The 212,956-nt window shown below is 40.8% G+C and overlaps 1 protein-coding gene across 8 annotated transcripts; it reads right to left on the bottom strand.

Annotated features, from left to right (window-relative positions):
* Positions 1-4,479: 4,479 nt before the first annotated feature.
* Positions 4,480-167,432, bottom strand: LOC140741054 (serine/threonine-protein kinase tousled-like 2). 8 transcript variants are annotated; one of them, XM_073070724.1, is made up of 22 exons: positions 167,388-167,432; positions 126,847-126,932; positions 111,473-111,541; positions 107,198-107,270; positions 105,817-105,860; positions 100,245-100,343; positions 99,280-99,375; positions 89,627-89,719; positions 65,305-65,415; positions 59,871-60,007; positions 57,487-57,639; positions 54,451-54,517; positions 53,316-53,413; positions 51,985-52,066; positions 47,946-48,037; positions 38,274-38,363; positions 33,935-34,104; positions 31,840-31,978; positions 29,387-29,498; positions 27,893-28,000; positions 16,112-16,302; positions 4,480-4,618 (listed from the first exon to the last, which is right to left on the bottom strand). In XM_073070724.1, exons 1-21 carry the CDS (start codon positions 167,404-167,406, stop codon positions 16,135-16,137), a joined length of 2,106 nt encoding a protein of 701 aa, XP_072926825.1. In that variant the 5' UTR covers positions 167,407-167,432; the 3' UTR covers positions 4,480-4,618; positions 16,112-16,134. The 8 variants fall into 8 exon arrangements, with proteins under 8 accessions (XP_072926825.1, XP_072926824.1, XP_072926826.1 ...); XM_073070723.1 differs by lacking the exon at positions 4,480-4,618 and having other exon boundaries at positions 9,765-16,302; XM_073070725.1 differs by lacking the exon at positions 4,480-4,618 and having other exon boundaries at positions 9,765-16,302; positions 126,847-126,929; positions 167,388-167,425.
* Between the last annotated feature and the right edge of the window lie 45,524 nt (positions 167,433-212,956).

Here is a 212,956-nt window from a genome sequence, read left to right as displayed (position 1 = left end):
AATACCAAGAGACTCTTTTTCTATTATCCTACTACAGTCAGTAAAATACAACAGAATCAAGATTGTGTTTGCAACCAGACACCATAAAGGGATCTGTTCTACATAACCTTCAAGCTACATTTGGTGCCCTATAAAACTTCTGCTTCCAGTTTTGGAATGAATTGTCAGAAGTAGGCATCTGGCAGAAAGTCACACCGCCAACTCTCACCAACAAGCACAAAGACCTCAGTTGACTTGCAGTGAGAAAGGCCCTCCCAGTCAGAGCACTCCTCCATGATCAGACCATCACTCCCAACATGTGCCACATCTTGGATGTCTGCACTGGGGCAAGGCAGTTGCTCATCTGTGGGTTCATGAAGGTGGTGTGGAAAAACATGCAAGACTCCTTGTCACAATTCATCCAAGTGGACTCTCTGATCTATGGGCTGTTGTTAGCGTCACACACTGAGACAAACATCAAGTGCTGCTGGAAGGTCATCAACTCAGTGAAAGACACCCTTTGGTCGCCCAAATCAGGTTGGCCTTCCAGCAGAGGTGTCTGTAAAGGAATGCTGCTGACCGCTCCACTCCTAGTTGTAGCAGTATGTGCTGAAGATTGGTGCATCCAATTCAAAAGCTCGGTGGGACGAACCACAGTAAAGGGTCCAGTAACAGGAGAACAGGGAGGGGCTGGCCAAGTGGGGAAGCCCATAATTATCATTTTAGTGCATCTCTCCAGAGGGCAACCTGAGTAGCAGCAGTGCTATTGGTTTAAAAAGGTAAGTTAACACTACTTAATGCATTGTCTGCAAATGAAAAGTTTTGCATGGTTTATTCTTGTATATATTTTGATTATGAATAAAGTTTATTTTGTTACATTAAAAAAGTTGTCAGGAGTGGGTGTCAAGTCATAGCACAGATTCCACCAATCCATCTTGTGGAGAAGCTCTTCATGCAGGATATTTTTAAACCCCCTCTCCACCCCACCCCCCATGATCACTCAGGGAGAAATAATGCACTATCCTCCCAGCATTGAGAACATCTTCAAAAGCTGATAGCCCAAAAAGGCAGCATCCATCATTAGGGGTGCCAATCACCCAGGGCATACCATCTTCTCATAGCTGTCATCAAGGTGGTGGCACAGGAGCTAGAAGACTCAACATTTTAGGAACAGCTTCTTCCCTCTGCCATCGAATTTCTAAATGGGCAACAAACCCATGTACACTACAATTTTAAATTGGAGTTGCAGGGGTATGGGAACCAGAGTGCCAGAACAGATAAAGAAAGATGTTGTTAAGCCTACCTACAAAGTCAGGAATCAAAAGGTTGAGCATGGTGGGGCTAATGTTCTGAGTTGCATATATTTCAATGCAAGGAATATTATGGGAAAGGTGGATGAGCTTTGGGCATGGATCAGTGTGTGGGATTATGACATTAGAGCCATTAGTGAGACTTGGTTGCAGGAGGGGCTCAATGTTCTGAACTTCTGTTCTTTTAGATGTGACAGAGCAGGAAGTATTAAAAGGGAGGGGTTGTGTTACTAGTCAGACAAAATATCACAGCAGTGCTCAGTCAGGACAGACTGGAGAGTTCATGTAGTGAGGCTCTATGGGTGGAACTGAGGAATAAGAAAGGTATGACCACATTAATAGAATTATACTATAGACTACCCAACAGTCTGCAAGATTTAGAGGAACAAATTTGTACAGAGATTGCAGACTGTTGCAAGAAACACAAGGTTGTGATAGTAGGTGATTTTAACTTTCCACATGTTGACTGGGCCTCCCATACTGTAAAAGAACTTGATGGGAAAGAGTTTGTCAGATGTGTTCAGGAAAGTTTCCCTAATCAGTACGTAGAAGTCCCAACTAGAAACTGTGCAATACTTGATCTGCTTTTAGGGAATGAGACAGGACAGTTGATAAAAGTTTGTGTAGAGGAATACTTTGCATTAGTGATGATAATGCCATTAGTTTCAAGGTACAATAAATATGGAAAAGGATAGGTCTGGTCCTCGGGTTGAGATTCTAAATTGGAGAAAGGCCAATTTTTTATGGTATCAGAATGGTAATCCATGCATGGATCGAAAGAGATGGGGGAGATCTTAAATGGATTTTTTGCATCTGTATTTACTCGGGAGACGGACACAGAGTCTGTAAACGTGAGGCAAAGAGCAGCAAGGTCATGGACATACAGATTATAGAGGAGGAGGTGTTTTTGTCTTGAGGCAAACTAGGGTGGATAAATCCTCAGGGCCTGGGAAGGTGTTCCCTTGAACCCTGTGGGGGGGAGGGCTATTGCAGAGATTTCATGAGCCTTAGCAGAGATATTTAAAACATCCTTAGTCACAGGTGAGGTGCCAGAGGATTGGAAGGTAGTTAATATCGATCCACTGTTTAAGAAAGGCTCTAATAATAAACCAATAAATTATAGGCCAGTGAGCCTGACATCAGCAGTGGGAAGGTTACTGGAAAGTATTCCAAGGGACCGGATATACAAGTATTTGGATAGACAGGGACTAATTAGGGATAGTCAACATGGCTTTGTGTGTGGTAGGTTGAGTCCATCAGACATACAGAGTTTATCAGAGAAGTTACCAGGAAAGTTGAGGGCAAAGCAATGGATGTTGTCTACATGGACTTTAGCAAGGCATTTGAGAAGGTCCTGCATGTGAGGTCAGTCAAGAAGGTAGAATCACTTGGTATTCAAGATGAGGTCGTAAATTGGATTAGATATTGGAATCATGGGAGAAGCCAGAGAGTGGTGATAGATGGTTGCTTCTTTGACTGGAGGCCTGTGGCTTGTGGAGTGCCACAGTGATCAGTGCTGGATCCATTGTCATCCCTATTAATGACCTGGTGAACTGGATCAACAAACTTACAGATGATACCAAGATCGGGAGTGTAGTGGACAGTGAGGAAGGCCAAAGCTTGAAGTGGGATCTGAACCAGCTGGAAAAATGGGCTGAAAAATGGCAGATGGAATTTAATTCAGACAAGTGTGAGGTGTTGCACTTTGGGAGGAGCAAATTATGAATTGCAATAAGTACGTGCAAAAAATGAAATAAATAGTCCAAAATCATAAAGTTGTAGAACACAACAGCACAAGAACTTGACGCACCATTAATTTTCCTGCTCCCATTGACCTGCATCAGGACCAAAGACCTCCATACCACTATCATTCATGTATCTATCCAAATTTCTCTTAAACATTGAAATTGAGCTCACATGCACCACTTGCACTGGCATGGCAAACCTGTTCCACACTCTCATGACCCTCCGAGTGAAAAGGGTTCCCCTTGAACATTTCACCTTTCACCCTTAACCCATGACCTCTAGTTGTAGTCCTACCCAACCTCAATGGAAAAAGGCTACTTGCATGTACACCCCTTATAATTTCGTACACCTCTATCAAATTTTCCCTCAATCTTCTACGTTCTAGGGAATAAAGTCCTGACTTATTCAATCTTTCCCTATCTTTTCTCATTTCATTTTTTCCATCAATTACTCTGATGTAGGACATCAGGAGCTTTGCACTGGGGATGTTTTAATTTGTTTCCTTCTTAAAGATCAAAGGTCAGAAATATTATTGCACTCTTCTAACTTGACCCACAGGTGTCCTTTGGTCAGTTTTGATTCAGGCAGATGACAACAGTTGTGTATAAAGTGGTTACACAGCTTTTCCACTATAGGTACAATCTATAGGAATGTGGAGAAAGGTTTCAAGCATGCAACAGGGATCTTCTGTCTCAGATACAACTGGAGATTCCTAGGGAGGCAAATTATTCTAAGAATGTAAATCAAATTTCAGAAGTTTAAAGTAAACTTTGTTATCGGAGTACATACATATCACCACATACAACCCTGAGATTCTTTATCCTGTGGGCATACTTAGCAAATCCATAGACCAGTAACTGTAAACAGGATCGATGAACAACCAACTCTGCAAATGCAAGTAAAAAGCAATAAATAACAAGAGCATAAAATAACCAGATAAAGAGTCCTTAAAGTGAGAGCACTGGTTGTGGGAACATCAGAAATAGAAGACAGAATAAAAACAGGACACAGCAGGGTGGCAAGATAAACAACTTCATTGTTATGAAGGACATAATCTTTCTCTTAAGGAGATCATCAGTTGGGCTGGGTTACCAGTAAGAACACATCTAGCCAGGACTCGATGTCTCATAAATGCAAAGCTAATGGTTGTTCAATTCATGGAAAGGAAATAGAGAATGAGCCGGAAGACATAATGTAAGACAGATTTCAGCTGTGACCGATGTGTGAACTACGACTTTCACTGGAGGTCTTCTGAGGTCTCGGCATTACAAAAGGTCAGAAAGTTGGCTCCAGTGTATATATTGGAATAGAGAAGGATACAAAAAGAAGCAAACATAAACTAGGGGATAGAAGTCAGTCAGGATGCGTGAGACAGCACGAGATTGCATTTGCTTCATGTGCAGTGGGATACTAAAGTGCCCTTGTTAACCTGGTATTTATTAATAGACAATGAAAACACACACACCAAGTTAGTTTCGTAATGTTTATAGCATCTGCAAACAATGCTGGAGTTAATTAGGTTATTACCAAAACATAAATGTTCAACTCGATAGTTCCGATTCAAGAAGTCACTGCATGTAAAGCTGAAAAAAATTAAGATAGGAAAGTTTAGTTGAGGAAATCAATTTTTTAAAAATCTGATAATAATCTTTCTTTATTACACATCAGAAAATAAACACCAAAGTTCATGTCATCTTTGCCTTTGTATGGATCCTCTGGTTTCTTGCCAATTAAGCCATTACACATCTTAAATCTAAACAATTGAATGGACTTGCAGATCCAATTTAAAGAAAAAGATTAGGGACAGAAGTTGTAGATACTTGATATTACTCATCAATAGATAACTAAATCATTTGTCTTTCGAAAACCCATTGAGGCTTACCACTTAGCCTTGGGACAAATGTACAAAATTCAAATCCATCCCATCACTTCTCAGAATAGTGACATCAACAGAATCCGATGTCATTGCTTTGGAACTTCAGCCTGAAATTTTTTATTGTTAGTTATTATTAAATATTATGATTTTATTAAACCACATTCCAGGCTTCGAAGGCCAAACCATCAAGCCAAGTAAGGTGCCGACTACAAAGTTTACAGCAGGGGTAACTACACCTATCAAAAGCAAACTTTAAAAAAAAATTCACTTTTAAGTTGGAAACATGGGTTTAAGTTGAAACATGATAACCTGTCTAAATGACTACCACCCAGTGGCACTTACATCCACAATGATGAAGTATTTTGAAAGGCTGGTGTTGAAACATATCAGCTCTTGGCTGAGTGGCAGTGGCGTATCTAAGGTATGACAGGTATGTCACGTGCCCTGGGAGCCTCTTGAAAGGGGGGGGGGGTGCCACTGAGCAGTTTCTATGAAAGTCAGACAAGCCATCCTCAGATAGTGAAAAAAGAATTTTCTTCAGATGTATGATCTTTGATTATCATGGGTGAGAAGCACTAGGATGGCCTTATTTCAGAGCATTGCGTTAAGAAGACCATGAAATGTTTCTTCATGAAGAAGGAAAGTGAAGCTGAAGGACAGAAGAGACAGAAGTTGGAGGCAGAGGAAGCCAAGAAGTCAAGTAAGTTATTCATGCCCTTCTTTGAAGAGCCCGGAACAAGTAGTTCGACACGTTCTATGGAGACGCCTGCACCTGCTACAAGTTTGTTAGAATCCGAAGGTGGCTCAAGTACAAATGCGTCACAAGCCGAGCAGGAAGTCAATTCAGATAAATCCAAATATGACGAGATTAAGAGTGAGGCTGCCACAAAGAACGTGGACATGACAGGAGGGGAAGACGGTGGTGGCAGTGATGTTGAGTTTATTGACGAGGTTGAACCTGACGACACTGAACCTAGTGAACTGGATGGTGTCAAAGAGCCTCAAACTGCCATTCCACAAGTGATTGAACAGGATGACATTAGACTTCTGAAGTTCGACAAGGATACTGGAAAAGCAACTCTGCCTGACGCGTTGAGAACAGAAATAATAAAGCTGGGTTCGAAGTATTTCCAGAACAGTGAGGGGCCTTTCCTACCAACAAATAACTGCTCAATGAACAAAATCTGGTTCAAGAGGAAATTGGGAAATGGTCGTGGTGAGGAAGTGACTCGCTCATGGCTGGTCTATTCCCCTTCTAAAAAGTCTGCATTTTGTATCTGTTGTCTTCTCTATTCCCAGTCAGACCATCAATCCTCATTGCAGCAGGAAAGTGGACTCAATCAGTGGAAAGCACCTGAAAGGATTAGTGCTCATGAAAATGCCAAGAATCTTCGGGAAAGCTTTACAGTGGAAAGAAATTTAGCTGGAAACAGAGGAATTATTAACACAGTATTTCAGTCACAGATTGAGAAGGAAAAGCAGAAGTAGTGTGATAACTTGACGAGAATCCTTCACTGCATAAAATTCCTTGCGACTCAGAACCCGGCTTTGCTAGGACACAGGGAGTCACTTCGGCTAGACGATGACTCCAATGTGGGAAATTTCCTTGGCTTACTGAAACTACTGGCCATCTTTGACCCTGTCATAAAAGAACACCTCACTCATTTGACGAATTGGACAGCTCTGATGTTGATGGACAGCAGCTATATGAAGAAATTTTGGATTGCAGAATGTTGCTATCAAGGTGGGTCAACATGAAAATATCAAGACCTGAAGAGCTTCTTGAATTTATTGTTCAGTATGGAGATGAGAGCGTCTTACCCAATCTTCGCATTGCTATTCAGATAATGCTAACCATCGCAGTTTCCATCGCCAGCTGTGAGAGATCATTCAGCAAGTTAAAACTAATACTTTCGTATTTGCGAGCCTCCATGGGTCAAGGCAGACTCTGTGATCTTGCTCTGCTGAGTGTAGAAAGAGAAGAAACTGAAAAAACTGACTTTGATCACATCATAGACCAATTTGTATCAGTGAAAGCAAGGAAGGTGCAGTTATAATTTTCATGTAATGCCATAATTTGTTAAATAAAAGATTAACAAGCTTGACTTGCATTTTTGAGCTGATATTATGGTAAAGTTATCTAAAAGATGGGTGTCAAATGTTTGGACAGGGGCACAATTTCAGTGCTTGCCAGAGGCGCTATTTTCTGTAGATACAGCCCTGCTGCGTGGTGACTTGGGTCTGCTCCAATTCGCCTATCGAAGCAACAGATCTACAGTAAATGCTATCTCATTGGCTCTTCACACAATCCTGGAATTTTTGGACAGCAAAGATACAGGTCAGGATGCTCTTCATCAATTACAGCTCAGCATTTAAGGCCATCATACCTTCAAAGTGAATCAGTAAACGTCAAGACCTGGGCCTCAATAACCCCTTGTGCAATTGGATCCTGGATTTCCTCACTTGTAGATCCCAATTAGCTTGGATTGGCAAAAACATCTTCACAACCGCCATCAGCACAGGAACACAGCAGGGATGTGTACTTTGCTCCCTGCTGTACTTACTTTACACCTATGACTGTGTGGCTAAGTACAGCTCCAACACTATATACAAGTTTGCTGAAAACACCACTATTATGGGCTATCAAAGGTGGTGATGAATCAACATACAGGAGGGAAATTGAAAATTTGGCTGAGTGGTGTCACAACAATAACCTTTCACTCAATGTCAGCAAGACCAAGGAATTGATTGTAAACTTTAGGACAGGGAAACAGAGGTCCAGTAATCATTGGAGGATCAGTAACATTAAATTATTGGGTGTCACCATCTCAGAGGACCTGTCCTGGACCCATCATATAAATATTATTGTGAAGAAAGCACAACAGTGCCTCTACTTCCTCAGGAGTGTGTGGAGGTTCGGCACGTCATCAAAAACCTTGCCAAACCGGTATAGATGTGGAGAGTGTGCTGACTGGCTGCATCACGGCCTGATATGGGAACACCAATGCCTTTGTGTAGAAAATTCTACAAAAGGTAGTGTATTCGGCCCAGTACATCACAGGTAAAAAAAAAACCCCTCCCAACCTTTGAGCACATCTAAATGAAACATTGCCGTAGAAAAGCAGCATCCATCAAAGATCCTCACCCCCCAAGCTATGCTCTTTTCTCACTGCTGCCATCAGGTAGAAGGTACAGAAGCCTCGGGACTCGCACCACCAGGTTCAAGAACCATTACTACCACATGAACAGTTATTCATTTAAGGACTCTTATCTTGTTATTTTATGCTCATTATTTATTTACATCTGCATTTACACATTTTGTTGTTTATTGATCCTGTTTACCAAGTATGCCTGTAGAAAAAGAATCTTAGGTTTGTACGTGGTGACATGTATGTACTCTGATAATAAATTTTACTTTGAGCTTTGAATGCAGTTGTTACTGATGGATGGAAGGAAGCTGTCTTTGTTGCAATTGGATTGTGATTGTCTCAGTCCAATTCTAACTGGCATGGGTTCAGCAAAGATATCCCTAGTTCCACACTCATTGCGAAACACTGAAGAGGCCACAGGATGGCAAGTATAGGACATTTCAAATCCACATTGATAGACTTCTGGATATTAAGGGAACCAATGGATATTTGTGGTGTTAGCACAAAAATTGCTTTGAGGCAAAAGACCAGACATAATCATTACTTCTTCTGAAAACATTCATTCAAGAAATGTGGGCTTTGCAGGCTGAATCAGAATTTAGCTGCTCATTCCTAGTTGTCCTTATGAAGGTGGTAAGCTGTATTCTTGAACTATAGCAGTCCTCTAGGTCTGGATATATCCTTGATACTGTTAGGGAGAGTGTTTCAGGAAATTGACCCAGCAATGGAATCTTTCCCAAGTCAGGATTGTGTGCAGCTTGGAATACAACTTCCAGGTGGTGACATTCCCTATGCTTTTGCTGCCCTTGTCCTTCTAACTGACGAAGATTATGTTTTTGGAAGGAGCCAAGACTCTTAGGCAAGTTGTTGCAGTGTATCCTGTAGATGATACAAACTGTTGCTACTGTACATGTGGTAGAGCAAGTAAATGGTTGTGAAGTGAATATTGAATAGTCAAGCAGGAGCAGACAGCCAAATGGCCACCTCTTGCTCCTTTCTCTTTTGCTCTTGGTGCAGTTAAACATGAAACAAATTGCAGGGACAGGGGTGCTCTAATATTCCAGTAGGCCATACCTAGCCCTGATGTTCCCACTGGAACGTGAAATGGAATCAGACTCATGTTAGTTGAAAACAAATCCATGTCAAGTAACTTTTTGGCTTCATTATAACAAGTCTCAGTCATAAGATTGGTTGTGCGCGCCTTGGCTGATATTCATTGCTCCAGCAACATAAACAGATTATTTGGCTATTGTTGTTGATCAGACTCTGCTGTACACAGACTCTCTTTCAATAGACTAAGCAAGAGAGAGCACCACAGGCCATAAAGTCTTTTGGGATTTCAAGGTCAAGAAAGATGTGAGGTGTTGTGGGGCGATCTAAATTCACAATCCTTAAAAAAAAATGGTTTTCTTCACAACCACCTGCCTGCAACATTTTTGAACCAGTTTTTTTGTTGTATTGTACTTAACTAGCAAGTGAGCCTCAAGTTACTTACTTGCGTAGATGACACACGATGCAAGGAGCACATGGTAAGTCCATCCATAAAGAGCTTGGTTTACATTCCCCAATAACTACATTGGAATATTTAGGCTTTGCTTGGACGAGTACCCAGAACTGTCACATTTCAACAGCGGTGTTACCCAAAGGACACAAAACAAATTGTACTCCAGACAAGAGAAAATAATATTTTCAAGGACTTAAACATTTTTATGAGATTCAATTTATTAGCAGATGAATAAAAGGAACAATTTCTACATTTCAGCAGCTATCAATGGACATCTAGCAGTTTGGTATCTGCACAAAGCAATACAATTTATTGAAATATACACAGCAACCCTTGTCAACAGACTGGGTTATTAGCCAAGCATGTATTTCACAGTGACACATACTCACAGGGGCTCCACGGTACCTTCCTTTTGATTCAAAAGAAAATATCTGTACCGGTTTAACTTCACCCCTTCATTTTTTTAAAATTTCTTTTGTACATTAAAGTAAAGCTGTTGTCTAGGAGAGGCTCGCACAGTTGAAATCAGATGTCAAACCACTACAGTATACAGTTAAATAGAGGCATTTGTACACATTTCTTTAAAACAAAAGGAACTGTTAGAAAGAGGAACCACAGGGAGAAATAAGCTGGTCTGAATGTTTACAAACCAGGAGTTATTCACAGTGTTTTAATTAGCTGCAATGAAAGAAAATGAAAGAAATACTAAAAACTGAAATTCCTGCACGTCTAATTGCAGAGTGACACTCAGCCACAGAGCAATGCTGCTGATTTTTTTTTGCTGTCAGATGTAGTGGCTGGGGGGGAGGGAGGGAGAGGAGCAACATGAAAAGGAGAAATTGTCCAAAGATTGCTTGTATACAATGTACAACTGGGATAAACAAAATTCCAATTGGAAAAACAAACTCACACAAGTAAAGGAATTAACCAAACAGGTTTTCCCATAAATTGACATAGGAAAGCTATGGGACTCTAAAACTAATTTATCAGAATGCACACTGGGTCACCTCTTCTTTTTATAAAAACACTTCAAGGGGAAAAAAATTTGAAACCCACCAAAATGTATTTAGGTTTTTTTTTTGCAATGAGCTGTTGCAGAGCACAGCTAATCCAAATACCACAATTGATATATGAAATGGATCAACTTTTCCAACCTGCCAAGAAGTTCTCATGCTGCAATGGAATTCACTACAAAAGTCAGGAATTGAAAGAACATTTAACATTTTTAATATTTATTAGCATATGAACAGAGAACTGTTGTTACTATGGAGATCTCCCCCTTTGAAAATAAACTCCATTATGCACATTCAAAAAGGAACAAAATCACTTTTTTTACCCTGAAGATTTGTTTAACTGAATTGCAGCAAATGGATTTTAAGGATTCATCTGAAAAATACTAATTAGCAACTTTCTACAATGTTCAGGTGAGCGGCGATTTCAAGGCTAGGAATGGATTACATACCTGTATACTTTGGGGTGGGTTTGGAAAGGAAAATCCAACTCAAGGTAAAATATGAATAATCCTAACCTGGGCTGGCAAGGTGCTCTGTTGATCACTCCCAGAGCAAGATTTATCTGATTAAACTGCAAAGCTGACAAAGATCACTGAACAAACTATGAACATTTCTATACAGTTAACTAACCTGCATTTATTATGTATGCAGATTTCTCAGTGACTGCACATGACACCCAACTCTTTAATGCTATTGCACAACATCAACTGTTCCCTCCTTTCCCCAGGTCAACTTCAGAACTTGGGCCATTTTCCCCATTTCTGATGCTCGTATTAACTGCCATCTATATTGATGATCAAAGCTGTTACTTGCTTGGTTAAAATGTTGACACAAATGTTCAAAGCGGGAAAAAAACTGCAAGTGTGTAATACAGACATTACTTCCAGTCAGACCTCTGCACAGGCAACTCTCTCCTTTAGAGCAGGTGATAGGTGAGACCAGATTAATGGAAAGTTGGACAACTGCCAGTGCTCATACTGCCAAAACCTGCATTGTCTATTGTAGCGGCCATCAGGCAAACTTATCCAAGCAGGTCATCAACAAGCTAAAGTAACCACCTCTTCCAGTTTGCACTGCACTCTCTTCATCTTCAGACAAGCAGTCAAGGGCAGTGGTCCCCAACCTCCGGGCCGCGAAGCATGCAGGGGATGCAGCGGTAGGTGGAACGCACACAGCACATCTTTCAGAAAAAAGCTGAAATAAACAAGCTAATTAATTAGGTGCCGCTCGGCACATAAATGTCGTCCCAATCAGAGGCAATGATTGCGTAGAGAAAGTGAAATCGGCAATCGCCTCTGATCTGGGCCACTGGAGGTTGGGGACCACTGGTCAAGGGAACACACCTTCACTTAGTCTTTTGACAAAAGATCAGTATATATTAATCTTCTAAAATGCCCCTTTCTCAATAGGCAGAACTACTTCTAAACTTGAGAAAGTAAAATGCAGCCCTATGAGAATCAGATTGATGATTTATGAATTACTCCTGGAAGAGGCTGCTGTTTCATCAAGACACTACTGTCAACTGCAAACTCTGTTTTCTGTGTAAAAGTAGTTCCTCTGGCTGCATAGTACCCAACTTACTATGGTTTTTCACAGCCTCTTCTTTAGGGTAATAATATTCCTAACCATAACATACCCCACATGTGCATTGATACTAGAAATAAAAGCAGAAAATACTGGAGTCAATTGACAAAACACTGCATTTTCTGCAATTGAGTTTCATTTACTATTTTCTACTGTATTAAGTAAACTCATACAACTATTTAGAAAAGGAAACCTGACTAATTTAATCAGTTATTTAAAATAATTAAAATAGCTCACTAAATTGCATACTACTGGCACTGAAATACAAGACTTGCAACAACACTTCAACAAAACAGTAGAAAAGACAAATTTAAGAAAGCACACACAAGGTGCTATTAATTCATGATATTTTGAAGTTTGTTGCAAACTTTGGGCAGGTTTCTGCACAACAACTGATTGCATGTTCCATTCCATTCACAGACCTAAAAAATGCTTGTGCACAAGAATGCTGCCTTTAATCTGAGGCACGCTTTAGACTTACTGATACTGTTTGCTATTTTGTTTTACTTGGCCAATCTGTAGGTAACACTTTAATCCCAATTGCTTTCCTTATCCTTAATGTTATGGGATTATTGATTTTGAACCAACAAAATATCCTAATTTCTAGAGAGATTAAAAAAAGTTCTGTGCTATTAGAACTTTTGGGGAGAGGAGGCACAGAAATAGCAGCATATTTCATTAATTGATCCAAATTAATCTAATTCCACAGGCTACATAAAGACTTTTCCATAATTCAACAACTGTTAGGGTTACCATTCCAAGAACTGCCTTGAAGTCAAGAGGATGCCCTTATATCTCAACTTTATTTTCCAGAGAAGATGAACCCTCGATATTCAAGCAACTACTTCCTATTTCTGAAGAAAAGTGCCTATGAGATGAATCCCTAAATGGCATTGATCAGTTCCAATTTCTGATCATTTGCAACATTTAATGTTCTGTTTTCTTTTCAGGGTTTTTCCAATGGGAGTAAGTATCGCTTGCTGTGAAATGCTTTCACACAAACTACTGGGCTACTCTGCAAAGTTCTTGAAAATTTGCACTTCCCCTGCTCCTATAAACACAAAACAGGTCTTAATCCTTTATCATTTTGGTCAAATCTACCATAAGCTTGGTTGGAAATGGGAGGGGAAAGAGCAAAATAATACCAGACAATGGAGACATCTTGTGCTTGATGCCACTGGTTAGTCCATAAGCACCACAAATTTGTTCGAAGCTTTAGTGGGAGTACGGGATAAACATTACTTAAGAGGGGCAAATAGCACATTGCAAGCAAATTGCAAATTATAGAAAGGATAGGCACAACAAAAGAGCTAGAGATAAGGGTAGAGAATGATGAAGCAAAGGAGTGTGAGAGTGAGCAAGGAAACGAACAAGAGGAAGTGATGAGGGAGGGGAGGGAGGGAGTGGAATAGCTCTCCCCACAACCAGAGTCACAACTTTTCAATATAAATGCACAATTTGCTCACTGCTGTACAACGTTTACTTATGATTAGTGTATTTTGCAAACATATGCACTCTACCCAGATAGGGGCAGAAATACTTAGATGCAAAGATCAACACTTAGATCAGACATTCTGGGCAGCACTGGATTAATAAGCTCGGTGTAGGCACAAAATTTTATGAAGGAAAAAAATCAAAGTCTATTCAAAAACTAGATACTTGCACAATGCTTGCAATCCCTCACTTTTAATGCAGCCTCCCAAAACACCTTCAAGATGGATGAAATCAAAGCAGTGTGAGTTTATTTTTAAACATTCTTTGTGCTGTGTTAATAACAGGAATTTTTACGCAAGGGTGCTGGATGGAGGTCATGGAGGACCCAAGTTGGAAATTTAGATCCCCTTCTCCATGATTAAGTTGAAGGAGACTTTAAAAGGATCAGTGACAAGCTAGTCACCTTAGCTTTTGGTTATACCAGACTCGGGTCTAGGAGGTTTTATTTTTTTATTTTTAAAGGAATACAGCACAAAAGCAGGCCCTTCTAGCCCAATGACACCCATGTAACCAATTAACCTACTAACCCATATACTTTTGGAATGTGGAAGGAAACCAGAGCACCCGTAGGAAACCCTCAAGATCATGGGGAGAACGTACAAGCTCTTACAGACAGCAAAAGAATTGAACCCAGGTCGCTGGCACTGTAATAACATTATGCTAAGCTGTTACGCTACCATGCCACCCCCAATTTTTTTTTGGTTGTTAAATAGAGGAAAATGAAATGTCTTCAAGCCAAGCTCAATGGTGAAAAGGATTGTGAGTATAGGTAATCGGTGGGGCACTAAGTTTGTACCCTGGGCTCCTTTGCCCCATCAGTATTTTGTTGTATATTTTACACGGACATCTTGATTGTGATTATAGTTCAATGAAGTATACTCCACTAAAAACAATTTTTTTTAAATTTAGAAACTATTCAAATAAAAGATCGGGTATCACAAAACAATAAGACAAACACATGCTCTCTAAGCTGTAACATTGAGAGTAGCTTTTGTCACATTATACTTTTAAGTTGCAAGTTAAAATTTTTCATGATCAGAGATTCACGTTTGGTTCTAACTTCTCAAGTTCAGAGTATAAAAAAAGAAAAACAGCTATTGTGGAATACTCGGAAATGTACTGCCAGACTTATCATGGCTAGGAGGCAGGGACTTTCAATACATCTGACCAACTGCTTTTAACCATTGCCCCAGGATGGGGTTTGGTAGCATTTCACTCAGCTCTGACCTAGAACTCAGAGCTGTGTAATTATCAGCTTAACTGGTTCTTTGGTTGCTCAAGAATTGGTCACTGCATTAATGGGAAGGGGTATGATGCTGCCAATTAATAAACTAGCATTTGTTGTCCAGAGTTAGACCACTCGGCATTTTATTGAAAAAATCCACTCATCTTGAACCATTAACAAACAAACCCTGAAAGGCTTACTATTTAAAAAGATAATAGAAGTCAACTTTTCAAAAGTCAGATATCTGCTTTTTCCTCAGTTGAATATTTTCAGTTATATTTCGACCCCTCCCCCCATAAAAAAAATTCCGGTGTAAACCGATGCTTGATTGCAAAGTGTTCCTCTCATGTACTCAATACACCAAATTGATAACTAACATTTACATGCATCTTCCAAGAGAAAGGTAACCAAAAGCTGGAGAAGGGCATGGGTGAACAAGACTGATATTAAAAAAAACTTTGCCAAGGTGAATAAAACTGAAAAAACATATCTATGTGGCAAAGTAGCTTTTGTACTGCAGATTGTTCGAAGTTTTAGTGTTGTCTCTGTCTAATCCATTCACCCAAGCAAAATAAAGTACTGCAGGAACAGTGAAAGAAAACACAACATTGAAAAAGCATCAGAAACCACAGCTGAAAAGTGAAGTGAGTTGAGACGTGTGAGGCAGTGGGCATGGGAGAAAGAGAAAAAGGTCTAATTTTCTTTAAAAGACCATTAGAGTTGCATTCATAACAAACTGAAAGAACACCACTGCCACCAACAGGCAGTTTTAAAAACTTGAACAATTCAATCCCCGGTGTGTCATTTATTCTCAACCTGAAGTTCCCATTCCCAATTTGTAATACTTGAAATGGGGAATTGGACAGCTGATGAGTGGATGTGGGGAATGGGATGGGAGTGGGTAGAGGAAGGCAATTTAAAAAGTGAACTCCCATCTTGTTCACTCTCTACCAGCACAAAGCCCTTTCAGTTCAAGGCTGAGCTGCTGCCAAGGTACATGGGAGCAGGATGCAGATTCTCATCATTGTCCTTTTCGTTAGCAGCCATCAGTCATGGTCAATTATTCATAGCCTCTGACATCATGTCCTTACTTTCTGCCTGGAGCAACACAGTCTCTGTCCATCTCTCTTAGGAGAATCCGTGAGGACGTTCCTCCCCACATTCATACGGAGAAAACACCTGGTACAAATCATAACCAGCACGGATTCTGTACTCCTTTTCTTTAACATACCATCATGTGGATATTCTGCATGCTCAGTTTGAGGTGCTGTTACTTGATGATCCAGATGTTGATGCGACCACACCTGGACTGGTACTAGACACTGACTTCCTAATATGAGGCATCAAGTATGGGTCACTGGCAAGTTGTTGAACATCTATCCGGTCCTCTTTACGATATGCCAGACACCGGCGGATAAATGCCTACAGCAGAATAAGCGAAAGATTAATTTATGCAAATACAATAAAAGTACTGAATTCTCTCCAAATACCTGATGTATGCAATACTGGCAGGAATGAAAGCCAAATATATGTAACAATAGTTCCTTTGAAGTTTAGTGTTAAGGAACTAAACTTATAATAACCTAAACAACTAGATGAAGAGCTAGTCATTTGGGACTGTTGAAACAATAAATCTAATGGACCCTGAATGTCACTGCAGAAGAGGCAATTCTTCACCCATCAGCAGTTCTTGGAAAATGATTACTTCATCTCACCTCCATCCCTGCCCAAAACAGTGATTCAGGAACAGCTTCTTCCCCCTCTGCCATCCAATTTCTAAATTGATATTGAACCAACGAACACTACCTCACTACTTTATTTATTTCTGTTATTTTGCACTGCTTATTTTAACTTAAATGTTTAGTAGAAATATATATATATATATATATATATACACACACACACACACACACACACACACACTGTATATACTTAATGTAACTCAGTTTTCTCCCTCTTATATTTATTCATGTATTTCATTGTACTGCTGCTGTAAAGTTAACAAATTTCACTTTATAAACAGGTGATATTAAATCTGATTCTGAAATCTGTCCTGAACTGCAGTTCCTTTAATGTGTTGTGTTTTTTAAAAATAAAAGTAGATCTCCCATATTGCTCACAGCAATTAGGCAATGAAATGTATTACAGAAATATGGAACTTTTTAAATCAAATTTTGAAATTGGCAAAACCTGAAATGCAGGGCTGAAAGATAAAAACAGTGGGATTATGAGAAGAGGAAGAACAAAGGTAATTATAAGATACAAGAATATTGTCTGCAAATAAGAAGGCATATGGAGCCCAGAAACCAATAGGAACATTATAAAATTATATATTTCTTTTACTTGTACCTCCACATTATACATTTCTAAAAACTTCTATATTGTGATTTTCCGTGACAAACCCTTGACAACAAACTGTGGTGATGTGAGGTATACTGTACTAAAGATAGAGTGAGTATGTATGCAGAGCTCAAGGGAAGAGTAGGGGGAAAGGAGTGGGCAAACACAGTTGGAGAGGGAGTTTTCATGTGCAGGGCTTGAACAGAGAAAGAATGCAGATATATGAGCTACAATCAAGGCTAAGGAGAGTGCAATTGAGCATCAAATAGAGGCTGCAAAGGAGAATTTGGAGGCAAGGAACTGTGGCAGGTAACAAGAGGTAGGGGTGAAATGGTTACACAGAAATGAATGTAGATTTAACACTAGTTCTTGGATGGCTGTAACTGTTTTTTGCCCCATGTCTCCTCACACCATGAAAGGCTGCCTGTTGAGTGACTATTCTGTTGCAGGTCAAAATATGCAAAATTATTGTTCAAGGGTCTGGAAAATGAAATAGCTTTACAGAAGCTAGGTCTGGAGATCAAGGACAGTCACTAAAGGTACTCTACAGCAAAGGGACTGTGAGAGAAGACAGATTTAGACTTTTGAAAATAGTGAATGTCCTATTTTGTCACTGTAAAAATTGCCAAATTCTTTACTAGCAGCAGATTACATTGACAGGAAACATTCAAGATATTTAATAAATAATATTAAAAACAATTTTAATGGCTAATTTATTTTACAAAAAAGTTGATTGTCCATTGTTTACAATTACAATCTGAAAATCATGCATTTAACAAAACAGCATAGAACAGGCTTTTTGACCCACAATGTTGCGCTGAACTAATTATTCATTAAAAGCCTACTGAACTAGTCCCTTCTGACTACATAAAGTCGACATCCCTCCATTCTCTGCATACTCATGTGCCAGTGTAAGAGCCTCTTAAACACCTTTATTGTACTTGCCTCTACTACCACCCCTGGTAGTACATTCCAGGTACCCAAAAGTATGTTTTAAAAAATTGCTCCAGATACCTTTTAACTCCCCCCCCCCCCCTCACTTTAAATGCATGGCCTCTGGTATTAGACATTTTAATCCTGACATGAATACCTTGGTCAAGGCCCTTGCAATTTTATTGCTTACCTCTCTCAATAATCTGGGGAATATTTCATTAGGTCTTGGGGACTTGTCTGCTTTAATGTTCTTCAAGTGACCACACACCAACTCTTCCTTAATCTCAAATTGCCCTAGGATATTAGCGTGCTCCACTCTGATCTCACTATCCCCTTTCTTTTCCTTTGTAAATACTACAGCAATATTTAGAGGATATTCATTTAAGACCATGCCACATCCTCCACCTCCAGTCATGTGTTCCCTCCTTTATCTTGAATGATCCTATCACTACCTGACAAAGATGAAATTAAACAATTTTATCTTGCAACTATTCATTTATGGGTATTGTATTTCCTTAACTACTTTTCAATTTTCTTTACTGTCTAATTATCAATTAGTTTATTACATATTCTAGTATGTTTTAGAAAATTATTAATTTACATATTTAGAAAAAATACAAAGCTCACTTTCCAGCAGTAATGTCAACCACTCTCTCTTCAGTACTGATACATTCCATTAAAACAATTTCATTCACAAGACCTATTTTGAAAGTGCCAGGTAGCCAATGCTTGCACTATCGTACATGAACTTGACTTTATGGCCAGTAAAGATTTTGCTGGGCAGCCTGTGAATGGAAACTGGACAATCAATTGATCTAAAGAGAACAAGTGAGGTTAGATCCACTATTAGCAATAATGTTTCTGCTATAGGTACCTCCAAGATTGAGCTTAATCAGTTGCTTTCTGGAAGTTGGCGTAGCCATTTGTTTCAGAAATAATACTGACTCCTACTGCTGTGTACACTACCCCTGCCAGTGCAAAACTGCCTCATGACTTTCAGTTCTACAATACATGTACTCATTTAATTTTGCCCAAAAACATGTCAGGTCTTGGCAAGACATCCTTTCGTTCAGCTCTTTAAACTGTTTATTCCACAAGAGATAAAATTCTACTATTCCACTGAAGTTGAACTACTACCAAGATCCTTTATTTATACAAAACAACAGGACATGCATCCCAACCAATTTATGCTACTGTGATAATGTGGAGATAAGAATAGCCATTCTACATGCAACACATATGCCAATGATTTGTAGGTTTTGTGGGTCAAAGCAATGCTAACCTCACCAAGTTCAAGTAAGGCACCAAGCTACCATTGTTCAGATCTAAAGGACATAATTTATTGCATCTGATATGCCATAACAATACTTGCTGGTGCCAGCACCAATTCTGAAAATGCCCTTCTCTGGAAACCTTTGTCAATATCAAGGAGCAAAGTTCCAAATAAATTTATTATCAAAGTATATATATGTCACCATATACTACCCTGAAATTCATTTTCTTATGGGCATTCACAGTAAATGCAAAGAAACACAATAGAATTAATGAAAGACTGCACACAACAGGGTGGACAAACAAAAGACAAACTGTGAAAATCAGTTTAGTTGTGGAATCAGTTTAATGCTGGGTTGAGTGAAGTTATCCCCTCTGGTTCAGGATCCTTCCTGATGGCAGCATTGAGGCAAGAGCATGACCTGGGCGGTGGGGGTTTTGATGATGGATATTGCTTTCCTGTGACAGCGTTTTATGCAAATGTGGTTAATGATGGGGAGGGCTTTAACCGTGATAGACTGGGCCATATCCACTACTTTTTGTAGGATTTGCTGTTGTTTCCTTGGTGTTTCCATACCAGGCCGTGATGCAACCAGTCCATATACTCTACACTGTGCATCTGTCGAAGTTTGTTAAATTTTAGATGGCATGCCATACCTGGGCAAACATCTAAGGAAGTAGAAGTGGTGCTGTGCCTTCTTTGTAATGTGCTGGATCCAGGACACAGCCTCTGAAATGATAAAGCCAAGGAACTTAAAGTTACTGACCTTCTCCACCTCTGATCCCCTGATAAGGACTGACACATGGACCTCCAGTTTCCACCTCCTGAAGTCAATAATCAGCTCTTTGGTTTTGTTGATATTGAGTGAGAGGTTGTTATGGCACCACTCAGCCAGATTTTGAATTTCTCTCCTATATACAGATTCACCACCGCCTTTGATTTGGCCAATGACAGTGGGAGTTTGTGAAGTTGCCTCCATGTTCTGTCAGTCAAAGTGAGCATAAAAGTCATTGAGCTCACCTGAGAGCAAAACCTTGTTGTTACATATGTCATTTGGTTTTACTTAGTAAGGCGTGATGGCATTCAAGCCCTGCCATAGCTGTCGAGCATCCTTCTGTTGTTACGAACCCCGTAACTGGGTCACTTACAAGCAAAGATAGAGAGGTCCGTTGAAGTCTGAGGATACTATTTTTAACAGTATTTATTAGTAAAAATACACAAAAATAATATCAATGCAAACATACAGATAATATACGTCGTCAAATACTAAATCTAAAAGTGCGGGAATAATAATAATCAATAAGAAATAGCTCTATCGTTGTCTAGGGGATAAATGTATTGTCCGATGGAAATATAAGTCACTCAGTTCATTCAGGCTGCAGCCTTTGGTTGGAGAGAGACAGATTTTAGAAACTTGCCGGCTTTCCTTTATCCGATCTTGATCCGTATTCGTCCTTTAGCGAGGCCGTTCTGTGGAAGACTTGTCATCCGGGCAAGGATGGACACACACACAAGTCCCCGCCAGTCTCATACGTTTCTCCTGGTGCATCTAAAGGGGTTGTTCCCCAGACCCTCTTTTATCCTTACTCACGGGGTCTCAGATGTCAATCAGGTTGGGATGATGCAATCCCTCAACCAGCCCACTCTGGTCATCTCCTGAGGGCTTCAATGAATAGTACAGTACTCAATACACAATTCTGTCTCCAAGAGACAATAGCCATTATCAGTGGTTCTGTCTTGCTGAGGCCAGGACACATTCCAAACCCTGTGTATTCTGGACGTCTCTCTCTCATTTCCTGGGTCCCAGACCCGAATTAATAGCGATCTTGCGATTCTCAAAAAGGAGGGGGCTACTTTGTACCCTTCAGAGTTGTGGCACATTCGCAACACTGTGATTCAAGTTTGGTCCAGAACTGCCACTTCATAGGTGAAATGGCTTTCTGGAGATCGCACCCGGGTACCATGGATTTTCCTTGGTTGCCATGGATCTAGCAATCAACAGATTGCAGATCTCATGGTTCATCTGACTTTTGGCTGGGGAAGACTTGGAATGATTTTGTGGGGACACACTTGTCCACAACTGTCTTTATAAAGTCCATGACATCTGTGGTGTATTCATTCAGATCCTCTGAATCCAGAATCCACATCCTTGAACATGGCCCAGGCCACCAGCTCAAAGCAATCCCATAAGCTCCTCTTCTGCCTCCTGCAACCAACTGTAGTCCATGGAGGGAATATAAATTACTGAATCCTTGTCTTGCCCATACTGCATCAACCACCACCACTGGTCTATAAAGGTGCAGGAGCAGTGGGTGGTTAAGTGCCTTGCTCACAAAAACACATGCTGCCTCGGCTGAGGCTCAAATTAACGACCTTCAGATCGCTAGCCCAAAGCTTTAACCACTTGGCCACGCGCCAACACTGGACCATAACTAATACAAATCACCAAAGGTGTAGCTACACTTTATACAACTGGTCATTTTTATCTCCACTAATGCAGGTCTAAAGTTCAGACCCATGATCACATTCACCTCATCTCAGCCAAGCTACAATTTCTAGAATAAATTGCTAAGCAAGAAGTGATACTGTGTTCACTGATCCAGGTATCTTAGAGCATTACAAATAGGCAGAGAGGATTATACTTAATGTGTTCACTACTCATAATTTCGTAATGAGTCCACAGAAACATAGAAAACCTACAGCACAATACAGGCTCTTCGGCCCACAATGTTGTGCCAAACATGTACTTGATTTTGAAATTAACTAGGATTACCCATAGCCTTCTATTTTTCAAAGCTCCATGTACCTATCCAGTAGTCTCTTAAAAGACCCTATTGTATCTGCCTCCACCACCGTCACCGGCAGCCCATTCCACGCACTCACCACTGTCTGTGTTAAAAAAAACCTTACACCTCACATCTCTTCTGTACGTACTCCCCAGCACCTTAAACCTGTGTCCTCTTGTGGCAACCATTTCAGCCCTGGGAAAAAGCCTCTGACCATCCACACAATCAATGCTTCTCACCATCTCATACACCTCTATCAGGTCACCTCTCATTCTCTGCCGTTCCAAGGAAAAAACGCCGAGTTCACTTAACCTATTCTCATAAGGCATGCTCCCCAATCCAGGCAACATCCTTGTAAATCTCCTCTGCACCCTTTCTATGGATTCCACATCCTTCCTGCAGTGAGGCAACCAAAATTGAGCACAGTACTCCAAGTGGGGTCTGACCAGGGTCCAATATAACTGTAACATTACCTCTTGGCTCTTAAACTCAATCCCATGGTTGATGACCAGGCATGGCCAATACACCATATGCCTTCTTAACCACAGTCAACCTGCGCAGCAGCTTTGAGTGTCCTATGGACTCGAACCCCAAGATCCCTCTGATCCTGCACACAGCCAAGTGCCTTACCACTAATACTATATTCTGCCATCATATTTGACCTACCAAAATGAACTACCCCACACTTATCTGGGTTGAACTCTATCTGCCACTTCTCAGCCCAGTTTTGCATCCTATCGATGTCCTGCTGTAACCTCTGACAGCCCTCCACACTATCCACAACACCCCCAACCTTTGTGGCATCAGCAAATTTACTCACCCATCCCTCCACTTCCTCATCCAGGTCATTTATAAAAAAATCACAAAGAGAAGGGGTCCCAGAGTAGATCCCTGAGGCACACTGCTGCTCACCAACCTCTATGGAGAATATGACCCATCTACAACCACTCGCCTTCTGAGGGCAAGCCAATTCTGGATCCACAAAGCAAGACCCCCTTGGATCCCATGCCTCCTTACTTTCTTAATAAGTCATGCATGGGGTATCTTATCAAATGTCTTGCTGAAATCCATATACACTACATCTACTGCTCTACCTTCATCAATGTGTTTAGTCACATCCTCAAAAAATTCAATCAGGCTCGTGAGGCACAACCTGCCTTTGACAAAGCCATGCTGACTATTCCTAATCATATTATGCCTCTCCAAAAGTTCATAAATCCTGCCTCAGGATCTTCTCCATCAACTTACCAAACACTGAATTAAGACTCACTGGTATATAATTTCCTGGGCTATCTCTACTCCCTTTCTTTAAGGGAACAAACATCTGCAACCCTCCAATCCTCTGGAACCTCTCCCATCCTCATTGATGATGCAAAGATCATTGCCAGAGGCTCAGCAATCTCCTCCCTCACCTCCCACAGTAGCCTGGGGCACATCTCGTATGGTCCCAGAGACTCATCCAACTTGATGCTTTCCAAAAGCTCCAGCACATCCTCTTTCTTAATATGCTCATATATGCTCAAACTTTTCAATCTACTGCAAGTCATCCCTACAATCACCAAGATCTTTTTCTGTAGTGAATACTGAAGCAAATTATTCATTAAGTACTTCTGCTGTCTCCTTCGGTTCCATACATACTTTTCCACTGTCACACTTGATTGGTCCTATTCTTTCACATCTTATCCTCTTGCTCTTCACATACTTGTAGAATGCCTTGGGGTTTTCCTTAATCCTGCTCGCCAAGGCCTTCTCATGGCCCCTTCTGGCTCTCCTAATTTCATTCTTAAGCTCCATCCTGCTTAGCCAAAATGCTCTCCCACTGAGAGACCTGACACCCGACCAGGTTCATTTCCCAATACCAAATCAAGTGCAGCCTCTCCTCTTGCAGGCTTATCTACATACTGTGTCAGGAAATCATTCTGAACACACCTAACAAACTCCACCCCATCTAAACCCCTCGCTCTAGGGAGATGCCAATCAATATTTGGGAAATTAAGATCTCCCACAACAACCCTGTTATTACTGCACCGTTCCAGAATCTGCCTCCCTATCTGCTCCTCGGTGTCCCTGTTACGATTGGGTGGCCTATAAAAAACACCCAGTAGAGCTAGTGACCCCTTCCTGTTTCTAACTTCCACCCATAGACACTCAGTGGACAACCCTTCCATTACTTCCTCCTTTTCTGCAGCCGTGACACTATCTCTGATCAGCAGTGCCATGCCCCCACCTCTTTTGCCTCCCTCCCTATCCTTCCTGAAACATCTAAAGCCTGGCACTCTAAGTACCCATTCCTGCCCCCGAACCATCCAAGTCTCTGTAATGGCCACAACGTCATAGCTCCAAGTATTGATCCACGCTCTAAGCTCATCCGCTTTGTTTGTGATGCTTCTTGCGTTAAAATAGGCACATCTCAAACCATTGGTCTTGAGCCATCCAAGATTTAATTCCCAAAGAATTAAAGTACCTGGATTAAATACATCTGGGTTCCAAAGAATAATGCATCAAAATGGTAAAGAGTTAACTTCACTCTGCAGAAATGCTGGCAATCATGTATGCAGTAAAATTGTGCAAAAACCTATATAATTTCAGATGTGGCTATTTAAACTACCTGACCAGAGTGTGATATTTAGAATAAAGCAGTTGTGCAGATGATATAACACCATGTGACAAACTAACCCAGAATTAATCTTCAAGCAGACAATCTTTAAAAAGTGCCTATTTAGAAAATAATGAAATGGCAGTAGGCCTTGTGACCTTGTAGTCTGCTCTGCCAATGTCTGGACTGATCCTGCATCTCAAATTCATCTGCCGCAAAATAATACATCATTTTGTCTTTATTTACAAAACTCTTTTGATCATTGAATATATTCAACAACTGAGATCCAGAAAATTCCAAAAACCTAATGAGTGGAAAAAAATCTTTTCATCTCATCCTAAATCTGAATACTTATCCTGAGATACAGCTCCCTCATTCAAGACTGAGAAAAGAGTCTGCCAAAACTTTATTCATCTTAAATGAGATCTCTCACATGTTTTACTCCAATGAGTAAAAGGCAATATTATTTAATTGCTCCTCAGAGTAACAAATTCATTTTAGGATCCAATGCTGTAGTTAATTAATACTGTACCACATTCAAGTATCCTCCAAGAGGACCGCAACCTAGTCGTGGTTTGGAGGCTTGCATGCTTCAATGACCCAGGAGAGCTACATTGGCTGGAGACAGGGCTCTATGCTTTGGCTCTTGGTAGGGTCACTCATGGCAAACAGGTCAAAGGGTAGAGAACAAACTAAAAGTGGCCCACTGATCCTCTAGGTTTGAGGGTTCAGCTCAGGGTTAACAATCCTGACTGGTAAACAGAATTGTTACAGACACAGCAATGAAGAATCCTTCTACATCTGAGTGTGATGGTTTTTCTGAGTCTCCGCCCAGGACTTGCACTACTGACAGTAGTGAAAACAGAGGAAGCTACTGACACGAGGAAGGAAGCCATGAACAACACTAGAGATGAAGGACCTTTATTGTTGCCCTAAACTCTAGTGGCGTAACGGATAAAAGAGGGACATCCAAGTATAACCTTCCTTTGCCTACAAAACTCCAGATATGGTTATAAAGTCCTATGCAAATGTGCAAGACTTGAAGAGTACTTCAACCCATTTATAATCAAGGCCAACAGAACATTTACCTTCTAAAATGGCAAGTATAGCTCTACACTAATTATATACATATTAAACCACTGAAAAGTGATCATTTTTATTTTTAATACTTGTGTCACACTAATTTGTATCCATCCTTTTCACTTAATGTTTGGTCATTCATCATTTCTTCCCAAAACCGTTCTCAATTGTTGGGTTTACTATACATTATTGGCATTTAGGTCAGAGCTGCACGGCAGAGAGGGAGGCTCTTTTATTCAACTCACTCATGCCAATCTTGATGCCTGTTTACACCAATCCCATATGTTCACATTAGGCCCATATCGCTCTACTTTTTTCCCTTCCAAGTACCTGTTCAAATGCCTTTTAAATCTTGAAGTCAGTTACATTGATCCCAAATAATCTTGGATTCATTCCTCACTATTCCACCAGAGGAGGAATTTGAACTGTGCCTAAATGACATCTTTGCCCCTTGCTAACTGATGTCTCCAGCAGAAGGATAAGATTGTCTGGACTAAGTGCATATAAGTGGCTAACTACAGGATTTTCCCTCCTCCCCTTTCAATTGAAATGAAATCAGATTGTTCAGTAACATTTATCAGTTAAGGTAAAATTGGAAATAGCAAGCAAAAATATATAAACACTTCATTAGTGATTACACCTTTGAAGCTGACAAAATGGGGGAAAACATTATAGATATTTCACTCACGCCATAGATTCTTCAATGACTTAGCAGACATACTCAACAAAAAACTACAAAGTGTCACCTCTTCAAGTCTCTTTACCTACTACTCCATCCCGATTGAATTATTATTCAGTGCTCCATTCTGGAAATGAATATGTCCGGGTGTCAATAAAAAAAGCTCTACATGAAAGATGATGCCTCTAACTGAATAATCACAACTTGCACTAAAATATTTAAGAAAATTACAATTGACATTTCTTAAATTTATCTCAGAGATAAATTACAAGTTTATCCTGGCACGGCTGCCTTTTATTGGCCATTTCCAACTGCCATTGTGTTGCTGCTGGGCCCATTTGAATTGCTGCAGTCCATAAGGCAAATTAATGATTTCAATATGGACTTTAAGGAATATGAACCCAGAAATGAAGCAGCTACTGAATTCAAGATAGATTTGCAGTTTCAATTATTCAAAAGTTGAATGGCCCATTAACTACTTGGCCTTGCACAAGAGCTAAGAACAGAGCATTTTTCCTCAGGCAAATTCAAAGCCACTACAGTGAAACTTTCTCTTTGTTCTGCAGCAGTTATTTCCCTCTCTCCCCGCATTAGGGAAGAAACAGTACTTAAAAAAGTTATTTCTGCATCCAGCTATTGAGGTGTGCGCAGGAGATGCACTCAATGGATTCTCTTTTGCAGGACAAAAAAAGACCATCATCTAGAAGGTCACAAGCACACACATCCCATTACATCAAGGCTAAAGATACTTCGACCATAAGACACAGCATCAGAATTGGGCCATTTGCCCCATCAACTCTGCTCTGCCATTCCATCATGACTGATTTATTATCTCCCTCAACCCTATTCTCCTACCTTCTCGCCATAGCTTTTGACTTCCTTGCTAATCAAGAACCTATTAACCTCCACTTCAAATATACCCAATGACTTGGCCTCCACTGCCATCTTATGACAATGAATTCCACAGATTCACCACCCTCTGGCTAAAGAAATTCCTCCTCTTCTGTTTTAAAGGGACGTGCTCGTCTTCTGAGGTTGTCCTTCTGGTGCTCCCCCACAATCAGAAACAGCCTCTCCACTCCATCTACTGTATGCTTTTCAATAAGACCCCACTCATTCTTCTAAATTACAGCAAGTACAGGCCCAGAGCCATTAAATGCTCCTCATGTTAACCTTTTCATTCCCAGGATCATTCTTGCAATTGCAACAAAACTGCTGGCTAAATTTTAAATTGGTTATTTAGTAAATAATAAAATGCAAGAAACAAGGGACCTGAAACCAATGTTGTTAATAGTTGTTGCACACCTTTGGCTGTATAATCTCACCTTCGCTTCTGCACTGTTCACTGGCTTCTGAGGGAACTGCACCTCTGTGGCTTTCAAAATCGTGTTTTCCTGTAGAATGTCCTGTTGGGACTGGTTGTGACCAAATGGCTGTGGAACAGAGAGGGAGAGGTGAACATCAGAGATTAAAACTGCAAGTCTGAATACTAAATTATCATTCTGAGGGCTGTGTTTTTGGGACTCAGCACATCTCAATACAACTCACCTTGCAGTTTTGTAGTACATTAACAATCAGAGATAAATGAAGGGTCCACAATGAAATTTGTCACTGATATTAAAATTGGCAGTATGACTAAGGAAGAAAATTCTGGCTTCCAGGCAGATCAATGGACTGGTTCAGCAGGTACCAAAGTGTCAACAAGAATTTAATTGGGAAAAGTAAGCTAGCACCAAAGGAGTGTGATACATAGTAGGACAAAGGGAACCTAGGACCTACTGAGAGTTGGGTGCCACAGCAGCGTAGCAGTCATCACAACACTATTACAACAGTGTAATAGCGTTCAGTTCCGGTGTCATCTGTAAGGGGTCTGCACGTCCTCCCCATGAATCACACGGGTTTTCTCCGGGTGCTCTGGTTTCCACCCAAAGTCCAAAACTGTATGAGTTAGTAGATTAACTGGTCATTGTAAATTGTCCTGTGATTAGGTTAGGGTTAAATCGGGTGTTGCAGGGTGGCATGAAGGGCTGGAAGGGCCTATTCCACTCTGCATCTCAATAAATAAATTTAAAGCCAACAACAATTCTGAATGGCATGGGACTTCCTTCATTTAAATAGAGAGAAAAAATCAACTGGACAAACAAACTTTAACACAAAGTAGCAAACTTCCTGCAAAACGAATCCCCAGGAAGGCAGTGACACCCTAAGGAATGGCTGATAACATCGCTAGGCAGATTCCAGGGAATGGAAGTACAAGTGACCAGAAGCACCAAGGCAGTTAAAGCGTGATCTGACCTTCACCCTAAATCCCCTTACCATAACCATGGCATCCACCACTGCCCAAAGTCCAACAAATTTTGACCTAGCACCAAGTCCTCTGGGATCAAGGACCAATTCCAGGGCCACATTAACACTAGGCAATAGAAACTCTATTGGCAGTCACAATGCCATTGTATTGTTAAGATCAGGCACACTACTTGTAGATACTGGCTTTGCTGTGTATTACACTGATACAATATTCTTGGGCACAGGTGTGCGTTTAACAAAGGGCACTTGCTGGCACATGTCCATCATATGGGTAAGGTACTGGGGAGGCAAAGGCAGGGAAGGAATGAAGGAAAGGAAAAGAATAAAGATTGTATTTATGTAATGCATCTTCAGGTTTTAGCCATGTTACATTTCATGCATGCAAAGAATCCTTTAATGTATAAAGAACTAGTTTGTGATAACAGTCCCAGAACTCAAAGTCAGTTTTTATCTTGACTCATAAGATACCAAGTACTTTCTGTGTAACATTTTAAAAAAAAACTAAAAGTTACCTTGCGCCCATATAGACATTGATAGAATATAACTCCCACAGACCAAACATCGACCTTATTGGATATCTTAGGAGGCTCTTTCCCAACCACGAAGCACTCAGGAGGCAAATACCTAACAGGAGAAATGTTAGTGCACAATAAGCTACAATTTCTGTTTCGATTATATCAACATTAGACAGGCTCAATGTACTAAATGACTACTATGGAAGAACACAAAGAATACAGGAGAATAGACTTTAAATACCAAGAGACAATAGTTTTTCATCTAAAGAGCAAATGGGATCAAAACATGACTTTGGTGTGTTAGGGGAAGCAGCCAAAAGCTAAATTCATTGTGTCCTAAATTTTAGCGAGCTTCATACTATTTCATCCTCAAAAAATCATTAAAGCTCAGTAATTGCTGGTGACAAATGTCTAACTGTCCCAGACTCATTACTATTCATACAAAGACAAAATTAAAAATAAAAGCACCTTTATTTAACATTTTACATAAATTGCTCATTGTACGTACAATGTAGGTACGAAGTGGTCAATGCACTAACACACATACCAACCCTCATTTCCAAATACACTCCTACACTTACAAACTATATACACATTGCCTGTTACACACCTATTTGAAAGCCACCTATTAACTGCACCTCTGCTTATATTGCACACATACAGTACAAAGTACGTATCCTATGCAAAGTAATGTACAACTGCATTGTCCTAAATTGTGTACACACACTTACACAATGTCCACTTTACCTAGACACGTACACATCTATTTAAATCCTACACATTGCTCAAAATTTGATAACTATCATGAGCATCCAGTGCTGAATGTCTGCTCAACTAAGCAAAGGGAACATCTGATAGGGTAGAGACTGAGACTGGCCATATGTCGATTGTTTTTGGCACAGTCTAGCAGAGGGAAATGATGCTCATTAAACCACAGCTGATCTGTCGAAGGAGTGTAAAGAGAGGAAGATGAATGAGAGCAGGTGGGAGAAAAATGCTGGAACCGTGGGAGCAGGATACAGTCACAGCTACAAATACCAAATTTAAGAGAATGCTGAAACAAAACTCAGCTGAGAGACATGATGAGTGAGAGAGTAAAACTGAGGAAACTGGATGCAACATGGCTCTTTCAACCATGAGGTGTTAGTATTCAGGAGGTGAGACGCTCACCGCAGGATACTAAGGCACTAACCTCTGAAGCCTACTTGCTTGGCAACCTATTCACTATTCTCGAAATTCAACCCTACCACTGAAACAAAAGAAGTTTTCTGCTAAATGTTTAACAAAATTTATTGCTCATAAACACAAGAGATTCTGCAGATGCTGGAAATCCAGAGCAACACACAAATGCTGAAGGAACTCAGCATTTCAACATACTCCCTCTGGGTAGCCTCCAACCTTATGACATGAACATTGAATTCATTAACCTCTGGTAATCTCTCTTCCACATTTCTTTTTTGATTTCCTATTCTGGCTCCCCTCTTATCCCTTATCCTCACCTGCCATCACCTCCCTCCATTTCTCCCATGGTTCACTGCCCTCTCCAATCAGATTCCTCCTTCTTCAGCCCTTTTTAAACTTTCCATCCATCACCTCCAAGCTTCTCACTTAATGCTCCCCTATTCCCCATCCACCTTACCCGATTTCAGCTATGACCTGCCAGCTTGTACACCCTGCACTCCCCCACCTTTCTATTGTGGCTTGTTCCCCCTTTCATTCCTGTCCTGATGAAGAGTCTCAGCCCAAAACATTGACTGTTTATTCCCCTCCTCGGATGCTGCCTGACCTGCTGAATTTCTCCAGCATTTGTGCGTTGCTCAAGGTTTACTGAAGAAGCCCAGGATTTAAGATTCAAAACACTCCTCCTTTGAGCTTGCCCAGGAGTTACTTCTCTGAAGTACACTTTATACAATGAGGGCCCAAGCTCAAAAATTTGACTTAGTTTTCAGCTATTCCTTTGTGTGTCTTCAGTAGCCCATGTTCAGCTCTTCTGAAGTACCTGGCACCAAATGAACACAGAAGTCAAATGTGAGAAGTGTCCAGTCTAAGCTGGAGTCACATGTATCTTGTGTTTAAAATCACAGTCCAGATTGGTACTGAGCACCTCATCTCAAATCAAGTCAAATCAAATGCTTACAACATTTTTCAAGTTTTTTTTAAAGACAAAAAGAGAAGGCCAACATGAAGTCAACTAATCCTCAACAACAATTTAGTTTGATTTATTTGGGCTTTAACTTGGCATAGCACAAGCTTTGATGTCTAATGCCATGGTTCATGTTGGAACAGACAGTGTCACGTGAAGGGTGATTGCAACATGCAAGTGATATTTCATGCTCAACAAAAAACAAAAATCACAACTATTTACATTATATTTCAACCTAATAGGCTTCTGCTAGAAACACTTGAGCTTATGTGAAAAAAAGCCAGTTAGTACACCCATGGAATCTCACCAATATGTGCCTGCTCCCTGTGACGTGAGTTCCATTCCATCCACTGAATTGTAGCTATCATCATCCATGATTTTAGATAATCCAAAATCTGTGATTTTTATTTCTCCACATGCTGTTCCATTCACCAGCAGAATGTTACCTGTGAAAGCATGAAATTCCACACATGATCACAAATTGTTTCTCCAAGTCCTAACAAAGCTGCAGCATCATGCTAAGACAGTATACATTTAAAATTCAAAAACACCCTATTTATTGTGCATTGAGTACAGCCATTGAAAACTGGCCCGCAATACTTTACAAGAGACATAATGTATAACCACAATGACATTCTCCATTCACACATCACACAAACCCATTCCTTCTGAAATTAATTTTAAACCTTTTTAAATATAATACCTGCAACATAATCTGAAAAATGACAAATACGCTTGAGAAGCCAAAGATTAAATTTAAATTTCAAACTCTGTAAAATCAGTCATAGGTGTTCAAATTCATAAGATGACTCACAACTTTTCTCTACACATTAAATATAAATGTATCCGTGTTATGAAATTCTAATTTGTAAAGGTTCAATGATCCTTCCCAGAGTTTGTTTCCGTTCATATTTTATAGGATAAAGACCCTCGAACTGTGAAGTAGCAAGGAAAATCTTTAGTCACACATGCACGTTACATTTGGATCATTGTTTTGGTGTGGGTACAAATTCATGGTTAAGGCAGGTGATTGGGGATTGGATTCTGTAATACATTTCAAATTATTTATTCATCTGAATTTCAACACAGCACATGAATCACAGATAGCCACAATGTAGGTACATCAAATAACTAGAAAGATGTCATTAATTAAGTTGACAGGAATGAAATATACAGGATAAATGGCACATTTTTGTCATAAGTTTATAGGGCACTTGGTGAGACCATACTGCAGTTGATTTTGGAAGGACAGATTTATATTGGACACAATTTAGAAAAGATTCATTAAGTAGATTCCAATAATGAAAGCTTAATGAACAAGAGACAATCTCAGGACTTTATGAACATACAAATGAGCAGGAGGTGGTCCCTTGGCTCCTCAAGCCTATCCCCAATTTAATAAAACCTTTTACAACTTTAACTCTGCATTCCTGTCTGCTCACTTCTCATCCATAACCCTAAACCTAACCTTATCTACCTCTGCCTTATAAATATTCAATATCTTTCTTCCACCTTAAAGATTCACAACTGTGTGGAAAATAAAATTGCCTCAAATGGGCCACTTCTTATTTGCAAACAAAAGATCCCAGTTTCACAGCCTTTTATAAGAGAAAGCATCTTTTCTATATGTATCGAGACTCCCCAGGATCTTGCACCTCCTCTCACCCAATTCAATCACCATGGGCTATGTTCTCTTCTAACTTTTCTCAATAGAACTTTCTGAATCATGAATCTTGCTCCTTTATTTGTATGTTCATAAACCAACAACATTTCAATAAGGTTATCTCTTGTTCTGAATTCCAATGATTGCAGGCCCACCCTTTTCAGTTTTTCTTTACAACTCCATCATGGGAACAAGCAAATTCCAACACATTACCAGAAACATCACAACCCACTCCATTAAAGTTATCAGCATAAGACAGCTCAAATGTCCATCAGAAATGGCTCTAGGCCATCTGAGTTATAAGGATAGGAATAAACTGACTTTGAAATAAAACCTCACCCCATTAACTTCCCTCACCACCATCACCCTCGTCTTTCCACGAGTCTTGCAATTATTACAATACTAGAATAAAACAGTTCCAGTTGAAGCCTTTTATAATCATTTGCATTGGACATCAAGGAGTACAAAATATTGCAGAATTGTACAACTTGGGCTTATTTTAGAAATTACATCAGCAGGGAACCTCAAGAAAGTAATTATAGAAAGCAATCGTAAAAAGTATTAACTTTTGCCAACATTTATTTCTATAAAGCTCAACAAAAAGTTTTCTTCAAATATTAGGAACCCTTTATAATTATACAACTCGCTGCAATACTGACATTTAAATAGAACAAACAGCTAATTTCCCCAGTTACATTCTGCTACTATGCCAATATTAACCTTCAGCAGAAATACACACCTGGCTTGAGGTCATAGTGGATGATGGGGGGCTTGATCTCATTCAGATATTTCAGGGCATTGACTACCTGCATGATAATGGAGCGGCCCTCTTTTTCGGACATTAACTTGTGTTGTTTTAGGTAGAAATCTAAGTCGTTGCCTTCACAGTACTCCAACACAGTACAAAACCTGAGGAATGAGATCAGTACATCATTTCATCACAAGTCTTCCTTTTTAAACACAATGAAAATATTTTATCTATTTGCATTTTCCACTTGGAATTAGTTGGATCCAACTCAGTATAGAAGATGAGGCATTATTTGGCATGGGAAGTCACAACAAATTTTCCATTATTTCCCATTCCCTTACATCTGAGCTTTATCCACAAGGATAACACATCTATCGAACTGCTCATTTTCTACTGTGATCAATGAGATATGCATTCAAAGTCTGAATTTATTAAACTTATCAGAGTCTGGATAATGCTTGAAAAACACTCAGCAAACAGTACAGCTATGGAATTATAAGACCTTCAATCTGTTTCCTCTCTCCTCGCACAAGCTTTACCTCTCAGCTGAAATGAATGATCATGTGCCTGGCTTGGTTATCTTTGAAATATCTCTGGGGAGTAAGAAACTTTGCAAACTTCAGCAAAATTGGGAAGGCACATTTATCAAGGCTGAAAATAATGGTGTTGGGTGGAGTTTTCCCATAGAAATTAAACTACTTCAATGTTATTAAGCAGAAGACTACAGGACAGAAACAGGCCTTTCTGCCCATCTAGCCCAGCAAAACGATTAATCTGCTCAGGCCCATCGACCTGCACCTGGCCCATAGCCCTCCATGCCTCTCCTATCCATGTATTTATCCAAATTTCTCTTGAATGTTGAAATCAAACCCTCAACCCAGCACTTGCACTAGCAGCTCATGACACACACTCACCACCCTCAGTGTGAGGTACATCCCCCACAGGTTCCTCTTAAATAAACCACTTTTCACCCTTAACCCATGACCTCTAGTTTTCACCCAACCTCAGTGGAAAAAGACTGTTTGTATTTACCCTATCTATACTATTCATAATTTTGTGTACCTCTATCAAATCTCCCCTTGTTCTCCTTTGCTCTACAAAATACAGTCCTAACATACTCAATCTTTCCCTATAATTCGGGTCCTCAAGTCCTGGGAACATCCTTGTAAATTTTCTCTGCACTCTTTCAATCGTATTGATATCTTTCCTGAATTGTACACTCCAACTTCTTATCCAACTCCAACATCTAATACAATTCAACATCCCAACTCCTGTACTCAATACATTGATTTATGAAGGCCCAATTGGCTCTTTGCCACTCTATCTACCCATGACACCACTTTCAAGAAATTATATATCTGTACTCTCACATCCCTTTGTTCTACCACAAAACTGGAAGCTGTCCTAAGCCCCCTTTTCAGGGAATGCTTAATATACAATAACTACGGCACCTCTGAAATTCAACAAATTTTGCAATTTTTGCCAATTTGACAAAGAACCTTAAAGCAGATAGCTTAAACTTCAACAAATAACATGGCAATTTGTCCTTTTACAGCTGTCAGTAACCAAGTCAATGGAGACTTAGCAGACGTTTAAACAATAATGTCAGCACAATGTTTTTTCAAATGCTCTCATCATCTATATTTTTCAGAGTAATGTGTTAAACATCATGGAACTCTAAACCAATTTGGAATACTCGATGGAGACAAGGGACTGCAGATGTTGGAATCAATCCAACAGATTCCACAACAGTAAGTTTCCTTCAACGATCTGTTATGAGTGATGAACAGACCTGATGGAAATGGGGTGCAGAGTTAACCATTCCCAACCCCCCTCCTGAGAACCACAAACTATTACTGTTGCTATGCTGCTCAAGAGAGAGAGATATGAAACACAGGCAAGAACATCTGCTACAGATAAGAGGGGGAGAGAAACTGTTGATTTACTGTATTATGACTCTTCCTGGATTATTTACCTTCCACTACACGGACTGTACTTTGCTCGTTAACATTTCTCAGGAGATAGCAGGAGTGGCCTGATTTGATGGACACGGTCATTCAGAGTTGATGGATAGCTGAGACCCCGTGAGTGGGGATAAAAGACAGGTCTGGAGAGACACCCTTCAGACACACCAGTGGACACTGACTGAGTGTTGGGAACCCACAGAAAGGTGGGGGCTTCAGAGACCGAACCAGGAGATCGGTCAGTAAAACTCAGTGTTACAGCAGGGCCGGTGGGGAGTTGTGTGTGTGTCCACTCATGCCAGAGTGACGAGTCCACCACAGAAGAACAGTCTAGCTGAAGAACAGAGGGGTCATAACTGAATGGCCACAACGACACGACGGATTAAGAAAGAAATAGGTTTGCCGCAGCTGTAGTTGTTACCTCTCGCTCTCTCTCTATTTCAATACAACAACCATAACTACTTCAGCATTTATGAACTGAACTCTATACTTTCCTATGACAATTCATTTACCCCTAGACATCGATAGAGCTTGTTTATTATTGATTATTATTATTCCTACACTTTTAGGTTTATTACTGCTAACTTGTTTTATATGTATATTTGCATTTTTGATATTGTATTGTGTAGTTTACTAATAAACACCTTTAGTTTGGTACCACCAGACTCCAACGGATTCTTCTTTCTCTGCTGGTCAGACACCCAGTTATGGGGTACGTAACAGATCCATTAAGGAGCCAGCAGGTTAATCAAATCTCAGGCAAGTATCATTTCAAAATAATTTTATTATTAAAGTACAAATATGACACCATATACAACCTTGAGATTCATTTGCTTGGGGGCATACTCAATAAATCTATAAAAGAATAACCATAATAGAATCAATGAGAGACCACACCAACTTGGGTGTTCAACCAATGTGCAAAAGACAATAAACTGCAAACAAAAAGATTTTTAAAAAATAATAATAAATAAGCAATAAATATTGAGAACATGAGATGAAAAGTTCTCAAAAGTGAGTCCATTGGTTGTAGGAACAGTTCAATGATGGAGCAAGTGAAGTTGAGTGAAGCTATCTCCTCTGGTTCAAGAGTCAGATTGTTGAGGGGTAATAACTGTTCCTGAACCTGGTGGTATGAGTCCTGAAGCTCATAAGCTGTACCTTATTCCTGAGGTTAAGGAATGTTTTTAACCCAATTGCATATCTGATTGCAAGGCAATAAACTAACTTGATTTCAAGACAACTGAAATGCCACCATCTATGACATCATCAAAATATCTACTGGATCAAATAGCCTTGTCAAAAAATGTCTGACTGAATAATTTTTTTTAGAAAAGGTGCAACTTTCCGGATTTTATTTCTACTGCAAGTCTGCTTCATGCACATACTTTAACTTTTTACGCCAAGAAATAACACAGGCCATCATTCAACACACACAAAATGCTAGAGGAACTCTGCAGACCAGGCAACATTGATGGAAAAAAATAAACAGTCAACTTTTCAGGCCGAGACCTTTCATCAGGACTGGAAAGAAAGTTAAAATATCAGAGTGAGGTGCTGGGGGAAGAGAAGGAAGTACAAGGTGGTAGGTGATAGGTGAAGCCAGGAAAGGGGGAGGGACGAAGTAAAGAGTTGGGAAGTTGAATGGTGAAAGAGATAAAGATCTGAAGAAGGGAGGAATCTGATAGGAGAGGGTAAAAACCATGGAAGACAGTGAAGGGGAGGAGCATCAGCGGGAGGTGATGGACAAGTAAGGAGATAAGTTGAGAGGGAGAAAACAGGAATGGGAAATGAAGGGGGGCATCACTCAGCCCACTAGGTTCACACCAACCCCCAAAAAGCCAATTCCTGTTGCTCCTATTCCTCCCTTGCCCCCATCTCACATGTCTATCAGTCCCCTTTTGATTCTTATTAACAGACACCAAGGAATAATTTGCAGTTGCCATTTACATACTAGCACATCTTTGGGATGTTGAAGGAAACCAGAGCAGCTACAGTAAACTCGTGCTCATGGAGAGAACGTTCAGCACCTGACGTCAAGATCAAGCCTACAATGAAGCTGGGAGCTAGCAACACTAACTGTTACAGGAAGCAAATTTCCTTCTCTCATATTGACAGAACGTAATTGTTTTTACAAGTAGAGAATGAGGCCATTCTTGAACATTCCTAGTAAATCATGCCAACAGGACAATTCAACAGGGGAATTATTCATATCTTTCTGTTTAAAAAGGTATGTATAACATTCCAAAAAATTGACATTGCTACTGTCTTAAGTGTAAGGGGTAATAACAACATTCAGTAAGTGCAACACCCTTACCCAACTGCAGCTCTATTAAATCTCAGTTTAAATGAAAGTAAAAACTTACGAGTCTGTATCTAACGAGAAATAATCGTAGAGTCGGACTATCCTGGGGTGATCCAACTCCTTGTGAATCCTATATTCTCTGCAAGCATGTCTGCAAACCAAATCAGTAACATTAGACAATGTATAATCTGCTCTGAATGCTGTTATAAAATGAAATCGATCCAATGTGACAAATAACTTTGCAGAACTGCATTGTTAGAGATATTGTATGCATCAAGAAACAGGAAGTAAACTCTATAATATAATCCCTCTATGTGCTAAACTGACAAACCAAAAGAAATGTAACAAAAAGAAATTCAGAGGTATGGGAAAGTAATGTAAATTATGCAGTTTCATCATTGCTTAAATTTACTAAAAGAATCAATGGTTCAGTTGCTTATTTTTTGTAAAAAAGGTGCAAAATAATTTTCTGGAAAAAACTAGCACACATAAATTTGACAATGTTTTCTGAACCATTGGAGCATATACATTTATGACAAACATCCACTGAAGTATATACTACATGATGAGAGTTGGCATCCATCAGCATTCCAGATTGTGAACAGCTGTGGTATTTAGATCAAAGAAATGTGCAGCATGTCCTTTTGACCTGGCTTAAGAAGTCTCGTGCGAGAATCCCTACAATAATTCTGCAATACACAACTGGAGATAGGTTTCTTTTCAAACAGTTTATAGATTATTGTCCAAACAGCTTACAATTCAAACAAGCTAAATTCAGGACAGTTCAAAAAGTCTCAATTTTCTCTGAAGGAATTACCACCAATATGGGCATAATGCAGAAAACAGAAAACAAGTTCTACCACCATTTTCTGATTGTGTAGTTGGAATCTGTGTGGATAAAGGCACTTTGCTTAATCGTGATCCCTTATACAATAGAACAGTTGAAAAGGCAGTAGAGAAATGCGGGAAGGGGTGGGAAAAACAAAATATCACAAAATCACAGAACGTTAGTAACAAAATCTTCTGTTCAGGATCTACACTCAGTGGCAACTTTATTAGATACACCTATTTGTTAATACAAACACCTAGTCAGCCAAATCATGTGGCAGCAACTCAGTACCTAAAAAGCATGCAGACATGGTCAAGAGGCTCAGTTTTTGTCCAGACCAAACATCAAAGAAATACTATCTAAGTGATTTTTACTAAGGAGTGATTGTTGGTGTCAGATGGATGGCTTGAATATCTTAGAATCGGCTGATTTTCTGGGATTTTCACGCACAGGTCTGTAGAGTTTACAGAGAATGGTGTGAGAAACAAAAAATTATCCAGGGAGCGGCAATTCTCTGGGTGAAAACTCCTGGTTAATGAGAGAGGTCAGAGGAGAATGGCCAGATTGGATCAAGCTGACAGGAAGATGTCAATAACTCAAATAACCACGTTACAACAGAGGGGTGCACTAGAGCATTTCTGAATGTGCAACACATCAAACCTTGAAATAGATGGGCTACAGCAGAAGACCACACCTGGATTCACACCTGTACCTTACAAAGTGGCCACTGAGTGTAGATGAAAGCCATGAGTGTACCATAATACATATTACTGGACCACTAATTACAGGACTCCCTAATCTCAGGGAGATTAAACTTGTGGGCAAATGTCTAAGATCTAAACAAGGCCATAATTGTGGGCGATTTTAGTTACATAAACATCAATGGTGGCTGAGACAATACTAAATGTTTAAGAGTCATTCTTAACCCTACAACTATCAGGCTCCTGAACCGGCTTGGATAACTTCATTCACTACCAATATGTTCTACAAGCTCACTTACAAGAACAGTTTATAACTCATGTTCTCAGTATTACTTTTATTTGCATAGTTCGTCTTCTTTGTCTATGTATAGTAGTGGTAAAATTCTATTCCATTTTTATTTCCTGTAGATGCCTGCCAGAAAATGAATCTCAAGGTAGCATATGGTAATATACAACACTTTAATAATAAATTTACTTGGAACTTTAAACTATATTCAAGAACTTAATTATATAACAAAGCCAACATGAAGTTGACATCAAAAGATTTAGAGTGTGGATGAGTTAAAAGTGTGGATACGAGACAGCAAATTGAAAGCAGTAACCATAGTTTGGCTAGATTCAGCAAATTTATGGCAAAGGGCATTGCCATACCAGTACTAACAATTTTACATCAGGCTACAGCCAACTTCACTAGGTTGCAGTGTGATTTAGCAAAAGTGCACTGAAGCAGATGGATGAAGTGTCAGTGTCAGAGGCATGGTAAGTATCCAAGGAGGAGAAAGTAGTTTTTTGGTCTAAAGATCTTTCAAAAAGGAGCATTCCCAATCTAGTTAAGGAACACAAGGGTCAGGTAAGCCTTTTCCCTTTTGTTTGCCTTATGTAGATAGCTTATGTTGCAAGATAAAATTATTAAGACATTTAAAGGCAAAGAGGGTGCATGAAAAATTACTGGCAAAAAAGAAAAGCTCAAAACTGTTTTACAAATGTGTGATAAGACCAAAACAGGAACAGAGCAATGCCTTTTCATTTGGCTATATTCATGGGTATTCATGTATGGTTGAATGACAATTCAACTTGAAATTGAACTAATCAGACTGTGGGGTTTTGGAAAATGTGGGAAACAATAATGGAGGAATGGGAACAATCAGTAGCACCAACTAGAAGGCATCTCATGTAGGGAAACAGTGGTCAAAAGCTTATGTAAATTATGAACAAGATAACAGGAAGCAGATCTCATGAACACACGACTTTTAAAAAAAGACTGAACATGGGTCAGAAATGGCATCAAAGACAGGGTTGTGCATGGTCACCGCTACTCTTTGCATTATATCTGGAACCATTAGCTCAATACATCAGACAAAATGAAGATATCAGGGGAATTACTATTAAAGGAACAGAACATAAATTAGCCTGTTACACGGATGACATTTTGACCTATCTAGGGCAACTAACATACTCTTTACCTAAATTAATGCAATCCTTTGAACAATATGGTCAATTATCAGGATACAAGATCAACATAGATAAAACCCAATTACTTTCATATAACTATAGCTCACCAAGAGAAATTGCAAGTAGATATTCCTGGGCATGGCAAACAGAGTCTTTCAAATATTTGGGCATCATTATGCCAAAAGATTTGGCAAAATTATCAGAATGCAATTATCAGCCTAAAATTAAGGAAGATATAACAAGATGGAACCTAATTCCTTTTTTTTCGTCTCAGTTCAAGGATTGAATCCATTAAAATGAATATACTGCCCAGACTATTATATCTCTTTCAAACCCTACCAATAGAGATTAATCAAAATCAATTCAATGAATGGAACAAAATGTTATCAAGATATATTTGGCAAGGTAAAAGGCCTAGAGTTTGTCTCAAAGCTTTGCAATTAGCCAAGGAAAAGGGGGGATGGGGCCTACCTTCTCTTAGAGATTATTATTTTGCAGCACAGTTGAGAACTGTGATATGTTGGTGCAACCCATCATATGATGCTCAATGGGAAAACATTGAGGGGATACTTCCCATCCCCATACAGGCAATTTTGGCTGACAACAACCTACAAAGGTACATAAATACTATTGATAACCCATGGGTGAAATATGGAAAACTATTATAAAAGAATAAACTAGAGGGAAATATTGCAATTCTCAAATGGTGTGCATATGACTCGGATTTTATGCCGAACAAACCGGATGCTAGATTTAAGGACTGGACAGCTAAAGGAATAACAGTTCTTTGCAATATAATGAAAGAAGGAACACTGTTCAGTTTTGAAATGCTTACAGAGAAACACTCATTAGAAAATCAAGACTTTTATCGGTATTTACAGATGCGACAATATGTTAATAGGACAGTTAAAAATGTAACCAAGGCAAGAACATGTTTGATAGAGCTATTTAGAAAAACATATAATTCAGATAACAGTAGTAGAATAATTTCAAGCATGTATAAGGGTTTGTCAAATTTTAAATACATTCGACTTAATACATTAAAACAAAATGGGAGAAAGGAGGAGGGATAATTATATCTGAGGAAGAATGGACAATAATATAGAGCTATCAATGGAAGTGTACCAGTTCACAGAAATGGAGGGAGTTTGGATGGAAAAACTTGATATTTTATTACACCCTCTCAGAAATCCCATTATGATAGTAACCTCCCTGTTTGCTGGAGAAATGGTGGAGATCAAAATGCAAACCATTATCATATTTTCTGGGAATGCCCCATTATCAAAGACTATTGGAGTGGGATACACAATGTCCTACAAGACATCTTTAAATGTGAAATACCCTTCGAAAGTAAGACCATATATTTTGGGTATATACCTCAAGAATGTTTGAAAAGAGATAAATATTTAATGAATATACTGCTGGTGGCTGGTAAAAAGACTCTTACTAGGGAATGGTTATCACAGGAGAGCCCAACTTTAAATGCATGGATGGAAATTACAATGGACATTTACAAAGTGGAGAAGATAACAGCATCTATTAATCATAAGGTGGAACAATTTGATTTATACTGGGAAAATGGTTTAACTACATAACACCTCATAGGTCTGATTTTATTCTCACAAATCAATGAATATGTTGTAAAAAAAAAATCACTCCCTACTTGTACATAGTTCTTTCCATTTGCTTGTTCTTTCTTTCCTCTCTTTTCTATAAGTGTATACCTCAGATAAATATTATGTGGAGATTTGTGGCATATACGACTATGATATATATATATATCTGAAATACATCTTATGGAAATGTTTGTTTGATGATGAACTTCAATAAAAAATAAATTACAAAAAAGAAATGGCATCAAGGTTGAACTGGATAAAGATTGCTTTCAGAACCACAGGGCAGCAGGAAAGATAGGAATGTGATAGAGGCATTAAAGGAGAGGGTGTGATTTAACACTGTTAGCTTAGAAATGACAATGAATATTAGATCAGAGACAGGAGAGTTAGAACCATGAACATGTTGGTAATAAAGATTTAAGAGGTCACATTTTTATGGGGATCGATTTTAGAAGGGATAGCAAAACAAGAAAATAGAAAACTCAAAGTATTGGTCTAATACCCAACTGTATGTAACCTTGTTTTTATAAGGCTCTCACAAAATGCTGGAGGAACTCAGCAGGCCAGGCAGCATCCATGGAAAAGAGCAAATAGTCAATATTTTAGGCTGAGACCTTTCATCAGGACCTGAAAGAAAGTACAGTGGAGGGAAGGGTAGAAGTAGTACAAGATGGTAGGTAATAGTGAAACCGGGAAGTTGGGGGGGGGGGGGGGGGGGGAGGAGAGAATGCAGAGCTGGCAAGTTCATTAATGAAAAAGATAATGGGATGGAGGACAGAAGACCATGGAAGAAAGGGAAGTGGGAGGAGCACCAGAGGGAGGCGATTTGCAGGCAAGGAGATAAGGTGAGGGGGAAAACAACTAATGGAAGTTGGAGAAATCGATATTCATGCCATCAGGTTGGAGGCTAACCAGATGGAATACAAGGTGCTGCTCCTCTAACCTGACTGTGACCTCATCGCGGCCTACTGAGTTCCTCCAGCATTTTGTGCGCTACTTTGGATTTCCATCATCTGCAGATTTTCTCATGTATTATAAGGCTCTGCTAGTTCACACATCAGAATTCATTAAATGAAAAACAAAAATGTAGTTGCTCAGATGTGAAATAAAACAGGTATACTGGGAGTACTCAGCCAGTAAAGCAGCATCTGTGGGAAGACAAGCCAGTCAATGCTTCCGGTCGGGGTCCTTCCTCAGATAAGACCATAAGATATAGGAGCAGAAGTAGGCCATTTGGCCCATCGAGTCTACTCCACCATTCAATCATGGGCTGATCCAATTCTTCCAGTCATCTGCACTCCCTGCCTTCACCCCATACACTTTGATGCCCAAGAACCTATCTCTGCTTTAAATGCACCCAATGACTTGGCCTCCACAGCCACTCGTGGCAACAAATTCCACAGATTTACCACCTTCCAACTAAAGTAGTTTCTCTGCATCTCAGTTCTGAAAGGGCATCCTTCAATCCTGAAATTGTGCCATCTTGTCCTAGACTCCCCTAACATGGAAAATAATTTTACCATATCTACTCTGTTCAGGCCTTTTAACATTCGGAATGTTTCTATGAGATCCCCCCTCTCCCCCATTTTCATGAACTCCAGGGAATACAGCCCAAGAGCCGCCAGATGTTCTTTATACGGTAACCCTTTCATTCCTGGAATCATTCTCATGAATCTTCTCTGAACCCTCTCCAATGTCAGTATATCCTTTCTAACCCAAGGAGCCCAAAACTGCACACAATACTCCAAGTGTGGTCTCACGAGTACCTTATAGAGCCTCAACATCACATCCCTGCTCTTACATTCTATACCTTCAGAAATGAATGCCAACATTGCACTCACCTTCTTCACCACCGACACAACCCGGAGATTAACCTTTAGGGTATCCTGCACAAGGACTCCCAAGTCCCTTTGCATCTCTGCATTTTGAATTCTCTCCCCATCTGAATAATAGTCTGCCCGTTTATTTCTTCCACCAAAGTGCATGACCATACACTTTACAACACTATTTCATTTGCCACTTCTTTGCCCATTCCCCTAAACTATCTAAGCCTCTCCGTTTCCTCAACGCTACCCACTCCTCCACACATCTTTGTATCATCTGCAAATTTAGCCACAAATCCTTTACAGGTTCCCCCCGCTATCCAAAAATAGAGCATTCCTATAAAACCTTTCGTAAGCTGAAATGGCGTAAAGTGAAGAAGCAATTACCATTAATTTATATGGGAAAATTTTTTGAGCATTCCCAGACCCAAAAAATAACCAAATAATATCAAATAGCACATAAAACATAAAAAAAAGGCGCATACACGCATGTGCACACACCTGCCCGCGCAAGGCTTCACGGTCATGGTAGTCCTTCTCGGGGTAAACACAAGTTTAAAGTGGGTGCTTTTTTCGTAAAAGTGAAAATCCTCTTCAGATTTCTTTTGGTTAACAAAAACAGGTTACTAATTTAGGTCTTTCATAAAAGCAAAGCGGCGTAAAGCGAACTTTCGTAAAGCGGGGGACACCTGTAATCCCATAGTTCAAATTATTGACATACATGTTAAAAAGCAGCGGTCCCAACACTGAGCTCAGTGGAACTCCACTGGTAACCGGCAGCCAGCCAGAATAGGATCCCTTTATTCCCACTCTCTGTTTTCTGCCGATCAGTCAATGCTCCACCCATGCTAGTAACTTCCCTGTAATTCCATGGGCTCTTATCTTGCTAAGTAGCCTCATGTGTGGCACCTTGTCAAGGGCCTTCTGAAAATCCAAGTACACCATATCTACTACATCTCCTTTGTCTACCCTGCTTGTAATTTCCACAAAAAAAAATCGCAGTAGGTTAGTCAGGCAGGATTTTCCTTTCAGGAAACCATGCTGGCTTTGGCCTATCTTGTCATGTGCCTCCAAGTACTCCGCAATCTCATCCCTAACAATTGATTCCAACAACTTCCCAGCCACTGATGTCAGGCTAACAGGTCTATAGTTTCCTTTCTGCTGCCTCCCACCCTTCTTAAATAGCAGAGTAACATTTGCAATTTTCCAGTTGTCCAGTACAATGCCAGAATCTATCTATTCTTGAAAGATCATTGGCTGAGTTCTTACATCATTTCTGATTTTGTTTTAGAATTGCCATTTTTTAAAAAAGTACATTAATGATAACATTTTTGCAAATCTGTGCAGTAATTTTTATGCATATTTAAATGAAGAGATTTACCAGGATGTTGACTGGTCTAGAGGGCATGTCTTATGAAGACAGGTTGAGTGAACTAGGGTTTTTCGCTTTAAAGTGAAGAAAGATGAGAGGTGACAATAGAGATCTACAAGATGATGAGAGGCATAGATAGAGTGGATAGCCAGAGCCTCTTTTGAAGGGAAGTAGCAGCTAATACAAAGGGGCATAATTTTAAGGTGATTGGAGGAAACTTTGGGAGAGGGGGAATGTTAGAAGTTCTTTAAACAGACTGGTGAGTATATGGAACACCTTGCTGGGGTGGCGGCAGAGTTAGGGGTATTTAAGAAACTCAGCTAGGCACATGGATGATAGAAAAATGGAGGGTTATATAGGAGGGAAAGGTTAGTTTGATCTTAAAGTATGTTCAAAAGTCAGCACAACATCGTATCCCAAAGGACCTGTATTGTACTGTAATTTCCCATGTAATACAAGCTCAATCAGTCCTCAGAAGTACGCCATCATTATCTATCCCAGCTCCTTGCTGCTGGCAATTCCCCGATCTTCCAAAAAATGTATCCACTTCTCCAAATACCCCCAAAGATCTCATCTTTACAACCCTTAAGGGCAGAAGATTCCCAAGAGTCACCACTTTCTGCGAGAGCATCTTGCACATCACTTTTAAATAACCAATGGCCACCCATTTGAGGTTTCCACCAGTGGGATGACATCTCAACGTCTGCCTTGTCAAGACCACTTACCGGGTAAGTACTTTGTATGTTTCAATAAGAAATATAATAGTCAGTCTTTTTCTGCAAGTTGGGGAGTTCAAAACTAGAGAGCATTGGCATAAGGTGGGAAGGGTATATTTAACAAGGGTCTGAGAGACAACTTTTTCCATGAACAGGGCCCTGCAGATATAGAACGAGCTGCCATTGGAAGCTGTAGAGGCCGGTACAATTATGCTTGATCAGGTACATGGATAGGAGGTGTTTCTAATGGGACTAGCTCAGTGAGGCAACTTGGATGGCATAGAAACTTGCCCAAAGGGCCTGTCTTCCAATTTGTGTAGGACTATGATACAAAATTATCCCTCCTTCTTTGAAACTCCAAAGAACATGGATCTAATTTCTTTAGCTGCTCAGGATAGGTTAACAGCTGGTGATTGGAAATAATTCAAGAACTTCAAGTGCCTCTTAGTTTTTAACTAAAACAACTTTTTGTGCAGTTATAAACCAATGCAGAATTGAAGTGACCATAAATCTTAGTAAATATTTAAAAATAAAGATACATTTTGCTCGAGCAACAGATAAGAAGGTGCAAGGAGGTACACCTTAGGAATTATTCCATCCTTTAGAAGCTGCCAATTCACAAAACATAACAGCTTTGAGTTTAGTTGCTTGTGCCTAGAGGAATACAGCTATGCTGTAGAAGTTAAATTTAGTACATCATAACAAACCAGACACATGCTAAAATGTAAACACAAGGAAATCTGCAGATGCTGGAAATTCAAGCAACACACACAAAATGCTAGTGGAACGCAGCAGGCCAGGCAGTATCATAGGGAGAAGCACTGTCGACGTTTTGGGCCGAGACCATTCGTCAGGTGAGAAAAGGTCTACTGATGAGAAAAACCGGGGGGGGGGGGAAGAAATCGCACATCTCCAACTTAGCATAGTAGCAGGCCCTTCACCAAGTTCACACTGTCCATTAATCCCACTTTATTCTTCCCACATTTCCACTAACTCCCTTTAGTTTCCACCAACCAACTATTCTTTTACTATATATACTTTTACAGTGCCCAGTTAACCTGTCGACTACAACATCTTTAGGATCAACAAACATGTCACCAAATAAGCCTATATACTGTAGCCCTTGGCAGAGTATCATTAAAAAGACACTACTATTTTACATCTGATTAAGTTAGAATACTATCAGAATTCACACATATACTCAGGCAGAAATCTTGTACTTACTTGTGGTAATTTTCTTTCTTTTCCTCCCTCCAGGTTTTATTTAACTGATGTATTTTCACTGCTACATATCTCTGTTCTTGCAAGTCAAATGCCTATTGGAGAGGTTTAAAGCAGAAAACTTGAACAAATTAAATCAAAAAGTAATAGCAAACATTGTTTGATGGTACATAAGACACTTAATTCTCATTACATGGTCAATGCACATGTCTATGCAAGGACTTCGTAGAAACATAGAAAACCTGTAGCACAATACAGGCCCTTCGGCCCACAATGCTGTGCCGAACATGTACTTACTTTAGAAATTAACTAGGCTTTACTCATAGCCCTCTATTTTTCTGAGCTCCATGTACCTATCCAGGAGTCTCTTATAAGACCTATTGCATCCACCTCAACACTGTCGCCAGCAGCCCATTCCACGTACTCACCACTCTCTGCGTAAAAAAAACGTACCCCTGACATCTCCCCTGTACCTACTTCCAAGCACCTTAAAACTGTGTCCTCTTATGCTAGCCATTTCAGTCCTGGGAAAAAGCCTCTGACTATCCACATGATCAATGCTTCTCATCATCTTATACACCTCTTTCAGGTCACCTCTCATCCTCCACCGCTCCAAGGAGAAAAGGCCAAGGTCACTCAACCTATTGTCATAAGGCATGTTCCCCAATCCAGGCAACATTTCCTCTGCACCCTTTCTATAGTTTCCACATCCTTCCTGTAGTGAGGTGACCAGAACTGAGCACAGTACTCCAACTGGGGTCTAACCAGGGTCCTATATAGCTGTAACATTATCTCTCAGCTTTTGAAGTCAATCCAACGGTTGTTGGAAGGCGAATGCACCATATGCCTTCTTAACCACAGAGTCAACCTGCGTAGCAGCTTTGAGTGTCTATGGACTCGGACCCCAAGATCCCTCTGGTCCTCCACACTGCCAAGAGTCTTACCATTAATACTATATTCTGCCATCATATTTGACCTACCAAAATAAACCACCTCACACTTATCTGGGTTGAACTCCATCTGCCACTTCTCAGCCCAGTTTTGCATCCTATCAATGTCCCGCTGTAACCTCTGACAGCCCTCCACACTATCCACAACACCTCCAACCTTTGTGGCATCAGCAAATTTACTAACTCATCTCTCCACTTCCTCACCCAGGTCATTTATAAAAATCACAAAGAGAAGGGGTCCCAGAGTAGATCCCTGAGGCACACTGCTGCTCACCAACCTCTATGGAGAATATGACCCATCTACAACCACTCTTGCCTTCTGAGGGCAAGCCAATTCTGGATCCACAAAGCAAGATCCCCTTGGATCCCATGCCTCCTTACTTTCTTAATAAGCCGTGCATGGGGTATCTTATCAAATGCCTTGTTGAAATCCATATACACTACATCTACTGCTCTACCTTCATCAATGTGTTTAGTCACATCTTCAAAAAATTCAATCAGGCTCGTAAGGCACGACCTGCCTTTGACAAAGCCATGCTGACTATTCCTAATCATTTTATGCCTCTCCAAATATTCATAAATCCTGCCTCTCAGGATCTTCTCCATCAACTTAGCAAACACTGAATTAAGACTCACTGGTCTATAATTTCCTGGGTTATCTCTACTCCCTCTTGAATAAGGGAACAACATCTGCAACCCTTCAATACTCCAGAACCTCTCCTATCGATTGAAGAAGCAAAGATCATTGCCAGAGACTTAGCAATCTCCTCCCTTGCCTCCCATAGTAGCCTAGGGTATACCTCATCTGGTCCCGGTGATTTATCCAACTTGATGCCTTCCAAAAGCACCAGCACATCCTCTTTCTTAATGTGTACATGCTCAAGCTTTTCAGTCCACTGCAAGTCATCCCTACAACCGCCAAGGTCCTTTTCTGTAGAGAATACTGAAGCAAAGTACTCATTAAGCACCTCCAGTTACCTCCTCCGGATCCATATACACTTTTCCACTGTCACACTTGATTGGTCCTATTCTCTCACGTCTTATCCTCTTGCTCTTCACATACTTGTAGAATGCCTTGGGGTTTTCCTTAATCCTGCTCACCAAAGCCTTCTCATGGCCCCTTCTGCGTCTCCTAATTTCATTCTTAAGCTCCTTCCTGCTAGCTTATAATCTTCTAGATCTCTATCATTACCTAGTTTTTTGAACCTTTCATAAGTTTTTTTTTCTTCTTGACTAGATTTTCAACAGCCGTTGTACACCATGATTCCTGTACCCTACCATCCTTTCCTTATCCCATTGGAACATACCTATGCAGAACGCCATGCAAATATCCCTCGAACATTTGCTACATTTCTGCCATACATTTCCCTGAAAACATCTGCTCCCAAATTCCTGCCTGATGGTTTCATATTTCCCCTTACTCCAATTAAACAATTTCCTAACTTGTCTGTTCTTATCTCTTTCCAACGCTATGGTAGTGATAGTGATAGTAGTGAATTGTGATAGTGATCACAATTCTATCTCCAAAATGCTTTGGCACTGAGAGACCTGACACCTGACCAGGTTCATTTCCCAATACCAGATCAAGTACAGCCTCTCCTTTTGTAGGCTTATCTACATATTGTGTCAGGAAACCTTCCTGAACACACCTAACAAACTCCACCCCATCTAAACCCCTTGCTCTAGGGAGATGACAATTGATATTTGGGAAATTAAACTCTCCCACCACGACAACCCTGTTATTATTACATCTTTCCAGAATCTGTCTCCCCATCTGCTCCTCGATGCCCCTGTTACTATTGGGAGGTCTATATAAAAAAAAACAGCCAGTAGAGTTATTGATCCCCTTCCTATTTCTAATTTCCACCCACAGAGACTCAGTGGACAACCCTTCCATGACTTCCTCCTTTTCTGCAACCACGACACTATCTCTGATCAGAAGTGCCACGTCCCCACCTCTTTTGCCTCCCTCCCTGTCCTTTCTGAAACATCTAAAGCCTGGCACTCAAAGTAACCATTCCTGCCTCTGAGCCATCCAAGTCTCTGTAATGGCCACAACATCATAGCTCCAAGTACTGATCCACACTCTAAGCTCATCCACTTTGTTCACGATACTCCTTGTATTAAAATAGACACAACTCAAACTATCAGTCTGAGCACATCCCTTCTCTATCATCCTCTCACACTGCCTACAAGCTTTTTCTATTTGTGAGCTAACCACCCATTCCTCCATCTCTTCAGTTTGGTTCCTACCCCCCAGCAATTCTAGTTTAAACTCTCCCCAATAGCTTATTAGGACAATTCTTTGTTTATGTATCTGTTCTAAATAGAGGTAAGGATTAGAAAACTGATTTCTATCACCATTTACTTCTCCTATAAAATAGATTTAAAGGACTGAAATGATTAAAATTAACCCCTTAACATTATAAAACTAAAAAATCACCAATTTAGCACTCATTTGAACACCAGTGATGCAGAATAAAATTCATTCAATAATCCCTCTTGATCTAATATTGACACGTTAATGGAAACTGCTATTTTATGTTTATTGTTATGGAGCATGGCTACCATCACTGGAATAAGTTACTAGTTTGTAAGCTTAATTTGGAAAAAACGCATAGATCTCAATTGCCTTATATCCCAACTTAAAGTGAAACCAGTGGCACTGGGGCAGTGATAACTTATTCTGCTTTCCAACACGCTACAAATCTATTCTCAAAATGAAACTAGCACTGAGCTATCTATGAAAGGAGGAAAGTAGCTGTAGCAGTCATAATTGTATTAAAACAGTTAAATCACATAAAATAAATATGACATGGATACAAAAACTCCAGCCAAGAATGAAGGAATGCAGTTTTCTTCCCTGCTAGCTAAAGTAACATATGAAATGTGTTTGACTGATCTCAGTCAAGTCTGTAGTTGAGTAAGACAATGGCAGAAATCTGCTTCCAAATTGAAATTCCCATGTAAAGAATTCAACATTTGTTACACAGCTGTCTCAAATTGATAGCATTTTTCCCATCACTCCACATCAATATTCCACACTTCATACATTTTTGCTGAATCTTACTTTAATTATTGAAATAACATACCTTGTACACTTCACTAAAACCTCCTCTTCCCAAAAGGTATAATAGCAAATATCTGTCATTTAATGTGGGGTGGTCTTTAAATCTGCAAAGAGAACATTTTCATTTAGCTGAAAGATGTTTGAATATGAAGTCACATGAACAAATATTTTCTTAGTCATATGGCATGCTTACTATTTTTTCTTATTTTACGTATACTTAAGGCAGAGGTTGATAGATTCTTGTTTGGTCAGGGCAAGGAGGGATATGGGGAGAAGGCTGGAAACTTGGGTTAAGAGGAAAATAGATTAGCCACGATGAAACAGCAGAGTAGATTCGATGGGCCAAATGGCCTGGTTCTGCTCCAATATCTTACGGTCTTATATGCATTCAGCAATGCCTAAATGGCTGCTGGTTTAGTAATCTGGAGTTAATATGAACTTTTTTCTTTGGTTAACAAATAGGCCATCATGGTTATAAACAACTGACACTGGTGAACTGATTTATTATTGTCATACGTACTGAGGAAGTTAACTTGCATACAGTTCATGAAGAAATTCATTATAACAGTGCATTTCATGGAGTGCAAGGTAAAACAACAACAGTGTAGTTACAGAGAAAGTGCAGTGCAGGGAGACAATAAAGTGCAAGGTTTACTAAGGTCATCGAGCATCAACTTCTCAGAAAAGCTTTCTGGGTTTAAGGTTGCTTGAATGAAACTTCTAACAGAAGCCAATATACTGGCTATGATCCAAGACCAACTGGCTATCATCTGTCACATTCACATGGCTAGTGTGGGATTTGACTATGCAGTAAACGCATGGGCTCTAATTACACACTTCATTTGTGGAGATTATATACTGATTTCCCAGCAGCTAATTATAATCCTCAATCTTCACACGACAGGGCCAGATCCTCATAAGTGACCAGTTCTGAAGGGCAAGGATGGCATTTTGATGCTTTACTTTTAAAAATATATATTTGAGGTGGGAGATAATTTTGTATGCAAGATATAGATTAGACAATTTTTTTTACTTATTTTAAATATGTCAATGTAAAGACACACAATTCTTGTCAACCTATTCAGTGTATTTCTCACAACTTGACTCAAGTTGTACTTTATGGAAAGACAAATATAGTAACCGGTTAAAAAAAAACATAAAAATACAACTACAGATGCTGTGGATCAAAGAATACGTACACAACGCTGGAAGAACTCAGCAGGTCAGGCAGCATCTGTGAGAAAAGAGTAGCCAATGTCTCGGCCCAAAACGATGGCTACTCTTTTCTCACAGATGCTGCCTGACCTGCTGAGTTCTTCCAGCGTTGTGTACGTATAGTAACTGGTAACTTACTGTGAATTGTCTTCATTGTGTATCCTTTTCAGTTCCCTAATGTGTAAATTCCGCACTCTTTCTAATCGCTCTAGCTCTGCCTGTATCTCTGCCTCTTCCTATAGAAAGGAAAAATTCAGTAAATGATAAATGCAAATTATGCAACAACTTAATGCTTTTTGAACAGCAAAAACTGGACTTAACGCAAAAAAAAAAGCCAGTATAAGGCAACAAGTATTTTAAAATTCACTAATTTGAACAAGATTATAGATTCTTTTCTTGAAATGACAGATAAACATTTTATAAATCAATGATGGCAAATCACTCAAAGGCAACCAATTCCAATACAATTTAGTATAAATTGGCATCAAGGTCAAACTGGGGACTGAGGCTTGGGCCTACTCCGGCTGCTCTGGGAGCAGATCTGGGATTCAGTCTGGTTCAGAATTTGTTTCTACTGCTGTTTGCATAATGTTTTCTTTCCTCTCTCTTTCTCTGCGCAAAATAATAGGGTTATTTGAGTTTGTTGCTTTGTGACTGTCTATAAGCACAAATTTCAAGGTGCATAATTTATGCATTCTTTGATAATAAATGTGCTTTGAATCTTTGGAAAGATCAACAAGCCTCTCTCAGATCACAAAGGCTGCGGATCACCCATTTTAAGGTGAAACACAACACAGACTAACAGATCTATGCATTCCCCTACTTCCTCTCGTCCGATGTCAGCATGAGCTCTCAAGCATAATTTGGTAATTGTCAGGTGCTTTGGAAAACGAACAGGACTCACACCCTTTACATTCATCATTTAAGATCAAGTGCCAGAGGGACTGTCAATGGAGACAGATCTCTACTCCAGGTGGGTTTGCACCTTTAGCAGAGAACGAGAATGAATTCACTATAAAAAGGTTAAAAAATAATTATGGTTGAAAAGCAAGATGCAGCAGCTGCTGGAAACCCAAATAAAACAGAAAATGCTAGAAATGCTCAGTCAGGCAGCAACTGTGGAGACAGGAACAGTGTTAACGGTGAAAGGTCATTAACCTTGTTTGTCTCTCCACAAATAACTGCCTGAATCCAACTTAGAAGCACAGATTCCATTATGTATTCTGACTTGGGACATCATGAACCTCCGGCACAGGACAATGGCTAAACAAACCTTTTTTAAATGTCCTAATCTTAGTTTGAAGATTTCTTCTTGTTCATGATACTCTGCTAAAGTTAACCTGCAGAAAGAAAACAGATGATCACATTTCTGCTAAGATAAACTATGCATCAGTGATTTGGACACAACCTTGAATCAAATGTTTAATTCATCTGCTAGCTCAAGTATTAAAAACACTCAGAGGTATCCATTTCATGACTTTCACAGTCTCAGTGATGCGCACTGCATCTCTGTCATGGATCCATTAAAAATAAACTAACAGATGGAAGAGCTCAATAAAAGCATACAGAAGTTGTTAAAATATCAGTTATTGTAGATGGAAAAAGATTGTTTAATCCCAATTACAAAATTACATAGGAAAACATCATTTTAAAAATGATTCATATTCCATATGTCTATTTTCCAAATAAATACTATTTTATTTAAACTTAGAACATTCTTATATAAATTAAAGACAAGTTCAAGCAAGACCCAAACTAGAGAATGCTGTTATTTTTGGTGAGGCAAATACCTTTCCTCAGACATTAACAGAAAATACAAATGTGTATGATTTTTCCAACTTACTATTCAATGCACAATTACATTTAGAAAGAACAAAGTGACTTGAGAATAGGTGTAACAGCAAAACTAACAAATTCAAATGTTGAAGTAATTGTTGTAGCTTTTAAATTCCATTAATAATTTTGAGGGAAATCAATACCTGGTGCAAAGAATCCATTGTAAAGAGGATTGCTTGGGAAAAGGGAAGGGGGGCGAGGGTTGGACGGTTGTTACTGAGGCCAAATGGTTTGTGGTATGTACACAGTTAACCACCAACATGAGCAGTAAATAGCAGAGCGCTCAGGAGCACTGATGTACGGAGACAGGGTGATGCCAAATTTATAGTTCCTTAAAAATGGATAGGCTAGTGAAGACATCATCTGGCATACTTGGCCTTATAATGAGACACTGAGTCTAGTCTGAGTGAAGTCATATGGTGGCTGTACAAAACTCTGGCCAGGACATACTTGGAGTACCAAGTACAGTTTCAATTGCCACACTATAGGAAATATGTAGTAGCAATAGAGAAGAATGCAGAAGAGATTCACCAGGAGGTGGTCTAGAATGGAGGGCTTTACTTCGAAGGATAAATTGGATAGGCTGGGTTTATTCTCAATGGAGGCTGAGGTTTGACCTTATAGAGTGGCATTGATAGGATAGACAGAAACTTTGCCCTAGGTTGGGGGACATCTAAAACTAGATTTAAGGTGAGAGGCGAGAAACTTAAATGACTGAGGGGTAGGTCTTTTCACACATGGCTGAGAGCACATAGAACATGCTGCAGTGGTAGAGACAAATACAGCTAACATCTAAAAGACATTTGAACAGGTACTTGGACAGAAAAGGGGTAGTGCAATATAGGTCTAATACAGGCCAATGGGATTAAACATTACAGCTGGCATGGATGAGTTGCCCAAATCAATGCTATGCAATTCCTTCTGAGAGAGCCAGAGCTCTATTACAATGGACCATCCTTTCTTCACATATAGACTGTAACAGTTTTAAGGCAAAAGTCAGCTTAATTTCACAAACATTTTAAGTGCTGTTATTTTTGTTCCACTTCAAGGAAAGAAAGTCTAATTGATTTAGTGAGGAAAATATCCCAGAAGATGCTGTGACTTAATATTCCAATGGAAATTACTGCTCTTAGGATTTAGTTCTTTACATCACAGGCTCAGCCAATCAAATATAAGCACGACTGCACCTCCAGATGTAGAAACACAAGAGTGCCTAATCAATACCTTAATTCTCTTAGTTGTCTAAATTATCTTTTTAATCTAACTTAGTACATGCCCCTTTCCACTATCGATATCTTGGGGGTGGGAGGCAGAGTGGTGTGTGGAGGGTCTAACCAGATAAAACAATTTATTAAATGCATTTGCTCACAGGATGGGTAATGCCTACATTTAATATAACTGCACCCATCAAGGACCCCCAACCATCCAAGCCATGCTCTCTTCTCTCTGCTGCCATCATGGTGGTGGTACGGGAACCTCAGCACTCGTGCCACAAGGTTCAGTAACAGTTATTAACCCTTCAACCATCAGGCTCTTGAACCAAAGGGGATAACTTCACTCGCCCCGTCACTGAACTGTTCCCACAACCTATAAATTCACTTTCAAGGACTCTTCATCTCATGTTCTTGATATTTGTTGCTTATTTATTCATTATTATTTTTCTTTACTTGTATTTGCAAAGTTTGTCATCTTTTGCACATTGGTTGTTTGTCCGTCCTGTTGGGTGCAATCTTTCATTGATTCTATTTTGTCTCTTGGCTTTTCTATGATTGCCCGCAAGAAAATGAATCTCAGGGTTGCGTATGGTGACATATGCACTTCAATAATAAATTTACTTTGAAATTCCTGACTGCTCCTGAACAGATACTGCAGGTAAGAGACAGATAGCAGTATGTTGGAGCTACCTTTGTAAGCAAGGGCATTGGTGAGTCAGATGGATCTTTAACAGGAATACTATTGTCCAATCAGCCATGGATTATGCAGCTGCAGGAAAAAGGCCCAGACTCTGGGTTTCCCCTCCACTTGCGACTCCTGACTCCTCAAAGCCTTTTTATCAGTTGAGTAATGGAATACCCTACACTTGCCTGGATGAACAAAGTTTCAGCAACACTCAAGCTTGACACCATTCATTGTAAGGCAGCTTTCTGAACTGGAATCCATGTGCAAACCTCTAACCATTTAGAAAAAGGAAAATTGACATCCTTACCTGTTCCAGCCTAAATGCCACTCTAGATCCATTAAAATGGCCAATTCTTAACCGTCCTGTGAAATTAGTTACTGAGCTCTCAATTCAAGGGCTGGGCAATAAATATGGTCATGCCAATGACAGTAACATCCAGTGAATTAATATTAATAGGCAAATGAAGCAGTGCTGACATTAAGAGAAGGTCAGTAAAAATACAAAGATTGGAATCAATAGACCGCACAGCTGAAAAGTCATTTTAAATCTCAGTTTGCTCGCAACCTGACTCACGTTTCATTTTCTGCTCCATTTGCTTTGTTTTTCCTCTGTTTCTGTTCAGTACTTGTAGGTGGCATCTGACACATGGCTGCTGGCTTTCGTTTTGCTAGTAGCTTTCTCTGTCGCTCAATTTCCTCACGCTGTGTATTTATTCGCTCTTGCTGTCTGTTCAAAAATTACAAAGCTTTTAAACAAGGGGTGCGTTTGATACTGTGGGAGTACTCCATGGGAGAATAAGAATGTGTGTGAGGATTACTGAACAAATCCAACTGTGTTAATAAGTTAGAATGAAACAGGTACACAAAAGAGCATGCACTGTACGTCTCAAGAACAGACACAAAGTGTAACATACCATATACACAGGACTACAAGTAACCCCCACACAATGACAGTACACACCCCAACTAGTGAAAAACAATACAGTATACCACACCACCCCTCTTCTTCCTTCTCTCAACCCCATCGTTTGCACATATCACTGTCACACAGGCTCAACTCTTCCTATTTGAAAATCCACATTATATTAAAGCAGCAGAGGATATTTCTTTATCTAACTGATAACTACAAGGTGGGGCAGGAACCCAGTTTTGCCCTATTATTGTCCTTTCAGATTTTCACTCCCTAAAAGGCTCTCCATCATCTCTTCAGACTTATTTTATCATTCTGCCATTAACCAAATTCTTTTTTTATTGAATTATAATTTAAGACTTCATACTTCCTCCTAAAATCTGCATTTCTGTAACTTGTCTCCCATAGTTTGGTGTTTTCCCCACTAGATTATTATTAGCAATTGATTTTAATTTAGCGAGTAACAGATAAAAGTGCAAAACAAACTATATGGAACAAATTTTTAAATCAAAACCGTGACAATAAACCAAACAGAATGTACAATTTGCTTTCCGAATTCTGCATGCAGTCATGAGACTAATGACGTCTAACACCATTTGTCTGCTGATTACTATCAGGCTAATGATCAATGCATTGAAAAAAAGCCCAACAGCAAAAGCACTGGATGAAATGTGACATGAAGCAAATTTAAAAGAAAATAATGATACTTTGCCAAAGCAATAATTAAGAGAAAGCAGACTATGGTCTGTAACTTATTTCCTTACTTACTTCGATAGGTGGTGGTCACTTGGTCCATACAAGTTTACAGCAGAGCAACACCTTTCTGCTTTCCTTATCCCTTGTATCCATCCCTTCAACTTATTCTCTTATTTTCCAGTCCGTTGACTTCTGACACTTACATACACCAAGGGGAAGTATACAGTAGCCAATTAACCTACCAGCATGTCTTTGAGATGGGGGTAAAAAGTGCGAACTGCACACAAAACAGCACCCAAAAAACAAACCTGAACTAGAAATGAGAGGCAGCTGCTATACCACTCAGCCATCCTGTTGAGTTTTCTATCAGTGATTAACGCTAAACCAAGTTTTGACAGTTTGCGCACTGCGAACTGCGAATCTAAAAATCCTGTCCCAACTTTTGGTGCAGCTTAAAAGTTACAGACAGAAACTAAGTGAGATAAAAGCAGGAGGTATATGATGTTACTGGTGAATTGGTTCAGGCAATAGTGCTATTAAGGATCATACAGAATCAAGTTGATAAAGCCAATAGTAAACTGCTTTACAGAAGCTCCTACACGTATCTCCTGTCACGTATCTCAGTTTCACAGCATGCACTTGAGAGGTTACTGAAAAGCATTATTAATAAAGTATCACAAGCACGGCAAGTAACTAAATAATCATTAAACTTGATGACAGCCCAAGACACATGTCAATCAAGCTACAAGTACTACAAGTAAATGAAAAAGGGAGGAATGCTGGAACAGCTAAAATTTAAGTTGTTACTATATCCTTTCTTGCAACATTGCTTGGAAAAGTCAAATTCCAAGCCACGTTCAGTATTTTACACTAGAGACAGTAGTATTTAAAATAACCTAGATTAACTGGATCTACTAAATCTCAAAATTTCCTGTCCCAAAGATAAACTAAATGGAACCAAAAGAAATGAAGCCCTTTTCATCATTCATGCAGAAACTACAGAAGTATCTTTTATTCATTTGTTACCTGTTAATTATTGCATTTCTTTAGGGACTCTGTTCAATCATCAGTTCAAGTTGGAACCCACAACCCAGTAAAGAAATTTATTAGGTGTGATCTTCTATACTACAGTTTAGAAAATAGCTTCAGGTGTAATAAAGCTTCACTGATGGGGCAGTAACCTGCTTATTATTGATCATGTCTGATGTTCATATCCGTTTAATCAACATGATTAAAATTAGGGAAGCCACCTACTCTAGGGTTTTAAAAATGACACTACTGTTGTGCTACATGAACAGCTTTGATTTTATTCACACTATTCATTGGTCATAACTCTAAAAGCTAAAACTTACTTAATAAGATTCTGAAACGCGTAACCATCTGTCCATTGCTCAGTGAAGGAAGCTCCGTGCCGGACCGTAGTGAAGTGACCTAGTCGCAGTCGGTCCTGCATACTTTTGTCTCGACAGGCAAGCTTCTCTTGTTTAGACTGAGTGGGAATAAACATGAAATAACAAAAATATTAACCATTTAAGTTTCCATTCCTTGTAAATTTAGTCTTCAGTATGACTGACATCCCTGGGCTACAAAGCAGGAAAAAAACTGATGAACTCAAGTTCTAAATACCTGCTAATTATTTCCATTTCTTCCCTTTCCCTCCAAACCTACCCCAAGGTTTGGCGACTTTCTGTAATTCTGTCATTGTCTACCAGAAGATGCAGAAAGCACCTTTTCAGGAGCAGTGTTTCCAGATTCCCTCCCCTCCATTCCATTATTTTTGAGAAAAATAATTCGATGACTTTGTTTAACCGATTTTTGGGTCAGTATGATGGTACACACCGTCAGAGATCACTCAGTTACGCTTTCTTCCTCCAGAACAAATTGGGAGTACCTCATGGGTCTTGTACAACTCCTTGGAGAATGAGTTCAAAACATACAACTGTAAAAATGTACAAACTTGGACCACTAGGTGGCCACTTACCCTCTCAAATCTGCTCCACCATTGAATAAGAGCTTGGACAATCTGATTGCAACTTTAGCTCTACATTTTAATCTACCTGTGGCATCCTTTCAACCCCTTCCATATACAGGATTTCTCTCCACCTTAAAAATACAGACTTTGGTTTCACTGACATTGGATCAGTGTCCCAAAGTCCAACAATTCTCAGAAATTTTGTCCACATTTCTACCTTAAATGACTATCTTTAAGAAGCAATTCCTAGTCCTAGATTCCTCCACAAGATGAGGGATCTTGGAAACAAGGACATAGATGTCTTATTCTTCTAAACTCTAGGAAATACAAGATAACCAACCAAACCCATCTTCATGAAACAACCCTCCCAATCTAGCTATGAATCCATAAACATTCTTTGAATTGCTTCCAATACATTAACATCAGTTTAATTAAGACCAATACTGTACAGTTCTCCAGAGGTAGTCCTGCCAACACCCTATATAACTGAAGTATAAACTTTGTAATTTTTGTATACAATTCCTGCATCAACAAACAGCAAGATTGCTAGTTTTCCTAATTTTTTGATGCACCTGTATTCTGGCCTTCTGTAAAATCATGACTAGAACACCCAGATTTCAGTTGCTCAGAGATGTGCAATTTCTCACCATTTAGATTGTGCTACTTTACTTTTCCTGCCAAAATGAACTGATTCACATCTTCCCATATTATTTAGTTATGCACATTCCCTTCACCTATCTGTATCCATTTGTCCATATATCCTTTTCACAACTGACTTTTCTACCCACCTTTGTCTTCAGAAAATTTAAACAACTGTAGTTTCTGTCCCTTCATTCAAGTCATTTATATAAACTGTAATAAGTTGAGGTCCTAGCACACAGATTACATTTCAATATCAAGGTATCTATACCATATACGATTCTTGAAATTCATTATCTTTGTTTTGGCAGCCACAAAACAAAGAGACAACAGAATTCAAACCCCACAAACATCCAATGTGCAAGAAAATAAGATCAAATCGTGCAAACAATTAAAAAAAAATGCACAAGACATGAACCGCAGAATTCCCAAAAGTGAGTCCACAGCCATGGAGCCAGTTCAGTGCTGCAGCCTGTCAGGGAGCCAGGTGGCTGCATGCCACAGCCGCGGAGCTAGGTTTAGCGCAGAAGCAAGTGCCGATAGTTGCAGAGTCATTTTAGCGCTGAGGCGAGTAAAGCCTCACAGAGTAGTGAGCTGAACAATTCGTTCTTCACCTTTGGCCTTGACACCTTATTTTTAATCTAGCTTGGCGCTCAAATCAGCCGAACGTTGGTTTGTTATCAGCTCTCGAGCATGGGCACCACCACTTCAATCCTGCCCGAGTTCAGTCAAGCCCCAATCTGTTCCAGTAATGGCTGCTGCAGCCATTTCTGCATTCTCAAGAATCCAGTTCTCCAAAACTTCAGGATACCAAAAATCTCCAGGTTGTACAGACAGTTTAAAAGCACAACTGCCAACGGGAAACTACAAGCTGCGGATTGCAATGATCGCAGCCCCGAAAAAGTATATTTAATAGAATTGTTAGTAGTTTTGCTAGAGGCCCGCAAAATGTCGCCGTGTCTCACCAGTGCCATCTTCTTTTGGGCTTCATAGTTGGCGCAACACTTCCTATCTTTCCAACTATTTCTATGCCCACTATTTCCTGGTAACCAGCCAATCTGCACTACCAGCTTCTAATTTCTTTAAAAACTTTTAATATGGCACCTTATCAAATAACTTCTAAAGTCTTAGTATATCCTCTAGCTACAAGTTACTTTTCAGAACTCCAATGAATTGATCAAACGCAAGCCCCCTTTCACAAAACCTCATTGACATTGTCCAATTACTTTGAAATTTATTTATTTTTTAAAAACTGCCCTCCCATCATCTCAAAAAAAATAGCTTTAACATTTGCTTAATGGCCAATGTTAAGCTAACTATCCTGTAAATTCTTGCCCTCCAAGTTCCCTACCATTTTCAATTGAGAAGTACGGTATTTGTTTTTTCCCCAAACTAATGATACCTTCCCCTGTATCTTAGGAATTTTGGGAAATTAAAACCCATACATCTGTTCCCACTAGCCACTTTTTTTGATCCCTAGGATAAAGGCAATCAAGATCCTGAGACTTGTGATCCCACAAGTTTCGTATTTGTTCTGTACTACTTTCTCTTTTGATTTCACTTTTCCCCAGTACTTTTCTCCCTTTCAATTCTACATTTGCAGCTATTGATTGGATGTTGCTTATAAGAACACAAGCTCCTGTACCTAACAAAATGGCCAGTGAGTGTATATTTGTGATCTTCCACTGCTGTAGCCCACCCCTTTCAAATTTCAACCTGTTGTGTGTTCAGAGATGCTCTTCTGCAAACCAGTTGTAACGCATGACTATTTGAGTTACTGTCACCTTCCTGTCAGATGTGAGAGGGTTGTACTATCAAGGGAGGCAAGACAAGAGGGCACAAGAAAACAGGGACAATAGGTCACTTAGGCCGCCATTCCAATATGATCACAACTGACCTGTGCTGGAACCAACTCCCTTTCTTTGCCGGTTTCCCCCATAATTATCAATTCCTTAATCTTTCAAATATTAATTCATCTCCATCTTAAATATATCTGATGATCTGGTCTCAGCCAGACTTGGGGTAGGCTCTGGGAGATGCAGAGAATTCCTCATCAACACCTTGCACAACTGAACAAAATCTCCCATCCTTTCATAATATATTGCTTGCTCCCATAACTACTTGTTCAACCTGCCTGCTGGTTTTATAGGCTTCATTCACAAGAACACCTAATTCCCTATGAACTTCACTCACTCTCCATTTAGATGATCTGCCTTTCAATTCCTCTTACAGAAATTCATGATATCACAACTCCATTAGCCATATTTTCACTCCAAGCTATCATTATCCCATTACAGAAATACAATCCTCGTTGTAACATGCCTTTTAACCTCTTTTTTTAAATAACTGGCAAACTTGGAGATATTTCATTTCCTTTCCTCCAGCAGATGATCAATGTAAATAGTAACCAGTTGAGAGCCAAAACCAATCTCCGGGCACTCCACCAGTTACGTCCCTCCAAATGGAAAATGACCCACTTAGTTCAAGCTCTTTTTTATTTGACAGCCAGTCTTCACTCTGTGCTAACATACTTCCTCTAATACCTTAGGCTCTTAACTTGTGCACTAGACCCTCATGTGGCACCTTGTCATATGCCTTTTGGAAATATAAATAAATGCTCTATATATACAAATATATATCAACTAATCTTGTCACATCTGCAAAAAATTCAGTCTAATTTGTCAAACATAGCTTATCTTTCATAAAACTATGTTAACCAATATTGCTTTCATACAGTTCATGAAGTTATATGGCATGGAAAGAGGCTCTTCAGCCCCACTAATTCTAAATGATTAATCACATCTTCATTGATTACTGACTGACTCTTGGATCTGCCAATAATAGTTGTTAAACTAATTTGCTTATGGATCCCTACTTTGTACCTTTTTGAACAAGTCACATTGGCCATTTCCCAATTTTCTGGTATCCAGGTTGAATGTAGCAAGTTTTGAAAAATTCTACAATGGGCCCACTATTTCTGCAGCCACTTCATTTTAAAAATCCTTGGGTACAGGCTATCATGCTGTGATGTTTTCACACTTCACCTTGTGAGCTTCTCTACTTTATCCTTGTGACTGATATTTTTACAAGTTGCATACTTTTGTTCAAATAAGCTCATCTGTTATATTGGGGATATTTACAATGTTCTCAACAATGAAGACTGATGCAAGAGATTAATTTACATATCTGCTGCTTCCTTTTATTAATTTCCCAGCCTTGTTCTCTGGAGGTCCCAGAGCTACGTTACAAATGGTTGAGACGGCTTTAGTTGGAGAGTTATGAACAAGGAGATATAGCTACAAAATAAGGGGGTAGTTATTTAAAATGAGTTATGAAGAAACTTCAATCAGAGACTCTGAATCCATTCTTCTCAGCTTCCCGCAGGTGATGGAGGCCAGGTACACGTGTGCACCTGCTAGTAATCCAAATACTTAATCAGCCAATCACGTGGCAGCAACTGAATGCATAAAAGCATGCAGGTGTGGTCAAATGGTTCAGTTGTTGTTCAAACCAAACATCAGAATGGGGAAGAAATTAGATCTAAGTGACTTCTGACTGTGGAAGCTGGTGCTAGACAGGGTGGTTTGATTATCATACTGTTGCTCATAGGACACTGATGCTACAAATTCTTCATTACAATAACCACTGATGCAAAGTATTAATTGATAAAGCACTTCAATACGCTTGGGGGTAGAAGACACTGTACAAGTGCAAATCTGAAGATATACTTGTATTTACATATCATCTTCCACAATCATTTATTCCCAAAGCACTTTGCAGCCAAGTGTTATTGAAACGAGAGCACTATTACAAAGCTCCACAAACATTAACAGTCCAAAAATCACTTTTCGATGAGTGATAGTAATTCCTAGGTCATCAGGTTGATCTACCCAACTTGCATCTTAACTCACCACTACCCATTTTCTGAGAGGAGAGAGAGACTGCTGGTTTAATGCAAATATATTATGCTACATGCCCAGTGTGTCCCAACACAATCTCCGTACTGGTAGGAAAACAATTCACCTAAAACAAAAAATTCTCCCTGTTTTGCTATTTTTACTCATTTAAATAGGAAATATAAAAATAAAAGTCTAGGACAGTTGTAAATCTTAATGAATAATTGTCCTCAATTAATCCCTTATAGACCAGTACTTTCTATAAAAGGCTCATCGTACCTTTTCTATTAGCAGTTTTTTACTCATTGTCACACACTTATTTAACCGTTCTTTGTATCTTTCAAGCATTTTCTGTTGTTCATCTATTTGTCTTCTTAAGTCACAATTTGCCTGAAACACAAAGAAAATCAATGAGCCACTGCTACATTTACAAAGAAAACTGCAACAACACCAGCCGCTAACCTGGTATTAAAGTTAATGAGAAAATAATAGCAAAACCATTATGATTCACTGCATTAAAGGAACAACATCTTGTTACTGAAAAGGCAGGAAGAAAAATTGTTGCTTTTCAATATCGCTGGCTGAGATTGTGGTGGCCCCTAACTCTTCGGTAGGCTCAACTTCTAAAAAGGACTTAGAAACGTAGACAACATTTAAGTTAAATAAGGAGTACTTTTACTTTAAATCCAGTCCTAGTCAATTTTTAATACATTGGTTAATATCCAAATAAAATACAAAAGGGAGAAGAGATTGGCAATGGGGCAAAAAAAAGTGCTAAAAATTGATTGGTTTATTATTGTCATGTGTGCCAAGATACAGCAAAAAGTTTGTCTGGTATAATGTTCATACAGATCAAATCATTACACAGTGCAATGAAGTAGAACAAGTAAAACAATACAGAATAAAGTGTAACTGTTATAGAGAAAGTGCAGTACAGGTAAACAAAATGCAAGATCATAACGAGGTCGATTGTACAGTCAAGAGTCCATTTTATTGTACAGCAGTTTATTCAAAAGTTTGATAACTGCGGGATAGAAGCTGTCCTTGAGCCTGGTGGTAGACGCTTTCAAGCATTTATCTTCTGCCCAATGGGAAAAGGGAGAAGAGAGAATGCCCAGGGTGGGGAGGGTCTTTGACTATGCTGGTTATTTCACTTAAACAGTAATAAGTATAGAGATGTGCTACATTGTGTCCATAACTCTGCAGTTTATTGTGGTCTTGTGGAAGCAGTTGCCATAACCAAGCTGTTATGCATCTAGATAGAATGTCTTCTATGGTGCAGCATAAAAAATTGGCGAGAGTTGACAGAGCTCTGCTAAATTTCTTTATTTTCTTTTTAAATCTTTTTATTAATTTTCAAATAATCATAGTAAGAAAACATCAAATACAGGGAGCTTGAGAGTACATAATTGATAGGTTAAAGTACAAATACAATTAGTAATCCATATATGGTAGCCTCCCAAACTCATAGTAAGTTACAAAAAATGGGGAAAAAAACCCAAAAAAGAAAAAAACTAAAAAAAACCTAACCATCATGGGCTAATAGATTAAATATACACAGTAGTGTCAATAACTCTGCACCTCTATTCAAATAAGATAGCAAGAATCAGGTTTGGGAAAGGTCAGCCTAACTCATAAGAAAATGTTGAATAAATGGTCTCCAGCTTTCTTCGAATTTAACTGACGGATCAAAAATGACACTTCTAATTTTTTCTAAACTCAAGCAAGAAATAGTTTGAGAAAACCACTGAAATGTGGTTGGAGGATTAATTTCTTTCCATTTCAATAGGTTAGATCTTCTAGCCATTAATGTAGCAAATGCAATCATCCGCCCGGCTGCAGGGGACAATTGACCATTGTGCACCACTGGCAAGCCAAAAATTGCAGTAATAGGATGAGGTTGCAACTTGATATTCAAAACTGTTGAGATAATATCAAAAATATCTTTCCAATAATTTTGCAAGCAGGGGCAAGACCAAAACATGTGTGTCAATGAGGCAATTTCAGAGTGACATCTGTCACAGATAGGGTTAACATGAGAATAAAAGCGAGCAAGTTTGTCCTTAGACACATGAGCCCTATGTACAACCTTAAATTGTATTAGGGCATGTTTGGCATAAATAGAAGAGGAATTAACTAACTAAAATTTTCTCCCACTGCTCTGCAGGTAAGAGACAATGAAGTTCTTTTTCCCATTCTTTCTTAATTTTGTCTGATATCTCTGGTTGTGTTTTCGTAATCATATTATATATGACAGCTACTAAACCCTTCTGACAGGGATTCAGAGCTAAAATTTTTTCCGTAATGTCCGTTGGACATAAATTCGGAAAGGATGATAGCACATTATTTTAAAAATTTCTAATTTGTAAGTATCTAAAAAAATGGGTTTTAGGCAAATTATATTTATTGGACAACTGTTCAAAGGACATAAAACTATTATCAAAAAATAGATCACGAAAACATGTTATGCCTTTTGTTTTCCACAACACAAAGGCTTGGTCTATAAGAGAGCGCTGAAAAAAAAAGTTAGATATAACAGGGCTTGATAAGATAAACTTATTTAAGCCAAGAAATTTACGGAATTGAAACCAAATTCGTAGTGTATATTTCACTATAGGATTAGTTATTTGTTTATTTAATTTAGATAAGACAAAGGGAAGCAAAGATCCTAAAATAGAAAACAATGAGAAGTCTTGTACAGATTTGCACTGCAGGTTTATCCGTTGTGGGCTTGATAATGTAACCGATTCTTGTGTCCAAAATATTAAATTTCAAATGTTAGCTGACCAATAGTAAAATCTTAGATTAGGCAAAGCCAAACCACCTTCCTTCTTAGGCTTCTGTAAATATTTTTTTTTACTTAATCTGGGTTTTTTATTCTGCCCTATATACGAAGATATTTTGGAGTCAATAATGTCAAAAAAGGATTTAGGAATAAAAATTGGTAATGCTTGGAATAGGTATAAAAATTTAGGTAAAACTATCATCTTAATAGCATTAATTCCACCAACCAATGACAAAGATAATGGGGACCATCTATTAATAAGTTGTTTAATTTGGTCAATTAAAGGTAAGAAGTTAACTTTAAATAAGTCCTTATATTTCTTAGTGATTTTAATACCCAAATAAGTAAAGTTATCTGTGACAACTTTAAATGGTAAGTGCTTATAGATTGGGATTTGCATATTTAATGGGGATAATTCACTTTTATTAAGATTTAATTTATAACCAGAAAAGCTGCTAAACTGAGCAAACAAGGATAGAATAGCAGGAATGGATCTCTCCGGGCCGGAGATGTATAGCAATAAGTCATCAGCATATAATGATAGCTTATACGTCCCCTCCCCACGGGTGATACCAAAAATATTGGGTGAGTCACAAATAGCAATGGCTAAGGGTTCCAGAGCAATATCAAATAGTACAGGACTTAAAGGACAGCCTTGCTTCGTGCCATGGAACAACTGAAAAAAGGGAGATCTTTGATTATTAGTAAATACCGAAGCCAACAGCTTATAATATATTAATTTAATCTGTGATATAAATTTCGGGCTGAAATTAAAATTCTGCAGTGTATTAAATAAGTATGGCCATTCTACTCTATCAAATGCTTTTTCAGCATCTAAGGAGATGACACATTCTGGAATTTTTGATGCTAAATTTCTTTAGCCTCCTGAGGAAGTGGAAGTGTTGGTGAGCTTTCTTGCCCATGACATCAACAAGGCAAATAGACAAAATACTATGTTGCATCCAGAGGGTTGTAAAGTGCTTGGCTCACTGGCAAGTTGATGTTTGTTGAACTTGTGCTGAGATTCACTGGTGCAAGATTGGAGGCAGGCAATAAATTCTGAAAGAGGCAAGAAATTGAAGGGACTGGTAGGAAAAAGGCAGAAGTCACATTTACTACACTGATTCTCAGTAATGAATTCCCATTCTCCCTCTTATTTCCCTTTGGCTCTGCAGCTCATTCTCTCCCAACCCCTCAACATAACCGTCAACTCCCCATTGAGATAATACACAATGATCAAACAGCTCATCTTTGAGAAATTGCAGGAAATCAGACCACCCAGCAAAAATCCACACAATCACTGGGAGAAAATCTAAATGAACCTGGGTCCCATGCCAATGTGACTGGGCCACCAAAGTGTTCTGCCAATCTAACAATGATGCTACACCATAGTCTGGTTCTGCGCAACTGTGTCTGCAGTATATTGTAAGTCCAAAAATTATTGCAGCTTTTTACACAAACCCATGACTTGTGCACAGGATTAGCCCCGTTCATCAGAAAAGCTGTCAATCACTGACACAGCGAGAGTTGACAAACATTAGATGCCACTTGTGGAAGATTTCCAGCCAAAATGCACGCTTGCTGAGAAAGTAACAGTCTGTACTTCATAAATGTCTTTACATTTAGGAAGTAGCCATGTAGTCACACCAGATCCTGCATGGTGGATGTTCATTTATTACAAAGTGATTGAACTAGCAAAGGTTAGTTGATTGAGAATGATAATTAATGATATAAACATTTATATTCAAGTATTAACATTTCTTGCTTTAAGGAAGATAAAATTTATTATAAAGCATTGGCAAATATTAAATGTTTAATAAAAATGAAAACATTTCCTAATTCTCCCAAAAGAGGAAACAAAGAATGAGATGTTCCAAATGTGAACAGTGACCATTATAATAAAGTACTTTCTAACAAACATCCATTAAATCCCTTCCCAACTGCAACTTTTTAAACAAGACTTCAATACCATGCATCACTTACAGAGCAGTAACAAGCATACAGATATTCCCACACTGTAGTTTGCAACATAATACTCAAGGCATCTTAACTAGAAAAATATGGCCAAAGGATTCATGCCAAAAAAGATGAACACTTCAACAGACTAAATGAATCAGAGTTTACAGTTTACTTAAAGCAGATAACCAACACTAGCGTTTTTACAGGAACAGTATATACTGTACACTGGTGGTACTGACATTGTAACGGGATTACAACTATAAAGATCATGTCTCAGTTGCTCAGGCAGAACAGTTCATGGTCAGAGTGCAAGTTGCTCTGAACAGTTGGGCTGTTCATAATTCATGCACACATTCAATTCTCCAACTGTTATGGGCCTTGCATCTGCCCAAATGTCATATTGTTCCATTTTCATAGGTTAGTACATACACTGATGTGGTTGTCAGGATTATGCATCACTCAAGTGTGGCTCTAGGAAGTGCATTTGTAATCCTGCATCCCTAGTGGAACTTTACATATATTCCTGGCTACTGCTTTTCATTGCACAACAAATCACCCTTTGATTTGAAGCCAGTTCTTATTCCATGTTTAAAAGGACTCCTTTCAAAAGTACAACATATCAAGTTTAGGCTGCACAACAAACTTGCTTCTGTTTCTGAACTGCTGTGACTGTTATGATACCACCATTTTCACGTTTGTACCCATTGATTGCTGGCACGCAGGTTGATAGCTCTGTAAAGTTTAGCTTGCCTGATAAACTTTGTCCATCAATTCCAGCTGCAACAGACTTCACATCCTAGACCCAGAATGAAAGCCACAAAGCCAAATTAAGTCTTCAGTGATGTTACAACTAGATCAACTCATCCTTCAAAGCTTTCACCTTAGTCCATACAAAGCTGCCTTCCTCGCACATTTGAGACAACCATTCCACCTTAATTCAAGGTCTGACACATGTACTGAGAGGCCTTTGAAATAGACAAGTACATTTATAGATGCAACAGCAGAAACCAATACCACTATTCAAGTATTCTATGGACAGGATTGCTTCCTTAATTATCTGTCCTTGAACTGCCAATTGGTGTTGTTCAACACAAATCATAGCACCCCAAAGTTTTGCCTACTGTCCATGGTTTAGACCAGCCAGTCAGATAGTGTTGACAATTATTCTACTCAGGCACCATGGCTAAACTCACGATACCCTTAAAGACAGCCCGCACTAGCAAAGACAGCTTTTCACTCAACCATCTGTACAGAAATTCTTGTTTGATTTCATTTCCCCCACCCCCAATTCATACACACTGAATGACCATGTTAACTGAAATGGGAAAACAGCAACTCACCAAATGAAGACTGGATCAGACACCACAGACCCAGACAGTGGCACAGGCTCAAGGACCACAGTTCCTGCTTGGCCATACTTAATTTTCCAGGTGTAAAGGTCTGATAAAATCCACACTGGGGAAAAGTCTTAGAGGCATTATTTTCCAAGATACAGTCACCAGAACCCTTGAAAGAATAGTACAGCACTGTAAAGGCTGCTTGGCCCACTATGTTGTGCCAATAGTGCACACAGTTTAAAAAAAGCTGAAATAAAATGCCCTTTCCATAGAATCATAGTGATAGAAAAATACAGCACAAAAACAAACCCTTCAGCCCATCTAGTCAGTTCCAAAGCCATTTAAACTGCCTGCTCCAGGACCAGAGCCCTCAATACCCCTAACATCCATGTACCACTTGTGCTGGAAGCTTGTTCCACACTCTCTTGACCCTCTGAGTGAAGAAGTTTCCCCTCATGATCGCTTAAACTTTTCACCTTTCACCCTTAATCCATAACCTCTAGTTATAATCCCACTAAATCTCAGCGGGAAAAACCCGTTTACATTTACCCCATCTAAAACTATCATAATTTTGTATACTTTATCAAATTTCCTCTCAATATTTCCTTATAACTCAGATCCTCCAGTCCATTTTTCAAATGACTCTAAAGGGCAGAATGTAAAGTGCATCCACAATCTTTTAACGTCACCTGGCTGGCAGTGATTTTGGACATGTGCTTGACCATATACATATGAAAATTTGAGACTCTAAGGCATAAATAGCTGGTAGCTCTCCCTGTAACCAAAAACTACCAGTAAGTCCAATTGACTCACCGCTTCCCTACCAATTTACTGAAAAGGAAGAGGCAGGAGGCCACTGCTTGCTGCTGGCTTCTAATTCAAACGAAAGCACAACAGTATGGTCAAAGCAATTGCTAAAAAGTAATAAAAAAGGAAACAGATGCTGGAAATCTAGCTTAAAAAGAATGCTTCAAATATTCAGTGTTCGAGCAGCATCTGTCGAGGTTGAAGAGAAAGAGGAGGATGGGGGGGGGTGGGGAAGAGAGAGAAAAGAGAAAATAGAATTAAGGCCTCAGACAGAGAAGGAGATAGAGCAATGTCTGTGGAAGAGGACAGAGAAACTCAATGACAATTCATGCTGGTACCAGGTTAGAAAGGGTGATAAAGGCTTACTAATCACAAGTGATTTCTCTGGAGAGATGTAAACAGGAAATGAATGAGGACAAGGAAGATAGAAAAAATACTACTGGAACTGAGAGATACATGCAATGAAGTTGTTGGAAATCTGCAACAAAATACAGGAGAAAATACTCTCTGGATTGTTGCCTGTGTCATGCACCAGTGAGGGCAAGAGTATGATGATTTGGCAGATGAATGTATGGCTGAAAAATTGGTGCAAGGGACAGGGTTTCAGATTTCTGGATCATTGGGATCTCTTCTGGGGGAGGTATGACCTGTACAAAAAGGACAGATTACACCTGAACCCAAGGGACACTGAAGTTGTTGGGGAGGGTTTAAACTAATTTCTAACTAATTTAAACAGGGATTGGAACCGGAGTGATAGGGGTAAGGATGGGGCAGTTGGTGTATAAGCAGTTACAGTGTGTAGTGAGACTGTGAGGAAGGACAAGCAGATGATGGGGCAAAATTACAGTCAGTGGGATGAGCTCAGTGTAACAACAGGAAAATTGAAAAAGGTAACGAATGCAGGATTGAATGTACTATATTTAAATGCACACAGTATATAGAATAATGTAGATGATCCTGTAGCACAGTTAGAGATTGGCAGGTATCACATTGTGGCCATCACTGAGTCATGGCTAAGAGGAATCATAGTTGGGGAGCTTAACATCTGAGGGTATGCATTGTATTTATTGAAAGGACAGGAGGGTAGGCAGAGGGGTTGGGGTGGCTCTGTTGGTAAATAATGAAGTCAAATCCTTAGAAAGAAGTGACATAGGATCGAAAGATGTACAATCTTTGTGGGTAGAGTTTTTTTAAAAACCACAAGGCTAAAAAGATCCTGATGGGAGTTATTTACAGGCCCCTGATGTACAATAGGAAATAAACAGGTGAAAAGTGCAATGTTACAATAGTCATAGGGGATTACAATATGCAAGTAGATTGGGAAAATCAGGGTGGTGCTGAATCCCACAACAGGGAATTTGCAGCATGCCTACAATATGGCTTTTAGAGCAGCTTGTGGTTGAGACACTAAGGGAAAAGCAATTCTGGGTTGGGTGTTGAGTAATGAGCCAGATTTAATTAGGGTCCTGACGAAGGGTCTCGGCCCGAAACCTCGACAGCGCTTCTCCCTATAGATGCTGCCTGGCCTGCTGCATTCCACCAATATTTTGTGTGTGTTGCTTAATTAGGGAGATTAAGGTAAAGGAACCCTTAGGAGACAGGGATCATAATATGATAAAATTCACCCTACAGTGAGAGAGAGAAGTTAAAGTGAGATGTATAACAATGGATTAAAGGTAATTACTGAGGCTTGAGAGAGGAGCTAGTCAAAGTTGGTTGGAAGGGGACATTAGCAGAAATGACAGCAGAACAGCAATGGCTGGAATTTCTGGGAGCAATTCAGAAAGCGCAGGATAGATACATCCCAAAAGATGAAAAGGGGAGGATGATGTAACCATGGCTGACAAAGGAAGTCAAAGATAGCACAAAAGCAAAAGAGGGGGCATATAATATAGCAAAAATCAGTAGGAATTAAGATGATTGGGAAGCTTTTGAAAACACCAACTAAAAAGCCGTAAGGAGAGAAAAGATGAAATATGAAGGTAAATATCATACTTTGCTATCAGGAGTGAGTTAGCATGCCCAACGAGGGTCACCAGTTTAAAAAAAAACAAATGGTAAGACGCAACAGCACGTTAGTGCAAGGGGATTGATTTAGTGCCAGGTGGAAAAAATGAAAAAGCAATCCAAAAGTTGCGAAGAGGAAAAAAAGTTACAAATGGGCAAATGAAAACAAACATGCATGTAGAAAAATTTACAAATATACAGAGGCTTTATCCACGATAAACTTTGTCTTATCCGTCCATATAACTATTCACCAACCATCAAACCCAACATCCACAACTCCCTAGCAAAGCCGGTCTGAGGGTTTAAATCTGCCTCTGCCTGGCCTAGATGGAACAGGAAATTCTACTTCAGTCACTGGGTGGGTGGGTGGGTGGGAGAATCATGTGACAAGACCATAATTATTATTTCAGATGCAGAATTGGAACATTATGAACAGGGATTCCACAAAAAATGCCTCAGTTAAACCCATAGATCAGTGTCCACATGCTCAGATGAATATCTGAGTGTTGCTTACATAAGATGTAGAGTGCCTGCTCCTGCTAACTCAGACATTATTTTAGGACGGCCCAAACTGTCCCTCAGGTCTTTTGGGGCCATTCTGCTGTCTACAAACCGATGCAACAGTGCGAGTGAAAATAAATGAAACTGTTTGGAATGCCTATGTCTAGAATCCTTATTTTTAATGAGTTATAAATCAGTAAAGCACGTGAACTCAAGGGATTGTTTTGATTAGCCTTGCTAGCCATTGTTTTACTGTAGGGTTGTGTAAATGGTGAACTCCCAAGAACTGCAGAATGGGAGGGCAAAGTGTGTGATGTACTCAGGAAATAGACCAGGGACAGAACAAGGAGAAGTGACTAACCAGGCAAAGGGGCAAGGTTAGTGAGAGAATTAGCATTGCCAATCAGTTCTGTTACAGTAAGATAGCCAATAATATCAAAGAGGATACCAAAAGATTCCCCCCTCCCCCAATATATAAAGAGTAAAACAGAGGTGAGAGTTGATATCGGACCACTGGAAAATGACACTGGAGAGGTGGTAATGGGGGACAAAGAAATGGTGGATGAACTTAATAACTTTGTGTCAGCTGTTATTGTAGAAAACAGTGGCAATTATCCAGAAATTCGAGTGTCATGGGGCAGAAGTGAGTACAGCAGGTTTTACCAAAGAGAAGGTGCTTGGAAAGCCAAAAGCTCTGAAGGTAGATTAGTCACCTGTATCAGATGGACTACACCCCAGGGTTCTGAATGAGGTAGCTGAGGTGATTGTGGAGGCATTAGTAATGATCTTTCAAGAATCACTGGTTTCTGGAGGACTGGACAATTCCAAATGTCACTCTACTCTTTAAGAAGGGAGGGAGGCAGAAGAAAAGAAATTATAGCCAGTTAGCCTGACTTGAATGGTTCGGAAGCTGTTAGAGTCCATAATCAAGGATGAGGTTTCAACATACTTGGAGGCACATGATAAAATAGGCCAAAGTTATCATGGCTCCCTTAAGGGGAAATCGTGCCCGACAAATTTGTTGGAATTCTTTGAAGAAATAACAAGCAGGATAGACAAAGGAGAATCAGTGGATGTTGTGTACTTGGATTTTCAAAAGTCACTTGACAAGGTGCCACATGAGGCTGCAACAAGTTAAGAGGCTATAGTATTGCAGGAAAGATACTAGCATGGTTAGAAGATTTGGTGACAATAAAAGGCAAAGATTGGGAATAAAAGGAGCCTGTTCTGATTGGCTGCCAATGACAAGTGGTCTCCTGCAGTGGTCGGTGTTGGAACTGCTTCTTCTCGTGTGATATGTCAATTACTTGGACGACGGAATTGATAGCTTTGTAGCCACTTGGCAGAGGATACAAAGATAATTGGAGTGGCAGAAGCTGGGGGTCTGCAGAAAGATTTCGACAGATTAGGAAAATGGGCAAAGAAGTGGCAGATGGAATATAGTGTTGAGAAGTGTATGGTCATGCACATTGCTATAATGAATAAAAGGCATAGACTATTTTCTAAATGGGGAGAAAATACAAAAATCACAGTTCAAAGGGACTTTGGAGTACTTATGCAGAACTCCCCAAAGGTTAACTTGCAATGTTAGCATTCATTTCCAGAGGGCTAGAATATACAGCTCCAGTACCATACTTAAGTTTGCTGACGACACCACTGTCATTGGCCGAATCAAAGGTGGTGATGGAATCAGCATATAGGAAAGAGATTGAAAATCTGGCTGAGTGGTGTTTTAACAATGACTTCTCACTTAATGTCAGCAAGACCAGGGAGCTGATTATTGACTTCAGGAGGAGAAAGCCGGAGGTCCATGAGCCAGTCCTCATCGGAGAAGCAAAGATGGAGAGGGTCAGCAACTTTAAATTCCTTGATATCATTATTTCAGAAGATCTGTCCTGGGTCCAGTGCATAAATGCCATTATGAAGAAAGCACGACACCACCTTCACTTTCTTGGAAGTTTGCAAAGATTCTGCATGCAATTTAAAACTTTATAAACTCTAAAACTTAAAATTCTATAGATGTGTGGTGGAGTATATAGACGAGTTGCATTGTGGCCTGGGATGGAAACAATGTCCTCAAATGGAAAAGCCCACAAAAAGTGGTGAATATGGGTAAAGCCCTCCCCCACCATTGAGCACATCCACACAGACTGCTGTCACAGGAAAGCAGCATCCATTATCAAGGATTCCCACAACTCAAGGTATTGCTCTCTTCTCGCTGCTGCCAGGAGGAAGGTGGCACAGAAGTCCCAGGACCCAAACCACCAGTTTCAGGAACAGTTATTACCCCTCAACCATCAGGCTCTTGACGCAGAGGGAATCACTTCACTCGCCCCATCATTGAACTGGTCCCACTAAGCATGGGCACTTCATCATGTTCTCGCTATACTTTTTTCTTTTGTACTTGCAGTTTGTTATCCTTCGCACATTGATTGATTGTCCATCCTGTTGGGTGTGGTCTTTCATTAATTCTATTGTTTCTTTGTATTAACTGTGAATGCCCGCAAGAAAAGAAATCTCAGCATTGTATATGGTGATGTATATGTATGTACTTTCATCATGAATTTACTTTGAAAGCAACTATGTTAAGCTGAGTCTTCACAAGGCCTTGGTCAGACTGCACTTGGAATATTGTGAGCAGTTTTGGGCCCCTTATCTAAAAGATGTGCTGACATCAGAGCAAGTCCAGAGGAGGGTCATGAGAATAATTCCAAAAATGAAAAGATTAACATTTGAGGGACACTTGATGAGGCTCTGGGCCTGTACTCGCTTGAGTTTAGAAAAAAAAGAGGGAGGACCTCATTGAAACCTATTGAATAATGAAAAGCCTAGATAGAGTGGATGTGGAGAAACTGTTTCCTATTCTTAATTCATTGCCATAGATGGCTGAGGAGACTAAGTCATTGAGTATATTTAAAACAGAGGTGACAGGCTCTTGATTAGGTTAAGGGGAGAAGGCAGGAGAATGGGGTTGAGGGGGATAATTTAAATGCCATGATGGAATGGCAGAGCAGACTCAATGGGCTGAATGGCCTAATTCTGCTCCAATAAAGGCCTGATGCCCCAAATGTTATGTCAGAAGGTAGACAAAAGTCTTAACCTTCTGTAGTTGCACAGTAAAATTTCACAGTGATGCAAATAGAAGAGCAAATCAGGGAACACCAGATAAAACAGCCCCTTTGAAAGGAAGGGCAAATCTGGTGGTGGCAATTTTGAAGTTGACAGAAATTAGAGGCCGATGTGCTTAATGCAGATGGAAAGGCGAGTACGGGGGAAGGAAAGAGGATGAGTACAGAAGAGAACAGACAGTTAAAAACTGTCAACTGGGGTGGAGGGGATACCATTATTGAAGAAAAAGGAGGACACCTCAGAACACGCATGGGGAAGATGTCATCATTAGAGCAGATTCCCCAGAGGCAGAGAAACTGGGAAAATAAAGCCCATTTATGAAACAAAGTAAAGGGTGACGTGATCAACAGTGGATAGAGAGTTTTAAGGGATAGTGATTAGCAGTCAATCCTAGAGGTACAGGAGTGAAACAGCACAAAATTGGTAGCAAAGAACAGCTAGAAGCTGCACCAAGTTATTAACCTAGATCCACAGCTATTTTGACAGTGAAATGTATTCCAATGATTCACCAACAGATGAGCTTGAATGTTTCTTCCAAAAATTAACTACTTGCTCACTTTTTTAAAAAAAATCCTGGATCCTTTCCAAAGACATTCAAGGCACAGCAATTATTGTTGTCTATATATTGCTTGCACACTTTCCATAAATGGGTAGGCTTATCTTGGTTCTTTCATTTCCTCTCAATTCCAAAGACATGCTGTTTGGTTAACAGGCAGTGAGAGAGACAGAAGCAAGGGTAAAGGGAAATGAGGGGGAATGAGAGTAATCACTTTCCTGCAAGCTGACATAAAACTGTGGGGCCAAATAGCTTCCTTCTGTTATGCTGTTAGAACAAATTGTCTATAGACCAGGTTAACTAACTTGTAAGAAATGTGTTTATTGATTCAGGTTTCATTCAAATAGAATATGGAAAATATCATCCGATTATGAAACAGACAAATATAGCCACTCCACCAACAGAATTCTTTTATCTGTTGCCAAATTTCATAAAACATTCTACCAAAGTAATGATTTTAATGGCACTCAAACTGGTGAATAGCCCAAACTCTAGTGCCATCTGATGGAAATAATGAAAACAACAACCCAAAAGCCAAATGCTGCAAATGCTTGAAACCTTAAATACCCATTTGGGTATTCCATTGAATACCCAATCTTCCTTCAGCCATGAGACCTGTGCCGCATGACGATAGTCTTCCAGTACTGAAGCCACCAGAGACATGCAGTCTGCAGGAACAAAGGTGCCGTGATGTACAAGCCAGGAATGGAAAATGACACTGATACAGATTTTGAGCCCTTTATTGTGAAGTGAGGCTCACCTGATAACTCAATCTGAGTTAAACAACCTGGTCAGAGACTTGAGTTTGTCAAAGGCAAAAGCAGAATTACTGGTTTCAAGGCTGCTGTCACCTTACTAAAGAATCTCAACATTAGAAGGATTGACCACTCCACAAGCAGTTGGCTCCAGCATAGCAAAGTGTGGCACATAAGCCACTTGTCGACCCAGCAAAGATATTTTTGCCTCTTCTTTATATAAACATAGGGCTCATGAAAAATGTTGTGAAAGTGATGAACAGGGTGAATGATTTCTACTTCTGAGACAGATGTTTTCCAGAATAACTGATGTCAAGATTAAGGCAGGCATTTTTTGTTAGTCCACAAATCAAACAGGCAATTTGAAGAACTTCTAGTGGGACTGGAGAGAGAGGAAAAAAAAGGGGAAAAATATCAAATCACATGGAAGGCATTCAAGGGCGTTGTTGAAATTTTTCTTGGCACTTACAGAGTACTAATCTACATGTTGACAATGTGCTTCAAGCATACAAAACCATGAAGTGCAACATGTCACCAAAGATTCATTTTCTGCATTCCAATTTAGGACTTCTTCCCTTCAAATCTTGACGCTGTCAGCGACGAGCATGATGAAAGGTTTCACCAGGACATTGCAGTCATGCAGAAACGGTATCAGGGCAACTGGAATCTTCAATGCTGGCTGATTATTGTTAGACACTTAACTGAGAAACCTCACATACAGAGTACAAAAGGAAATCATCAAAACATAGCTTAGTTGAACTATTGCATTAGTACTGTTATGCAATTATACACATTATTTTCTATAAAAGTTAATTTCTTGTTTCACCAAATTCCGATGCAGACTAGGACAGAATGACGGAAAGGACGTCAGTACTGGCAGAAAGAGGGTAGTAATGTTTTGGCCAAGAAAAAGCCATTGAAACAAATTAAATGTTAAGGAAAGTGAAAAGATGATTGATTTTAGAAATGTGGAGTATGAACTATGGACATCTGAAAGTGCTGGATTCAAGACTTTAGAAAGGCAAAGTTAGGAGACCACATACTAGATCTCAAATGTTGGATCAGAGGCAGAAAGAATAAGCAGCTTCAAATTCCTGGATGTTAACATCACAGATGACCTGTCCTGGGCTGAGCACAAAATGTAATCACAACGTAGGCATAGCAGTGCCTCTTCTTCCAAAGGGGACTTGGCATGTAACCAAAGCTCTGCAGTTACACTGTTGAAAGTCCATTCCAGTTAATTAGGGCAGCCATTTATTTAGGAGAACTCTTAACAAACAAAAATTTAGAAAATAGCTAAGATTCCTTTTGCTTATTTGGGACACTATGCTGCTTAATAGGGTTGAGAGACCGATGCCAAACAGTTTCTAACTAGTGTCAGTTGTGTGCACTTGTGAGGTCATTAGACACTACACCACGCTTAAAGAATAGCTTTTAAATCACATCAGTTGCGTGTGTTTGTGTTCAAAAAGCAATAGTTTTTGTCACTGACAGTTGGTGAGAAATATGCAATAAGACAATTCAAATCTGTTTTGCTCACTACAGTTCCAAGCATTCAGGCTTGGAGATGCCAGAAAAAGCTGGGAGTGAAAATGAAACTATTTCACTACTTCAACAAGTTGGGACCTACAAAGAATCAAGTTATCAACAATAAAATGAAGTTCTGGAGGATGCAATTGTTGAAAACATTGTATGAAGGCAGTCCATTACACTAGGTGTCTGCACTGATTTTGTTCAGGTACAATCAATCAAAACAACACAGCAGTGTATAATGAACAAATTCCTCCGTCGATAACTATTATTAGGAACTACAGTTTTTTAGTACTGTGGAGGTATTGGTAGTGCTCCAAACAAGAAAAAAATCTGCAGGTGCTGGAAATCTGAGCAACATACACAAAATGCTGGAGAAACTCAGCAGGCCAGGCAGCATCTATGGAAAAAAAGTACCGTGGATGTTTTGGCAACATCAACTGTACTTTTCCATAGATGTTGTCTGGCCTGTTGAGTTCCTCCAGCATTTTGGGTGTGTTGGTAGTGTTCTAATTTGTTCTGCAATTCATTTAAATACATTCATTGTTACTCAGTTAATGGTAGTGTCTTTTATATTGTACCTTTTTAACTATTTCCATGAAACTTTGGCTAATTGAGGCAACCATCTTATTGGGCCAAAGAATGTGCTACGTCCTGATGTGCCCCAATTAACAGTAATTCAAAGTATTCTGATTATAACATTATGGCCTATTATAGCACTCCAACACACAAAAGGCTACAAGAGAGAAATGGACACAGCCTTCCTCACCAAAGACAGCATCTATCAAGGATCCCCACCATCTGTGTCATGTGCTCTTCTCATTGCTTTTGTCAGGCAGGAGGTTCAGAAATCAAGTTCAAATTTATTGTCCTTCAGCTGTATACTTCCAAACAAAATGTTCTTCCAGACCAAGGTGCATAACAGTACATGTAACTCACACACAAAACAATATTACCACAAATAAACTAACAAATAAAGTGCACTTACGAAACAATTAAAAAGTAAACCACACAATGCTTTTGCCATTTCATCTGTGAAGAGATCTGGCTAGTGACAGGGAGTTTAGTAGTCTCATGGACTAGGAGAAGAAGCTGTTTCCTATCCTAACCATCCTTGTCCTAAGTACCACACCCCCAGGCATGGGAACAGCTACTTTCCTACAAACATCAGGTTCTTTAACTTACCCGAACAACCCTAACCCTACCTCAGCAACCATCAATTACAATACCATGAACATAGAAACATAGAAAATAGGTGCAGGAGTAGGCCATTCAGCCCTTTGAGCCTGCACCACCATTCAGTATGATCATGGCTGATCATCCAACTCAGAACCCTATACCTGCTTTCTCTCCATACTCCCTGATCCCTTTAGCCACAAGGGCCATATCTAATTTCCTCTTAAATATAGCCAATGAACCGGCCTCAACTGTTTCCTGTGGCAGAGAATTCCACAGATTCACCACTCTCTGTGTGAAGAAATTTTTCCTCATCTCGGTCCTAAAAGGCTTCCCCTTTATCCTTAAACTGTGACCCCTCGTTCTGGACTTCCCCAACATCGGAAACAATCTTCCTGCATCTAGCCTGTCCAATCCCTTTAGAATTTTATACGTTTCAATAAGATCCCCCCTCAATCTTCTAAATTCCAGTCAGTATAAGCCTAGACGATCCAGTCTTCCTTCATATGAAAGTCCTGTCATTCCAGGAATCAATCTGGTGAACCTTCTCTATACTCCCTCTATGGCAAGAATGTTTTTCCTCAGATTAGGGGACCAAAACTGCACACAATATTCTAGGTGCGGTCTCACCAAGGCCTTGTACAACTGCAGTAGAACCTCCCTGCTCCTGTACTCAAATCCTTTTGCTATGAATGCCAACATACCATTTGCCTTTTTCACCGCCTACTGTACCTGCATGCCCACCTTCAATGACTGGTGTACAATGACACCCAGGTCTCGTTGCATCTCCCCTTTTCCTAATCGGCCACCGTTCAGATAATAATCTGTTTTCCTGTTCTTGCAACCAAAGTGGATAACCTCACATTTACCCACATTAAATTGCATCTGCCATGAATTTGCCCACTCACCTAACCTATCCATGTCACCCTGCATCCTCTTCACAGCTAACACCGCCGCCCATTTAATTCCCTCGTCTAAATCATTAATATATATTGTAAACAACTGGGGTCCTAGCACTGAGCCTTGCGGTACCCCACTAGTCACTGCCTGCCATTCTGAAAAGGTCCCATTTACTCCCACTCTTTGCTTCCTGTCTGCCAACCAATTCTCTATCCACATCAATACCATACCCCCAATACCATGTGCTTTAAGTTTGCACACTAATCTCCTGTGTGGGACCTTGTCAAAAGCCTTTTGAAAATCTAAATATACCACATCCACTGGCTCTCCCCTATCCACTCTACTAGTTACATCTTCAAAAAATTCTATAAGATTCGTCAGACATGATTTTCCTTTCACAAATCCATGCTGACTTTGTCCGATGATTTCACCTCTTTCCAAATGTGCTGTTATCACATCTTTGATAACCGACTCTAGCATTTTCCCCACCACCGATGTCAGACTAACTGGTCTGTAATTCCCCAGTTTCTCTCTCCCTCCTTTTTTAAAAAGTGGGGTTACATTAGCCACCCTCCAATCCTCAGGAACTAATCCAGAATCTAAGGAGTTTTGAAAAATTATCACTAATGCATGCACTATTTCTTGGGCTACTTCCTTAAGCACTCTGGGATGCAGACCATCTGGCCCTGGGGATTTATCTGCCTTTAATTCCTTCAATTTACCTAACATCACTTCCCTACTAACATGTATTTCCCTCAGTTCCTCCGTCTCACTAGACCCTCGATCCCCTACTATTTCCAGAAGATTATTTATGTCCTCCTTAGTGAAGACAGAACCAAAGTAGTTATTCAATTGGTCTGCCATGTCTTTGTTCCCTATGATCAATTCACCTGTTTCTGACTGTAAAGGACCTACATTTGTCTTGACCAATCTTTTTCTTTTCACGTATCTATAAAAGCTTTTACAGTCAGTTTTTATGTTCCCTGCCAGCTTTCTCTCAATCTTTTTTCCCTTTCCTTATTAAGCCCTTTGTCCTCCTCTGCTGGTCTCTGAATTTCTCCCAGTCCTCAGGTGTGCCGCTTTTGTTTGCTAATTTATATGTTTCTTCTTTGGACTTGATACTATCCCTGATTTCCCTTGTCAGCCACGGGTGCACTACCTTCCCTGGTTTATTCTTTTGCCAAACTGGGATGAACAATTGTTGTAGTTCATCCATGCGATCTTTAAATGCTTGCCATTGCATATCCGCCGTCAACCCTTTAAGTATCATTTGCCAGTCTATCTTAGCTAATTCACGTCTCATACCTTCAAAGTTACCCTTCTTTAAGTTCAGAACCTTTGTTTCTGAATTAACTATGTCACTCTCCATCTTAATGAAGAATTCCACCATACTATGGTCACTCTTACCCAAGGGGCCTCGCACGACAAGATTGCTAACTAACCCTTCCTCATTGCTCAATACCCAATCTAGAATGGCCTGCTCTCTAGTTGGTTCAGAAAACCATCCCGCATACATTCCAAGAAATCCTCTTCCTCAGCACCCTTACCAATTTGGTTCACCCAATCTATATGTAGATTGAAGTCACCCATTATAACTACTGTTCCTTTATTGCACGCATTTCTAATTTCCTGTTTAATGCCATCCCCAACCTCACTACTACTGATATTAACTACTGTTATTACTGTTACTGTTCATCAAACATGTCTGTACATTTTTTGCACAAATATTTTCTCTTTACAATCTTGTATAAATTCCTTCCTGCCGTCCGGGAAAAGGCTCCGAAGCATTCAGGCTCTCACGGCCAGACTATGTAACAGTTTCTTCCCCCAAGCTATCAGACTCCTCAATAACTGAAGCCTGGACTGACACCTTGCCCTATTGTCCTGTTTATTATTTATTGTAATGTCTGCACTGTTTTTGTGCACTTCATGTAGTCCTGTGTAGGTCTGTAGTCTAGTGTAGCTTTCTCTGTGTTGTGGGTTTTTTTTTTTTTACATAGTTCAGTCTAGTTTTTGTACTGTGTCATGTAACACCATGGTCCTGAAAAACGTTGTTTCATTTTTACTGTGTACTGTACCAGCAGTTATGGTCGAAATGACAATAAAAGTGACTTGACTTGACTTGCATACAATTTATATTCACTGCATGTCTGGACCCATATGCCTATGACACTGTTTTATTATACCTGTGCCTCATGGTACTTGTGCATATGACAATAACTCAATCTGACAATACCAAGACCAGAAAGATGTAATGCAGCAATTCAGAAGATAAGCTTCGTTGGAAAGTAAATAAGCCTAAAGGCACAGAAGAGGAAGAGAACATTGCAGTAACTGCAAGGTCTGCATCACCCTTATCAGTTGTAAACAGATGTGGAAAAAAATGTGGTCACCTAATCCACATTGAATATCTGGATGTAAGTAAATCATTTACACGAGGAAGTCTGCAGATGCTGGAAATTTTGAGCAACACACACAAAATGTTGGAGTGACTCAGCAGGTCAGGCAGCATCTATGAAAATAAATAAATCATTCATTCATCTGGAAGGATTCCTTGGGTCCATGATGAGAGTTTTTCCTCCCTTCTCATTCTTTCCAAAGTATCCTGCTTTCAATGATCATTATCTAGTCTCCACTATACTTGAATGATCCTGTACATTTTTGGATGATCACTTAGCAAAACATCTTCATTCAGCCAACAAAAGTGACCTTGAACTTCCAGATGACTGACACTTTAATTTTTCATCAATGTCCATTGGTTCCAAGGAAGCCCGATGCAATCTTGAGGAACAGCACCTATTTTCCAACTAGACATTGTAGCCTTTTGACTTCAAAATCAAATGCAACAATTTCAGATTACTCCCCTCAACTGGTATTTCAGATTTCATTTGTCCCCTTCACCACCCATAGCATGCTCTTCAAGATAAATGCAGCCCCAATGTTGCAACTTTACCCTTGTTGCTCTTTGGCATGTTCTTATGTACTCACTGTATCATTCCAGGTGAAGTATCCTGATTCAGAGAATATGGCAACTTTGCAACTAGCACTACCTCCACTTGTATCATTCAATCCCACTCAGAACCACCCTCTTCCCCCCCCCCCCTTCCCTCCCAGTTTTCTTTGCAACTTAAAATTTATTTTCAACTTTTTTTGGTTCTGATTGAAGGACTTAGACCCAATATGTTAAAGTCTTCTCTCTTCTCCTCCCACCCCTAGTGCTACTTAATTTGCTCAATATTTCTAAGATTTTCTGTTTTATTAATAACACATTTTAAAAGGGAACATCCAGACTGCTCTAAATATAATGGGGCCTATTTATGATACTACAAACCACATCACAAATCAACTTTATCCTCCACATATGGACAAACACTGAGTAGCTCCAGCATTTTTTGATTTTAACTTATGGTTTGTCACAGTGGTTAAAATCTGAATTACACTAGTGATTCAGAGGTCTGAACCACTAAGCCACAGATAACATAGAACAGCAAAGGAACAGGCCCTTTGGCTCATGATATTAAACCCAACTAATAACACTGACACCTAACCCCTTCTGCCTGCACATGTTCCACATCCCTCCATTCTCTGCACATTCATGTGCCAAAGAGCCTCTTAAACCTCTATCATATCTGCCTCCACCATCCCTGGCATCTCATTCCAGGATCACTGTAATAATAAAAAAAACCCACTTGTTCCACACATCTCCTTTGAAATTCCACCCTCTGACCTTAAATGAATGCCCTCTAGTGTTAAGCATTTCAATCCTGAGGAAATGATCATCAGGTCTCCTCTAAGCCTCCTCAGAATCTCAAGCAAGTCAAATAAAGCAGAACTCTGGAATAAAATCTAGAATCAATAATAAACAATTACTGGATTATTGTCACCTGATATGCAAATTAATATACAAGACTTACTTCCTTGCGATACTATGCCAACAGCAATGTGGTTCATTTCTATCCATCCTTCAAAATTACTTATAAACTGTTACACTGCAAAACTTGATAGATCACCCAGCATCAAACTAGAACTGAGAAAAACAACAATCACAGCCAAGCCCTCTTTACAATAATCTGAGGTACAGTTAATCTTCTGGTAAGATGGTGTCTCACTCTGATGCAGTGGCTTCTACGGGGCCAACCAAAGGTGTTAAAAATTATCGCCAGACCGTGCTGGACATTAAGAGCTTCAAAGTACTGTAGGCCTACCCCATCAGCGAGTTGCTGGTTGGTGGAGAAACTGAAGGAGCTGGACTTGGTGTGGCCTGTGCTGCTGCCTGTGTCAGAAAGACATCAGAGGAGACAGTGCGCGAAGGCTGTGTGCAGTCCAACAGCAAGCGATCATCTTAGTCACCTTCCTTGTAATCACAGGATCCTGTTGGATATTATTAATGAGGAATGCTGCAAGTCTGATTCACTGATTTATTATCAAACAGCTAGGGTGGATGGCGGGGGAGTTGCGTGGCCTCGGTTATAGCAAGAACTAGGTGTCAAGCAAAAATGTTGCCTGGTTACAGCTGCCCAAGAGGAAGGCATTGAAGTCTGTGCACTCCAAGCTGTGGCTCCCGTCAGACTCTGCCATTCCAAGAAAAGAAAACAGCCTACGCAGTACTCCCTGCAAGTGAAATACTCAATCTCAGGCAATATCTTGGTAGGTTTCCTCTGCCAGTTCAATCACATTCTCCTATTAGTGTAATGACCAGAACTGTAAGTAGTACTTCAGCTATGGCCTGACCAATATTCTATGAAATGGTACCATAAACTGGTTGTTATTACATTTAATTCCCTGCCATATTTGTTAATAATATGACCATGATAGATTGATGCAAAAACACAACCAAATTCAATAATTCCCTTAAAAGGTCACTGCTGCCTCAAGTAGAGCCAGAATTTTGAGCTGGCCATCACAGATACCAAATTGGATAATGAATGACTAAGTACAAGGTCAAATCAGTTTCCCAGCATCAAGGTTCTTGTGCAATTCTTACATTTTCAATTGTGGAAAGTCATATAAGAGGTTAAAAGAGATTTTGTTAGTGTGTTTACTTTCAACATAGTCAGGTCAATTTGCCTCCAGTGGCAGAAAATAGGCAACACGAAAGCAATCTCTCCAAGAAACTTCAGAGGACTAAGTGGACATAACTCTACCAATCAACATAATTAGGCAGTCAGCAATGAAATCATAATTGCCCTGTCTGTCACCTTTATGATGGAATATCAAAATTCACCCAAAATGTGGTTTGGATCACTGCAGTAGTCCAGAGACGAGACTGGAAGCCTGCAACCAGTGGTGTATCACGGGGATAAGTGCTGAGACCTTTGCTGTGTAAAGACCTTATACATGTTATCCAACTGGATGAGAATGTAGAAGTCATGATTAATAAGTTCAGAGAGGGTACTAAGACTGGCCTTGTTTTTAATACTGAGCTGGGTAGACTGTCTGCAAAATGATATCAGTTGCTCATAAGAAAAGAATGGCAGAATGGAATTTAATTCTAAAAAGTTTGAGGTAATATTTTTTAAATAAAGCTAGGATAAACACAACAAATAGTAGTACTCCAGGTACCACCAAGAAACAGGAGGAACCATTGTGTACACGGCCAAGGATCCCCAATGACAGCAGCAGATAGATAAAGTGAATACAGCATTTGGAATAAGCTTTCATTACCCATGATAGAAGTCGAGAGCAAAAGGTTATGTTACAACACAGCACAGATTCCATGTAGAGGGTGGCTCGCTGTGTTATTGGAAGGATGTGACTACACTGTAGGGCATGCAACAGTATTCTGATTAATCTGTGCAATGAACAGGAGGAGCTGAATAGGCTGTGTTTATCTCTTTTGGAGTGAAGGAGGAAGTACTAAAAGGTACGAAGGCCTTAGGGTAGATATAGAGATGCTGTTCCCCTTAGCAGAGGGTTCTATAGTCAAGAAGGGAAGGGGTGGGTAGGAGATTTAGAAGTGATGAGGAAAATATCCAGAGGATGGTTGAAATATGGAAGGTATTCGAGGTGGTGAAAGCATTATGCACTCACACACATTTATTATTTCGATGAGCATGTGAAATGGCACACATAGTTCTGTTTGCATAGAATGGAGTTAAAAACTTTGTGGGGGTGGGGGGGAAGCATCTCCATCAAAAACAAAAAATACCAGGCACCCTACTTGTAAAATTCTTACTTGGCCCAATGATAGTTCTGTAAAGTAAGTGGCACAAATCAGTAATTGCTATTGGTGGAAGTTTGTGTCACAATGATTAAATTAACCAGATCTAGTTTGATCTGTAAGCATTATTTCAAATAAAGTGAATTATTTTGACATTATATTCACTCCATTAGTTACACAACCTTTATATTTCTCTGTTGGCCTGTATTTCCAACTGTGCTCAGGCCAAGTATGGATTCAGGATCAATTCTAAATGTGGCTGGTACATGAGGGCCAATGGTACATCATCTGAGCATTTAAATAAATGAATTTGATTTCTAAAGTTGTATTAGGGCACAAAGAGCAATCTAGACAATATATACACATACACACAAACAAACAAACGTACTACACCTCAAGACAGAGCATGTTTCATTTCTAAGTTGCTCTCACTCTACAGGCAGATCTCAGGATCTATGCTTTACCTTGCACCCTAAAACAGATTTAGAAATTAAATTGTTACATTCTAAATATGTCCCATTTGGCACATGATTAAGACATATGAACCATGCAGATTCCAGATCCAATCCAGAGTCCATGCTTGGGATGAGAGTGTCTGAAATACAATAAAATGGAGGAATGCAGAAAAGAATCAAAAGGAGGCTCGTATTTTGTACAGAACTTTTTTTTTGCGCAGTTTCATGTGAGCTTCCATAACACCTGGGGGATTACCCACAGGTGTATTGACTTCAAATGCTCAAACCTATTATACCAGTGCTAGTAATTCAGCAGAATTACTAACTTGATGTAATCCTTTAAATGATGCCCTTCTTAAGGAGTGAATCCCATACACACTTTGCAGAAGAGCTGTAATAAGGAGACCTAGATTAGGTTAAATGCAGACACCATCTCCTTTCTGTTACCTGTGGCAACTGTGCTCAAATGTTGCATGTTATTAAACTACACCTTTGCATCTTGGTACATCAGAAAATGCAGACTTAGTTGAAATAAAAGATTTACCCGGAGTAAATCATCAATCCGGCCTTCCTTTTTTTCCAGGTCAGAATTTTTGTTGCTTTCCAAGGCAGTGAGCTTCTCCAGTGTGAACTCTGTCTGCAAACACACCAAACCATTTCTTTTAATAAAGATTTTATACTTTAGTTATCAAAAATCTATTTATGACCCAAGTATCAACTGCTTTTTGTCACAGTTCAAAATTTTATCTGTGTAGAAATGTTCCATAATTATCTTCCGACAATATCTGGCTACTTTTTATGGTAAGACTATGGGCAACATGATAGTGTAGCAGTTGGCGTGACATTATTACAGCTTGGACAGAGTTCGGAGTTTAATCCCGGTGTCTCTGTAAGGAATCTATACGTCCTCCCCGTGGAAGGCATGGGTTTTCTCTGAGTACTCTGGTTTCCTTCCACAGTCCAAAGACATACTGGTTAGTAGGTTAATTGACCATTGTAAATTGTCTGGTGATTAGGCTAGGGTTACACTGGGGGTTGCTGGGTGATGCAGCTTGAGGGGCAGAAGGGCCTGTATCTCTTAAATAAACCCTCCTGGCGGCAATTCAATCTGTCCTATCAGTTTCCCCACGTTACCTTGAAAACTTCAACCAAAGCACTCCACCAACTTGTAAATTCCAATAAATACAACTGTATTTTGTGTAATATTTCTTTGTAATCTGATGCTCCACATTTTACTAACATTATGCAATCGCTCCAAGATTAAGCCATTTTGTCCCCCAAGTCACAGTACTCAGAAATAGACAATAGACAATAGGTGCAGAAGTAGACCATTCGGCCCTTCGAGCCTGCACCGCCATTTTGAGATCATGGTTGATCAATTACTATCAATACCCGGTTCCTGCCTTGTCCCCATATCCCTTGATTCCCCTATCCATAAGATACCTATCTAGCTCCTTCTTGAAAGCATCCAGAGAATTGGCCTCCACTACCTTCCGAGGCAGTGCATTCCAGACCCCCACAACTCTCTGGGAGAAGGAGTTTTTCCTTAACTCTGTCCTAAATGACCTACCACTTATTCTCAAACCATGCTCTCTGGTACTGGACTCTCCCAGCATCTGGAACATATTTCCTGCCTCTATCTTGTCCAATCCCTTAATAATCTTATATGTTTCAATCAGATCCCCTCTCAATCTCCTTAATTCCAGCGTGTTCAAGCCCAGTCTCTCTAACCTCTCTGCGTAAGACAGTCCAGACATCCCAGGAATTAACCTCGTGAATCTACGCTGCACTTCCTCTACAGCCAGGATGTCCTTCCTTAACCCTGGAGACCAAAACTGTACACAATACTCCAGGTGTGGTCTCACCAGGGCTCTGTACAAATGCAAGAGGATTTCTTTGTGGTATTCCAGACCTGGTTTAGCTGTAACAATTTCAATGTCCCTACACTCACATTCTTTTGATAAAAGCATTCCAAAAGACTGCTTAAATATTTTCATGACATTTGCTGATCACGTTGACATTCACTTCCTAGCAATGTACCCACCACCTCACCACCTCTTTGGACTTCTAAAGATTCTACCTTCAGAAGGCTAGAGTACTCTGTCCAGTCAGGGCTTTCACTTATCACCTTCTAGCTATTCCCCCCCCCCCCCCAACCTTTGTATTCTGGCATCTTCCCCCTTCCTTTCCAGTCTTGATGAAGGGTCTCAGTCTAACACAATGACTGTTTATTCTTTTTTATAAATGCTGCCTGACCTGCATTTCCCCAACATCAGAAGAATCTCTCGTCTATAGGACCTTGTATTGCTTATGTGGAAATCAATTTACCCAGTTTGTACTGTTTAGTTTAACCTCTCAACTCTCCTTAGCATTGGAACATTTCCATCCTTACTCCTCACAATTAACCCATCTCTGTATCATAAGCAAACGTTGATACAATTCAACCGCCAGGGGAAAGATATGTTAAAGTGCCGGGGTTATGACTGAGCTTAAGTTACCATTCAATGTATTTTAGTAAACTATTTAAGAACTTTTTAAAAGCTATTTATTAATGCTTTTTTTGAGAGGGTGATTTTAGATGCATATCATATTTATACTGAGTTAAGTATTGTATGTAATTAGTTTTTGATACAATAAGTGTATGGGACATTGGAAAAATGTTGAATTTCCCCATGGGGATGAATAAAGTATCTATCTATCTATCCATCTATCTACCTAGTTTCATAATCCCTTACACCTGCAGCATTAGCAAACACAACATTTGCATCTACAAAAAGATACTTGCTGACCAACTCTGGTCACATGTTGCCCTCTAAAAGCCTGAGTACTATCCTGGTTTGGATAGTCTATCATTTGGCATGGCTCCAACTTTCTAGATTTCTTTCAATTCATTCTTAATTTTCTTAATTTAATCTTGCTTTGAAATCATTTTGTTTTATTACACAATTTTGACCATGCTCATTAGAAGGCCATACAAATAACATTTACCACTTTAGTCAATTCTTCAAAAGCAGTCGTCAGAAATTACCTCATCATTCATTATGCACCACTGTTGGCTCTCCCAATTTCATGAAAAGTGACTTAATACCTTGAAACTTTATCTTTAATTACAAACCACAGCAATCTTTCGACAATAGACATTTAGTGCCATTATTTTAGTTAATAGTATTACCATATGCATGTTTCAGAGAGCTTTTGAGTATCAATGAATAGTTCCTTAAGAAGGCTTGGATGCTAATATACAGTGCATATAAAAAATACACCCCCCCCCCTTGGAAGTTTTCATATTTTATTGTTTTACAACATTCAATCACAATGGAATTAATTTGGCTTTTGTTAAAACACTGATCAACAGTATAAGACTCTTTTATGTCAAAGTGAAAACAGATCTCCACAAAGTGATCTAAATTAATTACAAATATAAAACAAAGTGAATTGCATAATTGCATAAGAATTCACCCCCCCCCCACCTTAATATGACACACCAAATTATCACTGGTGCAGCCAACTGGTTTTAGAAGTCACATAATTAGTTAAATGGAGATCTGTTTTTTGCAGACCTGTGTGCAGTCAAGGTGTTTCAATTGATCGTAGTTAAAAACACACCTGGATCTGGAAGGCCCAATTGCTGGTGAGTCAGTCTCCTGGCAAAATCTACACCATGAAGACAAAAGAACACCTAAAGGAACTCCGCAAAAATGTTGAAAAGCACGAGTCAGGAAATGGATACAAGAAAATTTCTAAGCCACTGAATATCCCTTGGAGTACAGTTAAGTCAATCATCAAGAAATGGAAAGAATACGGCACAGCTGTAAATCTGCCTAGAGCAGGCCATCCACAAAAACTGAGAGACCATGCAAGAAGGGGACTAGTGAGGGAGGCCATCAACAGACCCATGACAACTCTGGAGGAGTTACAAGCTTCAGTGGCTGAGATGGGAGAGACTGTACAGAGAACAACTGTTGCCCGGGTGCTTCACCAGTCACAGCTTTATGGGAGAGTGGCAAAGAGAAAGCCACTGTTATAAAAAAACCTCATGAAATCTTGGCTGGAGTTTGCCAAAAGTCATGTGGGAGACTCTGAAGTCAACTGGAAGAAGGTTCTATGGTCTGATGAAACCAAAATTAAGCTTTTTGGTCATCAGACTAAACACTATGTTTGGCATAAGCCAAATACCGCACAGCATTAAAAATACATCATCCCTACCATGAAACATGATGGCGGCTGCATCATGCTGTGGGGATGCTTCACTGCAGCAGGCCCTGGAAGGCTTGTGAAGGTAGAGGGGGAAATGATTGCAGCAGAATACAGGAAAATCCTGGAGGAAAACCTGATGCAGTCTGCAAGAGAACTGCGACTTGAGAGATTTGTTTTCCAGCAAGACAATGACCCCAAGCATAAAGCCCAAGCTACAATGGAATGGCTTAAAACAATGAAGTTAATGTCCTGGAGTGGCCAAGTCAGAGTCCAGACCCAAATCCAACTGAGAGCTTGCGGCTGATCTTGAAAAGGCTGTTCACTCACAGTCCCCATGCAATCTGACTGAATTTGAGCAATTTTGTAAAAAGGAATGGGGAAAAATTGCAGAGACCAGATGTGTAAAGCTGAAAGAGACCTATCCACACAGACTCAAGGCTGTAATTGTTGCCAAATATGCCTCTACTAAATACTGACTTGAAGGGGGCAAATACTTATACGATCAATTATTTTGTGTTTTACATTTGTAATTAATTTAGATCACTTTGTAGAGATCTGTTTTCACTTTGACACAGACAAGTCTTTTTCTGTTGATCAGTGTCAAAAAAGCCAAGTTAATCCACTGTGATTCAATGTTGTAAAACAATAAAACTTGAAAACTTCCGGGGGGGGGGGGGGGGGGGGAATACTTTTTATAGGCACTGTGTTTTTCTAGTATAAATGTTACTACAAAGTAACAACTGAACAAGTGAAACATTATGTCCACATTTCAGTGAATTCTGAGCTCAACATACCACTCTTTGGCTCAGTATTCATTTCTTCATGCCCATAACTCCAAAAGGTGACCACTTCCACTCATTTTCTGTACTCTTGATCCACTTGGACACTTCCCACTGGCCATTTACCCTATTCATTGCTACATGCTGACGTGACATACAGCATCTCAACTATTCTACTTTCCTCTTGCAACCAAACCTACCCTCCTCTGAACCAAGAGCCAACCTTATTATCATCCAACTTGCTGACAAGGAGGGTGCTATTGTGTTTAGTGAATTAACCGTCACAGAGGGCAGACATCAGTGCCCAGACACCTCTTCATACTTCCCTTTGGATCATGAACCTTCCAAATATTACATGGTCTCCCAGACAGCAATGGGCCTCATTTCTACAGGAGACATTCATTCTGCAGCTTACAGTTGCCCAGCCTAATATAGCCACTTCTATCTCTTGCCCAAAATCCATAAGCAGGACTGTCCTGTCAGACCCTTACTTCTGCTTTCTCTTGCCTCAGTGAACTCATTTGTTTCTACCTCGACTAGACTCTACTTTGTCCTCTGGACTAGTCCATTCCCATTTACAGTACATCCATGACATCTCTTGACACCCTGCAGCACTGTTGCCATGCCATACCACGATAGTGTGAGGGCCCTCTGATTCTTCCCGGACAGGGACATAAGATAGAGGCAGGAAATATGTTCCAGATGCTGGGAGAGTCCAGTACCAGAGAGCATGGTTTGAGAATAAGGGGTAGGTCATTTAGGACAGAGTTAAGGAAAAACTTCTTCTCCCAGAGAGTTGTGGGGGTCTGGAATGCACTGCCTCAGAAGGTAGTGGAGGCCAATTCTCTGGATGCTTTCAAGAAGGAGCTAGATAGGTATCTTATGGATAGGGGAATCAAGGGATATGGGGACAAGGCAGGAACAGGGTATTGATAGTAATTGATCAGCCATGATCTCAAAATGGCGGTGCAGGCTCGAAGGGCCGAATGGTCTACTTCTGCACCTATTGTCTATTGTCTATAATCAGCTTCCCTGCACCAAAGCACCCATTTGCCCTCTGACGTTGTTCTCCCCGTTGAGTAACTTTTCTTCAAGTTAACTTTCTTTGGGTCAAAACTGTAGATATGGACTCAAGTCATGCTCATTTTTGTAGGATGTGTGTGTGGAAGTTGCAGTAAATCAAAGGTTAAAGCAAGGGTAGCTTGGGGCAGTTGCAATCTAGTGAGACCACCGGACACACCTCTGCTTACTACAAACGAGGCAGGCTGGGCAGATTGTGACTGTGTACTCAAGCCAGAGGAGTGAGGCCTCTGTAGTGAGACTTTTCCAGAAAGAAAGCATCGTGTTCCTTTACTCAACAGGGGGTGGGGGGGAGCACCGAGACAGACAAGATAACAGAAGAGTTTAAAATATACCCAACAACCAAGGCCCTATTGTGTTTACTAACTTCAAAGTATCATCAGCTGTCTGCTTGAAGTTTTGATTAACTTTAGCTTCTATTGTGAATGATGATTGATCTTGCGAGTAAGGAATTCAAACCATACAATTCACAACAATCAATATCTGTAACTGATAAGCTGATTTCTGTATAAAAATAGCAGTTTCCTGTTCAGATTTCAGAATTGTGTGAACGACGGGCCCGTGTTGTTCTCCTTGTGTACTAATAAAATCAAAGGAATTTTTGAGTTGCAAGGGTCTGTGTGTTCTGAGCCCAGATATTTCAGTTATTTTGTTTTATTTTATTACTGGCAACAAGTTATTTCGACCTTTTGAACAGTCTTTGTTTCAGGCCTACCCAGGCCCACTCCATCACCCCTTTTTGTGGTACACTGATGACAGCTACAATTCCAAGCAAACTTTCCCAAACTCTGGACCCTGGGAGTCAATGCATCCCTCTACAACAAGATCCTTGACTCCCTGACCAACAGACCACAATTAGTAAGGATAGCCAGAATTACCTCTTTCACAACTATTTCTAAATACACCTGTCCTCCACAAGGTCGTGTGTCCTTAGCCCTCTACTCTACTCCCTCTACACTCATGGTTGTGTGATCAAATTCTTCTCTAGCGCCACAAGTTTGCAGATGACACCACCGTAGTAAGCCACATCTCAAATAACAGTAAGTCAGGGTACAGGAAGGAGATAGAGCACTTAGTGACATGTTCTCACGGCATCAACCTTTCTCTCAATGTCAACAAAACAAGAGCTGGTTATTGACTTTGGTAGGGTGGGGAGGGGGTCAGTGCACGTGCTCCTGTCTACATCAATGGTGCTTTGAAGTTGAGAGCTTCAAGTTCCAAGATGCAAACATCACCAACAGCCTGTACTGGTCCAACCATAGTAATGTCATTGGCAAGAAAGCTCACTAACACCTCTACCTCCTCAGGACACTAAAGGAATTTGGCATGTCCCCATCAACCCTTACCAATTTTTTTCAATGCACATAACTGCAAGAAACGGAGTTGTGGAAACAGCTCAACACATCCCAGGAAACAAACTTTCTTCTATGGACTGTCTATACTTCTTGCTACCTCAGAAGCCAGCATAATCAAAAACACCACCAACCTTAGACCTTCTCTCTCCTCCTCTCTCCCATCAGGCAGAAGATACAAAAGTCTGAAAGCACTATCAACAGGCTTGTCTATCTAACTGTTATCAGACTCTTGAACAAATATTTTGGCTTCACAATCTATCCCATTTATGATCTTGCGCTTTATTGTTTACCTGCATTGTACTCTCTGTAGCTGTTACACTTTATTCTGTGTTATTATTTTACTCCAACTCAATGTACCATGTAATGATCTGATCTGTATGAACAGAATGCAAGACAAGCTTTTCACTATATCTCGGTAAATGTGTAAATAATAAACCCATATCAATGGTGCTCTCTCTTGTACTCATGCAGAACTCAACAATCTCATTTTTACAATTTTTTTTGTATCTATCTTTATCTCTGCAAATAGGTTACCTAATAACATTGATTACAAACCTACCTCCTCCTACAGCTATCTCAATTACACTTTGTTTTACCCAGTTTCCTCAAAGAACTTCATTTCATTCTTTCAGTTCCTTCATTGCATTCATCTGTTATGTTTTCTCTGATGAAACTTACCACACAAGGTGACTTCAAAATACCTTTCTTTCTGAAATAAGACTTCCCCTCCCCTGTACTATTCTTTGAGAAAATCTCACCCATATGGCAGCAAGTCAATGCAGAAAAGTATGCAGACATGGTCAAGAAGTTCAATTGTTGCTCAGACCAAACATCAGAATGGAGAAGAAATATGATCTAAGTGACTTTGACCATGGAATAATTGTTGATGCCGACAGGGCAGTTTGAGTATCTCAAAAACTGATCTCCTGAGCTTGTCACACACAAGTCTCTGGAGTTTACAGAGAACAGTGTGAGAAACAGTGAAAAAAAACATCCAGTGAGCAGCAGTTCTGTGGGCTAAGACACCTTGTTAATGGGGGAAGTCAGGAGAATGACCAGACTGGTTGAAGCTGACAGGAGGGCAACAGTAACTCATATAACCACTCGTTACAACTGTGGTGTGCAGAAAAGCATCTCTGATTGTACAACATGAACCTTGAAGTGGTGAATGGGCTACAGCAGCAGAAGACAGTGAGCATACACTCAGTGGCCACTTTATTAGGTAGAGTAGGTACATAATAAAGTAGCCACTGAGTGTACAATATCACTTAATTGGTTCTCAGAACCTCACATTGCTAGTGGTCATATTCTTCCAAAATGTCTTTCTAGAACTGTGAGCTAATTTTATTGTGCCCTTAAGATTGCTTCCAATAGTCGGTAAGATTGTCAAATAAGATTCTTTTGCATCTCTCCCAGCTATCAGAATCTGAATAAAATTTTGCTTTTCATAACTTTCCAATTCTTTGCATCCACTTCCACCATATGCCCTTCTGCCCCCAGTGACATCACTGAACCAGATAGACTTAAATGACAATCTGGTAGCTCTGTTAACATCATCAATAAGATCTGTGTGTTTCTTAGAACTACTGATTATTAACTGAATTAAGTTCCAGATCTATCATGACAACACTTTAATTAGAATTTTTGGATTATGGATCTAGTAATTTGTATCTAATCCTATAATTAATCTAATCATGGTTATTGAATTGGGCATTCTTGTGCTCTCCAGCAAACATCTTTACAAAAACTAACAATGGATTAAATTTTTTTCTCAGTTCCCTTCTATTCTTCTCAGCATTCGCAAATTAATCCAGTCAGATTCTGGCAATTTGCCTGCCTTTCGTCTAGCCAATTTTCAATACTTTACTTATCTTGTTCTGGCATTCTGCTCAGTTCAAAATCAAAATCCAAATCCATTTCCTCTCCAATAACCCTGGTTTTCATAAAAATTGAGATGATGTATTAAAGCTAAAAACAAATTGCTGGTAGAATTCAATGAGCCATGTAGCACCTTTGGAGGCAAAACGATGGCCAACATTTCATTCAGGTCAAGATCTAGCATCAGAACTGAGCCCAAGGGAAGACAGTTAGGATACAGAAATGAAAATGAAGGGTGAAATGGAGACTGGCAAGTGATAGGTGGAACCACAGATGCGTGTGGAGAGGGAGAGTAGTGGGCTGGAGCTGACCCAAACTGAATTAACCCCTTCCTTTTTAGTCCCATTCCAACTCTGACATTATTTTACCATACAATTGACCTAAGTGGTGGTGTAGAGATACACTTTACCAAAGGAGGTGTAAAGTGCTTCTTCCCTCCACTAGCCTGCAGTTCACCCTTGGGCAAGGTGCGTCACGTGAAACCATGGGAGCAGGAGGTGGTTGGTCGTAGGAGCAGCTGATGCATGTCACAAGTCCTGGTTATGAGACCACTGACGCCAGGCAAACAATCTCTGAAGAGTATTGATAATGGCTGGACTCACCTGTCTTGTAAAGACACTGCCCAGAAGAAGGCAATGGCAAACCACCTCTGTAGAAAAAATTGCCAAGGATAATCATGGTCATGGAAAGACCATGATCACCCACATCATACAACATGGCACATGATGATGGTGATACAACTGATAAGCTTAAAGCTGAAATTGAATTGAGCAATACACAAAATACTAAAGGAACTCAGGTATCATCTATGAGGAGAATAAATAGTCCACATTCCAGGCCAAAACCCTTCATCAGAATCACTCGTTTTTGAAATTGAGCTCTGATTTGTACTTTTATGCAAATCATACCTGTGATTGCTTATGTTGTACATTAATTATCTTTTGTGAATTACAGGAATGCTCGGTGTTGGCTGACCCCACTGATGACGGACTGCCATGCTGAACCTCGGATTTAAAACAAAGAACATGCATCATTTCAAATCTCAAACCATTTTAGCTTCAATATAGATACTGCTCATAAATTGATAGTGACTCATTTTGCACTTTGGCCTAAAGCAACTTCCCTTGTGAATCCCACCCTTCTAGCAAGTGAATACTCAATCACATACCCAAGAATCTGAAGTCTGATGATCAATAATCCTTCAGCAAATGTTTGCCACATGCTAGCCTTCACCATGCTACCCAAAATTGTAAGGTATTTCCCAAGTATACTTACTTCTCCATAAAAGCTCTACCTAAGCACCTCTCCTTTGCTTAGCAGCAACTCTTCCCTCTTACTCCATTGACACACAACTCTCCCCCCCCCCCCCCAACCCTTTGTTGCTTACTTTTTCCTATCCTAGGTAATAATTGTTCTCTCTCAGTTCTCCTGTCAATACTTTCTCTCTGATATCAGACCACAAATCTGTGAACTAGAATACCTACAACACTTTCAAAGATGAAATCACATAAACCACTGTTTCATCAAACCAGTGACCTTATGTGAATCGGGCACCTGATTGCTCCTTCATGCATCTTCTCTTGGATTATTTCCTTGGCACTCCAGCCAGTTTAGACACAGCTCTTTATTTCAATTTCTTGATATGAATATTTCATTAGTAGTAAAATAATATACAAGACTTGGATGCCCAGTAAGTAATTTCTAATTCAAACTTGGGCTACTCAATATCAAATCTTCACTCAAGATAACCATACAGAGTCATAACCTGAGGCCAGTTACCTTAATTGGTGTTGGAATATTGTTTTTCATTAAATTAGTAGAGGGGCAGCATTGTAACTTAAAAGACATTTCCCATAAAATACATAATACTCACAGAAGGTGACGAATATGACAAGGAATGTTGTGGCGATGAGCGAGCTACAGGTGGCACACTCCGGCCTGGACTTGTGCCTGTGACATTCCCACCAGCAAACTGAAACACAGATAATAGTTGGGTAGGACATTACACAACAACATAACAGAAGCTGGCTCAGCGTGACCAAAATAACAGCCATTGCTTTCCATGCAAATTAACAAATTATGGGATGAACAAACTATGGTCCAGTATTTTCTACTACCTGTATAAATTAAAATCTGACTCAATAAGTCTAGAACATTCTGATCTTTCAACTTTAAGTGATGTTGGACCACATTACACTCTAATCTCAGCTTTACTGATACATCTTAACATATACATACCAATGTGCTATACTAAAATATTGTATTAAGTAGTTCCATTACATAAAAGGCAGCCACTCCAACTAAACTGAATATCTGAAGCCTAACTCAGCATTGCCAAGGGAACCAGTAAAATCCATTGTTCACTGCTGAGTTCAATCACATTAAAAATTTGATCTGAATATGCAGCCAGTTACAAACGCCCTTTGCTCCCTATCTTTAGCTGTGTTTGTAGCAATGATGTGCTGCTATTCAGAACCATGTACATTCTAGAACAATCTCTCGTTCTTTTAAATTTTATATGCCCAACCTTCCTTCATAAAGTAATTCATTCATCTCAACAACCTACTTTCTAAAAATGTTCCAAAAATGTTTCCAGGCAAGTGCTTGAGGGATACAAGGAGACCACCAGTGCACACAGAATCTAGGTGTGGTTACAAACCCTGCAGTCACTGCAAGACTTACATGCTTTGATATTTCACACTCCTTATAATAAGGCCAACATCCAATTTGCCCTCCTTATTACTTACTACACCTGCATGCTATGCGTTTTTGGGTGGGGATAATCTATGACCGTTCAAACAAACACTTTTCAATTCTTTCTCCAAAATTTGATCACCTTACATTAAATTTTTGCCCACTCAATTAACTATACTGTATTTCTATGCAGCCTTTGTGTCCTTCTCACAATTTACTTTCCCACATGTCTTTATATCATTAATATATCAGGGTGCAATACACTTAGCCCCTTTATCCACGACAAACTGTTATGTCCTCACTTCTCACTGCGTAGAGGAGACATTTGAAGTTCATGTTCCTTTTAGGTCAAATAAACCAGCTTGCATTCGAAAAAAAGTCGACTATACCAGAAACACATGAGATTCTGTAGTTGCTAGAAATCCAGAGCCCCACACACACACACACACACACACAATGCTGGAGGTACTCAGCAAATCAGGCAGCATTTAAGGAGAGAAACTGTTGATACTTCAGGCAGAGACCCTTCAAAGGACTGGAAAGGGGGAAAGACTCCAGAATAGGAAAGTGGGGCAAGGGGAAGGTGGAATAGCTAAAATAGGTGAAGGCAGCTGGGTGGGAAAGGTAAAGGGCTGGAGAAGAAGGAATCTGATAAGAGAGGAGAGTGGACCAAAGGAGAAAGGGAGGACTGGCACCAGGGGAGGTGATAAGCAGATGAGGAGGTAAGAGGCCAGAATGGGAAATAGAAGAGGGAATGGAGAGGGAAATTTTACCAGAAGGAGAAATTGATATTCATGCAATCAGGTTGGAAGCTACCTAGACATTATGAGGTGTTGCGACTTCACCCTGAGAGTGACTTCATTGTGGCACAATAGGTGGTCATGAACCAATATGTCGGAATGGGAATAGAAACAAGAATTAAATGGTTGGCCACCAGGAAATTCCGCTCTTAGTGGATAGAGCAGAGGTGGTCCACAAAGCGGTCCCACAATTTACATCTGGTTTCACCAACGTAGAGGAGGCCACATCAGGAGTGCTAGATACAACAGGCAACCCTAACAGATTCACAGGTGAAGTGTTGCCTCACTTGGAAGGACTGTTCATGGCTCTGAATGGAAGTGAGGGAGGAGATAAATGGGCAGGTGTAGCATTTTGGTTGCTTGCAGAGGTATATGCCAGAGGGCAGATTAGTGGGGAGGGATGAATGGACAAGGTAATCATGGAATGAGTGATCCCAGTGGAAAGCAGAAAGTGGGGTGGGTGAAGACGCATTTGGTGGTGTGATCCTACTGAAGATGGCGGAAGTTACAGAGAATAATGTGTTGAATAATGCAGTGGCTCATGGGGTGGTAGGTGAGGACAAGTGGAACTCTATTCCTGTTAAGGCAGTGGGAAGATGCAATGAACACGGATGTCCGGGAAACGGAGGAGATTCGTATGAGGGCAGCATCAATGGTGGATGAAGGAAAACCTCGTTCTTTGAAGAAAGTCATCTCTGATGTCCTGGAAAGGAAAGCCTCATTCTGGAAACAGATGTGGCAGAGACTAAGAAACTGAGAAAAGGGAATAGCATTTTTACATTTACCCTCCACTACCATGTGTGGTGAATCTTCTGGGTCATCTATTGTATCCAGTGTCCCCGATGCAGCCTTAACCATAATGAAGAAATGAAATGCAAATTATTGAATCGCTTTGTTGAGTGCCTCCGCTCCATCCATAGGAAGTGGAATTTCTCAGTGGCCAACCATTTTAATTCCTTTCCACATTCCCATATGTCAGTGCATGGCCTCCTCTTTTGTCACGAGACCACTCTCAGAGTGGAAGAGCAATACCTTGTATTCCATCTGGGCAGCCTCCAACCTGATGGCATCAATTTTGATTCCCCCTTCTGGTAAAATATTTCCCTCCCCCTTCCCTCTTCTTCTGTTCCCCACTCTGGCCTTTTACCTCTTCTCGTCTGCCCATCATGTTCCCCCAGTGCCCCTCCTTCCCTTTCTCCAATAGTCTACTTTCCTCTCCCATCAAATTCCTTCTTCCCCAGCCACTTGGCTTCACCTATCATCTTCTAGCTAACCTCCTTCCCCAATCCCACCTTTTCTATTCTAAAATCTTCCCCCTTCCTTTCCAGTCCTGAAGAAGGGCCTCAGCCCAAAACATCGACTGCTTATTTATTTCCATAGATGCTGCCTAACCTGCTAAATTCCTCCAGCATTTTTTTTGTGCGCAACACACTTTTTTTCCTTAAGAATGAGCTTCAACTCTTTGGAAAATGACTCAAGTTATTTTTAAATCCCAACGTATTGAGGTTAATGTGATAGTTAAGGAGTTAATTACCAAGTGTCAACACCTGAGCATCAGATAATACAAGACAAAGGATGACCTTGGATAAAACTAGTAGAAAAGCCCAAAACTTTTGTTTTCAGAAATCCTGTTGTGGAGGGGGAAAATCTCTTACAGGCTTCAAATGCAAAATCTCAACCGATTATATGCAGAGTTCAGGTAAACAATTTTTGCTCAATAAAGAATAGAGGTGATAGACTAAATTAGCTAAATACTGATTTGGACAAATGAGGGTAGTTAGCTTTATGAGGTACTTACAGACACACTATTCAAATGCAAGAACCAACTTTAAAACAACCACAAATAACACTGGACGACCAAGATTTGGTTTCCTGAATACCTTTGGGTGCATCTTAAAGATTCAGGGCTGCTATTCATGCAAATTGCCATGAAATTTCCCCATCATGTACGATTTTTGTTTTAAACCACCTATATTTGTCATTTCAATTCATAATTCAAGTCAATTAAAATGTTGTCGACAATGTAAGCTGAAAGGTTTTCTCTTAAGGCATGCCTGTACATGCTTAGGCAGGCTGCAGGGCAGGACAGGTTTTTAGAAAGGCTATACATCGCACATACATCATTCTTTGCACTGCGTTTGCATGTATATTGATTTGCGATCACATTGATGCGCATGCTTTACTTGCGCAGCCAAGGTCAGGTAAACAGTTTTTGCATAGCATATTATGTACTCTTTATAATAAAGTAATTGTATTTTCAGCAGCAAAATAACTTGCTAATTTTGCAACAGCCGCGATACTCTGTTATATTTGTGGCGAGTATATGCTTAAATCTCAAGGATGGAGCACAACTTCTCTTATTAAGAAAGTCTATGAGCTCTAATTTGGCTGTAAAATTGGCGACAAGACAAAGCCTGGGCTATTCATATTTGCTGCGCAATAGGCGCTGTTGATCTTGGAGCTTAGCTCAGAGGTACCTGGAAGTCAATGCTATTCACTGTCCCAATAATATGGCAAGAACAGAAAGGTCATGTGACAGACTATTACTTCCGTCTGACCAGTGTGTCTGGTTTCTCTGCTAAAAACAAGAAATCCATTGAATACCTAATCCCCCTTCAGCCATGAGACCTGTGCCACATGATGATAGTCTTCCAGTACTGAAGCCACCAGAGGCATGGAGTCTAGAAGAGGCAGATGAAGGCGCCGTGATGCACAAGCCAGGAATGGAAATATACACTGATACAGATTATAAACCCTTTATATCGAGTGAGTCTCATCTGATAACTCAATCAGAGTTAAATGACCAGGTCAGAAACCTGGGTTCATCAAAGGCAAAAGCAGAATTACTGGGTTCAAGACTGCAAGGATGGAATCTGGTGTCACCAGGCACAAAAAATTTCTGTGAAGGATTTTGATATTTGAGACAGATGTTTCCAAGAATAACTGTTGCCAAGATTAAGGCAGGCATTTTTGTTGGCCCACAAATTACACAGGTCATCAATGACAGGCAATCTACAGAACTTCTAGAAGGACCAGAGAAAAATCACATGGAAAGCATTCAAGGATGCTGTTGAAAATTTTCTTGGCAACTACAGAGCACCAAACTACATGCTGCTGGTTGACAACATGCTTCAAGCATACAAAACCATGAAGTGCAACATGTCATCAAAGATTCATTTTTGCTTTCCCATAGAGACTTCTTTCCTGCAACTCTTGGCGCTGTCAGTGATGAACAAGGTGAAAGGTTTCACCAGGACATTGCAGTCATGGAGAAACCATACCAGGGCAACTGGAATCCATCAATGCTGCCTGATTATTGTTGGACACTTAAGTGAGAGCCTCAGACACAGACTACAAGTGAAAATCAACTAAACATTTTTAACTTAGCTGAACTATTGCACAGCGTCAGCACAGTTATGCAATTAAATGCATTATATTTAAAGTTAATTTCTTGTTTCTCCAAATTCATGTGATACTAGTCTGAAATTATATTTCTGTTCAGCTTCAAGTGGTCCATCATAAACAAAAAAATTTTTGAAGAAGCAACACTTTTTAAAAAAAAATTGCTGTCCAATCAGTCAAGCATAACAAGAGGTCTTAATACATGACACACAGGTAGTGTACAAGTTGATAACTAATCTGGACAGAAAATCTCCTTATACCCATCAACAGCACGAGGGTTAGCATTTTGCACTGAATTTTAAAATATATTGTTAATGTTAATTAAACATTAACACACAATGAAAACCTTCACATTGTTCCACCGCTTCCATCTGCCTTAAAACTGGGTATGTGCTGAATGTCCTACCTCTACATACAATGCCTAATTTAAGTTACAAGAAATAATTGAGCTTTTTGCTCATAACAGTTGATAACCTGAAACTGACAAGTGAACAATACAGCATTGAGTGTAATACAAGGACATGCCTGGTGTAATACTCTGCAGCTTACCTCGAAGTAATCACTAATTTTATGTCCCCTTGGATTGCCTTTGCCTACAATGAAACAATGAAGTATTAGCAACAAGATAAAAGAATTCTTTGAAGTTGAGAGTTGAAGATCTATTTCCCCACTCTTCTGAATATGAAACAGCAAAAAAATCTGTACAAATGTGCTACAACTTGAACTTCTCGAATAATCCACGATCCAACAATTTGGAAATGTGAATGGTTCAGCATCTGACTCATTATGTCATATTTGTTGCACTTCCTTTCTACTCACTCAATCATGATCCTCTGGAAAATTTATTGCAATATTGTCTAGCATCTAGAAAAAAACTAATTAAAATTGAATTTGGGTATAAAGCAAAATCATATCCAATAGGCTGGAAAATTTATCAGTCCAGTAGCAAAATCCCAAATGTGCCAGATAATCAAGAGTTTATTATGGGGTGTATGTGGTATCCAGGGAGGGGTGTCACCTCTGGTGAAGGGGGCTTGTCACTCACCTTTAGGCCACACCGGACACTCGACTCTCACCTGTGGCATAAGCAGCTGTTTGCAAGCGGCAGCAACCACATCTTGTTACACCGCTTTGAAAAGGCGGGCTAAACAAGGTGAGGGCAGCCAGTGGTCTCATGTGATGTCAGCTCCAGCAGACTGGGCAGATGAGAGCAACAAGGAGATCCAACAGCCAGGAAGGCAGTTCATGAGGAGCGAAGCGCATGACAAGGCACAGACTTAGTCACAGGCATCCACCGCAACCAAGGAAGACCCCAGTTGTGACAACTAGACCCAGATTTTCAAACCCTAAGAGATTATGCAGGAACTGGGTTTTGGTGCTAGATGGAGATTTTGGCCGCAGGAAGGGATAGTGGAAACATGAAGAATCTCAACAACTGAGATTTCTGTATATTGTTGATGTTTTAAGATTTAAGATTTTTAAAAAAAGGCAACAGCATAACACTAGATTAATTGATTAGCTCCATTCAGCAACTGAGGGACAATTGCCTGAATAACCGCCTTTCCTGTATTCAAATAGCCACTTGTATTTAAAAAGCTGTTTTGAACATGGCAGTACCCTAAATATTTGTTTCACAGTTCTGTAAAACACATTTGGACTTCCTTTACAAAGTTAAAAAGGTAGTAAGTATGAATTATGTAAACAAGCAGCAGCTGAAGAAAATATTCCAATTAAATAAACATCAGAAATTGAAATGACTTAAATGCAAACAGAAGGCTGCATTAGGGTAACCCACTGCAAACACATCTTCAAAACAATTGTCTTTTTCACAGGAAGCACACTGGTTTCCAAATACGGCACATTCTCTGAACTCCAACAGTAACAGTACTGTCAAATCTAAAGGAATGTTTCCAGCAGAAAAATAACTGACCTTGATTGGCATCATTGTAAGAATCTGCCTTTCTCTTCCTTCCCCGTTGCTCATTTTGTTTCTTCTCTGGTGTCTAGATATGAGAAAAAAAAATACTCAAAACAAAAATTCCTGGTCTGTAAAATTCAATGAGCTACACGAGTTTTTAAGATAACATCCCATGTGCTCTTGGAGAATGGAGAAGAGGGTTAAGGGGAGACATGACCAGAGATAAATTAGCTTACAATCTAATTCCTTTCCACATAAAAGTTGAAAGGAGCTCCAAAATAAAAGGTGATTCTAAAAGTTGTCAACTGATCAATAATTAAGAAAAAAAACACACACACTTCTAGGATGAAACTTGCTCTCAAATCAGCATCAGCTAGTGCTACTGCAACACAGCTTCATTCTGATAAAGATAAATCATTAAACAAAATAAACTTTATTCATAAAGAAAAATTATTTACAAGAACAAACCATGCACTGCCTTTTTATTTGTATATTTGTAGACGTTATTTAGTATTCAATTACATTTCTTTAAACCAATAGTACTAGTCACACATGTGGCCCCCTGGAGTGGTACAGTACACTACTACAATAGTTGAGGGACTTCCTCAGCCAACCCAGCCCTTTTCTCTCTGATACTGTGGTCCTCCCCCACCAAGACCTTGCGGTGGCTGCACCAAGCTTCAACGCATCCCGCAGCATGTAATCCTGCAGCCTGGAACATGCCAGTCGGCAGCAGTCCTACACAGACACCTGGATGTACTGGCAGACCAAGCTGTGTCCTTCAGCAAGTTGATGTTTGCTCACAGTACTTGACGTTAGTCTCTGTGTCCCTGGGAACAACCCATAGATCAGAGTCCTCTGTTACTCAGCTGCTCATGATGAACCACAATGTAGGCCTTTGCATCCTTCTCCACACCCTCTTTGCAAACCCGAAGTCCGCAAAGAGGTGAGTGACTGTCTAGTCCTTACTATCAATCTTTCAGGAGCACGGTGTGGTGGGAGTGATGTTTCGGCATGGAGAAAGGATCTGACTGGGAGGGTCCTTCTCACCACCAGCCAAGCAAGACCTTGGTGCCTGCTGGTGAGATCTGGCAATGAGGCATTCTGTCAGATGGTGTGGACAGTCTTGTTCAGGGAACCACCTCACTGTATCTATCGAGTCCTTTGCCTGCAGTGTTTGCAAGATGTTGCATGCTGACCATTGCCTGATGGACTTGTGGTCAAAGTTGGCGATCTGCAAGAACTTCTCCATGAAGGATAGTTAGTGTGCCGGCTGGTGGCGCAGTGGCATCAGCGCTGGACTCCAGAGTTCGAATCTAGCCGGCTCCCTTGCACGCTTCCCCTTGCTGGGTTGAGCGTCACGCTAGCAACTCAGCCTCGTAAAAACAAGAAAGCCTGCTAAGAAATGACCTCACTCGGAGTTAAGGGCTTTCTTCTTCTACTATAGTTAGTGTGGCAACACCCTTTGCAACACCAGGGACAGAAAGAACCACAGCATGTAGTGGTTTTTGGTGTCAACTTAATTAGGTTGTACAAAAAGCCTGATGCAGCCACACATGAAGGTGGTCATCAGGATGAGAGTGAAATTAGATAAGATTTTGTCCCCACTGTCCAGTAACTTGTACATCTTGACCCATCTGACTCACTATCTTAGATCACCAGATGAACAGAATTCTCCTTCTCCTTATACAGCTCAGACAGCAAGCAGTCACTTCCAGGTCCACCAGGAATCACATTTCCATGATACAGGACAGGAAGTTCTGGGAAGCTGTGCTGTCTGTGGCCTTTCTGTTGTACAGACCAGCATAGAAGGATCTGCAGATCCTTAATATGTCTGTGAGGGATGCAACTGAATGGTCATCTTCCTTAAGGCTGTGGATCACAGTGCTCTTGCTGTGAACCTTTAGAAAGAATTGCAAGTATATCTCATCCTGTGTCATGGTGCAAACGCTAGAATGGAAGATGAACCTGGAGGATTCAGCGGTGAAGAACTGGGCTTGCTGGACCTTCACCTCTCGTAGTTTCTCCTTCACATATACACTCCCTTGACTCCAGAAGTTGCTGCAACTCCCCCTGGAATTTGTACAGTTCTGTCTGATCCTACCTTGCTTTCTGAACCCCTCTGTGGATAGAAAACCTCAATGTCTCCTTGGTCACTTCCCACCTGTGCACAGGGTAATTAAAGGGGGACCTCATGTCCCCCTGCCAACCTTCTGGTCCTCCTGTAGGTGACAGAAGGCAGTGATCAGGGAAGAACACTAGCTTGATGGTGATCTGACCATGACTGGCTTCAAAATGAAGAGGAAGTCGATCCAGGACCAGGCCAAGATGTACAATTATGACCAGGTGGGTTGTAGCTGTGCTCCACCTGCAGAGGTATTAAAGACATTGTGCAGCTTGGCTATTTTAGTATATTATGTCTGCCATGAGGAGACTCACCACAACCACCTCTGACTAGGGTGATTGAGAACTTGCCTCCCTGCAGCAGAATCACCAGGCCAGAAGCAAGACAGTTACTGCCCCCCCACCCCAACCACACAGACAATCTGTGGAACTACATCGCGACCACCTCCGTTAGTTGCAAAGATGTGGTAGCTTGCACTTCTGTAAGTTCACATCAGCCTTGACCTCAGTAAGGTACTTGCAAGGCATTGCACAGTGCCCTTCATACTGCTCATGTTTAAGAATGCTAGTTTTATCACCTTAATTGAGTTCTGCAATCAGTGTTCTTGTCCACTGTCACTCAGTCTGATGTGTTCATGCCTATAGCCTTGATAAACTGCCTCACTGTTTGTGGGCTCAGGTACTGAGAATGGTCCTTCCCCAGTTGTGGCCATGCTAGTGGTGTGCCTGGAGACAAGTTGGTCTGTGGTCCTATTACAATGTATCACTCTGGTTGACCGACACCATCCACCTCTCTAAGCTGGGGCGCATCAGGTGCAGTTCTCCCAAAGCCAGAGGTGACAGCTCCTGCTCTGCTCCCGGTCCCCCAGAGCAGGGAGCCAGAGGCTTCTGTACAATTCCCAGACTCCAGAGCTGGTATGTATTAGACTGTGTTGCTCCTAGTCTCCTGGAGCTGGGGGCTGATAGCCTGTGTTGCTCCTGGTCTCCCTTATCCATATTTGGTTGTTGACTCCCTTCCCACTTTGGTGTTTCCTCTACCCACGTCATCAGCTTCCCGTATTTGCTTCATCTTCCGACAATTAGAGGCTGCTGGCATCTATCTGCTGTCCTGTCCTTTTTCTTTTCATTCCTTTTACTCTCAGGAGCCCATTGTCTCTTGGATGGTGTCTTCTGGGACTTCCTTTTCACCACCCATCATTGTTCTCGTCTCTCTGCCCTTCCCCCCTCCACTGATTCCTCCTTGTCTAGGGTGATTGAGAAGTGCTTGGTCTGATGGCCTTTCTGACTGCACTGAAGATTACACTGCATTGGACAACCAGATGTTCAGATTGGGGCTTACCGACAATCCTGCACCAACTTCTGCCATCCCACCGTGTTCCTGAAGACAACGTTAAAGAAGCGGTTACTGGTGAAGTCTTAAGACTCAGAAGATGTCCTTCATTTTGAACTCTCAACACTCCAAGCAGGACCATACCAATGAAACAGTCCCTGACAAAGGGATTCTCCTCATTGAGGTCCTTCACTGCCAACCTGACAGTGTTTCGGATCCCAATCCTCCTGCTGATGCATGCGTAGCTGCAGCGATCCAGAATGAACTTGAACATTGAATACCGAAAAGGGATGTTAGATTAGTTTCCCCAATCAGCATGAGGATCCAACTCTACGTCAGAAGAGCTGGATCGCAAAAGAGTCCCTCATGTCTTCCATCTTTAGTGTCCAGAGATCTACAAGTCAGTCCGACAGAAACTACACTTGATCTTAGCCAAAAGGTTTACTCCATTACTGGAAGAAGCTAGACATCTTGTGTTTTTCACTCTGGCACCAACTCCCCTTTCAGATAATGGCTCCAGTGAGCCATTACATGAAAGTGACCAATCAGATTTCAAAAGAAGCCACACACCAAAAATAAAAAGGTAAAGTTCACAGCCAATATATGTTTATACTTGATAAGATTTGACTGTACTCATGCAAGATTCTTTTAATTTTTAGGACCAGGTGATTTTAGTCCTACACTGGACTAGTTTCTTGGCAATATGATAAATCAATGTGTGATTTTAAGAGTCTGTTGAACACCAAAGGCCCAAAAATTAAACACCTTTTACTTTTCTATGTAAGAAAGAATCAATGTATCAAACAAAGCACCCATGGTACACAAATACTAACCTCTGATTCCTTGTCACTCAGCGATCCCAAACTACACAAGCTCTGGTTGGACGACTCGTTGACTGGCATCTACAAAAAGAAGAGTGGTGATTTCTTTACCTCCCTTAGTAACCATTATTACAGAGTCCATCCAACACCAACATTTTACAAGGATTATATGCTGCAAATGTACCTCATTAAGAAAATTAACTAATAGCCAGCACAAACAACTATTCAATACACTACTTTTATAAAGGCAGAAGAACCTGCCAAGTGGTTCCAGTATTTACCTCAAGGGATTGGCCACTCAGGTCAAAGACAACGAGGAACTACTTGACTTGGAAGTAGTGAGTTTTCAAAACTTTCTACCCAAGAGTACTGCAGAGGCCCAGCTGCTGAGTATATTTTGATAGAATTTTAGATATTAAAAGGTGTCAAGGGATAAGGGGTCAGTGCAGGAAAGGGATATGGTGATATGGAGCCAAAAGATCAAATGAATGATGCAGCAGGTACAGAAGGACCAGTGGCCTGTACTGCTCCCTTTGGTCCTTATGCACACACTGTACAACCAGATCAAAAATGGAAAACAGGAACCCACGAGTCAAAACATGAATAAAAAGTCTGCTATTCTCTGCCCATAGCTGGTCTCCACAAGAAAAAATATAATACCACATGACATGATCAAATGAAAAGGCCATTATAAAATTAATCAACAGCATCCCTGCATCTAATGCCCATGAAAGCTTTCATCTTACCTGGTTTTACATTTTAAAGAAAACGGCAGATTCATAACAGTTGACTTGCGACTGCACTTCACAATGTTCTAGCATTTCAGTCAAACCGTAAAGACCTGAGTTAAGTGTACTGTAAGAGAATAACCAGGCAGGCTCCAGGTGCAACAAATAATCTTTTGGGTCAATACTGCCCAAGCTTCCAGACATACATCTCAGGACATATGCCAAAAATCTGGGAGAAATGACACACAATTAGCCTGGTAAAGGCCTCTCAAGCACTGATAGGATTGTACCCCTCAGTTAATATCCCATAGCAATACAGTATTATCATAGCCAAGTTATCATGTGGCACTAGAGGTGGAGACCAGCAAGATACTGTTCAGGGGAATTGGTCTTGATATTCCAAGTATCATTTCCTTGATCTCATGGCAACATGTCAAAGTGCAGTAAACATCCTACTAATTATGATACACCTTCACCTGATGAGCCAGTATTCCTCCACATTGAGCATAGTCTGAAAGAGGCAGTTGCAAAGCAGCAGTTTTCCAACAAGATATCACAATAATTGAATAAGCTGATGAAGTTCTGAACAGAGCCACCTGACCAGGCCTACAGCATGTGCTGAGAACTAACCCAAGAAGAAAACCCTACTTGAAGTGATCTCATCAAGATACACATCACAGGATATCATTTCAATGTAATAGCGACATAATGACCTTTACATAGTGCATGTAGAGAGAAAAATCCACATCTTCACATGTAGGAGACTCTCTAGAGAGTTCATAGCACTATCTCCCCCCACAAAGGAGCAATACCAGACATTGCTCATAAAACCATTAAACCATGAACTAACTCAACCTGTGCACATGAGAGTATGCCAGAAGCAACATGAATAATTAGAACTAAGAATTTTAGTGTCTGGAGACAAACCTAGCACAAAAAGATGGTTGAAATTTTTGGGAGTCTAGTCATCCTTCCACGAATTCCTAAATACAACCAATTACCTTTGTTCATCAATGGCCTTTGCTCCAAAATAAAGTCAGACCTGATAAATTTATTGACATCTGCAGACTTCAGTTCAGAGCTACTCAAGCTGATGAAGCAAACTATTCAACAACACACAAACAACATGCTGTGGTGAGTTGTACTTATACTGTTCAATCTGAAGGCTGTGGGTTAAAGTTTCAGTCCAAGGATTTAAACACAAATCTTGGCTTCTGTGCAATAATAAGGCAGAATAAAGGTCTCATTTTTCAATCACTGCTTTCTTGAGTGGATGTAAAAGATTAATTGGCACAAATTTCAAAGAATATCAAGCAAGCTGGCTGTTAGTTTTATCCACCAATCAACACCATTAAAACAGCTTATTTAGTTATTAACATTGTTTATCAGAGCTTGCTATGTTTCTTACATTACCTCACTGACTATGCTATAACATATGCTTCATTGGTTGCAATCACATCCTGTGGTTCAATGGGATTACCAATTGAACTTAATACTCCACTATTATTCCTTTTGGGGAATTGTGTGGAGAGGTGTTGCTATTATCACCACCAACCAGAAAGTTAATTACAGTAATCATGTAAAAGGTGTAATGCCCTGGTTCATATTTTTTACTGTTATGCTGTATGTATTTCATTTAGCAGTTCTATAAGAGCAGTCTGTTCTGTTTTCAGCTTATTGTTGAAGATGAGAGTTGAGGAGAAATGTGTGCCATCCAATTAGGATAGTCAAATTAAGGGGAGATTTCTCTAGTGAGAGACAATAAGGTTGGTCTTGGGCTTGCGTTCAGCAGGAGATGGAGAGAGAAGACACTGGGGAGAACCAGTCGTAGCATATGATCTGGTGGGGAGACCCATTTGTTCAAGGTGAATTGCGAACAATGTTCTGAAGATGCTGTGTGCTTTCATGTTGAGCGAAGGCCCAGCATGCGAGTGACAGAGAAGTTCAAGATGAGCTCCAATGTGTACACATTTGACTGTTTAATTAGAATGGGCCCTTTTCTTTTTGTTATTCTTCATTTATTCTTTAGTTAAAATTTATAAATATAATTCCTCTAATCCTATGCAGTGCACTGTCTGTTATTTTGTGGCACTAATTTTTAAACAGGGTAGCAAATTACACAGCATCCACACAAACCGGGGTTTGGGGTGATACGATCTATCTCAATCTCACAAATTTGGCACAGACAAGGAAACCAGGGTGTTTCAAAGGTAAAGTGACAAGAACAGGACAAAGGATGTGTATTAGCAGTGTATTATTATCTCAACTCCATCATCTACAAGGATGCAGCTCCAACAATATTCAAAGTTATCCAATCAAGGAACCCTGCTTGATTAGCATAGTACACACAAAATGCTGGAGGATCTCAGCAGGTCAGGCAGCATTGATGGAGAGGAATAGAGTTGATGTTTTGAGTCAAGCCCCTTCATCAGGGCTACGTAATTAGTACCTCATCTATCACCTTAACAATGCAATGCCACCACCCTGTAAACCATGACTATACTGTATACCACTGACAAGATGGCATGCTTACTGCAGTGCAAGGCTTCATCAGTACTTCCAAGTCATGAAATGCCTACAAGATATGTACAGTAAACATACGGAAATACTGCCATCTGTAAACTCCCTTAAAAATTCTACATCTTGACACAGTATAATCACCAGCTGGATCAAATTTCTGGCACTGGGCAATGGTGGTCTTTCCAGTGCTGGTCAAAGCCCATGAATAAAATTCCATTAAGGCTACATTCATAGCAAACAGAATGTCATTCAGACCTTACATTTTCCAACATTAAGATTATTACTGATTTCTTACCTCTTCCAGTACTATCCATAACTCTCAACTCCCTTGGCATCTGCACATTCAAAACACAGATTTATGGACAATATCCACAGCCCTCTGTTGAAAGAAGTTTCATAAGATTCACCTCCAAGGGGAGAAATTTCTCCCATCTCAGTCTAAATTACCTATCCTTCATTTTGAAACTGAGGCTCACGGTACTAGACTCCTTGCCCTTGGGAAAATGTCTTTCCAATATCTACACTAACACATCCTTTAGGATTTTGGTATGTTCTGATGAGATCTTTCCTCTTTTTTCTGCAAAGAGTCACTGGCTGCATCCTGACGTGAACCATTAGTAATTTTCACATTAACCATCATGATCACACACTACTGCTTCAATCCCATGCTGAATTATGCACAGATTGGATCCATAAATTTTGATAAAGAAATGTAGAAAACCTACAGGACAATACAGGCCCTTTGGCCCACAATGCTGTGCCAAACATGTACTTTAGAAATTACCAAAGGTTTCCCATAGCCTTCTATTTTTCTAAACTCCATGTACCTGTCCAGGAGCCTCTTAAAAGATCCTATCGTATCCGCCTCCACCACCGTCACCAGCAGCTCATTCTACGAACTCATTACTCTCTGCGCAAAACAAAAAAAAACAAACTTACCCCTAACATCCCCTCTGTAACTACTTCCAAGCACCTTAAAACTGTGCCTTCTCATGTTAGTCATTTCAGCCCTGGGAAAAAGCCTCTGACTATCCACACAATCAATGCTTCTCATCATCTTGTACATCTCTATCAGGTCACTTCTCATCCTCCTTCACTCCAAGGAGAAAAGGCCAAGTTCACTCAACCTATTTTCAGAAGGCATGCTCCCCAAACCAGGCAACATCCTTGTAAATCTCCTCTGTACCCTTTCTATGGTTTCTGCATCCTTCCTGTCGTGAGGCGACCAGAACTGAGTACAGTACTCCAAGTGGGGCCTGACCAGGGTCCGATATAGCTGCAACATTACTCTTGGCTCTTAAACTCAATCCCATGGTTGAAGGCCAATGCACCGTATGCCTTAACCACAAAGTCAACCTGCGCAGTAGCTCTGAGTGTCCTATGGACTCGGACCCCAAGATCCCTCGATTCCTCCACACTGCCAAGAGTCTTACCATTAATACTAATATTCTGCCATCATATCTGACCTACCAAAATGAACCACCTCACACTTATCTGGGTTGAACTCCATCTGCCACTTCTCAGCCCAGTTTTACATCCTACTGATGTTCCGCTGTAACTTCTGACAGCCTTGCACGCTATCCACAACACCCTCATTCTTTGTGTCATCAGCAAATTCATTAACCCAGTTAAACACATTGATGAAGGAAAAGCAGTAGATGTAGTGTATATAACTTAAGAGGTGGGGCGTGGCACTGTTGATCAGAGATAGTGTCACAGCTGCAGAAAAGGTGGACGCCATGGAGGGATTGTCTACGGAATCTCTGTGGGTGGAGGTTAGGAACAGGAAGGGGTCAATAACCTTACTGAGTGTTTTTTTTATAGGCCACCCAATAGTAACAGGGATATCAAGGAGCAGATAGGGAAACAGATCCTGGAAAGGTGTAATAATAAGAGTTGTCGTGATGGGAGATTTCTATTTCCCAAATATCGATCAGCATCACCCTAGAGTAAGGGGTTCAGATGGGGTGGAGTTTGTTAGGTGTGTGTTCAGAAAGGGTTTTGACACAGTATGTAGATAAAGCCTACAAGGGGAGAGGCTGTACTTGATTTGGTATTGGGAAACGAACCTGGTCAGGTGTCAGATCTCTCAGTGGGAGAGCATTTTGGAGATGGTGATCATAATTCTGTCTCCTTTACAATAGCATTGGAGAGAGATAGGAACAGACAAGTTAGAAAAGCATTTAATTGGAGTAAGGGGAATTATGAGGCTATCAGGCAGGAAATTGGAGGCTTAAATTGGAAACAGATGTTCTCAGGAAAAAGTACGGAAGAAATGTGGCAAATATTCAGGGGATATTTGTGTAGAGATCTGTATAGGTACGTTCCAATGAGACAGGGAAGTTATGGTAGGGTACAGGAACCATGTATAAAGGCTGTAATAAATGTAGTAAAAAAACTTACAAAAGGTTCAGAGAGCTAGGTAATGTTAGATATCTAGAAGGTTATAAGGCTAACAGGATTACACCTCCAACCTTTGTGTCATCAGCAAACTTACTAACCCATCCCTCCACTTCCTCATCCAGGTCATTTACAAAAATCAGAGAAGGGGTCCCAGAACAGATCCCTGAGGCACACCACAGGTCACTGACCTCCTTGTAGAAAATGACACATCTACAACCACTCTTTGCCTTCTGTGGGCAAGCCAATTCTGGATCCACAAAGCAAGGTCCCCTTGGATCCCGTGCCTCCCTAATTTCTCAATAAGCCTTGCATGGGGTACCTTATCAAATGCCTTGTAAATATTGCCTTGCTATACACTACATCTACTGCTTTACTTTCATCAATGTGTTTAGACACATCCTCAAAAAATTCACTCAGGCTCGTAAGGCATGACCTGCTTTTGACAAGGCCATGCTGACTATTCCTAAACATATTATGCCTCCCCAAATGTTCATAAATCATGCCTCTCAGGACCTTTTCCATCAACTTACCAACCACTGAGGTAAGACTCACAGTTCTATAATTTCCTGGGCTATCTCTTCTCCCTTTCTCGAACAAGGGAACAACATTCGCAACCCTCCAATCCTCCAGAACCTCTACCGCCCTCATTGATGATTCAACAACCATTGCCAGAGGCTCAGCAATCTCCTTCCTCGCCTCCCACAGTAGCCTGGGGTACATCTTGTCCGGTCCCAGTGATTTATCCAACTTGATGCTTTCCAAAAGCTCCAGCACATCCTCTTTCTTAATATCTACATGCTCAAGCTTTTCAGTCCACTGCAAGTCATCCCTACAATTGCCAAGATCCTTTTCTGTAGTGAATACTGGAGCAAAGTATTCATTAAGTACCTCTGCTATCTCCTCTGGTTCCATACACACTTTTCCACTGTCACACTTGATTGGTCCTATTCTTTCACATCTTATCCTCTTGCTCTTCACATACTTGTAGAATGCCTTGGGGTTTTCCTTAATCCTGCTCGCCAAGGCCTTCTCATGGCCCCTTCTGGCTCTCCTAATTTCTTAAGCTCCTTCCTGCCAGCCTTATAATCTTTTAGATGTGTATCATTACCTAGTTTTTTGAACCTTTCGTAAGCTTTTCTTTTCTTCTTGAAGAGATTTTCAACAGCTTTTGTACACCATGGTTCCTGTATCCTACCATCCTTTCCCTGCCACATTCGAACATACCTACGCAGAACGCCACACAAATATTCCCTGAATATTGGTCACATTTCTGCCGTACATTTCCCTGAGAACATCTGTCCCCAATTTATGCTTCCAAATTCCTGCCTGATAACTTCATATTTCTCCTTACTCCAATTAAACGCTTTCCTAACTTGTCTGTTCCTATCCCTCTCCAGTGCTGTGGTAAAGGAGATAGAATTGTGATCACCATCTCCAATATACTCTCCTACTGGAGACCTGACACCCGACCTGGTTCATTTCCCAATACCAGATCAAGTACAGCCTCTCCTCTTGTAAGCTTACCTACATATTGTCAGGAAATCTTCCTGGACACACATAACAAACTCCACCCCATCTAAACCCCTTGCTCTTGGAAGACGCCGATCAATATTTGGGGAATTAAAATCTCCCACCAGGACAACCCTGTTGTTTTCCACCTTTCCAGAATCTGTCTCCCCATCAGCTCCTCGATGCCCCATTACTATTGGGTGGTCTATAAAAGAACACCCAGTAGAGTTATTGACCCCTTCCTGTTTCTAACTTCCACCCACAGAGACTCAGTAGACAATCCCTCCATGACTTCCTCCTTTTCTGCAGCTGTGACACTATCTCTGATCAACAGTGCCACGCTCCCACCTCTTTTGCCTCCCTCCCTGTCCTTTCTGAAACATCTAAAGCCTGACACTCTAAGTAACCATTCCTGCCTGAGCCATCAAAGTCTCTGTAATGGCCACAACATCATAGCTCCAAGTACTGACCCAGGCTCTAAGCTCATCCGCATTGTTTATAATACTCCTTGCATTAAAATAGACACATCTCAAACCATCGGTCTGAGCGCATCACTTCTCTATCACCTGCCTATCCTTCCTTTCGCACTGTCTCCAAGCTTTCTCTATTTGTGAGCCAACCACCCCTTCCTCCATTTCTTCAGTTCGGTTCCCACCCCCCCAGAAGAAATTATCTGAGCTCAAAATGGATTCAGGATGGAAAGTAGAATTCAGGAGAAAATTCAGAAGGTGCCTGCAGTAAAGAAGACGCCATTCAAAACTGGACATTTCCCCAAAATTGAATGCCATGATAATAGACTAATGTAGCCTTGCACCAATCTGACCACCTTGCCCCCACAATTGCTAGTTATTTGCCTCTTCTCTGTGCAGACCACCCACTGCCTTATCCAGCCACGCGGACAAAGAAAAACACACCAGCTCAATATAATAAAATAACCTTATTGAGGCAGACTTTTCTGACAAATTCCATCAATTTACTGTAAGGCTATTTTTGGACTGAGATGGAAATGTGCCATGTTGGTTCAGGTGTTGCAATTTCTCTCAACAACAAGAAACTCTGATTCACAGGCTTGTGCACGGAATAACATGAACTTGAGTTGATGTACAAAGTTCCCCTTGGTACATTCCAAAGCGGCACTGCAGATAGAGCTGCTGGCTCACAGAACCAAAGACCCAGCTTCCATCCTGACCTCAGCTGCTAAGTGAATTTGCACATTTTCCGTATGACCATCTGAATTTTCTTCCCGATGCTTCAAGTATTCTCCCACATCACAAGTGTGCGCTTGTAAGTAAATTGGCATTAATGTGTAGGTGAGTAGCAGAATCATAGGGTGGAGTTGATGAGAACATGGGTGACTGATGGCCAGCACAGACGGTGGACTGAAGGGCCTGTTACTGTGAGGTATCACTATACAACTCATTTCATAAACACTCAATGCCAAGGAAACAATTTTAAAATGCAAATGGTTTTAAGAAAATTACAATTTATTAACAATGCAGTATTAGGTTGCCCATCATGTGCTGCAACCTAATTGTATCTGCACTAACCTACAAAGATTATAGGCTATCGGAATCACATTTCTATTTACTCAAGATTTGTAAGGTTCCATACCGTTCTGATTTCAAGGATCAGGTGTCTTTTTGTAATTTACATAAAATAGAATCTTTGGCACCACTCTACCCACAAAAACAAGATACAATTTCCATTCAGAGATCATTAAACATTTATAACTGAGATTCCCAGACAATCCTTCCTCATTGACAGAACCAACAAGCTGTTTTATGATGGGAACCTCCAAAATCTTTTGGAAAGGCATGCACCTCCTCGCTCTCCCCTGACAAGACTGTGGGGCGATGAGTTTGTGCAGAGCACTGAAAACATTTCAAAAGCCTGCAGAAAGATCTTGCAGCTTCCTATACCTCTACACCATGGAGGTATGCAGTTCTCCACACCAGGACCAGTGTAACACAAGATCTTCCTTTCCCTCACAGAAGAGGTTGCTAAAGTACTAAAGTGCTAGGCCAGCTCACTCTTGATGCCAGATCCTAGTCTATAAAGATCACAATCTTACTCTGGTTTGCTTCCCCTGGAGCTGGAGTCCACCATGCTGTTCCTTGAATTGGACATCTTATGCTTATCATACCTCACCTCAGGGCAACAATTTAAAGCAAAAGAATCTAAATTCCTAGGTTATGGAGCAATGGTCAGGTCTGTTTCTGTTGGGGTTGTCCACAAGTCACGACATTTCCCACTGAGTGGAAGTTCCTTGCATGTATGAGACTTCTTTTAACATGGGATATCTGTTACTTACAAATGATGAGGAGTTTGATGGACTTAAGAGACACAATTGGTTATATCTAATCCTCAATATCTTTCCATAACTCCTTCAGATAAGGGTGGGTGGGGGAACAGGACACTGCTACATTTCATATGAACACTAGTAAGTGGATACGAGCACAGAGCCATAGCTTAGAGCGATTACCGTAGATTCCGGACTACAGAGCGCACCTGATTAAAAGCCGCTGGCTCTAATTTTAGAAATAAAATCAATTTTTTAATTGTAAAGGCCGCACCGGATTTTAGGCCGCACCGCTACTTTTAAATATACATACGTATCGGTAACACAAATTACGTTGCATATACTTTTTTACTGAACAGCACGAACAACATTCCAATATCTCCTAGCGACTGGTAAAAATATATATACTGCAGCCTACCAGGAAAAGTTATTGATCGCCTTTAACTTAAAAGCAGCGTTTTCGCTCGGGTCTGACGCGCTCGGGTCTGATGCGCTCGCGTAACGCGATCGGGTCTAATCGGGTCTGATGCGCTCGGGTCTGACGCGCTCGCGTAACGCGATCGGGTCTAATCGGGTCTGATGCGCTCGGGTCTGACGCGCTCGCGTAACGCGATCGGGTCTAATCGGGTCTGATGCGCTCGGGTCTGACGCGCTCGCGTAACGCGATCGGGTCTAATCGGGTCTGATGCGCTCGCGTAACGCGATCGGGTCTAATCGGGTCTGATGCGCTCGGGTCTGACGCGCTCGCGTAACGCGATCGGGTCTAATCGGGTCTGATGCGCTCGGGTCTGACGCGCTCGCGTAACGCGATCGGGTCTAATCGGGTCTGATGCGCTCGGGTCTGACGCGCTCGCGTAACGCGATCGGGTCTAATCGGGTCTGATGCGCTCGGGTCTGACGCGCTCGCGTAACGCGATCGGGTCTAATCGGGTCTGATGCGCTCGGGTCTGACGCGCTCGCGTAACGCGATCGGGTCTAATCGGGTCTGATGCGCTCGGGTCTGACGCGCTCGGGTCTAATCGGGTCTGACGCGCTCGGGTCTAATCGGGTCTGACGCGCTCGGGTCTAATCGGGTCTGATGCGCTCGGGTCTGACGCGCTCGCGTAACGCGATCGGGTCTAATCGGGTCTGATGCGCTCGGGTCTGACGCGCTCGCGTAACGCGATCGGGTCTGATGCGCTCGGGTCTGACGCGCTCGCGTAACGCGATCGGGTCTAATCGGGTCTGATGCGCTCGGGTCTGACGCGCTCGCGTAACGCGATCGGGTCTAATCGGGTCTGATGCGCTCGGGTCTGACGCGCTCGCGTAACGCGATCGGGTCTAATCGGGTCTGATGCGCTCGGGTCTGACGCGCTCGCGTAACGCGATCGGGTCTAATCGGGTCTGATGCGCTCGGGTCTGACGCGCTCGGGTCTAATCGGGTCTGACGCGCTCGGGTCTAATCGGGTCTGATGCGCTCGGGTCTGACGCGCTCGCGTAACGCGATCGGGTCTAATCGGGTCTGATGCGCTCGGGTCTGACGCGCTCGCGTAACGCGATCGGGTCTGATGCGCTCGGGTCTGACGCGCTCGCGTAACGCGATCGGGTCTAATCGGGTCTGATGCGCTCGGGTCTGACGCGCTCGCGTAACGCGATCGGGTCTAATCGGGTCTGATGCGCTCGGGTCTGACACGCTCGGGTCTTGCTTTTCTTCGAGTGTTTTCCATGTTGATGAGGGTGAGTACAAATGACAGATTTACAATAATTTAATTGTGAAAGTGCGCTTGATTTATCGTACAATTTCATTGGACCTCTGAACTACTCATCAATTTTATTGGTCTACTGTTACGAGGCAAAATGTTTACGAGGCGGCATGAAAAAAAACCATGTATTAGCCGCTCTGGATTAAAGGCCGCAGAGTTCAAAGCTGTTCAAAATGTGGGAAAAAAGTAGCAGCTTATAATCCGGAATCTACGGTAAATGAAAAGCAAAAATAATTCTGGCCATGAGGAACAGTTGGTTTGTCAGCATTTGAAGAGAAAAGCCAACAGCAATCTACGACTTCCTTACTACTGAGTAATCACCTCCTGAAGCATTTCCCACCAAACTACTCCAAGCAGAGACATTCAAAATAACAAGAGCTTTGTGACAGTAATTAGGAATCGCCTGATAACAGTGTCAGCAGCACAACGTATCAGAATCTACTGCTTGGAAAAGGCATAGTTCCCAGTCACGTGCATAATTGGTGTTAGAAAACGTAACAAGCTGCACTGCCAGGTACTGCATCTGATATGCACGAAGTTCCTTGTTCAAAAGCACAATTTTACCAACACAAACACATGAATTCAGAACACTGCCCCACAAGCATGTTCCACAATTTATTAAAATCATGGCTGTTTTCAACGCAAACTCAGATTCTACTCTAAGTAACCTTTCACCCCTTTTTCTGATCTTCTGCCTTAAAAATATTCAAACACTCAGCAGTACATGCATATTTAAACAGATACTACCTACAATGCTGGATGACATGTAGTCATTGATTTTGGCATGGACAAATTTAACATTATTTGCTCATTAGTATTGTTATTGCCAACTGCAGCCTCAGGCTACAAGTTACCAGATTGAACAGAGGAATTTGTATCACCAAGTAGTTCTGTGGAACTTCTTGACTCAAATGCTAGCTTCCTATTGCACAAGTTAGGAGTCTGGGGGAAAGCTCTTATGAATGCAGTTCAACAGCCCACTAGAAGCTTGGCAACAACCTAGATTGCAGTGAGAGACAGATTTCTGAATGACATGAGAGGTCAGAGAATAGCTGGGTGCATGATGTTAGTGATAGACCTGATGTTGACAACCCAACCCGATCACGAGATGTGATTCTTTATCAGATGCTAAAAACCCACCGTGCATATTAGGATAAAGTAGTCAGCTGGATTAGAACATCACCCTGAACATTCATATTTCCTATCAGCACAATATGCCACAATCTACAAAATGCAAACTGCAGCTCACTGAAATACCTTCATCTCACCAAAAAACTTCCAAGACCTCCCAATCAATCTGCAAGTCCCATGGTGGCTTGGAAACAGTCAGTCATTTCATTGTTGCCCTAGACCTACCTGGAGAACAGCATTTATTGAAAGAGGGGCACCACACGAGGCAGGGAGGCGTACCCGCCTGCCACAGTGAGCCACACAGCGATAAGCTGCTTACAGACTCCTTCTCTGGCAGTGATCAAAGGCGGGCAGTCTCACTCACCCACTGCATTCACCTTGACATCTGTCTTCCTCTGCGCTTTAATCAGTGATTAATGAACACTTTAAATGGCAAAACGGAGTCTAAATTCAGCTCATCGTGCCCTTACTTCTCAACCCAATGCCTCTGCCCTATGTTGTCAATGCCTCAGCTTTAAAACTCCCATCCTAATATTCAGGTCCCAATTTCCTATCCTATACCCTTGGGACAAGTAGTCTGGCTTCTTAAATATCCTAAGAATGGAAACCAAAATTACAGTATTTCAGGTGTGGTCTCACCAAGGCCAGATATACTTGTGATAAGACATCCTTGCTCCTATACTTAACCCTTTGCAGTGAAGGTTAGCATACCATTTGTGTTGAAACTTCTGTTTGCTATGCATTAGGACCCCAGCTCCATACTTAACCTTTTTGCCTTAAAGTTCAATATTTCTTAACCTAACATAATTTAAGCACACACCCTGTTTTTTTGCTTACCTACTCAAGTAAATAACGTCACATCTGTCGAGTAGCACTGCATCTACCCACTCGCTCCCTTTGTTTAAATTACCTTTGAAGCCTTCTTCCATTCCCCTTGCAACTCAATCCCATTATGTCTCATTAAGGAAAATGAAATTTTTAGTTTTCCAATTGGGTCATTACTATTGTGAATAGTGAGTCCACTTAGTATTATTCCCATGATATTTAAGTGTCCTTTTCACATTTCCTTCTTGTATTACTCTGGCAGTTTCCCTATTATTGATAGGCCGACTGATCTGTCCATCTGCTTTCTTTCACTTTTTCAAATTGTAGGGTGATGGTCTTAATATCCAGCAGCGACTAAAGGGCATCAGCACTATTAAATTGTTCACCCCTTCAGTTTCTTCGGGTCCAGAAGTGTGCTAATTGAGAATGTTGCCAGTAAATCTGCACCCATTTTTTATTTATTTATGGGGGGGTGGGGGGGGGGGGATCTAATTTTGTGCTTTGTGATCTGGTTAGTCTGGGTGAGCATTGTTTTTCTGTGCTTCCAAGAGGGTGAACTGTTGTGCTGTGGCTTGGTGCTGCAATTGATGAGGTGTTTTGGTTTATTGTGAGGGAATGTTGGTGACATTGGAGGATGGAATTGTGGTTCTGCATTTATGGATTGGACTATTGTGTTTATGGACTCTGGACTCCCCCCCCCCCCCCCCCAAGACTTAAGGTTTTTATATTTTGTCTTTTAAAGGAAAAAAAATCACCCACTCCTTTTCAGTTTTGTTGTGCAAGGGGAGGGCGTTTAGTTTTTTTTTGCACGGGCGGGGGGGAGGGAGAGGTTGATGATCGGAATGCTATTCTTTTTGTAAAGGGGGGATGGGAGTTAATGTTTTTCTTTAAGTGACTTTCATGCTGTGTTTTGTGGCTATCTGGATAAATACAAATTTCAGAGTTGTACATGGACATATGCTTTGATAATAAATGAACATTTGACCTTTGAAGAGCGTTTTAGATGACCAAGGTTATAGTGAGAGGCCCAACCAGAAGTATTTTTATGGTAATAAAGTCAATGAATGTGGCTCACAAACAGCAGATGGGCTAAGACACAAGAACTATACGCGATTTAGACAATGCCAAAACATGCAAATGAAATATAGGAGGGAGTCAAGGACAGATTTATGAGGGAATGCCACAAAATATAGTGCAGTGTCTGGAAGCCATCCCTAGTCATTCTTTGGATATACCACTAGTAGTCGTAGTCTTCTTTCCAGGCAGTGCACCTCAGAGCCCTGGCTTTCACAAGGTACAAATGGTGTGCAGCCTTCAAATCCAGGCTACTTCATCCAGCTATTAGTCTCACCTCAACATGAAACCAGCACCTTAATGCCATCCTTGCCAATGTTAATCTGGCAATTGGAAATCTTGCAGAGTATGCAGTAAGAAACCTCTGACACCTGCTGTGTATTGGAGACTATAATGAAGCTCTGTACTGAAAATTCTGTTCTGAGAAGCAGAATCTTTCAGGAGGTAGAGGACCCGCCCTTGCAGGTGAAGAAAAAGGAACCATGGCATTACCTTGGTGGAGTCTTAAAAATAATTTATCTACCCCCATCATTGAAGCAACAATGGGCATTTTATTTGTTGCCAACAGAGTCCAGATGTGCCAAAGCATGCCATTTCCTTTATTAAAGACCAATTCAACTTCAAGAGTACTTAACTGATTTTGATATATCTGTATGTTATAAATGGCATTAGGGTAAATTGCATTCCCTTTACTTCAGATAAAAATGCTGATTTTGGTTGTTGGTGACAAATGACAACTCTCTCAAAGTCAGTTCTGAGCAGATAATGAAAGAAAACAGCTAGGAACACAAACTCAACCAGTCTTTCCAGAACCAAGGGAGAAGAAATAGCATTAATCTTGCTCTCATGACTGACAGGCTACAACAGTGCAACCTCAAGTCAATATGGCTAAGCCAAAAAGCATACGTAAGGGAGCAATGGTATTGGAATCTTGCATATTGTTTTAGCTTTTGAGAAGAGCAATAAACAAGACAACCAGCAGGTGTAAATGAGATAGCATTTTAACAGGAGATGAGTATTACGAGAACTCAGCAGTTGCTCTAGGTTCACTGTGCTATCTAGTGGTTGAGGAAATTCAACCCCATTTTCTAAACTGCTCTTTAAGATAAATACAACATTTAACCAAAATCTCAAATGGTGGCAACTGTCTCTTACCTTGGTGACTCCCATCCCAGTAAACCTTGCTTCAAGGAGCTCCTGCCGCCTTGGATCAAGACTGTGCAGTTCTTCCATCATTTCTACTGAAAAGGAGTAAACATGGAATTTTAGTTGATATCCACTCAATGTCATAAGGAAAATGGCTACAATAACAGGGATGAACATTAACATGGGTTAACCGTGTAGTGTTCATTATCAGAACTTAGTTCCTGCAGTCAGCTCCCTTCATCACATTTGCAACAAAATGGAAATTGCCCATGCAAACATGTCATATGACCATAAAACATGGGAACAGAATTAGGCCACTCAGCCCATTGAGTCTGCTCTTCCATTTCATCATGGCTGATTTATTATCCCTCTTAACTGTATTTTCCTGCCTTCTCTGAATCATTAGATCACCTTGGTAAAACAGCACACTAAATGCTGAAAGAACTCAGCTGGACAGGTAGCAGTCTGCCATCAAGGACATATATGCAGAAAGGTGCCAGGAAAAGGCCAGCAATATCATAAATGAACCCACCCAACCTGCTCATGGACTGTTTAAGACCATGAGGCAAAGGAGCAGAATCAGGCCATTCAATCCATTGAGTCTGCTCTGCCATTCCATCATAGCTGCTTTATTATCCCACTCAACCCCATTACCTTTGATACCCTTATTAATCAAGAAACTACTGTAGTAGTGTATTCCTTAATCATAATGTGGAAGGATATCCTGAAAGGCTCTTTAAATGAGGCTATCTGGGTAGAATTAATGATGAAAAAGGAGGCCATCATTTTTGTTTGGGATATATTGCAGGCCTCTTAACAGTCAGCAGAATGTAGACAAGTCACAGAGTTGTATGAGCAGTAGGGGATTTCAGCTTCCCCAATACGTGTGAAAGAGGTTGAATTATTTAAGGCATTACATGGCCCTACTAGAGAAGTGACGATATTGGATCTAACCTTAAGAAAAATAATCAGTCAAATGGATGAAGACAAGTTGGTCAAATGGTGGGAGAGCATATTGTCCCACTGCCATCAGGGAAGAAGCTATGCAGCATCCACCAGCCAGGACCACCAGATTCAAAAACAACTACCTCCCCCAAGCCATCAGGTTCAACATATTCAAACACGTTAACACCTCATAGCATCTCACCTTTTTGCAGAAAAAAAGTGAAGAAACTGTCAGCAACTTGTATTATTTGCAGATTTCCCAACTTCAAAGTAAAACATCAAAATAAATTCAAAATAAGGCCAGTGATCAAACTACTGAATTATCCCCAGAGTTCAAATCTTACCACAACAGCTGGGTCATTTAAATACATATAATTAAGCAATCTAAAATGCAAGCCACAATCAGTAAAAGCAACAATAAAATTACTAAATAATCAAAGGACAGTAGTGAACCAGATGGGTTCTTAAATGAAAGAGAACTTGCCCCCTTAATCAGCCTAACCTATATGCACCCAGATTCAGTAATACCCTGAAGTGACTTTTCAAACTACTTAAGATTTAAAATCTATAGACAAAACAGATCAGTAGATTAAGGTAGACCACCCAACATCAACCCAAGTATAACAGAGTACATGCTGCAAGTTTCTCCTCATGGGAGCATCTAAATGGAATAGCTGACCTACAGGTCCAGTCAACAATAGCCTGGACCTGGTGTTACTCACAGAATTATAGCTTTTAGCCAATGCCCCAGACTCTTCCATCACCATTCTATGCCAGCAGTATATCTAAGGTTATCTAAGATCTACATCAACTGAGAAAGTAGACCAAGGAATGACAGTTGGAATTTAACTGACAGGTGTGAAATGTTGCATTTGAGTTAGTAAAATTAGTGTAGAACAGACAGACCTAGGGATACAAGTACATGGTTTATTGAAAATAGTGGCACATGTACAGAGAGTGGTGAACAAAGTACATTTGCCTTCATTAGTCAGAACACTGAATACAAGAGCTAGGAAGTCACATTACAACTGTGCAAGTCATTGGAAGGACCTCTCTTGGGAGGTATTCTATGCAGTTCAGATCACTTAGCTGTAGGAAGGATATCATTAAGCTAGAGATAGTGCAGAACCAACCACAAGGATGTTGCCAAGACTAGAGGGCTTGAGTAATAGGGAGAGACTGGGTAGGCCAGAGCGAAGGCCAAGGATAACTTTGCAAGATCATCAGGGGCACAGATAAGAAAGATCATCACAGTGTTTTTGCCAGGATAGGAAGTCTAGAACTAGAGGACAAAGGCTTAAGATGAGTGCAAAGATATAAAAGGGAACTGAGGAGTACATTTTTCTATATTGAGGGTGGCAGACATTTAGAACAGGTATATGGACAGGAAGACTTAGACAGAAATAGGAGAAGCTCAGGGAGGCACCACAGTTGGCAAGGACAAGTTGGACCAAAAGGCTTGTTTCTGTGCTATATCGCTCTATGAGCCTAGAACTATTCAAGTAGGGGCATTGAATAGTGTCTTGACAAACATTTATACTTCAACCAGAGAGAATACAGATTGAAGCATTCACACACTGCTATAGTGTATCTCGTATTTGGTACACAATGCAGCTACGTTGCATGAGTACAGAAGTCAGTACAAGTGTAAGGTTCTGGATGCAGAGCCAGTCACCTGGACTATTTTGTCCTGGAGGGTACTCATTTTCATTAATCATACTAGAGCTGTATTTGTCCTGGCAAATAGAAAACATTCCATCAGATTCCTGACTCTTACAAGGCGCTGTAAAATTAGGATGCAAGTCACACCCATTCTCTGACATGCTCTCGTAACCACGGTATCAGCATATGTATGTGCGGCTGACCCATTCAAGTTTCAGAAGAGTATTGACCACCAGGATTTTGATGGTAAAAGTCACTGAATGGCACAAAGAGATAACTTGAGATGGAGACATGGTAGATGGTTATGCCTAGTGGGCCTAACCAAATGTACTGTATTTTACTAGGGATTGCAACAAGACTCAATGCTACAAGTAGTGAATAACATTGATCATCTTGGACAATTAGACATAGGGCAGGGATTCCCCACCTTTTTTGTTGCCGTGGACCCTAAGTTAGGAACTCTAGACTTGAAGCATCGTTTATGGAATTTCTGCATTATTGCTCAGGATTGAATTGACTTGCCTTGAATAACTACATAACCCTCTGTTAGGTATGACTCAAGATACTGAAAAGCTTTCAATTTCACTGGGACTCTGTATCATGATTTCAAATGCTGCCTTGATGTTAAAGAAAGTTGTTCTTGATAATTCATAATAAAGTATCTCGTGGTAATTCAACTCTCAAAGCTGTGTTCACAGCAAAGTTTTAGTGATGTACATGGTCAAGAGATTTCACAGGGCCAGAAATGAAAAGGGCTACTGGTTTCATACAAAAGTACTAAAATGTGTCCTCATCCGTCCATGCAACAAATGAAATACAGTATCAGAGACAAATCCAGAGAGCTTCCAGTGAAAACTACACTATTCTCAAATTGACATAGCCTACCAGGAAAATCAAGAAATTCAAGTACCTGTAGTGGTTAGCAGAACACTTTACAGTACAGGTGACCCAAGTTCAATTCCTGTTACTATCTGTAAGGTGTTTATATGTTCTTTCCATGAACACGTGAGTTTCCTCACACAGTCCAAAGGCATACAATTGGTCATTGTAAATTGTGCCATGATTAGGCTAGGATTAAATCTGGTGTTACAGGGCAGCGTGGCTCAAAAGGCCAGAAGGGTCTATGCTGCGATACATCTCAATAAATAAATAACATTCCCACAAAATAATTGCAATTAATACAAATTTTATGGGTAAACTAATATTCAAGCAGCAGTGATTCCTAGGAGTTTCCTCTTAAATATCAATTTTTTCCCAATTTTATAAGCTGAATAGATCTTGACACACTAAAACTATCTGGAAAGCTCTCTGGAAATATGTCACCATAGAATGGAAACTGTATGCAGCCTCAAAGGGCATCATCAAATATTCCCTTTTAGGACTACTACAGCTGAAATTTACAGTCACAGTCATGGGTACTTCAGTAAGCAACTGTTTCAATATCTTTACAAAATCTATTGATATTCACAAGTAACAGACTCCAGACTGCATATCACCTAGGCAGTGAGTGCAGTCTCACTTAATGAAAGTGCAGCAAATATACTGGGCCCCCACTCCCGACCATCCTCCTGGCTAATGTACAGTCTCTGTAATATAATACTGAAGACCTCAGAGCAAGATTGTAGTGCCAGAGGGACTGCTGTATACTTTGCTTCACAGAGACATGGCTCACCCCCAGCACTCCAGACAGTACTTCAGTCCAAGGCCTTCACCTTCCACTGCACGGACGGGATGGTAGTGTCTGGTAAAGGCAGAGGTGGTGGCATGTGCTTCATGATTAACTCAGTGATGCACAAACTTGTCAGTTTGTCTCACCCCTGCTCTCCCAACCTGTAACATCTGGCAGTCAAGTGTGGTCCATTCTATGTGCCAAGGGAGTTTTCTGGCATATTCCTGGTAGCAGTTAACATCAGGCTGGCACTGGAAGAGCTATGCATTGTGATTAACAGTCATGAATCAGTGCACCCCGATGCCTTCCCAATCATTGCAGGGGATTTCAACCAGGTCAGCTTGAAGAAGTCTCTGACCAACTACCACCAACTTATCACCTGTGGAATCAGTGGAGGCCAACACACTTGACCACTGTCACACCACCATCAAGAACACTTACCATGCCATCCCACACCCACACTTTAGCAAGTCCTATCACCTATCTGTACTTCTACTCCTCGCACACGTACAGACAGAGGACTGCATTGAATCGGTGTACTAGAGAATATTCCAGTCAGATGCCGCAGAAGAACCAGGGGATTCATAGTCTGCTGAGTGTTTGATTTGTGATGTTCAAGGTCGGCAATCCAGAACTCTACAAGAATTCCAGGTACGACCTACAGAAAGCTATCTCAAAAGCAAAAAAAGCTTTTCCAAGTAAAGTTAGAGACAAAATTGGATGCACACCAGTTATGGTAGGGTTTGCATACTTTTAGTTTTACAAGGCAAAACCTATCATAAACAGCTGTGATGCTTCGCTTCTCCAATGAGTTGAATGCATTTATGCATGCTTTGAAAGGCAGAATAAAACTATATCTGTGCGAACCCCTGTAGTATCCAATGACCCTGTGATTTCTGTCTTGGAGGCTGACTGCAGAACAAGAGGGTGAAACCTTGCAAGGCATCAGGCCCTGATGGTGTACCTGGTAGGGCACTGAAACCTGTGCCAACCAATAGGTTGGAACATTTAAGGACATCTTCAATCTCTCACTGGTGCAGTCAGAGGTTCCCACCTGCTTCAAATGGGCAACAATCACACCAGTGCCCAAGAAGAGCAGGGTGAGCTGTCTCAATGACTATCGCCCAGCTGCACTCACATCTACTGTGATAAAGTGCTTTAAGAGGTTGGTCGTGCTGAGCAAGGCCCTAGATCCACTGCAATTTGCCTCCTGTCACAACAGGTCTACAGTGGGTGCAATCTTGCATGCTCTCTACTAAGACTTGGACCACCTGAACAACAGCAATACCTATGCCAGGCTGCTGTTTACAACATTCAACACCATGATGCATCCCTTTTAGTACCATTCAACAAGCTTCAAAACCTTGGCCTCTATACCTCCCTTTGCAACTGAATCCTTGACTTACTCTTCGGGAGACTATAGTCATTGTCAGCGAAGATGAGATGTTATTTTCAATCCACAATCAACACCGATGTATCTCAAGGGCACGTGCTTAGCCCACTGCTCTACTCTCTATACACCCATGACTGTGCGGCTAGGCACAGTTCAAACACCATCAATAAATTCGTCAATGACATGTGTTGTTAACAGAATCTCAAGATAAGAGAACATACAGTAGTGAGATAGATCAGCTGGTTGAGTCATGTTGCAACAACAACCTTGCACTTTATATCAGTAAAACCAAGGAATTGATTGTGGACTTCAGGAAAGGGAAAAGTTGGGAGAAGACACAGCAGTTCTCATCTGGAGGTCAAAAGAAGTGGAAAGGGTGAGCAGCTTGAAGTACCCGAGTGTCAACATCTTTGAAGATCTATCCTGTGCCCAACAGGTTGATGCAATTATAAAGGAGGAAAGGCAGCAGCTGTATTTCGTTAGGAGTTTGAGGAGATTTGGTATGTCAAAGACTTGAAAATTTCTACAAATGTGCCATGGAGAGCATTCTGACTAGTTACATCACTATCTGGTATGGGGGTACCAATGCGCACGATTGGAAAAAGCTGCAGAGGGTTGCAAACTCCACAAGCTCCATCATGGGCACTAGCCTCCCCAAGGACATCTTTAAAAGGTGACACTTCAAGGTGGTGAGAGCCTTCATGGAGGACCGTCTAAGTCATGCCCTCCTCTCATTGCTACCATCAATTTGGTGGTACAGGAGCCTGGATTCAAAATTCAATGTCTTAGGAACAGCTTCTTCTGCTGTGCCATCAGATTTCTGAACAATGAACCCGTGAACACTACCTTACTATTATGCTCTCTTTATACATTTATTGTAATAATAATTTATGTACTATACTGTACTGCTGCCATAAAACAAGCTTCATGATATATCAGTGGTAATAAACCTGATTTTGATTCTTATTGTTCCTTTGCCCTTTTTTGCTTCTTTGCTATTTCTCCTAAATGACTAGTACCTATCCAAGCATCATTTGTTTTTCTTCAATCTTCACACACCAAAAAAATAAAGATCACTGGGTCCAGGTTCAATGCCATTTTTAAACTGATTCCTCTTTTCAACTCATTTTGATCTACTTAGACCAGGGGTTTCAACTTTTATAATGTCATAGATCCCTACCATTAACTGAAGGGTCCAAGGATCCAGGTTAGGAACACCTGATTTAGAGGCTTGGGAATGGAGGCACAAAGGAAACCCTTGCCAAGTTAAGCCTGTGTTCATTGAAGCTCCATTCAGATTGCTTACATGGAATGTAATAATGGAGGAGGCAATAGTAGATTGGTTCTTACAGAACACAAAGATAGAAAGTAAAAGAAGCAGTAAGTATCAAATTAAGCACATTGAGGAATACTTAACAGCACCACCCAACCAAAAATATTGAAGCACAACTACTTGTCCATTCTCTTTTTAATTTACAGATGAAATGGGCGATTGGACTTTTCCTATAATTTGCAACCCATCCAATACTGTTTGCCAGTGTTCATGCTAATTGACTGTTTTTTTAATATTTCATGTTTCTAAGTGTATCAATATTCCAGGAGAAAGGTGGCTTGTGTTCCTTCCTTACTTTTGTGACCCATATTTTGCAACAAATCTCAGCTTCAACTTTTATAATCACTGGTTGTTCATGCCATTCAAACTTCTCATACCAAAAAAAATGTCCTAGTCGAAATTGGTAAAGAGGTTCTATTAATCCATACACAGGAGTTTTAATACTCCTTATTTTCCAACATGGTCATTAGTTGTCATCCCCAACACACACTTTCCATCCCTGGCACAGAAAAATATTGCCTGGGAGTTCCTGAAAATGCTGTAAAGCTATCATACTTGTGTAGATAGAAGCTTGTGTGGGAAAAAAACTAATCATTAACCCACAATCTGAAACTTATAGTTTAAAAATCCCCGCTGTCAGACTTTGGGATTTGACAGGCAGGTGTGAGACTACAAGCATGTCTAATGGCAATACTCTAAGGAATTATATCAATTGTGACTTTAAAAAAGATCTAATATCAGTTAAACCACAAGTGTGCTGTAAGCAGCTCATCTACATTGTTAAAGCATATTCATTTCTGCAGTCAAAACATCTTCAGGTGATAGCTGAACAGATCAGTAAAAGATTTGGATGAAGCCAACACCAACCAACATTCCGACAGCCACACAGAGGAGGACCTCATGCACACAACAGATGCAATTTTGATCTGATCTTGGAAACTTGATTGCTACTGGGAAAAGTTACACCCTCAAGAGACATTTCTACTTCTGGCAATAATTGATTTCAAAAATCATAGAATCATATTTGCACTGAAAACAATGAAATTGAATGAAATGGCAATTACAAAAACAAAAACTCAAATAAACCCAAAATCTGCCCAGCTTCATACACAAAAGTTATTGATCATTGCCTAATTATCTGAAGTTATTAATCTCACATGGCAGATAACATATTCCTTTTCAAAAAATCCTACTGTAAATAATGATCGTTGATTTGAAAGCCACCAATAGAAGAATGCTAAGATTTCAGAATTGCTGAAGAAACAGTACTCCTGCATATTGACTAAAGTGCAGTTCTGAAATCTGATAAAGTCCAATAACTAAACTTCTCTAAATTGCAGTTCATTTACTAATTTAGTAACCCCGTGACCATAATCTACTTAAATGCCAACCTGCCAATTGCAGAAGTTCTCATTTTAAGCTCACATGTCAGCCTAGATTTTGATTTCTAGCAAAATCTGAATGTTTTTGTCTTTTAAAAAAAAAACGGTGAAGATTGGGATCTTGGAGCCAGTGTGGGTTGTAGTGCAGAAACATACTTCACAGAAAACAATTGAATTTCCCAATCAGCATTCAATTTGGCTTTTCTTGTCCCCATATAAAAGATTCAAGACTAAAATTACCTTACAGGAATACATTTCATGGAAGTATTAACATTGCCCAGAAAGGACCATTAAATTAATCACATCTTTTATTCGCTCCTTTAATTTGATTGTGGACTTTATCTTTGCTCTGGCTAAATTAGCTGCTTACTTACAATTCCACTTAATGAAGTCATGAACTTAAATACATCAAGCTTTTTTGATATCTGAAAGCCTTTCAGACTGAACATTTCCAATACTTGAGGTACATGTATATTACTGTACAATTTTCACAGAAGTTATTTTGATCTCAGCACCAAAATAATTAGGAAAAAGTATAAACTAGAGGTCTGATAAGAGTGAAATTAATTATTAGCCCAACTTAGATCACATCAGCTGCCGTGCTGACCAGGAATGAACGATGACTCAGAATTGTGCTTACTAAATTCATGTAACAGTGGCAAACCCAGATACAAATCTCAAGTGGATAGGATGCAATCCTACATCAAGCCGAAGTCAGGCAAACAAAAAAAAGCTAGCCATGATTTCCATTGTGACTCCTCCTACTAAAAATGCATCGCAAATGTATCACATTTCCGCTGCACTGTAGTATTTCCACACCCAAACAGATGGTCAGTAGTAGTTAAGGCTCAAGATGAAAGATTTTTTTTTAAAAAAAAGTTTAATAATACCCAGTAGAGGTCAAAGGCCCGGTATCTGCAAGTATGGGGCCAGTGTCTTGAGGTTAGAGGGGCCCGGAGGCAGTCTGTCCTGAGGTTGGAGGCCTGGTTGTGGTTGGTGGTGGAAGGGGGGGCAGGGGCGGGGATGAGAAAGGGGTTTGATTGGTTGTTTGTTGCATGGTGTTCTGTTGAACGTTGTGGATATGCTCTGTTGTCGATAGAATGTCATAGAATTCAGAATTATAGAACAGGCCCTTTGACCCATCTAGGCCATGCCAAACAGTTAATCTGAGTACTTCCATTGACCTGCCCCATATCCCTCCCTATCTATGTCCATACCCAAATTTCTCTAAAAGTTGAAATTGACCTCGCATGTAGCACTTGCACTGGCAGCTCATTACACTCTCACAACCCTCCGAGTGAAGAAGCTTTCCCTCTGTTCCCCTTATACCTTTCACCCTTAACCCATGATCTCTAGTTAAATTCCACCCAACCTCAGTGGGAAAAAGCCTGTTTGTACGTACTTGCCCATCTATGCCCCTCATAATTTTGTATACCTCTATCCAATCTCCTCTCAATCTGCAATGTTCCAGGGAAAAAAGTCCTAACCTATTCAAACTTTCCCTATAACTCAGGTCCTTAAAATCCCAGCAACATCCTTGTCAATTTTCTCTACACTCTTTCAATATTAATTACATCTTTTCCTGTAGGTAGGTGACCAAAACTGCACAGAATACCCAAAATTTGGCCCCACTACTCTCTTATACAACTTCAACATACCATTCCATCTCCTGTACTCAATACATTGATTTACGAAGGTCAATGTGCCACAAGCTTTCTTTACAACCTTATCTACCTGGTTACACCACTTTATGTCCCTGTACTTCCAGATCCCTTTGCTCTGCCAGACTCCTCAGTGCCTGACGGTTCTTACTGTATAAGACATACCCTGGCTGCCCCCCCCACCAAGTGCAACACCTCATACTTGTCCATGTTAAATTCCATCTGTAATTTTCCCACCCATTTCCTCAGATCCTGCTGCAAGCCACGAGAGCCTTCCATGCTGTCCCCTACACCCGCAACCTTGGCGTCATCTGCAAATGTTCTGATCCAGTTTACCACATCATCCAAATCACTGATATAGCTGATAAACAACAAGAGACCCAGCACCGATCCCTGCAGCACTCTGCTAGTCACAAGCCTCCAGTCAGAGAGGCAACCACTCTCTGGCTTCTTCCACGAAGCCAATATATAATCCAATTTACGGACCATCTTGAATGCAAAGTGACTGAACCTTCTTGACCAACATGTCAGACCTTGTCAAATGCCTTGCTTAAGTTTATGTAGACAACATCCACTGCCCTGCCTTCAAATTGCCTAGCAACTTCCTCAAAAAATTAAGATTGGTTAGACTTGACCCAACACATACAAAGCCATGTAGACCATCCCTCATCAGTTCCTGTCTCTTAGAATACCTTCCAATAACTTTCTCATCAGCCTACAATTTCTTAGTTTACTCTTAGAGCCTTTCTTAAACAGAACATTAGGTATCCTTCAATCCTCTAGCATTTCACCCGTGGCCAAAGATGTTTTAAATATCTCCAAGGGCCTGGTAATTTCTGCAGTAGCCTCCCACAGGGTCCGAGGGACCACACTGTCAGGCCCTGGAGACTTAGCCACCCAATTTGCCTGATGACAGCAAACACCTCCTCCTCTGTAATGTTTCAGGTCTCCCTACATCCCACAAGAGGAGCATTCCACTATCCTGTCTCACATCCCCACTGCTCTAAATGTGCAATAAGAAATAAAGAATAAATGATAAAAGACCTACATACAGTCTAGCCTCAATGAACCAAAGCCCTCAACTGCTCACTCTAACACTTGGCCCACTTACACAATGGCCGCTCTGCTTAAACTTAGCTTTTCTTTATAAATAGGTCCTTGCCAAGTGCTTAATCATGCACAATTCAATGTCTCCTTGGGATTGGCATGCAAAAATGTGCTAACTGCACCTGCTTGCTTTTTTTTTTAAACTCTTTCTCCAAGAAATCAGGTGTGGTGATTGACACTTGCTGGCTGCCCCAATATCTACTCAGATTGCATTGGTTGTAATGCAAATGACACATTGTACTGCATGTTTTGATGTACAGTACAAGTGATTAATAAATCTAATATTTAGTTCTTTGAGCCTACAATTCAGAGCTACAACGCCAATGAATAAAAATCCAAAAGCTTTATTAACAACATTGTGTTACAAACTGAAATATTACAGAAACATGGACAAAGAAGGTTAAGAAATATTTTAAAGTAGGAAAACGGAGAGGATTTGAAAGCTTACACCTTCAGTTTATTTTTTTTTAAATCATGTAAGAGACAAAAAGACTGATTAAAAAACAAATTCCAAACTATAGAACTGCAATTAGATCAGAGGATCGTGGGACTGGAAATGATTACAGAGTCAGGTCAAAGTACTGGAGGAATCTGAAAATAGTGTAAGACTGGGAATGCGTTTAATCCGAAGCCAAATGAAGTCAGTAAACAACTGTCATAGGTGAACAAGATACCATCTTGCACAATGTTAATCCACATCAGAAACCAGCAAAAGTTGACTCTATAGAATTCATTATTTAATGTTTCCAATACACAAGTTTAAAGAACAAAATAATTGTTACTCCAGATCAGATGCAGTACAAAAAAAAGATAGGAACACAATAAAAAGAAATACCCAAGATAGCTTATATACATAGATTGATTGTATGATTGTATGCCCACAAAATGATGCTGGAGTCAGGAGTTTCTGTGCATAAGGTAGCTGACAGGAAATGCTAAAGTAGTGGCGGTTGGGGGTGTGGAGGGGTGGGTTAGTGGGTGGAAGTGTTGATCAGCCTTACTGCTTGAGGAAAGTAACTGTTTTTGAGTCTGGTGGTCCTGGTGTGGATGCTATGTAGCCTCTTCCCTGATGGGAGTGGAACAAACTGTTCATGACGAGGGTGGGTGGGTGGGATCCTTCATGATGTTACTGGCTCTTTCCCGACACCTTTCTGTATATGTATCCTTGATGGTGGGCAGGCTGGTGCCAATGATGTGTTGGGCAGTTTTGACTACCCATTGTAGAGTCCCGTGGTGTAATGCAGCTTGTTAGGATGCTCTCTACTGCACATTTGTAGAACTACATGACTACAGATGTGCATAGTCCAGCTCTGATCAGCTTCCTCTGAAAGGAAAGGCATTGGTGAGCTTTCCTGATTCTGTAGGATGTGGTCTGAGATGAGAGGTTGTGCGAGATGTGCACCATCAGGAGTTTGAAACTGCTCGCAGTTTCCACTGCTGTGCCAATGTAAAGAGGGGTGTGAGTGGGCGAGATCTTCTGGTTGACAACCATCTCCTTTGTCTTGTTGACGTTGAGGAAGAGATTATTTGCCTGGTACAGGTTTCAACTGAGTACCAGAATAGTTAAGGCATTCACTTTTATTTTCCCCATGTTTCAATTTTAGCATGTACAGTGCCTATAAAAAGTATTTACTCCCCTTAGAGGTTTTCATGTTTTTTTTTTGTTTTACAACATTCAGTGGTTTTGTTTTTGACACTGATCAACAGAAACAGACTTTTGTGTCAAAGAAATCAGATCTCTACAAAGTTATTTAATTACAAATACAAAATAATTGACTGTATCAGTATTCACCCCCTTTAATATGACACACCAAATCATCACTGGTACAGACAATTGGCTTTAGAAGTCACATAATTAGTTAAATGGAAATCACCTGTGTGCAGTCAAGGTGTTTCAATTGATTGTAGTAAAAATATACCTGTATCTGGAAGGTCCAACTGCTGGTGAGTCAGTATCCTGGCAAAAACTACATCATGAAGACAAAAGAACACTCCAAGGAACTCCTCGAAAATGTTGTTGAAAGGCACGAGTCAGGAAATGGATACAAGAAAATTTCTAAGTCACTGAACATCCCTTTAAGTACAGTTAAGTCAATTATCAAGAAATGGAAAGAATATGGCACAGTTGTAAATCTGCCTAGAGCAGGCCATCCTCAAAGACTGAGCGACCGTGCAAGACGGGGGACTAGTGAGGGAGGCCACCAAGAGACCTACAACAACACTGGAGGAGTTACAAGCTTCACTAGCCAAAATGGGAGAGACTGTTGCCCAGGTGCCTCACCAGTCGTAGCTTTATGGGAGAGTGGCAAAGAGAAAGCCACTGTTATATATTAAAAACTCACCATGAAATCTCGACTAGAGGTTTGCCAGAAGGCATGTGGAAAACTCTAAAATCAGTTGGAGGAAGTTTCTATGGTCTGGTGAAACCAAAATTGAACTTTTTGGCCATCAGACTAAACACTATGTTTGGCGTAAGCCAAACACCACAACATCAAAAACACACCATCCCTACCATGAAGCATGGTGGTGGCGGCTGCATCATGCTGTGGGAATGCTTCACTGGAAGGCTTATGTAGAGGGTAAAATGATTGCAGCAAAACACAGGGAAATCCTAGAGAAAAACCTGATGCAGTCTGCAAAAGAACTGGGACTTGGAAAAAGATTTGTTTTCCAGCAAGGCAATGACCAAAGCACAAAGCTATACAAGAATCACTTAAAAACAAAGTTAATGCCCTGGAGTGGTCAAGTCAGAGTCCAGACCTCAATCCAATTGAGGGTTTCTGGCTGGACTTGAAAAGGGCTGTTCACTCACGATCCCCATGAAATCTGACAGAGCTTGAGCAGTTTTGTAAAGAAGAATAGGGAAAAATTCTTTTCTGTTGACCAGTGTCAGAAAAGCAAATTAAATCCACTGTGATTCAATAATTGTAAAACAATAAAACATGAAAACTTCTCGGGGGGGGGGGGGGGGTGTATACCATCTGAGTAGCCTCCAACCCAATGGCATGAATATAAATTTCTCCCTCTGGTTTAAAAAAAATTCCCTCTCCCTCCCCCCTTCTTTTATTCCTCACTCTGGCCTCTTCCAGTCAAGATGGTGCTAACAAACTAATTCTTTGGGCAACATCTTCCAGATAGTTAATTATTTCACTTTTTCTAAGCCTTTTACTTCCTCTTTTTTCAGAAACAGTTGGAGCCTGTGACATACAGTTTGGGGTTCACAAGGGGAGGGGGGAGTGCAGCACATGTTGGGCAGGAGGCTTTTGTGTTCTTTTGTGTGGGAGGGGTTTGAAGAGTTTGACGTTTTCGCTGCTATGCCCGGGTGGTCGATCTGTTGGTTTCTGTGCGAGGGAGGCATTCAGGGAGTCTGGAGTTTGAGAGTTTTGTTCCTTTTCAGTACAGAAGGGGGATTGATATTTTTTCTTATAAAGACCTCCATGATGTTTCTGTATTTCATGGTTATCTGAAGACGACGAATCTCAGTTGTATTCTGCATACATACTTGATAATAAAATGAACTACTGAATCCTTGGACTGTCACCTCTTCCCTCCCACTGGGTCCCCTCCTCCTTCCCTTTCTCCTATGGTCCACTCTCCTCTCCTAACAGAATCCTCCTTTTCCAGCCTTTTACCTTTCCTACTTATCTGGCTTCACACATCACCTTCTTACCTTTCCCCTCGCCCCACTTTTTTAATCCGCTGTCTTCCCCCTTCCTTTCCAGTCCTGAAGAAGGGTCTTGGCCCAAAATATCGACCATTTATTTCTCTCCATTCATACTACCTGACCTGTTGAGTTCCTCCAGTATTTTGTGGCTTTTGATTTGGATTTCCAGCACATCACTTTTTATTGCCATTTGGGCACCTCCCCTCTCCCTAGATATTCTGAGCCAACCACACTCAAAATAGTAGTGAAAAGTTCTGTAACATCTTTATTTCTTACAACTTTTGAGGTTGGGACAAATGCAAGGTGCAGTGGCAAATTCATTTGAATAGATTGGAATAGTTCTTCCTGCAGCAGAAACATCTTGGTTCACATACTTGCTCTCAAAACATTTGAAACAATATTAGTCAAGCCAAGTTAGGAACTTTGTGGCTTTTATAAGTGTTGGATTTCCTTTTACAGCCATAGATTTTGGAAAATTTCTCAGTAGTTTTGTGGCAAATTCCCCACATCATACCCTTACATTTTTACATCAGAGTTCTTTACAGTGAACTGTAGGGGAACATCCATCACTTTCAAATGGGTACAAAAGTACTTAAAGCTGCAAGTGGAGCTAAGTCATTCATTTCATCCATACACTACATTTTGGGAGTGGTGGGGAACAGGCAGAAATGTACCTACTGTCCTCTATACAAAGATGCATGTTGTATATAGCCTCCAAAAGAAAACAGTACATTCCAACAGCACCAAGTTGATTCTATCATTGCATCTCATCCAGCAAATAATAGATGTGGTCTCCTGGTTTGTTATCAGTTCAGCAGACAACTACTGGTTAAACTTGGAGAGCAACCTTTCTTTAAAAATAAAAGCAAAAAAAAAGGATGGCTGGAACTACCAAAGCTTTTCGCAAACAGTCCATACACATAACAGGGATTTGATCAGAGTAAGGGGGAAAAAACATGGGCCTGATATTTCCAGCAACTCTGTGGTAGGTGGAACAGTTTACTTTTATTTGTGACTATGCACATTTCAGTACCCTTGGTACAAATTAAAACACCATACTTCATACAACTGACTGTCTTAATTCCCAATTTCTCTCCACTGATGCTGCCTGACCTGTTGAGTTTAGTGTCACGTTAAGCAGCACAAACTTCCACAAATATCCTAGCACTTAAAATGGGTAATTAGTTTTTGATCTGGCACAGAAACAGGCAGCCAATCCACTCATCTAAATGGAGATGAATGCCAGGTTTTTAGGGGGGGGGGGGAGAAGAGGGAGAGGAGAGACAATTTGCTTTCTTTTGAAAGATGTGTTAATTTTACCATTTCACCAATTTGATTGAAACATGTTCCCGCTGATGGGTGAGTCCAGAACTAGAGGCCACAGTTTAAGAATAAGGGGTAGGCCATTTAGAACAGAGATGCGGAAAAACTTTTTCACCCAGAGAGTGGTGGATATGTGGAATGCTCTGCCCTAGAAGGCAGTGGAGAGGCCAAGTCTCTGGATGCATTCAAGAGAGAGTTAGATAGAGCTCTAATAGATAGCGGGGTCAAGGGATATGGGGAGAGGGCAGGAACGGGGTACTGATTGTGTATGATCAGCCATGATCACAGTGAATGGCGGTGCTGGCTAGAAGGGCCGAATGGCCTACTCCTGCACCTACTGTCTATTGTCCTTTAAAGCATAAAGACGAGAAAAGATTCTTTTTTCATATTTTAAATAGCATATTTAACCTTTAATAAACAAGAGATTCTGCAGATGCTGGAATTCCAGAGCAACAAACACAAAATGCTGGAGGAACTCAGCAGCTCAAGCAGCATCTATGGAAATGAACAAACAGTCGACATTTCTGGCCAAGACACTCCATTCCTCCAGTATTTTTGTGTGATTTGCTCCTAAACTTTCAATAATGCTTCACAATTAAACAAACTATTTAAATAATTTAATTATTGGTTTAAACTTTGACATAGTTCTCTAAACATCTCACTGGGACTAACAACAGGTGATGATCAGGACCTAGTCAATCAATCTGGTACCAGCTTCCTTGCAGAGGCACAGCTCCGGGTAAGAATGGAGTTGGTAACCCACAAATTTGGTATCCTTAATCAGATCACTAAAAACTATTTAATACAGTAATTCTTACAAGTTAGCATTTCCACATGGAACAGTTGACTTATTTGTGATTGTGCACATATTATATTCAAGCCCTTGATTTTTAAAAAATCCTCAAGTTTATTCCTTATTATCTTGGCCCCTCAAAACTTTCCAGGATTTCTGACAATGTGGATCTGAAAATTAACACCTCACTACAGATCAGCAGAAACTTCCATTCTTGGTAATCTAGTCAATTTTTAAGTAGACTTTAGTTTCCAGTTTACTAATGCCACAAGAAACTGACATTTTACACCATTACCAGCCAACTTTAATACTCAAGATAATGAAACTCTGTCAGTGCTCGTGGAAGACTTGTTTGAAAGTACAAATATGATGTGCAAATCGATAACTTTCTAACACTCCCTGCCCAAGCTTATAGGTGAAGAATGATCCAATTGTTAGTTTCTTACTGGTACACCTGGAACGTTATTAAATGGCAATTGACTACACCAGAGGGAGGTTGACGATGAAGGTTCATGAAAAAGACCCTGGACCGTAGATCACTACCTCATTCTTAAGAACAATGAAGAAATTCACCATTGCATTCAATATGACAGCACAGCCTTTGGTCAATTGAGGGAAAGGGCATTTGAAGATCAAATCCTGAGATCTGCTACAAACTCATGATCCACCTGGAAATAATTATCCCTGCCCTTCTACAAACCCACAGAGACCTGGATTACCCACAGCAGACATTGCAAAACATTGAAAAATACAACTAACACTGTCTGCAGAAATCCTCCAAATTTACTGAAAGGATAAGTAAACTAGCATCAGCATCCCCCGACGCCCCCCAGTCCCAGTAACTCAGCCATCTAGGTTGCACAAGCCACAGTAACAATTGATAACTCCTAAATCAGACACTATTCTGGCCTGTTATGGGAGATCATCAGGTTTATGAATAAATGACTTAAGGATATGCTCAAAGCTTCCTTGAAGTGCCCAACTTCTCTATCATGAGACAACTTAGAGAAGGATCAGTCAGGATAGTTTTGTGATCTAGTGGCTATGCATCAAGAGCACACAGAAGCCCTCCATAAGCAGAAGGAATGGGACATGCACAAAATTTGAATGGAGGCATCATTTAAGGATACATGGCAGGACAGGCCCTTCCGGCCTTTCAAGCTGCACCATCCCAGCAACTCCCGACAGCCCCGATTTAACCCTAGTCTATTCACAGTACAATTTACAATGACCAATTAACTTCCCAGTAGATCTTTAGACTGGGAGGAAACTGGAGCACCCAAGGAAAATCCATGCATTCCACAGGGAGGATGTACAGAGACTCCTTAGAGGATACCAGAATTTAATTCCAAGGCCCCAAGCTGTAATAACCACTACGCTCCATCAAGAGACCTCTTGAAAAACCAAAACACATGAACGGTACTCCAAATTATCAAAGAGAAAATTTGGAAAGAATAAGAAAAGTCTGAATTTGGATAATCAAATAAATAGTCATTTTGGCAGCTTTGTTTCCAGGAAATTTGATTAAAATTCTCCAATCATGGCTAGACCTACAATGCAATACCAAGGAAGAACTGTATTACTTTAATACCTTCCGACAATGCGTCAAACAAGAACTGAGCCAACAAGTAGCATAGGGCATCAAAAGAAAAAGGAGTGACTCCAATGGGCAGAGAGAAGTGGAGGTCCATGAGAAGCTCATAAGCATGGAACCTTTCACAATTGAAGGTGTGGCTGCCAGTGAAAGACAAAAGGAATAAAATGCATAACTGGCAGAAACCAGAGGAATGGCAAGTTCAGGGTGCAGGAAGAGACGTAGGGAGGAGCTTAAATAGGTTATATAGATGAACTACAGACCAACAACCTGAGATACAGTGGATTAGAATGTAATGTGGGTCTTCAATGGCAAGCCTGACACGATGCAAGGCATTTTACAGGCAAAGGTTTGCATAAACTTGTGTTCATCTAGATTGAAATCTGTGCAAGGGAACACGAAGGATAAGTATAGATAAGGTTTGGATGTAGATAATATTTTATTTGCACTGAAGACAAGATCAGTTCTGCCTCAAACATAACATGCATGAAGCAACAAACAATCTGCTAGAAAGGCTCAGTAGGTCAAGCGGCATGTGAAACCCTGTATCGGGACCTAATGGCAGGGCTTCAATCAAAAATATTGACAGTTCCTTTCCTCCAAGATACTGCTTGACCCAAAGTCCTTCTGGCAGATTGTTAGATTGTTGCTCTAGTTTCCAGTATCTGCAGTCTCATGTTGTCGAAACATCCATGAAGCCATTTAAATAATTATAACTACAGTCAGCCCTCCTTATCCGCGAATTCCGCATGTGCGAATTCAACCAACTGCGTATCGCGAAAACCCAGAAGTGCTCTTCTAGCACTTGTTGTTCGAGCATGTACACTTTTTTTTCTTGTCATTATTCCCTAAACAATGCAGTATAACAACTATTTTACATAGCATTTACATTGTATTGGGTATTATAAGTAATCTAGAGATGATTTAAAGCATACGGGAAGATATGCGTAGGTTATCGTGGATCGGGATAAAAAAAAACGGAAGTTCTCTTACTAAGTAAGTCGGAACAAATACATCCAGTATAATTTAGCGTCAGTTAGTCAAACATTTGTCTTAGTATATAGTATATATTTACCTTTCTACGTAGATAAAACACTTAAGAACATATGTTTCCGCGCCGGGCTCAGGAACAGAAGTTCCCGAGTTCAATCTAGTGACAGACCACTTCCAAGCGCACTCTCCTCTGTGCCAGGTTGATGTGGAGGATCAAAAACCCAAAACCCAATAATTAAACCACTGCGTTGCTTAGTAATAATTGTAGCTTTCATCGGGGCACAGCCTTTCTCACTTTATCCTTTAAAATTGTTCCGATCGTAGCCTAACGCTTTTCCAATGACCAATGGCTTGTCACCTCTTTCCGATCACTTTATTATTTCCACTTTATTTTCAATTCTTATCGTGAATATTTTCGTGAACAGAAACACTGCGGATTCAGATCTCTGCCACTGGGTCCTAATGTCCACTGCACTGAGACAGGTTAACTAAGGTCTGGGGTTCCGCTGGGTCCTAAGATCCACCGCATTGAGACAGGTTGAATAAGGGACTTGAGCATCCACGAAGGGTCCCGGAACCAATCTCTCACGGATAAGGAGGGCCGACTGTATTGAGCAACAGATACAAAATGCTGAAGAAACTCAGCAAGTCAGGCAGCATCTATTTTGAGCATTTTGGGCTAAGACCCTTTATCAGCACTATAAAGGAAGGAGATAGAAGTCAGAATAAGGTGGGGGGGGGGGTTAAGAGAAAGAAAATAGGATAAGTAGATCATGAAGCCAAGTACTGGAACTAATACTGGGCAATGAACTTTGTCAGGTGACAGATCTCTCAGTGGACAATCATTTAGGACATTTACCAATGTTAGCATTGCCAAAGACAAGTAAGCAATCATTTAGGACACATTACCACACCTTCCTGACCTTTAGCACAGCCAAGACAGACAGTATGGGAAAGTAATTTGGGGAGGGCTAATTATGATGGTATTGGTCAGGAACTTGGGAGTGTAAATTGGAACAGATGTTCTCAGGGAAATGCACAACAGGAAGTGTGGAGGTTGTTTAGGAAGCACTTAAAATGGGGTTCTGGATAGGCTTGTCCCACTAAGGGAAAGAATAATAGTGTTAAGGAAACATGGTTAACAAGGTGAAAAATTTAGTCAAGAAGGAAGCATACTTAAGGTTTAGGAAACAAAAGTTAGACAAGGCTCAAGAATTAGATAGGAAAGAATATGGGGAATTATAGACCAGCAAGTCTTAGTTGAGTGGCAGGCAAACTAATGGAGAGGATTCTTAGGAGCATTTTATGAAGCATATTCTTATCAGGAAGTGAGAATGGCTTTGAGAGGCAGGTCATACTTCATGGACTGAGTTTTTCCAAAGAGATGAAAAAAAACAAATTGATCAAGGTAGAGCAGTAGAACTGGTGTATATGGATTTTAGTAAGGTATTTGAGATTCCTTAAGGTTGTTATAACCAGGGGTGGTGATGGGGAATAAGCTCTCATGACCTATTAAATGCGCCCAATGATGTGCATCTCAAATAGCCTCTGACAACCAAGTCCAGCTCCTAATCTTCACATGTGGTTTAGCTACTAAGCACGGTAGAAGCGTTTCTACTGACAGGAGAAAGGGCAAAGGTGGGTTACTAGCGTGTTAAAACTAGATGTTTCAGGCAGATGGTGATCGTCAGCTGTGGTTGGCAACTCATCTCAGAAGGAAAACTGATCTCATTTAGGGGAGATGTCAGAGGTAGGATAGAGTGTGTGATAAACACCTAGAACACATTACTGGTAGTGAAGGTAGAGACATTAATGAGACTGTTATATAGGCACAAGGGCAAAAAATAAAAAGGTTTATGCCACGTTTATACAGATCAGCACAACGCTTAGGCTGAAGGGCCTGTGCTGTTTGATACAATCCAGATTCCCATATCCCTCAGTCTGTAAAAATTTCTTATCCTGAATGTACTCAATGACTGAGCATCCATAGAAAACCAAAGACCTGGTTCTAGATTCTGCAACTGAGGAATACAGTCCAAACCAAACCCCCCCCCCCCATGTAAATTGTTTGTTTCAGCTCTCATTCTTCAAAATTCCAGTTAGTGTTGCCCAAATTTTATTCCCAAGTCACAAAGCAATGCAGCACAGATGCACACCTTCAGCCCAACAAATACACACCAAACAATAATGCCTACCCCAGCCCATTCCAATTTCCTGCATTTGACTCACATCCCTCCGTTCCTTAAATATTATTTTACTTGCCTCAGCCACTTCCTCTGTTAGCTCAATCCATATACTCACCACCCCTTGCATGAAAAACCTGCCTCTCAGGTTCCTTTTAAAATTTCAACCCCCCCCCCCCACCCTACATCTCTGCCCCTAATTTGGGACTCCTATATCCTAGGGAAAATATAGTTATCTTTCACTTTATCTATGTCACTCAATTCTAAACATGGTCACCTCTCATTCTCCTACGTTCCAAGGAATGAAGACCTAGCCTGACCAACCTCTCCCTAAAACACAAGACCTTAAGAGGACCCCCTCATCTCTGGAATCATTGTACAACTGCATCAAAGCCATAATTCCTGGCTCCTGAACACTGGCCAAGCTAGTTTTGAAGCACTTTTTTTTGCTCTCAATAGCTGCCAAAAAGTGCAATTTAGAGATAATTATCCAAGTAGCAAGTGAAACACTTTAGAATAGCATAATCTTGCTCTTCCTGTTTGGGGGAGGGAAGTCGGAAAAGTACATCTAATCTTCAACACAAGAGATTCTACAAATGCTTGAAATCCAAAGCAACACACACAAAAAATCGTGGAGGAACTCAGATCAGGCAGCATTCATGGAGAGGAATAAAAAGTTGACGGTTCAGGCCAAGACCCTTCATCAGGACACATTTTATAATCAGGGCAATCTCATCTTCATTCAGAACAGCAGTACAATAGAACCAAGAACTTACTATGCAAAGAGATCAGCTACGCTTTCAAGATAGGAGCTCAAGTAGGATGCTGTGCTTGAGAGCTCAAACAATTAATCCAAAGCATGAACACATCTTTGAGTGGTGTCTGGAAAAGTTATTCTGTTCTACGGAACATTAGGGTGATTTGCTGCTGTTGGCAATGTAAATTAATGATGCCACACTAATAACTCAAATTGCCACAGACAAGGTTCTTGCAAATTGAAGTACATTGCCTTACCTACTATAATTCTCTCAACTACCCATCCTTAACAATAGATTTCTGGAGAGTTAAGGCATCACCAGACAAATTTCCTTTCTCATGTCATCCTTCACCTTCTTACACTAGGAAATATAAATGATGTAAAGAGAAAAACAAGACCAGGGAAAATGTTATGTAGGTTGACAAATATTGCAAGACCTTTATGAACTCAACAGTCAAATGCTTACTAGCGCATAATCCTTTTTTTTAAAAAAAAATGTCTGGAAGGGCTACTAAAGGTAGTCAGTCTCTGAAGTAAAGGAATAAGCACCTACACATCATACAGAGTGATGACTATATCGTTTCAAAATTAGTAACAAAGAATTTCAGAATTAAATATCACTGTTGAACAACTGTTTACCTGTTGCATTCAGCAATTAAAATTACTAATATACACACACAAAATCATTTCATCCAAATTTTGATGACAGCGCAAAAAATCTGTAGCACCTTGAAATAGATCTCTTAATTATGTTTAGCAATATACAAAACATAGAAAGCGCCTTTCTTAAAAACTATCTTTTCAACATTTCAAGAGTGCATCACATTTACTTCACAGAATTTCACTAATATCACGCGGTTGCCACTCAACAAGAACTATACCCAGCACAATGGCAAGTGTGAATTAGGTGGAAAACTAAGTAACACAAGTCACATTTGGATAGAAATCCACACATTGCAATCAAAAATACTATATTTGCAAATTATGGATGTACTGTGAAAAGACATTATAACCATGTCCAACCCTTTTACAATAGACTTAGAACTGTCAGCAATACTGACAGCAGGCCTTAATGATTTTTCAGACAGAAAATATGACTTTGCTTTCTTGGTTTTGATGTGAGGGTTTAAGCTGCAACCACAATATAAAAAAATAACTAGCTTAATATAAAAATACTAATGTATTTGCTAAAAAGAGATTGAGTTTGCATGCTTTTTTTTGAAAGAACAACCATCACTGCCCAGGGTTTCCAATGATATCCTGCACCTCATATCACAAGTTAAAAGTTCAAACCAGATTGAATGAGTATATGTAAATGCCAGCAGCTATATAAAGAAAGCCTAAAAGTACACTCCAGCCTAGAGAAGCAGTACCATAGGAATACACGTGAGCTAAATAGCATACTATACGTCCAGCTAGGTGATCCAAAGATGAGCAAAGTCCTTCTGTCCTGTCACAACCATTCTGTAGAGGTGTTGCCAATAAACTAAACACGAGATGAAGGCAGCTTCATCAGGGACATTTCTATCTTCAACAATTGCAGAGCAACCCAAAGATGTAGCATTTGAAGTAAACTACAACCAGAAATTTCAAGTACATGATCCATCTCAGCAGCTTCATGAACTCCTGTAATTACAGAAACCATCCATGAAATTTAATTCACATACTTCAGGACCTTGGCTATAGTACAGAAGACTTGCACTCCTTAATTATCTGCACCTGTCCATACTGTTCCAGTTTGGTTTCAACACTGGCATCTAACAGTACAATACAAAATTTTCAAGTACATTATGTCCATAAAAGCCTGAACAATCCAATTATTGCCATACCAATCCAAGTGTTACCAAACAATTTGCTGATTTGTACCTATCATTGATTTCATTAGGGCCATTCAAGCTACAGATCTTATCATAGCTTGGGTTCAAACATGGGCAAAGGATTGGGTTCAAACATGGGCAAAGGATTGAATTCTAGAGGGGAAGCAAGATAAAAAGGCTGATGTGACATTATGGTAGTATTTGGTTGAGTGTGGTAACAAAGCGTCCTGGTCAAACTGAAAATAATGGATATTCAGGGGAAAACCATTAGCTGGCAGCATAATTTGCACAAATGTTGAATGTTTGAAGCTATTGGTGGTCAGTTATCACAGGCACAAAGATGACAGGAACAAAACAACCCCTTGACTGGCACCCCACTTACCACTTTAATTATTTATTCTCTACCATTAAATGCATCATTTCTGTAGAGTGCATCAGCTACAGAGTGCTGCGCAATTACCCATCAGGCAGCAAGTTCCAGACTAAAGAGCAAGTTAATCAAGAAAGAGAACCCAGATGTGAAAATATATTGATCATCCTTCATATATTGATCAGCTTTTTTAAAGTATATAAAGGGTAAAAGAGGGTTGAGAGTAGATATAGGACCAATAGAAAATGACGCTGAAGATGTTGTAATGAGAGATGCAGAGATGGCAGAGGAACTGAATGCGTATTTTGCATCAGTCGTCACAGTGGAAGATATCTGCATATACCGGACACTCAAGAGTGTCATGGAAGTGAAGTATGTGCAGTGAAAATTACAACTGAGAAGGTGCTCAGGAAGCTTAATGGTCTGAGGGTGGATAAATCTCCTGGACCTGATGGAATGCACCCTCGGGTTCTGAAGGAAGTAGCTGGAGAGATTGCGGAGGCATTAACAATGATCTTTCAAGAATCGATAGATTCTGGCATTGTACTGGATGACTAGAAAATTGCAAATGTTACTCCACTATTTAAGAAGGGTGGGAGGCAGCCAAAGGAAACTATAGACCGGTTAGCCTGACATCAGTGGTTGGGAAGTTGTTGGAAACGATTGTTAAGGATGAGATTACAGAGTACCTGGAGGCACATGACAAGATAGGCCAAAGCCAGCATGGTTTCCTGAAAGGAAAATTCTGCCTGACAAACCTACTGCAATTGTTTTGAGGAAATTACAAGCAGGGTTAACAAAAGAGATGCAGTAGATGTGGTGTACTTGGATTTTCAGAAGGCCTTTGACAAGGTGCCGCACATGAAGCTGCTTAGCAAGATAAGAGCCCATGGAATTACAGGGGAGTTACTAGCATGGGTGGAGCATTAGCTGATCGGCAGAAAACAGAGTGGGAATAAAGGGATCCTATTCTGGCTGGCTACTGGTTACCAGTGGAGTCCCACAGGGGTCAATGTTGGGACCGCTGCTTTTTACAATGTATGTCAATGATTTGGACTATGGATTTAATGAATTTGTGGCTAAGTATGCTGATGATACAAAGATAGGCGGAGGAACGGGTAGTGTTGAGGAAACAGGGAGCCTGCAGAGAGACTTAGATAGTTTAGGGGAATGGGCAAAGAAGTGGCAAATGAAATACAATGTTGGACAGTGTATGGTCATGCACTTTGGTGGAAGAAATAAATGGGCAGACTATTATTCAGATGGGGAGAGAATTCAAAAAGCAGAGCTGCAAAGGGACTTAGGAGTTCTTGTGCAGGATACCCTAAAGGTTAATCTCCAAGTTGAGTCGGTTGTGAAGAAGGTGAATGCAATGTTGAAATTCATTTCTAGAGGTATAGAATATAAGAGCAGGGATGTGATGTTGAGGCTCTATAAGGCACTCGTGAGACCACTCTTGGAGTATTGAGTGCATTTTTAGGTTCCTTATTTTAGAAAGGATATACTGACATTGGAGAGGGTTCAGAGAAGATTCACGAGAATGATTCCAGGAATGAAAGGGTTACCATATGAGGAACGTTTGGCAGCTCTTCCGCTGTATTCTCTGGAGTTCAGGAGAATGGGGGGGAAGAAGATCTCATAGAAATCTTCCGAATGTTAAAAGGCCTGAACAGATTAGATATGGCAAAGTTATTTCCGATGGTAGGGGAGTCCAGGAGAAGAGGGCACAACTTCAGGATTGAAGGATGCCCATTTAGAACAGAGATGGGAAGAAATTACTTTACTCAGAGAGTGGTAAATCTGTGGAATTTGTTGCCATGAGCAGCCAGGTCATTGGGTGCATTTAAGGCAGAGATAGATGGGCTCTTGATTAGCCAGGACATCAAAAGGGTATGGGGTGAAAGCAGGGGAGTGGGGATGACTGGAAGAATTGGATCAGCCCATGATTGAAAGACAGAGCAGACTCGATGGGCCAAATGGTCCACTTCTGCTTCTACATCTTATGGCCTTTATCCTTCTCTGCAGTTGGGTCAGAACCTGGACAGTTGATGCATGGAAACGGCTTTAAGTGGCAGCTAATCATTCGTGCAAGGACAGTAAATGCTGTCCTCTCCAAATAAACTCTCATTCCATAAAATTAAATGTAGAAACATAGAAACCCTACAACACGATACAGGCCCTTCAGCCCACAATGCTGTGACAAACATGTCCTTACCTTAGAAATTACCCTCTATTTTACTAAGCTCCATGTACCTATCTAAAAGTCTCTTAAAAGACCCTATCGTATCCATCTCCACAACCGTCGTCAGCAGCCCATTCCACGCACTCACCACTCTGAGTAAAAAACTTACCCCTGACATCGCCTCTGTACCTACTCCCCAGGACCTTAAACCTGTGTCCTCTTGTGGCAACCATTTCAGCCTTGGGAAAAAGCCTCTGACTATCCACACGATCAATGCCTCTCATCATCTTATACACCTCTATCAGGTCACCTCTCATCTTCTGTCGCTCCAAGGAGAAAAGGCAGAGTTCACTCAACCTATTCTCATAAGGCATGCTCCCCAATCCAGGCAACATCCTTGTAAATCTCCTCTGCACCCTTTCTATGGTTTCCACATCCTTCCTGTAGTGAGGCGGCCAGAACTGAGCACAGTACTCCAAGTGGGGTCTGACCAGGGTCCTATACTGCTGCAACATGACCTCTCGGCTCCTAAACTCAATCCCACGATTGATGAAGACCAATACACCATTTGTCTTCTTAACCACAGAGTCAACCTGTGCAGCAGCTTTGAGTGTCACCACAGTCAACCTGTGCAGCAGCTTTGAGCTTTAAATATTAAGAAATATTTCACCATGCTTAAACTATCCAGAAGGAAAACAGGTCTCAGATTATGACAAATGGAATTTATATTCATGATTCCAGAATGCCCTGAAGTACTTTTATAACTAATCAGGTACAGGTGGGCCCCATTTTTCAAACTTTCGCTTTACGACAGATCGCTGTTAGGACTAAGACCTACATTAGTACCCGTTTTCACTAACCAAAGAGGATTTTCGCTTTTACGAAAAAAGATGCCCACTTTATACATGTGCTTACCCCGAGAAAGACTACCATGACCGTGAAGCCTTGTGCAGGCAGTTGTGTGCACATGCCAAATTTTTTTTCTCCAGATCAATTTTGGCTCGCTGTCTTCCTGATTTTGATAAGTGAAACTATACCGTACGTGCAATATTTCTACTTTATATAGGCTGCATATTTGTCATATCATTCCTGCTTTTACTACATGTTCGTGTTATTTTAGGTTTTATGTGTTATTTGGTTTGATTTGGTAGGTTTTTTTTGGGTCTGGCAACGCTCAAAGATTTTCCCATATAAATTAATGGCAATTGCTTCTTCGCTTTACAACATTTCGGCTTACAAACGGTTTCATAGGAATGCTCTACCTTCGGATAGTGGGGGGAACCTGTACTTTAAAAATTTGCTTACAGCAATGTGGAAAAGTTGGCAACTAAATGGAACAAGGGAAGCTGAATAATAAAATAACCATAAGGATAAATACAAGCCAGGACACAAGGAGAACATCTTTGCTCCTCTGCAAAATAATCCCATATGATTTTAAAAAAAATATTTACCATAAGGCACTCAATAAAATCGCATGAACAGGAAGAATATTAATATGACAGCAATCTATTGCAGAGTCAAAAGGTTGCAGTTTGAAACAGAAAAACTGCCAATGCAAGTACCTAGGATTTACAAATTTTGACTATAAAACAGGTACCCGTCATTGATTAATGGAGCTTTCTTTGCTATAACAATTGACAATCCCCATTCATAATGCATTTTGCACTTCCTTTCAAGCCATTTTACCTTTGAGTTTGCAGCGTTCTACTGCATCTCTAATAAATTACAGCAAACTACAACCATTAATAACGAAGCTGGATAAGATTAACTATGACCATTAACACTAAGCTAGATAGGTAGCAGTTCGCTCGACACTATTACAGCTTGGTGTGTAGGAATTTGGAGTTCAATTCCAATGTCATCTGTAAGGAGTCTGTATGTCCTCCCTGTGGAATGTGTGGGTTTCCTCTGAGTGCTCTGGTTTCCTCCCACAGTCCAAAGACAGACGGGTTGGTAGGTTAATTGGTCATTGTGAATCATCCTGTCATTAGACTAGGCTTAAATTGGGATTGCTATGCAGTGTGGCTCAAAGGGCCAAAAGGCCTGTTCCGCACTGTATCTCAAGGGAAAAAGATGAATGTTAGTGTACATTTACCATTTTCTAAATCTGGTAGTGCAAACAATTCTTAACATTGCCGACAAAATAACAGTATCACAACAGTGACGTGAAGGGCATTAGTGTTTCAAGGTAGGCATCTGTTAATTGAGATTGGAAAAAAAGGATCAAAATTTGTCAGTTAGAATTTCAAAGTCAATGACATGCTCTCAACCTTGTGATCCAGGAAAAAGCAAAATGCTATGGCAGGATGAGAAAGAACATGAAGCAGAACATTCTTCCGAATATACTAATACCTTCATGATTTGAACATTTCAAGAATAAGGCAGACATGCTTAATTTTGTTTGGGGATAGACAGCACAAGTAGACAATGTGGCAGCTGAAAGCTTTCCAGGCATCAACACAGAAGATAGCTATCCAGTTACATCCAGGTACATTTCTGCTGCCTAATACCAATTCATTGTTATCCAAATGTTATTGTTATGCTCAAAGCTTTCTATCTTCAGTACAACATTTCAAAGGTTAATAGCAATGATAAACCCAGCATTCATTGCAGAAGATGGCTACTCTCCTAAACAAGTATTTTATGCAGATGACACTGGTCTTTTTTCCCCCTGAAAGATGTTGCCCCCATCCACCTTTATCAAGGGATGAGCAAGCAGTTCCAGGTTTCAAGATGATCACCTTAATTTTCTCTGTGCTTCTTTAAGAGGGCTCTGAAAGGGATTTCTCAAGGTCCATCTTCAGTGGTGGTATAATTTAATAAAGAAAAGCTTGAATGATAACATTGCTCTTCCAAGATTATGCCACATCTTTTCTCTCCCCATTCATTGAATATTCATAAGCACAGTCCCTCAGTGAATCACTGGATTGCCAGCATTGTTTATGCAAGGACATCCTAGAGCTTGGTTTTTAAATCTTAAAAAAAAGACAATGAATCATCCAAAATATTTAGTGTAAAATGAGAAGACTGTAGAATTATTCAGCTGATGTCACTATCCTGCAAAGGTTTCTCATTTCTATGAAATATAGACATTGGTCACAAGGGAGAGGAAATCATGTGTAATACAAATAAATTATCCTCCAACTAAGATTCTGTATTTTAAAAAAAGAAACAAAGTAATTGCTTTTGGTGCACATTTGCTTGGTTGAGAGGACTCAAGGCTTTTCTAACAGATTTTTTCCTGCAAGTGTGCTCAGGAAGGAGTACGAGGAAAAGTGAGAACAAGTGGAAATGAGATATACTGCATGTACACAGAGAACACACAGAACAAGATGCTGTAACGTTTGAGATACTGGATTATAGTATTAACTCAAAAATTAATTGGCAGAATACTAAAACAGCATCTTAGTTTTGGCAATGAGCAAATGTATTACATTACACAGTTAACATAATGCACATGTACTGCATGCTGAGTGGAACAGAATTTTATTCTGTCCTAACATTTGGACTCAATTATATTTTTAAACATTTGCTATAGATTACATTCATCCTACAATTAGGCCTTTTATTCTCGATTTCTCACCACACCCCAATACAAGCCACTTCAGATCTTCGAAGCTAGACTGTTTGCTTTTCCTCCAGCTCCTTTTGCAGTTCTCCAAAAAAATAAAATAAATCTGCTCAGGTTGTATTTCTAGAACTACTTTCTTCAGCTGGGCTAGGTCATTCACTCAAATCCAAAGTGTGCTCTGTTTATTAAAGACAACATGCCTTTTGTCATGATTTAAAATATACATACAAGTTAAAGATGTTACTTTCTCAAACCACACCAAGCTTGGCAGCCTTCTGTTGGATTAAACCTAAAGAATTCCTGCATCTGGTTTGTTTTCTGGTCAGAAATTAAAGAGCCGAATCAGAAACTGCATTCACAGGAACGGCTTTAACCCAGCCTAACCGCAGTGTATCAAACATAATTAGTAAAAAAAATTCTACGAACTGAAGAGCATCAAGATGCAATGGTGACAGGCAATTTCAGTCCAGGTTTATTTTATCCCCAATGGACTCTTCGAGCATCAACAAAAATCCCAGTTTTATCCTCAAATCCTTAATTCCCGTACTGTTCATATCCAGGAAGCTCATCCTTCCAGAAGACCCCTACCATCCACCCTTTCCAAATAGTAAAAAAAGTGTGATCAATGCAGCAAATCACGTCCAGATTCCAAGGCCAGATAAGGAAGCTGTTGATTTAAACAATTGAACAAAAGTGAAGCAAAATTAGACGCACAAAGTGCAGCATTTGAGTAAGATTCAAGAAGATACATTAACTGAAAAAGCCCATTGTTTGGGGTGATTGCAATTTAAAACTCGCACAGATCTAATGTTAGAATTAAGGCTTGATAAAGCTGCAGTTAAGCATACATGCAAGCACACAGATAGGAATAAATTTCACTCTAACACACACACTAGAGACTGGCATTATGGGAAAGAGAACAAGGACATTTGCACCAATGTCAGAATCATTTAAAAAAAAATCAGCTAAGAGCACAAAAGTTTAGATTAAATTTTATTCCAAGAGTCAAGTGGAGTTTGGGTTCAAAGATAAAACAATGCAAATCACCAAAATTAATTAAATACACATGGGATTTTACCACAAGGGAGTAACTAAAATGTACTTACACCAGTGCACAAGCTGAAAGCTAGGTTCTCATTTTAGTTACTCAAGATTGCCAGTTACATTGGACAAAGGTGGAACAAAGAAAGGCATCAATTTAAAGGTTGCAGGCAAAATGCAAAAGCAAGAAAATAATAAATTTCAAATAGGCAAACTTTAATTTTAAAAAACACAAGATACTGATTATTTGTTACTCAATACCTGATGACTGGGAGCTTCAAACAACAATTAAACTTTGGAAAATCTGTGGCTTCAAACAAAAGTAACCAAACACACAAATTTGAAGCAGAGACATTTCAAAGAAATAAGGTGCAATAAATATTGCATGTCAGCTTGGAAATGGTAGCACAGAATTACAAACAGAACTTGCAGGTATCAAGCATACAAAGTACCAGAGTGAGCAGATTGGCTTCTAATGATCTATGGAATGTACTTCTCTACATTCACAGCAAATAGTTCTTTTAATATACACATTAGAAATGCATATAGCCATGAAAAGTATCTAATCCTCTATATACACTATTAAACAGACCTTCAACTTTAACCAAAATGGAGACTTTAGAAATGACAAGTACAGTTTTCAGAAGAGTAGAGCTCAGAATTATGAACCAAAAACAGGCTCACCTTAGAATGAACAGGCTCTTCAGCCTTACTCCCAAGTAGCATTTTATAAAAGGTGATGTGGATCTGCCTTTATCGGAATATATTCTGTCCAAGGACAATCATTCAAAAGATTTATCAGATACATTTTAAGCACTGATATTTTAAAAAAAAAACAAAATCTCATTTCCCACCGGGTTTATAAAAAGATGTGAGGAAGAGATTCATCTTAGATGGGTTTACATTCCATGTATGTACACAAAAATCTGGTTCAAAGCATTATTCAAAGCATTAAGGATGGGTGGGGGAGGGGAAAGTGGAAAGGGGAGGAAAAAGAAACATTGTTCAAACTGCAGGTCAGCACTGATTGATTCAACCTCAGGGCTGAGGGAGACAAAGACATCTTAAAAGTTAAGGATAATCTAAAATAAATTGGGACTGAATAATACCTCATGCCCTGGTCTAACCATCTTTTACTGTCGAGCCCTACTTCATCTTAAGACGACACACACTTCCTGTCTGCACTGTCATAGAACATTCCCAAGGAGAATCACAGAATCTTACAGCAGAGAACGAAGCTGTTGGGCCTACAAAGAAAGAGCAGTCCACTAAATCCTGTCTTTTGATCTTTTCTCCTCTTCAAATTTTTCCTTTCATTAAATATTTACCTACCACTCTAAAAAGAGATGTTATAAATCCTGCTTGTTCCAAGTTAATCATTCTGCACCTTTGCAAAACATTTAAACAAAAATTAAAAATCTCCTATACCCCCTTTGTTCTTACAATATTATATCTATTGCATTCAGTTACCAATTGTTAAACAGTGGAAACTTTTTTTTTACAAAAAAGATTATCGCTACAAGAGAACCTTCAAAATGGAATATTCACCTCACATCTCTGGTAATCAACGTTCTCTTTACATACAGCAAACTCCTCATTCCTGCTGACATATAGAACATCTCCTCTGTATTCCCTGCAAACCCCCCCCCCCCCAAAGGTCTTGACACAATTCCTGTTACAATGTGCACAAAACTAGACATCACATTCTATCTGTGGCCCAACCAGTAATTTGGATTGATCCATCACTGCTCTTTTCACTCAAAAATGCTATTAACAGTAACCCAAAATGCTTAACTCTTTTAAGCATATGTTTTATGTCCCTGAGCTCCACAATATCTTTTTATTTTAAAATTTTGTAATTTGGGGCAAATGTCTCTACATTTATTATCTCCAAGCTTTTCATCAGATACTTCTTCAGCTGCCCAAGTTTTTTTTCCGCAGCATCTGTGTAGTTTGATTTTTATATCCTTAATTAAGTGCAGATAATTGTGATGAACAATGTAACTGACGTCTGTACCTCCCCTCTGTAATGTTTTTAACCATTATTCTGTCCTCTATTCCAACCTGCTTGCCATTCCTTGGTGGCAATATATCATGGAATATCTATACCCGCACATACATTTCCTTTGTCAATATACTGTACACAATCTGCTTTTGGTCTTGGTCTCTAGGAATGATATTCAGGCCAGTCTATTACTACAATGACATTCCCTCTCCCAGAACAGATACCTTCTAGACAACTTCAAAATCTGACATCTTCTGTCACATTTTAGAGATTTAAGGTATTTTGTCATTTTATATTTCCATAAGACTGTGAAGTGGGTGATTCTCAAAGCTGGTAGGATTTTAAAATATATATATTTAAGAAGTGGAATAATTCCAGATGTCTCCTTGTCTAATTTTTGCCTGGACACAAAATAGTGGCCAAGATACCTTGCCCAAATGCAGGACTAATTCCTAATACACTTTCTTTCACACTTCATTTAAGAACATTAAGCAATTACAACCCACTCATCCTGTCCCATTCATGGTAATTTGGTCAAGAGCAACAATTTCCCCTCCACCTGATCCATTACAGGAAGGAACATCATATTCCTTCTATCTCGTCTCTCCATTACCTTGAGCAGCAAGCTTTGGCCCTTCACTGAAGTCTCTAACATTAGTAAATTACAGCCTTTAAAAGCTACATTTGCAAAAAGGCCATACTAGCCTGAATTTCAAAATATTTAACCTGCATATAACAGAAACTCCAAGGCTACAAGCTTCAAGTTTGACATGCAATATTGCTGAAAATTCAGTACGTAGCTTTACAGGACAACAAAAGTTCAAAACACTTCATACATTTAATTCAAGCCTATAAGGCTTGATTGAACTTCCTGTCTGATCACATGATTCATGCCAACACATTGTAAGTTTTGACGAGGTTTATTCTAACATTTATCACATCATCTCATCTGAGAGCAGCAGGATTGCAGAAATTAAGTAATAATATGATGGGATTTCATGCAATTAAAACACATCTTCCGACCCCTGAAGAAAATATTTGCAAATAAGTTGGATTAAGAATGTCTAGGAACATGATCTGGTGTCCTGAAACCACCTTCGGCAAGCCCCAGAAAGATGTAATGATGAAATAAAGTGCAGTTAATCGGGCCATCAGTTAATTGGGGCAGCTGCTTATTTGGGACAACCCTTTTTAAAAAAAAACTAATCGAGAAACTAGCTAGGATTCCCTTTATTTGGGAAACCTTGCTTCACCTTGGGAAAGGAGACTTGTTGAACAGTTTCTAACTAGTGTCAGTTGCGTGCACTTGTTTGGTCATAAGTCACTATATCATGCTTAAAGCAATCTGTTTTTAAATAGCGCCAGTTGCGTGTGTTTGCGTTCAAAAAGCAGCAATTTTTAAATCACTGATAGTTGGTGAGAAATAAGCAGTAAGACAATTCAAAGCTATTTTGCTCACTGTGGTTTCAAGTATTCAGGCTTGAAGATGCCAGAAACAATTTTACTACTTCAACAACTTAAGAACTATGAAGAATTCGAAGGTATGGACAATCATCTTCAATGTTGCAATGAAAATGAAGATTTGGAAGATGCAATTATCAAAAGCATCATATGAAGACAGGCCATTGTCTGCACTTGGTGTTTGCGCTGATTTTGTTCATTTACAGTCAAAACAACAGAGCAGCATACATTGGATGAATTTCTCCGTCAATAACTATTAGGAGCCAACACAGATTTACAATTCCGTAGACGTATTGGTAATGTTTTAATTTATTCTGTAATTCATTTAAATATGTTAATTACTTGGTTAAACAGTAGTTTGTTTTTTAAAAAACATTTCAACTATTTCCTAATTGGGACAGCTGCTTAATTGGGCCAAAACGTACCGGCCTTGAAATGCCGCAATTAACCGGAATCCACTGTATATCTGAATATCCATCAAAACATTAGCTCCTTAGTCCACCTGAAACAACAAGGGGCCAAATTCACTTTCCAACTATAGTGCTGGTGAAACACAGCGACACCTTACTAGCAGCAAACAAAACTAAATATTTTATTACTCACACTTTTGCTGGTAAACCATCACTGCAATCAATAGCCTGCAACTTCCCTTTCAGAGTTGAGCTTTCATAAGACCTGGCATTTTTGCAGTGTGAACTGAAGTCTCCAAGGTGCAGGGCAGTTGTGGCGTGATGAATACAGACCGAATCGAGGCAGCAGGGCACAGGCCCAAGTGTGAGGAATGAGCCAATGTTTGACCTTTGCTGGACCAGACTTGGAGCCAATTCAAAGCAAAAGATCCAAGGTGAGGCCCAGGCGTATATTGAAGCAGCGGGGCCCAGGTCTGAGAATGAAGAACAAGCCAATGTTTGGCCAGTTTAAGAACTGGGCCAGTTTGAAAAGTTCAGGTCGCTGGGGCTGGAGATACTGAACTGAGATTGTAGCCTTCAACTAACGGGCTCCTGAACTGGCTGCAGCAAAGAACTGGCTTTGCAGCTGTGGACTCACTTTCATAAACCTTGGTTCTGAAATGCTATTTGCTTACTTTTGTTTGCATGATTTGTGGTTTTTTTTGCTTTGGGTGTTTGATAGTCTTTTTTTTAAATGGGTTCTATTGAGTTTGTTTTGTGGCTCCCTGTAAGGAGACAAATCTCAAGGTTGCATAGTATACAGTGGTGCTATATTTTTAGAACCTTTTAGACCATAAGACATAGGAGCCATTCAGCCCACTGAGTCTGCTCCGCCATTCAATCATGATTGATCCTGGATCCCACTCAGCCCCATACACCTGCCTTCGTGCCATATCCTTTGACACCCTGACCAATCAGGAAACTATCAACTTCCACCTTAAATATACCCAGATTTGGCCTCCACTCAGTCAGTGGCAAAGTTATGGAATAATTTTTATCTTTTCCTGCATAACTACAAACTAAAATGTGATCAGATCTTCATGCAAGTCTTAAAACTAGATAAAGAGAACCCAATTAAATAACACAACAACATAACTGTTCATTTATTTATTGCCAAAAGTGATCCAATAATGAATGTATCTTTTGGAAAAAGTATGTGAACCTCTGGGATAATGCCTTCTACAAAAGCTATTTGGAGTCAAGTGTTCCAATCAATGAGATGAGATTGGAGGTGGGGGTTGTAGAGGTGCCCTGCTCTATGAAAAAGACACAAAGTCAGGTTACTATCAGAGTCTGCTCTGCTCAAGAAAGATCTGTTTATGTACACCATGTCTTGATCAAAACAACTTTCAGGAGGACCTTAGAAGAATTGTAGAGATGCGTGAAGTTGGAAAAGGCTACAAAAGCGTTTCTAAAGACCTGAGTGCTCATCAGTCTGTAGTAAGAGACTTTGTGTACAAATGGAGGAAACTCAGTACTGTTGCTACTCTCCCTAGGAGTGGGCATCCTGCAAAGATCACACCCAGATCACACTGTGCAATGCTGGAGGTGAAAAAGAACCCAAGAGTAACAGCAAAAGACCTGCAGAAATCTCTGGAACCTGCTAAAGTCTGTGTTCATGTGTCCACTATAAGAAAAACACTTAACAAGAACGGTATTCATGGAAGCACACCACAGAGGAAACCACTGCTCTCCAAAAAAAAAAAATAATTTCTGCACATCTAAAGTTTGCAAAAGACCACCTGGATGTTCTACAATGCTTCTGAGACAAGGTTCTCTGAACAAATGAGACAAACATTGAACTTTTTGGCAGAAATGCACATTGCTATGCTTGGAGTAAAAAGGGCACTGCACACCAACACCTCTTTCCAACAGTGAAGCATGGTGGAAGGAGCATCATGGTTTGGTGCTGCTTTCCTGCCTCGGGCCTGGACAGCTTGCAATCGTTGAGGGAACAATAAATTCAAAATTGTATCAAGACATTTTACAGAAGAACGTCAGGATAGCAGTCCGTTGCCTGAAGCTTAATAGAAGATGGATAATGCAACAAGGCAATTATCCAAAAAGCAAGAGTAAATCAACAGAATGGTTAAAAAAAATAATCCATGTTTTGGAATGCCCAAGTCAAAGTCCTGATCTTAATCCTATAGAAATGTAGTGGAAGGACCTGAAGCAGTTCATTCAAGGAAGCCCAGCAACACCCTGGAGTTGAAGCAGTTTTATAAGGACGAATGGCCTAAAATTCCTCCAAGCCAGCATGCAGGAGTGATCGACAGTTACCGGAAACATTTGGTTTAAGTTATTGTTGTACAAGGCAGTCACACCAGTTACTGCAAGCAAAGGTTCACATGCTTTTTCCAACAAATACATGTAATATTGGACCATTTTTCTCAATAAATAAATGAACAACTATAATGTTTTTGTGTTATTTATTTAATTGGGTTCTCTATCTAGTTTTGGGACTTTTGTGAAGATCCGATTACATTTTAGGTTATTTATGCAAAAATAGAGAAAATACAAATTTTCTAGTACCACTGTATATACTTTGAACTTTGACTAACCTCAATACAATAATCTAAGATGTCAATCAACACCAGCAAATACATCCCAAAGTACTTTGTTTAAAAAATTATAGATGAGACTTATACAAGAGTTTTGGTGCAGGATAAATCTAGATTATGGATTCAATATATTTCCAATAAATTAGGAAGCATACTTTCAAGATCAAAATTCTCTTCGGTCCATTGACATCTATTTAATAAAACTACTTCGTGATAAATACTAGGAAAAATTTGACAGAGACAAAACAATAGAAGCTGTTCCTTCAACAAATAACAAGCTTAAATCACATGACAATATAATGTTCCAAATGTCATTCATTTTCAACCAAAAAAAACACCAAACATAGTAAAAAACCATTCAATTTTTATACCACTTTAAGTTTAATTAACAGCCATAAATGAATATCCATGAATACACCATTCCTGAGGTCAAGGTGCAAAGCAGTACTAACAGTCATACACAGCACAAGGCACGTATAGCACATACAAGAGCAGTAAACATACAGTCACACAAAAAAAATATTGCCAAAGTCCCTGAGTGACATGTTTTAAATTGATGGTGCATCGGTTGTCGGCAAGAACAAGCAGTTCTCAGCAGTCTGCAGAATGACTTATGAAAAATAATTTTATTCCTCACATTATGTAAAAAAAATCCAGACATTAAACTTCAGTGAATAGTATTTAGCAGTTCAAAGAAACTTAACATAAAAATAACAGATTCTTCATAGACAAAGTAATTAAACTTGATAGCTACTTATATTCAGTTATTCTACATTGTAAAAGGTATGCAGAACACATTATACCTCAGGTAAACACAAGATCTAATACAAGTTAAGTTAATGAGGCAACAAGGGATAGAGAAATATACCAGTATATTGACTCACAGGTAAATTGAATAAGTTCCTCTGTTCCAATTGCACACCAAAATAATTTCACATTCATTCAACCAAAGGCAATGCTAAATAAATCTACAAATTAGACTGTTGGATTAATTCCCTATAAAGTAATTTACTGGACTAATTACCTCAAAATGCATTGATTCATTATTCACTTCCACTTTCTGAAAAAGTGAGTATAAAAGCTGTTAATATTTTCTCCATCATCTTTTATACTAGTAAAAATGCAGTCACAACTCACCATGTAACTGATAAGCAGTTGGTGAACCTTTCATAAACGCATAAGATTCATCTCAAGGTATGACTCAGTGAAATCAGCCAATACAAATAATTTACAATCAGCAACTCCAGATTTAAAAGATGGCAAAGGATTTTTAAATATACATGCAGATCAAATGCTCTACCTTAGCAATAACGAAAACAGAATTTATACTTACATCTAATTACTACAGAAAATTTATATGCTTCAATTATGAAAGACATTTAATCAGTAAACTAAATAGGCGTACAGAGATAGTATGTCTTGAAAGGTCAGCAAAGCTTCCATCATTTAATTCCTTTGTAAAAATAAACAAAGCTGTAATAATGTGTAGTGCACTTTAAACAAACTGGACATCTCCAGCATCCCTATTCAAACGCAGTACAGATGCAAAAAAAAATTTCAAACGATACACAAGTCAGACGTCATGAAAGAAAAACATATTTTGCAGGGTCAAATTTGAAGGAGGGAGGAGAGCAAAGGTGGGGTTGGGACAGACAGAGATGGGGGGCACAGAAAGTGTGATAAGTTTAAGGGACGGTTTGGAAAGAAACCCTCTGTCACCGACATCAAAAGCTTTTACCTCCACTCCCACCCCAGCAGCAGGTCCCATTGAACTCACTATTTTACAAGGGTTTATGCCACTGCGACTCCTGCGCAGGCGCAGACCCTACGCCAACAGCTGCGCATGCGGCAATCGGTCAGCTTTCGGCCAGACGGCGATGCGCAGGTGCAGTTCCCGGGAATCCCGGCCGTCCAATGGCCGCGCATGCTCAGTGCCGCGGTCGGCGGACGCTATTTGGCAGTGGAGGGAGGGGGTGTTAAATTACACCGAATCTCTGGAGTAAGGCAGGGAAGCCAAAATAAAACACTCCCCAACCAGCCCCCACCATCGTTTTCTTCTCACCCCTACCCACCCGCAATTCCCGGTCGCTACTTCAACTAAGCCACCCCTTTCCCAAATCAGGCCTCGGGCCTGGAGCTGAAGGCTACCTCAGAGAGGCAGCGGTGTTTCCAGTTAGAATCCAGGAACCCGGTCCAATTGGGCCCGGCGGCGGACACCTGCTGCCATTCCACGGCCTGCTCGTCGCCTACAGCCACAACGCTTACCTAGTGTTGGCGGCCTGGGTGAAGAGAGGAGGCGGGCCCGACCCCGACAGTTGTCCCGGCCAACAGATCGAGCGACAGGCGAAGGGATGGCGGGAGGGCAGGGATTTATCGGGCCTGTTAGCGGCCTGAATTACACCACATCGGCCCTGAACCTACCCTCGCCACAGTCTCCGAGCGGCTGGGCCCCAAAATCCCCCTCCAATCCCTGGATCTTAAAGCGAGGATGTCCCGGCTCGGGGGAAAAGGGGGCCCGCCGAACCGATTAAAAGTTAATCAACAATAAAACAGAGTATGTCCTCTCGCGAGATTATGGGCAGGAGCCCCCTCCCCTCTGCAGGGAGTCCTGACCCGGGGAACCGATCCACTCACCTACACACTGTTCAGCCATCCGCTCGCCCACCTCTGCACGGCTGTTTCTAGTCTACAAAAAAAATAAAACTTAATTGCAATTGATTTCATCTGCCACCAGGGAAGTGAGATTGTCCAATTCTTGTTTTCAGATCGTTTGGGCTAAATAAACAACTAAATATTGCAACCAAAAAGCAACTACAGAAGAATTCAGACTTGGTATAAGGACTGCCACCCAAAATTTTAATACAGTTAACTTTTCATTTGGGATGTAACGTACAAAACAGAAGCTATTTTTTTTTCAGCATCTCCCTCCAATTATCACTCCAAGGGAAGTCTTGATTTATACAAAGATTCGAAGAACATTTATGTGTGCAGCATACAACTCAAATTAATCTTCCCCACAGACAGCCCTTTTCTGAAGGCCAAGCAGCCATTAAAATGCTTTTTTTAGAGCTTGAATGCAGATTCTATACAATTGCCAATTCTATACACCAAGGTCTGTAAAAAAAGATCAGATCGTGTTCTTCACTGATAAATGTTGAAGGACAAATACTGGGCAGAAATCTACTTTCAAGTATTCCCATGGGATATTTATATCGGGATGTAAATTTTAAATTTGTGGGATGAATGATGGCTATGAAGAACTCAATGAATCTTTATCAAGAGCAAACATAGTTCTTTAGCACCTTTCTCATTGATGAAATTTGTGACAGGAAATTGAGACACTAGCAGTGTTCTCAGTAGGAGGCTTAATGAAGAGTTTGCAATATAAATGGCTTAAAGTAATACATCAGAAGATATAGGAGCAAAATTAGGCCATTCAGCTCATTGAGTATGGTTCACCATTCAATCATGACTGCTTTTTTCAACTCCATTCGCCTGCCTTGTCTTTAATCCTTAATTCTTTTACCAATCAAGAGCCTATCAATCTCTGCCTTAAATATGCCCCAAAGAACTAATTTCATTGCACATGTGAGTGATGATAAACCTGATTCTGATATGGGTCTCTATTGTGAACTGAGAGTGGGAAGGGATCAGGGAGAGGGGAACCATAGATGGGAAAAGGGGATGGGAGAGGGGTGAAAGAAATGGGAAGCACAGCGAGACATTCTGTAATGATCAATAAACCAATTGTTTGGAATGTGTGTGCGCACGCGCCTAAGACTTTTGCACAGTACTGTATGAGGAGTGTTTGATGACTGTGGGCCTGTGCTCGATGGAGTTCAGTAGGATGGGGTGGGGGGGGGGGGATCTCACTGAAATATACGGAATACTCAGAGGCCTGGACAGAGTGAACATGGAAAGAATGTTTCCATTAGTAGCAGAGTCTTGGACCTGAGCATAGCCTGAATAAAGGGACTATTGCTAACTCTTTGTTAGCTTTGTTAGGCCTGCTAAACTAGTTGTGTGTGAATATGCTTAACAGCTAGTGGACTAAAGACAATGATCATAACATATGCTGTAGTGTTATTGGCTGAGTGCAAATGTTGGTTTGAACATAAGGAAGAAAATAGAATCAGGTTTAATTTCATTGTCCTATGTCATGAAATGTGTTGTTTTGCAGCAGCAGTACATTGCAATACATAATAAAATCTATAATTTACAATAAGTATATAAAAAAGAAAATTAAGTGCAGAAAGGGAGAGAAAAATACTGAGGGTTCATGGGTTCATTGTCCATTCTGAAATCTGATGGCAGAAGGGAAGAGGCTGTTCCTGAAACATTGAGTGTGTGACTTCAGGCTTCTGTACCTCCTCCTTGATGATAGCAATAAGAAGAGGGCATGTCCTGGGTGATGGGGTCCTTAATGATGGAACCAAGGCCCTATTTATTGAAGATACTGATGAAAGATATCATGATCAGTCATCTTCAACCCTGTGGAGATGACAGGGAGAGGATTGCATTGTAAAGGACTGTTGTCATTGGAGATGCCATTCATGGACTGCAACAGATTTCAGGTCTGCCCGGGTGTATTTACAGGAATTTAAGTTTGACTACTTTCAGAAGGACATTTGAAATATTACAAATAAGTAATCAGATGTGTGTGTCCTCCATGTGGAAGTGCCTCAGCCCCTCTTGGTATACACCCTGTGCATATTCATTGAATCTGCCTTAGATATTTATTTGTGATAGTTTTCATCTCACTATCATATCAAGAGGAAAACAGACCGAAAAATTCCTTGTAGAAAGGAAGATGATTGTGCATGTTGGAGGTGAAGCATCCTAATTCTAGGAAATTGCTGCAGGGATTTCTTAGGATGATGTCCTGGACTCAGTGATTCTAAACTGATTCATCATTGACTTTTCTCCTCTTGTAAGGTAAGGTCAGAAGCAGATATGTTCGCTATTGGTTACATAGTGATTAATTGTCCTTGTAATTCCTAAGGAAATGAACCAATCCATTCACACATTCAGCAGGATATAGAAACCACACAGACATGAGTCAATAAGTGTCAAGTAAATAATGCCACAAAAGTGCCAGACAATGACCATTTCCAATTTATCCTTGACATTGAATGGATTGGATTTACCAAGTCCACCACTATCAACATTCTGGGGCCACCATTTATCAGAAAACAACCAAGACCAACCACATAAATATTGGGGCTAGAAGAGATGGTCAAATGTTGGGCATCTCAATGGGTAGTGATTTACCATAGACTTTCCACCATTTACAAGACACAAGCCAGGTATGTGATGGAATAGTCTCCACTTGCCTGAATGAATTCAGCTCCAACACTTCAAGAAGGTCAAGAAGTAGGTATCACCTGATTGTTGCACCATCCACCAGATTAAACATTCATTCTCTCTACCATGGGAGCATAGAGGTTGCAGTGCATACTACCCACAAAATGTACTGCAGTTCTTCACCCAGGCAACTGCAACAGCACCTCCGAAATCCACAACTTCTACCACCAAGAAAGAAAATGGCAGCAGGTGCTTGGAAATATCACCCTTTGTAGGTTCCTCTCCACGTCAACTATTATCCTGATCTGGAATTATATTGCCAGTTCTCATACGGCTGGACCTAAACCCTACAACTCCCTACCCAGCTGTACTGTGGGAGTACCTTCACCAGAAGGACTGCAATGGTTCAAGAGGGCAGCTCACATCACTTTCTCAAGGACAATTAGGGATGGATAGTAAATGCTGGCCTTGGCAATGATGCTGAGATCCTGAAAAAATAGATAGGAGAATAATTTAAAAATATCTCCTTGTATATCTCAGGATTCAATTTTCCCTCTATCCTCTAATCTTGTTAGACTTGAATGTAGCAATCAGTCATTACTCCTTTGGTACACTGCAGATTCACTAATGACAAATTTTCTCCTATCCTCTCTGAACAAATCTTGTCCTTGAAACTCATTTTATACCTTGATCCTATTCCTACCAAGCCTCTGACCACTCAACTTCCTTTCTTTCAATTCCATAAAATATTTCACCTTAAGTGTCACTCATCTTCCCTTAACATCTCACCATTGCGCTCTCAAAGTAGTTCTGAAAAAGTCTTCAACCTGAAGTGTAACTCTGTTTTATTTTCCACAAATGATGTATAACTTGCTGAGTACATACATTTTCCGTTTCATCTAAAATAAAACAAATCTTGACCAAGAAAATTACTACAACAATAATAACCTCCCTTTCTTATACAATGTCCTTAAATGTGCTTTTGCCTCTCAAAACATTGTCCATTGTTCATTGTTCATCTTCTCAAGAATGCCAACTCCACTGCACGAGAAAATCTGCAGATGCTGGAAATCAAGTTAACAGACACAAGATGCTGGAGGAACTCAGCAGGCCAGACAGCATCTATGGAAAAGAGTAACAGTCGATGTTTCAGGCTGAGACCCTTCGTCACAACTGGAAAAAAAAGATGACCAAGTCAGAGTAAAAACATGAGGGGAGGGGAGGAAGAAACATAGAAACATAGAAAACCTATAGCATAATACAGGACCTTTGGCGCACAATGCTGTCCTTACCTTAGAAATTACCTAGGGTTACCCATAGCCCTCTATTTTTCTAAGCTCCATGTACCTATCCAGGAGTCTCTTAAAAGACCCTATCGTATCTGCCCCACCACCACCGTTGCTGGCAGCCCATTCCACACACTCACCACTCTCTACATAAAAAAAACTTACCCCTGACATCTCCTCTGTACCTACTCTCACCTCTACTGATACAGTTCTATCAGGTCACCTCTCATCTGCTGTCGCTCCAAGGCAAAAAGGCCGAGTTCACTCAACCTATTTTCATAAGGCATGTTCCCCAATCCAGGCAACAACCTTGTAAATCTCCTCTGCACCCTTTCTATAGTTTCCACATCCTTCCTGTAGTGAGGTGACCAGAACTGAGTACATTACTCCAAGTGGGGTCTGACCAGGGTCCTATATAGCTGCAACATTACCACTCAGCTCCTAAACTCAATCCCATGATTGATGCAGGCCAATGCACCGTATTCTTTTTAAACCACAGAGTCAACCTGCGCAGCAGCTTTGAGTGTCCTATGGACTTCGACTCCAAGATCCCTCTGATCCTCCACACTGCCAAGAGTTTTACCATTAATACTATATTCTGCCATCATATTTGACCTACCAAAATGAACAACCTCACACTTATCTGGGTTGAACTCCATCTGCCACTTCTCAGCCCAGTTTTTGCATCCTATCAATGTCCCGTTGTAATCTCTGACAGCCCTCCACACTATCCACAACACCTCCAACCTTTGTGTCATCAGCAAATTTACTAACCCATCCCTCCACTTCTTCATCCAGGTGATATATAAAAATCATGAAGAGTAAGGGTCCCAGAACAGATCCCTGAGGCACACCACTGGTCACCAACCTCCATGCAGAATATGACCCATCTACAACCACTCTTTGCCTTCTGTGTGCCAGCCAGTTCTGGATCCACAAAGCAAGGTCCCCTTGTATCCCATGCCTCCTTACTTTCTCAATAAGTCTTGCATGGGGTACCTTATCAAATGCCTTGCTGAAATCCATATACACTATATCTACTACTCTACTTTCATCAATATGTTTAGCGATCTCCTTACCTCCCTCTGGTGCTCCTCCCACTTCCCTTTCTTCCATGGTCTTCTGTCCTCTCCTATCAGATTTCCCCTTTCTCCAGCCCTTTATCTCTTTCACAAATCAACTTCCCAGCTCTTTACTTCACCCTCCCCTCCCAGTTTCACCTACCACCTTGTACTTCTTCCTTCCTTCTCCCCACCTTCTTGCTCTGACTTCTCATCTTTTTTTCCAGTCCTACCGAAGGGTTTTGGCCCAAAACATTGACTGTACTCTTTTCCTAGTTGCTGCCTGGGTGGCTGAGTTCCTCCGACATTTTGTGTGTGCTGTTTGAATTCAAGTTTTTACCCTAGCCAATGAGTCAAAATAACTTTGTGCAAATCACTAATTCCATCCTCTATGACTCCGAGAGTGGTAATGAATCCATCAGCCACCCATTTACTCTAATCTTTCATTAATTCCACTTTTTATTTTTGTTATTTTTCCAGACTCTTCCACTTATCTGCACACTAGATGCAATTTACACTTCAGTAGGGTCAACCAGAGTAGGTCTTACACGGTGAACGGTAGAGCACTGAGGTGTGCAGTAGAACTGAGGGATTTGGGAAGACAGGGCCATAATTCATTGAAGGTGGTGTCACAGGTAAATAGAGTCATAAAGAATTTTTTTCACACATTGGCCTTCATAAATCAAATTATTGAGTACAGGAGATGGGATGTTATGTTGAAATTATATAAGACATTGGTGAGGCCTAATTTGGAGTATTATGTGCAGTTCTGGTCACCTACCGACAGGAAAGATGTCAACAAATTGAAAGAGTAGAAAGGAAATTTGCAAGGATGTTGCTGGGTCTGGAGGACTTGGATTATGTGGAAAGATTAAATAGGTTAGGACTTTATTCCTTGGAACGTAGAAGATTGAGAGGAGATTAGATGGAGGTATACAAAATGATAAGGTGTATAGATAGGGTAAGTGCATGCAGGCTTTTCCACTGTAGTTGGGTGGGACTACAACTGGAGATCATGGGTTAAGGGTGAAAAATAAGAAGTTTAAGGGGAACATGAGGGGAAATGTCTTCATTTAGAGGGTTGTGAGAGTGTGGAATGAGCTGCCAGCACAAGTGGTGCATACAAACTTGATTTCAATGTTTAAGAGAAGTTTGGATAGGTACATGGATGGTAGGGGTATGGAGGGCTATGGTCCTGGTGCAGATTGATGAGAGTAGGCAGTTTAAATGGTTAAGCATGGACCAGATTGGCCGAAGGGCTTGTATCTGTGCTGTATTTTTCTATGACTCTGTAGTATGTAGGAGGAAACCAGAACACCCTGAGAAAATCCATGTCATCAACAGGAAGAACATGCAAGCTCCATGCAGACAACCCCCGAGTTCCGGGTTGAATACAGATCATAGAGTCTGCGAGGCAGCAGCTCTACTACAGTAACTGTGTCACTGTGCAGCCTATTTTCATTCAGCTGAGTGGGGCTCCAGTCATCTGGAGGCATTCTTATTGACCTGGTTATTAGTCAGAGCTGGAGAATCCTCTGGAATGAGTTCCCTTCCTGTACCTGCCCATTTTCCTCAGTTTAGCTCTTAGATCTTTCCTTGGCATCTTCCATCTCTCATCTAAACAGTTCCTCTTGGTTGGTATCTGTCTGTCTCAAAGGTCACTGGGTGATTATCATCACCGTCACAAGGAAGGTATGGAAATCCTGAGATGCCCAGGCATCAAGATCCCCCTCTCGGCCTCACCAGTGTAGTCCAAAGGAAAGCTTATGAAGCAACACGTTTATCACCAGCTTGACTGCAGGAGCTGCTGGAAGGATGTTCAATAACGTCCAGCTGCCTTAGGGGCCCCACTCTGGATTTGCTGACTGAGTTTACTCTCATAGCCTTTGTCTCTCCCGAGGCTGCCCACAGGCAGTGGGGCTATTCACCCATAGCTGGGGATCTGGTTCATGAGCAACAGGACATATCCACACACCAGTGGGCCTGTGTGCTACGTGTGCAGGAGCCAGACCTCCTCCCCGTACTTTGTCGTTCAGCCTGAGTCTGAAAGGAGTTCAGTTTCCGTGTGTCGCCAGCGAGGAGGCTTGCTGTACTGGCAGGGAGAGACTTACACATTCAGCTCTCCTTTTCACAAGACTGCTAGCCAGCAGTGGAAGCTGAAAGTGAGAGCAACAAGCACAACCCACTACACTACCACGGTAGACGCATCACAACAACCATTTTACAATAGACAATAGACAATAGGTGCAGAAGTAGACCATTCGGCCCTTCGAGCCTGCACCGCCATTTTGAGATCATGGCTGATCAATTACTATCAATACCCGGTTCCTGCCTTGTCCCCATATCCCTTGATTCCCCTATCCATAAGATACCTATCTAGCTCCTTCTTGAAAGCATCCAGAGAATTGGCCTCCACTACCTTCCGAGGCAGTGCATTCCAGACCCCCACAACTCTCTGGGAGAAGAAGTTTTTCCTTAACTCTGTTCTAAATGACCTACCCCTTATTCTCAAACCATGCCCTCTGGTACTGGACTCTCCCAGCATCTGGAACACATTTCCTGCCTCTATCTTGTCCAATCCCTTAATAATCTTATATGTTTCAATCAGATCCCCTCTCAATCTCCTTAATTCCAGCGTGTACAAGCCCAGTCTCTCTAACCTCTCTGCGTAAGACAGTCCAGACATCCCAGGAATTAACCTCGTGAATCTACGCTGCACTTCCTCTACAGCCAGGATGTCCTTCCTTAACCCTGGAGACCAAAACTGTACACAATACTCCAGGTGTGGTCTCACCAGGGCTCTGTACAAATGCAAGAGGATTTCCTTGCTCTTGTACTCAATTCCCTTTGTAATAAAGGCCAACATTCCATTAGCCTTCTTCACTGCCTACTGCACTTGCTCATTCACCTTCAGTGACTGATGAACAAGGACACCGAGATCTCTTTGTATTTCTCCCTTACCCAACTCTACACCATTCAGATAATAATCTGCCTTCCTATTCTTACTCCCAAAGTGGATAACCTCACACTTACTCACATTAAACACCATCTGCCAAGTATCTGCCCACTCACCCAGCCTATCCAAGTCACCCTGAATTCTCCTAACATCCTCATCACATGTCACCCTGCCACCCAGCTTAGTATCATCAGCAAATTTGCTGATGTTATTTTCTATGCCTTCATCCAAATCGTTAACGTAAATGGTAAACAGTTGTGGTCCCAATACCGAGCCCTGTGGCACCCCACTAGTCACCACCTGCCATTCCGAGAAACACCCATTCACCGCTACCCTTTGCTTTCTATCTGCCAACCAGTTTTCTATCCATGTCAATGTCTTCCCCCCGATGCCCTGAGCTTTGATTTTACCCACCAATCTTCTATGTGGGACCTTATCAAATGCCTTCTGAAAATCGAGGTACACTACATCCACTGGATCTCCCTTGTCTAACTTCCTGGTTACATCCTCGAAAAACTCCAACAGTTTTGACACTACTTTTAATGACATTTCCTCTTAATGACAAATAAATCTACAACTAGTTCCATCCAGTTCTACCTCATCAATGCCTCTCTCAATATTTCCACCTTTCCACTGGAAATATTGAGTGTCTTTCTCTGACGTCCAATGCTGGATGAGCAGAGATTTAGTAATTACTATTTTCAATCCCTGACATTAACTGTTTTTTTGTCCACCAACCTATCCCTATCCCTGGCTGAACCAGGGCATCTGCAGTCTAAGGTTTGCCCCTGTAATGAGTTTCTAACTCATGAGTTTCCTATTGCCGACTTCATCCACCTATAGAACAAACTACAATTCAGCTAATTTACCTCTAAAACTGCTCATCCATGCATGTGGAAAGCTAATAATGATAACTCAGCAGTCCACATGAAGAATCCTGATCTAAAATGCTGACTGTCTGTATCCCCTTATAGATGATACCTGGCTCACTGAGTTCCTCCAGCATCTTGTTTATCGATAACTCGGACACCCAGCTTCCACGCATTTGACCATTCAACACTGCTGTTCACCACGTATGTTTTCCATTGTACCCTACTGTCAAACACAGCTACAATTTTAAGATTTAGTCCTGTGTTTTCAAAGTCCTTTGTGATCCCACTTCTCCCTTTCTCCATCCTCCTCCAGCACTGCGGCCTTCTGATATTAGTCTGCCAGCAATTACAAACTTCAGCTATTAAGTTCTTACAATTTGGTGTTCCCTCTCTAAACTATCTTATCTCCTATATTTATTTATTTATCTATCTATTTATTTATTACAATACGGCATGAAATATGCTCTCTTTTACCCCTTTGAGCTGTGCCACCCAGCAATCCCCCAGTTTAATCATAGACTAATCACGGGACAATTTACCACTGACCAATTAACCTACTAACTGGTACATCTTTGGACTGTGGGAGAAAACCAGAGCATCAGGAGAAAACCCACTCATTCCACAGGGAAGACGTACAGACTCCTTACAGATGATGTTGACATTGAACTCTGAACTCCAACATTACGAGCTGTAATAGCAGTGTGCTAACTGCTACGCTACAGTGGTGCCTGAAGGACTCCTTAAAATCTACTACCTTGGCAAAGCCTACAGATACCTGGGGGTGCACCTGGATGACAGACTTGAGTGGAGCACCGACACAGAGGCTGTGTACAAGAAGGGCCAGAGTCACCTCTACTTCCTGAGGAGACTGAGGTCCTTTGGAATATGCAGGCCTCTCCTTCACATGTTCTATCAGTCTGTTGTCACCAGTACAATCTTCTATGCGGTGGTGTGCTGGGGCAATGGCACCAACACGGGTAATGCCAACAGGCTCAATAAATTGTTAGAAAGACTGGCTCTGTTATAGGAGTCAAACTGTACACACTGCAGGCTGTGGTAGGACAAAGGACCCTCTGGAAAATCCTGGCAATTCTGGACACTGTTTCTTGCCCTCTGCATGCCATCTTGGCTGAACAGAGGAGCACTTTTAGTAATAGACTAAGACAACTGCGCTGTTCCAAAGAGCGCTATATGAGGTCATTGTTACCCTCAGCCATTAGGTTCTTTAATGAATCAACCTATAGCCAGGGAAGTGATGACTCACTCCTGTTAAGATTGTTTAAGGTATCTTATTTTTTATTCTTTCTAAATTCTCTTCTAATATTTGTATATTTAGCACTCATAATGGCACTGTAATTTAATTTGAGATCAGTAAAGTATCTATCTATCTATCTATCTATCCTTTAAGTGGTTCAATGTTAAGAGTGTGAAAAGACTCCTTTTGAAGCCCCTTTGGATGTTTTATTAAACCGGCAAGTACCAGAGACATGCATTGAAACTACTGCAGCCACTCCAGAGGCATAACGTACGTTATTATATGTGGTTGTACTGAGTTGTGCACCTTGGTCTGGAGGACATTGTTGTGTACAGTTGAATAACAATAAACTGAACTTGAACTTGAGAAGGTAAACATTATCATTATGATTTGGGTATTGTGGTCCTTTTGTAAAATTCATCTTTTACTTGTAGTTAGTGTCATTGTTAAGCAACTTATGATGGATTTAGATAATCAAGACTACTATAATGTTAAGTTTTATTTTCATGGCAATGGCACCAAAACATTGTTCTCAGAAGTTAATGAAGCAATCATAATTATAAGCCACTCAGTCTATCCTTCACTCATCCAAGTCTAAAACCCTTGAGCTCCCTTATACCCCCTTACAGCTCATAAAAATCTACTTACATGAAACATCTGATTAGGGAGGGAGAGTTACAGACTGTAAAGTTGAGCAAGCTAGGGTTTTCCTCTTTGGAATGAAGGAGGATGAGAGGTGACTTAACAGAGGTGATCAAGAGGTGTAGTTAGAGTGGACAGCCAGTGCCTTTTTCCCAGGGCAGTGACAGATAGTGTTAAAAAAAAACTGACCTCTAACATCTTCCCTGAACTTACACAGCGAGTGGTAAGTAGCTAGGATACACAAGCAGGCGTGGTGGTTAGGGTTGACACATTAGGGATATTTAAGACACTCCTGGATAGGCACAATGATAAAAGAAAAAAATGGAGGGCTGTGGGCTATGTAGGATTAGGTTGATCTGAAAAGTTGGCACAACATCTTTGGCCCAAGGGCCTGTACTCTTCTATGTTCTGTGTTCTACTTTTATAATCCTTCTTGTAAAATGTTGCATCCTGATTTTGCTTATGATTTATACCTCTCATTTTTTTAACTTCATTGTTACACTCTTTGTCAATTCTGTCAGGAAATGTAAAGGAGGCTTAACCCAAAAGTGGAATGGTAGAGACGATTGAGCAGTAAATGATATTTTACTATTAATGATCAAAATAACAAGCCACGAGGAACCACAAGACAAGAGAGAACAGATACACAACACATCAAGTTGACTGAAGGCTAGGAGCAACGGGTTGAGGTTGGCTGGTTTGATAAGTGAACAAGGGCTGTGGATGAGGATGGGTTTAAATGGGTTACAGGTGATGAGTTGGCAGGTGACTCCTGTAACTAGGTGGAGACTGAGAGAATTCTCCTCTAAAATCAGGCCTAACAAATTCCTCTTAATATTTTAAATGCCTTGATCAGATTTCCAAATGTATACAATCTGGACTAATAAATTAACCATTTTAACTCTGCACCCTTCTGATAAATCACAGTGGTGCAGCTGTAAAGCTACTGCCTCACCAAAGTACATATATGTCACCAGATGCAAGACAATAAATCTTAGGGTTGTATATGGTGACATATATGTACTTTGATAATAAATTTACTGTGAAGTTTGAACTATGAACTCCAGCAACTTAACCCCTGGTGCTGTCTGTGTGGAGTCTCCTTGTGAATGCAGGGCTTTGCCTGGGTATTCTAGTTTCCTCCAACATCCCAAAGTTGTGCAGGTTGGTGGCCACAGTAAATAACACTAGTGTGTAGGTGAGTGGCAGAGCATGGGGGGATTAAAATGGGAGTAATTACGATTTATGCAACTGAGTACAACATGAATGAATAGGCTCATCGGGTCTTGGGCTCGTTGGACTCATTGAGCCAATGGACCTGTTTCTGTGCAGTGGTTAAACCCAAACCATATTTATCTCTGTTGAGATTTGATGCACACAATGTACTGCTTACCATTGGATTGATTATGGTGATTTGGTATAACAATGTGAACTGGTTTCACATGAAAAGTATGCTCTTCCATTGGAGTGGAGGTACACAATTTCTGATGTCTTCAAAACATCTTAGAACTAATATTTATTTCACTGTTTCCTTGATTGTTATAAGACCATAACACATAGAAGCAGAATTATGCCATTTGGCCCATCGTGTCTGCTCTGTCATTCCATCGTGACAGATATATTATCCCTCTCAACCCCATTCTCCTGCCTTCTCCCTGGAATCTTTGATGCCCTGACTAATCAAGAACCTATCAACCTCTGGTTTAAATATACCCAACGAACTGACCTCCGCAGCCATCTGAGACAATAAATTTCACAGATTCACTATCTTCTGGCTAAAGAAATTTGTCCTCATCTCTGTTCTGAGGTGGTGCCCTCTGGTCCTAGAGTCCCGTATTATAGGGTTTCTACTATAGGAAATATCTGCTTCACATCCACTCTGTCTAGGCCTTTCAATATTCAGTAGGTTTCAATGACATTCCCCTCCATTCTTCTAAACTCCAGTGAGTACAGGCCCAGAGCCATCAAATGCTCCTCTTATGTTAACCCTTTCATCCCTGGGATCATTTATGTGAACCTCCTTGGGACCATCTCCAATGCCTTTTCTTAGGTAAAGGGCCCAAACCTGCTCACAGTACTCCAAGTACAGTCTGACCAATGCCTCATAAAGCCTTATCATTACGTCCTTGCTTAAAAATCTGCATTATATCCAGCTACATCTTAACCACAAATCATAAACTGTCAATGATCCTTTCAAAACCTGTTGAATTGAAAGGTCTTGACTCACAACATCAACTCTCTATTTCCCTCCACAGATGCTGCCTAACCCACTGAGATTCTCCAGCATCTTGTTTCTTGCATATCAGCATCCGCATTCTTTTGTACCTTTAAGAATCCTGTTTCCTCATCGTATCTGCCTTCAGTCTAGTATTAAGATCTCCTGTGACATTTTTTGAAAATAAGCAAGAGAATTCTCCTCTAAAGTCAGCATTTGTCCCTGAACTAATAACAATAAAACCATATTATCTACATGGCTATGTAGAACATTGCTCTGAACATATCTTGGGTCAAACCGATGAAAAGGCCCAGTCCATCATAGGTAAAGCCCTACCAACCATTGAACACATCTACATGAAACGTAGGAAGGCAGCATCCATCAACAGGGACCCCACCATCTAGGACATGCTCTCTTCTTGCAGCTGTCATCAGGAAAAAGATACAGGAGTTTCAGGAATCACACCGCCAGGTTCAGGAACAGGTATTACCCCTCGACCATCAGGCTCTTGAACTAAAGGGGATAACTTCACTTGCCCCATCATTGAACTGTTCCCACAGCCTATGGACTCACTTTCAAAGACTCTTCATCTCATGTTCTTAATATTTATTGCTTATTTATTTATTATTATTATTATTTTCTATTTGCACAATTTGTTGTCTTCTGCACTCTGGTTGAACACCCTAGTTGGGCAGTCGTTCATTGATTCTGTTATGCTTACTATTCTATAGATTTATTGAGTATGCCCACAAGAAAATGAATCTTGGGGTCATTTATGTACTTTAAACTTTGAACTTTGAGGTCTTTGACCTGAAATGTTAAATCAGTGTATTTTCCACAGACTCTGCCTGACCTGCTGAGTATTTCCAGCATTTTCTGGTTTTATTTCTGATTTATGAAAGACTCTTTTTACAACCATGTAGGAGTCCAAACAGAATCTGCATGGTTGATTTGTAAATGTAAAACCAGCGGCAGTTCTCAGGAAGCAGGCTGTAACTAGTAGAAAACAGCAGATGCGTTGGCAGCAGTCTTCTGCAGAGCTAGTTTTGGCTGAGCAATAGCAATAATGTCTTTAAAAATTTTGATATTCTGAGTTTAAGAAATCATTGCCTAGAAAATCCTATGTCAAAACTAAATAATTGTGTATTCCTCCACACTGAATGTACCATGATTGTTGTATAAATGTACAATATGTTTCATCAAAGCAACACGTCCCAGCAGAGCAAAACACACACAAAATGCTGGAGGAACTCAGCAAGGTCAGGCAGCATCTATGGGGGACCACTTTGTCAAGCGCACCTGCTCCATTTGGCAAAAATAGAATTTCCCAGAGGCCAATCATTTTAATTCCTATCCCAATTCCTGTTCCAACATATTGGTCCATGGTCTCCTCTTTTGCCACAACGAGGCCACTGGAGGAGCAACACCTCATATTCTGCCTGGATCACCTCCAACCTGATGGCATGAACATCAATTTCTCCTTCCTGTTATTTTTTTCTCCTCCCTCTTTGATTCCCCACTCTGGCCTCTTACCTCTTCTCCTCACTATCACCACCCCCTGGGGCCCCTCCTTCTTCCCTTTCTCCTATGATCCATTATCCTACATTATCCAATTTCTTCTTCCCCATCCCTTTATTTTTTCCACCCACTTGGCTTCATCTATCACCTTCTAGCTTGTCCTCCTTCCCCTCCCTTCGCCTTTTTTATCCTGGCATCTTCCCCCTTCCTTGCCAGTCCTGAAAAAGGGTCTTGGCCTGAAAGATCGGCTGTTTATTCATTTCCATAGACACTGCCTGACCTGCTGAGTTCCTCCAGCATTTTGTGCATGTTACTTTAGATTTCCAGGATCTCTCGTGTTTACGTCCAGGCAAAGCAGTACAAGGTGTTAACACTGATATTCTAGCTACTGGCAGTGGTTAACCGAGCTATAAACATATCAGGCTTCAGACCTTAAAAGGACATACTTGCCAGCAGTACCAACATCCGATAGAGATGGGAGAGAGGCAGGGCTGCTTCCGGCACGGCCCTCCTGAACCGTCCCTGCATTATGGACAGAGGTGGGGAGACATTAATAGATGAGATCCACAGTAGGAGGGGGTCTTTGTGGGACCCTCGTTGGCAGTCTTCAAGGAGCTAGCTGGCTGAGCATATTTATTGATTTACTGAGATACAATGTGGAACAGGCCATTCCGGTCCTCTGAGCTGCAACACCCAGCAACCCCCGATTTAATCTTAGCCTAATCATGGGACAATTTACCATGACCAATTAACCCATCAACCAGTATGTCTTTGAACTGTGGGAGGAAACAGAAGCATTTGGAGGAAACCCACGCAGTCACAGGCCCTGCTGGGAATTGAACCCAGGTTACCTGCACTGTAAAGCATTGTGCTAACTTCTAAGCTCCAGAAGTGATAGGACAAGGAGTCAGGAGAAATGTTGGAGGTTCAACACTGCCTCCTCAAAGATGTGGCTTCCAGCATCTTCCCTTCCCCTACACACCTCCACCCCTATCTACAACACCCACCAAATCATTCCTCATGGTTACTGACCCATGAGTCCTCTTAGTCACCCATATACTCCACTTATCACCCCACAACTACTGTAGGTCCCACCTACAGCCACCTACCCTCCAATGTTACTGACTTCAAGCAACACCACTCCTCTTCCCACCAGACCCCATCACACAAACTTCAGAGGACATCCTCATCTTAATAGATCGAAGTTCAGCCCATGCCAAAGTTGAGGAGGCTACAAAACTCTCCAGTAAAAGAAGTCTTCTATATTCCTTCTTCATAAGGCAGTCTCCAATCATTGCATGTGTTATGTTTTCCTCTTGCAGATGCACAACTAACTGCAGGTTGGAGGAGCAATACCTCATATTCCATCAGGGTTATCTCCAACCTGATGGTATGAACGTCAATTTTTCCAACTTCTGGTAACCACACTCCTCTGCTTCCTCACCCTTCCTTTTTGTTTTCCCTCATTCTGGTGGCCCTCTCAGCCCCTCTCTTCCCTTTCCCTGCTCATCACCTCCCTCTGGTTCCCCACTTTCTTCCTTGTCTTCAATTGTCCACTCTCCGCTCCTATCAGACTCCTTCTTCTTCAGCCCTTTACCTCTTCCACTTATCATCTCCCAGCTTCTTACTTCATTCCCCCCCTCCCCACCGACATACTTTCCCCCTCACCTGGTTTCATCTATCACCTACCAGCTTGTACTCCTCCCTTTCCCTCACAACTTATTATTCTTCTTTGTACTCCTTCCTTTCCAGTCCTGAAGAAGGTTCTTGGCCCAAATTATTGACTGTTTATTCTCCTCCATTGATGCTTGACCCGCTAAGTTCCTCCAGCATTTTATGTGTGTTGCATCTAGATTACTTCTGCCCTCAAGTTATTTTTCAATTTCAGTTTATTCTAAGTTCTCCATCCTGTTCTGCACTCCAAGTCCACCTACTGGGGCAGGAGTAGGGGCAGAAGGAATAGGAACAACATAATAATGCTGCCATGGACAGTCCCAAAGGAGGAACATTGGGCAAAGGGGCTAGCATCGCAACACGTAAAAACCCAGCGCACAGAAATGGCAACTGAAGATTGCAAGGCTTCACCCTTGGGAGAGGAAAGATACACTAGTAGATGGACTATACCTGGAAACAACATGAAAGACTGGCTCAGGACAGAGGACTCTGGCGATCTACTGTTGGCGTCTTATGCCCCAGTAGGGATGATAGGCTTCAGAAGAAAATGGTGAAAGAGTACACCGTTGTACAATCCTGATGACTGGGGTGTTGCTACAAGTCAGGTTTTCACAGTACCTGTACCTCACAATACTGTACACAGCACAATAGAGTTAACTTGTGTCATACACCTGTTGTCAATCATCACCACTTTGTGGTGCTGGCCTAAAAGCCAAAAATACTGGAAATGTTCAGCAACTTGGGAAGCATCTAGGGGAGAAAAAGAGTTATTGTTTCAGGTTAATTATTTTTCATCAGAACAAGAAAAATATTAGAAAGAAGATATGAGGAAGAACAGCTTAGTTTAGGGGGTGTGATGGAGAGAGGGAAATGGCTCCAGTGGGTGTCACTCAGTGAATCTGATGTGGTCATTCTGCAGAGTAGTGTACACCTCTCTGCTGCCTGACAGGAGTTAGAAAAGGACGGCAAAAGGGAGGCACAAGAGACTGCAGACACTGGAATCTGGAGTGGCAAACAATATGGTGAACAAACAATGGTTCCAACTGCATCCATGGGGGATGGGAGGGTGTCAAGACCCTTCATATGAACTGAACAATAAAAGGAGACAGTAGGTATAAAGAAGTGTATTGGTATTGGTTTATTATTGCCACATGATACAAAGATACAGTGAAAAGCTTGTCTTACATACTGTTTATACAGATCAGATCATCACACAGTACATTGAGATAGAACAATGCAGAATAAATTGTAGCAGCCACAAAGAAAGTGAAGGTAGAAAATAAGGTATAAGATCAGAATGAGGCAGATCGTGAGGTCAAGAGTCCATCTTATTATTTTTTATTTATTTAGAGGTACAGCACAGAACAGGCCCTTCCAGCCTTTTGAGTCACACCGCCCAGCAACCCCCGATTTAACCCTAGCCTGATCACAGGACAATTTACAATGACCAATTAACCTAATAACCAGTACATCTTTGGATTGTGTGAGGAAACTGGAGCACTTGGAGGAAACCCATGCAGTTCACAGAGAGGACGTATAGATGACATTGGAACTGAACTCTGACATGCTGAGCTGTAATACACTGTGTGGTGCCCAATCTTATTGTACAAGAGGTCCATTCAATAATCCTCATTAAGAGCGGGATAGAAGCTGTTCTTGAGCCTGGTAGTAGGTGAGGAGAAGTGGTGGAGTAAGACATGACAAGTGGTAGGTAGGTCCAGGTGAGGGGGGTCATAGGCAGGTGGAGGTTGGGAAGAGTGAAAATAGTGAGAGAGGCTCTCTAGATGAAAACAAATAAGGGCATTTATGAGGAGCCTCCTAGATTTATGGTCTGATGTGGTCAATGCCTTGACAGTCCCGCCTGACTGTCTATAGAAAATGGCAGGGAGTATAGGGGAATCCACCTCCCACCTCTCAGAGCCATGGAGTAGTCTTCCACTCTGGAGGTGATATACCCTTACTTGCAAAGATCTGGTAGTTATCCCACTTTGTGGTAGTGTGGTAAGAAGGCCCTGGGTGTGGCTGGTCTCCATCAGAAGCGAAGTTCAGTCAAAGCAGGGAGCTGACTCACAGAAGTATTCTGAATAAAGGATCAGACAGGAGACAGCTGGGACGTGGATTTGTTAGTCAGACCTGGCAGAGGCTGGAGGGTGAAACGATCAGTGTGTTTTCTGGATCAGAGCAGATCAGAACAAAATTGTCTGGGCAATTCCCTGAGACGTCTGTTGGCATTGTGAAGCCTGACAACTCTCTCATCCCTCAGGAATTTAGATTTGCTCCTCCTTCCACTGGCTCTCAGGCTATATGCACACTCCAGGGATGAAAATAACATAAATTTCAAACCGGTACAGTCATATCACTTAATGCATTTCTACTGAATGCTCCTATCCTTTTTAAACGGTTACACTCATTACAGTTCACTTACACTCTTAGTTTTCAAGTTCCGTGGTGTTGACATCTCTGAGGATCTGTTCTGGGCCCAGCATATTGATGAGGGCACGACGGTGGCTATATTTCTTTAGGAGTTTGAGGAGAATTGGTCCGTCACCAAAGACACTCTCAGATTTCTACAGACATACCGTGGAGAGTATTCTAACTGGTTGCATCACCTTCTGGTGTGGAGAGGCCACTGCTCAGATCAGAAAAAGCTGCAGAAAGTTGGAAACTCTGCCAGCTCCATCATGGGCACTAGCCTCCCCAGCATCAAGAACATCTTCAAATGGTGAAGACTCAAAAAGGAGGCATCGATCATTAAGGATCCCCATCGCTCAGGACATGCCCTCTTCTCATTGCTACCATCAGGGAGGAGGTACAGGAGCCTGAAGACACACACTCAGTGTTTCAGGAACAGCTTCTTTCCCTCCACCATCAGATTTCTGAATGGACAATACACACATGAGCAATACTTCACTATTTTCCCCTCTGGTTTTGCACTACTTATTTAATTAAATTTTATTATACATACTTCTTATCGTAATTTATAGTATTTTATGTTTTGCATTGTACTGCTGCTGCAAAACAACAAATTTCACGACATATGCCGGTGATATTAAACCTCATTCTGTTTCTGATTCTGAGAGCTGCTTTGCAATGAGTCCAGTAATCAAAATAACAAAAAAAAAATGGTAGCCTAGTGATTAGCACAGCGCTTTACAGTACAGGCAACTTGGGTTCAATTCCTGCCACTGCCTGTAAGGAGTTTGTACGTTCTCCCCGCGACCATGTGAGTTTCCTCCGGGTGCTCCATTTCCTCCCACAGTCCAAAGACGTACCAATTGGTAGGTTATTTGGTCATTGTAAATTGTCCCATGATTAGACTCGGACTAAATAGGAGGATTGCTGGACAGCGTGCATCGAAATGCTGGAAGGGCCTATTCCATGCTGTATCTCAGTAAATAAACTTCACTACGGAATCATTGCATGACTTTTTGATTGCTAGGAAAATGTAATCATTGCCAAGAATGAACATGAGGATTGATCAATTGCTTCACAATTATGTTGTCAGATAGCACTAAATATGGGATTTACTTCTTAAGATGCATCACATGATGAACCACTTTCTAATCTCTTATCCAAAAGATAGCACCTGCCACAAGGGTAGGGCACCCACAGAAGTTCACTGAGGAATTAGCCCGGTACTGAGTGCAGATTATTGGCTTTGTGTTGAGTGAGACCACCGTCCCAGGAGATTAATAACCACTGAATATTTCCTACAATGCTGAACATGACAGGACATCATCAGTGGAATTGATATTGAACAGGAGATGATAGAGAGTGAAGTAAAAACAACAGTTGTATTTATTCTAAGGATGTTTTATCAAGGATAAACGAGGGGAACTTATCAACAGAATAAAGAGTTTTCATTTCATAAACTCACTCTATTTAATTTATTATATGATTTTTTACAAAATAAATTTTCACTTATTTTTATTGACTTTGACTTTAACTTTCAATTGCAGATTGAAAGTAAAAGTCAAGGTCAACAGCTGCATAGTGGCTGCTGGTTGCAGGCATCTGTCCAGTTCCTCATCTGATCTGTGATCTAAGATTGTGAACACCCACAGGCTTTGCGGCCATGGTAACACACAGTGGGCACAATTTGTCTTCACAAACACCCACTGGATTGGCATATGGATGAAGAATTCTGGTAGGATTTCACCACTCCACATGCACTGCTGCTACCTCATCAGTCTTGTGCATTGGTGGGCTGTGAGCTCACGGTTAAATAATCCTGCCCTCAGACACATCATATCGGTGAGCTGCTCACTGCGCTGCCCTGCGGTTTTTACTCTCATCACACAGGCCGTTGAAATCTCGTGCGTGTTGGCCAATGCTTCTGGGTCCCCGCACATAACTCCCCTGTAGACACGTACTCCTCTCGCTCCGGACTGACCAATTCTACAGCCCTATAGCAGTTCAAGAAGGCAGCTCACCACCACCTTCTCCAGGACAACTAGGGATGAGCAACTCAATGCTGGATCATCTATATTCTTGAATGAATATATCAAAGAAATCTCAAAGCAGCGCGGTAACCAGGTAACCTTCCCACTCCCCAATGCAGTGCCTGAAACTTAGACTCAAGGTTATAACTGTAAGATTAAGTTCCTTGAGCTGCAGAGCTTCAAAATAAAAGTTTTTCTTTAATCTTCCCAGCTAAGGGCAGCATTTAATGCATATCCTTAATGGCTTGCCAAACTGTTTCATGGGATACTGAGGGTCAAACAGACTGTCATGTGTCTGGAGTCACGTATCGGACAGTGTGGGCAAATTGGACCTCTTTCTCAAGGATGTAAAACAAACAAATGAATGTTGAAATAAAATTTGGGATAAATCTTCTGGATATTCCATCTTTTTTCAATTGATGCAAAAGATTTTGGCACAAAATAAAGATAACTATAAAATCAATACACACAAAGCATTATTGAAGGGCACAAACAGGGTATTTTTCGTTGTATGACAACAAGCTGTCTCTTAGGCACCAGAACTCCAGATGATGCAAGAAAGAAAAAGAAATTAGTTGAAGCAAGAGAAATTAAACCTCCAGGGAGAGGAAGACAAAGATAGAAAGAATTAAAACAAACAGCTCATCTCTCAGGATCATTTCCCATGTGATTACATTTCTACCTTTTGCTGAGATTGCTCACCGAGGGAGTTGGAAATAAGATTTTAAAATAAGATAATTAGAATTATTTTTGTACATCCAGGGAATGGATATGGAGAGGGTATGCTTCAGTAGAGGCCATGCAGTGCACAAGGATGAAGAACTCTGGTAGGATTTCACCATTCCTACCTCATCAGTCTTGTGCATTGGTGGGCTGTGAGCTCACGGTTAAATAATCCTGCCCTCAGACACATCAACACCACAAAATGCTGGTGGAACACAGCAGGCCAGGCAGCATCTACAGGGAGAAGCGCTGTCGACGTTTCGGGCCGAGACCCTTCTCAGCATTTTGTGTGTGTTGTTGTTTGAATTTCCAGCATCTGCAGATTCCCTCGTGTTCGCTCAGACACATCATATCGGTGAGCTGCTCACTGCGCTGCCCTGCGGTTTTTACTCTCATCACAGGCCGTTGAAATCTCGTGCGTGTTGGCCAATGCTTCTGGGTCCCCGCACATAACTCCCCTGTAGACACATACTCCTCTCGCTCCGGACTGACCAATTCTACAGCCCTATAGCAGTTCAAGAAGGCAGCTCACCACCACCTTCTCCAGGACAACTAGCGATGAGCAACTCAATGCTGGATCATCTATATTCTTGAATGAATATATCAAAGAAATCAAAGGGGTGTGATGATTCATAGTGATAAAGCATCCATGTCCTTGGGGCCAGATTCTCACTATTGTCGTCCACAGCTATCTGCTCCCACTGCCTTTGGAGCATGTGTCTCAAGGATTTACCGGTCAACTTCCGTTACTTTCCACCTCCAGGTCTCCATAGGGCTATATTACAACTTGAGATTTCACAAATTTATGCCTGAATAGATTAACTTAATAGAATGTGAGGAAGTGATTTTATGAACGTTTTCACTGTCTTAAGGGGAACTGATAGTTTCATTTCATCTACCCTATTCATGAGCAATGAGTTTGTGTTATCGTTTGTGATGAGCTAGGCAGCCTGCAAATGTACGCCAACATGGCATGCCTACAACTCACTAACTCTAACAGCAAACAAGAGAAAATGTGCAGATGCTGGAAATCCGAACAACACACACAAAATGCTGGAGGAACTCAGCAGGCCAGGGAGCATCTAGGAAAAGAGTACAGTCGACATTTTGGGCCTGCTGAGTTCCTCCAGCATTTTGTGTATGTTGCACTAACCCTAACCGTATGTCTTTGGCATGTGGGAAGAAACTGGATCACTTAGAGGAAAGCTATGCGGTCACATGGAGTACGTACAAACTCCCTATGGACAGCAGTGGGAATCAAACCCCGATTAGTGATTGAGCTAACTGCTTTGCTACCTTGATGTTGTGTTGGCACTGGATGATGATGCAGATGACACATCTCACTGTATGTCTCGATGTTTGGATGTACATGTAATAAAATAAAGCTAGACTTTAATCTGGTGAACAGGCACAGTGGAGATGAGGAATTGATGGTTAACATAGAGATGGTGGGCAGAAGGGTCTGTGCCTGTACTGTATGGCATTATCGTTCTATGATAACCTGCACTAAATGAAAAGTAAATCCAAACGTGTTCTTCCAAATGACCTTGCAACAAATCCAATGTAGATAGATATATAAAAACACACTGATTGCTCAGCATTACGTGTCATGTTGTATGATGTGGGCGATCAGGATCTCATGAAAATAATTGTTCTTGTCAAATTTTTCTACAGAAGTGGATTGCCATTGCCTTCTTCTGGGCAGTGTCTTTACAAGACGGGTGACCCAAGCCATTATCAATACTCTTCAGAGATTGTCTGCCCGGTGTCAGTGATCGCATAACCAGGACTTGTGATATGCACCAGTTGCTCGTACGACCATCCACCACCGGCTCCCATGGCTTCATGTGACCCTGATCCTGGGGGGGGGGTGGGGGGGGCTAAGCAGGTGCTACACCTTGCCCAAGGGTGACCTGCAGGCTAGCGGAGGGAAGGAGCGCCTTACACCTCTCTGGTAGAGATGTATCTCCACCCCACCACCCCTATTGACCTGTAATGATAACTCTGTTTCTGCCTTCAGAGGTACTGATTGATAATCACTTACTGCTTTATTCCAATTGGCCAAAGCATTGTCTCATAAAGTCGCTGGCTTGCTCTATTACTGTACATGTGATGTCTTCTACACACATACATTACTTATTTTGCCCACTGGCTTTGTGACCCATGTTGGCAGTGAATAACCCCAGGTGAATAATCTTTAATTTGTTATGGTTTAAAGGTAGAATGCAGTAGAATGGAGGCATGGAGACTACGTGTTAACATGCACCATTTATGGTATAATACACATGGATCTGGAAGGATAGAATCCTTTTTGGGCTGTGGTACATCTCAGAGTTGACTGCAATGCATGTGTACAGTCAATGGCACCCTGGAGAAGTTTGTGTTTTGATCCCCCAACGTGCAGAAGAGAGTCTTTGGAGTCTGTAGATACTCTGATCATCCACAAATGAAGCTGACAGGTTTGATGTCAAGTCAAGTCAAGTCAAATCACTTTTTATTGTCATTTTGACCATAAACTGCTGGTACAGTACACAGTAAAAATGAGACGTTTTTCAGGACCATGGTGCTATATGAAACAACACAAAATTACACTAGACTACGTAAAAACAACACAAAGACTACACTAGACTATAGACCTACACAGGACTACATAAAGTGCACAAAACAGTGCAAAGCAGCACAATAATTAATAAATAAGTAATTAATAAACAAGACAATAGGCACAGTAGAGGACAAATCTCAATATAATAATAAATGATGTAGATGTCATACTAGACTTTGGGTATTGAGGAGTCTGATGGCTTGGGGGAAGAAACTGTTACATAGTCTGGTCGTGAGAACCTGAATGCTTCAGTAACTTTTGCCAGATGGCAGGAGGGAGAAGAGTTTGTATGAGGGGTGCGTGGGGTCCTTCATAATGCTGCTTGCTTTGTGGGTGCAGTGTGTGGTGTAAATGTCTGTGATGGCGGGAAGAGAGACCCCGATGATCTTCTCAGCTGACCTCACTATCCGCTGCAGGGTCTTGCGATCCGAGACGGTGCAATTTCTGAACCAGGCAGTGATGCAGCTGCTCAGGATGCTCTCAATACAACCCCTGTAGAATGTGATGAGGGTGGGGGCGGGGGGGGGTGGGAGCCTTTAGTTAAGGCTGCAAATCCTCGCAGTTCAAAATGGATGTTGCAGTAACCAGCCAACTTAATGGGCAGAAAAAGATGTCTGGGTGGTACAGTAATTGTTACAGGATAAGGCATACTGCACAGCATGCAAGTCCCTAAGGAATGTAATTGTTAGCAAAAGCAACAGTCCCGGTTTACCTTGAGCTCAAGGATAGAAAGAGGTGGAATGGTCCCATGGCAAACCATATAACTCTTGGTATCAGTTGAAGAGTTTATTGCACACGAGATGAGGAAGATAATGGCAATATGTTCAAGGAAGCTGCGTGCATTCAAGGTAGGGATCAATAGATTTTAGATACTGAGTGAATCAAGGTATATGATCAGAATATTGGCGCTGAGTCTAAGGTCAACCACAATAGTATTGGGAGCAACATCTAATCTTCTGTTGGAACTCATCAGGTCAAGCAGCATTGGAGCAGCAATATTAGTAAAAGGCAGGTCAGACACGAGGGGCCAAGTGGCCTACTGTGATTTCTTTTTCTTATGTTTGAAAGCTTCCTGTGAAAATAACGCACAAGCCCAGTGCACAGTTCACTGAGAGTGGAGTCACAGGTAGGCAGGGTGGTGAAGAAGGCCTTTGGCACGCTGGCCTTCGTCAGTCAGGGCATTGAGTATAAAAGTGGCAGGTGATGGTGTGGTTATACAAGATGCTGGCGAGGCTGCATTTGGAGAATAGTGTTCAGTTCTGGCCACCTTGCAATAGGAAAGATTCTATTAAACTGGAAAAGGTGCAGAAAAGATTTACAAGAATGTTGTCCGGACTTGGGGGAATGAGGTTGGACAGGCTAATACTTTATTCCTTAGAGTGTACGGGACTGAGTGGTGACATAACCATCAATGTCATAGATAGAGTGAATCCACTCAGTCTTTTTCCCAGGATTGGAGAATCAAGAACTCAAGGCATAGGTTTAAGATGAGAGAGGAGGCAGGTATAATAACAGCTTTTAAAAGACAGACAGATTTAGAAAGTTATAGGCCAGGACTAGCTTGGATGGGTCATTTTGGCCTGCATGGATCAGTTGGGCTGGAGGGCACATTTCCATGCTGAATAATTCCAAGTCCACCCTCAGCTTATCCCCTGCTGGGGCCCCCTCATCATCTCTGTTAGGTGCAGACTTGACAATCAGAACTCGCTGGTGGTTGGCTCTCCTCCTGCCTTCCAGAAACTTGAGATCACCCAAAACTTGCTGCCCATGTCTGAACTACACTGCTCTTTTACACATTGCGCTGTGTCTACTCTCCTGGACTGACTCCAGATTACTGATGGAGTAGGAGTCCTTAATGTCAAATATTGCTTTTCTGAGACATCACCTCTTGTAGATGTTCTCAATGGTGAGACCACCACTCCCTGAAACCTCTTGAATCCCAAGCATTGGAGTTCCCATTTTAAAACCCTCTCCCTCCTTCCCTCCTTCCCATTGTTTCAAATTTGCCCCCAACCCTTAGAGATAGCCACCGTCCTCCATTTCCACTTCTTAACCACTCTTCAATGAACAAATCCACCCCTGGTGTCACGATCTAAGCTTTGAGATTCCCTCTCTGAGCCTACCTGCCTTCCTACCTCACACTCTTCTCATTTAAGATCCTCCTTAAAACTTTTCTTAATATCTCCTTAAATCAGGGGTGTCAAACTCATTTTAGGTCACGGGCCGGATTGAGCAAAATGCAGCTTCATGCGGGCCGGATCAGTCGGACGCGTGCGATTGCAGCTTTCGTTGCCTCCGTTTTTTCAGCCTGCTCTCATGTGTCTCAGTCTCTGCTATAACTACAAAATGTTTCACTTTACAAATTCCGTTTCTTATGATGAAGACTGCCGAGCATGACTGCCGAATAAACACTAAAAACCCTGAAAACCTGGTACCTGAATAAACTCAGCATTAGCCATATCATACGCCATAGGCGCTTCGATTACTGGGGCCAGCTTTAATAGTAATTAGATATTTTCTCGCGGGCCAAAGATAATTCCACCGCGGGCCGGATTTGGCCCGCGGGCCTTGAGTTTGACATATATGCCTTAAATGGTTGGATATCAATATCTTGTTTATTAATACTTTTGTGAAGCTACTTTACATTTTTCTACATGAAAGGCACTTTATAAATAGAAATGGCAGTTGTTATTGCAACTTGAATAGCTGCAATACGGATCTGCCTCATAATTACCTTCCTCTGTCTAACAATATATACTCAGAGGAGGAACCTTCCTACTCAAAGCTCCTGAGGCCAACACATGCTAAACAAAACCACCTAAAAGGCACAGGCGCTATCAGGAATGGAATGGAAGTTTCTATATTTGCCCCACAAATTCTCTAAAATTCTTTTATGAGGATGTTGCTAATGAAAAGTATATTTCGATTTCCAGGAGGCCGTTAATAGGAAATTAAGTGGGGAATCAATTGACATTGACTTAGTTTGCCACAAAACATCTGCATTATATTATTGACCATAGCCCATCTAGTTTATCTCCCAAGGGAGAGTTCTGCATTATATTCCCTAATGCACAGAGGTAATTAGGCAAAACTCCAGAAGATTCATCCATTTCCACCAGTGAATGCAAGCCAGCCTTACCCTGCATACAGCCACAATACCTGCCCCACCTTGTTTCTCATCTATTGTCAAATGAAAGTTCAAGCTGAGCAATTTGGTACCATGTATTGGAAAGCGAAGAAATACAAATGAGAGGGCATAGTTCTGAATGGGGTACCAGAAGAGAGGGTACAGGGGCTCCCTGAGTTACGCATGATCTGGCTTCATGTAAGTTCTCCCACACATTAATGCATTTTATAAATTAGTAGCAATATTAATCAACTGTTCATGATATTCCTTAATGATTGGAACAGTGTATATTTCAATAGTTTAATTATAGGTAGTGTTAGGGTGATTATTCAATGAAATGAAACAAATTTTATAGGAAGAGTATGTAGAGCGATATGAGATGAGTGGCTGTAGAAAATGGACATTTCTGACTTGTGGAGAAATTGAATCACACAGTTCTCAGGGGCAGAGTGAGTGATGGAGAGCACAGAGATCATGAACAATCCTGGAACTTGTTGTTCATTTCATTACTCTGAATAGCTGAGCCATCCACATTGACCAGCACATGACAATGGCCAGTGGATTCACTCACACTGACTGCTCCATGGTACAACCCCATTCCACATTGTCTGGTCTATTCCTCTTCACATTTGTACAGAACTGGGTTTAAAAATGGTGCAAATTCAAAAGAAAGACCTTAATAATCCATCTGGTCATGTGGAACTATGTAGTTGATGTCAAAACTATTCTCACTTCAGTTAGTAGTTCTTCGCTGGGCGGTCCCTGAGTAACGTTCAAGTGACCATTTGTAGTTGGCCACTCTGAAATAAACTGACTTGGCACAGACTTGGGATTGAACTTACGGTAATATATCCCGTCTCTGATCGTCTCAGTAGTACTTTGGGAGGCCACTGTAGTATTGAGCCAACAAGGGAGGCATGAATGTTGAGGGGTTGGGTATCTGGATCATAAATTTCCTTGCAGTCCCATAAGCAAATACATCCGCGTCTCATATATAGAGTCCAAAATATGGATAAAATTATCAGACAAGGCTTTGCAGTCAAACGTAATCACACAGGAGTTAGCCAACAAAATGGGAAGCTGGCCAACTGGCTGTAGATGTGGGATTTGGGGAAAAATAACTTTACAACATGGCATTAGATGAAGACTCATACAAGTGTACTTAATGCAATCCACATGTAGACTTCACACTGTCAAACTGGAATCTAGATTTGGTTGACATGTGTGTTCAATTATGTGTAATGCTCAGTATAGGGGACTGGGATTTGTGGAGAGGTTATCTAACTCCTGTTGCTCATAGCTTTTGGCATTTGTTCTCTTTGTCAGTGGCCCTTAATCTCTTGGATCTTTCTGGTAAGCTGCATTGAGGAAACACACTGGGTGAAATGTTAACCCTTTCCCATGTAATAAGTAGGAGGAAATGGAAATGATAAACTTACAGCTTAATTTCATAGAGGAAGTCACAGTATCTCACTCTGTAAAGAAAAATATGCAATTAGATATGAAGGGACTATGCAGAAAAATGTTTTGGCACAGCCAAGAAGGGCCAAAAGGCCTGTTTCTGTTCTGTAATGTTCTATGGTTCTATGGTTACGTTCAGTTCTAGGCTGTCATTGTCCTACGTGGACTTTCCAGTGATTGCTATTGGTTTATTATTGTCACATGTATCAAAATACAGTGAAAAGCTTTTAATTGAATGCCACCCAAACAGATTATTCTATACACAAGTATACTAGGCAGTGAAAAGGGAAACAGAATCCAGAATCAAGTTTACATTTACAGAAAGAAAGAAAGAAGAAGGAAGCTCATTCAAGTGGATATTTTTAGACCATTCCTTGCACTGGGAGATCCAGCCTAAAGCATTGGTCGAAGATGATTTAAAAAGCTTCCCCAATTACTCAAAGTAAAACCTATTGCTTGATCTCCCTCCCCATTCCCATTTTGTTCCCAGACACTCTGCACTATTCTCCCCAGTTGCAACCTCCACCATCTCTGTCTGGTGAAATGTGCATCACCAGCAATCCTAGGTTCCGTGCTCCCTGCAACAATATTCTGTAAAAGGTGTCTTCTGTCTCAAAGCATTTCTTCCAACAATTAAAAGAAATAGCAAATCAATGAAAAGAGTTCTAACAGAGCCACAAGTCAAATATGCACAAATCTTTGGTTAATTCACTGAGACAGACGAATGCCTACTTTTGTACCTACTGACATTTATCGCAGCTCTAGTGATCTTCATTGCTCTAGGATGGTAGTTGCATGGGTAAAGCCTTTCCCACCATTGAGTACATCTACATGTTGTGTTGTTGCAGGAAAGCAGCATCCATCATCAGGGATCCCCACCATCCAGGCTATGTTCTCTTCTCACTGCTGCCATCAGGGAGGAGGTACAGGAGCCTCAGGACTTGCACCACCATGGTCAGGAACAGTTATTACCCCTCAACCATCAGGCTCTTGAACCAAAGGGGATAACTTCACTCGCTCCATCACTGAAATGTTCCCACAACCTATGGACTCATTTTCAAGGACTCTTCATCCCATGTTCTCAATATTTATTGCTTATTTATTCTTTTTGTTTCTTTTTTTCTTACTTTTTGTATTTGCACAGGTTGTTCTCTTTTGCATATTGGTTGTTGCCTGTCCTGTTGAGCACAGTCTTTCATTGATTCTATTGTGTTTCTTGTATTTACTGTGAACTCCCGCAAGAAAATGAATCTCAAGGACTATATATGGTGACAAATATGAACTTTGATAATGTTGACTATGAACTTTGAACTTACTGAGTGCATCAAAAGTTCCTGCACCTGATCACCATGCAGTGACTGGTACTGATACTTACATGGAGTAGAGCAAGCATCCTATCCGGGTGCATCATGGCTTGGTAATGGCAGATGTTCTGCCTGACACTGAAAGAGTGTGCTCACAGCTGAGCCCTTCATGAAAACCAGCTTCCTTTCCATGGGCTCTGACTACGCCACTCGCTGCCTCGGTAGAGTAGCCACCATGATCAAAGACCCCTCATAACCCTTCCCATCAGGCAAAAGATACAAAAGTCTAAAATCGCATACCACCAGGCTCAAGGACAGCTTCTATCCTGCTGTTATAAGACTATTAAATGGACATCTTGTAGAACAAAATGGATTCTTGACCTCACAGTCTACACCATTATGACCTTGCACTTTATAGTGTGCCTGCACTGCACTTTCTCCATTACTCTATCTCTGTATTCGGCATTGGCTTTCCCTTCATGATCTCAATGTACTGATGCAATGAAATTATTTGCAGGGATGCCAGGCAAAACAAAGTTTTTTTTACTGTATCTCAGTACATACTGTATGACAATAATAAACCAATGCACTATTTTAACTTGGACTTTGGGCAAATGGATGGTGTTGATCAATTTGTCCTTCCACATCTCCTCCAGTGTCATCATCGATGGATATGATTGTTGGAAGAGAGTTCCTGGTAGTTTATCCAACTTGGGCCCTTTTCAGCGGGTCACCATGGTTAAAACCACTGGGTTGAAGACAGCATCAGGTTGACTTTGCTGCTGCTTCGGATGGTAGTCACTGTCCTGTTTCTAAGGCATCTAATGCATTTGCCTCCCAATGAAGGACACTCAGGAAAAAGAATTTGCTTCTCACAATGTTCCAAATGGCACACAGCTAAGGAAGTATTTCAAGGCATTGTCACTGTTATAATGGGAACTCAAATTACGCTTATTTTCAAGTTCAACTATCATTCAACCATACACGAATACAGCCAAACAAAACAATGTTCCTTCAGGGCCACAATATCAATGTGTTACCAACAATACACAACACATAGCATAAATAGCACATATGGTTACAATATCAGAAAACACAGTCACAGAGAAGAGAAAATAATACAGCCCCAAGGCCCTGAGTGGCATGATTTAAACTGATGGTAAGCTGTCCTTGTCCAGTTTGTTCTTCCACCAAGGTAACACTAGAGGGCAGCGCTGAGCAAACAATGAAGTGGTCACAAACATCAATGAAATGAGTGGCTGGGTGAAGCATTCTGGTGATTTACATTGACCAAAGTGTAAATGTTGGCTGGGATACCAGGAGAACACACTGCCTTGACTTTTAAGTTCTGCACCAAGTGCTTTTGAATTCACCTAAAAGGGCAGATGGGGTGATAGTTTAGGACGCTTATGTAACATGGTGTTTCTGATGATGCTGCTCTCCTTAGTAGATAGATAGATAGATAGATAGATAGATACTTTATTCATCCCCATGGGGAAATTCAACATTTTTTTCCAATGTCCCATACACTTGTTGTAGCAAAAACTCATTACATACAATACAATACTTAACTCAGTAATAATATGATATGCATCTAAATCACTAGCTCAAAAAGCATTAATAATAGCTTTAAAAAGTTCTTAAGTCCTGGCAGTTGAATTGTAAAGCCTAATGGCATTGGGGAGTATTGACCTCTTCATCCTGTCTGAGGAGCATTGCATCGACAGTAACCTGTCGCTGAAACTGCTTCTCTGTCTCTGGATGGTGCTATGTAGAGGATGTTCAGGGTTTTCCATAATTGACCGTAGCCTACTCAGCGCCCTTCGCTCAGCTACCGATGTTAAACTCTCCAGTACTTTGCCCACGACAGAGCCCGCCTTCCTTATCAGCTTATTAAGACGTGAGGCGTCCTTCTTCTTAATGCTTCCTCCCCAACACGCCACCACAAAGAAGAGGGCGCTCTCAACAACTGACCTATAGAACATCTTCAGCATCTCACTGCAGACATTGAATGACGCCAACCTTCTAAGGAAGTACAGTCGACTCTGTGCCTTCCTGCACAAGGCATCTGTGTCATAGATCCCAGCTGGAGCTACACTGAATGTAATTCCAGCCGATAAAACTGAGTATTCTGTAATCAGCTCTGTTCTGGAAAGCCTTTATAGTAGAAACATAGAAAATAGGTGCAGGAGTAGGCCCTTCGGCCCTTCGAGCCTGCACCACCATTCAGTATGATCATGGCTGATCATCCAACTCAGAACCCTGTACCTGCTTTCTCTCCATACCCCCTAATCCCTTTAGCCACAAGGACCATATCTAACTTCCTCTTATAGCCAATGAACTGGCCTCAACTGTTTCCTGTGGCAGAGAATTCCACAGATTCACCACTCTCTGTGTGAAGAAGTTTTTCCTCATCTCGGTTCTAAAAGGCTTCCCCTTTATCCTTAAACTGTGACCCCTCGTTCTGGACTTCCCCAACATCGAAAACCATCTTCCTGCATCTAGCCTGTCCAATCCCTTTAGAATTTTATACATTTCAATAAGATCCCCCCCCTCAATCTTCTAAATTCCAGTGAGTATAAGCCTAGTCGATCCAGTCTTTCTTCATATGAAAGTCCTGCCATCCCAGGAATCAATCTTGTGAACCTTCTTTGTATTCCCTCTATGGCAAGAATGTCTTTCCTCAGATTAGGGGAACAAAACTGCACACAATACTCCAGGTGTGGTCTCACCAAGGCCTTGTACAACTGCAGTAGAACCTCCCTGCTCCTGCACTCAAATCCTTTTGCTATGAACGCCAACATACCATTTGCCTTTTTCACCGCCTGCTGTACCTGCATGCCCACCTTCAATGACTGGTGTACAATGACACCCAGGTCTCATTGCACCTCCCCTTTTCCTAATTGGCCACCATTCAGATAATAATCTGTTTTCCTGTTCTTGCAACCAAAGTGGATAACCTCACATTTATCCACATTAAATTGCATCTGCCATGAATTTGCCCACTCACCTAACCTATCCAAGTCACCCTGCATCCTCTTAGCATCCTCCTCACAGCTAACACCACTGCCCAGCTTCGTGTCATCCGTAAACTTGGAGATGCTGCATTTAATTCCCTCATCTAAATCATTAATATATATTGTAAACAACTGGGGTCCCAGCACTGAGCCTTGCAGTACCCCACTAGTCACTGCCTGCCATTCTAAAAAGGTCCCATTTACTCCTACTCTTTGCTTCCTGTCTGCCAACCAATTTTCAATCCACATCAATACCATACCCCCAATACCGTGTGCTTTAAGTTTGCACACTAATCTCCTGTGTGGGACCTTGTCAAAAGCCTTTTGAAAATCTAAATATACCACATCCACTGGCTCTCCCCTATCCACTCTACTAGTTACATCTTCAAAAAATTCTATAAGATTCGTCAGACATGATTTTCCTTTCACAAATCCATGCTGACTTTGTCCGATGATTTCACCTCTTTCCAAATGTGCTGTTATCACATCTTTGATAACCGACTCTAGCATTTTCCCCATCACCGATGTCAGACTAACCGGTCTATAATTCCCTGGATTTTCTCTCCCTCCTTTTTTAAAAAGTGGGGTTACATTAGCCACCCTCCAATCCTCAGGAACTAATCCAGAATCTAAGGAGTTTTGAAAAATTATCACTAATGCATCCACTATTTCTTGGGCTACTTCCTTAAGCACTCTGGGATGCAGACCATCTGGACCTGGGGATTTATCTGCCTTTAATCCCTTCAATTTACCTAACACCACTTCCCTACTAACATGTATTTCCCTCAGTTCCTCCATCTCACTAGACCCTCGGTCCCCTACTATTTCCGGAAGATTATTTATGTCTTCCTTAGTGAAGACAGAACCAAAGTAGTTATTCAATTGGTCTGCCATGTCCTTGTTCCCCATGATCAATTCACCTGTTTCTGACTGTGAGGGACCTACATTTGTCTTAACCAATCTTTTTCTTTTCATATATTTATAAAAGCTTTTACAGTCAGTTTTTATGTTCCCTGCCAGCTTTCTCTCATAATCTTTTTTCCCTTTCCTAATTAAGCCCTTTGTCCTCCTCTGCTGGACTCCGAATTTCTCCCAGTCCTCAGGTGTGCTGCTTTTTCTGGCTAATTTGTATGTTTCTTCTTTGGACTTGATACTATCCCTGATTTCCCTTGTCAGCCACGGGTGCACTACCTTCCTTGGTTTATTCTTTTGCCAAACTGGGATGAACAATTGTTGTAGTTCATTCATGCGATCTTTAAATGCTTGCCATTGCATATCCACTGTCAACCCTTTAAGTATCATTTGCCAGTCTATCTTAGCTAATTCACGTCTCATACCTTCAAAGTTACCCTTCTTTAAGTTCAGAACCTTTGTTTCTGAATTAACTATGTCACTCTCCATCTTAATGAAGAATTCCACCATATTATGGTCACTCTTACCCAAGGGGCCTCGCACGACAAGATTGCTAACTAACCATTGCTCAATACCCAGTCTAGAATGGCCTGCTCTGTAGTTGGTTCCTCGACATGTTGGTTCAGAAAACCATCCTGCATACATTCCAAGAAACCTTCTTCCTCAGCACCCTTACCAATTTGGTTCACCCAATCTATATGTAGATTGAAGTCACCCATTATAACTACTGTTCCTTTATTGCACGCATTTCTAATTTCCTGTTTAATGCCATCCCCAACCTCACTACTACTGTTCGGTGGCCTGTACACAACTCCCACCAGCGTTTTCTGCCCCTTAGTGTTATGCAGCTCTACCCATATCGATTCCACATCCTCCATGCTGTTAACCCATCCATGGAAGATTGATGTCCTCATTCACTATCTCCATCTAAAGTCGAAGTTTAAGTTTAATTATCATTCAACCATACAGGAATACAGCCAAATGAAACAGCATTACTCTGGGGTCAAGGTGCAAAACACATCACCAATAACACACAGCACACAGCACAAATAGCACGGGTAGTTACAATTTCAGAAAAAAAGCATAGTCACAAAGAGAAAAAAATAATATAGCCCCAAGCCCTTGTGTAGTTAAATCAGGTCATGTTTCATAATCAAAAGTGTAATTTTGTGAGAATCAGACCAACACCATATCCTACAACCTCCTTCATTTTCAATTCAATTCAAGTTTAATTGTCATTTAATCATACATGAATACAGCTAAACGCAACAGAGTTAGTACGGGGTTAAGGTGCAAAGACACATTACCAACAGTCACACACAGTAAATACAGTTTTACTACAGGAGCAAGAGACAGAGGAAGCAAATATGTAGTCAAGCATATTTGTGATGTAATGACATCTGTGTGATATTAGTCTGCCATTATATGAGTTGCACAGATATGTGTGGCAGTTGTTGCTATTTTTTTTATTGATTTATTTTATTTTTTGAGATACAGTGTGAAGTAGGCCCTTCTGACCTTTCGAGCCACGCTGCCCAGCAATCTCCTGATTTTAACCCCAGTCTAATCATGGGACAATTTACAGTGACCAATTGACCTACCAATTGGTATGTCTTTGGGCTGTGGGAGGAAACTGGAGCACCCGGAGGAAACCCACGCAGTTACAGGGAGGACGTACAAGCTCCTTACAGTCAGCAGCAGGAATTGAAACTGGATTGCCTGTACTGTAAAACATTGTGCTAACCACTTTGCCACTATGTACCAATTCCTGGTATCTCCTGAGACTGGGTGACACTGTAATGTAGTGGTTCACGCAATGTTATTACAGCTCAGGGTGTTGGAGTTCGGAGCTCAATTCTGACATCGTCTGTAAAGAATCTCCCCATGAAGTGTGTGGGTTTCCTCCCACAGTCCAAATGTGTACCAGTTAACAGGCTAATTGGTCATTGTAAATTGTTTCTTGATTAGGCTAGGGTTAAATTGGTGGGTTGGTGGGTTGCTGGGCAGCATGGCTCAAAGGGCTGGAAGGGCCTATTCTGTGGTGTATCCCGATAAATAAAAAAAAAATTCAAGGCATTACTCAGCGATCCTACAAGAGTAGCTCAAAGAACACTTCCAACATTTATTGAAAAGGCGGTGGAGAGATATTGCAGTCCTGGCAGAGTTGCGCCAGCATTGCTGTTGGGCAGGGGGTTCCAAGATTTATGTTGCACAGCTCAGGCAGAGGCTGGGTGAGTGATACACTGTGGAGAGCACAGAGAGAAGGCTCAGCCTTGAGAACTGCACTGGAGAAAGTACAAAATGGCAGCTGAACTGCAGCCAGGGTGTGTTTAATTGAAGAATGTAAAATCAAATAGGTCCTTTCCAGGGCACAGGGAGAGGAAATACCTTTTATTGAAAATAATAATCTGGAAAGAGAGGTTGCTGTTCCAAAATTGCAGTCTCTGAGTACTGCCATAATAGAGTAGAAGACAATTCTTCTGACACAGTCTGACTCCGAGACTTTGCAGACTTCCTAAATTGCAAGCCTCACAGAAAGTTGAAGATATTCCTTTTGCAGGACAGAGACGAGAGGATCACTTCAACCTCCAGTCATCTCAGATAACAGGAGAATTAGTCAGCTACTATATTATGGCATTAAAGGATTTATCCACAAATTGCTAAGTTGGTGAATTCTCAGACCTTGCACTGTGAGAACAGTTTACGTGGGGCTTAAATTAAACGCAGATTCAGCCCAAACTGTTAGACATGTAGAATCTTGTTTTAGACAAGGCTCACAAGCGTACAGCCTCAACGGGAATGGCCGTCACTAGGCATAAACATAGCAGTAATGCTAAATCAGAATCAGCAATGAGAGCTCATTTTCTGAAACATGCATGTGAGCTTCTTCCTTTCAGGGGGCAATATGTCGTGTGCTCCAGAAGGAACAGATCACAATGGCAGGTCAATCCAAATCCAAAACAACTGGCCAGAGAAGGTGTCAACATCACTTCTTCACAGAAAGGAAACCTATCCAACAGGAAATTACAGCGAGGGAAACTACTTCACATTGAAGGTGATTGGCACAGAGTGGAACTAGGTTTGTGCAGCTTCTACCATACAGATGGAAGTTGTAGCAAGGTGCCTACCTCAGTTGCCCGTATTTGGCTAATATCCCTCCAAACCATTTCTCCGTGTACCTGTTCAAATGTCTTTTAAAAATTGTACTAATCTCCAGTAGCTTATTCTATGTACATACAGTACCCACCAACCTCTATCTGAAAGAGTTGCCCCTCAAGTTCCCTGTTCCCTTTCAAATCTATCCCCTCTCACTTCTAGCATATTTGGTTCAGTTTATTCTTATTATTCACACACATATTTTATTTTATATATATACACACACAGTGAAAAGCTTCTTTCGCACATTGTTCATATAGATCAATTCATTACACAGCGTGTTGAGGTAGTACATAACTAAATGAGAATAAAGTTCAAAGTACAAATTACATTTGTTATCAAAGTATGTATACGATATACATCCTTGAGATTTGTCTTCTTACAGGCAGCCTTACAGGGTAACAACTATAGTGAAATTGCAATGTAGGTAGACAGTCAGGTGCAATTACAAAGGAAATTACAATGGCATGAGAGGGGAACTGGCCAAAGTTGACTGGAAAGAGACATTAGCAGGAAGGACAGCAGAGCAGCAATGGCTGGAGTTTCTGCGAAAAATGAGGGAAGTGCAAGACAGATATATTCCAAATAAGAAGAAATTTTTGAATGGAAGAAGGACATTACTGTGGTTGACAAGTGAAGTCAGAGCCAAAGTAAAAGCAAAAGAGAGGGCATACAAGGAAGCCAAAGTTAGAAGGAAGATAGAGGATTGGGAAGCTGTTAAAAACTTGCAGAAGGAAATCACGAAGGTCATTAGGAAGGAAAAGATGAATTATGAAAGGAAGCTGGCGACTAATATCAAAGATACTAAAAACTTTTTTGAAGTATATAAAGGGTAAAAGAGAGTTGAGGGTAAATATAGGACCAATAGAAAATGACGCTGGAGTCATTGTAATGAGAGACACAGAGATGACAGAGGAACTGAATGCATATTTTGCATCAGTCTTCACAGTGGAAGATATCTGCAGTATACTGGACATTCAAGAGTGTCATGGAAGTGAAGTATGTGCACTGAGAAGGTGCTCAGGAAGCTTAATGGTCTGAGGGTGGATAAATCTCCTGGACCTGATGGAATGCACCCTGGGGTTCTGAAGGAAGTAGCTGGAGAGATTGTGGAGGCATTAACAATGATCTTTCAAGAATCAATAGATTCTGGCATTGTACCGGATGACTGGAAAATTGCAAATCATACTCCACTATTTAAGAAGGGTGGGAGGCAGCAGAAAGGAAACTACAGACCTGTTAGCCTGACATCAGTGGTTGGGAAGTTGTTGGTATCGATTGTTAGGGATGAGATTACAGAGTACCTGGAGGCACGTGACAAGATAGGCCAAAGACAGCATGGTCTCCTGAAAGGAAAATCCTGCCTGACTAACCTACTGCAATTTTTGAGGAATTTACAAGCAGGGCAAAGGAGATACAGTAGATGTGGTGTACTTGGATTTTCAGAAGGCCTTTGACAAGGTGCTGCACATGAAGCTGCTTAGCAAGATAAGAGCCCATGGAATTATAGGGGAGTGACTAGCGTGGGTGGAGCATTAGCTGATCGGCAGAAAACAGAGTGGGAATAAAGGGATCCTATTCTGGCTGGCTGCTGGTTACCAGTAGAGTTCCACAGGGGTTGGTGTTGAGACCGTTGCTTTTTACAATGTATGTCAATGATTTGGACTATGGGATTAATGGATTTGTGGCTAAATTTGCCAACGATACAAAGATAGGTGGGGGAGCGGGTAGTGTTGAGGAAAAGAGAGCCTGCAGAGAGACTTAGATAGTTTAGGGGAATGGGCAAAGAAGTGGCAAATGAAATACAATGTTGGAAAGTGTATGGTCATGCACTTTGGTGGAAGAAATAAATGGGCAGACTATTATTCAGATGGGGAGAGAATTCAAAATGCAGAGATGCAAAGGGACTTGAGAGTCCTTGGATACCCGAAAGGTTAACCTCCAAGTTGAGTTGGTGGTGAAGAAGGCGAATGCAATGTTGGCATTCATTTCTAGAGGTATAGAATATAAGAGCAGGGATGTGATGTTGAGGCTCTATAAGGTACTCATGAGACGACACTTGGGAGTATTGTGTACAGTTTTGGGCTCCTTATTTTAGAAAGGATATACTGACTTTGGAGAGTGTTCAGAGAAGATTCACAAGAATGTTTCCGGGAATGAAAGGGTTACCATGTGAGGAACGTCTGGCAGCTTTGGGGCTGTATTCCCTGGAGTTCAGGAGAATGAGGGGGATCTCATAGAAACATTCTGAATGTTAAAAGACCTGAACAGATTAGATATGGCAAAGTTATTTCCCATGATAGGGGAGTCTAGGACAAGAGGGCATGACTTCAGGATTGAAGGACGTCCATTTAGAACAGGGATGCGGAGAAATTACTTTAGTCAGAGGGTGGTAAATCTGTGGAATTTGTTGCCAAGGGTGGCTGTGGAGGCCAAGTCATTGGGTGCATTTAAGGCAGTGATAGATAGGTTCTTGATTAGCCAGGGCATCAAAGGGTATGGGGAGATGGCAGGGGAGTGGGGATGACTGGAAGAATTGCATCAGCCCATGATTGAATGGTGGAGCAGACTCAGTGGGCTGAGTGGCCTACTTCTGTTCCTATATCTTATGGTCTTAAGATCATATGCCCTCTAACATCCCCAGGATTGTGCTATGGTGGGCAGAAGTTTCTACACCCATGTTTGACAGGAAGTATAGTTAATTTCAAGACAGATTCTGGTGTAGTTCTGAGTGTACCAGGTCAAACACAATGCATTGTGTGTTACAACAACCAACAATTAGAGTCATCAATCACTGTAGCTGACCTCATAATATAGTTGATTGAATAGATGAGATGAGATTACTTTCCACTTAGTTGCTAACACACAAACTGTGTCAATGTGATGCTTCTGCCCCACAGCTCAGCTCCAGCAGTCTGGGTTCAAAGTAAATTTATTATCAACGTACATACAGTGTCTTGGAAAAAGCATTCAGCCTCCAAGCCTTTGTTCACATAAGTGAGTATTACAACCAGGGATTTTGATCAATTTAACTAAGAATTTTTATTAATGAACCACATGCTCTCTTTTTCCCACAGTAGAGCCCCCAAACAGGGAAAGTTGTAAAACATGAAAAACTAAAAATTCAAAAGCTGAGATGTCAGCAGTTCACAAGTATTCATCCCCCTTTGCTCAGTACTTAGTTAAGCCACCTCTTACAGCTACTACAGCCAGTAGTCTTTTTGGATAAGTCTATATAGGCTTTGCACAACATGGTGGAGCAAGATTTGCCCATTCCTCCTTGCAAAATTGCTCAAGCTGTGTCAGGTTATTTGGGGAGTTGGGGAACAACAGTCTTGAGGTCTTAAAGTCAGGACCCTGACTGGGCCGCCCAAGGACATCAATTTTCTTCATTTGAAGCCACTCCATGGTTGCTCTGGTAGTGTGCTTTGGATTGCTGTCATGCTGAAAAACGAACTTCCTCCCCTCTTTAATCTTTCTGACAGAGGATAGCAGGTTTTATCCAGGATCTCTCTGCATTTAGCAGCACTCATCTTCCCAAGAATCGTGACCAGATTTCTTGGTCCTACTGCTAAAAGGCATCCCCATAGCATGATGCTACCTCAACCATACTTTACAGTAGGGGTGGTGTTACCTGGCACATGTGCCATTCAGTTCAAGGCCAAGAAGTTCCACTTTAGTCTACAGTATCTTCTAAGCGATGCTTTGCAAAGTCTTTACGGTCAAGGATATGCTTTTTTTAGTGGTACATGTGGTGTAAATTTAATACTGTGCATCAGCCAGGTAACACCATACTGTTCAGCTCTATTCACTAAAAAGAAGCATATGGAGATTATTGACTTCAAGAATGGATATGTTGACAGTCTGAGGCATGTAAGTATTAAGAAAGTGGAGGTGTTACATGTCTTGAAATACATACTGTAAGGGTGCATAAAGCCTCAGTACTGGATGAAGTCTATCTCAGAATATGATGGGAAGCAAGGAAGGAGATTGCTGGGTCCCTGATGGAGTTTTTTGCACCTCCGTTAGTCACAGTTGAGGTACCAGGAGACTGGAGGAAAGCTGATGTTCTCTACATTTATTTAAGAAACTCAACAATAAGAAACAAGGGAACTAAGATCAGTGAGTCTTATGTCAGGGAAATTATTGGAGAAAATTCTAAAGGACAGGATTTATGTACAATTAGAAAGGTAGAGACAGCCAATGTGGCTTTGTGCAGGGGAAATCCTGTCTCACTAATTTGACTGAGTTCTTTGAGGAGTTAACAAAGGAAATTAATGATGACAGAGCAGTGGATATTGACTTTAGTAAGGCATTTAGCATGGTTGGCTGGTCCAAAGGTTAAGGTATGCAGGATTCAAGGCAAGCTAGCTAACTGGATCCTTAGTTGATTTTGGGAATAGGAGGCAGAGGATGGAAGTGGCAGAAGGATGCTTTGTTGATTGGAAGTCTGTCACTAGTGATGTACTGCAGGGATTAGTGCTGGGACTTATGTTGTTCTGACATATTAATGACATGTGTATGAACACAGTACGTAGATTAGTGAATTTGTAGATAGCATGTAAAAGGTGGTGCTGTGGTTAGTGAGAAAGGGTTTATGAGGCTACAACAGGATGCAGACCAGACAAAAAGTTGGGCAGAGCATTAGTAGATGGAATTTAATCCTGACTGCTGTGAAGTAATACATTTTGGGAGGTCAAATTTGGACGAGAGCATGTACAGCAAATGATAGAGCACAAAGGAATGTAAATAAACAGAGAGACCTTGGAGCTCAAGTTCACAGTATCCTGAAAGTAGCCATGTGAGTGGGCAAGTGGTGAAGGTATATGCATGCTTGCCTCTATAGGTTGGGGTGTTGTAACTTTTTTATAAAACATTGGTTAGGCCACAGTTGTAGAATATCATGCACATTATTCTGATTATGGGACGTGGTTGCAGTGGAGAGTAGATTCACCAGGATATTTCCTGGATTGGAGATTTTTAGTTATGAAGAGAGATTGAATATGCTGGGTTTGTTAACTCTGGAGCTAAGGAGGCTGAAGTGTGACCTGATGGAAGCTTATAAGATTATCAGCAGCTTAGATAGGGTATGTAGTCAAATCTATTTCCTATAATCGAGGTACGTGAAACAAAAGGGCATTATTGGTTTACGCAGGGCGACACAGTAGTGTAACGCTATGAAAGCACCAGCAACCCAGGTTCAATTCTGCTGCTGGCTGTAAGGGGTTTGTATGTGCTTCCACATTCCAAAACCATATGGGTTAGTAGGTTATTTAGTCACATGGGTGTAATTGGGCATGTTGGACCAGATGGGCCTGTAACTGTGCTGTATCTCTAAGTATAACTAAATTTCAGGTGAGAAAGCAGCTCTAAAGTATTAAGTATTTTACACAGAGGGTAGTTGATATCTGGAACTCATTGCCAGAGGATGCAGTGGAATCAAATATAATAATTAAGTTTAAAGGGGCATTTAGACAGACACTTACATAGACAAGACATTGAATGATACAGTCCTAATGCAAGCAAATGACGCAGATTGGTAAAAAGGTCAGCATAGACTGATGGGGTGAAGGGTCTGTTTACGTGCTGTAGTTCTATGACTCTATGATATTTGAATAGCCTGCTAGCAGATTAGTGGAGCTTTACTGTATTAGTAAATCAGGGTGCTCAGGTAAAGATGGCTGGGTAAAATTCCAATTGCACCATGTGTTCTGCTAATGATCCTATATCTGTCCCTCAAGTCACACCCAGAACAAGTTCTCACACAGCCATTTACATGACTTGGCGTCACTCAGATTGGGGTTTAAACACAATAACAATAAAATATAGAATAAATATAGCCATTTCATCAAACAAGTGACACGAGGAATGTGACAGAAGTCTCTAATTGTCTGGATAGGAAAAGCTCCAACACTCTAGAAATTTAACAGCACCCAGAAACAGAATCAGGTTTAATATTCCTGGCATATGTCATGTGAAATATGTTGTTATATGGCAGCAGTACATTGCAATACATCATAATAAAAACAGTAAATTACAGTAAGTATATATATTAGTAGTGCAAAAAGAGAGAAAAAAAGGTAGTGAAGTAGTGTTCACGGGTTCAATGTCCATTATGAAATCTGATGGCAGAGGGGAAGAAACTGTTCCTCAGTTATTGAGCGTGTGCCTTCAGGCTTCTGTACCTCCTCCCTGATGGTAGCAATGAGACAAGGGCATGTCCTGGATGATGGGGGTCCTTAATGATGAATGGTGCCTTTCTGAACTGATTGGAAAAGAACACTGGGTGAGATGACAGCAGAACAGCAATGGCTGGAATTTCTGGAAGCAATTTGGAAGGCTCAAGATACATGCATCCCAAAGAGGAAGAAGTATTCTAAAGGAAAGATGACACAACCATGGCTAACAAGAGAAGCCAAAGCCAACATAAAAGCCAAAGAAAGGAAAAAAAAATAGTGGGAAGTTAGAGATTGGGAAGCTTTTAAAATCCAACAGAAGGCAACTAAAAAAAAGTCATTAAGAAGGTAAAGATGGAATACAAAAGAAAGCTAGCCAATAATATTAAAGAGGATACTAAAATTTTCTTCAGATACATAAAAGGTAAAAGAGCGGCAAGAGTAGATAGCAGACCACTGGGAAACGATGCTGGAGAGGTAGTAATGGGGGAACTGAATAAGCATTGTATTTTGCATCAGTTTTCACGGTGGAAGACACTAGCACTATAGTGGAAGTTCCAGGTATCAAGGGGCATGAAGTGTGTGAAGTTATTATTACTAGAGAGAAAGTTCTTGGGAAACTGAAAGGTCTGAACGTAGATAAGTCACCCGCACCAGATGGTGTACATCCCAGGGTTCTGAAAGAGGTGGCTGAAGAGATTGTGGAGACATTAGTAATGATCTTTCAAGAATCATTAGATTCTGGAATGGTTCTGGAAGACTAGGAAAATGCAAAAGCCATTCCACTCTTCAGGGGAAAGAGGCAGAAGAAAGAAAACAATAGGCCAGTTAGTCTGACTTCAGTGGTTGAGAAGGTGTTGGAGTTCAATTATTAAGGACGAGGTCTCAGGGTACTTGGGAGGACATGACAAAATTGTGAGCATGGTTTCCTCAAGGGAAAATCTTGCCTGACAAATCTGATAGAATTCTTTTAAGTTACAAGCAGGATAGACAAAGGAAAATCGGTTGATGTGGTGTACTTGGATTTTCAGAAGGCCTTTGATAAGGTGTCACACATGAGGCTGCTTAACAAGCTATGAGCCCATGGTATTACAGGATAGATCCTAGCATGGATAAAGCAGTGGCTAATTGGCAGGAGGCAAAGTGTGGAAACAAATGGAATCTTTTCTGCTTTGTTGCCAGTGACTAGTGGTGTTCTACAGGTGTCTGTGTTGGGACTGATACTTTTTATGTTATATGTCAATGATTTGGATGATGGAACTGATGGCTTTGTCAAAAAGTTTGCAGACAATATGAAGATAGTGGAGGGGCAGGTAGTTTTGAGGAAGTAGACTGGCTACAGAAGGACTTAGACAGATTAGGAGAATGGGCATAGACATGGCAGCTGGAATACAGTGTCAGGAAGTGTATGGTCAAGTTCTTTGGTAGAAGAAATGAAAGGGTTGACTATTTTCTAAATGGAAAGAAAATGCAAAAAAAAACTGAGATGCAAAGGGACTTGGGAGTCCTTGCGTAAGATTCCCTAAAGTTTAGTTTTCAGGTTGAGTCTGTGGTGAGGAAGGCAAATGTGGTGTTAGCATTCATTTCAAGAGAACTAGAATATAAAAGCAAGGATGTAATATTGAAAGTTTATAAAGCACTGGTGAGCTCTCACTTGGAGTACTGTGAGCAGTTTTGGGACCCTTATCTTAGAAAGGATGCACTGAAATTGGAGAGGGTGCAAAGGAGGTTCACGAAAATGATTCCAGTATTGAATGGCTTGTCATATGAAGAGTGTCTGATGGCTCTGGGCTGTATTCACAAGAGTTCAGAAGAATGAGGGGTGATCTCATTGAAACCTATTGAATGGTGAAAGGCCTTGATAGAGTGGATGTGGAGAGGATGTTTCCCTTGGTGGGAGAGTCTAAGACCAGAGGACACAGCCTCAGAATAGAGAAGAGTCCTTTTAGTATTGAGATAGGGAGGAATTTCTTTAGCCAGAGAGTGGTGAATCTGTGGAATTCTTTACCAAAGGCAACTGTGGAGGCCAAGTCTTTATGTACGTTTAAGACAGAGGTTGATAGATTCTTGATTGGTCAGGGCATGAAGAGATACAGGGAGAAGGCAGGAAATTGGGGCTGAGAGGGAAAGTGGATCAGCCATGATGAAACGCCCCAATTATGTTCCTATATCTCATGGTTTGTTCATTCGTTATGTGCCATGTGGTATAGCGTCGGTGATCATGGTCTCTCCAGGACCATGATTGTTCTTGGCAATTTTTTCTACAGATGTGGTTTGCCATTGCCTTCTGCTGGGCAGTGTCTTTACAAGACAAGTTACCCCAGCCATTATCAATACTCTTCAGCGATTGCCTGGTGTCAGTGGTTGGAAAACCAGGACTTCTGATATGCACCAGCTGCTCATATGGCCATTTACCATCAGCTCCCTTGGTTTCACATGACTCTGATCCGGAGGTGGTTGGGGAGGGGGAGAGGAGGGGGCTAAGCAGATGCCACACCTT

This window comes from Hemitrygon akajei, chromosome 18, assembly GCF_048418815.1.
Source record: "Hemitrygon akajei chromosome 18, sHemAka1.3, whole genome shotgun sequence".
Classification (NCBI taxonomy): domain Eukaryota; kingdom Metazoa; phylum Chordata; class Chondrichthyes; order Myliobatiformes; family Dasyatidae; genus Hemitrygon; species Hemitrygon akajei.
Note: the sequence above shows the minus strand (reverse complement) of the source record. Positions and strands in the feature narration are given on the sequence as shown.

Coding starts and splice junctions, on each gene's coding strand:
- LOC140741054 (XM_073070724.1), bottom strand. Junction 48,038..51,984: donor GTTTTAGTGAAGTGTACAAG/GTATGTTATTTC, acceptor CCTCTCCAATAG/GCATTTGACTTGCAAGAACA. Junction 34,105..38,273: donor TTCTCGTTAGATACAGACTC/GTAAGTTTTTAC, acceptor CTCATTCCTCAG/GTTTTGTACTGTGTTGGAGT.